At 40.0% G+C, this 288358-nt stretch overlaps 3 protein-coding genes, 1 non-coding gene and 1 pseudogene across 14 annotated transcripts; 3 read left to right on the plus strand and 2 right to left on the minus strand.

Moving 5' to 3' along the window:
• Positions 1-4626: 4626 nt before the first annotated feature.
• Positions 4627-200232, minus strand: RPS6KC1 (ribosomal protein S6 kinase C1). 4 transcript variants are annotated; one of them, XM_061160968.1, is made up of 15 exons: positions 200016-200232; positions 183049-183084; positions 177014-177134; positions 153030-153145; positions 141953-142046; positions 128989-129351; positions 92057-92172; positions 77762-77854; positions 52225-52272; positions 50880-51012; positions 37803-37826; positions 35885-35974; positions 18106-18188; positions 16945-17040; positions 4627-6646 (listed from the first exon to the last, which is right to left on the minus strand). In XM_061160968.1, the coding sequence occupies exons 1-15, from the start codon at positions 200118-200120 to the stop codon at positions 6536-6538; spliced, it is 1629 nt and encodes a 542-aa protein (XP_061016951.1). In that variant the 5' UTR covers positions 200121-200232; the 3' UTR covers positions 4627-6535. The 4 variants fall into 4 exon arrangements, with proteins under 4 accessions (XP_061016951.1, XP_061016947.1, XP_061016949.1 ...); XM_061160964.1 differs by having other exon boundaries at positions 36246-37826; XM_061160966.1 differs by lacking the exon at positions 153030-153145 and adding an exon at positions 181402-181517 and having other exon boundaries at positions 36246-37826; positions 200016-200110.
• TRNAG-CCC (transfer RNA glycine (anticodon CCC)) lies at positions 66845-66917 on the plus strand. The gene has a single exon. It is a non-coding gene; the product is annotated as a tRNA-Gly (tRNA).
• Positions 175722-177001, plus strand: LOC133069521 (NADH dehydrogenase [ubiquinone] flavoprotein 2, mitochondrial-like; annotated as a pseudogene).
• A 23855-nt stretch (positions 200233-224087) lies between the features above and the next one.
• ANGEL2 (angel homolog 2) lies at positions 224088-242328 on the plus strand. 7 transcript variants are annotated; one of them, XM_061160969.1, is made up of 9 exons: positions 224088-224292; positions 226499-226824; positions 231838-232094; positions 232891-232960; positions 234352-234773; positions 235644-235770; positions 236166-236223; positions 238155-238318; positions 239921-242328. In XM_061160969.1, the coding sequence occupies exons 1-9, from the start codon at positions 224105-224107 to the stop codon at positions 240070-240072; spliced, it is 1764 nt and encodes a 587-aa protein (XP_061016952.1). In that variant the 5' UTR covers positions 224088-224104; the 3' UTR covers positions 240073-242328. The 7 variants fall into 7 exon arrangements, with proteins under 7 accessions (XP_061016952.1, XP_061016953.1, XP_061016958.1 ...); XM_061160970.1 differs by having other exon boundaries at positions 224133-224333; XM_061160971.1 differs by lacking the exon at positions 224088-224292 and adding an exon at positions 224419-224505.
• A 257-nt stretch (positions 242329-242585) lies between these two features.
• Positions 242586-283204, minus strand: VASH2 (vasohibin 2). 2 transcript variants are annotated; one of them, XM_061160976.1, is made up of 9 exons: positions 283026-283204; positions 281957-282395; positions 273660-273748; positions 270349-270405; positions 269516-269590; positions 261766-262147; positions 258919-259034; positions 254297-254419; positions 242586-245628 (listed from the first exon to the last, which is right to left on the minus strand). In XM_061160976.1, exons 2-9 carry the CDS (start codon positions 282230-282232, stop codon positions 245559-245561), a joined length of 1188 nt encoding a protein of 395 aa, XP_061016959.1. In that variant the 5' UTR covers positions 282233-282395; positions 283026-283204; the 3' UTR covers positions 242586-245558. The 2 variants fall into 2 exon arrangements, with proteins under 2 accessions (XP_061016959.1, XP_061016961.1); XM_061160978.1 differs by lacking the exon at positions 254297-254419.
• Positions 283205-288358: the final 5154 nt, after the last annotated feature.

Raw genomic sequence — 288358 nt, forward strand, 5'->3', positions numbered from 1 at the left:
GGACCTCTTTTTTTTTTCATTTCCCTAAAACGCTCTTATTTGGGAGTAATTTCAAACTTAAACTCTCAAGAAGAGTAAAAATCCCTCTATTCCCTTGACTCAGATTGGGATCCCTTTTTTAGGACCACTAAGCTAAGCTATGTCTGAGGAGTGAACAATCCCCTGGTAGGACACACTGCTTTCTAAGAACAGGAGCAGAACCCTATCCACATAGAAAGCAAACCAATTGCTTAGAAGGTGGGACGAAGTGTCACAAAATGATGAGCGAAACCGAGAGGGGGCCCCGGGAGTTTTAAGCTCAGAACAGTAAACCGCATTGTCAACCAAGGGGCCCAAGTATAGAAATTCCTGGTCTGTTTCTCTGGGGAGTCCTTAGGGGTGATTTTACAAACTACAAATCGGTTATCTCCTAGGATAAACTGGCTTCGAGAAAAAAAAAAAAAAAGGAAAGCAATTATTTGATAGGGAAACTGCACCTGAGAGACAGGGACAAGCAGACAGTCACGTACCCCTCTTCTGTATTTTACTGCCTGAACTCAGGACTTTCTCTCTTGCTTGGAACTCTGCAGTTAACTCCTAACTGATCTCTTGACCTCTTATCACCCTCTCTCCAACTTATCCTCCATTCTAACCCTGAAGTTACCTTTTTAACAGCAGGCTGCAATAATGTCATCTCTCTGAAGCCCCCTACCACTTAGAGAAGGAAGTCCAAATGCTTCTAGGGGGCATTTAACCTGGCCCCAACCTACCTTTCAAAAGCTTATGTCTACACACCAGCCCAAATAGAATAGGCACAGTTTCCCCTTTTCCTGGCTCCAGGCCTTTGTACACAACTGTTTTTTGCTCCTCTGGAGATTTTCCTTCTTCCCAAACAAAATCTTGAAAAAAGAGAAGTCCTTATGTTTAAAAATACGATTCAAAGGTCAAGGTTCCATTCCAATATAGGCAGCCTTCCTGCAGTTGCTCTGATCTCCTTTGTAGGCTCACCATACTCTATTTGTACCTTCTAACACTAACACGTCCTGCCCTACTTATTATTTATGCTTTCCTCCCCCTGAGTTTTATAAGGTCCTTGAAGACAAGTACCATGTCTTTTGTTCAGTGACCAGAGAAGCTCACAGGAGGCATGGTGGGTAGATGAAGAAAAGATGAAGGGAGGAAGACGGAGAAGAATGAGAAAAGGAGAGCACAGGGAGGGGACGTGCTCAGCTTTAGTTTTCTTAGGCTTTTAGAATGTTTTGCTGAAGACAGAGCCGTCAAATATCTAATACATTTTCCTTCCAGAACAACCAAGACTATAAAGTTGTACGGATTTTTGTTTTGCCAACACTTCACATCTTTTTTTTAATTTTTCTTACTACCTATGTCACTATTGAGTCTGTCTATTCGATGTCACTATTTTATGTCTGTCTCCCATGGGATAAAGGCAACATCCCATTGCAGTTGTTATTTTGGTTCGAATAAAGAAACAGGTTCAAGTGTTTGTACATGTGTCAAATCCCCTTTGACATTTGCCTCTTTGGGTGGGGCTGGTCAAACTCCTACCTTGTGGTTTAGCTTTAGAAGGAATCTCATCAACATGCCCAGAAGAGTTACCTTTTTGATATGAACACTTTTTTGAGATTTACAAAAGCAGGATGCCAACATCTGTAAGTGTGACCAGAAGTTGGTTTGCTGGCCATTCTTTCTTACTCAGTGAGAGGTTTTCTTGCCCAAAGAAATCAAAGCAGCTCTTTGGAGACACTCCTGGCCTCTTCCTTTGCTGCAGACACACCAGCTGTCCTCTGCAGGAAAGCAGAGCTAGAACCAACTCTGGATAAGTGAGTCACTTAATTATTTCCAAAGGGTAGCTTAGCATCTCTTTTCCTGGAGGAAGAGGAATAGTTTCTGTTTCTGCCTAACTCTCGCTGGGGGAGGAACAAAGAATAGCACTTCAGCTCAAAAAAGCATACTCTATTGTTCCAGAAACCTGGGCCAACACACCTCACAAGCACCCTGCTTCACGCTCACAGAGTAACACACTCAGGTCACTTTCTCTCCTACACCTCCTCACATTTTCGGTCGCTGTTTCTCCCTGTGCCAGATCCCTGGATCGAGGGAAGAAGTCACGTTGCAGGGACAAAGGCAGGGCTCTGCCATCTGACTACACATCACCACTATTATAAATCTTCCTAAAAAAGGAAGCTTGTCCTCTGATTTCCTATTTACTGCTCTTTAGAGAGTAAGTGCTGCTGAATCATAAAAACCTGTAATACTTTGCTTCCCGTTTCCCTGCTATGTTTACAATCTTACTGAGAAATGACTGACTTCACAGCTTTTGCCATTTAGTAACCCTTAAACATGGACTTAATATGAAATCCTTAAAATGAGCTGAGTAGACAGCAAATACTCAAAAGTCCAAATTACCTAGACTGGTAGAGGTTAATGTTCTGCATTAAATAGGAACAGAAGGTATCAATTTTGTACTCTGATTGTGCCTACCCAAGAAGTGAGTCAAATAAGCATATGAAATATGATAAATGAGGGCAACAGGGGTAGGAAAAACACCAGAGCTGTGGAGAAAGGTCTAAGAAGTGAGCAAACGTAGGTGTGTCCTATTCCTTTCACCTCCTTGCACTTCTGTCTAGACCTTCAACTCTCCTTTTCCAGCGTAGAGCTGACAGAGAAACAGCCCTTTAATATTTCAATCTATTTTTAATTTTTATAGCCACATAACCACTAAGCACTGTGCTACTGAGCAAATACATGGCAGTAACCCAAGTATCTGGGATTACTAAAAAATAATTACAAGAAAACAGTTAAGTACCAGTTTAAGATTTTCATTAACTTTGTATTTTTACAATGTTGGTTTACTCTGAAAAAGTCCACCATATACTTGTGACACTTACACTCAACTACCTTTTCATTCTATAGGTAAGAGAACAGATCTAGAATATTGCTATTAAAGTTAAAAGAAAAGTCTACTTAGTCACAGAAATGGGACCAGATACCACCCTAAGACTTTCTATTTCACAACCCTCAGAGATAGAACTTGAAATACCAGGTTTCATTTACCCAGAGCATTTATATATACCAGAGGTTAAATCCACTACTCTAAGAAGAAAGATGATCCATCTTATGCCTTGGCCCTTGCTATGAAGTGATCCCTTTGTGTGCTAAGCTGCTTCAGTTGTGTCTGACTCTTTATGACCCCATGGACTGTAGCCCACCAAGTTCCTCTGTCTATAGGCTTCTCCAGGCAAGAATACTGGAGTGGGTTGCCATACCCTCCTTCAGGGGATCTTCCTGACCCAGGGATTGAACCCAAGTCTCTTACGTCTTCTGCTTTGGCAGGCGGGTTCTTTTCCACTAGCGCCACCTGGGAAGTAATCCCTAACTGAGTCCAATAAAGATGCTAGAAAAGGCTCCCTGTGAGGCAAAGAAATTTTCAGTGCTACAATCAGGTATTTTTCTATTTAGAGTCATAAATTATGGGCAAGTGGAATTCAACTAAGGCATACATTATGTGCAGGGTCCTAATATAGTGTTACTGCTCATAGCATGAATATTATTTATAGATTTTATCTTTTTCATTACACGCATTACACGAAAGTTAAACTCAATCTTGGTTCACAACGATTCTGAAATAAGACAGGGTAGGAAAAGCCTGAGGGTCAAAACACAAGAGGAATTATAGCTATTTAGAAAGGCTTAAAATACAGGTTTAAACACATTAACAAGAAGTCACTAATTACAACAAGTAAATTGAAGACATACATGTTTCCCAAAAGTCTTAACTCATACCATTGTTAAACTGTTAAAATCACAGCATTCTTTTTCACTCTTAGGGACCTTAACTTACCCCTTCTGTGAAACAGAAATGGTAGATTTTCATATCATGTTTGAAGATAGGTGGCATTATGCCAAATTATTGGCAACCTGCTGGAAAAGCTCTTTATAAAGAACGTAGTAAAGTAACAGTCAATGGCATCAGTAATTTCATACAAAAATATAAAATCAAATGAACATAAGGACTCAAACGGATGTCTGTACATCAATGTTCTTAAGGACACTGCTTACAACAGCCAGAAGGTAGAAATATCCAAATGTCCACTGACAAATGGATAACAAAATGTGATATATACATACAATGGAATATTATTCAGCCTTAAAAAGGAATGGAACTCTGATATATGATATAGCATGGATGAACCTTGAAAACACTATATCAAGCAAAATAAGTCAGACAAAAAAGAACAGATATTATATTATTCCACTTCTGTGAGAGACCTAGAAAATAAGATTCATACAGAAAGTAGAACAGTGGTTGCTAGAGGGTGGAGGGAGGAGGAATGGAAAGTTCTTGTTTAATGGGTAAAGAGTTTCAGTTTTAAAGATTTAAAAGTTCTGAAATATAGTGGTAATGGTTGGGAAAAGTGAATATACTTAATGGCACTGAATTGTATACTTAAAAGCAGTTAAAATGGTAAATTTTGTTATGTAAATTTTGATACAATAAAAAACTAATTGAGAAAAGATAAATTTTTTTAAAAATCAAATGAGAAATAGTAAGTGGTAAGTTCTTTGATTTTGATATTTCTAATACATGTCATCAAGTAAAAACAGACTTGGGTCCACCACCTCAAAGCCATTTACCCTGTGTGTTTATTACTCTATAATTCATGTCCACCATGATTATGAATGATGTATTTACATTAAGAACAAGTTCCAAACACAGAAATAGAGAAACTGAAGCAACGGATTTATGTCAACACAATTCCATCTGTTAACACTGTCCTTTGAACCCAGGGACGAAAGTCACACGGTAGGGCTGGGAGCTTCACCTTAGCTGTGAAGTCCTCTTTCATGCCATAGGGCACTTCTGGAAGGAAGCTCTGTAATGACCAACTCTAACTACTTGCAGATTTCCTACTAGTCCTACACAGGAAGTCATTCTTGTGTCTCACCTGCATGAGTTCCTGTTTTGAGGCCTGGGGGCTGGTGAGTTGAAATCCAGTTCCAGGGAGTGATGTCATCTCAACTGAGCTATGATCCTGGTGACCTGGTCCCCATCCTGGTGTTGTTGCAGCCCTTCAGCTGGGGTTCAGGTTATAAGGGGACCAAAAAGGAAAATGGGGGAGTAGGATAACAGAACAAGGAAAAATGCTTGCACATTTCCTTCGTTCCACTAAAGCATTTTCTGCCTCCATTTAATGTGATGGGCGGACCTGGCCAATGGCAGCTGGAAGCTGCACAGAGGCTCTTGGGGTGGGGATAGGCTCTGTCACAGATCTTGAAAATACAAAGAATTAAAACATACAGAAAACTTTCATTGTGTTTGTGGCACCATTTGGAAATGATGACTTATTCTTTCATCTTTGGATAAAGTTTAAAAAAAACAGGCATTAACTTAAAAAGTTTGTATTCTGTTGTAAACACAGTATGACTATAGGAGCTGTCTTAGCAACAGAAAGAAATAACAAACACAAACATATAAATACTCATGTTCTTTCAACACAATGTCAAGTAGAGGAGGAGGTCAAATCTAGAAATCCTGTCAATACGTAACAAAATAGGATTGCCATTCAATCCCACTGAGATGAGATCCTTTGGTTCTTAGGATACTCAGCCAAAGAACTAAAACGAAGTCAAACACAGTAAGAAGCAGAAATTGCTAACCTTTCAAAATGAAAGGAAGAGAGGTCTTTGAATAGAAAAAAAAATTGTAAGCAATTAAAAGAAAGAGAGACTTCAGTTTTTAGCACATTTATTTTACATCATGATTCTTTAGTTCTTATTAGGTTGATACAATTTGGGGAAATAAATACTCCCTTCCCTTTTTGGCTGCCTATGTATTAGTAGGGGTAGGAAGAACAGAATACGACAATAGGCAAAGGGTGTAGCAAGTGGAAAGATAGAGAGAGAGAGCTGAGAGCTCATAGGAACCCTACTGTTAGCAATACTAACCAAGAAAGTATAGCGTTGACAACAGGAAGTGTTTTTTCCTTATGTGGACTTCAGAAAGAATGAATATGGGACCACATTTGATATACATTAATTATATAGCATTGTGGTTGAGGTTTCCTATCAGACATGATGTGTATATTCTTTCTCATTTTTTAAGCTTCATAGATGCCATTACTTGTGAAGCACTTTTAGTATACATATCTTGGTTAGCGAAAAGCACAGTCAGCTGCCATGTAAAGGTCATCCTTTCAAGTTAACACTTCATTCTACACTTGGAGCTTCATCTCAGAGGAAGTTCTCAAAGGGCATTCCTCTTTTAGTTGGGTTTACAACTGACCTGCACCACTAAATGCAGATAAAATAAACATCACACCTTGGTTTATATATAACAGCTCCTTGCAAAGGCATCTTGTCCAGACAGTAACTGTAAAGGAGTTGTTCTCTCTCAGGCCTTTTCTCTCCATTTCCTCTAAAGCTCTTAATCCCAATGCTTGGTGTCCCGTAAGTGAGTGTGAGGCGAGCTGCCTCCGTGCTAGAGATGCTTGTCGCAGAGAAGGCCAGAATGTGTGCCGAGAACACTGCATTCTGTTCATCTCATCAGTTCTGCCCAATCCACAGGAGTAAAAAATGGATGAGATTTGATATCTTCAACACCAGCAACTCCAGCACCAAGCCGCTCCACAGGGTTGAACTGTAAGAGCTAAAAAGGAAGGATTTAAGTGAGTAGTGGGAATCCAACTAAAGAATCAAAGGAAAATAAAAACATAACGAAAGGAAGCTACTTCTAAATTCAACCTCAGTGACAAACGGACTTGATGACAGCCAACTGACTGTATTTCTTTGAAAAAAAAAAAAAAAAGAGGATTGTGTCTGTAACATCACTTGAGCTATGGGGTGCTGGGGAATATATCTGAGTTTATGGCTTTTCAAATGATATCACCTTGAGTAACTCACTTTGTTACTATATACTATATGTCTATAGTATATCTAGTATATCTACACAATCTCTCTCTCTCTCTCTCTCTCTCTCTATATATATATATATATATACTATATATCTATATACTATAGGATAGTTACACCTATCAATTTCCTACTCCAAAAGTATGATCATGACATTAATTACATATTGCACCAAATTCTGAGAGATCCAGCTACTCCTTTCATGATTAGAAAGTCTGAAAAGCACACTAGGTCTTTCAACCTCTAGTGAATTATATACGCCCTGGGACTAAACCTTACCTAAGGTCTGAATGTGTGTGTTAGTCACTCCAGTCATATCCAACTCTTTGTGACCCTATGGACTGGGGCCCATCAGGCTCCTCTGTCCATGGAATTTCCCAGGCAAGAATGCCCTCCTCCAGGGGATCTTCCCAACCCAGGGATCGAAACTGCGTCTGTTATTTCTCCTGCACTGGTAGGCGAGTTCTTTAGCACTAGTGCCACCCGGGAAGCCAAAGGTCTGAATAAGCAAATTCATATTCCAAAACTGCTTTCTTAGAAAGAGCTGACTCACATGGAACAACTTGATCCAATGAGTGAAATGTGCTTCAACTTCTTCACTAATAGGAATCAGGTCTAAAAGAAGTTAATGTTATTTGCAACAGGATTTGTTAAGAGTGGGAAAATAAAAGTAGTCATACACAATAACAGATGACACTGGTCATACTGCAAGAATGTGTTACTTAAGACATTCACGTATCCTCAAATTTTTGTTTTAACAACTTTACTAGAGATAATTTACATAGCACAAAAGTTATCTATTGCAAGCGTAAAACCTAATGATTCTTAGCAAATTCGAAGAGCTGTGCAACTATCACCCCAATCTAGTTTGAGATCACTTTGATCACCCTAAAAAATTTCTTCATGTTGTTTGCTGTCAATCTACATTTCCATCCCCACCCCCAGGCAACCACTGATTTGATTTTTCTCTCTATAAACTTGCCCCTTCTGGATATTTCATATAAATGAAATCATAAAACATGCTGTCTTTTGCAGCTGCCTTCTTTCACTAAGCATAATGTTTCTGAGGTCCATCCATGTTGCAGAAAGGTGTCAACAGTCTGTTCCTTTTGGTTTCTGAATAGCATTCCACTATTTGGATAGAACTACTTGGGCTTCCCTGTAACTCAGATGATAAAGAACCTGCCTGCAATGCAGGAGACCCAGGTTTGATCCCTGGGTCAGGAAGATCTCTTGGAGTAAAGGAGTGGCAACCCACTCCAGTCTTCTTGCCTGGAGAATCCCATGGACACAAAGGCCTGGTGGGCTACAGTCCACAGGGTTGCAAAGAGTTGGACACGACTGAGCGACTAACACTACTACTACTACTTGGAAATGCCATATTTTGTGAATCTGTTCACCAGTTAATGGACATACGGACTTCCCAGGTTGTGGCTGCAATTAACTGTATTGCTTTCAACATTTACATATATGACTTCCTGCAGACACGTATTTTCATTTCTTCTAAGGACTTTCCTATGAGTGGGAACAGTCAGTCGTGTGTTAAGTTTATGTTTAGCTTTCTAAGAAACTACCAAACCTTTCTAAAGTATCTGCACCATTTTGCATTCCTGTCAGCAATGTATGAGAGTTTCAGTTTGTCTATATCCTCATCAACACTTGATACTATCTTCTTTACTACAGTCCTTCTAGTGGGTATTAATGATATCTTACTTTGGTTTTAATTTATATTCCCTAATGACGATTAATGCTGAGCATCTTTTCATATCCTTATTAGCCATTTGTATAGCCTCCCTGTGAATCTTTGCCTGTTTTTACACTGAGCTGTCTGCTTACTCAGTCAAAGGGTTTCTTTATACATTCTGAAAACATACCAATTATTTGATGTGAATGTATTTTCTCCTGGTCTGTGGCCTGCCTTTTCAATTTTTTACTGGTATCTTTTGAAGTGTAAATGTTTTTAATTTTAATGAAGCCCACTTTATCTTTTTTTTTTCTTTTATGGATCATATTTTGGTGTCACATCTAATAATTCTTTTCTTAACCCAAGGTCATGAAGATTTTCTCCTATTTTTCCCTATGATTTTATAGTTTCAGCTCCACATATAGGTCTATGAGCTACTTTTAAGTTAATTTTGCATATGATATGAATTAAGAGTCTAAGTTCATTTTGGTTTTAGCATGTGAATATTTTATTTTCCCAACACCATTTGTTGAAAAGACTATTTTTCACCAAATTATCTTGGCATTTTTATTGAAAAATCATGGGATGCAAAGGGACAAGAGAGGATGTACACAGCCACGGTTGTACATGTGTTCCCATCCTGAACCCCCTCCCACCTCCCTCCCCATCCCACCCCTCAGGGTCATCCCAGTGCACCAGCCCTGAGCACCCTGTCTCATGCACGAACGTGGACTGGCGATCTATTTCACATATGGTAATATACATGTTTCAATGCTATTCTCTCAAATCATCCCACCCTCGCCTTCTCCCACAGAGTCCAAAAGTCTGTTCGTTATCTCTGTGTCTCTTTTGTTGTCTCGCATATAGGGTCATCATTACCATCTTTATAAATTCCATACATATGTGTTAATATACTGTATTGTTGTTTTTCTTTCTGACTTACTTCACTCTGTATAACAGGCTCCAGTTCATCCACCTCATTCGAACTGATTCAAATGCATTCTTTTTCATAGCTGAGTAATATACCATTGTGTATATGTACCACAACTTTCTTATCCATTTGTCTGCCAATGGACATCTAGGTTGCTTCCATGTCCTAGCTATTGTTAACAGTGCTGTGATGAACACTGGGGTACACATGTCTCTTTCAATTCTGCCTTCCTCGGTGTGTATGCCCAGCAGTGCGATTGCCGGGTCATATGGCAGCCCCTCCCTTGCCGTTTTAAAATACTCATTTCTGAAGTCAGCTAAACATTTCCCATTTTGCTAATCTTTTCAAAGAACCAACTTGAGATTTAATTTGTCTCTTATTTTTTTCTAGCCAATAAAGATTTTCTCTTCACTGATTTCTGCTTTCTTTCTTCTTCTTGTTTTGGATTTATTTTCTTTTTACAGTTTCTCTTTCTAGTTTCCTCAGTTACAAGGTGAGATTTTCATTTGAGACTATTCTTTTCCTATATAGATTTCTAAAGCCATACATGTTTCTCAAGAATTAATGTACCTGCATCCTGTAAATTTTGATATGTTGTGGGTTTGTTTTCACGCCATTAAAAACATTTCATGGCTTTTCTTGGATTCCTTCTTTGACTCTGGCTATTTAGAAGTGTGTTGTTTAATTTCCAAACATCTGTTATGGACTAACCAGATCTCTTTCTGCTGATGATTTCTAACAAAAAATTGTTACGGTCAGTGTATGCTATGTGATTTCAATCCTTTCAGATACTGTAATTTGTTTTATGGCATAGCAAATGATCTATCACGGAGAATATTCGTGTGCGTGTGATAAGAATGTATTCTACAATCATTGTTCTATACATGTCAGAGTTGTTTGATAGTGTTGTTCAAGTCATCTCCATATCCTTGCTGATTTTCTATCAATTATCATGAATAGGGTATCCATTTATTACTGGAATATCTATTTTTCCTTCACTTCAACTGGACTCTGCTTCATATGTTTTGAAGCTGTTACTAGAGCATATACATTTATAATTGTTATATCTTTGTATTGATCCTCTCATCATTATAAAACATCTTAGTCCCTGGTAAGTCTCATCTTCACATCTATTTAATCTGATATTTAACAAAACCACTTCATCTCTCTTGTGGTCACTGTTTGCATCGTTTATCTTTTCCCACCCTTTTTCTTTCAACCTATCTGTGTTTATTAACTTAAGTATGCCTCTCATACGCTGATACTTGGATCTTCTTTATCCAGTGAGCAATCTTTGTCTTTTGTTTCACATGCTTAGAGTCACACTGAATGCCATTACTAACACAGTAACTCACATTTGCCATTTTGCTATGCTTTCTACAGTTACTGCCTCTTTTATTCCTCTTTACCACCTTGTTTTGTGCCCAATACTTTTCACTGTACTGTTTCAGTTCCTCTATTAACTTACTATTTTTTGAGTGGTTCTATAAAGATTATAATGTGCTTCTTAATTTACCACAGTCTACTTCAGATTAATACTAACTTACTTCTTCCAGTGAAATGAAGAAATTTTGCTCTACTATGGTTCTATTCCTTCTGCCTTCCTTGGCCTTAAATATTGTACTGTGGTTGCTGTTTAGTTGCTAAGTTGTGTGTGACTCTTTGGTGACCCCGTGGAGTGCAGTACACCAGGCTCCCCTGTCCATGGGATTCTCCAGGCAAGAACACTGAAGTGGGTTGCCATTTCCTCCTCCAGGGGATCTTCCCAACCCCAGTACTGAATCCAAGTCTCCTGCATTGGTAGGCAGATTCTTCACCACTGAGCCACCAGAGAAGCCCTAAATACTGTATATTATATCTGTATGTCATTAAATACTACATCTATAGTCATTAAATACTATATATTACATATGTTATAAACCTACTAGCACAGTGTTATAAATATTGTTTTGTTCAACCCTATGTTTTTTAAAAGAAGCTGAGCAAAGAAATGAGAAAAAAAACATATTTAGTCTTCTCTATTAACTCATATTTATCTTTCTAACACTCTTCATTTCTATGAATTCACATAACTATATGATAACTTTCAGCCTAAGGACTTCCTGTATTATTCCTCATAAGACAAGTCTGCTAGGAATGAATGCTCTGTCTTTACTTGGAAATTTCTTTATTTCATTTTTATTTTTTGAAGGATAATTTTGCTGGATAAGGAATTCTTGGCTGACAGTTACTTCCTTTCAACACTTTAAATATGCCTTTCCACTAACTTGTCTTCTATTGTTTCTGATAAGAAGTCAGACATCAATGTTCCCTTGAATACGAGTTGTTCTGTGGCTGCTTTCAAAATTTTCATCTTTGTTTTTGTCTTTCAACAATTGAAAGATGAAATATCTCTATGTGGATCTCTCTGTATTTTCCAACTTAATGACCACTAAGCTTCTTGAATGCACTTCAATGTTCTTCATCAAATTTGTGATGCTTCTAGCTATTATGTCTTAAACATTTTTGCTGCCCTTTTCTCTATGTCCTCTCTTTCTGGAACTCCCATTATATGTATTTTGGTGTATTTAATATCATCTTACAGGTCTCCATATCCCTGTTCATTTTTCTTCAAACATTTTTAATCTGTTTTTCAGATTGGATAATTACTATCATCCTGGTCTTCAAGTTCTTTTACTTTTCCTTCATCTGTCTCAAATTTGCTATTGAGATGCTCCAGGGAATTTTTTTCACCTATTTAATTCTTCATTTCAGTTATTGTACTTTTCAACTTAAGAATTTCTATTTGGTTCCTTTTTTTTTTTTTTAATATATCTCTATCTCATTGAGAATCTTTATTTAGTGATTCATTATTGTCTTAATTTCCTTTGACTCTTGTTTAATTAATTAATTATTTTCATTTGTTCTGGGTCTTTGCTGCTGCATGCGGGCTGTCTCCAGCTACAGCGAGCAGGGGCTGCTCTCTTCGTCCTGGCACACAAGCTTCTCACTGTGGTGATGCCCGTGTTGTGAGGCACAGGGTCTGGCCGCAGGGGCTTCAGCGGCTGCAGCACACAGGCTCCAGACCGCAGGCTCGGTAGCTGTGTACACCAGCTGAGCTGCTCCAGGGCATGTGGAATCTTTCTGGACCAGGAATCGAACCTGCGTCCCCTGCATTGGTAGGCAGATTCCTACCCACTGTAACACCAGGGAAGTCCTCCTTTAAGTTATTTATGCACAGATTCCTTTAATTCTTTGAATATAACTATAATAACTGCTTTGAAGTCTTCATTATACCCAAAATCTGGGGACACCCAAGAGCAATTTCTATCAACCGCTTTTTTCTCTATTTTGTTTCTGTGAATATCTTACAATATTTTGCTGAAAATGAGACGTCTTAGACAATATATTTTAGTGACTCTAGAGTCTTATTTTTTCCATGAAGATGGTTATCATTGCTATTTGTTGGTTTATTCCTTGTTTGGTAACTTTTTTCAGCTAGATTTGTAAATCTGCTTTCCCCCCACCCCCACCCTCAACTATAATAAGCAGAGGCTGATAGCCCTGCTCATTTTTTTTCTTTCTTAAGAAAACAAGTTTTAAGTTTTCATTTTTAAGCTTGGTTTTCTAAGGGTCACCCCTGTGCCTGCATAGCTTAGGGGTCAACCAGTGACTGAAAAGGGCTGCCAAGTCTGTCCAACTTTATAAATTCCTTTTTTGAGAAGAGAACTTTCCAACCTTTTCATATATGGCTAGTCATTTGTATCTGAGAATATCCCAAAAGCATGTAATTTTTTTCTTCAGAATTTAGTCAACCGCAATAAAATATTTGGATGATTACATTAATGGTTCCACAACTGTAGGAAATCCCACTACTCAAATTAAACCTACACATTTGTTTCTTCTTTTTCCTTTATTTCTATTTTTTCTTTCATTCACTTATAATTAATTCAATTATTTATATAAAAATATCAGTTGATTTCCTATTGGGTGCCAATCCACTACTTTTCTAGACCTTTTCAACATATATCACCAGCAGCTGCCTCACTCTTACACTGGCAACCCTATACTATAATTCAACTATATGCTTCGTCAAATTATAAATCACTATGTCATGAGCTCTCAATGTTGTTCTATCAATAATAATAATACAAAATATTTATGTGACACTTGCTGTGTACTAGGCATTGTTCTAATTGTCTTGTATAAATTAGTTTATTGAACTCACAACAACTCTATGAATAGTTACTATAATTATCTCTGTTTTATAGATGAGAAGATAGAAACTTGTTTAAGGTCATATTGGGTAGTAGACAGCAAGGATACGATCTGAATTCAGGTACTAAGTCTCCAGAATCCATGCTGTTAACCACAACATTACACTGCCTTATGAGTGTGTGATCTGCAAATGCCAAGAATCTATTACTTCACTTTGATATTACCAAATCCACAAAGGCAGTGAAGTATATACTTCAAAAGACTGTACTCTCAGTCTTTTCACTTGAAATTATTGTATCCAGCATTCAAAATGACATTTTATTAGAGTGTATTGAGTACAAAGAATTTTTATATTAGAAGTTGTTAAAGTGTGTTAAGAGAAAAGCTGCTATTATAAAACAAACATCTAAGAATATTCTAACATAACAAATCCATTTTCAAAATCAGACAATTTATATCTACTGATTGAGATGTGGAAGGCATCAAACATTTGAATATAAAACTAAAATACCACACATTGGTAAGAATTAACTATAACTATAGCATGTCTTTTAACATTTCAGCAAATATGTAAACATGTAAGTTCTCTCTTTCTTGTTACAATTGGTTTTTCCACCCCCATTCTCTCCAAAACATGACCTCATTATGAAATTCCTCGTCTATAAACTTGTAACTATAGATCCATAGGCAAAAATATAACTGTTTTACCCACGATCATCTTGCTTATTCTGCCATTTAAAATATTAATACTATTCCAGATCTTCTGAGAGATTTCACAAAGATTTTTCTGCTAAGAGAATGTGTTGACCAGTGGCAAAACCAAGACAATCACTGCCAACTTCCTTCCTCTTAAAGAATAGACAACAAAGCTGAGCAATGGAAGCACAGAAATTTGTTTTGATGGTCTTTTTCTCATATAGTATCTTTCAACTGATAAAGCAATTGTGTCATAAAGAACTAAATGTACACTGTGAAATACAACATGCATGCTCCGAGGCTCTGTAAATTGTAAATATATATATTTTTTAATTGCATTCAAAATGTAACTGTGCTTACTTTAGCACCATTCACTTGGACTGAGATGACTAAACCATGGGTACAGGGAATTATGAACTCTAGGAAGAAAGCAAGCAGCTAAAAAGACCAAAGAGAGGAAAATCTCCTCAAAGCGGAATAATTCTTTCCATATAAATCATTTGATGATTTTTTAAAATAACCTCTATGAACTGTGAGGTAGTGGAAGAGGAAAGTCAAAATGACAGATTGCTAATCATGCCAAGAGACCTCTTTTCCCTTTCCTGATGATGTTTCCTTAACGTGAGTAGTAGTTTCCTTAGGCAGGCCAGGGACAGAATGCTGCTTCACTATATAAGTATACTTATATACTATATAAGTATACTATGTAAGATATATACACATCTGTATAGAGGAACTTAACATACCTTAAGCTCAGACTCCTTACAATATAAATTCTGATAGACAGGAGCAGCAGACTTTTATTAATTAATTCAGGGAATTCTATTCTCAATATTTGTCATGATGACTACATCTTTAAGAAAGAGAAACAAACAACAGCAGTTGCTAGCCTTCCTTAAATTAATAGACAAAAAAATACTTTGAATTTAGTTTGCTGTTCCACAACAAATAAGAGGAAAATAGAGGAGGAGCTGTCCTTTCTCTCCATTAGAATGAAATGTTTTATGAATCCTTACATTACCTCTTAATCCTTGTACAAAGTGTTCAGGGTACTCTCATCTCACTATTTTCAACCTAATTATGTTTCTTTTTATTTTACATACTCTGGACAAATGAATCTTCCTGAAGCACAACTCTGATCCTTTCACTCTTTGTGCACAAAAACTTCAAATCTCAACTTTTTTACTGAATTAAATACTATCATCCTCCCCTGGTATTCATGATAAGAGAATCCCAGCTTCTCTTTCCATACTCATTTACTACTATTACTCATCCCTATATTCACCCTGTACTCTAGGTAAACCAAACTTTTGATTTCCCAAATTGAGTCTTTCTGACTCAGTCCTTGCCTTCGTTCAGACTTTTCATTCCGCCCAGCTATTCCCCCACATCTAACCCTGCAATGCCAAAATTCTGGCTAAGGCTCCACAAAAATAACACTCACTACACAAAAACTTCCCTAACACCACCACTGCATCAGTTATAACACCTCTTTATCCTGACTTGCCAAAGTATTTTTTAAACCTCTCTGATAGCCTTTATCAAATCCATCTGTGATATAGCTATTTGTGAGTCTCAGGTTTGCAGCTTGTGATACCATGCCTTTATCTATATTTGCTGAATGGAACCAAAATCACTGCCCAAGAAAATACTAGGTAAATCTTTTCTTAATATATTATCCCCTCCTCTTTTTCCTCTTTTTTTTTTTTTAACAAATTTTGTTTTCCCTGATTTAAAAAATAATTTATCTTTCATTAAACAAAAACTTTGGTTCTTCATCTTTTTCAAATAAATTTTCCCTTGATATTTTCCCAAAAGCGTAAGGGATCGCAGTTCTGACAATTCTTGCTGATCTGTGGTGAGTCTGCCATAAAGCTAGACAAGCATTTTAAATGTAGGGAATCAATTTAAGGAGCTCACTAGAGTAAGCCTGCCTCTGGGATACCAAACTTTAATTATCAATAGTCTCTTTTTTCAAAGCCACCAGAAATACAGTAACTGACAGCAATATTCAAGTTCCATGAACAGATCTAAAGTAATTTAAATTGGCAAGATTTTCTACCACTTCTCTCCCAACCAGCCAGTTCCTAAGCTAATCAATATGAATTAAAGTTTTAAAATAGCCATTTATGAAATGTCGAGACTAGCTCTAAGGAATAAACGCTTCAATAACTTTTTAAAAAAAGGAAAAAAAAGAGCCATTCATACATGGTTACAAAATATAAAGCAGCTACAGACAGGCTTAAAAGCAATACTTAAACCTCACGCCTACACAGATATATGGAACTGACTAAACATTAGCCTGGATTTCAGAAATAAAAAAACGTAATACAACTTTGAACTGTTCTCTCTGACATCACCAATACTTAGATAATAACAGAAGCCTAAAGATACACAGTACTAGTTCTGAATGTGTAATTACTAATGGGTCCTTCTTGCCCAAAACAAATTTCTTTAAGGTTTTAGAGCTGTGGGCTCTGCCAATTTGCATGGTTGATATACTTGGCCAATAGGTCAATTAAATTACCTGTTGAATGAGTGAGCGAGCCTCTTCAGAGACACATTCTGGCATGTTCAAAGTGGTGTGAGTATTTATTCCTGCTGGATGGCATTCAACCAGAGTCTGAAACAATCAATCACATACACTTCTTATCCGAAATAACATCATATTGTTTCATCACAGGGTTTATAGACAGCAAAATACAGACAGTTCAACAACCACCTTTGCCGCAGTGCCCTCTAAGCAGTCTAGGACAAAGGCTATGAGCCTAAAGAACTTCTAACTGGAAAAAAGGCAGTCATCAAAATCACATCATAAGCTTATGCCACTTGCCCTTTTCCCTTAGATATAAAGAAAATGGCCCATAATAGAAAGATTCCATTACAGCCAAAACCTAAAACAGGATTCGGTATCTCGGAAATTTTTTAATGTTCTTAAAAATGTCCAAAGTCGAGAATTTGTTAATAATAATGCTTTATATATGTATAGCACCTTATGGCTCAAATGTATTAATATCTATAGGTGATTTGTATATTTCACAACAATGTTAGGAGCTCAGTATTAACTACATACTTAAGGTAGATGACAGCTTACAAAGGTATGATTGTTCATTTCCTCTATTTTAGTCCCAGGAGGCAATCTGCACAATACTCTATTAGAATCTATTAACTTCAGATATCTTACTTAAAAGATATTGATCAGAGAAAGTATGAATTCTGTACTTAAGCCAGAACAGAGAGGAAAAATTTACAGTATTGAGGAAAAAAATCATGCTACCTTTAATATCTACATTAATTTTCTAAAATGATAATTCCCGCCTGATTTCAGACAGGTGTTTAAAACAGAGAATTCTAACAAATCCTTACACAACCCTTACAGGTTTAACTCTGTTAAAACTGAATCACAGAGAAAGAAGAAAAAGAATGTCTAGTCTTATATCTTGCTATGTACTAACACTGTGACATAAGAGAATTTTACTATCAACTTATTCAATGTAATACAATTCTACTTTTTAAAAAATCTGGAATCTTGATAAATTTGCATTTTTCTGGTGTCCCATTCCTTTTGATATCAAGGTTTTCTTACTTAGTCCCCAACCTAGAAACTAAAGGCAAAGGCTAAATATTCTCAATTTGAAATCAAGGCAGCATCTGGATAAACTTATTAAACCTCCAGGTCACTGCTTACCTTGCCAGTGAGAAGTTCAAAGAGGACAGCACCCAAACTCCACCAATCACAGGCTGCAGTTTCTTCTGTGATCGCTCCAACCTCTGAACACACCAAAAAAGGTGGATATTAAAATTCTAAAGGTCAATTAAACTCTCAAAATTAACATGTATTAGCAAGGTGACCTTTTTAATGCTGAGAGAGCACATACTAAATACTACTGGGCTTTCAAAATTCCTGAAAGTTACTTATCCCTTTGGTCACCTACTGTGGTTGCATTTTTTTTTTTCTATGCAGTCATATATTGAACTGAGACATTTGTTCTTTAGCTGATAGAGGGACACCTTCAAGATGCTATACTTAAAAGTTACATGAATCTACTAGATCAGCATTTTGTTTAACTTTTCAAATTTGAGAATATACAGTCAACTCTATCTCAGAGGTCATTTTTTGTTTTCGAAATAAAGACTCTAGGTTTCAGAAGGAACTTGAAAAATTATCTAAACCAGTATTAATTATCCTTTGAGTTACAGACCAGAAACCAGAAAGGTGAAACGTCGTGTCCAATGTCATACAGAAAATCAGCAGCAGAACTAAGACCCAGTTTATAGCATCACCCCTCTTCTGTATAATCAATTGTTTTCAACTAAAGGAGGAGCATGTGAAATGCAAATTTACTCATTTTGTTATTCAGAAGTACAGACAGATATGGTATTTTAAGCCACAACTGAAACTACTGGCTGAGATAAGGGCTTTTAGAATATCTCCAAATTACAATTTTATCTGTGTTATCCCTATCTCTCACCAGCACAAGTTCCTGAAACGTAATATAGTTTTCAGGTGTCATCTTTCAGGTTTCTCCACAAATCAGCAATAACTCCTCATTTCACCATTTTTGAGGTTTTTAGCTAACTCATGTTTTGATGTCTTCTTGTCCTTTCCTAATAAGATCCAACTAGTCACCAAGCCTGAATATATCCGCCCTTTCATTTCCATTAGACTGACAAAACATGCTTGCTATTTGTCTGCAGGTAGCCCACAACTCACAATCACACTGAAAAGGCTCTGTAAGTAGTTAGGTTGGAACTTGGACAATAATCACATACGCAAGACGTGCTCAGGTGCCCAGTCTTTTAACGGATACTTAGCGAATCTACTATGTTGGAAATTCAAAAAGACTTGTAATACAGCTTGAGTTTTAAGTCTTAAAGTAAAGGTCACATGCATCAGAAAAAGAGTCATTTCTATGCAGAATGCTGAAATTACTCCACTGCAGCAACCTCCTTCCTTATCCCTACCCCATCCTGGGTTGCCAAAGGCCTCCGTTCAACGACACCCTCCACACTAGCTCCCACCCAGTCTTTCCTCCCCCGGTTTTGCTCTCCACCAAATGGCAACCTCTCTTCTCTCACGCAGCTGCTCTCAGCGAGGTGGTAAGAAGAAAACACAGATATTTCACTAACGCAAGTTATTGTGTGAATGACCAGAAGTCTCCTAATCCCCTGAGAGCCATCTGCAGTCATAAAATAGCCAATTTGTTTGAAAAACTGAGAACTACCTTACTATCTGACAACAGAGTTCAGTTAAACATATATTGGCACATCGATGAAATATTACTACATAAGCATTTTAAATGATGTATTCACACAAGGTTGAAGTATGTAAGTAAATGTCTGGATATAGCAAATTTTAAAAAACAAGCTATAAAACAATAGAATCTTAATTTTTAAAATGTGTATTTTTTCCTAAGAGACTGGTGAGAAAATACAACAAAATATTTTAGTTTTTGCCTCTGGGATGGTGAGATCTTTATTTTCATTCTATACTTACTAACCTACATGAATATCTAAGTGGTATAGTTTTAAACATATAGTGAAATGACATGAAAACTTCATTCAGGCTTGTTGGAGCAGGAAAGATGACACTACTACAGGTCAGTCCTCCCTAAGGATCTGTCTGCCTACAGTTTGCTCTACAACTTTACACTTGAACTTAGCCGAAAAGCTGAGGAGCGATCCTCTACTTTAACGTGTCATATCATATATGTGAGACAGTAGAGGACTACGAATCGAGAGTCCTGGCCTAAGAACCTTGAGGAATTCACTTGATCTCATCCTAACACAAGGATTAGATCTGAGGGCTTCTAGGTTAAATTTAGCTCTATAATCTACAATTCTGACACTTACGGATTTCCTAGAAGGAGATTTTCTTGAGGGACCATTGCTTGGGGGCTCTCATTCAAAGTACTTACACTACCCCTCCCAGATTCAAATACACTACCCCCACCCCCATTCCTGGCACCCACACAGAGAGACACCATCACCTTCAGAAGAGTGCTCTAGAAACTTTGGAAACATTTGGAAAGTAGAAGAAATTTACCACAGCCCTGTCATCATATATAACCTTTTGCACATTTCCCTCTAGCCTAAGGCAGGGAATGGATTATATCACTTACGTATTCAAAATTCTGAAATGGCTTCTCGCTAACCATTCAGTAACATTCAAATGTCTTGCTTAACCAGGCATGTATACATTCAGGTCTCCATAAGGAGGTCTCAACATATTTGATTCATTCAAACCAACACTATGAGCAGTACAAACCAGGTCCCTGCTAGGCACTATTGCTCTGCAGAACTCTATGACTTACTATGTTGCTGAAGAATGTGAAGTTAAAGTCAGTTTCCCCTCTAGCAGGGTTAATGGCTTTCTTTTTAAATATCTTGCTCAAGAATACGTTATGTCATCTTCTTTAATCATACAGCAAGTACTACATATTCCTTACTTTTACAAAGGTGTTATACGTTCACAACTCAGGATCCCAAATTAATGACCAGCCATCTGTTTTGAATGTGGCACCTCCAAGTCTAACTTTCTGTGTATGATTGTTGCTAGTAGGCATGTATTGCAATAATGATAGTTGCAACAATAAAACAGTAGCTAACATCTGCTGACTGCTTACTATATGTAAGGAACCGTGTTTAACATTTTACACGAATTATTTAAAATTTCCAAGCATCCTTATGGAGAACTTACTTGGTAGAATGACTTTGGAGAAGAAAGAATACTACGTTTATGTGTTCAAGGACAGGGGGAACACCTGACCCCGTCTGCTCAGATCAGGTTGTGAAAATCAGACACGTGTTGGAGGGTCTAACAACAGGCCCCGAGGAGCTCTACACCAGAATCACACCCCGAGCCTCTGCTCACAAAGGTTTCCTGTCACAGCTGAGCAAAGGGTCACTGGGGTCAGTCTTCGCAAGGTAACCAATGGCTAATACAATTTATAAAGGGACCTTTCAAATTCAGCTAAGGTCCGAAGTGCCATCACCAGTGCAGCCTAGACGACCAAACGCCATGTGTTCGCCTGCTCCCCAGATCACTGCCTGGAAGGCGACTGGGGGTGAAACGTGTTACCACGTGCGCGGTGGGGTGGGGGGTGGGGGTGCTCCAGATGCTGCCATAAGCACAGTGCATCTTCCTGAGCATCAAAGATTGTTACGTGTGGGAGGGGGCAGGATGTTGTTTTATTGTTAAAAGAAACACAGACCCATCATGGAACAGAATGTAAACCTTGCATGGATTTGCAAGATAAAAAGACTTCAAAGCAACGTCAGACTAGTCTCAGAGGTCCCCACTTCATATCACCTCTACAGTCAGAAATACTTGGACAGAAAAGTCTGAGAGGCACTTCAGGAGACAGGCAAGGTGTATGCCTCTATTGGTTCTCTGCAATCTCGCTCAACTACGGCGTCTAAGAACAAGGTTCATTGGTTTTTACGCTGCTTTGAAATCTCCCACAATTTTCTGCCCGAGTCCTTAACAGGTAGGTAACAAAGAACATACCGCTTCAAAACGAGCCTCAGTCTGAGTGTGAGACAGCACAGACAGTAGCAAGAGACCCAGATAGGCCCTAAAGCCAATTTACTTCCCATTTTCAATGGGCTCACTGTCCGGCCCAGGATGCGCTACACGGCACCTCATATGACCACTGGCGACACTCTAGCACCATCAACCTTAGTCTCCTTCATCTACTCCCCATTTCTTTTCCCATCTTTCCGTGATCTTCCCCTCTTCTTTCTTCCACAAACAGCCTGCTTCTTTTCCCCTCCTCTAATTCTCTCTTTCCTCCCCTCACCCCTTGGCCACCATTGGTTAAGCAGAATTTGTAAAGCACTTGAGCCTAAAGACACTACTGAAACCCCAATCTAAGAAAAATTGCACCTGAAAATCTGGAGGCAGCTAAGCTGAATATCATCTTTAATCTGACTGGACTAATAAATAAAGATAGCAACTTTGAACAGTTAATTTTTTTCTCATGGAAACATGGAAAAAGACACTAAACAATTTTAAATCCATCCCCTTAACAATGCAGCTTGAACCACTTCAAAATGAGTTTATATTAAGCAGGGCTTCATTAATGAATGTGAAATTGACATCATAACCAACTGTCCTTGATTTTAATAGATAACTCTGAACTACAACAAAGAGCTTTGTATTTAGAAAAGATACAAAGAACTTTCCAATGGCTAGAAAGTGAAAGTGAAAGTGAAGTCGCTCAGTCGTGTCTTACTCATAGCAACCCCATGGACTGCAGCCTACCAGGCTCCTCCGTCCATGGGATTCTCCAGGAAAGAATGCTGGAGTGGGTTGCCATTTCCTTCTCCAGGGGACTCTTCCCGACCCAGGGACTGAACCCAGCTCTCCCGCATTGTAGACAGACACTTTACCGTCTGAGCCACCAGAGGAGTCCAGTGGCTGAGAAAATGTAAATGTTAGAACAACTGGAAGCAGAGAATCATAAGGTTTCTCCTTTAGGGTTTTAAAATAGAATCTCACTTTCTTTTAATAAACAGAATAAAAGATTTTGGTTGTCTTTTTAACATTCCTTATAGATCAATAATTCTTAGATTAAAAATTTAATACACTCTGAAATCTCATTGCCAAAAAGAAGACTGAGGTTGTGCAACTGTCAAAACTAATACTCAAAGACTGCTTATTTCTAAAGTCTATACAAAATTTCAAGCATTAAACAAGAGTACCGATTCATATATAAAGCTACATGATAGCTACTACAAACAAAAGGTAAGTAGGTATGCATATCTAACGTCAAACACAGAGAATATAAAGAAATATCAAATAAATCTGTGAGGCTTCTATTAAAAGCTCTTCTATTCGTATATTCTTTTAAAGTATAACATAGTAAAGCTGAGAAATTCCTTTAAACTCCCACCTTGAATGTTTAAAATCTCGGGGGTGGGGGGGGGGAGCAGAAAAAAAAAATTTAAAGGATAAATTCTACCACTGCTTTGTCAATTTTCAAAATATCTTCCCTATAAAACCCAATGTGTTCAGTTTCCATGCGGACCCCTCCCCCGACACCACATCCTGTATTCGCAGATTCCAGGGTGGCTGAGCAGTCTCCCCAGTCTCCATGAGTATGGCAGGGCTACAGGCATTAAGCAAAGTGATGGGGGGGTGGGAGGGTGGAGGAAGTAAACTATTTCCTACAGAAAAAAACAAATCCTCAGGTTATTCCCACGAAAACTCAAAAAGAGATAGTGATATCAAAGGACGCTGGATTTTTGTCTTCCAGTCAAAGAAATGTACCGATGGGGTTCTAGTTCTGCTACTTTTTGAGCCTGGCTGGGTATTTCAGCTTCTCTGAAAATGATGACAGCCAGACTTCTAACATTCTTTCTACCTGTAATTTTATGATCCTGAAAGTGTTTTCAAAAGCACTCATGAGCTTTTCTCATAACTTCTCTCTCCATTAACCTAAGACGCCCAAAGAGCGGGATTCTGCTAAAACGAGCCAGTGTTCCGCAGTCTTTCTTCTCCTTTCTCTCCACAGTGACTCTTCCTTTCCCGAGACCTGATGGCGAGCGAAATGAATCAGTGTCACTAAATCTAACCGCCATCATCATTTAACGTAATGGAGACACAAGCTCAGCTCCAGATTAGATTTCAACTCATCCAAATTTTTTGGAGGACAGCAAATATCTAAGAACTCTTTAGTAAAATTCTAGAACTCCTATTTTAGCCCTATCAATCCTCATAGCCTAACAATATAAAATCTCACTGATTCACACTAATGTTTCAAACTACCAAAATTCACAGGTGAAATAACAAGTTTAAATAAAGCAATAAAGCTATCACAAGTAAAACAACAAATTTAAATAAAACAATAAAGATATCACAACATAAAAACGTGCCTTGTTTACCTCTGTTTCACTCATGTTTAACTCACAGAACACTTCAACAAGCTAGGATATTTTTCAGAAAAATAATGCTACTTGAGTAACCCATATTGTCAAAAGGCTTGCTAAAACATATACAGTAAGAGTTTTACAGTCCTTATGATAGTCAGAGTTTACTGTCTCCTTCTTACAATCAAAAATAATAATGTTAACCTGACCCCAAAACTGTGTTATAAGCAGCCTCACTCCAGAAAAGTGAAAAAGCAGAAACCCTGGACTCAGGAGACAAAAATAAAAATCTCCATGTGTATGAGAAGTGAAGGGAGAGACGCAAAGTATACGCTCTTAGACTACATGAAGTCTGAGACACTGGAGAGACCAGGTGATGCCAACATTACTGAAATCACAACATGTACTATCTACCGACCCAGGCCCTGCCTTTCAGGGCCACACAGTTGAAGCCACATGGACCTGTCAAAGACATGACTCAAAAAGAACTGTAGATAATGCTAAAACTAAGCGAGAAATTGTACAGAAAATTTTAAAAGCTAAAAAACGTGTCTCAAACCCAAGCTTTAAAAATGAACACCAACCTTCCTATAAAGGTTTATGATGAAGGAACTACCTTGCATTTAAAGTGTGAATCCCCAGATTTAGAATTTACTTTTCTTTAGGAGACATTACTGCTATGGTGCTTGATAAAGAAGGGAATCTGGTATTCCGCATTTAGGCTTTGATGAATTTGTTAAGGCACACTTTCAGACTGGTGACGTCACTTGATTCTGTTCCCTGGTTTTTCCACTAAGGGAGATCCACACATCATCGCATCCTTCTCCTTACCTCTACTGATAACAACAAATAGCTACTCACCCGCATTCCAAAAATACTAAGAGACAATTCCTTGACTTCCCTCTGGCAGTATATTGTTGCTGCTCTCTTCCATTCAGAATATGATAGGAAATACAGTAAGTTCACATATAAAGAAATTCTATTTAAATTTAGAGTATTTAAATATCTCTCCCAAACTCTTTCCCTTAACTACACTTCTTTTTAATAAATAGAATCTTAGACGCTTCATTTCTCTTCACTCTTGAAGTTACAGTAATTATGGAACTGTTATTAAGAGGTCATATAAAACTCAATGAAAAAGCAACTATTGTTGCAAATAAAGTATTTATATAATAGTAAAATTAAGCCAACATTTAGATTCTAAAAGAATTAGTTACATAAATGATGGAGCACTTGATCCAAATATCAAAATGATGGAACAATTTTAAAGGCATACATCTATAGAATATATTAAAATGATAATCAGTAGTAAGTATACTTTGAGGGGAGGTGGCGGGGGGCGGGGGGGGGGGTGTGTGTAAATGCAGTTCTCTAATGTCACAGGATTTTCTTCCCAAAACAATTCTTTAAATTTTGACACTAATTATGACTCAAGGATTCCAAGTCTCTCTTTTAGGGAAAAAAAGGTAAGAAAAATATAGAAGCTTTTAGAATAAAAGAGAGATCTTTGGTGAATAAGACAATATAAAAATTAAGCCACACAGGATATTCACATATAAGAATGAAATTGAAACTTGTACAAAATTCAAATAAAAATGAATCAAAAAAGAAAAAAAAAATTAAGCCACATTCTTACGAAACTTAAAATTAAGCACCACATACACTTTTACAGTATCAAAAAAAAAAAAAAAAAAAAAGCTGTGGTGTTTAGATTTTCCATAAATTCTGTAAGTGTTCAGTAAAATTTAAAAGAAATAGTTTGTTAACTTTCTTCCAAAGGAGTCAGACTTCCTTAATGGCCTTAGACAGCAATTTTTATTTTAATGTGATCTATCATCAGTGATATATGTGAATCAGGGAAAAGAATATCTTTCTTCTGCAATGAGCATTCCATGTCAGCTAGAGCATGGAAACATTAGTCCTGTGTTTCTACACAGACAGTCTTTCCCTGCAGCATCTGTTGCTAATTGAAAGGAACTAGAATTACAAAATTCTAGTCAATTTCTCTCACCAGCTCTTGCTGTGTATAAAGATTTTCTATGCAGGGGCTGAGCATTAGTCTTCCACTACAGATAATGACTATAGAGCTAAAAGAAACATGGAAGAAAACATTTCTTTTTTCTTTATATATCCAACAATACATGGAATTAAACTGTAAGAAGAGGGACAGCTAAGCATATCTTTTGTTAGCTTGGTAAATTACAATTCTGTAAACGTAACTATTCACCTATAAAGTCTATTAGCGTCCTAGTTAACTAACTGTGTGTGTCTACTGTTTGGGCTGTCTCTTCACACAAATCTTCAACAGTAACTGTCAATATCAAACCAAATATGTCTTATTTCTAGCTCCGAGGCATAGTACCTGGCACACAGCACATTAATAAATGTGTGTTGAACAACTATCTCCACCTTGTGTTTTGTAGCACGATGCATTCAAAACACCTGCAAAGAATGCATTGCATGCATTTTCTTTAAGTCTCATTGAGCACAGAGATCTACAGCAAGTCTTTCTGCATCTTTCATGTGGTAGGCCAGAAAGTTTTAAACATTATCTAAAGCATCACTCTGGCTGCTGGATGAAACCCAGATTAGAACAAGGCAGAAATGGAGGTCAGCGAGCTAAGGACTGCAATAGTCCCGGGAAGAGATGATGGTGGCTTAAAGAGGGGCGGTCAAGTGTACACCTTCCAGGGCTGCCCTCTGCAGAGTGTGGCTGCTACAGTCTGTCCTGGCATGGATGGCACGTGGTAAGGAAAAGGAACCGAAAGCCCTGGGAGTAGGAAGACAGAACTGGCAAGTACACTGAGCTTTCCTCTGCCCCCGTTCAATGGAAGGAATCTAGACACAATGACATGAAATGTGCTGCAAATGGGTGAGCTGGAGATAATCCCTAACGAGAGCCTGGAACCCCTAACTAGAAATCTGCATTTCCTAGCCCACCCTTTCAAATGGGCATCTTGCTCCTTTTTTATTTAATAAAGTTCTATCTGTATTTCAGAAAATGTAAGCTGCCCAGTTATCTGGCTCCATACTCCATAAGAGTCCTTCAACATTGTACTCAACTGATTATTCAAATACCTTCTTGTCAAGCAGAGTGTATGGACTGCTTAAAAGTGGCTGCTGTTGCATCACTCAGACTCGTTAGAATGTCACCAGAGAAGACCGATGCCAGCGGCTGGCACTTTCCGGAGGGGAGAGTTTGCAGCGGCCGAGCTCTGTGCCTCTCCTCATGCCTCTGGTGATGCGAGGAAGGCGGGGCTCCTGCCCTCTCTTGGCTCATCCCAGTCTCTAGCCTTGCCTCCTACCAGCACCAGACTAATTCGGGTGGTTTCCACGTAATCTAATGATATGAAACCCTGGGCCCTGAGTTGTACTGTGGAGACCTGCACATGAGTAACACACCACACTAAGACAATTCAGGTGAGGCTTGACAGAATTCTGTTTCTCTCACTACCCCCATTTTAATTCCTTGTTGTCGTGGTGACCTGGCAACCAAGGTCTGAGCTTTTACACAATTATCTGCACAACTTGGGTCAGGACTCCTTGATTTAACTAGATGCAGCATTCCAGAGCCAAAAATTACTTGTTCAAGGAAGTTTATAGGTACCGTTACTACATCGTTTTCTGTGAGATAAATTAAGAAACAGGTAACTACCAGATGACTTCTGGTTGACTGACTGATTCTAATTCTGAGCTTACTGAACTCTCACCCTGCATTTCTGGGAGGAAAAAAACCAACGCACGCTCCACTTTCCATTGATCATATCACAACAACTCCGTTCTGAAGAGCCATCAGGTGTCACCGTGTTACCCAACCAAAGCCATTACAGTTGATTGATGAGAAAAGGCTAACTGGAAACCGTGACTATGACAGGCACAGTCTTCCGTCTCCCTGCTGCTCCGCTGCGTTAGGCAGGCGGAGCTCACGCACTGCTATGGAGGGAGCCTCAGGAATTCTATTTGCTTTATCATCAATTTTTTAAAACCTTAGGATTTTTAAACATTTATTTGAAGGAAGTATTTATGAATAACTGTTTAGAAGGCATCAGACCTAGTTACTTCCTGGCGATTCAAACTGACAAGATTTTATCGTATAAAAATTGAGGATTTGGTCAAAGTAGCTTGCCAGGAGTTCTGGTATGTAATGTGGAACTCAGTTTTCATCTTTGTGTTAAATATCAGGAGTAAAAGATAGTTCCCCGTCTTCTTCAGAATAATGTGGTGGTAAGGCCAATTAACTGAACAATTGCCGAAAACACATTTGGTCTTAAAATTAAGAAGCATTACAACGCAGCTATTATTTAAAACCATTTAAGTATCTAATCTCATGTTCCTCTTCTAAAAAAGAAATTTGTCTAAGATCATAAAGAGAAAGATTAGGAGGAAATAAGAGATGAAAATTAACTTTCTTTTAATAATCTAAAGCTTGAAGTAAACCCCTTATTCCCCAATATCAGGAAGTACTAGGAAATGGACAGAGACATTGTTTTTACACAGAAGAGGTGAAATACAGTATCAATTCATTTACCCTTATCAATTCTCTAGTTCTAATAGCTAAAGAATTTCTTCTCTTGAGAGGGACTAATAAATTATTTACTCCAGTGCCAAATAACAAGGACTAAACACTCTATTACTCTGTCTCATTTTTACCACTAGATCCAAATCACATTCTGATCTGATGAGAAGTATGGTTTCAGAATGAGTCTATTGAGAGGTGAAAGTGACTGGCCCATTATTAAGGGATTCATGAGGGCTTCAGAATACACCCTGCCTAGGGATCGATCCCAAGGTTCCAGACCCTCAAACGTACAGAAGTGAAAGTGAAAGTCGCTCAGTCATTTCTGACTCTTTGTGACCCCCATGGACTATACAGTCCATGGAATTCTCTATGCCAGAATATTGGAGTGGGTAGCCATTCCTTTCTCCAAGGGATCTTCCCAATCCAGGGATCGAACCCAGTTCTCCTGCATTGCAGGTGGATTCTTTACCAGCAGAGCCACAAGGGAAGCCCAAGAATACTAGAGTGGGTAGCTTATCCCTTTTCCAGCAGATCTTCCCGAACCAGCAATCGTACCAAGGTCTCCTGCATTGCAGGCAGATTCTTTACCAATTCAGCTCTCTGGGAAGCCCAACATACATAAAGTAACCCTTTAATCTTCTTTCCATCAGAAAGCTCTCACCCTCCTGGACACGCTTAATTAAGACTTAGGCTGACTTGAACCTCTTTTTGCTTAACCTAATATACTCAGGGCACAAGCTTCATCAGTACACAGGGGCATTGACAGGGGTGGAATGCGCTGATGGAGAGAATTTTCCTCATGTAAAATATCCACTGTTCTATGGCAAACTTGAAAAGATACTGCTTCTCTCAAAGACAATATAGATTTAGTTTTATAACATTAGGAACTAAAGGCAAAAGATTAAAAGTACTTGCTAATCATTCGAGGAAAACATTAAAACATTTACTATGTACAAGAGAGCTACCGTTTAAGTTTTGCTTAAGGGTAAATCACACAAAAGAGCTTCTGTTTGAAACATGACGTTTAAATATTAACCACAGATATTTCACTCTTCTAAAATTACTTCTATAGCTCCCTCTTGCCTTTTTCTTCCTTTTCCTACGGGGTGGAAGACTACACCAGAAATACAGCCATACTTCCTGGTTATAACATTATTATTTCAAAATATACATCTATATTCATCTGCTTTCTCTATCAACTTCACAGGCTTAAAATTAGATTCCCCACTCATGGTGAAGTTACCTAGGACCCAGAAATTCTGAGATCTAAATGATTCTTCTTTTAGACAACTTTGTTAAAAATCTTGGCATTTATATTTCACACTACTCAAGAGCTGTCTTGGCTATTTTCCTCCAAATGAAAATATTTTCCATAAACTCCTCATTTCCATATTGCATATCATTTATGTACAAATGATATATGAGTAAAAACAGAATACTTAGAAAGTCCTCCAAGTGAAATAATTTTTTAACTTACTGATGTTAGATAAGAAATCAGTATTTATTCCTTAGCGGAAAAGTTCTTGCCTTAATAAGATGGACTCCAATTTTGACTAAATTTTGTATAAGAAGGCTATTAGATCATCTGACATCTGGCATCTTCTCAATATTCAATAAATCTACTTTGGGTAGATATATGATAAAGCAAATATTAATATTATAGGATATTAAATGCAGAATCTAGGTGACAGATAAATATGGATGTACAATTCTTCCAACTTTTCTGTATGCTTGAAATTTTTTCAAAATATAATGTTAAGAAAGAAGTTTTTAAAAATCTATTTCACTACTGATAAATTAAGGCCTACAAAGTCTTAAATACCTTGCCTATGGTCACACAATGAGTTAATGGCTGATTTCAGAATACTGAGTTTTGATAATTCTCAATTCCATTGTAATATTCTAAATCTTAAACCTATGATGCCCTCATGGTATTTTAAACCATCCATGGTCTGAGTCTTAGATCTGATTATCAAATACATAACTGTCACACAGAACACCATGCTTAAAAGGCAACTAATCGTGTGTAAAGCATGCTTATGGAGAAAGGCAGGAGAGACTATGCCCCCAAAATATATTCATGGATTATTTGACAATAATCAGGCAAGAGCAAAGAGAGGTAGTAAATAAATGTCATGCTCTAAAACTGAATTTTGCAGATAGTTTTCAGCATGGTTTTTCTATGTTTCACTTTTCACCATCAGCTGTGAGCTGTTTCCAAGTGTGAAATCGCCTAAGAGAGGAAGCAAAGCTGTCATTTGACATCTGGGAGCGTGGAGATTGGGCTGTGGTAAAAAGCACTTTGGACTTCTTCAATTTACACACACACTGACCTATAAATTCTCAAGTGTGAAAAGAATTCAATGAGAAATATCAATGTAAATCTCAAGCATTTATAAAGGCTCATAATAGGGTAGAAAATAAAGGTGAAGGACACGCTGATGGGAAACCATATCAACTTGTTAAGACCAGGACTAGAATGGGAAACTTAAGTGATTATGTTAGCATAAAAACTAACATATAAACAAATTTTACTCACTTGTCTTTATTAAACTAGATTAAACTTTCAAATCCAGTCTTTTGTGTTTTTATGTGCTTACTATTCTTAGGACTATTTTCTAGCTGCTTTTTTATGATGAAAGACGAGACCGCTAAGAAAAAAATACTGGTAAAAGAAAAAAAATACTTTTTTGACATTTTATTTTTCCTCTATATTTAAAATACTGTAACAAAAATTGTAGTCTCTATTATGATAAGCTAATAGCTCCAGTGATAAAGCACATAAAATCTTTTACATAGATCTGTGTTTGTAGGTATGTACATACAAACAGAAATAAAATCAGAGTAACTATAAGGAAGCCCTCTGGAGAAGAATAACCAATTAACTCCAGTTTTTCTATAATACTCCCGATTATCCTAAAATCTCTCGTAACAAAAAACAGGAGATTGATGTATGGCAGAAAGCAACACAATACTGTAAAGCAATCATCCTTCAATTAAAAATAAATAAGTTTTAAAAAAAATAGGAGAATCTGTCTAGACGTCTCTTAATAAATATCTGAAACTCTCCTCATATGTAAACTAGTTAGTGTTATATTTATATTGTCACGCTGTAAAATCTATCCCCACTTTGGGGACTATTTCTTCACTCTTTCTTTTCGTGAACTCTGCTCTGTGTTTCTACGGTATGAAAGGAACCCATTTGCCATGAATGATGTTTATTTAAAATAAAACCTTTCTAGAGAATCATCCTGGATAATCTAAGGATACAAAGTGAATATAAAAGGAATGGCTTCTACTCTGAAAACAGGGCTGGGTTTGATCAGTGAATTCGTATTCTCAAGACCCTCTTGATGGGCCTGCAGCTGCACCCATTTATTTGCTGGCTTTTTCACAGATGTAGACAGAGAAAGCGCCATGGTTTTTGTCTTTTTGTTGTTGGATTTATTTTCTTTAACATAAAAAAGTGACAACTTTTTTAAGTTCTTCGTTTCACTGTAGAAACTTGTGAACATCGGACATCCTTGGTGGTATATACATCATTGAAGTGTTAAACTATGACTTTTAAAAATCTTAGATCTCAAAGTTGGCAGAAACTATACTTAAATAACAGAAGGTGATCATTTGCATTTCAAAATTTATCTATCTTGCTTTTCCCCTCAATTAGACCAAAACATGTTGATTCACAGGTTTCTCTGTGTGTGTTTTCTTTTTTAAACTTATTTATAGAGCAGAATAATGGCCCCCCTGCTAGTTTGGCATTTGCTCAAGTTTCTGTCGAATCTGTTACTGGAAAATTTTCTCAAAATATAAAGGCACATCATCCGCAAGATAAAAAGATACACTGCTGATATTATAGAGTACAGGGCAGGTGGACAATGTTTTTAGGACAAATGTGTGATAAGGGTTCCCAGGAGGGAGGAGTGGTGAGGGAGAGGCTGTGTGCTGTTTAAACAGGAGTGAGTCGTTCTCATCACAATCTTCTGATCTCTTTACTTTCTAACCAAACGTCAGCAGCTTAACGTGCTTCAGGGTTACTCGGACAGTAATACTAAGGTCAGAGCTGGGAAACAGGAGGGAAAGGGGGACATGGGAGAAGTACTTCAACCCTTAGTACTACAAGGGGTAGATCAAAAGATAACTTAGTCCTCTATGTCCCCGTGTGTTCACTGATTCGTGACTTTAACCATTGAAACGTTAGCTTCTTATCACTGCTTTCACCCCTCTGAGAAGAGGAGCAAAGTCTACTTGTATTTTTATCAGCAGCACTGCTATTCAGTTTTGAAAGAAACGGTAAATCACAAATTTTTGCTCCTTATGAATGCAATTCCCCTTCATTACAAGCAATGGGCAGGAGTACACAAACTTAACTTTGAGTTCTGCAACTCTAGGTTTCAAATCATCTAAACTAGAACACCAGCGTTACTTTTCAATTAAGGCCATTACTGATCTGAGTTTTATCCTATTGGTAAAACAAATTAATAGGTCCAAGGAATGAAGAGACTCGTCACATTGTTCAATATATGCCACAATACTATAACATTTTGTAACTCAAAAAGCTTTAAAGTGCAATTCTTTTATGTAAATAATTAAAACAAAGCCCTTCTTCAGACGACAGCTTTTTTCAAATGTTAGTGAAGGACAACCTAGATGATGACAGCAAAAATCCATTAATGGTAGACTGCCACCTGCTGGTAAACTTTGGGAATTGTGATTTTTGGGAAAAGGCTTAAAAATTAGAACTTGGAAACTGATCTGTATTAAATTCAGTACACAAAACTGTATTCAGCCAAATACAGAGCCGAAAGTATGTACCTGCTGATGAACGTCATATGGTTTTGTTCCACATATATTAGAATTCTCAGGGGGTCAACATGCTATGGATGTTAAGCATGTCTGTGCTTTGAAGAAAAATAATCTGCTAGAAAGCCAAAGTACAACCCTACAGATAGTTTTCAACAAGAAAGTGAGAAGAAAAATAGGAAGAAAAGAGTCAGTTATAAACATTAAACTACTCCACAAACATCTGGTTTTGATGTGAGGTTTATACTACACTTAAGGATTTAACAGGTTTTACTGAAAAAAAAAAAAACACTCCCAGATTTAATGTTGACCCTAAATCCGTGAATCTGAGCAAACTCCAGGAGATAATGAAGGACAGAGAAGCCTGGCATGCTGCAGTCCATGGGGTCACAAACAGTCAGACACAACTTAGCTACTGAACAATAAAACCTTGAAATTCATTATATTAACATATATACTTATATACATTGGTACCTAAAATACTATTTAATATCAAATTAGAAAGGGGGAAAGTCTGTCAAAAATAAACCAGATAACCATAATAAAGTGATTTCTATGAAATTTTTTTTGTTATCCCATTAACTATATCATACTAATAAGATCAAAAGTCAGCATAATACTATCTATTTGTGAGAAACAAAAAAATGTAGGCATGCTCTATTGCCCTTAGGAAGAAACAAAATTAAACAATCCTAATTCGGGGGACGAAAGAGAAAAGAAAAGAGTCTAACAGTAAGAAGACAATCTAAATCATTGTTTTCAGGAAATAGTTTGAGGATATCTGCTTGGCATATTGAAACACTTTTCTATTTCCCAATAAAGAAATAATTCTTAGCAATGAAAATTATAACTAAAAACAATATAGCTCTTTCAATCCTAATTATAATCATTTCCCATTATGCAGGGAAACAATGTTAGCATCAACAAAACGCTGGTTTGCTAGTAAGCATTAAGTATCATATTAATCAACAACTAAGCAGATCATGTCAGTACAATCAGCTTGAACCTCCTTTGAAAGCCAGAGCAGTGATGAGTAAAGCAACTTAGGCCACTCAAAGGGGATGAAAGTGAAAGTGAAAGTCGTTCAGTTGTGTTCGACTCTTTGCATCCCCATGGACTACACAGTCCTTGGAATTCTCCAGGCCAGAATACTGGAGTGGGGAGCCTTTCCCTTCTCCAGAGGATCTTCATAATCCAGGAATCGAACCCAGGTCTCCCCCACTGCAGGCAGATTCTTTACCAGCTGAGCCACAAGAGAAGCCCAAAAATACTGGTGTGGGTAGCCTATCCCTTCCCCAGCAGATCTTCCCAACCCAGGAATGAAACTGGGGTCTCCTGCACTGCAGGCGGATTCTTTACCAACTGAGCTATGAGGGAAGCCCATACTAGGCAAAAGGTGAACAAACTTCAGATTCAAACACAGCCCCATCTGCACTGATGACAGAGAAAGAAGCTCAAACCCAATTCACATGCTTAAGAGACCTGTAATTATCAGCAAAGGACCTAAGACCCCCAGAAATAAGTTCTTAATTTTAGAAAACAAAGATAATACAGTAAGAGAAATCTGTTAGGTCAGATATTTGGCTATTTCAAAACAAGAAGAATATGCTTCCTAAAATGTCTCAAATATGGAAAGAATTCCTTAAAATCTGTTCTAAAATGTCAGGATGGCTCATCACTGAAGTCACAAGATTGTATTTTTTTTTTTTTAATTTCAAATTTTATCCATTTTTAGCCTTAGGGATTTTATTGTTTTAGTCATGTACTTCTCACATCATAACAATGATCCATTTGAAGAGGTTCAGGAGGACTTCCCTGGTGGTCCAGTGGTTAAGAATCTGCCTTGCAATGCAGGAGACAGAGGTTCAACCCCTGGTAGGGGAACTAAGATTCCATAGGCCATGGAAAAAGCTAAGCCTGCCTGCAACAACTAAGACCCAATACAGTCAAATAAATAATTTTCTTTTTAAAGAGATTCAGGATACGTAAAGGTCTTTTTAAACACTAAGAAGTTAAGACATTTCTACAAATTCATTGCCAGTTCTAAAAGAAGTATAAACCCATTTAAGAGCATACACTGACAAATATACATATACACATATGCTATGGACCATATAATGATTTTATCCCCCAAATAATCTTTTTTAAAGGGTTAAAGAGATAACCAGATCCAATATAGTGTCAATGGCTAGTGAAAATACAACTTTTTGATAAAGAAATGAGAGCTGCTGAACTACTTTTGCAAGTGAGACATTTAGGAGATGGCTCTAACCTGGGGCACAGTACATTCTCTCTATGGCATCGCTGTCACAGGAATCTTCAACCTCACTCCACCTGCTAAAATACGTTAGCTGAATGTGTCCTAAAAACAAAACGACAGGAGAAATCAAAACATTTTTCTCTTCCATTTTCTGCAGAAGTGAACTGTAATTACTCCTTTTGTAGCTAAAAACAGTATCATTAAGAATAATGGCATCATTAAGTACTAGAAGCTATTACTGGGGGTGAATTTGCTGCACTGATAATGAAGCTCTAGACAGGAAATGAAGATACTAATTACAAGATAAAACGCCTACTCAGTTAATTGGAAGCAACAGCGAATAAAAAGAAATGCATTTGCAAAAGTTCCTGACCTCTATCATTCAATAAGATGTTGTTTGGGTTCAAATCGCGGCACACAATCCCCTCTCTATGTAAAGCATCAAGGGCTACCACCATTTCAGCTGCCCATCTTTGAATGCAGCCCTCCGGGATGTAAAACCTGGAGTTGAGTGCTAATTTTTTATCAAGGTCCTCAAAAATCTGATGTATTTCCTTGTCTCCTTCTTGTGCTAGCCCACTCTCTCCCTTAGGCTCTGAGTCTCTCTGAAATATAGCGGGTTCCTCTTTAGCCAAATCATCGGTTTGATCTGTAAACAGCAAGACTTCTTCAGTTTTTAAAGTGTCTGTATTTGCATTATATTCATTAGCACCTGAGAGTGGGTCAGAAATGTGGAATAAGCTTTCTTCTGTGTTGTTTGCACTTCCTGGTGACTCAACCACGCTAAGTCCTTGGAACTTAGACTCTGAACTGTGTAACAAAGACATGTCTCCCATATCACTGTGATCAACAGCCGGTAAAAATAACATCCCAACATCCCCCTGTATGTAGTGTTTCTCTGTTATACCATGGGCTTTAGGCCCACAGGGATCACTCAGTTCCTCTGTGCCTTTCTCTTCATGTGCTTGGCACTGTTCAGTACTAAGCCTGAGGCATAAAACATCAGGGGTTTCCAACAGTTTACTTTCTATTATGCCTATATTAGTCTGTGTGAACTTAGTAGGTCCCATTGCCATGCCATCTTTCATTGGCTCCGGTTCACCAGGTAGATTTACAAGAAGATCAGGCCTTCCTTCATCAGTACCACTGACATCATCAAAAGCAGCATCTTTAAAAGAAATAACGGGGACTGAGTCATCTGAGCCCCTGCTAATAGTGTCCTGAGCTACACTTTCTACCTTGCTTTCACGAGTACTAACACTCCTGGGAGTGCTCTCTCCATCCGACAGAGTGAAGAACGGTTTCAAAGGTTCTGACTTTAGACTATACAATTTTTCTCCAAAATCAAGTCCTACGAGTTCACTAGTGCTGTCCTTACTATCTATCCTAAAGAATTCCATGGGGATGTTTTTAGATCTACTGAGGGAATCTGATGTTCTTGGAGAACTAGCTGCTTCAAGGCCATCATCTCCAGGGAAGAACTTCAGCTGTCTGCTGGGGCTGTCGCTGTCAGTAGCAAGCTGTCCTGGGAAGTTTTCTATAGCTTTGGTATCAACATCATTCCTTTCAGTCTTCATGAAAGGTTCCTCACTCAAAGACCCTGGATCAATCTTCTCTTGCCCGTACTCATTGCATAATGTTAAATAACTAGTAGTACATTCTTCTTCGGAACTTGAGCCAGAGTCTGGCCATTTGGGAGAGCTGTCTTGCCCACCGTCATCTTGGTTGCTATCATCTTGAGAGCTTGGAGTAAGACTAGTCTTCAAAGGCAGAACTTGGAGAGTGGCTCCACCATCACTTCCTCTGGATTCAAAGCTGGTGCTGTCCTGGGAACTACAAGTCGGCTGTTGCAGGTGAACTTTAGCAACTGAAGACTTTTTCATTTCTTCAATGTCAAAGCTTTCTTCAGGACTTCTGTTGAGAAACTTACTGATATATGACCAGAGTTTGCCACCTGTGAACAAGTACAACCAAAAAAAAAAAAAAATTTAAGAACCCCAAATTAATGATTATATATTGAAGCCACTAGAAAAACAAAAAAGTATTCTAATAATCAAAAACAAGTCAATGAAACCCATTACTGTCAAGTATGCTGTAAGAAGCATTTTAATAAAAATGCCTTCTTGAAGAACAGTCAAGCGTGGATTTGGGATTCATGACAACAAAGAGTTTAAACAGAATTTTTGCAATGAAAAAAGAAACTAAATAAAATAAAATATTTTATTACTGGTGAGTACAGTTTCAAGCATATCACCTAATATTAATTATTTTGAAAAATATCAACCGATTTCTTCCTTTGAAGAGCAACTGGTTATAGCAAACACTAATATGAAATTTCACAGCTAAAATTCTACTTAAAGTTAAATATAATTTACTCTAGAAATATCCATGTTCTGCTCTGTTAATAATTTTTTCAAGCATGGCCACCGAAGCTCTACTGACAAGAAAACAGCATTACAAAAAAGAAAGAATAGTTAAGTCTGATCCGTAAATCTTAAAAGCAGTAATTCTGGGAACATACTTTGTGAAGATAAAACTACTGCTTCCAAAAATAGGAAATAATGCACTAAAAATGAAACCCTATATACTAATAAGGTTAAGGCAGTTTTTTCAGCACATTTTTAAATGTCATTATTAAATATCATGTAACAACTAAATAATCATTGACAGTCAATTATATGTGTAAAAAGTCAACAGAAGCATCCAAAAACTCTTTCTCTCCTTGGCATTTCATTTCATTTAAAGGAACTCAGTAAATAACATAAATATCCAACATGGTGCCCAGCAGAGAGTAAATGCTATAAAGGGTAGTTGTCATAATATTAATCCTAGGATACTCAGACATCTTCTGCCAATAATCTAGTTTACAGTCTTGCCCCATTTTTATAATTCAGAACATCGTGGTTTTTAACTTTTTCCTGTGGCTTTTTCTTAGGTAACGTTCTGTCATCACTAGATTATACTCCAGAGTCTCATTTCCTCATATTCAAACTAGTTTAAGGATTCATATATGGCTTTGAAATTCACTCACTCACACACAAAATAAGCTATGCATCGACTCTATCTTTTTTGATTTCTTTGACAACAACGATGACATTCCTCTTATCACAAATACCTTCACTGGCACACTAGTAATAACACCTGCCGTGGCACTCTCCTCGTGGTCCAGTGGTTACGAGTCCACCTGCCAATGCAAGGGACGTGTCTTTGACTCCTGGTCTGGGGAGATCCCACATGGCACAGAGCAACTAAGCCCATGAGTCGCAACTACTGAGTCCCTGTGCTGCAACCACAGAAGCCTGAGGGCCCAGAGCCCGTGCTCCGCAACAAGAGAAGCCCCTGCAATGAGAAGGCTGCGCACCACAATGAATGAATGCGTGCACCCCTCATTCGCCAAAACTAGAGACAGCTCAGGGGCAGCAACGGAGACACAGTGCAACCAAATAAATAAACAAGCAATGCCTGCCCTGAAGCTGGGATTCTTGTGTGAAATCCAAAAATAATGTTGTACATTGTTTTCAGTGCTCTTAGATGATAACTACTCTAAGAACAGGACCAAGTCTCTTTAATCTTTATATATCTACTGCCTATACAGTGTGCAGGAAATGACAGGCATCACTCAATGCTTGTTAACTCAAATGGTTACTCATTCGTGATGGGATACGCCACCACAAAGTGGACACTATCTGTAGCTGTAACGTTCCAGTAATCAGCAAGGAACAGTACCTAATAAAGTTCTAAGAAAAGCTGCATTTCTTTTTAGGCTAATTGGGCTTCCCAAGTAGCTAGGCAGTGTTAAAAAAAAAAAAAAAAAGCCTCCACCTGCAATGCAGAAGACTCAGGTTTGATCCCTGGGTCAGGAAGATCTCCTGGAGAAGGAAATGGCAACCTACTCCAGTATTCTTGCCTGCAGAATCCCATGGACAGAGGAGCCTGGGGTCCCAGACAAAGTCCATGGCATCGCAAAGAGTCGGACACGACTGAACGACTCTCTCTCACACACACACACACACACACACACACACACACACACACACACACACACACACACACACAACTGGATGAGCTGCTCAAATGTAAAAGCGAATGTGCTTAACTTCTTTATTTTTGCTCCCCAGATCACTTCCTCTCTCTGACTTCAGAGCTACTGAGGCACAAAAGCTTTGGACCAAACTTGGACTATTTTCTCTCCCTTGTTCTTCCTACATCTGACAAGTTTCAAAGTCCTATAAGATCTACACATGCTTCCCACAGTCCTCCTCTTCTTTTAATTCCTCCGATCACTATGTGTTTCCTCGAATAATGTTACAGCTACAACTAGACCCCTACTGTCAGTCCTTCTTGAGGCTCCCTGCCATACTAATTGCTACCCAAGTAATCTTTTCACTTTAGCACAGATCTTATCATGTCATTTCTCCAAGAACCTAAATCCCCCTGCTGCCCACCTCCTGAATGATGTACATCCTCAGTCATTTCAGTTGCGTCTGACTTTTTGTGACCCCCCTGGACTGTAGCCCGCCAGGCTCCTCTGTCCTTGGTATTCTCCAGGCAAGAATACTGGAGTGGGTTGCCATTTCCTCCTCCAGGGGATCTTCCTGACCCAGGTGTCGAACCCTCATCTCCTGCAGTGGCAGGTGGATTCTTTACCACTGTGCCACCTGGGAAGCCCCACTGAATGATGTACCAACCCCATATGGGCATTTAAACTCCTACTAATGCAGTATCAATCCATGATTTGGTTCTCTCCCTCAAATCACTATGGCATTTTACCCAAACAGAATTTCTCCACATATAACCCATGCTGGGTTTTTGCTCAAATGAAAGCTGAGTGCCAAAGAATTGATGCTTTTGAACTGTGGTGTTGGAGAAGACTCTTGAGAGTCCCTTAGACTATAAGGAGATCCAACCAGTCCATCATCAAGGAAATCAGTCCCGAATATTCACTGGAAGGACTGATGCTAAAGCTGAAACTCCAATACTTTGGCCACCTGATGCGAAGTACTGATTCATTTGAAAAGACCCTGATGCTGGGAAAGATTGAAGGTGGGAGGAGAAGGGGACAACAGAGGATGAGATGGTTGGATGGCATCACTGACTCAATGGATATCAGTTTGAGTAAACTCCGGGAGTTGGTGATGGAGAGGGAGGACGGGTGTGCTGCAGTCCATGGGGTTGCAAAGAGTCAGACATGACTGAGCGACTGAACTGAACTGAACTGATACTTATACCACTTAGAATTTTCTTCCCAGTTAGTTTCCCCAATATCTACTTGTCAAAATCCTATCCATTCTTAAAGGTCTTTCAGAATTTGTTTTCTTTTATCAATTTTTTTATATGTCCTCACTGGATACAATTCCTAACTTCTCAGAATCCTCTGATCACTTCATCCCTCTTATTACATAAAGGTAATAACATCCTATTTCCTACTAATATTACTTTTATGCTTTCATCAGCTCCTTTACCAGACTGCAGGGCCTTCATAACTACAAAGAAAGGATTCTGTGTACTAATTAAAATAATAGGAATTAAAAATATTTACTAAATAGAGTTTTAAAACAATGATATTTTTACAAATTTTTGAAAATCTTTCAAGGAAAACATGCACACTAAAAATGTCATTTTTTTGGTCATGTTTTCTTCTTATTCTAAAACAGACACATATAATAGTTTTACTGAGAAAAAAAATTTAAATACAGAAAAGGACAAGGAGAACAGCAAAAAATTCAGAATACATAATTCACCTGCAAACATTTTTTTTCAGACTTTTCATAACTGACATCTTATCATAAACATTTTCTAATTTCATGAGAATACAAACTTGAATGGCTACAGAGCATATCCATGAGATAGACAGATAAGGTGTTTAAATGTTCCTCTACTGTTGAACATTTGCTTCCATTCTTTTACTATTAGAATTTAAATAATGTATATTCATAGTTTAACTTACAAATACTTAACACCTCTGACTATTTCATCAGGACAGAATACCAGAAATGAAAGTCGTAGGTCAGGAAGTAATAAATATATTTAATGTTCCTGATAAGCAGTCATTAAACTGCTTTACAGAAAGGCTATACCAGAATCCACTCCTATTGCAACATGTACCAGAGCCATCTTCATAGCATCTTACCTATATTGAACATTAGCAAGTTTACCAATTTGGTTAATCAACTATAGCATCTTATTTAATTTCCATTCTTTTCATTATTAGATAAAATTTTAATATAATTGTTGGCATTTTCTTTATGAAATTTGTTACTAACCTAAATGAGTACCCTAACACAAAATACAAAAACTGCATTTTCAAGAGAGAAAAAAACTGTTTCAGCTCATCTCCATTCTATTTGGGGGCCCCAGTTAGATTTAATGCTCAATATAGAGCTACAGAAACAAAAATTTGGTCCTATGACATACTTTTTTTCAATTACAAAATCATGAAAACTACATAACTTACAGAAAACATATTATTCCACGAAGTTCTTGTCCACAGAAGCTGAATGGGTTTTACTTTCTACAGGGTTAAGATCAGGCCTAATACACAAGCTTACACAAACATCAACATTATTATTGTAACACTAATGACATTAACCTAGAAAATTATATTACTACTAAATCGCAAATAAAAATAGAAAATATCTAAAATATTTATAATTTTTAATACCCTAAGAATATAAATGACACTTTTTTAAGCCCTGTTGAAGCATATAAAATTATAGATATTAGCTATATTAAGCTACAAAAATAGCAATCCATAAAGTTTAATAAAAATTTTCTCTCATTAAGATTTTCATCTATTGGTTTTCTACAAGATTGCAAAGAAAATCTGTTCAATTTACTTGATCAGAATAGAAATTGTTTTAATACATATGATAAAATATTTCTGAACAAATGATCAAAAATCTTTTGACCCAGCAATTCTACTTCACAAAATTTTTTCCATAAATAAACAATAATTTATTATTACTTAATTAATTCAATTTTAAATAAATATTTATATACATAGGTTATCTAATTCAACTCTAATAAATTATTGGTTATTTAAATAATTTATTCTAATCAATAATCAATCATTTATTAGAATAAACTATTATTTAAATAACTCTCAAAACAAAAATGTACAAAGATATATAGGGACAAGTACTGGAAACAATTTAAACAACAATTGACAGAGGACTACTTAAATCAATTATAGTAATTCAGCACAACCAAATAAATACCCTGTATCTATTCAAAAATAAATAAACAACAATACTGCAAACATGTACTAGGCACTATTTTAAGTATTTTACTTATTCTTAATCCTTACATCAACCCTATGTAATCATTACAGTTAATTACATAACTATTACATAATTCTTATTATCCCTATTTTACACATAAGGAAACAGAGGCATACAAAGGCTAAATAATTTGTGCAAAGATCACCACTAGTAAATTATGAGCCAACCTTCAAGCTAATGCAGTCTGCCTCTAAGATCCTTGCTTTCAATCACTATACTATACTGCCTCTCTGAATATAGACACCTATATGAGGCACTGACAAGGAAAGATGATCAAAGTACACCATTAGGATGGAAAAAGCAAGCTATAGAACAATATGTGAAATCCATTTGTTTTTAAAAATCAGAAAGATGAAGAGCGAGTTCAGTTCAGTTCAGTCATTTCCGACTCTTTTCGACCCTGTGGACTACAGCATGCCAGGCCTCCCTGTCCATCACCAACTCCCAGAGTTTACTCAAACTCATGTCCATTGAGTCGGTGATGCCATCCAACCATCTCATCCTCTGTCATCCCCTTCTCCTCCCGCCTTCAATCTTTCCCAGCATCAGGGTCTTTTCAAATGAGTCAGTTCTTCGCATCAGGTGGCTAAAGTACTAGAGTTTCAGCTTTAGCATCAGTTCTTCCAATGAATATTCAGGACTGATTTCCTTGACGATGGACTGGTTGGATCTCCTTGCAGTCCAAGGGACTCTCAAGAGTCTTCTCCAACACCACAGTTCAAAAGCATCAATTCTTTGGTGCTCAGCTTTCTTTATAGTCCAACTCTCACATCCATACATGACTACTGGAAAAACCATAGCCTTGACTAGATGGACCTTTGCTGGCAAAGTAATGTCTCTGCTTTTTAATATGCTATCTAGGTTGGTCATAACTTTCCTTCTAAGGAGTAAGCATCTTTTAATTTCATGGCTGCAGTCACCATCTGCAGTGATTTTTGGAGTCCCCCAAAAATAAAGTCTATTACTGTTTCCACTGTTTCCCCATCTATTTGCCATGAAGTGATGAGGCGGAATCCATGATCTTAGTTTCCGGAATGTTGAATTTTAAGCTAACTTTTTCACTCTCATCTTTTACTTTCATCAAGAGGCTCTTTAGTTCTTATTCACTTTCTGCCATAAGGGTGGTGTCATCTGCATATCTGAAGTTATTGATATTTCTCCTGGCTATCTTGATTCCAGCTTGTGCTCCACCAGCCCAGCATTTCTCATGATGCATATAAGTTAAATAAGCACAGTGACAATATACAGCCTTGCCATACTCCTTTCCCGATTTGGAACCACTCTGTTGTTCCATGTCCAGTTCTAACTGTCGCTTCCTGACCTGCATACAGATTTCTCAAGAGGCAGGTCAGGTGGTGTGGTATTCCCATCTCTTAAAGAATTTTCCAGTTTGCGGTGATCCACACAGTCAAAGGCTTTGACAGAGTCAATAAAGCAGAGATAGATGTTTTTCTGGAACTCTCTTGCTTTTTTGATGATCCAATGGATATTGGGAATTTGATCTCTGGTTCCTCTGCCTTTTCTAAAATCAGCTTGAACATCTGAAGAACTATGGACAGAGGTTTGTGACATTGTACAGGAGACAAGGATCAAGACCATCCCCATGGAAAAGAAATGCAAAAAAGCAAAATGGCTGTCTGAGGAGGCCTTACGAATAGCTGTGAAAAGAAGAGAAGTGAAAAGCAAGGGAGAAAATGCAAGATATACTCACTTGAATGCAGAGTTTCAAAGAACAGCAAGGAGAGATAAGAAAGCCTTCCTCAGTGATCAGTGCAAAGAAATACAGGAAAACAGTAGAATGGGCAAGACTAGAGATCTCTTCAAGAAAATTAGAGATACCAAGGGAATATTTCATGCAAAGACGGGCAAAATAAAGGACAGAAATGGCATGGACCTAACAGAAGCAGAAGATATTAAGAAGAGGTGGCAAGAATACACAGAAGAACTATACAAAAAAGATCTTCACAGCCCAGATAATCACGGTGGTGTGATCACCCACCTAGAGCCAGACATCCTGGAATATGAAGTCAAGTGGGCCTTAGGAAGCACCACTACGAACAAAGCTAGTGGAAGTGATGGAATTCCAGTTGCGCTATTTCAAATCCTAAAAGATGATGCTGTGAAAGGGCTGCACTCAATATGCCAGCAAATTTGGAAAACTTAGCAGTGGCCACAGGACTGGAAAAGGTCAGTTTTCATTCCAATCCCAAAGAAAGGGAATGCCAAAGAATGCTCAAACTATCGCAAAAAATTGCACTCATCTCACACGCTAGCAAAGTAATGCTCAGAATTCTCCAAGCCAGGCTTCAACAGTACATGAACCGTGAACTTCCAGATATTCAAGCTGGATTTAGAAAAGGCAAGAAGAGGGCGTAGTGTATGTTTATATACAAAGGAAGTTTCTGAAAATATTCCCCCTATTTCTTGGGCATCAAAGTGAATAAGGAATAATTTTCATTTCTATTTTATAGACTTCCATCTAGCGTGAATTTCTTTCAATATTCGTTTTATAATATTTTTTAGAAACTAGCTAGTAAGAATCATTTCATCCCTTGGGTCCTCAGGCATCTTTGAGGAGAAGCTCTTTCCTCTCCCCCACCTAATTGGTATGCTCATGCTCAGATGCTTTTCCAATCACTTTCTTGTAATCTAATCATTCATCTTTTCTTACTCAGTATTGAACAATTATACACTGAGCTCCTTCTGTGTACTAAGCATTCCTGTAAGTGCGGGTATCTGTATACACAATGAATCATAATCCCTAACCTTAGGAACCTGAAGTTTTTAACGATATGCATAGCCTTGACTGAATATATTTGTTTCTCCCACCTTTTCTTCTTCAAACAGAACTAAAATAAGAGATCCATTCATAGGAACAATACCTGTTTTAACCCTCTCTCCTAAAATCCTGTCTGCCATTTCCAACTGCCTACTCAACGCCACCTAGAAATTTAATTTAACAAGCAACTCAAACTCAAAAGGGGCTTCCCAGTTAGCTCCAATGGTAAAGGATCTGCCTTCAATGCAGGAGACCTGGGTTCAATCCCTGGGTTGGGAAGATCTCCTGGAGAAGGAAATGGCAACCCACTCCACTATCCTTGCCAGAGAATTCCATGGACAGAGGAGCCTGGTGGGCTACAGTCCAAGGGTTGCCAAGAGTCAGACAGACTGAGCGACTAACACGTTCACTTTCAAACTCTAATGTCCAACGCTGAATCTCCAGTTTTTCTCTCTAAATCGACTCTTCCCAGAGCTTTCTTCATCTTAGTAGATGGAAACTGTTCTTTCAGTTATTTGAGCCCCAAACCATGGAGTCATACAAGGCAGAACCCTTCCAGTTCTATCTTCAAAATGCAATCACAATCTAACAACCGTTTCTCACCACCTCCACCACTGTGTCCACGCCAGCGTCAACTTCTCCTGGATTACTTCAACAACCTCCAAAATGGTCTCCCTCCTAAATTCTATTTTCCCTCCTAGATTCTGTTTTTCACCAAGCAACCAGAGTGATCCCTACCTTGTCACTGCTCTGCTCACTATCCCCCAGTAACTTCCTATCCACTCAGAATAAAACTATGTTCTTAAAGCGTCTCAGGAGACCACACCAGACCTGCCCACGTGTGTCCCCACTCCCACGAGACCGCTTCCTATCACGCTCCCCTCCGCTCCAGCCACAGCGGACCTTGCTGCTTCCTGTAGAGCAGACGCACTCCTGCCTCCAGGCCTGTGCACTTGTTCTCTCTCGCCAAGATGCTCTTCCCGCCCACGTCCACATCTGCTCCCATCTCACTTCCCTCAGATTATTTGCCAATTGTCCCCTTCTTAATAAGATCGACCACTCTACGTAAAATAGAAACCCTCAACTCACCCTTCTGGCATTCCCTCATATATTCACTGATGTATTTGCTTACTGTCTGCTCTGCCTCTATACTGTTAACTCCATGAAGGCATATTCTTCGTTTTGCTCATTACCACGTTAGATCTGGGGCTTCTCTGGTGGCTCAGACGGTAAAGAATCTGCCTGCAATGCGGGAGACCTGGGTTCGATCCCTGGGTTGGGAAGATCCCCTGGAGGAGGGCATGCATGATAAGCCACTCCAGTATTCTTGCCTGGAGAATCCCATGGACAGAGGAGCCTGGTACCCTGCAGTCCATGAGGCTGCAAAGAGTCGGACACAACTGAGCGAGTGAGTACAGAACATGTTAGAACTAGGGCTTCCCAGGTGGTGCTAGTGGTAAAGGAACTGCCTGCCAATGCAGGAGACATAAGAGACGTGGGTTCAATCTCTGGGTTGGGAAGATCCCAGGGCATGACAACCCACCCCAGTGTCCTTGCCTGGAGAATCCCACGGACAGAAGAGCCTGGTGGGCTACAGTCCATAAGGTCACAAAAGAGTCAGACACAACTGAAGCGACTTAGCATGCACGGAAGCATGTTAAAACTAAGAGCCCAGAGAGTGCCCAAAATATTTCTAACTCAATGAATTAAAATGTTAAGAAAATTAGTCCAAGAGACTCATGTGAAAAATGAATAGTTCTATAAGCAAAGGGAAGTTAAAGCCTAAATCATAAATATTCAAGCATTCATATTATGGAGAAAACAGTTCTTCAATGTTTACTTTTTCAGTAATAGCTACTCACGCATAGGAAAGTGGTATTTTTATGATAAAAGCACAAACTCCTATTTCACAGAGGTGACAAAGTACCAGCGACACGTAAAAGATAACACACTGTCCGCCATCCAGTTCAGTTGACTGCTCATGCCAAATCCAGGAAATTATCCTAAAGTCTTCTCTCCCTAACCTTAAATCCATCATAGGTCCCACTGAAAGTGAAAAGTGAAAGTGAAAGTTGCTCAGTCGTGTACAACTCTTTGCGATCCCATGGACTATACACAGTCCATGGAATTCTCTAGGCCAGAATACTGGAGTGGATAGCCTTTCCCTTCTCCAGAGGATCTTCCCGACTGGGGAACTGAACCAGGGTCTTCTGCATTGCAGGTGGATTCTTTACCAACTGAGCTATCAGGGAAGCCCACATAGGTCCCATTGATTACCCCCAAAGCAACTCCACTAGAATCCCAGAAGACCATGCCACCATCATCTCTTGCCCAGGCTACTTTACTAGCCTACTCACTGGTCTCCTCTTGACTTTCTATAATCCATTTCACATACAACAGTCAGAGGGATTTTCTTGAATGTGAATCAGACCTTGTCACTGCTTAAAATGTCCAATCATTTCCCAATGCCCTTGAATGAAAGCCAAAGTCTCTACCTTGCTCCTGCCTACTTCTTCCGTAGCTTCATATACCACCAAAGCTGTCGATTGCTTGCTAGATCCAACCGAATGGTCTCCATCCTTGTTCATCAAACAAACCAAGTTTGCTTCTGCCTTCAATTTTTCACACTGATCCCTATACCTAGAACAGGCTTCCACCTTACATTCAAAGGGTTATTTCTTTTGTCATTCAGAACTCCTCTAAAACGTCACTTTTTTAGAGTAGGCTTCCTTGAATAACTAAAGTTGTCACCCAGTCACTCTCGATTAGATCCCTCTGTGTTAAAAATGAGCATGAGTGCGGGCTAAGTCGCTTCAGTTGTGTTCAATATTGTGTGACTCTATGGGCCATAGCCAGCCAGGCTACTCTGTCCATGGTATTCTCCAGGCAGGAATACTGGAGTGGGTTGCCATTCTGTCCTCCAAGGAATCTCCCTGATCCAGGGATTGAACCCTTGTCTCTGGCATCTCCAGCATTGGCAGGCCAGTTCTTTACCACTAGCACCACCTGGGAAGCCCCAGAAATGAGCACAGTCCCCATTATTAGCTGATAGTATCACTCTTGTTTTCTGTTTGACTCTCCACAAGAAGTAAGTTTATTTTCCTGTCTTGTTCATCAAAAAGAAAGCCTAATAGATAGCACATACTCAATAAATTTGCTGAATATTAAATGAATCGAGTCCCTATTTCTACTACTATTTGTATTATAAAATCTTTTTAAAATTAAACAATAAACACCCAAAATGAACTGTCAAAAGCAATTCCTCTCCTCTCCCCACCCACAGCCCCCCACATCCCCCCCAATTTAAATAATCCAGGACAAATTCCATGGCCATGTGATCACTCAAAGGCAGGCATGGTCAACAGCAAAGAAAAAGAAATTTGGTGAAGATAACAAACAGTTCTAAAACCGAAAAATTTGAAAGCCACATGTCTATGGCTTTAAAGCAGATTATAAACATCTTCTACAGTAATAAGGTAAAATCATTTGAAATATGAGCTTTAGGAAGTATAAGAAATGATAAGAAGATGGCATAAGAAGAAATATTTGGAGAAGGAAAAGGAAAAACAGGAAGAGGAAGCTTCAAATAGCAGAGGTAAACTAGGATTGAAAATTTACCAGATTATCTCCAACATGAATAATCCACACTGGGTAATAGAATATTGACTGTAATTACATTCATCCTACTGACCTTGTTCTAAATTATTATGGATTATTACTACGCAAGTTATTTTGTTCCACACCAGAGGTGGCTGTATTTTGCTATCAGATGACATGACCTCTAATTCAATAATGTCTGTAATGCACTGGTATCCTCAGATAAAAGCTGTCTATAATGTCTGAACAAAGGTGAATTAGTTATCCAATTCACACACGCAATTAACTCTCTTAATACCTGAGAGACCATGGAGCCCCTTCTGAATTTCCTATTAAATACTACATATGGAGGTCTTCCCTCCATCTGTAGTTATCTTGTGCTGTACTTCATAATAAACAATATTAATAGTTTATTGCCCCCGTCAAAAATCTTACATTAGTTATCATAAGAGACCTCATCCCACAAAGCAATGACTCATTTTCCTAGCAAAATGCATTCAATTCATGTGTTACGCCTATTACTAGAGCATAACAGTTCTTTACGCTCAGTGACGTAAAAATAATAACAAAACCTTCTTGAAATATGGAAAATAATTTAATTTTCTTTACTATTTTAAAAATATCTCTCAAAATCCAAAAGGCAATGTTTATCTTGGGCATTTATATTTATATGCTGTGTTCATTTTAATAAAAGACTAATTATTTAAATTCAGGTGTTAAAGGGCAAATACAAACCAAAATTTAGTATTTTTTTTTCTTGCCACCTGTTCCCTTTACTAAGAGCTGAAATCTCATAAAGAGTCTGAAGGCAGAGCACTGCGCCCCTGCTTTGTACCCATATGTGATGCCAATGGCTGTATTCATAAAAACCCAGATCAGAATAACTAGTTAATGTCAAACGTTAAGCAAATACCTATGCTTTCTAAAAAAGGAGGTAATTAATTAATTCTTCAGGGGATGCTTTTCATTCTTGTCATCTAACATTAATGTATCTTTTCAGCAGAGAACAAGAGAAATCCCTAAGATAAAACCTAGTTCTCTTAGCACACGGCCGCATTAAAGTTCTCATCATATTGAACCCATCCTCCGAGTAAGGAAGCAGCTAAGCGTATCTAAGAATGTTCCTACAGTTCAAATGAAATCTGCTGCTCGCCTGGGCTTTCATTGTCCCTCGCAACTCAAAGTGGGGGGGTCGGGGGCGCGAGCAGAAGCATAAGGAAACCGTTTCTTACATGTGTTTCATATGTTTTATCCACTCAAGTAATGACAGAAGGAAGAAGGGCATTATAGAAACTAAAAAGCTAAGGGTGCTTAGCTTTCGGTGCATACACAATCTAAGCCACAAACCAACCTTCCGCGTGCTGCAGCACAAGAAACACCGACTCCTCGGAAACGATGTACTTGTGCAGGCACACCATGTTGGGCACACAGCGGGGGACGATGGTCTTTCTGTTCCTGCTGCATTCGCTGCTTTTCCTTAGACCCTGACAGAGAACAAAAAGGTCAGTTGTACCCTCAGCTGCCTTTGGAGCCTGCTGCGCTCTGTGTTTATCAACCAAACTAATCTATCCGAGTTACTCTGGGCTTCAGAGAAACCACTCATCTGCTACTCTATGCCCCTCGGTCCCTGGAGGCTCTGCTGATGGCATCTGGCGTGAGTCCAGAGCACTGAAGATGCCACAAAGCTGCCATTAAAATCAATTACGTGGGTCAGTGTTTTTATTAGAGATGCTCTCAAACTAAGTCATCAGGATGACACACAGTTATTTCTCTATGACCTTTCCTTAAGTTTTATTTTACTTATGTGTATCTTCAAAGCAGTACACATCGTGAGATCAATTCAAATTCCTGAGACACAAAAGGTATTCCGAGATTAAACAGGCAGTTTTGAAATGCTATTCCAAAAAAATATGAAGATCATTTTAAGTTTTCTCCAAAGGAACAAGGTATGTGGAGTTTCTCATGTCATACCGTGGTTTAAAAACCTGAGGAAATATCAGCAATAAAGTATACTCAGAGAGAAAAATTTATTTCTGTGTATGTCAATGTGGCCTACTGCCATGCTGATAAGTAAAAGAAAAAATATCAGAAAAACATAACACTGATTTGAAATTCATTAATTCTGGATGCTGAGGAAATGCTTAAAATTAGGATACTTTTAGAATATTGCACTATGAAAATCCACTTCAAATACGATTTTGAAATTACAAAATTGAGGGGGATTTCTTCCCTTATTCACTTAATTACAAATTGAGTAATACAGAGAATCAAAATTGAATTTAGGTAAAAGACATGGCCAGGGATGTAGATAACACTTTTCCAAATACCTTTAACAAAGACTTTAAGGTAAAATTTCAGCTCTTAAGAACTGTAATCGTAATCAAAAGTATGATTGTATGTGGTCTTCATAAATTATGTAAAATATATTAGAGATGTATTTAAATTATACACTATACATTTAAACAGCATAAAATGAGTTTTCAACTTATTCAAATTATTTCCTCCACACTCTTTTTAAATGTATGCTACAGAGTATTTATCAACTGTGATGGAAGGACACAAACTAAAGTGAATCCAGATGACTGCAAACACAAAAAAAGCCATTCAAACACCCAGAAAAAAATTAAATACTTTCTTTCAGAAGCATAATTTGAAAATACATTTCTAAACTCATTAAACAGAAAAATTCTACTTACTTTTAAAATAAATGTCTGTTCTGTCCTTGTGTCCATTACAAGTAAAACCTACAAAAAAAGACATGAGTAATAAATTATTTACAATCAGTGAAATACGAACTCATAAACTTTTTGAAACCACACTAAAGGTTTGGGGGGAAAGTGCTGAAACTGACTCAGCCAAAACCATTAATTTCTGAATAGGCTTTTTTTTAAGTCACCAAATCACACTGTGAAAAATCCTATCCAAAGGGTATTTCCTTTCTAAAAATGCCATATTTTAGAAACACTACCATGTTTTCCTAGATTTATTTTAAAATATAATTCTTAAAAGGAAATATTACTTTAGAAAAAGAACTCTTCCTTATGAAACATTAAGTGGCTAAGTAAAAAAAAAAAAAAAATTGTTTTACAGAAATTGAAGTCTCAACTTTCTTCCCAAAACCTCAAACGTAGCCACTTGCTGCAATGTGATCTCAATAACTCTGGCCCCAACCCAGAATCTGAACTCACCTCACCCCTTCCACAGGTATTACCCTGAATGAAACAAAGATTTACCCAGATTATAACAATGGCCTCCCAACAGATTTCTCTGCTTCTATCTTTGCTGCCCTATGTTCTATTCTCAAAATAGTTAAGGCAGGTTTTCTTTTTAAAAAATTATGTTATATCATGTATCACTTTTCTTATTCAGAGAAAAAGCATACATCCAAAAAATGACCTCAAGACCCCTCATAATTTCACACATCACCCCCTCAAACCACCTACTCCCCCTACCCATCTTAATGAAAAGAAAGAGTGAATAGAGATAGGGAATCACCCTCCCATATTTATATTTATAGTTTATAAATATATTCCATATTTATATATTTTATATCATGTTGATCTTTTTAGAGACATTACAGCAGATGTTGGCAAACTATTCCTGGAGAGATACAGGCAGTAAATATCTTAGGCTTTGCAACCCATGTGGTCTCTGGTGTAGCTACTGAACTCCACTGCTATAGCACAAAAGCAGCACAGTCTGAAATGGGCTGTGGCAGGAGAACTTACACCTCAGAAATCTGTAAACACGCAGCAGTCTGTAAGCGTAAAGGTCTTTTTTCCTGCCCTCTTCAGTGAGTTGGGAGTCCAGGGTAAAAGAAGCTATCAAGCTTAGGAAAATAAAAGAATGCTGAGAAGAAACAGGCGAGTTAAAATGAGGAACCTGTTTAAGACCTGATGAATTTGAAGTCATAGTGACAACTTCATATTTGACCCCTCTTCTGGGTGCTTGATCTATCCTATTCTACTCTATCTAATTTCAAACGAATATTCCCACAGATACCTTCTCAAAGCCCTCTCCTCACTAAAAACAAAACCCAATTTTACCTCTTAACAGTATTAAATATTATTACCCATGAAACCCCCTAAATCAAAAAGTTCCCTAAGTCCTGTGAGTTCTCCCCTGTCCCCACCTTTGTGACCAGTGACCAAGTCTAGTCAATTCTACGCCCTAAGTATGTCTCCTCTCCACCCTCCACTCTCTTTGGCCTACCATGATTTCAGTGTTTACTATGTGCTACGCTTTAGTCATGTGTAATCACTGTTAATTCTTTCAATTACCCAATAAGATAATTTTACCATTCCTACTCCAAATGTGAAGATATTATAGCTTCATCTGTAGAAGATATAATGGTGAAGTGAAAGTCACTTAGCTGTGTCTGACTCTTTGCGACCCCACGGACTGTCCATGGAATTCTCCAGGCCAGAATACTGGAGTGGGGAGCCTTTCCCTTCTCTGGGGGGTCTTCCCAACCCAGGGATCGAACCCAGGCCTCCCGCATTGCAGGTGGATTCTTTACCAGCTGAGCCACCAGGGAAGCCCATAATGGGAGAAAATAATAGTACCTACCACTTGTGAGAATTTCAGTGAGATAATCTTTAAAAGTGCTTGGTACAGCCAATTGTTAGTATTACTGCTTTACTATAATAGCTTCTTCTCCCTGAAATGCTCACCCAGCCCCTTACCAAACAACCACTCATACTTCCATATTCAGCTCAAATGTCACTGATGCTCTTCCTATGTTTTCCTACTATATACGATACCAGCCTCTTCAATATGGTTTTATTTGGTCACTTTGGTCCATATCCCAACCAGATTTCAAGCTTTTCATCAGCATGTTGTAAGCAGAATAACAGTTGCCAATGTTGCTCATACCTTAATCTCCATAACTTGTGAATATGTTATGTTATTGGCCAAAAGGACTCTGCAGATGTAATTAGGATACAGACCTTACAACAGATTACCTTGGATTATCTGAGTGGGCTCAATCAAATCACATGAACCCTTAGAGAACTGTCTCAGTCCAGAACTGTAATGATGCACAAAACTGATATGGCAGAAGGGGAAATCAGAGGGATTCATAGTATGACAGAGATGTTGCTGCTGGCTCCAAGATACAGAGGTCCACATGTAAACACTGGACATAGACCTCCAGGAGCTCACAGTAAGCATGAGAAGGAACAGGCAGTTTTCAGGCACAAAGGCCAACCCTTGGCTGAGAGCTAGCAACCACAGTCCTACAACCCCAAAGAAAGGACTACAGCCAACAACCCAAGTGAGCTTGAAAGTGGATTTTCCCCCAGAGTCTCCAGGAAAGAAAGCAGCCCTGCCAGCACCTTGAATCCAGCCCAACACAACTCCTGTCAGACCACTGATCCAGAGAACTCTGACTACACAAAGTGAGTTGTTTTAAGCAGCTACGTTTGTGGTAATTTGTAATGCAGCGACAGAAAATTAATACAGGGCAGAAACTGTGTTTCCTGCAACACATAACCTATCCACCTCCCAAAGTAACTGTTCACTAAACATATGTGAATGAATTTAGGCATAAAAGTTTGGAAGGTAGATAGCAATATAGGAATGGAGTTTAGAAAATAAGTCAGGAGATGTATATAAATTGCTAAGAATTCTCCGTTAAAAACAATAGCTAAAGACAGGAGAAAGTATCCTACTAGAATGCTTACTTTCGAGCAGGCACTGTGATGGGGTTTAAAGAATCAAATCACATAATTCATTCAACAATCTAATAAGGTAGGTATACTATTTCTTTTTCTTTTTGACCACATCATGCAGCATGTGGGATCTTCGTTCCCCAACTGGGGACCAAACCCAGGCACCTTGAGTGAAGTGTGGAGTCTTAACCACTGGACTGCCAGAGAAATCCTGAGGTAAGTATACTTTAATTAATCACGTTTATAGACGAGAAGGCCTTTCCTGGTGGCTCAGGCAGTAAAGAATCCACCTGCAACGCAGGAGACCTGGGTTCAATCCCTGGGTTGGGAAGATCCTCTGGACAAGGGAACAGCTACCCACTCCAGTATCCTGGCCTGGAGAATTACATGGACAGAGGAGCCTGGCAGGTTACAGTCCATGGGGTCACAAAGAGTTGGACATGACTGAGTGACTCTCACTTTCATAGATGAGAAAACAAACATAAAATTGTTAATATGCTCAAGCTCACAAAAAGAAATAGAGGAAAACAGAATGGGAAAGACTAAAGATCTCTTCAAGAAAATTAGAGCTACCAAGGGAATATTTCATGCAAAGACGGGCAAAATAAAGGACAGAAATGGCATGGACCTAACAGAAGCAGAAGATATTAAGAAGAGGTGGCAAGAATACACAAAAGAACTATACAAAAAAGATCTTCACAACACAGATAATCAAGATGGTGTGATCACTCCCCTAGAGCCAGACATCCTGGAATGCGAAGTCAAGTGGGCCTAGGAAGCATCACTACGAACAAAGCTAGTGGAGGTGACGGAATTCCCGTTGAGCTATTTCAAATCCTAAAAGATGATGCTGTGAAAGGGCTGCACTCAATATGCCAGCAAATTTGGAAAACTCAGCAGTGGCCACAGGACTGGAAAAGGTCAGTTTTCATTCCAATCCCAAAGAAAGGCAATGCCAAAGAATGCTCAAACTACTGAACACTTGCACTCATTTCACATGCTAGCAAAGTAATGCTCAAAATTCTCCAAGCCAGGCTTCAATAGTACATGAACCATGAACTTTCAGATGTTTAAGTTGGATTTAGAAAAGGCAGAGGAACCAGAGATCAAATTCCCAACATCCGCTGGATCATCAAAAAAGCAAGAGTTTCAGAAAAACATCTATTTCTGCTGTATTGACTCTGCCAAAGTCTTTGACTGTGTGGTTCACAACAAACTGTGGAAAATTCTTAAAGAGACGGGAATGCCACACCACCTGACCTGCCTCTTGAGAAATCTGTATGCAGGTCAGGAAGCAACTGTTAGAACTGGACATGGAACAACAGACTGGTTCCAAATCCGGAAAGGAGTACATCAAGGCTGTATATTGTCACCCTGCTTATTTAACTTCTATGCAGAGTACATCACGAGAAACACTAGGCTGGATGAAACACAAGCTGGAATCAAGATTGCTAGGAGAAATATCAATAACCTCAGATAAGCAGATGACACCACCCTTATGACAGAAAGTGAAGAAGAATTAAAGAGTCTCAAGATTAAAGTGAAAGAGGAGAGTGAAAAAGTTGGCTTAAAGGTCAACATTCAGAAAACTAAGATCATGGCATCTGGTCCCAACACTTCATGACAAATAGATGGGGAAACAGTGGAAACAGTGACAGACTTTATTTGTGGGGACTCCAAAATCACTGCAGATGGTGATTGCAGCCATGAAATTAAGATGCTACTCCTTGGAAGAAAAGTTATGACCAACTTAGCATATGAAAAAGCAGAGACATTACTTTGCCAACAAAGGTCATCTAGTCAAGGCTATGGTTTTTCCAGTAGTCATGTATGGATGTGAGAGTTGGACTATAAAGAAAGCTGAGCGCCAAAGAATTGATGCTTTTGAACTCTGGTGTTGGAGAGAAGACTTTTGAGAGTCCCTTGGACTGCAAGGAGATCCAACCTGTCCATCCTAAAGGAAATCAGTCCTAAATATTCACTGGAAGGACTGATGTTGAAGCTGAAACTCCAATACTTTGGCCACCTGATGTGAAGAATTGACTCATTTGAAAAGACCCTGCTGGGAAAGATTGAAGGTGGGAGGAGAGGGGGACGACAGAGGATAACATAGTTGGATGGCATCACCAACTCAATGGACATGAGTTTGATTAAACTCCGGGAGTTGGTGATGGACAGGGAGGCCTGGTGTGCTGCAGTCCATGGGGTCCCAAAGAGTCAGAACTGAACTGAGAGGTGAGATTTAAACCCTAGCAATCTGACTCCAGGGTTCTTCCTCTTTAACTGCTAAACTAACATATCATGAGTGCAAAAGGCGGCACATCTCTGTAAAGGTGAGCTAAATAAACATCTACTGAGTCTGTAGAGACACTCTGCTGCTAAGTCACTTCAGACGTGTCCAACTCTGTGCAACCCCATCCCTGGGATTCTCCAGGCAAGAACACTGGAGTGGGTTGCCATTTCCTTCTCCAATGCATAAAAGTGAAAAGTGAAAGTGAAGTCGCTCAGTTGTGTCCAACTCTTCGCGACCCCATGGACTGCAGTCTACCAGGCTCCTCCGTCCATGGGATTCTCCAGGCAAGAGCACTGGAGTGGGGTGCCATTGCCTTCTCGGTTAGAGACACTCAGTGTTCCTTAAATCTCATTTGTTTTCACATCAGTTTGTAACTCCTTTTAAGTCATTCACCAGATTCCAATCCTATCTAAATAACATACATCGATATGATACAGAAAACGTTCCACCAGGTAAAAAGTATGGAAGCTGTACAAAGGAAAGAACTTTTTTCTATCAGAAGCGTCTTAATCGACTGGACAATATATTCCTGTGTAAATCAGCAGTGATATCTCTTTGCTGGTCTCACTTAGTCATGAAGTATGAAGTAGATCAGATAAAAAGGCCAAATTAAGATCGATAAATATGGCTGAGAAGGGCTACTTTGTTTACATTTACTTTCTTCTCCTACCAAGTTTGTTTGTGACTAGACAATGTTCACATTGAGGCAATAAACACAAGAACATATGTGATTTTTTTTAAATGTGCCCTTTGACTGTCAATTTCTCCCAAACAGGTGTTGGCTAAATGATTATAAATTGGCCTCTGGATACACCTCTTCAACTGAGCCATACAGGGCTGGTGATAATATAATTAGACCTAAAAACATCAGGCTGGTGAATGCTTTCCATCTGTTTGGCAATAATGTTTAGTTAACAATAGTCTTTAAAAGAAGCACCTTCAACTTCAGTTCTTAAAGTTATTTATAGAGCCATTCTTAACACACCAGCACTCCTGCTAACAAGAGCTTTAGCCACTTGGAAATTATTAGCCATACGGCTGTATACAAAGAGAAACGACTGCATTTAACATCTGTATCTTTCCAAACTTACACGCTTCAACCTCATTTAGAGTCATTTCTTAATGAACAGTGCTATGGCACTGCATTAATATTATAGTTGCATGCACAAAGATCATAAGGAGCCAAACATTTTTTTAATGCCAACAGTAGGCCAATCTGTAATGAAGCTGTCAGCATAAAGGACAAAATAATAGCTTCTTTAACCCTCAAACAGAATTTGTTCATTTGTGGACTAGAACACATCAATTTAAAAACTGCTCATGGGTTTGCTCACCTTTATAAAGACAAAAATCTAATCTAGTACTAATTTGATACAATTGTCTTTCCAATGAAAGGCTCCTAAAACCAGCTTTTATTTCATGATAAAACAAGTTCTATAACTCAAACTGTCATGAAATAATTATCTTGGATGGCATACCTTATTGAGAGAATACAATTAATGTATTTTTCCCTTTCATTTTTCACACTTCCTTATCAGCACTATATTAGCATATGGTCTAACAGGAGAGATTACTCCATCTTTGCCCATGATAATATATAGAATCACTGCTCCTAACTGGAAAAAAAAAAAAGAAAAAAGCAAGCAACTTATCCCTCCAGGATTAGCCTCATCTGTTCCTCAATTCCACCAGAACAATGAGACTTGCTTACTTTCCTTTCACAACAGTAGCAAGAAAAGCTCCAGCTGACTATCAGTAAATTTTGTTAACTAGAATGGGGAAGGCTTGTAGGCTTAAGTAGGTTTAACTAGGTACTACCTCTGGAAAGATAGGGGAGGTAGGACAGCATATCAAAAGTATCAAATGAAAATTATTTTTTAGGCACATGAAAAATAAATTTGGAGAAAAGAAAAGAGAAAAACAGCAATATAGACACGATGACTGTGGTGAGGAAGTACAGAAAGTCCCCTTCAGTGAAGATCATATGTCACCTATTTTTGAATTTTTTTAGATACTTAATTTAAATGTTGACATTCAAAGTCTGTAAGCCTCTAGAAGTAACTTCAGCTCCAATTCCTTTAAGAAGAAAGATTACCTGGGTAATCCAAGGGAACACCTCTCACTACTTTGGTGCCACTTATTTCAAAGGACTCCAAAACAATGAATAAAAGTTGGGTTTTTTTTTGTTTGTTTTTTTGTTTTTAATGTTTAAGAAAAGCCTACAGAGACAGCCATACTGGGACAAACAGCCTTCCCTTTAACGGCTGTCACAGTACCATTCCTGTTGACTGGACGTCATCTAAATGGACTTCAGTTGTGCAAGTTACACCACTTAGAACTCACACATCAACATACCAGAGAACCAGGGGCACGTAAGAAAGAGTCCAGAGAAAACAGAGAAGCCCAATCAGACAAGTTAGCTAGTTTTTCTCAATATAGTTCCAGATAAATAAGGTTATACTTACTATACTCTCTTGAACAGCCCACACTTGACCATTATTAGATTCACTAAACTCATCTTTGCAGTGTTATAGGTACTGGTAATGTTATTCTTCTGTAGAAACAGTCACAAACCTATAGCGCTAAACCGTTGCTTTCCCTGTCAACACCACATGGTGATAATTAAATGTTACTTACACTTATTGCAAAAATTCATCTCATTTCATAGGCTTAGAATACTCAAAATGTATTTTGACTGTTAAGTGTTAATTCCATACCTTATTCTCATGAGATATATCTTATAAAAATTCAACAGCAGAAAACAAAGAGTACTCGATGAACTTTAATACCAGCAATTCTTCCAGTTCTTCCCACTGGGGTCTAACTTTCTCTTTTTTGGACATCAGAAGCTAGCAGTGTTCCCTGTACTACTGCCCGTCAACTCCAAGAGTAGAGGATACTCAGCCTACCACTTCTGTCCGTGAGAAACGGCAGCGCCAGGAGCGTCAGCATGGACAGACAGTGGAGAGGCACTTCGCGCCCTCACGCCATGACACCAAACTGTTTTTGATGGTCCTGTGCTCACAAAAGTTGTTTCACTGATAAGAACTGAAGTATGAAGAGTAACATTTGACATGGATACTTGCAACTCTATCCTAAAGGATAGAGAGTTCAAGGGTCTGTTTTCAGTAAAGCATAAAAAGTACCCTTGTGACTAAAGGGGAACAGAAAAAAAATTCTTTGATGTCTTATCAGTGTTTTATTGGTGCTAGAATTTCCAACATAAGACAACATCATGAAGTAAGTGAACAAACAATCCAAAAGGATATTGCTTTATGGATTGACGGCAAAGCCAAAAACATCACCAACCAACTTACAGCAAGGTGAAATATCATTTTGAAGTGGGCTGAGTTCTCTAGGCGTCTATAACCTAGAAATACCTTCAAATGCAGGAAACAACAGAACTGATCTACTAGGATTGTATGGAAGTAGTATGCAAGATCCACATTGCTTTCCAGTTATTAAATTCCAAATTATCACAAATCAAAATATAGTTTAAATGTTTATCCCAATACATTTAATTCCCCAAAACATCCCATTTCAGTTTACCTAAATCTCTTATCTGCCTTTACTACAAACAATTGGGGCAGGAACAAGGAGGAAAGAATAAACTAAGCTGGTAAATAACTGATTTCTCTATAAGAAAACAACTGATCTTAGACTTCTTTAAATGCCCACACATTTGCAAAGGTTTGAGTATGCTAATTTTTTAATTAAAAGATATATCAGCAGTGAAAGCTCTTTCATATGCACTACTGATTCTGCATCAAACGTTAACTTTCCAACTTAACACCAGTATAGCCGGTGGCAGCCTGAAGGTTCACCATCTGCTGCTACCCAAAGTCACTGTGGCCACCTTCAGAACATATGCATCAAAGCCGGAGATAAGAGACTGAAGGAATACTGTCTAAGTCAGCATAAGGGCGATGACAAACCCAGAGGCAGGCAACAGGCAAACTACCAGAAAATTTAGAACACCACGAACCATCAGTCACCTCTTCGAATACGTACCCAAGGTCACAAGGGACTCTAGCGGCTGAACAAACAGCCAAGAGAAATACTACCACTAATACAATTTACTTAAGTAAATAAGGATGATGACTTTTTCCTTAAAGGAGAGGGACAGTTATTTTTTAAACCTCCTATAATTTTATTCAAAGCAAGCATATGATAAATAAAATGAAATATAAAATTGAAGTTATATTATCTATGAATAATAATAAAGGTATAAGTATATATTTTAGGCAGTCATAAAATAAGGTACTTTTCTTTGAAAGATTTATCTTCTGTGTACCATCATACCCACCATTCAAATATTACCAAAGTACCTTGAGATGAGATTTTATAAAATTCACAAAATAGCAATTAAAAACCCTGATTTCTGGCTACTGAAAAATGTCATTTATTTAAGGTAATGATCATATTCACCACAATACTGCATATAGAAACATAATGTTGTGGTGTCTTTTAAAACACTAATAAGAGAGAAACTCAAAAACCTAGCTATATTCAATTATAATACTGAATAATTGACATATTCACCTTAAAAGAAATTAACTAATATGAAATTTTCTTATATATCATCTTTGATTTCTAGGTTGGTTATTTTGGTTTCTTAAATGTAGTTAGAAAAAAAAGCAATATAGAAAATATCTTTTAGAGTACATAAAGCATCTTTCAGTTCTTAATTTGAAAATGGCAACAGATACATTTAGTTAGAATTCATTCTAATCTTAATCCAGATTTTTAAAAATTCTTCCAAACTTCCACAGCAAATTAGTTATAAATTAATTTAAAACTAGGGCATTATTAAGCATTCATATACCATAAGAACTGTCATAATGAAGCCCATTTGTCCTGCCCTCTATTTAAATTGAACACAACCTGTAGAGCAAACTATCTACAGTTTCTACAACCAGATACAAAAAGTGTAGTGTGTGTGTGCGTGTCCCAGGTGAATATAATTCATACCTCTGTATACTTAGTAATTTCAATAATGATCATGATGATTTCTTAAAGGGTCATAGTTTGTCACTTTGAGAGCTAAAAATAGAGTAAATATTATCAAAATAACTTTATCTTCCAAGAAATGTTATGAATATATTATGAATCATAATATTAAAAAAAAAAGCAAGCAAGCATATTTTGGTGGTGCTAAAAGAATATGCAAATACAAGTAATATACTCAAAATTCAAAAACCACTCATTCTCATACTATTTCATTGCTCCAAAGGGCTCTGAAATATGGCTGGCAAAGTTTGTTTTCTTTGACAGACTAATATCAGGATCAGAAAAGATAAAAAGGATTTTAAGGATGTTTCTCTACTTCCCTTCTATAAGTCGTTTGGCCAACACCTGGATTATTCATCCTTAGGCAAGTAGCTAAATCTAGTCCTGCCCTACAGCAATACAAAACACATGTGATTCTCTAGAAAATAACCCAGGGAGTAATTATTTCAACCACAAAAATGAATTTTAAATCTCTTATATTCCTATTAGTTGAATGTCAATGAATGTGAACCATTCCTCAGTCATATCTCATCTTAGGATGTGAAGTGAATGATTTAGTGAACAATAACCTATACAGAAAGGTCTTATATATTTACACACACACACACACATAAAAACATGAAAAAAGTTTTACTTTGTATAACTTTTAAAATCCTCGGCCTATATATCTATTACTTCATGAAACATGCTTCCAAAGGACATGGTGTGTCTTTGTTAGAAAACAGGTATAAATACAGCAGAAGGCAGAATATAAAAGACAGAGAAATCAGGTTTAAAACAGAAAGGCTGAAGAGCTAGGAAAAACATCCACTTAGGAAGCTCTTCTCAGATCCAAATGCTTTAAAAGCTAGATCTCTACATCTCTGTCATTCTCATTTTGATTGTCAGTTTTCTGTTTTTGCAAAGCAACTTGCCCAAGGCCACAAAGAGATTATGCTAAAGAGAGGTTAAAACTCTGAAGTTCTGGGTTTATAGGCCCAAGTTCAGCTTATGTCATTCAATTCCATAATGAAACCATTTATTTTATTTTTTTGGTTTGAATTCTGAAGTTCACTTGGGATAATGATTTGACACTGTTAACTTTAGATGAAAATTAACTCAAAAGTATGATCTGTTATACTTAGCTTTAAATACATTTTTTTTTTTTGCATTTGCCAGAAACACCTAATACTCTAGTGCTGATAAAAATATCCATGAAATTAAAAGACACTTACTCCTTGGAAGAAAAGTTATCACCAACCTAGATAGCATATTAAAAAGCAGAGACATTACTTTGCAACAAAGGTCCATCTAGTCCAAGCTATGGTTTTTCCGGTAGTCATGTATGGATATGAGAGTTGGACTATAAAGAAAGCTGAGCACCAAAGAATTGATGCTTTTGAACTGTGGTGTTGGAGAAGACTCTTGAGAGTCCCTTGGACTGCAAGGAGATCCAACCAGTCCATCGTCAAGGAAATCAGTCCTGAATATTCATTAGAAGAACTGATGCTAAAGCTGAAACTCCAGTACTTTAGCCACCTGATGCGAAGAACTGACTCATTTGAAAAGACCCTGATGCTGGGAAAGATTGAAGGTGGGAGAAGGGGACGACAGAGATGGTTGGATGGCATCACCGACTCAAAGGACACGAACTTAAGTAAACTCCAGGAGGTGGTGATGGAAAGGTAAGCCTGGCATGCTGCAGTCCATGGGGTTGCAAAGAGTCGGACACGACTGAGTGACTGAACTGAACTCAACTGAACTCCGTCTTCATCTGTCTGATTTTTAAAAACAAATGGATTTCACATATTGTTAGCTTGCTTTTCCCCCCGTCCTAATGGTGTACTTTCATCATCTTTCCTTATCAGTGCCTCATATAGGTATCTACATTCAGAGAGGCAGTATAGTATAGCAATTGAAAATAAGGAGCAAAGAGTCGGACACGACTGAGCGACCGAACTGAGGCTGAGACTGATTCATACTCTGACTTAATATTTTCATTTGGCTGCTAAATGTGCTGTCAACACACTCAAATTTATAGGCCCTGCAAACTGAAATAAGTTCCTAAAAAATAGCAAATATACGCACATAGTTTGTATATAGTGTTCAAATTAGAGTAGTGTGTACTCAGCAAATGCTATCTTACAAAGGTAACAGGTTGACACAGAGCCTACACCTTCAAGTCAATCATATGTATCCAACTAAGTTGCCAATGTCAGAGACAGGCTGATTCCAATGCAGAAGAACATGCTTCAAGGGCAAGAAAGCTTTAGATGCTATTATTTTTAAGTGTTTTAAATGAGTTTTGCGCTTTTGTAGCAGATGGAGTTGAAATGTTGGTACTGATTACAATTTAACAGTGCTTTAATATGACCTAGAACATTTATATAGTTTAAAAACCCAAGTGCTGATGTTCTTATAAACATTCCAAAATATTTCAAAGCACATATGAAACACAAAGAGACAACACTCATTCTCAAACTGACAATTTCCTTGACTGCAACAATTTCCCTGCCAACAATCTATGCATGTATTCCGTGAAAGATGGTGAAAAAGGGAGGAGGATGAATGCTTGGACAGTTTTCAAAACCACTCTCTTGCTCTGATCCCGAACATGTGGTATAGTTTGAGGTGCAGCCTCACAGAGTATGCGAAATCTTAAAATACATGCATTATTTCTTTTTGTCCCCTTTATAACTATTCAGCAAGCATTTGTTAAATCCTTACTGGATAGACAGCAATATATTTAGTTAGGCATTATCAAAGAAAGAAAGAGAGGTAAATAAGGTATACTTTCTGCCCTCTAGGACAGGTTAACAATATATTTTAGGCAACTAAAGTGAAAATAAGACACAATCGAATGCTAAGTTTAATTCAAAGAAAGGAAAGATGAGTATTACAGTTGAGGACATAAGCTTTCAACTAACATCGTGAAGACTGGACTATATATAGGTAGGCAGGAAGGAAAAGAAGAAAAAATTCACAGTTGAAGAAGCTAGAAAGAAAGCATGCCTTTCTTGCACGTCTCTGTATACTGGCATTCCTTTAGCCTTCTCTGAGTAACCCTACTCATTTCTCATGTCTTTGCTTTACTTTCTTTAAAAAGCCTCTGGAGAGCCCCAAGTTAGGCACACCTCTTACATGTTCTCATAATACTCTAGTGTACTTCCCTCACTGAAAACAGTTTCACATTGTATTGTAACTGCTATTTCCCACTAAATTATAAACTCTGAGAGGGTAGAGATGAGCTGTTTTATTCACCATTATATCTCCAGTGGCTATTATCACATTTGACATATAGCAGGAACTCAACAAAAATCAGTGCAGATGGTGACTGCAGCCATGAAATTAAAAGATGCTTACTCCTTGGAAGGAAGCCTATGAAAAAGCAGAGACATTACTTTGCCAACAAGGGTCCATCTAGTCAAGGCTATGGTTTTTCCAGTAGCTATGTATGGATGTGAGAGTTGGACTATAAAGAAAGCTGAGCACAGAAGAATTGATGCTTTTGAACTGGGTGTTGGAGAAGACTCTTGAGAGTCCCTTGGACTGCAAGGAGATCCAACCAGTCCATCCTAAAGGAAATCAGTCCTGGGTGTTCACTGGAAGGACTGATGCTGAAGCTGAAACTCCAATACTTTGGCCACCTCATGCAAAGAGTTGACTCATTTGAAAAGACCCTGATGCTGGGAGGGATTGGGGGCAGGAGGAGAAGGGGACGACAGAGGATGAGATGGTTGGATGGCATCACCGACTCAATGGACATGAGTTTGGGTAAATTCCGGGAGTCAGTGATGGAGAGGGAGGCCTGGTGTGCTGTGGTCCATAGGGTCACAAAGAGTTGGACGACTGAGCGACTGAACTGAACTGAACTGAGGAGCTCAACAAATATTTTCTGAATTAATGAATGAATGAAAAAATAGAAATAGAAAAGACCTGGAGAGAAATGGTGAGGAGCTAGGTCAATTAGAATAAATGGTCCCTACCTGTTTTTAAGATAATGTGAGTAGAGAGGTACCATTCATTCATTTATTCATTTTTTTCAACACATATTTATTGAGTATCTGCTGTTTCTAAAGTCACTATGCTAAATGTCAAAAACACAAAATTAAATAAGATATAGTCACCAAGCTGGTATTTGACATGTTATAGAGGCTTCCTCTTCAAAGACACATTATCTTCTGCCCAAGATTTAGACTATCTTTCCTGTCTAAAATTAAGAGATGTCTATGCTACTGTATCAAAATACACAAAAATGTTAATATTTAGGAAAAAAAGAAGAAAAATACTTGGTATTTGAGGCATGTGAAGGCTTGTTGGAGGAGGCATAGAAATAGTATCAAAAACTACCATACAGGGATTTCCCTGGTGGTTCAGTGGCTAAGACTCTGCACTCCCAATGCAGAGGGCCTGGGTTCAATCCCTGGTCAGGGAACTAGATACCACATGCCACAACTAAGAGTTCGCATGCACAGCTAAAGAGCCCACACACCAGAGCAAAGATCGAGGATCCTGCATGCTGCAGTTAAGATCCAGATCAGGCAAATAAATAAACATTAAAAAAAATAAACCTACCATATAATATGGATGAATGCTATGGCAGAAAGGTTCAAGGCATTAAAAAGACACAGCAAAAGATAGTTAAAAATATCACACAGTAGAGGTAAGCAAGGGAGCCTTCCAAGAGAAAATAATAATTCAGAATGAGATAAAATTAAGCGAGGAATGGAAAAAAAAAAGTCACTCCAGGTAGAGGGGTACATCCTGTGTAAAATACGACGCCTTGTGTATCTTACAAGTCCCACAGGGCTGTGCCCAAGGAAGCGTGCTGAGGTGGTCTGGGAATGGTCTTTGCAGGCTTAGATGAAAAGTGCAAACATTATCCTAAAAATCTATGGGATGGTATTAAAGACTTATAAGCAAGAGAGTTATTAGCTTTAGAAAAATCACTTCTCTAAAGCACCCATTTAATGAATTATTCTGACAGCAGTGTCAACAATGAACTGGAGGAAAATCAGATTAGAGGCAAGTATAATATGTATTAAAAGGGAAATAAAGAGAATAGTGTATGCCTTTAAACTTACAAGTAACTTGGGATGCCTAAGTTTTTATTTGAAACAGTTGAAGGTTAGTTGTAACTAGCAGTGCCCAGAAGGTACTGGGTCAACTTGAAATAATTATTCTAGCTATATGTCATCTACAGGATTCTTTGTCCTATTTTGGTGAAAAAAAAAAAAAAATTGTTACCTTGAAAAAGGTCAACAAAGACATGTTGATCAAAATCATGGACACCACAAAGCTGAGAGGTCCACACAATGTGTTAAATTTAACATTCTCTGAAATATAGATCACTATCCCCTATAGAAACTGGTGATGCACAGGGAAGCCTGGCGTGCTGCAGTCCATGGGGTCGCAAAGAGTCAGACATGACTGAGCGGCTGAACTGAACTGAAAGAAATTTTTAAAGCTATATAATAATGGCTACAAAGAAAACAAGAGAAGAGATGAGAAAAGATGGAAGACAGAAAACAGAATGAATCAGATACTACAGACAGCTAAAGCAGGGATTGAAGACTGGCACTGAAAACAGGGCTTTATGTGAAAACCTACATACCAAATTGATGAGGACAGTGGTCCTCCTTCAACTGCTAGGCTCCCAGAATCCTGGTTGGCCTAACACTATATCCCTCAGTAAGAGACTGTAAAGTTCTTTTCTAAGAAAACCAAGTAGCCTAAAAGATAAGGCAGACAGACAGTGACATTATTAGGTCTCCTAATAAAACATCTGTATCATTACCCAAATTGAAGGTCACCAAATGCCCAACTCAACAAATGAAAAATAAAATAAGATAAAATCCAACCAAAACAAATCACTGTGAAATTCTGGAACAGTCAGAGGGTCAGAGAAAAGAGCCTATAGGCCTCCAGCAAGCGGAAAGAAGGTGCGGGTGGGGGTGGGGGAAAGGTCAGGAACTGGAATTCAACATAGAAGACTGATGAAAGGAATTCCCAGGAAACAAGTGAAAAAGTGTGATGAGGGGAGCTATGCAGAAGACCAAGAGAACAAACCAATCCAGGCTTGAGAAGAGCAAAGAAGGAATCCAAGAGAGAAGACTTCGAGAAAACCACTGATCCAAAGTCCTGTCGGAGGCACCTGGCGGTACTGAGACGTTTTAAAGTTTTATCAAATGGTTTAGTAATAAATGTAAAAAATAAGAAGGACAGGGACATAGGAAAAAATAAGAGGAGGGTGATGGGGAGAGAAGGGGGCCACTGATTAACCCTAAGAAAAAAAAGCAAATGTATACAAGGAAAGTCTGAAGATATTTCAACAGATTGAAATTTTGGCCAAATTTAAGCAAAATAAAACTAGAAGAAACAAACAGAAAAACAACACCAACTGGAAAGACAACACACTGTCTTGAAATAACTAAAAATTGGTTATTGGAGAGGACAGTACTAAGGACTAAAGCAGAAGTACTTGGCTCAAGAGAAAAAAAAAAAAAAGACTTTCTAAAGAGTTCGATTGTGTAAAATGGAATGAGTGACTGAGACATTAAGTAGCTCAGTCTTTATTCACCCTTCTTTATAGTCCCTTCCATGTTATTTTAGAATTTACATACTGACCTACATCTCTCCTGCTAGACTAAAAAGAAGAAACAAGTCAATACAGCACCCAACACAGTGCCTGTCACATGGTGGCATTCAAAAGAAGTTTGTTAAGTTAACAAATAAAACATCCTAAACCGGAACAGCCATTCAGTGGGGCACTGGAGGTGGGCCACAAGATCTGTAATTCACTGGGTCAGATGACCTTAAAGTCCTTTCTAACCCTGAGCTTGTATATGCCAAGCCATTAGGAGGTAAAATGAAACTAGCTCCTTTATTCCAAAATTATTTAGGTTATCATATTATAAAACTGCCCCTACAAATCTATCCCTAAAAATATATTAGATAAGCATACTTTAAATATAAAAACAATGAGTTCTTTAGAACAAAAAAATACTCTATTAATCTAATATATTAACATTAATATCACAGATAAAGGGCTTTGCAAGTATAGAATTCATTTTTATATATTCAATTATAGTTAAACGTATATTCCCAGAGACAGAATAAGATATTAAAGTATTGAACATAATGAAACAACCAAAAGGCATGTGTGTGTGTGTTTATCAAACATGTGGCTGTCCCTTGTTTTAAAAAACAGGTATATTAGACGCCGTTCCTTAAAGATGATATTCCTAGTTATAATCAAAGTCTATTTTGATTTCATGTATAAAAACTGTGGCTAAACTACATGCCCTTCAACAATATGCATAAATTAGCTTGTACTTATTAATGTTATCAGCACAATCCAACTCTATTGTTAACTATTCCTTAGCTTCTTGAAGCAGTTTTAGGTTCACAAAATTGAACAGAAAGTACAAAGTTTCCATACATTCCTCCTGCCCCCAAACACCCTACAAGCTCCACCATCATGAACATCTTGCAGCAGAGTGGTACATTTGATGAAACTGATGAACCTACAGTGACACATTATTATCACCCAAAGATCACAATTTAAGAGTTCACTCTTGATATTTCAATGGTTTTTGACAAACGTGCAACATGGACCCACCATTATATCAAGCAGAAGAGTTTCACTGCCCCCCAAAATTCTGTCTCTACCTATTCATCCTTTCTTCCTCCTCCTAATCCCTTGTAATCACTAATCATTTTACTATCTCCCTGATTTTTTGCCTTTTCCAGAATGTCATATAGTTACAATTGTACAACATGTACTCTTTTCAGATTTGTATCTTTCACTTGCTTGGGCTTCCCAGGTGGCACTAGCGGTGAACAACCCACCTGCCAATGCAGGAGAAATAAGAGACGCAGGTTCAGTCCCTGGGTCAGGAAGATCCTCTGGAGGAGGAAATGGCAACCCACTCCAGTTATCTGTGCCTGGCGTCCCAAGGACAGAGAACCTAGAGGGCTACAGTCCACAGGGTTGCAAAGAGTCAGACACGACTGGAGCAACCTCGCACACACAGGCAGCACGCACAGCTTTCACTCAGAGATATGCATTTAAAGTTCCTCCATGTCTTCATGGTTTGATAGCTCATTTCTTTTAAGCACTGAATAATTTTCCATTGTCTAGATGTAGTGTACCACAGTTTATTCATCCCATGAAGGGCATCTGGTTGCTTCCAACTTTTGACAATTATAAATAAAGCTGTTATAAACATACACATAAACATGAATAAGCATACTCATGTAGACTTTTGTGTGGATATTAGGTTTTCAACTCATTTGAGTAAATAACTAATAAGCACAATTGCTGGATTATATAGTAAACGTATGTTTAGTTTGGTAAGAATCTATCAAATGTCTTCCAAAGTGGCTGCACCGTTTTGCACTCCCAGCCAGCTATGAATGAAAGTCCCTATTGTTTCACATCCTCGCCAGCATTTGGTGTTTCCGATTTTGGCCATTCCAATGGCTTCCCTGGTGGCTCAGCAGTAAAGAATCCGCCTGCAACTCAGGAGACACGGGTTCGGTCACTGGGTCGGGTCCGCAAGATCCCCTAGAGAAGAAAATGGCAGCCTACTCCAGTATTCTTGCCTTGGAAATCCCATGGACAGAGCAACCTGGCAGGCTACAGTTCACAGGGTCACCAAGAGTCCCACATGACTGGGCAACTAAACAAGAAGTATCTAGTGGCATTTCACTGCTGTTTTAGTTTACATTTCCCTGATGATGTATGCTGTGCAGTATCTTTTCATATACTTACTTGCCATATGTGTATTTCATTTAGTGAGGTTCCTATTAAGTCTTCAGCCAATTTTTTAATTGGGTTGTTCATTTTCTTATTGCTAGGTTTTAAGAGCGCTTTGTATATTCTGGATAACATTCCTCATATGTTTTTACAAATATTTTTTCCCAGTCTATAAACTGTCTTCATTATCTTGACAGTGTGTTTCACAGAGGAGAAGTTTTTAATTTTGATGATGTCCAGCTTATTGAATATTTTTTACATGGATCATATCTTTGGTGTTATATCTAAAAAGTCACTGCCATACCCAAGGTTGTTTACATTTTCTCCTATGCTATAAGATTTTTATACCTTTGTGTTTTTCTTTAGGTCTATGATCCACTTTGAGTTAATTTTTTTTCAATGATGTGTCTATGTCTAGGGCCCCTTTAAGGTCTGCATCTAGGGCCCCTTTCTTCATGTGAATGTCCACTGGATTTGGTATTTCAGTACCATCTGTTGATGCAACGATCTTTCCTCCATGGTACTGCCTTTGCTCCTTTATCAAAGACTACTAGACTATACTCATGTAGATCTATTTCTCAATTCCATTCTGTTCCATTTATCTGTCTATTCTTTCACCAGTCCCACACCACAGTCTTGATTTCTATAGCTTTACAGAAAGTCTTAAATTCAGGTACAATTACTTCTCTGAATTTGTTCTTTTCCTTCAATATTGTGTTAGATTTTCTGGAACTTCTGTTCCTCTATAAAAACTTTAGAATCATTTTCTCAATATCCACAAAATAACTTGCTGTGATTTTGACGGAGATTGTACTAAATGTATAAATCAAGCAGGGAAGAACTGACATCTTGACAATAACAAATCATCCTACATATGAACATGGAATATCTTGCCGTTTATTTAGCTCTTCTTTAATTTTTTTCATTAGAATTTTATAGTTTTCCTCATATAAGGTTGCATATATTCTGTTAGATTTATGTCTAAATATTTCATTTTTTTGGAAGTGCTGATATAAGTGATATTGAGTTTTTAAATTCCCCTTGTTCACTGCTGGTATTTAAGAAATGACTGACTTTTATACATTAACCATGTATCTTGCAGCTGTCCTATAATAGTTCAACAGTTTCAGGAGATTTGTTTGGTGCATTTTTCATACAGACAATCATGTCACCTTCAAAAGAAGTTTTCTTTCTTCATTTCCAATTTTCATATCTTTGTTTCCTTTCCTTACCTTACTGCAATCGTGAGAACTTTCAGTAGGATGCTGAAAAGGAGGGATGAGAGAGGACAACCTTGCCTTGATCATGATCCGAGAGGAAAACGTCAAGATTCTCAGCATTAAGGATGATGCAAACTATAGGAGTTCTGTAAAAGTTCTTTATCAAGCTGAGGTATTTTCCCTCAATTCCTAATTTGTCGAAAGTTTTTATCATAAATGGGTATTAGATGATGCCATATGCTTTTTCATAGTCAATTGAGAGGACGATGTGATTTTTCTTCTTTAGCCTCTAGATATGCTGGATAACATTAATTGACTTTGAACTGTCAAACCAGCCTTGCACACAATGGGATAAATACCACTTGGTCATAGTACATAGCTCTTTCTATACATTATTAGATTCAAATTCCTAATGTTTTTGTTAGGCTTTTTATATCTATGTTTATGAGAGATACTGGTCTATAGCTTTCATTTCTAGTAATATCTTTACTTCTGTTGTTAGGCTAACACTGGCCTCGGAGACTGAGTTAGAAAGTATTACCACTGATTCTATCTTCTGGAAGAAATTATAGAATTGGTTCAATCTCTTCCCTAAATGTTTGGTGGGATTCACCAGTGAATCCACCTAGGCCTGATGCTTTCTATTCTACAAGCTTATTAAATATTGGTTCACTTTTTAAATAGATATAGACCTACTCAGATTGAGTATTTCTTGTGTGAGTTTCAGCAGACTATGTCTTTCAAGGAATTGGTCCATTTCATCTAGATGTTCAGTTTTGTGTAGACAGCACTGTTCACTGTATTGCCTTTTACCCTTTTAAGGTTTATGCCTAAAGTCATGTTCTCTCTTACACCTCTGATCTTAGAAATGTGTCTTTTCTCTTTTTTTATTAGTTAACCTAGATAAAAGCTTACTAACATTTTAACAGAACCAGGTTTGGGTTTTGTTCATTTTCTTTTTTGATTTCCTGTTTTCAATTCTTATGATTTCTGCCTTAATTTTTATTATTTCTTTTCTTCTGCTTGTGCATACCCACTAAGTCACTTCAGTCACATCTGACTGCAACCCCACTGACTGTAGCTCGCCAGGCTCCTCTGCCCGTGGGATTCTCCAGGCAAGAATACTGGAGTGGGTTGCCATGCCCTCCTCCAGGGAATCTTCCTGACCTGGGGTTCGAACTCATGTCTCACACATCTCCTGCACTGGCAGGAGGGTTCTTTACCACTAGTGCCATCTGGGAAGAGCCAGTGTTAAGTCACTCGGTCGTGTCCAACTCTTTGCGACCCCATGGACTGTAACCCGCCAAGCTGCTCTGTCCACAGAATTCTCCAAGCAAGAATAATGGAGCAGGTAGCTATTCCCTGCTCCAGGGGATCTTCCCAACCCAAGGATCGAACCTGGGTCTCTTGCACTGCATGTGGATTCCTGAGTCCATGCCTGGTGGACTACAGTTCATGGGGTCGCAAAGAGTCGGACACGACTGGGCGACTCTGTATTTATTTTGCTCTTCTTTTTCTCATTTCCTAGGATGGAAACTTAGATAATTGATTTTAGATCTTTCTTCAATTTTAATATATGCATTCAATGCTGTCAATTTCCTTCTAAGCACCACTTTGACTAGATCTCACAAATGTAAAATTGTTTATTTCTCCTTTCAGTTTTGTCAGTTTTTTGTATGTGCGTATCAGTATACTACTAATAACATACCGAGCTTATGTTTGGTGAACGCATGTCTAGGACTGCTACATGTTCTGGATTCGCCCTTTCATCATTATATAATTTTTCTGTCTCTGGTTAATTTTCTTTGCTCTGAAGCCAATTTTTACATTTTCTGTTTGTTCTCTTTTTTGTTTCTGTTTTCTTTTTCCTGCCTTCCTGTGGGTTACTTGAATGCTTTTCAGAATTCCATTTGGTTTGTCTAGAGTGTTTTTTGGTGTATCTCTCTCTACATGTACCTTTTTTCCTGCTTGCTCTAGCCATCAGATACAAATAACATCACTGCCTACTGGTGTCATCATTTTACCATTTCAAACGAAGCGCAAAAACCTTACATTCCTTTACACTCCTTCATTTATAATTATTGTAAATATTTTCTCTTTACACTTAGAACTACATCAGACACGCATGAAGCAGGGCAGCCAGGGCTGGTGCTCTGTAACAACCTGAAGGGACGGGGCAGGGAGGAGTGGGAGGATGGGGGGACACATGTATACCTGTGGCCTATTCATGTTGATGTATAGCAAAAGCCATCACAATACTGTAAAGTAATTATCCTTCAATTAAAATAAATAAATCATTTTTTAAAAAAAAGAACTACATTAGACAGTATAGTTTTTGTTCAACCATAAAACAACTTAGAATACTCAAGGGAAAGGAAAACATCCACTCGTATTTCACTCTTTCGTTCTTTCTTCCTTCTTAATACTTTAGAATTCCTGCTTTTATTTCCTTTCTGCTTAGAGAACTTACTGAAGCTATTCTCTCACAGTAGGTTAGCAGGTGACAAATTCCCGTAGTGCTGCTTCACCCTTGTCTTCAGCCTTCCAAAGGGCCGATCCCCTTCACTCTTTAGCGGTGTTTTCACAGGACAGAGGTCAACAGTTCTGCTTCAGCACTCGTGTGGCCATGTCCCCACAGCCTCGACGACTTCTGCTCAGAAACCCACTGCCGTGTGAACTGCTTCTCCTCAACAAGTACAGTGCTGCTTTCCTTGCACCACTTTAAAATGAAAGATTTTCCAATCCCAATTAAAGAACAGAAAGTCACTTATTCCCTTTTGCCTTCTAGACCAAGACACAGCTATGTAATTACTGTCCCTCTGGGTAAGGAAGGACATCTGAGTGTCTTGAACCATGATACCAGATAGCAGTCTCACATTATACCAGTAGGTGTCACTCTATATATGATATATTAAAAGTCATTTAAGTCTCAATTTCATCCCTTCAACAAATATTGACTAAGTGTCCATTATGTGCCAGGCATGATTCTGGGTGCTGAGATTATAAGGGTGAACAAGAAAGACATGATCTTATTTTCATGAAGCTTACAGTCTAGATATTAATGAACAAATCTGCTTTACTTGTTTTCATTATAAAACTCTGTCAAATTCTATTTCAAAGGAAATTTTATTTTCCTAAGTTATTAGAGAATAACACTTAAAATAGCTCTTTCTGAACATATCATAATGAAACAGAATTAGAGAATCTGTGTTCAGTACAGGTGAGTGGCTCAGTGGTTAAGAAAAAAAAAAAAAAAATCCACCGTCCAATGCAGAAGACACGGGTTCGAGCCCAGGGTCAGGAAGATCCCTGGGAGGAGGAAATGGTAACCCACTCCAGTTATTCTTGCATGGGAAATCCCATGGACAGAGGGGCCTATGGGCTACAGTCCACGGGTCACAAAAGAGTTGGACACAACTTCGCAACTAAACAACAACAGGTGAGATGAATGTATCCAGTATATTTCCTAGAATTGACACAACACTTCTCTTCCAAACTTCTAAGTTTCTAAAACCCAAATTTTAGGTATCCTTCATTACAATGGAGAAGAATTAATCTTAAAAAAAATTCAAAGTTTAAAAAAATCTATCTATTCATGTTTTTACAATAGAGACTATTACAAATTTTTAAAGATTATTTGCAAAGTTTATTAATTCCAAAGTACAGATATCTTTATTTCTACTTTTAGAAAAGTTAAAACACCCCCTTCTAAATACCAACATACTCCCCCAGTTAACAGAACAAAGATAAAAGTGAATTATCATTCTCAGCCTAGACTTTAGGGATTCCTCCACTGCCAACATCCTTATTTGGATAAACATGTGAGACTCAGAGCTATTATCAGGACTTAAAGGTGACCCATGATTAGAGTCGAGCAATGAAAGGTCATATTTTGTCAAAATAAACAGATCTAAGAGAGGGAGCAGACCCGGTACCCCAAAAAAGTATATTTGCCTGCACAGAAACCCAAGAACTTTTAATTAATCCAAGAACTATTTAACTGTTATTTTACTTCTCTGAATTCTCAAACAGAATGTTCTTTAATCTGGGAAGGCTAGAAAAAATATGGTTAAGGAAATATTTCAGTATCAAAAGTTCTATTGCTTAGAATTCTTTAACTTCAAAATTCAGTCAAATAAATTTCTCTGAGACAAACTGATGCTGATAAGAATTTAAAAAGACCGCAACAGCTTCATGTAATATCTAACCTAATATTCCTTTTGAAATACCTCAAACTCTTAGTTACTATTCAAATTACTTGAAATATATTCCACATTGTTCAATTTTAGCTTAGAATCACACACATACTTTAGAACACAAGAAACAGTGAATGAATGTGAAGTTATAAACAAACACTAAGGGGCTTCATAAAGGATGACTGACGTTAAGATTAAATTAATTTATATCTAATATTAAGGCATTTTCTTTCACTTTGAAAGGTATTAAAATAGTGGTGGTTGACCAAAAATATTTAAAACTGGCTTACTGGGTATGATTTTTCAATCATATTTGTAAACTTTCTGACTCCCCAGTACTGTTGTTTGGCATATCTGAGATGTCACCAAATGTGGGGAAACTGGATGGCAGAGACATCTGCTATCGCAGTACTTGTATTTCAAATATAAAAATGTATGTGTGTAAAAGGGGATTTAGTGTACAGGAAAAAAATCACAGCTCTTGGTGCTACAATGATCCTGGTTTGAATTCCAGTACTACCTTAAATAGTTCTATGTGACTTCTGGGGCAAGTTAAACTGTTCTAAACATCACTTTTCCACCAAGATGCAAATAACAGGGTTGAAAAAGGATTACGTTGTTTATATTGTAAACATACATAAAACATTGTATTATGTTGTTTATGTTACATAAAATGCCTAATACATGGTCTGATACATAGTAGGTACTCAAGAAACAGTATTTATTAGGAGAGCACCCTTCTTTTTGACCACTAGACTGACTACACCAGTTAATGCTGAACAACTACCGACTCACTAGTTTTTGTAACTAACACACAGTGTATCTTCACCTGCTATAACAGGTTTATAAAATCAAACTCTTTACTAGACTGAATGCCAACAAATAAGCACCTTCTCCTTTAACATAACATATTTTGCATGACCTTACATGAATTGCTCAGATAAAAGCTTTTTCTTTTCTGCTTTTGTTATTTTAAAGTGCAGATGCATTTGAGTCATTTTCTCCTTTTGTTTCATATCCTTAAGATCCAAAGCTTCAAAGACATAATGTCAGCATGCAGTCGATTTATTACTGAACTCTTGAAGAGACACTAAAGAATTACCTTGTCAATCACCCCAAGGACTCTGAAGGCCTTCAGCTCCTCGGCAGGGCTCCTTAGGTTCCAAGGGGGCCTTGAACTTAGTGATCCTGGAGGCTAATGGAAGATATCAAAGATTACACATCAATCAGGGAGGTACTTGAAGGAAGACTGCCTGCTGAAGCAAATGCCAGGCCAAAGGAACTAAATTTATCATAAATCAGAGAATGGAAAGATGAAAGGAGGAAGTTTCTGTTTGTCTGTAATAGAAAGTAAAAAAAATAATAAAATCAAAAATGAAGGAAATCAAAAAGAAAAAGCAAGACAAAAGTTGCAAGTAAATAAATTATGATAACACTGGAAACAAGATTTTAAAAAGAAAAATTAATGAGCTGATACAGTTTCCAGAGCAACAATTCAATTCAGAACTGTACAGCTATAATGAAACTTTGTAACAAATGGGTAACTGAACCAACAATCAATCACAGCCTTATATTTACCCCAGAAGGCTCAAGAGTAATTTAGAAGAAAAAGACTAAAAAACAATAGATAAACTTGGGGAGAGAGGGAACATAAGTCATTTTCTCTCATCATAAAACTACAGTTCTTTAATGCTACCTTTTAAATATATACTATGTATGTTAAGGGGGATTGGCAAATTTAAGGTCAACCAGAATTGCTAATAATGGTGAAGAATTAAGAAATTCTATCCCATAACCAATAATTATTAGAACTGAGATTGGTTAAGCCTAGAAAAGAGATGATTTATAGAAGAAAATGTCTTTTATCTATCTGAACACCTGTGACATGGAAAACTTCATCTGTTCACCATAATAAAAAGTGCAAAAAAGATCAATGAATACAAAGGGATATTTCAGTACCACTTATAATAAAAGAATAATCCTAACTTCCCATCCATTGGTCTTAGTTTCTCATGTAAAACATTAGACTAGATAAATTCCAAAGACCTTTCCACTTGGCATTTACAATCAGAAAGCAATCCTTTATTAACCTTTATATTAAAATGGTGATGCAATGAGAGGACATACAAAGCCTTATTATGTCTTCAAAACAGACCTTTCCGTTGTCAACAACCTGTTAAAATATAGAGGAAACATTTATCACCCCACTGAGTAGCTACTGATAAATAACCTGGTTAACCAAATGTCATGACTACTGGAGCTACTGAGTTACCATTTTTGATACTTCAAGTCCTAGTGCAGCCCAACATCACTAGACAAGAAGCGCCTTGAGAACAGGAAGTATGCCTTATTCACCTGTATGTTCACAGGGCCTAGCATGCTGGTTGGAAGCAAAGAGGAAGAGCAGAAAAGAAAGAAAGGAGGAAGAGAGGAGAGTGACAAGTGAGGGAGGTCACACAGACAAATTAGGTGTCTTTAATGGCTAGGAAAACTATCACTTTGCGAAATTTTCTAAAAGCAGCAATTCTAATTGCTTTCAAATTTCTTTTTGTTTGTTCTTAGGTTTAGCAAGCAAATACTAACACGCCTAAAGAGGTGATATTTTTAAAAAGATAACTCTTTACTTTTTAAAGAAACTTGAGAATCTTGGTGATAATGGCAACTCAACAGGGTAATAACAATCTTTTTAAATCTATGTAATTTCTACTTCTAGAATATGTTTCAAAAAATTATATTTTTAATATCTCACTTATATTAAGTGCTGAGCTAGATGACATAAAACACAGATACATCTCTGTCTCTCTAAAGCTTAAAATCCAAGGGGAATTTTTAAGGATAGAAAAACACTTAGTAGGGCATTTTAACAGAAATAAAACAGAAATACAAACTCTTCTCTCTTAATCTATATTGTATTATTTCATCCTCATACCTCACCCTGGCCTGAGTGTAATACTTATAAGAAGTCATCATTATAATCCCACTTTACAGATAAATAAAAGGAAGTTCAGAATGGTTGGGAGTTTACAGTCAGAAAGAGCAGTGAAAGATCCCAGACTAGATCCCAACTCCTTACTTGATTGCTTGCAGTCCTTCTGCTACACAACACATTCTGATGATTAAAAATTCAGTTCTCCCTACTCTATTATCAAGGAAGAGTAAGAATTGCTTGTAATTTTTGTAAAAGGAATGGCTAGAAAACGTTATAAGAGGAAAAGGAATAATATGGCCAAACACGTCCAACATCCCTACCTCCTACTTATCCCTCTTATTCACTGATGTCATAGAATCTTTCAGTTTCCACGGAAAGTTATCAGTTCACTTTAGCAATCTCAATAACAAAGAGAGAAAACCACAAGCTCTTTTCAATAAATTACCATGCCCACTATGTGCACGACAATTTAAAGGGGTAAAAATTATCAAAAGACACAGTCTCTAGTTTCAAGACATTTACAATTTACTTGAAGAGATAAGCTAAACACAGGAAAAGTTAAATAACAGTAAAAAAATTTTTTTAAATATAAGACAATAGAGATAAATCATTAGTTCATGTACTGTGGTCTCAGAAAAAAGAGTAATCAAAGGGGATTTTAAATGTTATGTAGAAATTAGGAAAGGATATTATACATAGGATTGGGGGGAAAAACTGGCTTGGTAGGGGAAAAAAATGTTGAAATTGTAGAACAGAGGAAAATAAAATTACACATTTAAGGTTGGTTGGTTTTACCGCCTTTAACAGGCCTTGAATGCCAAGAAGAAAAGTCTGGACTATGTTCTCCAGAATCTAGAAAACAAGTTTTTGTATGAGAAACAACTCAATGAAACAGTATTTAGTAAGGTTACTTTTGCAAAGACGGGAATGGTGAAATTGTAACGGGGAAAGACCAAAGGCAAAGTGATCATTCAAGTTCTCTTTCTACTTTAACCATCTATAAAAGTCTAAGATCAGAGAAACGAACAAAGAAAGATCATGAAATAAAATCATCAATAAAAAATCCTGTATTTCTGATATGCAGTGTTTAAATTGGGTAGAATCCCTATAGATCTATTCCTTTTTTTAGATGGCAAAAGGAAACATAAATCCACAGAATTTTAAGAACAGAAGAGGCAGAGATCAAGTCCAACATTCTTTTTTTTTTTTTTCAGATGAGAAAACTGAAAAGCAGCAAGGTTTAGCAATCTGGCTAAGACGACAAAACTAAGTAATAGGTAAGACGGGATTAGATCTTATTTATATAATTACACAACACTGTTTAAAGAAACTGAGTAGATACTATTGGGGCAGGGTAAATGGAAATATTTCTAGGCAATATGGCTTATTTCCTTAAGGAAGAAAGTAAAAATTTTACTTCTTTGTATTGGCTACAATATCAGAAGATGCCTAGAGAAGCAAAAAGTTCAATGCTAAATACAGGAGGTTTGGAAGCGGGGGGGAAACACAAGAATATGTGATAATCCACCAACTTTCAGAAGCAAAGATGGCAAGTATGTACCACACTCAACTGCTCCAGCCTATGGCAGACTCTGTTAGTCCACCCTCTGTCTTGCAATACAAGGCTCTTGGCGGCCACCACCAGTGAACAGAGTTATCAGCACACTAGTGAGACCTGTTTACTATCACTGTTTGACACTGTTTACGTGGCTAAGTGAAGCTTGCCTTTTTTTTCATTTGGGTTCTTTTTTTTTTTTAAGTTGTTGCTCATCCAGCCCAGAGTCTTTTTTACTTGATATTATTCCCTTTTCTCAATGAGATCTATCTCAATTCTTAACAATCTGTTAGTGAGGTACTTTTCAAACTTTTAACGTGCATGCACATCACCCAAGGACATGGTGAAAATGGAGATTTGGACTCAGTCAGTCCGTGGTGGAGCCCACGAATCTGCATTTCCAAGAAGCTACCAGGTGATGCTGGGCTGCTGGTCCACCAACTGTATGTGGAATAAGGTTAGCTACTTGTCCTTAAATAACCTGAGAGTTAAGCCAGCATTATCTGGGTGGGAAAAGGCAGAAGGAAAGTTCTACCAAGAACATATCAAGAATCCACACTCTGAACCATGAGAGCTAACTGCACTAGTTTCTGAACTTGGCTTCATCTGTAGACTTTTGGCTTTGCCAAGACTTTCACTGGCAACCTGTTAACCCTCAATACTCAAACTCCTAAACAAGTCTCTCTTAGATCACATTTCAAGCATGACTCCTAACTGCAGTCCTATTACTGACCGGGAGTGCACCTGACTGCCATCTTTGCTTTGCCCATGGTCTCATTAAGGGTGACACGACATTCGTTCTAAAGTATTTGCTGAAGAAGAATTGAGACATACCAGTAATACTAGTAAACAAAATGCACAACGGTGAAATACTTTCAATATTATAGCAACTATACTCAGGATCTATGAAATACTCAGGAAATGCATACATTCTACACACAGTTGTCCCTGGAACCAATATGCAGGAGACTGATTCAAGGATCCCCATGAATACTAAAATGCACAGATGCTCAAGTCCCTTATATAAAATGGCGTATAACCTACGCATATCCACCCATATACTTTAAATCATCTCTAACTACTTATAACACCTAATCCAATTCAAATGTTATGTCAGTAGTTGCTGGTGCACAGCAAATTCAAGTTTTGTTTTTGAGAACTTTCTAGCATTTCTTCTCCCCAACTATCTTCAGTGTGCAGTTGGTTTACTCCACAAATGTGGAGCCCATGTGTTTCCATTCATACCTTATAACTGCAAGTAAAAGATGTATTCATACTTTAGAAACTACACAATCTTTTATGTCCTAAATTTAGACCATTTACTTTTTCTAAATTTCATTGATCTTGAGTTCTAAATTCCTAGAGCTAAAAATAGCAAATAAGCTATCCCATGTCTTTTACAGGGAAATCTCCTTTAAAACTACTAATTCTTAAATCATTCAAAGTCATCTAAAGTTCAAAAAAAGGAAAAAGAAATTCATCTCCTTTAGTTAAAACTGCAACTTTAAGTGAAAGTTGTAGTCATTCAGTTGTGTCCAACTCTTTGCAACTCCATGGACTGTAGCCCACCAGGTTCCTCAATCCATGGAATTCTCAGGACAAAAATACTAGAGTGGTTTGCCATTCCCTTCTCCAGGGGATCTTCCTGACCCAGGGATCGAACCCTGGTCTCCTGCACTGCAGGCGAATTCTTTATCATCTGAGCCAGGTATCTTTAGTTTACGCAAAGTTCACTTCTTTTTTTTCTTTTTTTTTTGAGATTTGGTCTTTAAATTTCCTCAGGGCTTTCCAGTAATGAAGAAAAGAAAGAGTAGGATAGTGCTTTTGCTCCTTTCTGTCCTTTTTTTTGATAAAGATATTATCAACAACAACTGGAAAAATTTGGAACTTTTTTATTTACCACATAAGAGTCTCAAGTAAATTCAAGAAAGCAAAAGTTTGAACTATCACAGAAAACTCAGGTAAAGTAAGTCATGACCTAGACTGCCCCAAAGGAAAAACAGTGATCAACAAAAACATTCAAAGCCGAAAAGGAAGATTCTTTTATTTTCTTAACAACCAGGCTAGAAACAAATGTTTGTTTGTGTGTTCAAGAAAGAAAAATATCTGCTCTGCAGAGAATTAAAGATTTGCCAAAAATGATTTATATCAATTCACTTGCTGTAGTGTTTGACACTATGGTCCAAATATGGTTAAAGAAGAGAAATAAATTCATCAAGCTAATCAACAACCTCCAAAAGACATTTCCATTAAATTTCAGGCAAAAAATAATCAAGCATGTCTCTAACCTAAATAAGGGCCAGGTTTAAAAGAGTAAGGGCTTCCCAGGTGGCACAATGATAGAACAATGTAGGAGAGGTGGGTTCAATCCCCGGGTTCTGAAGATTCCCCTGGGGGAGGAAACTGCAACCCGTTTCAGTATTGTTGCCTGGAAAATTCCACGAATGGAGGAACCTGAAGGTCCATGGGGTCACAAAGAGTTTCAGGCACAACTGAGCATACATGTGTGCACACGCACACGCACACGCACACACACATTAATATAGTAAAATACAAAAGTGAAAATAAAAAGTAAACGCTTACTCTAAAAGAAAAACACCTTGCTCTTAATTGCCCAAGAACTGGGGACAAAAATCCTAGCATATCAAATCTAATTCACTAGGTACCCCTTTTTAACCCCTGCCGATACAAGTTTTTATTATTCTATATGGCTCTTACAATTCTAACGTTTGTTACCTCAATTATGCACATATATTGGGTCCTCAATTACACTTTAGGGCAGTGGTCCCAAACCTTTCTGGCACTAGGGACTGGCTTCATGGAAGACAATTTTTCCATCGACCGGGGTGGAAGGGGGATGGTTTGGGGACGATTCAAGCACATTACATTTACTGTGCACTTTATTTCTATTATTATTACATCGGCTCCATCTCATATCACCATGCATTAAATCCTAGAGGTTGGAAATCCCTGCTTCAGGGTGTGCAAGAGCAGAGACTGTGTTGGTGTAACTCCAATGCATACCTAGTTTGATACTGTATACACACAGAGTCTTAGATGCTAATGAATTCATATAATCTAATACAATCAGCTTCCCTATACTAAATCTCTTTTGATTTATTTTCATTTAAAACTATGCCTGAAAGAAAATTCTGACTGATAAACATCATGGTTCCTTTCTCAAAGTCAAAAGTTACACAGCAGGCTTCATATATTTATTTGCTTAATAAGTTATTGCCTTATAGAAGTGATTATGGGGAACTGTAACAGAGAATGTATAAATAGGGAGTCTGAATGAGTAAGGATGAGTAGAAATGCCAGGCTGGATGATTCACAAGCTGGACTCAAGATTGCCGGGAGAAATACCAACAACCTCAGATATGCAGATGATACCACTCTAATGACAGAAAATGAAAAGGAATTAATGAGCCTCTTGATGAAGGTGAAAGAGGAGAGTGAAAGAGCTGGCTTGAAACTCAACATTAAAAAAACTAAGATCACAGCATCCAGCCCCATCACTTAATGGGAAATAGCTGAGGAATAAAATGGAAACAGTGAAAGACTTTATTTTCTTGGGCTCTAAAATCACTGTGGATGGTGACTGCAGCCACAAAATTAAGAGACACTTGCTCCTTGGAAGAAAAACTACGACCAATCTAGAGAGCATATTAAAAAGTAAAGACATCACTTTGCCAACAAAGGTCCATACAGTCAAAGGTATGTTTTTTTTCAGTAGTCATGTATGGCTGTGAGAACTGGACCATAAAGAAGGCTTAGCACCGGAGATTTAATGCTTTCAATAGTGGTGCTGGAGAAGACTCTTGAGAGACCCTTAGACTTTAGTCAATCCTAAAAGAAATCAACTCTGAATAGTCATTGGAAGAACTGATGCTGAAGCTCCAACACTTTGCTACCAGATGCAAGGTGATAGGCACTGGAAAAGATTCTGATGCTGGGAAAGATTGAAGAGGACAGCAGAGGATGAGATGGTTGGATAGCATCACCAATTCAATGGACATGAATTTGAGCAAACTCTAGGACACAGTGCAGGACAGAAGAGCCTGGTAAGCGATGGTCCATGGGGTCACAGAGTCAGACACAACTCAGCAACTGAACAACAGATCCTGCAGTACTACTGTTGAAAAAAATTCACATGTAAGTAGACCCACACTGTCCAAGCCCATGTTGTTCAAGATCAACTGTATTTATATACAAGATGGATTTAGTAAAAAAAAAAAAAAAAAAAAAATGAGTTCATAGAGGCCCATCCTATTTAATATGTTTATCAATGTCCCCCCAAAATAGATGGAGAATATACACACTGGTAGTTGCCAACTCCACAGAAAATAAGAACTGAACTCAAAGTAACCTTCAGAGAAATACTCCATTTAAAAATATTTAAATGCAATCCTGTCATTTGCAACAACATTCATGGACTTAGAGGATATTACGCTAAGTAAACTAAATCCGACAAGAAAGACAAATAGCATATGATTTCACTTATATATAGAATCTAAAAAACAAATGTATAAACATAACAAAACAGAAACAGACACAGAGATACAAACTGGTGGTTTCCAGAAGGGAGGTGGGGAGAGTTGAGTGAAATAGGTAAGGGAGATTACGAGCTAAAAACTTTCAGTTTAAAGTAAGTAAGTCAGAAGATGGCGGAGGAGTAGGACGGGGAGACCACTTTCTCTCCTACAAATTCATCAAAAGAATAACTGAACGCAGAGCAAACTTCGCAAAACAACTTCTGATTCTAAATGTAAGACCAGAAACTATAAAACTCCTAGAGGAGAACATAGGCAAAACACTCTCCGACATAAATCAAAGCAAGATCCTCTATGACCCACCTCCCAGAATATTGGAAATAAAAGCAAAACTAAACAAATGGGACCTAATGAAACTTAAAAGCTTTTGCACTACAAAGGAAACTATAAGTAAGGTGAAAAGACAGCCCTCAGATTGGGAGAAAATAATAGCAAATGAAGAAACAGACAAAGGATTAATCTCAAAAATATACAAGCAACTCCTGCAGCTCAATTCCAGAAAAATAAATGACCCAATCAAAAAATGGGCCAAAGAACTAAACAGACATTTCTCCAAAGAAGACATACAGATGGCTAACAAACACATGAAAAGATGCTCAACATCACTCATTATTAGAGAAATGCAAATCAAAACCACAATGAGGTACCATTACACGCCAGCCAGGATGGCTGCTATCCAAAAGTCTACAAGCAATAAATGCTGGAGAGGGTGTGGAGAAAAGGGAACCCTCTTACACTGTTGGTGGGAATGCAAACTAGTACAGCCGCTATGGAAAACAGTGTGGAGATTCCTTAAAAAACTGGACATAGAACTGCCATATGACCCAGCAATCCCACTTCTGGGCATACACACTGAGGAAACCAGATCTGAAAGAGACACGTGCACCCCAATGTTCATCGCAGCACTGTTTATAATAGCCAGGACATGGAAGCAACCTAGATGCCCATCAGCAGATGAATGGATAAGGAAGCTGTGGTACATATACACCATGGAATATTACTCAGCCATTAAAAAGAATTCATTTGAACTAGTCCTAATGAGATGGATGAAGCTGGAGCCCATTATACAGAGTGAAGTAAGCCAGAAAGATAAAGAACATTACAGCATACTGACACATGTATATGGAATTTAGAAAGGTGATAACGATAACCCTATATGCAGAACAGAAAAAGAGACACAGAAATACAGAACAGACTTTTGAACTTTGTGGGAGAATGTGAGGGTGGGATATTTCAAAAGAACAGCATGTATACTATCTATGGTGAAACAGATCACCAGCCCAGGAGGGATGCACGAGACAAGTGCTCCGGCCTGGTGCACTGGGAAGACCCGGAGGAATCGGGTGGAGAGGGAGGTGGGAGGGGGGATCGGGATTGCGAATACATGTAAATCCATGGCTGATTCATATCAATGTATAACAAAACCCACTGGAAAAAAATAATAATAATAAAAAAAAAAAAAAAACTAAAAAAAATAAAAAAAAAAAATAAAGTAAGTAAGTCAGCACAAGGAATACTAATAGTACTGTAATAACTTTATATGGTAATAGATGATAACTAGACTTACTGTGATGCATGTTTTGTAATATATAAATATACTGAATCACTATGCTGTACACCTAAAACAAATATAGTATCGTTAAGTCAATTACACCTCATTAAATAAAAATACTTTTTAATTTTAAAATTAGAAAGAATAATTCAACAGTAAAGAAATAATAATAGTAAAAGAAATAATATAACTGAAACAACAATGACAGAAAACAGAAAAAGACTAGCAAACAGAACGGTTATAACCATTAACAATCTGAAAATGATCCAGCAGGTAAATTATTTAAACACATTTATTATGTTAGAAGAAGTAACAAAAGTGTATTACTTCCAAACTGTAATACAATTTGTCCTAAAAAGAATGGTCAACTGCTTAACAACAGAAATTCTTACACTAAGAAGTATAGTTCTGATAACTGTACGTTTTAAAAGGTCACAAAGAAAATGAAAGGGACTCAGAAAAGCAGCGGAAAAATTTCTAGTGGTCTGATGAATCAAGATTACAGTCCGTTTCTAAACTAGAAATTTTAACCTTTTATAATTTTCAAAAAGTATAAAAAGCATTTATAAATGTGCAAAAAGGTATATAAAGCAAATATATGAGGGGAGATGAAAAACAGGTTAATGCTTATTAAGCTAGTCTTAAAAGCTTGGCCTATCAGCCAGTCTTTTTACAAGGTAGGCACTTGATTGTTTATATGTGAGTGTGTGTGTGCATGCATCCACATACATGCGTGATTTCTTTTTTAACCCATTTATTCCTAACAACCTAGCAGGGAATTACTATTAACCTCATTATTCACATGTAGAAACTGAAGCGAAGAGATGGAGTTAAGTATCTTGTCCAATGTTCCATGGCTTCAAGGGACAGATCTGAGACGCAGACAAGCCTGCCTTAGAAACATTAAGAAACACTTTTGCTCTAGAAGATGTAACTCTTAAATTGCATCATAAAAATAAAACCTTAGTTTAATTTAAAAAAAAATTCCTTCCAGAAATATGCCAAATCCAGATAGATGTAACATAAAAACAATAATGATAAACCACAATGCTTCTAACATTTTAAGCATTCACCTGCTTTCTTCATAAGACTAGGGGTAGCCCTAAATAACCCAAGTATCCCTGTTAGAATTATGCCTCTATAATTCCAGGTGATCTATAGCTGCCACTTGTAGGACTTATGCTTAAATTATTAGTTTTAGCATGAATCAATAAAACTATATGTGAATGCTATAAGAATCATAATTTAAAATTTCAAATAAAATATAAAGTGTAAATTACTGTCATTCTACACACAGAGATATTAGGGATGGAATTCCCACCAGGAGAATCCCCATAGACAGAGGAGCCTGGCGGGCTACAGCCCATGGGGTTTCAGAGAGTCAGACACGACTGAGCAACTAAGCAAAGCACAGAACAAAGAACAAAGGGCCAAGAAAAAGGAGAAGGTGAGTCTCATCTTATTTCACCTTTGATGGTTTGCTTTAATGCTTTTCTTCCCATCAATAACTTTTAAAAAAATCATTGATGGAAAAGGAAATGGCAACCCACTCCAGTATTCTTGTCGGGGAAATCCTATGGACTGAGGAGACTAGCAGGCTCCATGGAGTCACAAAATTCGGACACGACTTAGTGAGTAAACAAAAACAGCAAAACAAAACCATGAACAATCAAAATGACAAAATTGATAAAGAGGAATAGCTGCTATATATACCTTGTTTAGACTCATTTCCTTCTTTGTATCCCACTCCTATGCTTATCACCTTCTAACAATGTGCAGGCCAAAATGAACAATCAGAGCTCCTTTAAGCACTTTTAAGAACTTTTTGTTTAAAAAAAAAAAAGTAAAAAAGTTTTCCTGACACTCACAGAGTAAGCTGCTTTATAAAAGGGACTGACTCAACATTGTCAGTACCAGCGTGAGTGAAGAGAAACTGAACTCCTGGCCAAGAGATGTTAACTTAGATGGTAGGAAGTTGTCTTCTAAGAAGTAAAAATAATTTTGCACTGCATGAGAGAGAGATATGTGACTTGATTTACATTTTATAGATTGCCAGGAGAAAAATCAATAACCTCAGATATGCAGGTTATATCACCCTTATGGCAGAAAGTGAAGAAGAACTAAAGAGCCTCTTGATGCAAGTAAAAGAGAAGAGTGAAAAGACTGGCTTAAAGCTCAACATTCAGATCATGGCATCTGGTCCCATCACTTCATGGCAAATAGATGGGGAAACAGTGGAAACAGTGACAGACTTTATTTTGGGGGGCTCCAAAATCACTGCAGATGGTGACTGCAGCTATGAAATTAAAAGACGCTTACTCCTTGGAAGCAAAGTTATGACCAACCTAGAAAGTGAAGAAAGTGAAGTCGCTCAGTCGTGTCCAACTCTTTGTGACCCCGTGGACTATAGCCCACCAGACTCCTCCATCCATGGGATTCTTTAGGCAAGAATACTGGAGTGGGTTGCCATTTCCTCCTCCAGGGGATCTTCCTGACTCAGGGATCGAACCAAGGGCTCCCGCATTGCAGGTGGACGCTTTAACCTCTGAGCCACCAGGGAAGCCCCTAGACCAACCTAGACAGCATATTAAAAAGCAAAGACATTACTTTGCCAACAAAGGTCCATCTAGTCAAGGCTATGGTTTTTCCAGGAGTCATGTATGGATGTGAGAGTTGGACTATTAAAGAAAGCTGAGCACCAAAGAATGGATGCTTTTGAACTGTGGTTTGGAGAAGAGTCTTGAGAGTCCCTTGGACTGCAAGGAGATCCAACCAGACCATCCTAAAGGAAATCAGTCCTGAGTATCCATTGGAAGGACTGATGCTGAAGCTGAAACTGCAATACTTTGGCCACCTGATAGAAAGAACTGACTCACTGGAAAAGACCCTGATGCTGGGAAAGACTGAAGGCGGGAGAAGGGGACGACAGAGGATGAGATGGTTGGATGGCATCACGGACTGAATGGACCTGAGTTTGAGTAAACTCCGGGAATTGGTGATGGACAGGGAGGCCTGGTGTGCTGCAGTCCATGGGGTCGCAAAGAGTCATGCACGACTGAGCAACTGAACTGAACTGAACTGAACTGAACATTTTATAGACACCTCTTCAAAAGTAAGAAACAGATTTCCTAATTAGTATTAGTTTATGCTTAAACTTAACCCACTCCAGTGTTCTTGCCTGGAGAATCCCAGGGACGGGGGAGACTGATGGGCTGCTGTCTACGGGGTCGCACAGAGTCGGACATGACTGAAGTGACTTAGCAGCATGCTTAAACTTAATATCATACTTTGAACTCTTTTGAATTTTCCCATGGCTTTGAGAATTTAATATGTGTAATTTTGATCATGGTGGAAAAAAGAATGTCTCATGTATCCTACTGTCACTAAATTTAGCACAAATTTATACTTCTATGCTCAGTAAATGAACCAGTGAGTAAATGTTGCAGACAGCAGTGGATATACAGGTAAGGTAAAACCAGTAATTTACTGTTATTACAGAAGACATCTCAGCTTTTCTGTGGCATTTTTGCAGAAATAAGTGACTTTATATTCACTTTGGACTTTTTTCTCAAGTAACCTTGTAAGCTGCTCCTTCGTTTTAATATAGGAATAGTGGGAATACAGAGACGTTTTCCAGTTTGCATGCTGGGTTGGACAGGAACTTGGTAGAATTTGGACTGTGAAACGTGGGTCACTTGAATTTTTATATCTCGTATAGCCCAATTTTTAAATAGGAAATCACCATATTCCTATTATCCAGTACTTTAAGGGCTGGTGTATAACATTCTATTTCATTTATCCCAGGTATATTTTCATCCAAAACTCTTTCAAAGGTATATCTTGAAGGTGCTTCTATAAAAGCAACACTACATGTATTCATTAAGTGATTTAATATTCCTAAAATAGTTTTTATCTTCTCTTTTTCCCCTCTAAATACTAAATTTTCATAGAGCCTCTCTTTGTTTCTTTGGGTTTTACTTATTTTCCATCTCTTTTCATTGCTGCTGCCAATGTAAAACTTCTCTTTTGCTGGTGAGAAAAAAAAGCTTTATTTTGAATTTTAATATTTGATTTTATGTATCATGTATCACACATCAATTAGGCTCAATAAAGGTGTTTGGACTAGAGGTATCCTGTCAAGAGCTTGCCAAGTAGTCTCCTTTCTTCCTGTAAGAGCAGCGAATTCAGTGATATATTTGCCCAAGGGATATTTTGCCCCAACATGTGTGTGTCTCATCAATAAATAAAATGGGTCTTCTGTGTCAGAAATACTGTGAATGAAAAATTGTCAAATCCTTTCTTGTATATTTTAAACACCCCTACAACACTTTATCTCCCTGTCTTTAATGGTTTCTAAACAATGGCCAAGTTTGATCTGGGTTTGATTTCTTTGGTGAAGAGGATGCCATCAGAACTATTCTAAATAAACGTCTGAATACAAGGCTAGATTGAAATGTCAAAGACCATGTTGCAATTTGGTTTGAATGTACCAGAGTCAGCAATTATGATTTGCCTAAGAACAACACAACAAGCTCATAATGTATATTTTGCTTTTTTCTAACTGAAGACATTCACGTGTATATTTTAACCTCAGATGTATTTTTAAAAAATAATAAATGACTGTATCAAAATTCTTCCAATAAAATTTGTTAAAAAACAAAAAAAAGAAAGAAAATCATTGATGAAATTCCAAAGACCAAAATTCTCAAACATCCTAGTTAACTGAAAGAAAACCAAGAGGGGGGAAAAAAAAAAAAAAAACAGCAAAAACGGCTAAAAGGAAATGCAAAATGAAACATAAAACATACCTGAGACACATCATCAAGTTGAGGTTTCGCACAAAGGCTAGAGAGACTCTCTGCTCGCATGAGGTATTCTGCAGTTCTTCTCTTCACAGCTTCTCGCCGGGTGGGACTTGACTCTCCTAAAAGGAGAAAACAAAAGTCAGGACATGTGAAAAGCAAACTTTCTTTCACGCAAACTGAAGATTAACTTCCTTTTACCCAATTTAACACCTGTTCACATTTCTAATTGAAAAGACGAGAGAGATCAAAATTGGAACAGACATTAAAGTTACTAATATCAGCAAGGTCTAAATATTACCCAGATGAGTTGCATTTATCTACATTCTGAAAGTCCCATATTTAAATATACATAGAGAACTTGATGTATTGTGTAAGAGGAATCAATATATAAAGAATGTGATATAAAAAGCTCTGTGGACAAAAGATTAGGCTAGTCCAGACAGGATTCAGTTGTCCAACCCAATGGAAGAGATGTTTAGTAAGAGCTGTGGCATGGATGTGAGATGCTGTGAAAGTGCCACCAAACTGGAGAATAAAAGTATGCAGGGCAACTCTAATGTTTGCAAGTGTCATGGTTAATTCATTAATAACAAACTGTCACCCACCTTACACCTGAACACAAGAATGTAACTCCATTTCTTATAACATATAATTATCTGAAATTGAAATAGGGTCACTACCCTGTCTGGCTCTCAGTTTCCCTAAGGGAAGGGTATTCAAAGCGGCTTCTAATGAACTCAGGATCTCAAAGAGAAGGCGGTCCACTCCTGGATCTCTCCTCTCCAGAGCAGGATGATCTGACGCTTTTATCCATTTTATATACTCGACTATAACATTTCATCTGAAGAAAGGATTCTAGGGCTCAAAGTCAAAAAGTTTGACACCACTGTACTATACGATGTCTGAGGTTCCTTTCATAAACACTACTCAAAAAAAAAAAAAAAAAACACTACTCAATACTGTGCATGACATTTTTATCAAAGCACTTAATAATACACAGTAGTTTTTATAATTCACCTTATGCACCTTCTGAATGAAGCTGTTAACCAAAATGTAATATCACAGAGTGGAGAGTACTCCAGATTACATCCCAGAAACCCTGGTTATCTGAATTCTGGCCCTGCTTCTCATTAGTCATGTGTCCGATAAGTCATTTCAACTCTGAACCTCTTCCTCAGATTGATTCCAGGTTGTGTTCACCGACCCTTAACATGGTTTGAATGAGAGCTTCTACCTTATTTCAGATCTCAGCCCCTCCAATCACTACTTGTTAGCCAAGGGTGAGCCTCCCTGTTACAGCAGAGCCAATCAGAACCCCACCCTCCTGGCCACAGCCGGAGAAGGGAGAAGTTGACCCAACACAAACTGGGCCAGTCTTCCGTGTAACTGGTGCTGAAAAGAAGATGACTGGGACTGCCAACAGCCATAGTTTCTGTCAAAGGAAAAAAAAAAAACGACAAGAAGGAACTTGATAAACGTAAATATGAGAGACAAAAAGAGAAACTCTACTGTGACTGGGGCCTCTGATTTCAGCTGGACCTCCAATCCTAAGGTAGTGGATTGTATCACATGTAAACCAAAGAACCCTGAATGAACACAGACCTCAAAGAAAAACTCCAAGAAAGCTGGGATTGCAATTTTGCTTAAATATCTTTCCTTTCACAGCCTTTACCTTACAATTCCTCTTCTCTCCTTTATGGTTGTTCAGTCTCTCAATCATGTCCAACTCTTCGTGACCCCATGGACTTTGGCCCACCAGGCTCCTCTGTCCATGGGATTTCCCAGGCAAGAATACTGGAGTGGGTTGCCATTTCCTCCTCCAGGGGGATCTTCCCTACCCGGGGATTGAACCTCTTGTGTCTCCTGCCTTGGCAGGAGGATTCTTTACCACTGTGCCACCCGGGAAACCTTCAGTGTAATTAACCTCTAATAAAACTTCAAAATATTACTTTTTCAAAAGAAAAAAAAATTAATTTCTCACAAAGTAATTTGAAATTCAAAAATGTCAAGACTATAAAACACCTATTTAAAGCTAGAGGTAAAACCCTATTTTGTAATCAAATTGCTGCTTTTTAAACTTTTGGTATTTCTGTCACTTCCTAGGCAGTCACCATAGTAACAGAGAAAAAAGAACCGGAAACTAGCAGTTGAAATGGACTCCTGCTGCTGATAGTGGTTCCGCTTCCATGGAAACAACAATGAAGTGATGGAAATACTGGAAGGCTTTTTAAATGTAACTTTAAATATACATACTAGGACTCCTTCCTTATCAGCCCCTTAAAAGTAGGTCACAAGCACTGCTGATCAACAGCAGCAGCCAAGGATGAAAACCACCTCTTGCAGATTGCTGCTGCAGGATACTTGCTGAGGTTTGTGAGTCCCAGAGAGAAAAGATCAATCTATCGATTTCCAGAGTAAGTCCAACTAATCACATTATTTATAAATGTGACTTTAAACAGATTTTACTTAATCAAAACTTTTTACTTTTACCTTCTTAATTTCTTAATCTTCCTTTTAAGACACACACAAAACTTATGATTATTTTTCGGGGAGACCAGGCTACCTGGAATTTTACTACTAACCCCATACTAGGTCATGTGACTATTATTTCTTCAGTAATATATCTATAAATGCTTTAAAAAATGGATATATATTTAACATGCTACCTAGAAATAAACCAATACCTTCAGTAAGTTTTCTACATTTATTTCTGTTGATCATTCAGAACAAGAATTTCTACTGTGCTTTTCCAGTCAAAACAGAAAAGCTGCTTCCACTATTTCTTTAACAACCGTAGGTCAAAAAGTTCTGGCGTCCAATAAAAGATGTTTTGTATATATTGAGTCAACCCATATTTCTTTACCTCAAATCAAGAGAGAGAATAGAATCAGGGTGATTATAGAGCTTGTAAAAAAAGAGAGTGTAGCTGAATAGAAATGAGGAGAAATTTCAAAGTTGTTATTGAGGGACTTCCCTGGTGGTTCAGTGGATAAGACTCCAAGCTCCCATTACAGGGGGCCCAAGATCGATCCCTGGTTGGGGAACTAGATCCCAAACACCACAACAAATAATTTGCAGGCTGCAACGGAAAAGATCCCACATGCCACAGTGAATTCAGATCAAAGCCCCTGCGGGCTGCAACCAAGAACCTGTTCAGCCAAATAAGTATTTTTTTAAGTTGTCACTGACGATCTTAGAAGCACTGGCCTGCCTATCCTGCATTTCTCAGAGCACCAACTCTCACTCAGTTTCCTCAGAGAAGTTTTTCCAGAAGGCACCAACTACAGATAATAGAATTGTGAAATTCTTATTTACCCAAGAGGCCATCACCATCTGGCCACTCCTTCATCACAACAAATTCCTTCTGTATTACCTTCTTTTCATAACGAAGGAAATGGAGGCTTGGAGAAGTGAAATGCCTTTCTCGGTCACAAAGTTAACTTAACCTAAACCTAAACCAGGTCTTATGCCACCACACTTCACATAATTGAATGTGAATTAGATTATTCTACTATTACTGAGTAGAACAAGAAAAATACAGAGCCCAGGGCAAGTACAATTCAAGCGAGTATGGGAACAAAGATGAGGAGAAAATAAACCTAAGGAGTTGAGGTAGGAGCCTGAATCAGAGAGAAGGAAAGAGACTGAAGAAATCAGACAGCACACAGTGAAATCACAGCTATGAAGAGGTATCTATATTTCACACTATGTAAAAGAGAATGGGTCTCTAGGAGAAAAACTGGGCTGTCAAACATCCTTCTTACCCAAGGATTTCTTTGGAAAACAAAGGCCACTCATTTATCTGTTTGTTTTGTTTTTTTTTTAAAAGGGCATTTTTATTCACAGAAATAATGAAGATCAGTTTCAAGAACTAGAAAAGTTGATTCTTCCAGTTCTGTTATTCTATCTACCCTTGGACACTAAAAAAGAATATAGCTAATGCCTCATCAGTGATTCAACAAAAGAAAAGCAATGCTAAAGGAAGAACTGACCATGTTGAACTTTTTTTAAAAATAATTTTATGTGTTTATTGCTGGCTATGCTGGGTCCTCACTGCCGCAGGGGTGTTTCTCCAATTGCAGGGAGCAGGGGCCACCCTCCAGCTGTATTGCATGGGCTTCTCTCTGGGGTGGTTTCTCCCGTTGAGGAGCACAGGCTCTCGTGCACAGGCTCAGCAGATATGGCGACAGGCTTGGCAGCTCCGCCGCATGTGGGATCAAACATGTGTCTCCCGCACTGGCAGGCGGATTCCCCACCACTGAGCCACCCGGGAAGCCCCACGTTAGACTTCTGGAAAGTCAGTGTGTCTACATTTGTACTTTATGGGAAATTTTAGGGGATTCTCAAGAGCATTGTGATCATACTTGATCGTCTTCACATGCACAGAATTTAATTCCCATATAAGACTGTACCTAATCACATCTTATATTCTGATCTCTACTCCTCTACTCCACACTATCCAACAGGCTCTATGCCACATTACTCTTGGTTAAGGGTGCCTGGTTTTCATTCAAATTTATCAGATAAGAAAGAACATCCAAATCAACCTGGGTTTGCTGCAATAAGTTTTTGTTTGTTAGTGATTCTTTTTTTTAAAACAACTTCAGTCATGTAAAAGAAGACGCCTATTTGAGATGGCCTTGGTGGTGAGAGTTGTTTTTTAAGTGCTGATTTATTGTATTTAATGGGTTTTTTTTGTTCTTTTCAGGGAAAGCCTACCATTTTTGACTTATGCTTAAGTGTTCTGACAACAAAAGGCAACCTTGAGAAGAACTGTAATTTATGGTTCTACACACGATTCACAAATATGGAGCCATCAGCCTTTCCATGAATAACACAAACCTGGTTCAAGAAAGGAAATCTGCTTCCCATTTGCATTTAACCAACCTTCTATTAATGTTTTTTCTAAACTCAACGTTATGTGAACCCTAGAAGTTCAGAGTCACCAAAGAAGAGTAAAAGCAATAGTCACAGTAACATGCACGCCCAGGCACTGCCTCGATTATAATTGCTTTCAATGTTGTTTCGCAGTTTTTCTGTCCTCAAAAAAAAGAAACAAGCAGCCCAAAATGGAACCACCTGAGCTAAGCCCATGTCACCAAACCAAGACTTAATACCTAACCTAACTAGTTTCAAACTTCCCCAGGACTGGAATCTTAACCAGTCAGTCTGGAATTTCCTGGGCAGCACCAGGGGGTAACTGGCCAATAAATATTTTTGTCTCCCAAAGAAGGTGCCTTGCTCAAACAATTCTTTTCTGTTTATGACTTCCTTGTCCCATCCCCTCTCTGGCTTTAACAACCTTTCCCTTCCTGTTCCCTGGAGCTCCTTTCTGCTTGCTGGACGGGAGGCTGCCTGGTCCATGAATCAACTAATAACGCCAACTGGATCTTCAAACTTACTCAGCTGGATTCTCTTAATAGATAGGGAGTCAGTGTTGGGATCCAAAGTGAACAAACTTCTGATGGCATTCCAGGACAAGACAGACAGGTTTGGTACCTGTGGAGCGCTTTTTGCGGTTGCTGTCTTTCTTGCCCCTTTCTCTCTGCATCAAGCTCCACATCTGATTGGCTTTCCTTTACAGAGCAAGACAGCTTGAGCTGATGGACACTTTTGCCTGGAACTCAAATCCCTCACTTTATTATGGATTGTAATTTCCAGGTTTTTGAGCAGAACTCTCAACCCTTAACTCTGTCCCAAGATTCACTTAGGAACTGTTCATGGTAATGTACAGTTCCCTATTTATGTGGGACCCCAGTCCACCGCCCTCATTTATTGAGATCTGCTAGGTTAATCCTTTCCCCAGTCCAAGGTTCCACATTGGGGCATTGGTGTGGTACACACAGGACCTCTTCTTGGCTGGAACTTAATTACCTTAAGCTACATTTTTTTTTTTTTTTGGTCATATTTTATGTAGATAAAGGCTAAATGCTAGTAATATCCCAGAATTCAAAACAGCCTCAACATTGATGGTTAAGGATCAAGAATTTAAGATCTGTTAGAACACCTCTCCCGAATTAGGATAAGCTGGTCACAGAATGGGATACTGACACTCAGTCACCTGTTAACCTTAAGAAAATTTCCACACACAGAGGCAGACTGTAAAACACTACAAAATCTCCAATGCTATGACATACCCCCTTAGGTATCTGTTTGGCTCCAAGAGATCCAAAGGCTTAGCTAAAATAATAAAAATAATAACGGAATCTTTAAAATCCAGAGTTAAGCAAACCCTTCTGACATACCTGCTGATTTTATGTCTAACAACCATAATCCTGGAAATCTACAAAAGTGGCAAAAATCTTACTAAAAACCACCTAGAATTAAGATGGCCATTATGGGGAACTTTGCACTTAGACAAGATCATTCACTTGATATGCACACTTAAGAGCAACCCAATTAAATTACAAACAGAAGGAGATACATATTTTAATTGGTAGGCAGAAGCTTCCAAAGGCTTCAAAATGCCAAAAAGAACTTTAAAGTTTCATTACAAAAAACTAATAAAAAATTAAAAACACAAGGGTTACCTAAAACAAAGGATTATAAGACAGACACAACTCCTACTGCCCCTCTGTCTCCCTTTATCTAGTACTCATTCCAGCAGTCCTCCGTTTGAATTGTCTTTCTACTCTGAAGAGACTACAGCACCATAAACAACAGTCTATCAGGTTAATGGCCTTAAAGGTACCCCCATACAGCTCTGAACGAAGGACCCTGTAAAGGCCCCTGAGGATTTTCTGGTAAACTACTACATCATTCCCTTAAACAACCAAAGGGAAGCTAAAATCAAAAATTAATTTAAAAACCTTGACAAATTCTGGTAAACATCAGAGATACATTCTTTCCCCTTAAACCCCACTTAGAACCTGCAGACAGGATCTTGGAAAAAAACTGGCAGAAGTTAGCTAGGGTAAGAATTATTGTAATTCTCCTGGATCTCTGTCTGTAGTACCCAATAAAGAAAAAAATATGTTTTCACCCCATTAGGGGATGCCTCTTAAGTCCAAAGGGTTGTTCAATACTATCAGAAATATCTACTGTTTATTCAAGCTGAAAATTGGTAAGATTTTATTTAAAAAATTTTAAGCAATTCTGTGGTCAAAAGTTGGCCAAACTGGAAGCTGATATACAGAACCTGGTAAGAACTTTTAAAGGCCTTCACCCCTAAACTAAAATGATGTACCCAGCAGCAAAGAAAAACCTTCTAAAGCCCTTAAAAGGACTTATGGGTGGATCAACCAATGATGTCATTTAAGTAACCACCCAATTCCTTGAGTAATTGAGAGCTCAGATGGTTAAAGCATCTGCCTGCAATGTGGAAGACTCGGGTTCGATCCTTGGGTTGGGAAGATCCTCTGGAGAAGGAAATGGCAACCTACTTCAGTATTCTTGCCTGGAAAATCCCATGGACAGAGGAGCCTAGTGGGCTACAGTCCATGGGGTCACAAAGCGTCAGACACGACTGAGCCACTTCAATTCACTGTCCTTATCCTACAAATCTCTGCAAGACTAGACATGCAGCTCAAGGCAGTCCAAAATTCACCTATTCCTTTTTCCAGTCCCATAACCTCCCCTATTTACCTTAAAAGTCTTATAACTTGCATTTTTTTCTTATGCCTTTGGGATGTAAATATTAATGTACATCAGAGAGGTAATTCTTATCAGTAAAAAAAAAAACACAGGAGGGGGGACCTGGGGGTAGGTCATTTGGACCTTGAGCAATTGAGAAATCTTAAGTGTAGAGAAGCTATGCAGTCCCGCTCGCGCCTGTCTATACGTTCACATGTGCCTATACTTGTGTTATAGATATATTTTCTACTTCTGGATAGTACAGCCAAAATGAATTTATAGAAGAGCTCTATTTAATTGGCCTACAAAAAATTAAATACTTATATAAATCATGTATCCATAAAAATTCTTTAAAAAATAAGAAAAATCAACCACAATGCTTTTGAGATTCACATGATCTGAGATAACATTTAGTAAATAAGATTGTTCTAAGTTTGTTGATTTAATTAAAACAGACATGTCTTTAAAGTTATTGATATTAAAAATAATCAAAGTATACACCTTTCATTCAACCCAGGTTCACTAAAGATCAAATAAGTTCATGTTATCTAATACAAATTTTGTCAGCAAGAAAAATGGCTTAGAATGAACACTGACATTGTCTAATGTCTCATGAAGCTTTTGTGAGCAGTCTAAACATAATTGTTAAAAACAAGTAAATGAAATAGATGTAAGGAGGATAAAGTTTTTAGGTGAACTTTCTAATCGTGTCTCCAAATCTTTAAGGTAACCTGAAATTCCATTAAGTTAAATGATAGTCATTAAATATCTAGATCATTTCCAAACAAGGTAGAGCACCGAAATATTAATTACTGAACACAAGTTTATTTAACTTGGGGGTTTTCTTATAGAGAAATTAAAGGCATTTTGTCCTCTTAATAAGCATGTTTTTGTCACACTGAGAAACTATAAGAAAGCACATTTCGAAAATTTAAAAACTATTTATCTGCCAATCCACAGAATGCTAATGTGAAAGATAGTTCATAATTGCTTACTTCCCAGTTTTCACTAGAAACAAGTTTTCTAAACAAGTTTAAAAACAAGGTTTTTAAGGGTTAAAAATTCTAACATTGATAATTAAAACTACTAGAAATAATAAGGAAAAGGAATTGTATGTGTTATCAGGACTGGCTAAGATTGGAATGAGTATGATTAAGTTTTAATATCAAAAGTAAGCTGGTATAAAATTAGAATTTGACTTTCTCCCTGTTGAAAGGGACAAAGCTTTCTTGGACTATTGGTCTGCTTTTGACAATCAGAGATTATAAAAGGTTTTTCTTTACCTTTTCAACAATCTGCCAGGGAGGAGGTGGGGGACACAAAGATCTTACACTTTGTCAAAATAACCACCTATGTTCCTGTTGTCTATATCAGATTTTTGACTTCTTAAACCTAGTCCTCTCAATATTAAAAGAGCTAATTATCATTTAGAACTACGTAATCTATATTTGCCTATAAAGTCTTTGCCACTTTGGTTAAATATATAAGTATTGTTTCTCAGTGTCCTATGACCCTATGTGACCAAGTGTTTTTAAACCTTTTAATATTTTTGACAAACTTCCCAAAAATCAAATTCTAAAAGAAGTCTTTTTGACCTCAAACTAACTTTGAGATTTTTTTTTAGAGGGCCCCGAGCATACTGCAAAAGATTCGTTCTCTCTTATCATAAAAAGATAGATGTTAAACTAATAAAACTTATTTGATATGTTAAATTACATGTGAAGAAGCATTGAGAAATAAAAATACTAAACTTTCTTTATGTTGTATTTATATAGGTATATAGATGTTTTTAAAATTATATGAAGTTTCTAGAAATCTGATATATGTTACTATCTGGTAATGTTGTGAGAAAACATTATAATACACATAGTGATATTTTATTTATAATAGCAACAATAATAACTGATAATGTTATCAGTCATAATTCTAGTTATTGTCTTAGAGTGCTATGTATCATAGAAATAACCAAATTTCCCTGTCAACTACGCTGTAATGAATTCTAATCAGATCTTTAACCATGGCATTTTAAGTCTTTTGACATTTACAGACAGTTATTGCTTTACTCTGAGGTTTTTCCTAAAGCGTTCCTAAAAAGTGTTCTTTCATCAGAGAAATTTCTAAAAAGCACTGACAGATACTCTAGGATACAAGTTTATGGTAACTTTCAGATCATAATACCAACTGGGTAAGAATTTATAGAACTCTAAGGAAAAACTAGATTCATAAAACTGCTAACGAAAGATGAAGATCAAAAACTGCATAGGACTGAATGAACTGATACAGAAGAGTATAATTTTTTATGAGTTTTTTTGTTTAAAACATTGCTGATTCTTTTGTGTTTTGTCTTCCAGGTTTAAGGAAATTCTCTTTTCTCTTAAAAGCTTTCAGCAATTTGGTAATAAACATTTGTGAACTAAAGTGAAACATTTACTTTTTCTCCTTACTTGATCTCACCAAAATTCAGAAACTCTTGGTATTCTTTTCATTGTAATAAATTTCACTATTTGCATAAGTTCAATAAGAATCTGTTCTCATTATACCAGAACACAACTGGAAACACTGGCTATATCACAAAGGCTTTAAACAGAATGTCATATTTGAGAGAAATGTGTACAGACCCAGATATGACCAGACAGCTTGGAAAAATTGGCCTAGTGCCTTACTTTATACGTTTACCATCAGCCTTACCAGATGAGTATGGAACGTTACACTTCCTGGCAGGCCCTGCAACCTTGCAGAAAGGAGTTCACTCAGACGGTAGGTACTGCAAGGAGAATCTAGTGATGATTCTTAGATTGGCTTCCTAGTCTCAAAGGATTGTAGGAGTTCAATCTGAGATCCCTTATGAAAATTTCCACCAAAGCAGTCTTAAAAAGAACTTACACAATCATTATTCTTGCTGCATTTGTGTAAATAATCAGGCCAGTCTAATGCAAACTAATTAGTTTTACTGTAATTATCCTTAAAAAAGAGAAGTGGAGATAATTGTATGGAGAAAAATTATGCCTGAACTTTTGTCTGTTTTAGAGTTTAACCCTATCAACTGTTTTTGAGGTTTTGTGATACACCTAGGAACTGAACTAGATCCTAAATTCTTCTAGTTTCCTCAAATATCTGGCTACAACTCTCCAAATTAACATTTCTAATTTTCTCTGACCCTTCTAATTAAAAATTACCAAAAACAAAGACTGCCCTTGAATCTTCTTGGAAGGGACTATAATAACCAGGTCCTCTTCCCTGCCCAGACAGCAGTCAGACTTCAGGCACTTGAGCCATGGATATGTGTCTCACAGCTGAAGACAGCTCCCCCTGACATCTGGTCCTGGAGAGGCACGAAGGACCTCTGACTCAAACTGTCAAGGGAGAGCAGTAGCTGACATCAGGGTAGATTGCTTCTGCCCATGATGTCAGATCAAGACAAAACATGAAACCCTTTCTTCTTCTCTTTCTTTCCCTTACTCTGCAATTGGAAAGACATTTCCATATCTCTCAGTCCAGTCCTAAGTAGGGTGACACGTCAGCCTGCTGGGTTTGTCACTAAAGATTCTAATCTACCAACGCTAGAGGTCCCCTGGTCAGTCCTGTGACCAATTCCTCTTCCATTCCCGATGCCAATGGAAACTATGATCAGCACCACCCCCTCAACCTGGAGGGCTCTCACCAACTTCAACTCTTGTGGTCAGAACATCAAGTACTGTTTTTATCTTTTCTCCAATTACAATACTTACAAGCTAGACACAATCACCTGCATAATTTTAGATCACTTGCACCCCGACATTCCCATGATTATCTAGATGAATCTGCCCCCACTCACTAGGAGATCTCACCAGCAGCACCCATCTTTGTGAGGTGTGTGCATCTTTATTTCATATGAAAAGATTTTCTTTCTGTATGCACTAAAATCCTAGTTGACGCCTGGCCTGAACACTAAAAACAGCAATCCCTGTGAATGACCCGTTAGCAGCATCACTTTAACAGCAACGGTTTGTGCCCCGATAGGGTCTGTCTTTGTTTGTTTGGCTATAATTCTCCTTGGGCCCATGCATGCCTAGATGGCTGGCATACAACTATGTGATGCCTCTTCGGTTATCTAACAGCACCCCTAACTTTCCAAAATGAACTAGTCACCTCAATGGCTGACTCCCATGGATTTACATCAGAAAGTTAGAAAAGACCTACCAGGAGGTGTTCATGACTCAGAATTCACCTCCTTTGGCAACACCATGCCTCCCTAGTGAGGAGTAAATGTAAGTGAGAATGTGATTTTAAAATTCTCCTCAGTTCTTAAAAGATATTCAAGAATCTGCTACCAAAACAAAACAACAGCTGTCCCCCAAAAATCCTCAGACTCTTCAGCCAGAATTGTTCCTCAAAACAGAATAGCCCTTAATTATCTTTTAGCTGAGCAGGGAGGTGCTGTGGCCAACACAACCTGCTGTGCCTAGATTAACAGTTCAGTGGAAGCTGAAACAATTACATAAGATCACTGAGCAAGCCACCTGGTTAAAAAGGTGGCTCCTTCAGGAGGGTTGTTCTTTGATTTATTTGGTCTTGATTAATTTGGATCCTGGGGACCATGGCTCCAATAGTCACTCCAAATACTGGGAATTATCTTGCTTTTGATTATTATACTCATAATAATCTCCCTGGTACATTATATTGAACCTTAAACTTTGATCACATATCTCAGTTTAGCTAAGGGTTTGATCAAAAGGGAAGAATTGTTTAAAAAAAAAGAAAAAGAAACAACAGGTCCAGAATGGAGTCACTTGTGCTAAACGCATGTCACCAAACCAAGACTTAATACCAAATCCAACTGTAATTTCAACCTTTCCAAGGATTGGAATCTTAACCAATAGATGTGGAATTTCCCAGTTAGGACCAGTGAGATAACACGTATAATAAACCCTTTTGGGACTTCCCTAGTGGTCCAGTGGCTAGGAATCTGCCTTCCCATGCAGGGAACACAAGTTCAATCCCTGGTCAGGGAACTAAGATCCCCACATGCCATGGGGTAGCTAAGCCCATGCACCACAACAAAGAACTGGCAAAGCCAAAATATAAAAGGAAAAAAAAAAAAAAACAACTTTTGACCCCAAAGGAAAGAGACCTTGCTCAAAATAATCCTTATTTTTATTTTAAAGGTGAGAATCCAAAAGACCAATCATTCAATTCCTTCAAAAGAAAACTACCTGGACATTCTCTTTCTGACAATAAACTCTTCTAAGTAAGAAAATAAGTAAATAAACAACCCCCTAAATGTTCTGGATGATGATAATCCCCTAAGGATTATGTTCTAATTAAAAGACTTCTAAAAGGTTAAGATAAAAAGATTAAAAGAAGCTATAGATATATTGAAGGAAAAGGGAATAAAGAATTAAAACCAAGGAATTAAAACTTTCTCTTAAAAGATGGAATAAAAATAAGATAGGAAAAAATTTGGAAATCAAACTCCACATAAACTTAAAGAGTTTTTTTATCTGCCATACAGATATGGAAAGTCCCCCAAGCCATACAAAAGCTTTTATTCATTTTTTCACTGCCTACAGGAGACATCTTAAAAGAAGTAGCAAATCTATGGAAACTCAGCTCAACAACTGTTTTCTTGATGTCATGATATGGAATCACATTTTTTTCCTTAGATGATATAAAATGATAAGCAGAAATATTGACTATAATCTGTAAACTCTTCTCAATTCTAGAAGCTTCACAGACTCTTTTAATGCATCCCATTGGTGGCTCAGGCAGTAAAGAATCTGCATGCAATGCAGGAGACCCAGGTTCTATCCCTGAGTCAGGAAGATCCCCTGGAGAAAGGAAAGGCAACCCACTCCAGTATTCTTGCCTGGAGAATCCCATGGACAGAGGTACCTGGAGGGCTGCAGTCCTTGCTATCACAGAGTCGGACATGACACACTTTCACTTTCACCTTAAAAATTAAATTTACTTAGTGAATACTAGAATTAGAACAGACGCCATCCCATCTTTCTTCAGACTGATCTATGATAAGGATATACATATTGCCACATTTAAACAGTTCAAAGTATCTGTCAAGCAATACTCCCAGAATTTATCACATGTGAAGCCCATTTCAAGATAACAATGAAAATCCTCCTAGCAACTGGCTTTCTTTAAGTAAGCCATCAAAGTGAAAAAGTTCTCCATATACTTATTCCTGCCCCTCTTACCCCTCTCAGCAGGAAATATGTCTACCAGTTACTAACCATATACTACGTTCCAGAAAGTTACCTCAGTGTTTATAGTCATTTCAGTGTTATCACTGAACATTACATATAGAAGACTATCAACAAAATTTTGTTAAACAAATGAATGCAAAAGTAAGTGAATGAAAAAAAAAAATAGAAAAATAGGAAAAAAAAAATTAAATAAAAAAATAAATAAAGAAAAAAGAAAAAAAAAATAAATTAAAAAAAAAAAAAGTAAGTGAATGATTTTATACCAATAGTACACAGTCTGATAACAATACCTTCCCGCCTAGAGATGATCCAATTATAACTTACTGTCTTTCATCATCATCACATAAAATGCATTTCAGAAATGTGTATAATTATTGTCTTTATCATCTGTGTATATAAAAGGAATATAAAGGAATATAGTATAGAAGGGGTATGGCTGAACTACAGAGAGAATCTGTATTCAGTCTAATTTTACATTATAACTATCAGTGAGGAAAATACAACACAGATATTCTAAGTAATAATAAATCACTGTGAAGTCTATGAACTCTCTATAGTTTGACAATTTTGGAAAATGTATTTAACAGTTTATAAAAGTACGATATGTCTGCACAGTGATCTGGTTATTTTTCAAATAAACACACATTGAGACCACAAAGAGAAACACAGTATAATCTTCTGAGAAAAAGCAGAGTTACATTTTTAATACTCCCTAAAAGGGAATAAATAAGCTGAACTTCCATGAAATTTATTAACAGCTCAATGTTTAAGATACAGCTGAAGCTCTAAGTTATATAAAAGAATGTAATTCAAATAATAACAAAATGATAATTAACTCCTTTGCCCAAGTGCCTAACAACCTGCCAGAATTAAAATAGAAGTAGCAGTTTTTCACCCAGAGTATTTTAGTTTTGTTTGGTTTATTTTAAAATACTCATAGATATCTATAATTCTTTTGATCAGAATCAAGGTTTTTTCCTCTTTTTTCCCCCAATAATCGCAGGGATTAAACCAACCCTCTCATTTTAATGTTTTTAAACCCTATCATTTTAATGTTTTTAAATTGTGTTGCTAAAGATATAAAAATGTGGTGATACCGATGACAGAGACCATCTAGTAAAATAAAACACCCCTTCGAGAATCCTCATCTATCTCACTGCTTCTGCTGCAGAGCAGCTGTGCCTCACAGCTTCACATGAATGAAAATATTTAGATGAGAAACCACCCACTTAGTTTATTTTCCATGTGACTTTCCTGCAATTATTTTGTAAACTGTTCACACAACAATACATAAAAACATCTGCAAAAACAGGTAATTAATGTGTCAAGCCAAACTAATGCATTTTTTATGGTGTCCATGCTTCGTCAACTGTAATTATAACTCTTTTTTAAGCAAATGATGATGTGTTTGTTGCAATGTGCAAGTGGTTATTTTAGATGCTCTGTTTACTCTTCATACAATCTGAATATAAAACTCCTCAGCTACTTTACCCCACATCGATGCTTTACCTAGCTTTTTGCAGAAGCAGGAAAGTGGCTCTCTTTTCCAAGCTATAATTTCCAGTAAACATTTTTGTCATTAAGACATGAAATTCTAAACATGAAAGTCATTACCAAAACAGCCAACAATTCAAGAAATAATATGCCCACAGATGATTCAACAGGACTTTCTTCCTTCAGTTGTAACCACGGGAGAATGCAGCACTTTTTGCCAATCGACTACAGCATGCTAAGCCTTCTGAACATCAGAGATTTAGAAGGTGCATTGTTTTCTGAATGGATAATATTCATTCCATCTAGACCACCAAATACACATATCTTCGACATGAGACCAACAAATGAAGAATCAAATCCTGCCCAAAGTATGCTGCTTCAGAATCAATTTATCCTGCTTGAGTTCTAACTATGTGAAAGATCATCTTAATTATCATTACTATTATTATACATTAACAATATTGTTAACAATAATCCTTAAATGGACATTGTTCTAGGCCCAAGGTATGTGATCTGTGAAATTCTGTTTCCAGAGGAAACAAAATCTAAAATAAGGAAGAAGCACAACAATATAAGATTTTTCTGGGGTTCCTTCTCTTCTTAAAAAAGGTAGTTTTGGGGATTTCCCTGGTGATCCAGTGTCTTGGAATCCACTTGCCGATGCAGGGAACAGGGGTTCAATTCCTGGTCCGGGAAGATCCCACATGCCACAAAACAACTAAGCCCATACACCCTAACTACTGAACCTGCAACTCCTGAAGCCCACACCCTGCAACGAGAAGCCACCTCAATGAGGTGCGCTGCGACGAAAGAGCAGCTCCTGCTTGCCGCAACGAGAGAAAGCCAGCACACAGCGATCGAGACCCAGCACAGCCATAAATAAATACATAAACGCTTTCTTTTAAAATAAGAAAGGTAATATTTAAAACATCTATGATTAAAACCCACAGTATTAAAAAAAAAAAAAAAAAAAACTGTGTTATAAAGAACTCCTAGTACACAAGGTTTTTCTACTTATTTTCACCACCAAAATTTTGAGAGATAATGTAAGAATTAGCCCTTCTGGGTCCAAACTTACATAACTCTTAATTTTAATACAAATATATCTAAACAAGAGTTATTCCATTCTTCCCCTGACTATCAGCTACCGTGATATGCTATAGGTGTCTTCTGGAACACAGGAAAGGTGTTTGTCTACCCTTACCGTGTTCTCAAACAGAACATGAGGAAAATATTAGAGTAAATCAAATGACAGTTTGCCAGATGCCAAGCATGTATTTTAGGTCAAACACTAATTCTGGACAAATTAGTGAAAGTGAAAGTCACTCAGTCATGTCTAACTCTTTGTGATCCCCTGGATTGTAGTCCGTGAAATTCTCCAGGCCAGAATACTGGAGCGGGTAGTCTTTCCTTTCTCCAGGGGATCTCCCCAACCCAGGGATCGAACCCAGGTCTCCCACATTGCAAGTGGATTCTTTACCAGCTGAGCCACAAGGGAAGCCTAAGAATACTGGAGTGGGTAACCTGTCCCTTCTCCAGAGGATCTTTCCAGCCCAGGAATCGAACTGGGGTCTCCTGCATGGCAGGCAGATTCTTTACCAACAATTTAGGGTTGAGTCTAATCAAAACAGAACAGAGTCCTAGTTCAAGGATGCTGGGATAGGAAACATATGACCAAGACCTGGAAAGGTACCAAGACAGAAGCATATTTGTTGAAGCTAGAAATCAAACTTAGGGTCAGATTAGCAGAGATTCTCAATACTGAGTTCTATTTATGTAGCAACAAACATAAATGTAATAATGCATATAATTAATGTTATTTCAAATGGCTGAATTCCACACATTGTCAACCTTTCAGGAAATACACTGATGTCTGTGTGGAGTACTAATAGGACAGGCAGGGGTCATTTTAAACCTACCTGACATTTTCACAAGCTACCTTAATGCATACTGGCTATTTACTATACATACTTTAAGATTTCACTTAAGTATCACCTCTTCCAGAAGCCTTTCCTATAAGCCTTCTCCTTCCCCTTGGTCAAGTGCCCACTTATATGTATCTACAGAAGCACTCTCATTCAAAAATATTTATAGGGAATTTTCTATGGAAAAGCCACTATGCTACAAGATACAATAATGAATAAGAAAGTTCCTTGCATTCAAGGACACTTATAAGTAAACAAAGAGACATTAATTCAATAAATAATTAGATAAATAATTATTTCATTCTAAATATAAGCACTTGAAACAAAACAGTGTACAATGATCACAAGGTTCAAGGAATCTATTCTGGTCTAAAAAGAGGTAAGGAAAGGCTTCCTTGAAGAACTGTCATTGAAACAGACCTGATGAACAAGGAGGTATCGAATGAGGAAACACAGGAAGACACTCAAACACAGCACAGCTTACATGAAGGTATTAACACAGAAAAGACCTTGGTGCCTGCCAGGAGGTGACAGAAGGCCACTGTGGCTGAAGAAGAGGAAGTGAAGAGGAGTGGTTCAAGATGAGCCTGGAGAGGCAGGCAGAAGCCACATCATTCACAGCCTTGGAGGCCATGATATCTTTGGATTTTGTCCTCAAAGCAATGAGTTTCATGCAAGAAAGTGACATGCTTAGACTATTTTTAAAAGCTCACTCAGGCTACTGGTAGAGAAAGAATAAATTAGAGTCAAGCAAGAGCAGAGCAGGGGAAAAAAAATTACAACATTGTTAGAAAAGTAATAATGGAAAGTGGGACTTCCAGATTATGAGAGAGAGGAACTGGAGAAAACATCTTCCCAGACAAAACTGGTCAAAATTATCAAAAAAAAAATCACAACTCTGGAAACTGACTACAGACAAACAGAAAATTCAGAAATACGTACGCAAGAAAAAGTACTGAACTGCGACAGAGAAGCAAGGGTGTTTTAACACGCAGCCACTCCTACCCGTCCCTAACCAAATGTTGTTAAGGGATGTAGGGATCAACAGTCTTCCTGATGCTGGAGGGACTAGTCTGACATCCACTGGAGAAAGCTCCAGGCTATTAAAATCAACAGCAAACAGTAACAACAGGCAAGACAAAAATTTAACAGAGAAATCTGAGAAACTAGGTAAGTCATAGCGTGATTTGATAAGCTCCCACATAGTCATAGGGATCTTGAAAGTTATACACATGCACAGAAGAGGTCATAGAGGGTCACAACTACCCACTCACTCTTGGTGAACAGGAGACCCTGCAAAAACAGAAAGTAAAACCAGGGAAGACTTATAAACCACCTGAAATTTTAAAGCCCCAGCCCACACACAGTCTCAGCAAATGGCAGAAGCGGTTTAAGCATAATCTCTACATAATCACTGACTGACCACAAACAACAACAAACAACCCTAGGTAAATGGAAGGGAGGAGGTAGAATCTTAAGAGTTGCTCTGTTATCTAAAATGTCAACTTTTCAACAAAAAAATGACATGCAAAGAAACAAGAAAGGTATGGCCCATTATCAGAATAGAAAGCAGTCAGTAAAAACTCTCTCTGAAGGGCAAGCGTGCGTGCTAAATCACTTCAGTCGTGTCTGACTCCTTGTGACGCTATGGACTGCAGCCTACCAGGCTCCCCGGGTCATGCTATTCTCCAGGCAAGAATACCGGAGTGGGTTGCCATGCCCTTCTCCAGGGGATCTTCCTGACCCAGGGATCGAACTAACGTCTCTTATGTCTAACCTGCACTGGCAGGCGAATTCTTGACCACTAGCACCTCTTGGGAAGTCTCTGAAGGGACTCGTATCTAAGAAGACCAACAAATATCATGGATACAACAAACACCAACAAGGATAAACTTTAGAGTCTCACACCCAAATATATAACAGCCAAACTGTCAAAAGCCAAAACAGAAAATCTTAAAAGTAGCAAAAGATAAACATTACTTATCACATAGTAGGGGATCTCAACAAAATTTAAGTGACTTATTATCAGAAAAAGAAAAACCAAAAGGCAGTGATATAGCATATTCAACATGCTGAAAAAGGGAATAAAAGCCTGTCAAACAAGAATCCAATATCTAGGGGAACCATCTTTCAACAACAAAGAGAAAACAGAGACCTCCCTGGTGGTCCAGTGGCTGGGAGCCGACCTTCCAGGGTGGGACACGTGTGTTCAATGCCGGGGCAGGGAATCAGGATCCCACGTGCCATGGGGCAGCTGAGCCCACACACTGTGGCTAAAGAAGCCTGCACCCTGCAACTACTGAATCCAAGTGCTCTGGAGCCCTGCGCCCCAGCAGAGAGGTCCACATCCTACAGCTAGAAAATTCCCTGCGTGCCGCAACTGGACAAACTGTGTGTGCCATGACAACCCAGCGCAGCCAAAATTAAAAAACAAAAATAAAGACAAAATAAACATTCCAATATAAACATTGAGAGAACCTGTTGCTAATAGACTTGCCTTGGGAAAAATTTCAAAAAGATAGCATAAGTATATTCCTTCTCATTCCTTCTCCAAACTGGTTTCAAAGACAAGCAAATTTAATCAATAACTGTAAAACTGCATTGTAGGGTTTATATAAAGATAATACATATAACAATACCAGCAAAAGGAAGGGAAGGAAGCTATACTGAAGCAAACTTTCTCTATATCACTAGAATTAAGGCAGTTTTACTCTGAAGTAAAAATGTTTTAAGTTAAAAGGCTTTTACTTTAATCTTCAGAAAAACCATTATGGGGGGAGGAAGGAGAGGGTGGGATGTATGGAGAGAGTAACATGGAAACTAACATTACCATATGTAAAATAGATAGCCAATGGGAATCTGCTATATGACTCAGGGAAATCAAACAAGGGCTAGGCAACAACCTAGAGGGGTGGGATGGGGAGGGAGATGGGAGGGAGGTTCAAGAATGAGGAGACACATATGTATACCTATGACTGATTCATGCTGATGTTTGGCAGAAACCAACAAAATTCTGTAAAGCAATTATCCTTCAATTAAATAAATAATTTTAAAAACCATTATGGAAAATCAGTCAAATCAAAGTCAAAATGATATAGTCTAGGAGAAAAAAAAAGATAATAAAGATAGCCTACAAATATATCTACTTGCCACAGAGAAGAGTAAAAACAAAAAGAAATGAGACATATAGAAAACAAATAGTAAGATAGCAGACATAAATCCAATTATATTATTAAATACATTAAATGAATATGGATTAAACATGCCAATCAAAAAGTAGAGATTATAAGACCGATTTTTTTTTTTAAAAGATCTAACTACATCCTGTTTACAGGAGACACACTTTGATTCAGACAAATATAGGTCGAAAGAAAAAGAATGGAAAAATGTATCATACAAAAAGTAATCATAAGAGAGGTAGATAACTATACTAACATCTACTGAAATAGATTTCAAGAAAAAAAAATTTAGTAGAGACAAAAACAGAAAATGTTAAATTAATCTAGGTGTATTCATGATAACTATTTTATATCAAGATTTTACTTTATTTGTGAACTTTTCACCAACAGCCAATAAAGTAGGTATGCTTTCATTAATCAGAGAATAACTTAACAATACCTCATATAGTTCAAAAATCAATTATAAGTTCCTAAGACTAGTCCATAATGACTGATTATCAAAAATTACACAGAGACTACTAAAATGTGGAAAATGTCCCACAAACATAAATATAGCCATGTTAAAGCAAGTGTCATGAAACCTTCAAATAACCTAATGTATCAAGCATCCCCATGTCAAGTCCCTGTGTTAAAATGATTAAACAGGGTGACCTGGCCATAAAGAAAGTCTCAATAATTTTCAGAAAGTTAAAATCATTCAAAGTTCCCTGGCCCTGTGTTAAAATGATTAAACAGGGTGACCTGGCCATAAAGAAAGTCTCAATAATTTTCAGAAAGTTAAAATCATTCAAAGTTCCCTGGACACCATGGAATTAGGCGAGAAATCAGAAGCAAAAAGATAATCAGAAAAAAATCTCAATTGCTAGGATATTAAATAGTACACCTGATCTTCCCAACCGAGGGATTCAACCAGGTCTCCTGCATTGCAGGCAGATTCTTTACCATCTGAGCCACCAGGGAAGCCCTAGAAATAAATTACTTAGAAGTAATTCACAAGTGCAGCAGGTAGACTAATAGACCCCTAAGAAGTCTGCACCCATGCAATCCCTATCAAGCTACCAACGGTATTCTTCACAGAACTAGAACAAATAATTTCACAATTTGTATGGAAATACAAAAAACCTCGAATAGCCAAAGCAATCTTGAGAAAGAAGAATGGAACTGGAGGAATCAACCTGCCTGACTTCAGGCTCTACTACAAAGACACAGTCATCAAGACAGTATGGTATTGGCACAAAGACAGAAATACAGATCAATGGAACAAAATAGAAAGCCCAGAGATAAAGCACGTACCTACGGACACCTTATCTTTAACAAAGGAGGCAAGAATATACAATGGAAAAAAGACAACCTCTTTAACAAGTGGTACTGGGAAAACTGGTCAACCACTTGTAAAAGAATGAAACTAGAACACTTTCTAACACCATACACAAAAATAAACTCAAAATGGATTAAAGATCTAAACGTTAGACCAGACACTATAAAACTCCTAGAGGAGAACATAGGCAAAACACTCTCTGACATAAATCACAGCAGGATCCTCTATGACCCACCTCCCAGAATATTGGAAATAAAAGCAAAAATAAACAAATGGGACCTAATGAAACTTAAAAGCTATTGAACAACAAAGGAAACTATAAGCAAGGTGAAAAGACAGCCTTCAGGATGGGAGAAAATAATAGCAAATGAAGAAACAGACAAAGGATTAATCTCAAAAATATACAAGCAACTCCTGCAGCTCAATTCAAGAAAAATCAATGACCCAATCAAAAAATGGGCCAAAGATCTAAACAGACATTTCTCCAAAGAAGACATACAGATGGCTAACAAACACATGAAAAGATGCTCAACATCACTCATTATCAGAGAAATGCAAATCAAAACCTCAATGAGGTACCATTACACACCAGTCAGAATGGCTGCTATCCAAAAGTCTACAAGCAATAAATGCTGGAGAGGGTGTGGAGAAAAGGGAACCCTCTTACACTGTTGGTGGGAATGCAAACTAGTACAGCCACTATGGAGAACAGTGTGGAGATTCCTTAAAAAACTGGAAATAGAACTGCCATATGACCCAGCAATCCCACTCCTAGGCATACACACCAAGGAAACCAGATCTGAAAGAGACACGTGTACCCCAATGTTCATGACAGCACTGTTTATAATAGCCAGGACATGGAAGCAACCTAGATGCCCATCAGCAGACAAATGGATAAGAAAGCTGTGGTACATATACACAATGGAATATTACTCAGCCATTAAAAAGAATTCATTTGAATCAGTTCTAATGAGATGGATGAAACTGGAGCCCATCATACAGAGTGAAGTAAGCCAGAAAGATAAAGACCAATACAGTATACTAACGTATATATATGGAATTTAAAAAGATGGTAACGATAACCCTATATGCAAAACAAAAAAAGAGACACAGATGTACAGAACAGACTTTTAGACTCTGTGGGAGAAGGCGAGAGTGGGATGTTCAGAGAGAACAGGATTGAAACAAGTATACTATCAAGGGTGAAACAGATCACCAGCCCAGGTTGGAGGCATGAGATGGGTGCTCAGGGCTGGTGCACTGGGAAGACCCAGAGGGATGGGATGGAGAAGGAGGCGGGAGGGGGGATCAGGATGGGGAACACATGTAAATTCATGGCTGATTCATGTCAGTGTATGGCAAAAACCACTACAATACTGTAAAGTAATTAGCCTCCAACGAATAAAAATAAATGGAAAAAAAAGAAGTCTGCACCCTAACAAAGAAACCTGTGAATATATTACTTTACTTGACTAAACAACTTACAGATACAAAATTGCTGGCTTTTCAGGTAGAAGACATGCCGGTGGCCTCTAGAAGCTGGAAAAGGCAAGGAAACACTACAGTCTCTGGAAGGGAATACAGTCCTGCTCAAACGTTGATTTTAGCCAGTAAGATTCATGGCAGATTTCTAACCTACAGAACCATAAAAAAATAAATTTGTGTTGTAAATTTGCAGTAATTCAGCATAACAGAATCTAACTCTCTTTCTTGACAAAACCACCCAGAAAACTAGAAACAAATGGGAACTTCTTCAACATTATAAACGACACCTATGAAAAACCAATAACTAACATTATAGTCAACGGTAAATGACAAAGCTCTCCCCCTATGATCTCGAACAGGACAAGGATGCCTACTTTCCCAATGCTACTGAACCCTATACTGGAAGTTCCAGCCAGAGCATTAGATAAGAAATAAAAGGCAACCAAACTGCAAAAGAATACATTAAACTACATCTATTCACAGATAAAATAACCCTATATATAGAAATCCCAAGGAATCCACAAACATCTACCTAGAGCTAACAGATGAATTCGGCAAGTTGTCAGATACAAGATAAACACAGAAAAGTCAGTTGTGTTTTAATACACCAGAAATCAACAATCTGCCAAGAAAATTAATGAAACAATTCCATTTATGATAGCATTGAAAAGTATAAATATCTAGGAACCTATTTAACCAAGGAGGCAAAAGACTCATATGATGCAAATCACAAAATACTACTGAAAGAAAGAAGATCTAAATAAATAAGACATCTATGTTCACAGATTGAAAGACTTAATGTTGCTAAGATGGCAATATTGCCCAAATTTATTTAGATTTAATTCAATGCCTAGTAAAACTTCAATAGCTTTTTTTGTGTGTGGAAATAGAAAACATGATATCTAAAATAATAAAAATAAACTTTGAAAATAAAATATGTCAATTATACCTCAGTTTTTTAAGGTGATTTTCAAATTCATACAGTTATAAGGAGACCCCACAGTAGAAACAACACTGACAATGGACAAAATTCTCAAAGAAGATCATAAATCAAAAAAGCTAGGAGCCAATGTATTAGATAGCTAGACAATCACGCCACTATTACGTATAAAAATAAAAGTTTGGGGATTTCCTTGGTGGTCCAGTATCAAAGAATCCACCTTGCAATGCAGGGGACGCAGGTTCAATCCCTGGTCAAGGAACTAAAATTCCCACATGCTGCAGAGCAACTAAACCTGCCTGTCACAACTACTGAAGCCCCCACATTCTGGAGCCTGCGTGTTGCAACTAAAGAGGTTATGCACTGCAGGGAAAATTCCCGCATGCCTCAACTAAGACACTATGAGGCCAAATAAATAAATAAACATTTTTCTTAAAATACAGGTTTTTGTCTTGTTAGTCTTATAAATATGCTTTGTACTGAACTGGGCAATCCCTTAGAGAAAAAGTGGGCCAAATAATATTTTCGTAAGATCATCAGAGTTAACACCAAAAAGAGTCAAACAAAGTTTAAAGCTACATATTTACACTTCTGGAATTCAGCATAAGAAATCATGTGACTTGCTTCCCTTCATCAAACATAGACTTACTACTACCTTTCTCATATATTCATCCATTCTAAAGCAAACAGTTATCCTTTGAGCTTCCTCATATTTGAGTAACTCATTCAAAGGAATAAATCAATGGTCAAAACTGTTTGATAAAGCATGAGAATACAAATCATTATGACTGCACAGAGACTAGCCACATTCACAGAGCCTACACATGTTCTAGAACCGACCCTGTAATTCTGAGCTAGTCCAAGTGACTGAAAGGAAACCTAGACATATATGTAGATTTATGACTTCTCCAGAAGTTCTATTCCTCACTGTAGGAAGGGGAAGAAAAACAATCAAGACCCAGTAAGAGACCCAGAATGATGTAGCACCTCTACACTAGCTCGGCTTTTGAAATATGTCTGGACATCCCTGAGAGCCTAGCACACATAAACCCAGGGGACGGGTAAACCATGAAAAATGGTTTGGTACTGCTTACTATACCATTTATCAGGAGGAAAACTGCAGAAGACTGTTTGCATCTTTCAGCTGAGTAATAGCATCAGAAGTAGTCTCACAGGTCAAAAATATCAGTAAGTTTGACCAAAAAAAAAAAAAATCAAAAACACCAACAACATCAAGAAACTCTCTTCATCAGTTCATTCACTCAGTCATGTCCGACTCTTTGCCACCCCATGGACTACAGCACACCAGGCCTCCCTGACCATCACCAACTCCCAGAGTTTACTCAAACTCATGTCCATTGAGTCAGTGATGTCATCCAACCATCTCATCCTCTGTTGTCCCCTTCTCCTCCTGCCTTCAATCTTTCCCAACATCAGGGTCTTTTCAAATGAGTCAGTTCTTCGCATCAGTATTGGCCAAAGTATTGGGAGTTTCAGCTTCAGCATCAGTCCTTCCAATGAATATTCAGGACTGATCTCCTTTAGGATGGACTGGTTGGATCTCCTTGCAGTTCAAGGGACTCTCAAGAGTCTTCTCCAACACCACACTTCAAAAGCATCCATTCTTTGGTGCTCAGCTTTCTTTATAGTCCAACTCTCACATCCATACATGACTACTGGAAAAACCATAGCCTTGACTAGATGGACCTTTGTTGGCAAAGTAATGTCTCTGCTTTTTAATATGCTGTCTAGGTTGGTCATAACTTTTCTTCCAAGGACTCTTTTCATAGTGATATTCATAATGCATACAGGAGACTTAAAAAGAAATAGGAAAGAGAGGGGAGAGAAGAAGAGGGGAAGAGAAAGGAAAAAAAGGAATGGGGAGAAAGTAGAGAAGATATCATTTTGAAAGGCCATCATTCAATTTTATATTTTTATAAGAAACCATGATATAGTCACTATCACAATACCTGGTACATACAAGTAGTAAAAGCTTGTTGAACGGTCAACTGAATGAATAGATGGCTGAATGAGCAAAGAAATAAATGGGCAGAATGAAAAAGAAAAATTACTCAAAGTTTAAAAATATTTGATTGTGAAGAAGATATATGTCTCCATTTTAAAAAGTTAATCTATTAGGAGAGACATATGTGAGAAGTAGCATGGCAGAGTGGAAAACAAGGCAAGATTTGAACTCAAAAGGACCTAGATTTAAATCCTGGATGAAACTTTTACTGGTCTGTGCTGCTAATATTTTATATAAGCCTGGTTCAGGATTGAAAAATGAGTACAACAGGGCTGTATATTGTCACCCTGTTTATTTAACTTATACGCAGAGCATATCATGCGAAATGCTAGCTGGAATCAAGACTGCCAGGAGAAACATCAACAATCTCAGATATGCAGATGATACCATTCTAATGGCTGAAAGAGAAGAGGAACTAAAGAGACTCTTGATGAGGGTGAAGGAGGAGAGTGAAAAAGCTGACTTAAAACTCAATACTGAAAAAATTAATAAGATCATGGTACACATTTCCATCACTTCATGGCAAATAGAAGGGGAAAAGGTGGAAGCAGTAACAGAACTCCACTTGGTCTCTAAAATCAATGCAGGTGGTGACTGCAGCCATGAAGTTAGAAGACGACTGACTGCTTCTTGGCAAGAAAGCTATAACAAACCTAGACAGTGTGCTAAAAAGCAAAGACATCACTTTGCCGATAAAGGTCCATATAGTCAAAGCTATGGCTTTTCCAGTAGTCATGTATGGATGTGAGAGTTAGACAGTAAAGAAGGCAGAGTGCCAAACACTTGATGCTTTCAAACCGCGGTACTAGAGAAGACTCTTGAGAGTCCCTTGGAAAGCAGGGAGATCAAACTAGTCAATCTTGAAGGAAATCAACCCAGAATACTTTTCAGAAGGACTGATGCTGAAGCTGAAGCTCCAATTCTTTGGTCACCCAATGCAAAAAAGCTGACTCACTGAAAAAGACTCTGATGCTGGGAAAGATTGAAGGCAGAAGGAGAAGAGGACGACAGAGGATGAGATGGCTGGATGGTATCACTGATTCAATGGACATGAAATTGAATAAGCTCGGGGAGATGGTAAGGGACAGGGAAGCCTGGCGTGCTGCTGTCCATGGGGTCATGAAGAGTCGGACACGACTTGGCGACTGAACTAGTTTTCTCCATCTGTAAAATGGGGATTCCAGTAACCACCTTACAAACACAATAAACCAGCAATGTTGGCACCTAGAACAAACTGAACAAAACCAGCTCTCAAATCAATTCTGTAATTCATAATGTAGCCCACAGATGGGTGTTACTAACAATGCTCACCATCTGGTAGCTTCCTCTTTTAAATAATTATTCTTGCTAACTAGGTGCCAAGCTTTTAGAATCATTATATTGAATGTTTGCACCCTCTAAATTTTGGTGTCCTTAGAAAAAGCCCAGTATGACCAGCCATAGCTCAGTATATAGGTTTGCTCTGAGGATTAAAAATAACATTAAGAAAAACCCATTGTACAGTGATAGACATGTAATCAATAATAAATTATTGTTATTTAAATATTTCATGAATACCTTTATGTCATCCATTTGCCACTCCACATTATCACAATTATTCCAATAAACCCACACTTAGAATACAGATTAATCAAATCAGTCACTTGCAGAAAAAACATAAATAAGGCAGAAATGAAAGGTAATAGACAGAAATGAGAAACTCTGAAACATTCTCTTCAAAGAGTCGATTTGATTCCATCTTGACTTTTTGGATATAAGGCAGAAATGAAAGGTAATAGACAGAAATGAGAAACTCTGAAACATTCTCTTCAAAGAGTCGATTTGATTCCATCTTGACTTTTTGGAATTTCTCTCTTAAATCCAGAAAAACCTGAGGACTTAGAAGAGTAGAGGGACCCTAATTTCAAGAGCCATTTCCAGACTAAGGAAATAACTGTTGGATTCAAAAGGAGAGTTCAAAGTTACCACTCAGTGTATGCTTTTTCTCTGCTGGATGGGCAAAGAACTGCTGCTACTGTGTTTTGCATCTAGTCTCAGCTGTGCAAACACCAGTTAAGTAAGAAAAATATCAAGCCATCTTTATAACATCTACAAACAACCTAGACAAATTCCTTTAGAAAGCTTAGTTAGTTAAGCTGAATAGTTCGTATGCAAAATAACAAAATTTGTCAACTCATAACAACCCCTGTATAAAGCACTCTTATTTAGCTCTGAAAGATTATTTCTCTGGATTATCAGATATCCAGAAATAGTTATTTTATTTTAAAGCATGCCAATCCAATCCAAAGTCACAGGTAATAATTCCCAGAGCAGGAGTTAAACTAAAATGACTCATAGATATAATTAGTTATAATGATGTCTCAATAACAGTTTTTCTCCAAGAAAACATCTCTTCTTCTAAATGTTAAGTTAGTTCACAAGCTAGCACCCCTGGTTTCCCCACAAATAAAAGAACAAGTCTTTATACTCAACTTCAACCAACAGTAATAAGCTGAAAGCTTTTCCTCTAAGATCAGGAATAAAACAAGGATGCCCACTTTTGCCACTTTATTCAACACAGTCCTGGAAGTCCTAGCCAGAGTAATCAGGCAAGAGAAAAAGTGGGGGGGGAGCATCCAAATCAAAATGAAGACGTAAAACTGTCTCTTTTTACAGATGACATGATGCTAGATATAGAAAATCCTAGATTCCCCCCCCCCCAAAACTGTTAAACTAATAAACAAATTCAGTAAAAGTGCAAGATATAAAACCAATACACAAAAATCAGTGTGTTTCTACACACTAGCAACAAAGTACTAGAAAAAGAAATTAGGAGAGCAACCCCACTTAAAACTGCATTAAAAAATAAAATACCTAGGAATAAATTTAACTGTGGAGGTGAAACATAAGTATACTAAAACCGACAAATAACTGATGAAAGAAACTGCAGAGAATGACGAAAGATATTCCATGCTCATGAGCTGGGAGAATTAATATTGTTAAAATGTCCATACCCCTCAAAGCAATCCATGATTTAAAGCACTCTTTATTAAAATTTCAAAAAGCAGAAAAAACAATTCTAAAATTTATACAGAACCTCAGAAGACCAAATAGGCAAAGTAATCTTAAGAAAGAAGAAAAAAGCTGGAGGTCTCACATTTCTTAATTTCAAACTATATTATAAAGCTATATAGTAATCAAAATAGTACAGTATTTGCATTAAAAAGACACAAACATCAGTGGAACCAAACAGACCAGAAATAAAACCATGCATGCATGGTTAACTAATTTTCAACAAAGGTGCTAAAAATATTCAATAGGAAAAGAATATGCACAATAAATGGTGCTGGAAAAACTGGGCAGTCACTTGCAAAAGACTAAAACTGGACCCCTATCTTACACCATACACAAAAATCAACTCAAATGTATTACAAACTTGAATGTAAGACTTGAGACCGTGAAATTCCTAGAGGAAAACATAGAGGTTAAGTTCCACGTCATGAGTCTCGGTAATAAATTTTTGGACTTGAAACTGAAAGAAAAGGCAACAAAAGCAAAAATAAACACATGGGACTACCTCAAACTAAAAAGCTTCTTCTGCAGAGCAAAGGAAACCATCAACAAAATCAAAAGGGAAACCAAGGGGGGAAGGGACAGTTGGGTTTGGGATTGACATGTGTACACTGCTTTACTTAAAAGGGATAATTAACAAGGACCTACTGTGTAGCACATGGAACTCTGCTCAATGTTATTTATGTGGCAGCCTGAATGGGAGATGAGTTTGGGGGAGAAGGGCTACATAAATATGAAGGGCTGAGTCCTTTTGTTAATCACCCAAAACTATCGCAACATTGTTAATCAGCTATACCCAATACAAAATAAAAAGTTTTAAGAATTTTTTTAAAAAATCAAAAGGCAAGCCCAGGACCAGATGGCTTCACAGGAGAACTCTATCAAACATTTAGAGAAGAGCTAATGCCTATCCTTCTAAAACTCTTCCAAAAAACTGCACAGAAAAGAACACTTCCAAACTCATTCTACAAGGCTACCACCACCCTGATACCAAAACCAGACAAAGACAACACAAAAACCGAAAACTACAGGCCAATATCACTGATGAACATAGATGCAAAAAAAAAAAAATAGATGCAAAAATCTTCAACAAAATTTTAGCAAACAGCATTCAGCAACACATCAAAAGCTCATACACCATGACCAAGCTGCGTTTTTTCCAGGGATGCAAAGATTCTTCAATATATGCAAATCAATCAATATGATACACGATATCAACAAATTGAAAGATAAAAACCATATGATAATCTCAATATACGCAGAAAAAGCCTTTGACGAAGGACCCATATATTCAGGACCCATATATGATTAAAACTCTACAAAAAATGGTCATAGAGGGAAACTATCTCAACATGGTAAAGGCCATATATGATAAGCCTACAGCAAACATTATTCTCAATGGTGAAAAACTGAAAGCATTCCCCCTAAAATCAGGAACAACACAAGGGCCACCACTTTTACCACGATTATTCAACATAGTTTTGGCAGTCCTAGTTACAGCAATCAGAGAAGAAAAAGAAGTAAAGGGAATCCAGATAGGAAAAGAAGAAGTAAAGCTCTTACTGTTTGCAGATGACATGATCCTGTACCTAGAAAACCCTAAAGATACTAACAGAAAATTACTAGAGCTCATCAGTGAATATAGTAAAGTCACAGGATACAAAATCAATACACAGAAATCACTTGCATTTCTATATACTAACAGTGAAAAATCAGAAAGAGAAATTAAGGAATCAATCCCATTCACCGTTGCAACAAAAAGAATAAAATATCTAGGAATAAACTTACCTGAGGAGACAAAAGAACTGTACACAGAAAATTATAAGACACTGATGAAAGAAATCAAAGATGACATAAACAGATGGGGAGATATTCCATGTTCCTGGATAGGAAGAATCAATTTTGTGAAAATGACTATACTACCAAATGCAATCTACAGATTCAATGCAATCCCTATCAAATTACCAATGGCATTTTTCACAGAACTAGGACAAAAAACTTCACGAATCATATGGAAACACAGAAGACCCCAAATAGCCACAGCACTCTTGAAAAAGAAGAATGGAGCTGGAGGAATCAACCCTCCTGACTTCAGATTATACCACAAAGCTACAGTCATCAAGACAGTATGGTACCAGCACAAAAACAGAAATATAGACCAACGGAACAAGATAGAAAAGCCTAGAAATAAACCCATGCACCTATGGGTACCTTATTTTTGACAAAGGAGGCAAGAATATTCAATGGGGCAAAGACAGCCTTTTCAATACATGGTGCTGGGAAAACTGGACAGCTACATGCAAAAGAATGAAATTAGAACACTTCCTAACACCACACACAAAGATAAACTCAAAATGGATTAAAGACCTAAATGTAAGACCAGGAACTACAAAACTCTTAGAGGAAAACATAGGCAGAACACTCGATGACATAAATCAAAGCAAGATCTTCTATTATCCACCTCCTAGAGTAATGGAAATAAAAACAAAAGTAAACAAGTAGGACCTGATTAAACTTAAAAGCTTTTGCACAGCAAAGGAAACTATAAGCAAGGTGCAAAGACAACCCTCAGAATGGGAGAAAATAATAGCAAATGAAACAATGGACAAAGGATTAATTTCCAAAATATACAAGCAGCTCATATAACTCAATACCAGAAAAACAAACAACCCAATCCAAAAGTGGGGGAAAGACCTAAACAGACATTTATCCAAAGAAGACATACAGATGGCTAACAAACACATGAAAATATGCTCAACATCTCTCATTATTAGAGAAATGCAAGTCAAAAATACAATGAGATATCACCTCACACCGGTCAGAATGGCCATCATCAAAAAGTCTACAAACAATAAATGCTGGAGAGGGTGTGGAGAAAAGGGAACGCTCTTGCACTGTTGGTGGGAATGTAAATTTATACAGCCACTGTGGAAGACAGTATGGAGATTCCTTAAAAAACTAGGAATAAAACTACCATATGACCCAGCAATCCTACTCCTAGGCATCTACCCTGAGGAAACCAAAACTGAAAAAGACACATGTATCCCACTGTTCTTTGCAACACTACTTACAAGAGCTAGAACATGGAAGCAACCTAGATGTTCATCAACAGATGACTGGATAAAGAAGCTGTGGCACATATACACAATGGAATACTACTCAGCCATAAAAATCAATGCATTTGAGTCCGTCCTAATGAGGTGGATGAACCTAAAACCTGTTATATAGAGTGAAGTAAGTCAGAAAGATAAATAGCGTATACTAACGCATGTACACAGAACCTAGAAAAATGGTACTGAAGAATTTATTTGTAGGCAGCAATGGAGAAACAGACATAGAGAATAGACTTATGGACATGTGGAGAGGGGAAGAGAGGGTGAGATGTATCTTGAGAGTAACATGGAAACTTACATTACCGTATGTAAAACAGATAGCCAACAGGAATTTGCTGTATGTCTCAGGAAACTCAAACAGGGGCTCTGTATCAACCTAGAGAGGTGGGATGGGGAGGAAGATGGGAGGGATGCTCTATATGTACACCTGTGGCTGATTCGTGTTGAGGTTTGACAGAAAACAACAAAATTCTGTAAAGCAATTATCCTTCAATTAAAAAAATAAATTTAAAAAAATCAAAAGGCAATATACCAATGGGAGAAATATTTGCAAATTATATACCTGATAAGAAGATAATATCCAGGGGCTTCCCTGGTGGTCCAGTGATTAAGAATCTGCCTGACAATGCAGGGCACACAGGTTTGGACCCTGGTTAGAAAGATCCCACATGCCATAGGTCAACAAAGTCCATGAACCACAACTACTGAGCCCATGCTCTAGAGCCTGTAAGCGGCAACTACTGAAGCCCATGCTCTGCCACTAAAGAAGCCACTGCAATGAGAAGCTCATGCACCACAAGGAGAGAGTAGTCCCCACTCGCCCCAACCACAGAAAGCCCAGGCACAGCAATGAAGTTGCAGCGTGCAGTGTAGCTATACAATTTTTTAAAAGTTAATATCCAAAATACATACAGAATTGTCATAACTCAAAAGGAAAAAATCAACCAGATTAAAAAATGGGCAGAAGAAGTGAACAGACATTTTCCCAAACTGGACATATAAATGTTTAAAAGGTATATGAAAAGGTACTTAACATCACTCATCATAAGGGAAACCCAAATCAAAACCACAATAAGGTATCACCTCACAGCTGTCAGAATGGCTATCCTATCATCAGAAAGACAATAAACAACAAATGCTGACAGGCATGTGAAAAAAAGGGAACCCTCATACACTGTTGGTAGGAACGTAAATTGGTGCAGCCCCTACGGAAAGCGGTATGGAGGAAAAATTAAAAATAGAACTACCATATGATTGAGCAATTCCATTTTCAGGTATATATCCAAAGGAAACAAATCATTATCTCAAAGATATATTTACATGTCCGTGTTCACTGCAGAATTATTCACAACAGCAAAGATACAAATCAACCCAAGAGTCCATCAACAGATGAATTGATAAAGTGTGGTGGAATATTATACAACCATTAAAAAAATTTTATGATATATAGTGAATAAATGCAGCAGAATAATATACAGTGGAATATTATTCAACCATAAAAAATAAATTCTTCAGGGCACTATGCTAAGTGAAATTAAGTCAGAGAAAGACAAATACCATATGATCTCACTTGTATGTGGAATCTAAACGGAACTGAACTCAAAGAAACAGAGAACAGACTGGTGGTTGCCAGAGGCAAGGGGTGAAGGTGGTCAAAAAATACAAACTTTCATTTATAAGATTAATAAATTCAGGGGATGAAACATACAATATGGGCTTCCCAGGTGGGTCAGTGGTTAAAAAAAAAACCTGCCTGCCAATGTCAGAGACTCCGGTTCAATACCTGGGTGAAGAAGATCCCCTGAAGAAGGGAAGGGCAACTCACTCCAGTATTCTTGCCTGGGAAGTCCCATGGACAGAGGAGCCTGGAGGGCTACAGTCCATGGGATCACAAAAATTCAGACACGACTTAGCGACTGAACAGTAACAACATACAATATGGTGACTACAGTTAACAATACTATATTGTATATTTGAAAGCTGCTAAGAGAATAATCTTTAAAGTTTTTATTACCAGAAAAAAAAATTATAACTATGTGAAGTGATGTATGTTAACTAAACTTACTGCAGCAATCATTTCACAATATATACATATATCAAATCATTATGATGTCATATGTCGATTATACCTCAGTAAAACTGGGGAAAACATTTTTCAAAAATAATGTCCATGTGTGGTGACTGGTATATTTCTAAACAGAATCCACAGACTAGAAACACTGCCCTCACATTACATTTAAACATGGTTAAATGTATAACCATGTGCCTGAAACAGACATTATTATACATTTTGGTTAAAAGTTAGAATTGTGACTATAGTCACCATGGTTTGTATGAATAAAATTGATCACATTATGGATAAACAATAGAAGGCTAAAAGCAATTAGTTGATTATAACTTTTTAGACTTGATAGAATATTATCCTCAAAAACTAATCCAGAAGCAACCTAGATGCCCATCAGCAGATGAATGGATAAGGAAGCTGTGGTACATATACACCATGGAATATTACTCAGCCATTAAAAAGAATTCATTTGAACCAGTCCTAATGAGATGGATGAAGCTGGAGCCCCTTATATAGAGTGAAGTAAGCCAGAAAGATAAAGAACATTACAGCATACTAACACATATATATGGAATTTAGAAAGATGGTAACGATAACCCTATGTGCAAAACAGAAAAAGAGACACAGAAATATAGAACAGACTTTTGAACTCTGTGGGAGAAGGCGAGGGTGGGATGTTTCGAGAGGAATCGGGTGGAGAGGGAGGTGGGAGTGGGGATTGGGATGGGGAAGACGTGTAAATCCATGGCTGATTCATATCAATGTATGACAAAACCCACTGGAAAAAAAAAAAAAACTAATCCAGGCAGAAATAGAGATTACAATTTCAGAAATGTGTTAAGCTAAACAGGAAAAGTATGTTTAAACTGTAACATTCCTTAAGACAGAGGTCTCGTAGGTTTGGTATCAAGTTGCAGTGGAGAAATAACTTACCACCATAATCACAAATAACTAATGAAACAATATTATTTTTTGTTATTTGCTGATATGCATCCATAATTCTCATTTTGAAGAAAAGATTCTTATTTTTCTGGTGCCATCAAGTGGTAACATTATGAAGTGTTCTAAGGTTAAATACTAATAACTTTTAGACAGAGAAGTAACTCACTGATATGTTTTATATATGTCAATGTTGTGTTTTAGCACAAAATTACATAGAAAGAAAAGGGAGTAACATTAGATCTAATTGTTTGCAACTCATTCCCATTTTAAACTCCTAACACCAGATGAGAATTAAGACAAAGAAGAAAAATGAGTAAGTCATCAAGATTGGAATGTTCCACTAGCAGACAAAAAAACCCAAGACAATGAAACTACCTGAAAAGAAAAATTCATATCAAAATAATATATCAATCAAATCCTAAGAGATGTTCCCTCCTGAAGTTCTATTAATGTGGCAGTAAAAGAAATTATTTTTAAGGCAAAACCCTTCAAGAACAAAAAGAAAGAAAACAGCAGCAACAAAATTTTAGAAGCTAAAAACATAGATGAATGAATGGTTACTGTCTGGTCAACTCAAGGAAGCTGCCTTACTTACAGGCAATGTAAAACTCCCCAAAATTTCAGGGACTGGTTGTTTTAGATAGCTGTGGAAGTGAGCGTGAAAGCTAAAACCGGGAAAATTCACCAGAATCCTAGTTAAAAAGCTGTTAGGATGCCACTGCACACACTCCTCCTTCCACCCCTTATGGCCAAGTATCCCTTTTTACACCACTCATGCTGGAAGACGGAAAGTTTATACTCGAGGCTTCTGACTGCAGGACACCGAGCATAGTGAGGGTGGAAGTACTGCAGTTAAAAAAAAAGTGTTAGTAATCCAAAAGACTGTGATCACCTAAACAGTACTGACAAGTCGAAGACCACAGAACGACGACGACGATGATTTTCCTGAAAGAAAACCACTGGAAGAAGGTCCTATTAACCTTTGACTATTGTATCCAGGATGTCAGATTATGAATTGCAGTATGCTTCAATCTGCTTCCCTAAGGGAAAGGCAAGTGATGAAAAACTGATGCTTAAAAATAAATAGCAGGCTAAGTTCTACTTACAGACATTTAGCAGCATTCAGCTCTCCATATCCCGTATCACCCCCATTAATTGGCTGAGAATTTATCACAACTAACAAAAATAGAATAGTAAGCAAATCCAAGAACCCTTTACATTCTCAGTTTAAAAGCCCATTTCATCTTGCCTCTTCAGGCCATCAAGAGCAAATGTACTAAAGAATCTCTGGGAATACTCCTGACAGAATCAGGTGAACATGGCAGGAAAAAATATATATATTATTATTCAAACAAGGGACCTAGAAGCTTGATTTTTTAAAATTCTGTTTGTGTTGATTAATTGATCAAAGCAGAGACTTAAGTATATTGTCTTCCACCATGTAATTAAAAGTTAAATTACCATCTTTAGGTAATTTAACCTCCAGTAATTTCTTTTTTTCAGTCTTGTTTTTACACAGGATTATACATAAGAAATTGCAATATATGTATGTATGTATGTGTGTGTATTTTCTCCCAAATACCAACATAAGAACATGCCAAAATATAATAATACAGATAAAATTGTACCTTGAACACCTTCCAGGAGCAAATCAACTCCCTTCCTATAAAAATCAGAGGCAGCTTCATAGTCATCTTCTTCTTCCTTTTTTAAAGCCAGCTTTATTAATTCTCCTGCTTTCTCCAAATAATCTCTCTTGCCAAGCTTGGATTTTAAACTGCCAGGAAAAAGGCTACGACTTTCCCGTTCTTCTTCTGTTTTGTTCTGTTCACTGTCAGAAAAAACAGCTCCTAGTGCTGAAGAATCTGAAGAAAGATTGGGACCAAAAGTCCTGATGGGAGAATTTTGATTGGAAGCCATTCCATCATCCAACTCAGCAAGAGAATCCACATCAACAGTCAGAGATACCAGATCACTGTCACTGGAGAAACCTAGAAATATGATCACAATAGTGAACAGATATTAAATTGAGAATCAGCCAAAAGAATACAAATCATACTGACTAAACATTTTTTCATACTACCCATGTCAACCAGGAAGACTGTAATTTACTGATGGAAGTCAGTGTCTAGCAATTTGTTTCAGCTTAGTTCATTCATTTTTGCACTATCTCCCTACAGTTCTGGAAGACAATCTCCTTGCCTTAACCACCAAACTGAAACTGAAGACAAGTCTTTATTTAGCCCTGTTGTTACAAGGAGCCTTTACCACAGGATCTTGTATTTACAGAAAGTTGATGCTTATATACACAGCTTCTGTGAACAACAGAATTAGGATAAAAGCAAAAGAATAAGAGCTTTAGAATAGAAAAGAGAAATGCCTGAATCCCAGCTCTTAAAACTTACTGTGTGACCAACCACAAGTTACTTAATAATAAACTTATTATGTGGGGCTTTAAATGAGAAAAAGAGCTAACGCATATAACAGGCTAAGATTAAATTATAACTTTTATAGCAATTACATAATAATAATTTGACTACACATAATATAATGTATCCTCACAGATGTACTTTTAAGTAACCATCCATATCTGGAAAATGTATGTCATGGAGCTTTTTTTTTAAATATTGGTATTTTGAAATTTATGTTTCAGCCTCTTCCACAAACTTTTGGAGAAAGCTTTGGTCAGTATTTGCATCTTAGTTTTCTGACAGAAAATGAATAGTGGATGCTATTGAACATTTACTCAATGAAAATTACTTCTTCCATTTCATATAACTGACTTCATGATACATGAGCTTGAACTACAATAACAGTTACTAAACCTGCTCTACTTTTACATTCTTAAAAATGATTAAGGACCTCAAAGAGCTTTTGTTTATATGGATTACATCTGTAAATATTTACCGATCTTGGTATTTTAAAAATAGACTGAATTTTTAAACACTTAAAGCCCATTATATGTCAACATAATTTTTATAAAATAATTAAGAAGTACCATTGTTTTACATATTTGCAAATCTTGTTAACAGAAGATGGTCAGATTCTCATGTCTAATTCTGCACTCAATCTGTTAGATGTCATTCTGGTTAAAAGAGTTGAAGAAAATGTCACATTGGTAAGTAATTGAAAATGGGGTGAGTATTTTAACAGCCTTTTCAAATAACTATAGCTATTGTTTTTTTGATACTACAACAAAACTTAACAAGTAGTAGTTTCTTAAAGGTTAGTTTAATACTGAGTTTACAAACTCATACAGATCTTTTATCCTGTTTGAGTCTGTAACATCACACTCTGGTCATTTGAAAATGTTAGTTTCCTGAGTTATACAAAGCCTCCAAATGGTGATAAATTTCATCATTACAATATCTCCAAGAAAATCACATTTGCTATTTATCACCACTGACCTCATCAGAAAATTGTTTACATATTGTGAAACTGTTAGGATCAAAGTGGCTGAAACAGGTTCTCCAAAATTCTATTTTGGTGTTGAGAACTAGAATATCATCACTATTTGGCAACAAATACTGTTAACTGCTTTCCTTGAAGCGCAAGCTTCCTTTATTCATTAAAAAAAAAAAATTGTTAAATACTCAAGTCTGAACAATGAGTTGTCTGTCAGTCATTCTTTCAAGCAAAAACGGGGTCCCAGGAAAAAAGTAGTTAGTTTATGGTTCAAATAACTGCAAAGGCGCTTTCCGTCAGGACAACCAGGGCAGTTCAGTATGTAAAGTGTTTTTTCACTTTCATTTCATCACACATAATTAGCATATAAAAGACATATATCCATGGGTTGAGATTCAGTAAAATTAACAGTTTTTACAGCTTTATCAAGGACCTCCTAGGTGAAATAAGCATTGGTATTACTGCAAGTATGTGCAACAAATACTGTTACAGTCTCATATCACTGTCTTGATTCATGCTCAAGTAGAGCAGTTTTACCCACCACTGCTTTTGGATCATCAGTACAATTGTCAGCAGAGTGGAAACAGCAAATTACTTCCTAGATTATTAGAAAAAATAGTTTCTGCCTTGGAGAGCCCCTGAAAAGATCTTAGGAATGAACACCCAGAGATCTGAAAACTATACTTTAAAAGCCACTGACTTGTATCATTAAATAAGATTCACAACAGGGTTAGGCAAAACTTAGGTTTGGGAACAATTATGAGCTCTGCATATAGGTTTCCCTGGTGGCTCAGATGGTAAAGCGTCCGCCTGCAATATGGGAGACCTAGGTTTGATCCCTGGGTCGGTAAGATCCTCTGGAGAAGGAAATGGCAACTCACTCCAGTACTCTTGCCTGGAGAATCCCATGGACGGAGGAGCCTGGTGGGCTACAGTCCATGGGGTCGCACAGAGTCGGACATAACTGAGCGACTTCACTTTCCTTTCCTTTCCGTATGAGATCTGCATCTTCGCTGAATACATACTGACTGCCAGGTTTCTCAGGAAGGAAAATATCACGTTGACCAAAAAGTTCATCCCGGTTTTTCCATAACTCAAACAAACTTTTTGCCCAACGTAAAGAAGAAAATGATCGCCCCAGCATCATACACTAAGTCAAAATTAAAGGTGGATTTGAGTGTACAATTCCAGATCAGGGGTCAACCAACTTTTTTTCTGAGGGCCACAGGGTGAATATTTCAGGTTTTGTGGGCCATACAGTCTCAGGCACAACTGATCAACACCGCTGCTGCAGCACGAAAGCAACCACAGACAACGCCCACACGTGCAAGCCCGCCTGTGCTCCAGCGAAGCTTCTCACGTGGAGGAAGCAACCACAGACAACGCCCACACGTGCAAGCCCGCCTGTGCTCCAGCGAAGCCTCTCACGTGGAGGAAGCAACCACAGACAACGCCCACACGTGCAAGCCCGCCTGTGCTCCAGCGAAGCTTCTCACGTGGAGGCTGAACTCTGAACGCCGTACAGTGTTTAGTGTTAACAGGCCGCAAAATAATATACTTTGGAATTCTGTCAACCATTTAAAAATGCAAAGACTATTCTTAGCTTATAGGGCAGGTCATATAAAAACAGGTGGCAGGCCAGACTTGGCCCATGGGCCACAGTTTGTCAACCCCTATCACAGACTCAAATTGCTTCAGTTCAGTTCAGTCGCTGAGTCGTGTAAGACTCTTTGCGACCCCATGGCCTGCAGCACACCAGGCCTCCCTGTCCATCACCAACTCCCAGAGTTTACTCAGACTCATGTCCATTGAGTCGGTGATGCCATCCAACCATCTTATCAAATTGCTTACTTCATACCGAATAAAGTAAGTTGGGATAAAAACATTTACTGGCAGCTAAGCTCTAATTTCAAATCAACTTTAGACACTATTTTGGCACTCTGTCAATATATCCTGTTTTCAGGGTTTGGCTTTTTTTTTCCCCCACAAATCCTTGCAATGCCCATAAAATACTAATTTTGTTCCCTGAAAGCAAGAGACTTCATTAAAGCCACAATACCAGATGAAATTCATTGGACCTAGTGGAAATCTCTTTAATTTGCCACATTTCAACTGTATAGACAGCACTTAAAATCAAAATCTCTTTATAGCCATCTAGAAAATTGTTTACACATTGCTCTGAGAAATATATAAACTTTCCAAGATTTTTTAAAATAATTTTAAATATTTTCTATATTCAATACAAATTTACTTCCTTAAATGGTTATCATTGTATAACCTGGTCCTCCGAAATTAATAAACAAAGAAAAAAATGCTGTGGTTTATACAGCTAATCACAAACGAAAGGAAATGTTGTTACAGATCTTTTGTCTGCTCTCTGATGCCTTGTCACTATAACCTCTATATCATCTATCACATCATACTGTTTCATGCTTTGCTTGATTTTCCTTTCTAACAAGAACAATAATACCAAAGGGCAAGAGGGTAAAGTTATGTGTACTCAGTTTCTTGGCTTTTGACCATAAAAATCTAGTCACATAGTCATATTTCCTCTTACTCTTCCAACCTTATTAGCAAACAAATCATGATTACATGAAACTAGATCAGAAAAGTAACATCATAAAAACACCTAGGGAAAAGTCAGATAGTAAAATAAAGTAATAAATGAATGTTCTATACAAATTGTTCCCTTTTCAAATTCTACCTAATTCTAAATGAGAAATGTTTCAAAATAAGCAAACAAATAAGAACTAGCAGGTTAGGAAGAGAAAATTTTTTAGCCTAAGCAAGAGAAGCAAAAGGAAACAAAATTACTTCTTCTGGTTTATGGAGGACAATTTTAAAATATACGTCAGATGAAAAAATGCTTATATCTTTAGTCCAGAAATTTAGCAATATATACCAGAAACAATCAGAGATGTAGGAAATAAAAGACCTACACCTAAGAATATTCATCACAAAAACTAGTGCAATTGAAATAACAAATTACTAACAATAGGAGAATATGGTATATCCTATGATAAAACATTATGGAGTTATTAAAAACTTTTATCAGTTCAGTCCAGTCGCTCAGTCATGTCAGACTTTTTGCAACCCCAAGGACTACAGCACGCAGGCCTCCCTGTCCATCACCAACTCCCGGAGCTTGCTCAAACTCATGTCCATCGAGTCGGTGATGCCATCCAACCATCTCATCCTCTGTCATCCCCTTCTCCTCCCATCTTCGATCTTTCCCAGCATCAGAGTCTTTCTAAATGAGTCAGTTCTTTGCATCAGGTGGCCAAAGTATTGGAGTTTCAGCTTCAGCATCAGTCCTTCCAATGAATATTCAGGACTGATTTCCTTTGGGATGGACTGGTTGGATCTCCTTGCAGTCCAAGGGACTCTCAAGAGTCTTCTCCAACACCACAGTTCAAAAGCATCAATTCTTTGGCGCTCAGCTTTCTTTATAGTCCAACTCTCACATCCATACATGACTACTGGAAAAACCATAGCTTTGCCTAGATGGATCTTTGTTGGCAAAGTAATGTCTCTGCTTTTTAATATGCTGTCTAGGTTGGTCATAGCTTTTCTTCCAAGGAATAAAGTGTCTTTTAATTTCATGGCTGCAGTCACCATCTACAGTGATTCTGGAGCCCCCCAAAATAAAGTCTGTCACTGTTTCCATTGTTTCCCCATCTATTTGCCATGAAGTGATCGGACCGGATGCCATGATCTTAGTTTTCTGAATGCTGAGTTTTAAGCCAACTTTCTCACTCTCCCCTTTCACCTTCATCAAGAGGCTCTTTAGTTCTTCTACGCTTTCTGCCATTAGGCGGGTGTCATCTGCGTATCTGAGGTTATTGATATTTCTCCCAGCAATCTTGATTCCAGCTTGTGCTTCGTCCAGCCTGGCATTTTGCATGGACATTTCGCAGACTGATTCCAAACAGAGAAAGGAGTACATCAAGGTTGTATATTGTCACCCGGCTTATTTAACTTATATGCAGAGTATGTCATGCGAAATGCCAGGCTGGATGAAGCACAAAAATTGTTATAGGAGAATATTTAATGCTAAAGCATTCATGCTTTATTAATCAAAAACAACAACCTGCAAAGCAGTATATATACTATAATTCTAGTTTAAAAACACAAACACACACCAATGTTCACAGCAGCTCTATTTACAGTAGCTAGCACACGGAAGAAACCTAGCTGTTCACTGACAGATGAATGGATAAAGCAGCTGTGGCACATATATACAATGGAATATTAATCAGCCATAAAAAGGAACGAATTTGAGTCCGTTGCACTGAGGTGTATGAACCTAGAGCCTGTCGTACATTGTGAAGTTAAGTGAGAAGGAGAAAAACAAATATCATATATTAATGCGTACATATGGGATCTAGAAAAATAGTACTGATGACCCTATTTGCAGATGTACAGAACGGACTCGTAGACACAATGGGGTAAAGAGAAGAGGGGACAACCGGAGAGAATGGCGCTGACATACACACACACTGCGGTGTGTAAAGCAGACAGCCTGGTGGAAGCAGGTGTGTAGACAGGGCGCTCAGCTCGGCGCTCGGCGCTGACCCGGAGGGGTGGGAGGGAGGCTCGGGGGCGGGATATGCATACTTAGAGCTGATTCTCGCCACCCTACAGCAGAAACCAACACAACACTGTAAAGCAATTATCCTCCAATTAAAAATACATAAAACATAAAACTCAAAAACACAAACAGGAAAAAAGGTGAGAAAACTACACGAAATATTAACAGTGCTTTTCTCTGTATGCTGGAAGTACAGGTGACGCATCATGTTTGCTGTATGTGAATGACAAGTCCTTAAGGCTATGCATGTGAAGGATATCAAAGAAGATGCAGCAAGAGCTAAAACTGGGCATTTGTAAATCAAGATATGTTATAGACATGATTTATAAAACGTAGACCTATGTGAATCATCCAGCAGCCAGTGCCAAGAAATTTCTAACTTGAGAGAAGACAGAGATGACCATAAAAACAGATCTGTACAACTCAGACTAACCCCTGACACGTCTTCCTTACTGATTTTCTTCCTTTCATTCTCCTCTTAAGATGTACCCTAATATACCTGAAAAGCCTAGCACTATCATATTTCCTCAGCTATACACTGCAACTAACCTAGTATTATCTGATATGTTTCTCTTCCATACTGAAGCAATTGGTAACTCCCCTTCTTTTCATTGAAGAATTCCCCAACCAGCTCAAGAAGAACATTCCCCATCACTACCTCAACAACGGGTACAAAGATACAGAGAGGAAAATGCAAATACTCACTACCTATTTTATTCATTTTATATCTTTAACATATCTACTTAATACAGTGCTTGCTCAACTCCTTGAAACCACAGTCTTGTCATTCAGTCTGTTTTTTATAAAGCTACACATAATGGACACTAGCTCCCTGAAACCCAGAAAGTTAACAAGTAAGATAAAAAGAGCTGCAAGCAAGAAAGAGGTTCTCAGTTAAAGTGAGCAAGAAGAACATTGTGGATAATACAGGGCAACAGCTGACAATACAGAGGCTATTTGTCAAAAGTTAAACCAACCTGAAGTCAATCCATGTTTAAAGGGGCCCTCTGGGCCATCAGAGGAGTAAAAGGTGCATCCTTTACCAACACCATCAAGTCAAAAACCTAAGCCTTTTTTGGAAAGGATGGGGATGGGGGGGAGTCAAAGGTTCTATGAAAGTGTTCAGCCTCCAGGTTCATATCACAGAGATTCAAGTCTCAGGGCTATTAGAGGACCCCAGGTGACTGGTTAAAAGCAGCTACAGACATGAGGGGTTTGTGCAGCGTCCCAGTTCACCTACCTACCCTCACCTTCTGTGCTTTGAACTGCTCAGAGTAGGGCAGTATAGTGTAATCTGTCTAGGACACCATCTCTGAAAGACAGACACCAGGGGAAAAGGTTGAGTTGCCACAGAATAAATCTTTATACTATAAGCTATCAGAAATCTGTATTTGAAGACCTTCTGCAAAAAGAGATCAGTTTCCTTTAGAACAACAGGTGGTCTCTCATGGCTGACTATGCCTAAAATACATGGCCTCATTATTATTAGCTGATAGCTTTCACTGAGCCCTGAGGTTCAAATATTGCCATAGTCAATGAAAGGGAATTTCTACTTTTACTAGTAGCGATGACTCAAGCTTCACACACAAAGCAAGATATCTAGCTAGCAGAACAAAGGTCACCCTGAGGTAGAAGACATACGTATCAATCTCCATTAAGAAACAAGCCTTTATAAATATGATTTTAAGTGACTATCTAAACCCAAAAGTTGATGTTAGTTAAGATTCCTCTATTTGATTACCAACTCGTCACTCAATAATAGCTATTGTTACTATAAAGAGCCATTCCTCTGACATTTCACATTTTTATAATGTTCTTGATACATGTCTTGCTTCACCCTTGAAATTTTATAAAAAGAACATCAGAATATCTACTGCATATTTGGTTAAAAAAAAAAAAAGAATAAGCACAGGAAACAACACATCAATCACAATTACAACCCTAGTACTGTTACCTTATCATGAACAACAAAGATCTATGAGTTGGCTTCCATTTTTACTTAATGAACTTTTTATGCTGCTCCATAATCTACTCTGCAAATCAAATCTGTGACCAGGACACAAGCAGTTCATACTGAGCTTTCTATACCAAATTAAATCTCATTTCAGGATACAGGTCTGAGATTGCTGTTTAATATCTGGAGTGCTTTGACTGCCTTAGGCACCTGGCTTAACTTTTCTGAAATTCCAATTTTTAACTATAAAGTAAGGTATTTATCTATATCATTTCCAGTGTTCCTTCTACTCTAAAATCTATTCCCACAACATATCGTGAAATTTTTATTTGCCCCATCAGACTCCTAAACTCTTAATATACAATGTTATCCTCAATAGTCACAGAATTGTTAAGGGTCAATTTTTGTAATTTGTGTCAACTGTTTTATATGCACACAATGACACATTCTCATTTCTGCTTATCTTAATAATAACAACTTACTCTTTTTCTATTTATTTTAAACTTCCCCACAAAGAAAATTCAACTAATAAAGGACAGTGGATAAAAGTTAAGCAGATAAGCACTCAGGAGAAAAGGAACTTCAAACTGAATATGCACACTCGCAAGTGATACAGAAGCACCCAGAATCAGCCCAAGAGCCAGATTGAGCGTTCCTGTGGTGCCACCTGGTGGCCATTTGCTATAAAATCTACTTTAAATTTAAAATCTTTATTTTGTCATCTTTGTGCTTTTCTATATAATGAAAAGAATTATTACCCTGACACCAAATAAATACACAAATTTTGAACTGAATGTGATTTTGAAAAGGTCCCTTACATGGACCAGCAATAGATTCTATTCTCAAAATGTACATCTCATTTACTTTAAAATAGCTAATTCAAGACAGCTTACTCAATAGACCCTTTCGTGTGTCTACAATCGCTACAATAAGCACTTAAGAGAGCTCTCACTCCACAATTTACAGGCAAAAAGACAAAAAAAAAAAAAAGGTAAATTTGACTACTTTAGGAAACATTTAAGAATATTTACTCTCAAGATATGCTACATATTAAGAAGCTGATCTCTCAATTTGTATTTGTGGTTATGATCACCTAATTACTTTTTCTTACTTGCTGCATACACCTGGAATATGTCCCTCCCAAAACTGCAAAAGAAGTCAAGTAATGTACTGCGAAAAGGAAATGACACAGTTTACCAGATGAGCTTACACAAACATCAAAGGCTCCGATATCAAGACCAGCATGGCAGTAAAGCAACCTATATCCTTCCAAAAGGCCAGCAGATGAGAGAAACATGCCAAGAAGCCCAATTCCCATGCACCACTTTGACCAGGTCCCCTCAAACGTCACAGGAACTTTATGGCTAAGTTTAATTCAACAAAAAGATGGAATTTAAAAAAGGAAGTAAGACGGTAACAATCAATTAAATCTTCTTTCATCTTTGAGAAAATATATAGTTTAATTTCACTGAACAAAAGAGATAAAGAGCAAACCAGCACTTCATTTTAAAAATATAAAACAATGTGAACATTTCAGCTAAAAACCTACTGAAAAATTTTATAATTTTTAATTTCATATTAGATAAAAATATATTAAGCAGTTAATCACCAAATTGTTGGGTTTTCTAAAACCTTAATGGGGTTTCCTTTATCACACTATACTATATAAAATACTGAAAGTTTTAAAAAAATCCTCTAATCCAACTCCTTATGCTTCCTTAGAAAACTTTCTTTCAAGGTAAAGACTTCTTGATTGCATTTTGTGGTACTAATAAAAATAATGATCACTTAGCCTCTGCATCTGTTCTCTGACAGGTGATGTACTTGCCATGTGTCATTCTAACTCTAACTGAAGGGCCTTGGCACACCAGACTACTCATATTAAGATTCGCCCCGCTGGCTCATTCCACTGGCAAACTAAATGACAAGTATGAAAAATGAATCCACCTTCAAAACACCACTTAAAACACTCCACTCGGAGGAGCTGTTATGCAGTGTACCACCTCCTCACGTTCGGGCTCTAAGTCCGCCTCGCCAGCACGTGCCTCCAGTCCCTCGACAACCTCCTCTTGCCCGCAGACCTGCAGGGCTCAGCTGGCTGTGAGCTTTCCTGCCCCTTTCCTACGAAAGGCCCTCTCTCTTGGTTGTCTCTGGGACTGGCAGACCTTTTGGTGTGAAAGTAAATCTGGCGCTTGCCCAGGATGCCAGGCAATCTCATGATATCTAAAAGTCACTTTTCCTTCTCAAATACCAGCGAACTTGCAAGATGTCTGATACTCAAACTTGTATTTGTCAACAAGCTATCTTTGGGCAGGATCAATGAGCCAGGAATAGCGGTTTTTAAAGGGAGGGAGTGAAAAACATAAACATTAACAGCTTTCCCAATTCCCTGTTTTTCATTCTTCATGGATCCCAGGGTGTTTCAGAGGTCATAATGTAGTTAGAAAACTAAATTATGCACTGAAAGGATAAAATTTCAGTATTACTTTTAAGTATCATTAAGTCTTTTTCTATGTTTTTAACAGAAATGTTGCCCCCAGTTTCTCCCATAAAAGCAAATTCCTAAAATGATAATTGCTTCCAAGGAAAACTCATCATTTTGAAATGTTAAAAGATAAACTTTGAAACAAATACACCCTCCCTCTACTGTAGTAAGGGTAACCCATTCATCCAGAAAGCAGTCCTGGTCTTAGAGAACAATAAGTAAAACAGCGTCTTCTTTAATTCTCAGAAGTGTCTCAGTTGGGACAATAGATTACAAACTCACCCTATCCTATAAGTTTAAGGTTATAACCCACCTTAGGTTATACCTCCTTTAACATGAATACCTTTTTATTCTGAACAGTCGTCCACATTTTAGAACACCATCCCAAGAAAAGTCATCCTAATAGTAACTCTTCCCCTTCTCTCCTAAACTTAGGCAAACTCTGCACCACTCCTATTCTTGATTACCTTCTACTAAAATAGGCTCCTGAGACACCCTTCTCCCACCATGGCTGGACTGCTACCTAGGTAATAAAGACTCATGAAGGATATCAAAGAATAGAGTCATCCTCAAGTCACATACCCTTCAATTCCTGAATCAAAAATCAAAGAGAAAAAAAAGATTCCATAATTTTCAGGAACTGTACTCCTCACTGAATACTCTCCCACAAATCTTTCTAAGTCTCCTACTTGTCCTCTCTTGTACATCACCAAATCTGCAAATTTTACAAGTAGAAAATGTTTTCTCCCTCTTTCTCAAAAGAGGGAGGGTATCTCTGAGGCAACGGCCAGATCACGTTATCCCAGAAAAGTCATCCTCCAAGGGAACTTGTTCTAAAAATAGTCACCTTGGGATCCCAAGAAGTGGTTAGATTTTCCCAAAGTCTAGCAAGGATCTCAGATCAAAACAAGCCATGGAAAATAGATGTATTTTTCCCCCGAAACACCTGATGGACTGTAAAGTAAAATGACTATCAATATTGTTTTTCTATGATCTTAGCTGATTCAGGATGGTGTTGAAGATACTGAGGACCCAAAGGAGACCCCAGCCCAAGGTCGCCCATACATTATACAGAACATTGGATATAAGTTAATGGACTGTGCTTTTAAGTCAATGGGAGCTACCATGAAAAATAAGAAATTTTAATTACTTCTCAGTGTAGATTTTCTTCACCAAAACAAAAATAAATCTTAAGTGCGTCAACCCACAAAATCCCATTGATGCTCCTACCAAAACATGATGAGAATTTACTCCAACAGATCTATGTTAGCGTGTCAATGTATGACATCAGTACACATCCCAACAAAAACATCACTACAATGAGATCATGACCACCTCTCATGTCAATCATAAACCACCCTCCTCTACCATAAATTCTTACTCATGAAACAGATCAAGAAATATTCTCTAGTGTATGATTTTTCTTTAATATAAACCAAACCTAAGCAACTTCAAGCTAATCTAGTTTACCTATTTTTAAAGACTCTTCCCAGCCCTGTCCCCTCTCTTTTAACTCTAAAATATTTTCTGGAAGAAAAGTAGCTAAGGAAATTTTTTAAATCTTCATTAAAAATTGAAGAATGGCTTAATAGAGGAATAAAAGCAAGAGATTAAGCATTCTTGAATTAAAGTGATTAAAAGTACAAAAATTGCTTTGGTTTAGACTCATGTTATTATAAAGAATATCAAAAATACTAAAACTGACTTAGATTTATTCTTTCTGGTACATGACTAAATTTTTAAAGCCCTTTTTGAAATTAATTGTCTGAAAGTCAGATCCAGCTAAATAAATTTTAGAAAGGCATTCTTATACTAAACAATACAAATTCTGAACACTTACTATACCACATTTCAACAAATCTAAGAAGCCATTAATTGTAGGACAAATCATTATTTTATATATCACTAAGAAAGAAAAAAGCAAAACAAAAAACAAAAAAAAAAGGAAGAAAAAAGCTGTCAGTTAATATATCATCAACCCAATACCATGTACTCAATATCAATGATGTTAAGATGTGAAGAAAAAAGTACCTTAGAATTAGTACAATACTCTTAAACTCCTATATCCATCTGATTTGGGCTATGTAGATATGATTTACAGTCTGCAGCAACCAAAACCACTGAAATGAAAAAAAATTAAATATAAAAATCTCTTACCTTCTGTGCTGCACTCAGGAAAGCTATCAGTGAGGGAATCTGGATAAGCTTCAACAGGACCAATCAATTCAGAGCCATCATTGATTATCCCACCCTAAAAAGATCAGAGTAACTGTGTTTCATGGTCAATATGATTATTTTTAAAAAATCAGCAATGAATGAATGATAGTTACCGCAAGTATTTATAAGAATTACAAAAATGTTCATCTATTAAACTAGATTACAACTGCTTTTAAAAAATCAAAAGGAATAGCCATATTGGTTTATCAAATGTAACAAATGTACACACCAAGGCAAGATGCTAACAACAGGGAAACTGTGAGGGAGAAAGGTGAATATATGGGAAAACTCTATACTTTCTGCATAATTTTTCTGTAAACCTATGCTACTCTAAAACTTTTTTAATTCAAGAGGAATTTTATAATGTTTATAATAATGTGGACTTTTTACAAAAGCATGTTATCTGAAATCAATCAAAAGTGCTCATCTTTTTAAAATGCAGAAAAAGAAAAAGTCCACCAGCTAAAGTGGGGAACGTTATTCAGTATCTTTAGAGTCACTAGTCTTTCTTAGTGATAAATTATGGACTCCATTAGGAAGTCATTTAATTTTACCAAACTAAAAAATACAACATACCACACAGTACCTCAAATGATCCAAAAAGTATATTTGAGAATCATTTGAATACAATGCACAAAATGAAATAAATTTAAGATGCTTATTAAGGAAACATTTTCTTTTAATATTTATTCATTTATTTGGCTGCATCAGGTCTTAGATGTGACATGTGGGATCTAGTTCCCAACCAGGGATTAAACCCAGGCTCCCTGCATTAGGAGCTCAGAGTCTTAGCCACTGGACCATTGGGGAACTCCCTAAGGAAACATTTTTAATAAACATAAAACTGATTTATCCGTGTGACCATCATTTTAATTCTACATTTACGTTTCCAAATTCATGCCTAAAAAGATTATTTTCTCTTACTTTGTGTGCAACTAGAGACTGCTCTGTCAGGCAAGTGGTGTGGTGTGATTCTGTGCTGTGGCTTTATGGACTGAATACTCTAAAGGCTTATAACCCTTACAGAACTAAATTAATGGGCTTCCCTGGTGGCTCAGTGGTAAGAATCCACCCGCAATACAGGAGACCCGGGTTTGATCCCTGGATGGGGAGGATCCCCTGGAGAAGGAAATGGCAACCCTCTCCAGTATTCTTGCCTGGAAAACACCATGGACAGAAGAGCCTGGAGGACTACAGTCCATGGGGTCGCAAAAGAGTCAGTCGGACACAACTTAGCAACTAACCAACCAACAATTAAAATAACAACTCTTCTGCTCTTTAACATCTTTCCTTCTACCTTCCACCAACAGTTCTATACCCCCAAACACTACTACCAGGATAGCAAAGCCCAAGAGAAATACAAGCTCCCTGTTTCCTCTCTATGACGGCACAAGGATCCTTCCCTCCTACTCTCAACAACATCTTTACCTCATCAAGTCTCCCTGCCAGTTAAAGGAAGAGAAATGTGAAATGGTCCCTCCAAATTATCAAATTTTACTTCCTTGAGTTTTAAGTGAACTGAAACACTGAAAATGTTTGAATTTTTATCACTTTATTATATGTATTCAAATAACAGATTACAATTGACTTTTTCTCCAAAAAGTAGAGTATCTATTCTACACTAAGCCATCCTTTAAACAACATCCAAACCAAATCCTAAGGAAATCTAAAAGTATTTTTGAGCATTTTAATAGACAAAGTTAATTTTACCTACAATCTCACATAATAGAAAGTGCTTTTCAACTATTAACTACCTCTTCTACTACCAGGTATGTGACTTTAAGTTACCTACCTATAAAATGGAAATAAGGTGTATATAAATAACTCAAGGATTTCTCAGGACTAAAAGATTTCATGCATATAAAGGGTTTAAAACAATGTAAGTACTCAATAAATTATTATTTGTTAGTATTACTAGCTGATATAAAATCTTCTTATAAAAAAATACTAAAGAATACAAAAAATGTTTTAGCTCAAAATCCTAGGGAAATTTTACTTACTTAATTTAATAAACAATTTAATAAAAAAATAGATAATAAAGAATAAATCTTTAATGAAACAATAATAATAAAAACTGTTCTAGAGGAACTAAAGGAGTAGGAAAATATGCCACAATTCTATTTTAAATCTTCAGTTCAAAAATAATAACCTTTTAGTGTTTCTGAATATTCAATAAAAAGAAACTCTTATTATACAGTATCTCAAAGGTTTTGATTAATGAAGAGTCAATTTGGAGGCAGGCGGAGGGGAGTTCAGATGTGCTGGAATATCCAAATATGGTGGGAAGTTAGTAAATGCTCTCCCCCCAGAAGGCAATGACAAAACTAGAGAAAACGGTCAAAACAACCATTCCAGGGCTCTGGAAAGTGACAAAAAAACACAGAACAAATGAATAAGTGGCTACTCATGGAAAACTACAGAACCACAGGTAAGAACTGTGGGAATTTGGGGCATTCTTGCCTGGGGTTGTTTCCATCTTCCATCCCATCTGGGTTGCCACGATAATCATACAAGGGAAGACAAACTTTAAAAACTAGCAGATTCACTTGCAGAAGAGACGGGCATGATTCAGACTTAAGCAGAGAAAGAGGTCCACTCCAAACAGTGTGATCAGCAATAGCAGTAATCTCAGTGCCAAACATGGCAAGAACAGTGACTCAGTAGCAGCACAAAGTTGCAGTTAGCAAGAGACCAGCACACTGGCCAGACATTTAGCAGGAAGATCCAGAAAACGGCCGAGCTATAAGGGTTCTTAATAAGCTCTCCACCTAAACATGAAGGAAAAACCAGAGAGGGATCACGCTATCTGCAAATCCCTGGCAAACCATGAGAGGGTGCACATGCACAGAGGAAACGCAAGAGACCCCAGAGGAAATCAAAAGCCAGAGCAAACTTAAAACATGCCTGATCCTTTAAAACACACAAAGAATCATCACCATTAAGGGAGATATAGAATGAAACAAAGTGTACAAGCAAAGAACAACCACTGGCTGACCCAAGCTATGCTTACACAGGGCTAACCAATACCAAGCCAGGTACAAAAATACATAAAGACATTATGTTGAGCAGAAATATTAACAGTCACACACTGTACATCAAACAGACTCCACAGATTTACTACAGACATGTTACTAAACACACTGATAAACCTACAGCAAGAACCCTCAGGGGAAACAAATCAGAACACAGATTTGCTATATTATCCAAACTTTTCAGTTTTCAACAACAAAATTACAAGACATTCAATGAAACAGAAAAGTGTGATGAAGAGTGAATACACAAAATGTGATATATTTATATCCACTTAATAGAATATTATTCAACCATAAAATGGATTTAAGTACTGATACAAGCTACATACAATACAAATGAACCTTGAAAGCATTAAGCTATGTGAAACAAGTCAGATGCAAAAGACCATATATTGGATGATTCCATTCATGTCCAGAATAGGTAAATCCATCAAGACAGAAAGCAGATTAGTGTTTTCTACAGGTTGGGGCAAATGGTATAGGAAGGGTGAACGCTGATGGGTATAAAGTTTCTTTGTGTGTTCAGTCGCTCAGGCATGTCCGACTCTTTGCTTTCCCATGGGCTGTAGGCCACCAGGATCCTCTCTCTATCCATAGGATTTTCCAGGCAAGAATACAGGAGTGGGCTGCCAATTCCTCCTCCAGGGGATCTTCCTGACACAGGGATCGAACCTGCATTTCCTGCATCTCCTGCATAAGAAGGCAGGCTCTTTACCACTGAGTCCCCTGGGAAGCCTCTAAGGTTTCTTTATGGGGTGATAAAAATGTTCTGGAATTAGGTAGTAACAATGGTTGCCTAACCATGTGAATATACTAAAAAAAACACTGAACTGTATACCTTAAATGGTGAATTTTACATTATGTGACTTGATCTCAATTTTTTTTAAAAGTACCAGATGAAAATCCTGGAGTTGAAAAGTTTAATAACAAAATTTTAAATTTACTAGAGAAGTTCAACAATAGATCTGAGAAAGACAAATAATCAATGAGCTTGAAGATTAATATAAAGTATCGAATATGAAGATCATAGGGAAAAAATGAACATTATAATAAAGAGAATCAGGGAGAGCTGCAGGACAATATCAAACATACCAATTTATATATAATGGTAGTACCAGACAGGAGAGGGAAAAAAGGGCTAAAAAATATTTGAGAAGATGAGGGCAGAAAACTTTCCAAATTTGATTTTAAAAAATTAATCTACAAATATAAGAAGATAAACCCAAAATAAAATTAACAGAAAGAGATCAACACCTAGGCACACAATTGAAAGACAAAAGCTAAATTCTGAAAGACTAGAAAAAGACGTATACAGTGGAGCCATAGTATAATTAACAGCTGACTTCACATAAAAAAGCAATAAAGGACAAAAGGCAGAGGAATGAGAAGTTCAAAGTGCTAAAAGAAACACTGTGGGACTTCCCTGGTGGCACAGTAGATAAGAATCCACCTGCCGATGGTGAATTATACGTTATGTGACTTAAATCCCACATAAAAATCTCACAAAACCCGGCCACGTGGGTTCGAAGATTCCACACGCCGCGGAGCAACTACGCCTGTGCACCACAACACTCGAGCCCTCGAGCCGCAACCACTGAGCCCATGGACTGCAACTACTGAAGCCTGTGCACACCGAGGCCTGTGGCCCGCAACGAGAGAAGCCACCGCAGTGAGAAGCCCACACACCACAGGGAAGACAGGCCTCTGCTCACGGCAACCAGAGGAAGCCCGTGCAAAGCAGCGAGGACCCAGCATAGTCAAAAGTAAAATAAATGAATTTTTTAAAAAAGAAACATGTCAATTGATAATTCTCTATGTCCAACAAAAAAGAAAGAAAGATAGCATTACATCGTGTCCAGCTCTTGCGATCCCATGAACTGCAGCCTGCCAGACTGCTCTTTAAGAATGATGGGCAAAGGCACACCCTTGCAAGGGACGGTGCCAGGAGCACAACGTCCAGCATACAAGCCGAACGGGCTACAGCAGCACCACTGCTGCTGGGACGGCTGCACCTGTTACCCAGCTTGCAAAAGATTTTAAAGTCATCGCAACAAATCTAGGGCAAACCCTCTCATCCGGAAAGACAACCCCAAGGTAGTATATGCTTTTGACATGGAAGATTTGGCAGATAAAGCTGTGTACTGACGACACTGCTGAAGGTCCAAAATAGTTCCCATTCTGTGATGGATCTGACACAAAACACAATGAAGAAACTGGAGACAATATGGGGCCTCTGATCATTAAGAAAAAGACACTTATATGGATACTCTTGATGCTGTAGACCAACTTGTCCGGATGTTTCCTGGCTCTTTAACTAGAATGACTACCACTTCTGTCTAATTCAGCTCCTCTGAGTTCTAGATGTGGTATACTGCAAACTGCAGCTCTCATATTCACCACATCCGCCTTGTATGCTGAACCACTGTGGTGCACAATTGTTGAAACAAAAAAAAAAGGAAAAAGTAAAAACCAATCTCATGGCCTGGGGGTTATTTTGGTCCTGCAAGGATCCATTTCTTTACATTTAAAACTGACATTATTATATAGTTGTTTGTCAAAGCTAACATATTAAATTATTCTTAAAATTTAAAAAAAGATGGGTAAATAAAAACATTTCCAGATAAGGACCAGAGACTCTATTACTAGCAAATCTGCCTTACACACACAAAAGAAAACTACAGTCCTCCAAGCTGAAAGAAAAGAATAACATATGGCAATTCCAATTCACCTAAACAAATAAAGAACATCAAAAAAAAAAAGAGAGAGAGAAATAGGGCAGATAAAAAGACTACGTATATATGTGGTCTTATTTTTCCTCCCTTAACTTTTTAAAAAGACACTGCTAACACTGTACTGTTCTGTTTATATATGAGGTATCAGTTCAGTTCAGTCACTCAGTCCGACTCTTTGCCACCCCATGGGCTGCAGCACGCCAGGCTGCCCTGTCTGTCCATCACCACCTCCCAGAGCTTGCTCAAACTCATGTGCATTGAGTTGGTGATGCCATCCAACCGTCTCATCCACTGTCGTCCCCTTCTCCTCCCGCCTTCAGTCTTTCCCAGCATTGGAGTCTTTTCCAATGAGTCAGTTCTTTGCATCAGGTGGCCAAAATATTGGGAGTTTCAGCTTCAGCATCAGTCCTTCCAATGAATATTCAGGACTGATTTCCTTGAGGAAGGACTGGTTGGATCTCCCTGCAGTCCAAGGGACTCTCAAGAGTCTTCTCCAACACCACAGTTCAAAAGCATCAATTCTTCAGCGCTCAGCTTCCTTTATAGTCCAACTCTTACATACATATATGACTACTGGAAAAACCAGAGATTTGACTAGACAGACCTTTGTCAGCAAAGCAATGTCTCTGCTTTTTAATATGCTGTCTATGATGATAATAATAAAAAAGGAGTTGACAGACCAAGTTTGCACCATAAAGCTCTATTTTACTAGAATTTGGTATTCTTATCAAGTAAATTGTCATAAATTAAAATGCAAACAGTAAGAAATAACTTTTAAAAGCACATACATAAGGGACTTCACTGGAAACCAGTGGTTAAGAACCTGCTCTGCAATGCAGGGGACCTGGGTTCAAAACCTAGAGGGGGGACCTAAGATCCCACAGGTGGCAGAGCAACTAAGCCCATGCCTTGTAACTACTGAGCCTGTGTGCCACAACTAAGACTTGGTGCAACCAAATAAATAATTTTTTTTAATAAGAGCACATACATTAAAAAAAAAAAGAATTTAAGTGGCACAATAAACAGTACCCATCTAATACAAAAGGTGGCATAAAGTAGAAATGAAAAACCAAAAAATATGTATGACATATAAAAAATAGCAAATGACAGACAAAATATCAGTCTTCTCAATAACTGAATACAAAAAGACTAAATACCACACCAACAACAGCAGTTTTCAGACTAGATTAAAAAAATAGGATCAAACTATATACAGTGCATGTAAGAATACTCTTTAGATTCAATTATACAAACAGCTTGAAAGCAAAATTAAAAGAAAAGTACATGCAGATTGTAAGAAACCTAGACTGCCTATATTAAAATCACACAAAACAGACTTTAAGACAATAAACATTACTAGAAAGAGGGACATTTCATAAGATTAAGTAAATCATTTCATCAGGTAGATAGAACAATTCTAAACATACATGCACACGCCAAAAAAGGCCCAAAATGAAGTAAAAATCAACATAACTGAAAAGAAAAATAGAAAATTCAACAATAATAATTAGAGGCTTCAATACCTCAATCTCAATAATTGCTAGAACAACTAGACAGAAAATCAGCAAGGATAATGAAGACAATACTATCAACTAACTTGAATTAATATTTATTCCACCTGAATTAATAAATATAACTCCACCTGACAACAGAATATGTCAACATGTAACATTCTCCAGCGTAGAGCACAAGCTAGGAAATAAATCATGTCTCAATAAATTCAAAAGGACTGAAATCATACAATGCATATCTTCGGATCATAACCACAACAAAATTAGAAATCGGTAACAGATGAAACTTTAAGATATCCACAAATGTTTGGAAATTAAAGAACATTTCTCCAAATAACCAATGGGTCAACAGAAAAATCATAAAAGGAATCAGAAAATACTTCAAACTGAATAAAAGTGAAAATAAAACAAAAACTTATGGGATGAGGCTCAAACAGTGCTGAGGGAAATTTATAGCTGTAAATGCCTATGTTAGACAAGAAAAACCATCTCAAATCAATAACTAAAGCTTCCAATTTAAGGAATTAAGGAATCAGATAAAAAGCAAAGTAAATTCAAAGCATGCGAAAGGAAGTAAATATAGTTTAGAACAGAAATCAGTGTAATGAAATACAAAAATGCAGGGAAAAAAAAAAATCAATGAAACCAAGTCGATCTTTTGAAAAGATGAACAAAAATACCAAACTGTTAGCTAGATGGGTCAAGAGAAAACAGACACAAATTACCAAAATCATGGATGAAAGAGGGGATATCACTACCATTCCTATGGGAGTTAGAAACACTGTAAGTGAACAGTATGAACAAATTACAGAATTCAGATGAAAACTCCTAGTAAAACACGTGACCAAGATGTATCAAGTATCAAGTAAAAAGAGAAAATTAGAATAGACCTATACAAGAAAATAAACTGAATTAGAATTTAAAATCTTCCCACATCAATTCCACTCCTAAGTATATACCTAAGAGAAACAAAAAATGTCCACGCAAAAACTTATATGCCAATATTCATAACAGCATCATTCATAGTAGTCAAAGGAGACAACAACCCATATGTGCATCAACTTGATGAATAGATAAACAAAATGTGATATATCTATGGATCCACACAAAGGAAAATTATAATTAGTATTTAAAAATAAATTAAGGAATTAATGGATACCAGCTATAACATGGCTATATAAATATAAATATATATAACCTTTAAAGCACAATGCTAAATGAAAGAACAATTCCATTCATAATAGCATCAAAAGAACAAAATATTTTGTATTAAATTTGGCAAAAGAAGTACCTTATACAGGAAAATCACAAACAGTGCTGAGATAAAGAATACCTAAATAAATGGTGAGTTATTTCATGTTCACAGATTATAATAGTAAGATAACAATTCTCCCCACATTGAACTGTATACCTAATACAATTCCAATCAAAATTTCATCAGAATTCTGTGCTCACATGGACAAACTGATGTTAAAACATTTTATGAAAATTCAAAAGAATCAAAACTGCTGTAATAACTCAGAAAAAATACAAATATAATGGGATAACTTACACTTTCTCATTTCAGAACTTATTATAAAGCTACAGTAATCAAGATAGTATGGTATTAGTAAAAGAACAGGCACACAGATCAACAGAAGCTTATGTTTTTAAGAAACTGCCAAACTGTTTTCCAAAGTGATTTTTACCATTTTACATTCCCCAATAATGAAATTTTGCCATCTGCAACAACAATGCATGGACTCAGAGGGTGTCATGTTTAGTGAAAAAAGTCAGAGAAAGACAAATGCTATTTGATAACACTTGTATGTGGAATCTAAAAAACAAACTAACGAATAAAATAGAAAAAGGAAACAGACTCACAGAGAAATTAGTGGTTACATTTGGGAAGAGGGAAAAGGTGAAGAGCAAAATAGGAGTAGGGGTTAAGAGCTACCAGGATATACGGTACAGCGCAGGGAATACAGCCAATATTTTACAGGAACTATTAACAGGCACAACCTTTAAAACTGTGACTCACTATACTGTACACCTGAAACTTATATAATCCTGTAAATCAGCTATAATTTAAAAATATGTACATATATGAAAAAAAAACCTTGTGTGAGATAAACAAGATAACATAGTGAGTTTTGCTTTGTTGCTTACTTGGGAGTTAAATAACCTTCAAAGACCATATTTACTTATCTCTACATTAAGAAACTAAGCATCACTGCTATGATATTAAATCATATTAAATCATATTTAAATATATTTAAATCAATATAAATCATATTAAACCTCTCCCACCAAACACACTGCTTAGGATATTTCCAAGATATTTTCCAAGACTAGCTTGACTTTTCTTAAACTGCCCAATTTTTTCTTCCTCTTCTTTTGTTTCTTATTTCACATAAACCAAAAATAAGTATCTTTCAGCAACAGTTACAATGAGGAATTCCCAGATCCAAAAGAAACAGAATGAACAGCTTTTATTTAAGTTATTCAAAATCTACAATCTGATCTCTATATTCTTTTTTTAGCCCTTGGTATGTGTTAATTTGCAAGACTGACTTTCATAATTTCTATAAATTTCTATGAATTTCAAAATTTCATAAATTTCTAAAAAAAAAATATTCTTCTTGCTTAATAATGCTGTCTTTTTCTATAAGCATAGATTCCCTGCCATACAGAAATAGCTGTATTTAGCAAACAGCTAATACTGTATCAATTTGATTTGGTCTTTTATCCTAAACATCTGCATTAGGTCATAAGCAGAAGCCAATTCATCATCTCAGCCCAGTTTGCAGAGTAATGAAAAATAAAGCAACAAAGTCAATCAGGAAGAACCTTATTGCCACAAACTTTTCTACTATTATTTCTAAATCACAGGTTTGTAATGTCTTTCAAAAGATCAACTTCCTTCAGCAAACTAAAATAGGCCATAAAAAATAAATTCCTTTTGTAGATAATATTCTTTTGTAAGATCCTCATATACCTTGCTGGCTACATGTTCTAAGAAATTACATTTATACAATTGAGTAAATTTTTAGTTAAAGGAGGGAAAAAATAATTATGGCACAATCATCTAGCTTTAGTCTAGAAAGCTAAATATAATAGAAAAATTAAGACATTAATACTGAATAAAGACATTGATATTAACCAACAACTAGCACAAATTCAATACATAATAAACTAGAATATTATTAGTAAAAATGATAATGAACTCAGAATGAAGGCATCTCATGTCAAGAAACTCAAAACACTAATATCCAAAGATCTCTGGTAATACAGTTTGTACTAGACTACCTCTTTAAGTTGTACATGGACTATTTTTGTTCTATCTTTACACAAATTAGTCTAATTAAAACAAATTTAATATGGACTTACAGTGGTTTCTGTCCCCCAAAGAAGTCTATTACTGAAAGTCACCTCAAAAAGTGAAGATAACTATTGGAGCTTCATGATATTTAAATGTCTTAATGTATTTCAATTATGATGAATTAGATAATCTCTAAGACCTCTGCAACAATTTTCTTAAATCTGTGAATCACAAACTGTACACATCTCCACAAGAGAAACAGAAGACACGCCAGATGTGTTATTTACTATTAACTTCTAGTTATTTTACTGAATAATGAAATTCAAAAGTAAATGACATTTTGTTCAGGGAAGAAAAAAAAAACTTAAATCTTGCTTTACTACAAATCAGAAAATAAAGACATTTAATAAGATACAAAATATTCCAGAAAGAACACCAAACCTTGAAAAAATCTTCAAGCTGTTTACTGTTATAAAGAGCAGGAATGTTGGCAGAGAACTGCAGCAGATCTTCAGCACACTGTCTCCTCTCTTCTATAACAGTTTCATCAAATCGTCCTAGAATTAAATAAGAGTCAACACTGAAGGAAAGAAAGATCAAAGCTGGTTTATAACAGTTGAGGTTCACAATGAGAAAGCAGCAGCAGGCCCACACTGCCTATCTGCTGTGCTCATCATGCAGTCTTCTGAAGTCAAATCTAGTCTCCATAACTGCAATCACTCGTGCTCCCACCAGGGAAGAAAGTAACGTTTCTGATAAAACAGGAGGCCGAGGTGTCAACTAGTCAATAAATAGTGCTGTCATAATCTAAAGACTGTCAATACAAAAAACTTACCATTTAAGAAGCTGGCAATTTGAAACTAAAGTTGAAAAGAGAATTATAAAGAACTCAAATAGTTTTCTACAGTAATTTAATACTGCAATTACTCATATAATTTTCCCTTTCCCAGTCTTTTTTGATTTATAAAGGGAGTCGAAGAGAGGAAATTATAAGAACATCTGTATGGCAGTGGGGTCAAACACCTCAGCGTGAAGCAAAAAGCTTTCGAGCCAATTTCCACGTGCGATGCTGTCAGTGTACATAAAGCATGCTTGTGAGAAAATAGAGAACCCGCGCGGCGCAGTGAGCTCTGGTTTTCAAGGTGATCGAAAGGTGGTTTTCATAGAAATTGTTTTAATGATATATACAATTTGAATGCTGATAAGACATTTTCAAATATGAGCATTTTGTACTACTCTCAGATAAGATTACCGGTTGGCATTTGTCACACGCCATGTATCATACTGATTGCAGTTTAGATTTAAAAAACTACAAAATCAAAAGAGTAACACATCCCATACTTGAGTGGCTTTGCAAAATGTTAATGAAAACAGAGGCATAAAGAGATTCTTAGTTATAGGCACCACAACTTATTGGAAATAAATCAACTTCTTTGCAGTTATCACAAAGCCGCAAACGAACGAAAGGGAGGATTAAAACAGAGCCCACAGTTGCTTTAGTCAAAGCATTAAATACTGTACATCTGAGAGTACAGAGAGAAAAGAGGTCACTTTTACACTGCCACACTTCTTCCAGCAGCTTACTAAGCACTTAATATAACGATAAGGTAAGGAAATTTGTTTTTAGCAACTTTTTAAAATATCACATCTGTTTTCCACTCACTCAGAAACACAATTAATGATTAAGTTTTGGTATGCTAACTAAATTTGTGCCAAATCTCCACTCTCCCTTGTTTATAGGGAAATTTGTTTCAAAATGCTTAACTCTATTGTGAGAGCACAGAATTACAAAAAGAAAAAAAAGATGTTATAAGATAGGAAACATCACACACTTCTAATCCCACATACTTTAAAACCAGCACTTACATGTAGGATTACACTATAGCCCAGCTGACAAACTTAAGATAATAACTAGGCTTTGTGGAAAATAACTGAGGTTCAAGCTTGTTGATTTTAATCATGACATCACCTTAAAATGGTTAACAGAAAGTGAACAGGTTTTTAAACAGAAATAGAATAGAAATGTATATAACAACAGAAATGGGTGTATATATAACAATAGAAATAGTTACATAGAAAATGAACAGGTTTTTACAAATCTATGAAGTATAAGCAAGGTAGTATGATCACAAAAACGCTAGTCAACCTTAAAAAAAAGAGAAAGACTCCTAGTTATACTACCCAAGGCAAGAATTTGAAACTGAACAATTAAATGCCTCAGCTCAATGTGTCTCAAGTCTAATGAAAGGTCTACTTCATAACAACTGAAAGACATGGTTTGAGAGATAGACCTGGGTTCAAACTACTTGCGCTCTCATTTGGTAGTTATAAAATTTAGGCTGATGACGTCCTAATTTACAAAATGGAGAAAATGAACAATGTACTCAAAATGAATAGTTCCATACCAAGCACATGCATGCATGCGCAGTCACTTCAGTCGTGTCCAACTCTTTGTGACCCCATGGACTGTAGCCCACCAGGTTCCTCTGTCCATGGGTTTCTCTAGGCAAGAATACTGAAGTGGGTTTCCATGCCCTCCTCATCAAGCACATAGTAAGCTCTTAATAAACCAATTATGGTTTCCTTAAATCTTCAAGTAGTATCATAATGTCCAGTATATAGAACAGGCTAATATATTTTTGTTGACTGTATGAGTAAATAATAAAAACTTAGAAACTCTGTCCACGGAATTTTCCAGACAAAAATACTAAAGTGCGTTGCTATTTCCTTCTCCAGGGGATCCTCCCAACACAGGGATTAAACCCACATCTCCTATGTCTCCAGCACGGGTAGGCCCATTCTTGACCACTGAGCTATCTGAGAACCCCGGGGGCGGAAATAGACTATAATTTCCAGCTTGCCTTGAGGTTACATTTGGACTAAATTCTGGCCAATAATATATAAATGAAATTTCATTTTACAGCTTACCAGAAATCTCCTTAAGAAATAACTACTATACATCCTCCTTCTCCCCATTCTCCTCTTTCTTCTATCTCCTTTTCCTCTTCCAGGAAGGACCAGGATGTGGGAGGTTAAAAACAAGACAGAACAAGGCAGGAAGGAGCTTGGATTCCTGATCAGTCTGGAGCCACCTTGCCTGAGGCCCACCCAGAGTAGAGACCAAAACTAATATTATTCATTATGCTAAATCTACTAGTTTCCAGGTCACACTCAACAGCTACATTAAATTCTTCCAGTGACAAAAAGATGTCTAAAGTGACACTGCTACCTTACCTATCAATAATAGTATCTGGAAACAAACTTCTGAGAGCTATAACATGTAGCACAAATTCTCTGGCCTGAAAACAACCTAAGATATTCAATCGTGGGGGAAAAAAAACATTGGCCAAACAGGTTAAAATGACAGCTAAAAATGTCCATTATCCCTTCTCTTGCCTAAATAAGAATTTGAGTATTCATCGGTGCTTATGATTATTGTCCAGCATATTTATCCTTTAAACAAAAAAGCAAACTGTAGTACCTATAAATTTAGTAGTAGTAATTGTGTGAGCATCTGTAATCTTAGAACAGAAATACAGAAAATACACACATTATATTATGTTTCAACCTACAAGACCACCTGATATTATCTTTAAATGAACTAACAATTTGTTGAGAAATATAAATGAAAAACTTCCTCATATTTGATGACATCCTAAAAAACGCTAGTTTACTAGTTGAAACAAATACATAAAAATTTGGCAGCTTTAATCCTAGTGTGATCAATGACTCACCTCACCTCCCTATTAAACTAGATTTAAATGCTTAAGTTGTGAGTATATCAACTTCTAAGTAGAATAAACATGTCAAAGGTGTGTTTTTGTTCTATTTCTATTGATCTATGCATTCCTATTCCACTAAACTTGGACAAGCAGAGATGAATTAGAACATTTTTCACAGTACAACCAAAATTAAAGGCTAATGCATTAAAAGGTTCAATTACACTGAACCCTATCATCAGAACAAATGATGAAAGAACACGTTCACTTCTTTGTTCCTAAGATATTTCAGAAAAACAAAAATAAAAAACAGTATTGGTAGCAAAGACAAAGAAAAGCAGATAAATTTTAATGCATTGACTACTGGCTCTAATACATGTAACAAAGCCATCTAATTTGACAATTAAATTTAAAAGTAGCAAGATTCAACAGTAATTCTAATGGGAGACAACACCCTAGGGGCTACTCTCAAACTGTTAATCTTTTAATATCATCAAAACCTCCCTTGAAAGTCAACAACAATGAGAAATTATAAACAGGTGCTTCTCTTACAGCCTTTAAACTTCCATTTACAGGAGTGGAAATTTTATTTTCTTGTGGAAAGTAGAAAAATTATAGGTAATTTATGATAGAAAATATAAAACAAATTTTTCCTGAGGTTTATTATGCAGTATTACATATTATGTACTATATTATTTGTGTGTGAGTGTGTATATATTATCTTTAAGTCACTCTACCACCTCCAAATTACTCCACAATGGTTTGCTATTAAAAGTGGCAGAAGGAAAATTAAACCAAAACCTTCTCACAAAGCTGGTAAAGCACTGAAAATAGTCTCTCTCTTTGATTTCTAAGCTGTCTTTGAAATCTTCTCTATCTTTTTTTTAAATTATGAAGAACAACTCATGAAAGCAGTATTTACAGCTTTTTTAAAATGCAACTGTCAGTAACCAAAAACCAGTTAAACAAACCTAAAGGTTATCCTTGACCAGTAAGAAACTAGCCAGAGAATCTTGGTGCTAACTCCTAACTGTATTAAAAACTCATTCACCGGGCAAAAAAGAAGAGAGAGGCCAAGTTCTTAGGTGTGAATTCCCTCTAGTCAACAGCACCAAGAACATACCTCTAGTTAAAGAAGTTAGATTTAAGACTCCTTACAACTAACAAGAATGTATACTCTGGGGAACCCTGGGGCATTTCACTCAGAGGGTGTTAGAAAGGACTTACAGAATTAGAGTTTGTGTTGGGTGCTGGGGAAAGATTCAAAGAAGTGGGGCTTTGCCCCATCAGGAAGTGGGAGCAATTCTAAGAATCTGTTAATTCTATATACTTCTACGACTCTACGGTTTTAATAAATCTTATTATGAGGCAAGAAGAATGAAGAGAGGCTAAGGCTGTGATTTATAAAAAAAAAAATCTATAGTCATCATGGTAGCCAGAATGAAGTGAACCTTGATCATTTTTGTGACTTGACAATGTTCATGTTTTTGTCTGTGTTCAGACATGATTACAGAGTGGTCTTGTTTTAGTCTTGATCCAAAGACACAGAGTGCCCTTGTCTAATGTTCCTATTCTGTGAAACTGCTTATATTCAACAGGGGAACAACACAGCCTAGCTGTGAACGCCAGGCCAACTCTAATAAGAAACACCGAGGTCGAACAGATATGGAGTGTCGGCCGGTTTTTTCTTACATCTGTCAGGAGCTGCCTTTCCCATTCTCACAGGAAATCACAATGTGAGGAGAGATGTAACAAAACAAACAAAAAACAGCTTTGTATGATCTCTGTGACTGTTTTCTCAAGATCAAGATTGTGGAACCTACAAACTAATACTCTTTAAAAATGTCAGAACAAAGACCCAGCACAGCCAATAAATAAAGTTATTTTTTAAAACAAAAGCAAAATAATAATTTTTTTTAATGTCAAGTCATGAAAAGACCAAAAAATGCATAAGGAATAGTCTAAAGAGACGAACCTACAGACATGATCCTGGATGCAAAAAAAAAAAAAAATTTAAATAATTAGAGAAATCTGAATATTAACTTCAATATTTGACAATGGTATTATAACAGTGTTAAATTTCTTGAGTAATAGGGGAAATATGGAAGGAGGGATGAAATGTCACAAAATCTGCACTGTATTCTCAAGTGGTTCAGGAAAAAAATGATACACACAGACACAGGAAAATGTGGCAAAATGTTCATCAGTGAACTTGAGCCAAAGGTATATAACTGTTCACTATATTATCCTTTAGGCTTTTCTGTAAACTTTGCAAGTTAAAAAAATTGGAGAAAAATAAAATCAGTTAAGTGTCGGAGTGGTGAGATGTAGAGCCAGGAGGGGAAAACAATTATCCCCAAAGAAAACAGAGAACTTCCCAGAAGAAGAGACAACGAGAGCCCTGAAAGGCTAACCAGAAGCTTCTCGGTGGAGCCAGGCAACACTGACGAAGGCGACACGGAGAGTGAGGTGTGTTAGGGGAACGGCAGACCAGCGACAGATAAGAGCCAAGAGAGCTGACGTGCGTCAAGCACTGAGCTACTCAGACTACCGATATGATCCTCATATAATCCCTAACTCCTCAGTAACAGCACAGGCTCAGACGTTACTCTGTACAAGATCGCACCACTAGTAACCAACGGAGAGAAGATTTGGGCCTAAATCTGATTCCAAAAGGCATGTTCTTTTCACTGAAACACTCGAATAGTAACTACAGATCTGATGGTTCTGTAAATCACAAACAAGACTGTTTTGCAGCTGAGGCTCATGTACTAAAAATGTGAGAATAGCTAAAAAGATAGATGATTAACCAAAACTTCCCTCTACACAGCCACAGCTGCTGCCTGCAGGGTTCACTGCAACTATAAGTATTACAAATGGACTGCACCAGTTACTGAAAGATAAATTGCTTACTTACTAAAATTAATAAGAAACTTTCACTCTTTAATATATAAGGATGTGGAGAAAAGTTGAAAATAACCCACAAGCAACAGACAATAATAGCTAAGCATCTCAACCAATCCAGAAGCCATTCCCTTGTACCCAGTGACAAGCTTATCATTTAATTTGCACAAGATCACAAGCTTCTTGGGCGCAATTGATTCCACAGTCCAGAAGGTGTAAGATAGAAAGCAAAAATATCCCTCTACCCACAACACCATAGGTTGCACAGATTAGGTACATCTTCACACAATATGTATGTCTATTTAAATACAGATGGGATCTGACTAAACATACTGCTATGCAACATTTGTTTTTGGTATCTTAAAAATAAGTCTTGGACATCTTTTCATACCAGTGTATCACAAATAGCTGCAGAATCCTATAATTGGCTAAATTATGGCACAGCCATACAATCACATAGTGAGAACACTCAGTTTTCTTCTACTGAAGGACAGGGAGGGACGAACTGAGAATAGCACTGACACATACACTCAGCCATGGTAAACCAGAGAGCTAGTGGGAAGCTGATGTACAGTACAGGGGGGTCAGCTCAGCGCCCTGTGATGACAAGAGGCGGGGACTGGGGGTGGGGAGGAGGGAGACCAGGGAGGGGGAATATGTATACAAATGGCTGCCTCACATCGTTGCACAGCAGAAGCTAACTAAAGCAATCATACGCCAACAAACAAAGGGAAAAAAATGCTGCAAGGACACTCATCTGTATATAGATATATGTGTTCAGATATGTCTTAGGTGTTCCCAAAGTGTAGTCCACAGACTGCTGGGGGTCCCCCAAGGGCCTTCAAAGAATCAATAAGGTCAAAACCATTTTCACAATAAGACAGCAGCTGCATTTTTTACCACGTGGACATCTGCACTAATAATCTGAAAGCAATGGCAGTAAAACTGCTGACCTCTTGGCATGAACCAAGACAATGGTACCAAACTAGACTTATTAGTAATAATCATATTCCTTATACCACTCACATTAAATTTTTTAATGCCAGTTTTCCATAAGAATGTCCATGATGAAGCATAAAAATTAACTTTATTATGCTAATGAGTATGAAAGGGGAAATTAACAATAACACAATAATAGTGGGAGACTTTAACACCCCACTCACGCCTACAGATAGATCAACTAAACAGAAAAGTAACAAGGAAACACAAACTTTAAATGACACAGTGGACCAGCTAGACCTAATTGATATCTATAGGACATTTCACCCCAAAACAATCAATTTCACCTTTTTCTCAAGTGTGCACGGAACCTTCCCCAGAATAGATCACATCCTGGGCCATAAATCTAGCCTTAGTAAATTCAAAAAAATTGAAATAATTCCAGTCATTGGCACAAAGACAGAAATATAGATCAATGAACAAAATAGAAAGCCCAGAGATAAATCCACATACCTATGGACACCTTATCTTCGACAAAGGAGGCAAGAATATACAACGGAAAAAAGACAACCTCTTTAACAAGTGGTGCTGGGACAACTGGTCAACCACTTGTAAAAGAATGAAACTAGAACACTTTCTAACACCATACACAAAAATAAACTCAAAATGGATTAAAAATGTAAGACCAGAAACTATAAAACTCCTAGAGAAGAACATAGGCAAAACACTCTCCGACATAAATCACAGCAGGATCCTCTATGACCCACCTCCCAGAATACTGGAAATAAAAGCAAAAATAAACGAATGGGACCTAATGAAACTTAAAAGCTTTTGCACAACAAAGGAAACTATAAACAAGGTGAAAAGACAGCCCTCAGAATGGGAGAAAATAATAGCAAATGAAGAAACAGACAAAGGATTAATCTCAAAAATATACAAGCAACTCCTGCAGCTCAAATCCAGAAAAATCAATGACCCAATCAAAAAATGGGCCAAAGATCTACACAGACATTTCTCCAAAGAAGACAGATGGCTAACAAACACATGAAAAGATGCTCAACATCACTCATTATCAGAGAAATGCAAATCAAAACCTCAATGAGGTACCACTACACGCCAGTCAGAATGGCTGCTATCCAAAAGTCTACAAGCAATAAATGCTGGAGAGGGTGTGGAGAAAAGGAAACCCTCTTACACTGTTGGTGGGAACGCAAACTAGTACAGCCGCTATGGAGAACAGTGTGGAGATTCCTTTAAAAACTGGAAATAGAACTGCCATACGACCCAGCAATCACACTCCTGGGCATACACACCGAGGAAACCAGATCTGAAAGAGACACGTGTACCCCAACGTTCATTGCAGCACTGTCTATAATAGCCAGGACATGGAAGCAACCTAGATGCCCATCAGCAGACGAATGGATAAGGAAGCTGTGGTACATATACACCATGGAATATTGCTCAGCCATTAAAAAGAATACATTTGAATCAGTTCTAATAAGATGGATAAAACTGGAGCCCATTATACAGAGTGAAGTAAGCCAGAAAGATAAAGACCAATACAGTATACTACCTCATATATATGGAATTTACAAAGATGGTAACGATAACCCTATATGCAAGATAGAAAAAGAGACACAGATGTACAGAACAGACTTTTGGACTCTATGAGAGAAGGCGAGGGTGGGATGATATGAGAGAACAGCATCAAAACATGTGTATTATCTAGGGTGAAACAGATCACCAGCCCAGGCTGGATGCATGAGACAAGTGCTCGGGCCTGGTACACTGAGAAGATCCAGAGGAATCAGGTGGAGAGGGAGGTGGGAGGGGGGATCGGGATGGGGAATACTTGTAAATCCATGGTTGATTCATGTCAATGTATGACAAAAACCACTACAATATTGTAAAGTAATTAGCCTCCAACTAATAAAAATAAATGAAAAAAAATACAGCCAACATTTTATAATAACTTCAAATACAGTATAATCTATAAAAATATCAAATCACCATGTTGTACACCTAAACTAACATAATACTGTAAATCAGCTATACTTCAATAACAAAAAAGAAGGAATTTACCACTATCAAGCTTCGATCTATCAAAGAAGAGTATCTTCAACCATCTGAAAAGCTGTTAAAATACTCCTCCCTTTTTCAACATCATCTGTGTGACCCTAAATTTTCTTCCTATCAGTCAGTTCAGTTCAGTCGCTCAGTCGTGTCTGACTCTTTGCAACCCCATGAACCACAGCACACCAGGCCTCCCTGTCCATCACCAACTCCCGGAGTCCACCCAAACCCATGTCCATAGAGTCAGTGATGCCATCCAGCCATCTCATCCTGTTGTCCCCTTCTCCTCCTGCCCCCAATCCTTCCCAGCATTAGGGTCAACTCTTCGCATGAGGTAGCCTTGACTAGACGGACCTTTGTTGGCAAAGTAACGTCTCTGCTTTTTAATATGCTGTCTAGGTTGGTCATAACTTTCCTTCCAAGGAGTAAGTGTCTTAATTTCACTGCTGCAATCACCATCTGCAGTGATTTTGGAGCCCCAAAAAATAAAGTCAGCCACTCTTTCCACTGTTTCCCCATCTATCTGCCATGAAGTGATGGGACCAGATGACATGATCTGAGTTTTCTAAATGTTGAGCTTTAAGCCAACTTTTTCACTCTCCTCTTTCACTTTCATCAAGAGGCTCTTTAGTTCTTCTTCACTTTCTGCCATAACGGTGGTGTCATCTGCATATCTGAGGTTATTGATATTTCTCCCGGCAATCTTGATTCCAGCATATACTTCATCACATTTCACCACAGACTGGATCCAGAAGTAGATATGAGAATTAGGTATTTTTCTTTTAATCCAGGTATTGAAGATTCATATAAGCAAACTAATACTACTCTAATTTTTTTTGAAAAATCATTTTTCATAAAAATACTCACGTTACATTTTTATTTTTAACTAAGTACAAAAATATTTTTAAATTTCTAGTGTGATAAATATTAATAGCTACAACCACATAAACAATAGTTTTTCAAGCTTCAATAATTTTTAAGAGTGTAAAGGAGAATTCTGAAGCCAAAACATCTAATAATCAATAATTATCTCCCTGTAGACAAGAGAATAGATGTGTAGTAAAATTTACCAAAAAACAGGAAAAGGTATATTCCAAATTGTCCTCCCCAAACTATGCAAATTTCTACTCTTCCTGTATCTATTTCCCCATACTAGTTATAATCAAACTTTTAAATTTCTGCCATGAGACTGACTTTTAATGGTAACATTGTCTGTAACTAGTCCAGCTCTTAAACCTTAACTGATTAATTCTGTATTTTTCAAGTATATATATGGTTAGGCAAGGTGCTACGCTGAAGATACATCTGTAAATAAGAACAAAGCAGTCTCTAAATAACACAGCTCAGGAAAGGCGGAGGAAAAGACAGGTACAATACGAGAGAAGTTTCTTTTCTTTTAGAAATACAAAAACAAAAAATTGTTAGTGTGGCTTTAAAAGTGTGATTCTTAAAACTCCTCAGATTAGTCGATTTTTTACATTACTTGCACCTTCATAATAAACGTAGAGAATCACAAGACTTAAAAACTTGACCAGATGAAAGCCACATCCGAAAGCACTTCTGGATCAGGATGCTTGCTTCAACTCTGAGACTCTAAATTTCTGAGAAGGCAGAGGCTGAATCACTGTATACACAGTACCCATTTCTAAAATGTTTCTTGAATTAAATGTGCTCATAAAACCCCAGATAATTAAGGGTTAAGCTGAAATTAATCAGAGAAGACTCTAGTAATAGAGTCTTACATTCACCGCATGTAACCAGGTACAACTTGACAACCTTAAACAAGACAGGTGTCATGAAAAAAGGGAAGGAACCATAGAGTCTGGATAGTAACTATGAACAGAAAGCAAGAGAAATATGGAGAACCAACAGGAAGTATAGACTCAAAGACCAAAAGCAAGCACTCAGAGGTTAACAGCCTACAACAAGAGTTCGTGGATCCCCGAACGCTGAGTACAAGAACGTAATGAATAAATGGAACCATCAGAACTAATGGTTCTACGGCTAGTGACCGGTTGCCCACTTCCCTCAATTGTTTTTTTATCTTTCTAATTATGCATCCAAGATACTTCTTGCTATTACTTATATTTTGAAATGTCAGCATATATCATAAATTGTTAATATTTAGCATTTATTAAAATTAAAGAATTGTAGCAACAAGCTTTTAATGACCTCTTTATTCTGGCATGTCACTGATGCTGCTATACTATATAAGATTCTCTGCATCTTGTGCCCAAATCTCAAGGAGTTGTGAAAACCTGCTGAACATCCTGAGGAAGGAGGTGTCAAGCTCAGGAGTACCGTGATCCTGCAATCAAATCAGAATGAAGAAATCCCTATGCCACGAGAACTCTGAGCCCACGGAGACAGAATAACATCAGATTACTCAGAATTCTTCTAAAATCAAAGACAGACAGCAGGGTTCAGTCAACATATCAAAATCACAAAGTGACTGGAACAGGAAAAATTTAATATAAAGAATTATTAACCATGACAATGGAAAAATAGAAACTCTAAAGTGAAAAGAGAATCTTAACGAATACCCCAGGGTAACCAAGAAAGAAAAAACTCGGAAGTGGGAAGCACTCCCCACGGCTCGATCTCAGATCCTCTTGGAAAAGGTATGGTTACAGCCACTGGATTGGGAGACATTTGCTGGGCTCCCTGGACTGGTCCACAGTTGCCAGGAGAGACCCCCTCCAGACTTCAGAAGGGATAGGGCTGGCAGGTAGGCAACAAGAGTCACAGTGCTGGGAGCCCACGAATAAAGCAAGGTCATGCAAGGCCTGGGGAACACAGTGTCAGGGTCAGGAAGGCCACAGGAAATGACTTTCTGAGGTAAGAAAGGCAGGCCGTAGCTGTCAGACTGGCATGCAGAAGGGGGGAGCATCAAGAATCTGCTCACCTGAGGTCTAGCAGGCTGCAGCTGAGGGGCAGGCACACACAGTGAGACAGCGTGAAGCCCACTCTCCAACAGGCCTGAGGGACCATGGGTGCTTAGCTAGATGGCCATCGGCTAACTGCGGCTACAAGCTCATCAGGAGCCTGGGCTCCAGGTGTATGACTGAGGCAGATGCTTCTGGCAACAGCGCAGCAAACACAATCCACAGCAGACTGCAAAGAGGGAGAAAGGACCAGACCCTCCCAGAGCGCCCCTCCACTGTCCCCTACAGTTGAGCATGCAGTTAAGTGAGGCTTAACTGCAATACTCACTGTAAAGGGAAACTTTTAAGGAGTCCAGCCTATTAATGTGGAATGGGAAATGAAAGAAGGACCTGAAGGGAATTGCCTGGAGGTCCAGTGGAACTAAAATGGGGGAACTAAATCCCACAAGCCGCACAGTGAGGCCAATTAAAAAAAAAAAAAGAAATGGACCTGAAGCTAAGAGGCAATAAATGGATAATGGATAATTGGCATGGCTTCCTAGAACCAAGAAGAACCAATGTAAGAGCCCCAGGAATTCCAAGATGACCTTGCAAGGCAGCATCTCCCCAATGCTGATGAGAAATATAGCTAGCATCAGAACATACTCTATACAGCCATTATACAAAAACCAATATGGTATAGAAACAAGAATTAACGTAAGAATAGACAAATAAATGCCACAAAAGAAAAAACCCTTAATTAATGGAAATGCTTATAAAAAGTATAACAAAGATTTCATTAGGAAAAACACAAATTATTTAACAAGTGATCTGACAACAGATATCTAACCATCTGAAAGAAAGGTAAAATGGAGCATCATCTGACATCCATTCAAATGTAAATTCCACACCAATATTAAAAAGAATTTTTTAAGCTATAAAAATCATCTTACAAGCAAATGTAAGTATGGGACAACCTTTCTCATCAGGACCAAAACCATAAAATCTTGGCACGGAGGTTAGTGGAGGAGCATTCAGGAATAAAACTGAACATATAAAAATTTGTTTGGCAAAAGCTATCATAAACAACTCTGAAATAAGCATATGTAGGTGTGTATATATGTATATGTGCAGATTTGTATATGAATGGAAGTGTGTACAATGTATGCATTGTAATATGTATGTACATAAACGCACCGTTTCCCAACTACAGCAGCTGAAAGAGCCTTGAAACAGGCTGCAGTGAGCCTGTCTACCGCCCAGATAGTGAGCTTATCTACTGCCCAGATAGAGGATTCTGCGGCAGCCAGAGTCCAGCCAAAAAGCGGAATCCACAAAGCAGTTTGAAGAGGGAAAGTCTTATAAAGAATCATTAACTATTTACACAGGATTAACTACTAAGAAGAAATAAAAGAGAAAAGAGAAGTGTAAGGAATATCCTAGGATGGAAGGAAAGAACCGAAGGCAGTCCTAGTACGGGGGCCTGCTCCCCAAGGCTGGATTCGGGGCTCCTGGAGACAGTGTGGCCGCAGCAGACTGGGCGAGAGAGTAAGCTGGGCTGCCCCAGCCACTTGCTCCACATAGGAGGGCCAAAGGCACTGGGCAAGGAACTGCAGGCTGGGACTGCCAAACAGGAAACTGCTGTGGTGTCAGCAGGCCACAGGTGGAAGGAGGGGGCCCCGGACAGGAACTAGCAACAAAACCTGCTGGAGGATGAGGACCACTGGGAAGCCCACACACGTCCACGCCACTGGCAACACAGAACACGCAGGAACAGAAGGACATCTCCCACAGGGGCCCTCCAACACCTCCACGGACTAAGTTTATACATGCCAGTTGGAAAAGTAAGTCCAATAAGAGAAAAAAAAAAAAGGTGGATTTGGAGCTAATTTTATGCAAAAAATTGATAACTAACATAGTTTCTAAAAACATTCCCCCCAAAAAGCAACCAGGGCTCTATGAAGAGATGGCTGATTCCAAGGCTGCAGCATATAAACTCACAGATGAGCACTGAATGTCTTGCTATGCTTAAAAGTAATAAGTGCTTTAAAAAAACAACAACTAAAACATTTGATGGGGAAAAGTTTCAAGGACAGAGAAGCCAAAGTAAAAGGGGCCCTACCGGTCAAAGCTAGGACAATTTGGGCATTTAGCTCCCTGAAAGAAAGTGTGAAAGTAAAAGTCGCTCAGTTGTGTCCAACTCTCTGCGACCCCACGGACTGTAGCCTTCCAGATTCCTCTGTCCATGGGATTTTCCAGGCAAGAACACTGGAGCGTTCCCTTCTCCAGGGGATCTTCCTAACCCAGGGATAGAACCCAGATCTCCTGCATTGCAGACAGATTCTTTATCATCTGAGCTACCAGGGAGGCTTAATGAATTCTGAATTCTAAACTATTAGGGAGTAAAAATTAGGTATATGAGTCCAAATAAATAATGGATAGGTGGGTAAATACACAAATAGACACAATACACAAACATGCAGCTATACAGATAGAGAACGCAGATTCAGGTAAAAAGAACAGTTACAGAGACACACAAACAACGAGATAAGGGAGGATAATCACTAAGGTGGAAGCGGTGCTGGAACTGAAGAATCATTATTACGAAGCCATGATGTAAACACTGGTTTGTGCAAGAATCTATGGATGTTAAATCTAAGGGGCAATTTTGTAAAAGAGCAGAATATATTCACATCTTAAAAGTTTTGAAAGAAAGAAAGGAAGACAGGGATGGAGAGATAGAGGAAAGGAGGAACTCAAATATAAGTGATAGTCTCATAAATGGCCCCAAAGATACCAGGTCCTAATTCCTGGAACTTGTAAATGATACTTTCTTCAAATAGTGCGTGCAGATGTGATTAAGGACCTTGAGAGGCAGAGATTACCCTGGATTATCAGGATGGGCACTATCGCCATCACAGACGTCTTACAAGAGAGGGGCAGAGAGAGATTTCCCACAGAGAAGGCAGCAGGGTGTTGAAGTGGACAGAGGTTTGAAGATGAGGCCTTGCAGACTGAAGTGATGCTGGCACAAGTCAGGGAATACACCCAGTCACCAAAAACGGAGAGAGGCAAGGAATGCATTCTTCCCTAGAAGCTCTAGGCTCTGCTAACACCTTGCTTTCTGCCCAACGATATTTATTTCAGACTTCAGGCCTCCAAAACTATAAAAAAAAAAATAAAGCTCTATTGTTTTAAGCCGTCACAAAAACAATCCTTCCTCTAATTTCTCTCTCACGTTTTACTAAAAGAAGCAAGAAGAAACCACACCAAACTTATTAAACACTCCGGTTGGAAATCTCCCTAGCAGCACTACCCTCTTCCTTTGGTACCTTTCCTACTTTCCACACCACCGTACGCAACCAAGTTGCTAAACATTCTACAACTACGTAAGAAGGACCCACTCCCTTCCTCTAACTTCCAGTAACATTTACCTCATTTTCCTGCAAACCTTCACCTGCAGTCTTATCAAAGACCATGCGGCTTCTATACACAGCTTCCTCAAGACAGTGTAGGCCCTCACAGTCACCTCAAAGCCCAAGGTTCATTCCAAAGCCACTCTCTACATGTTTGGGTTTTGTCATAACAGCACTCCAACTTCCAGGTTAAAAAAACAACAAAAAAAAATTAAGTACTTATTGCGATGTAAAAAATTATCCCAAAACTTGGTAGCCTACAATAACAAACATTACTACCTCACACAGCCTCTGATGGTCAGGAATCCAAAGAGGCTAGGCAGGATGGCTCCAGCTCTGTGTCTCTCATGAGGCTGCAGTCAAGCTGTCAGCCAGCGCTGCAGTCATCTCAAAGGTCTACTGGGACCGGAGAAATCTGCACCTAAATGCATCCACATGATCGCACCAGGTTTCAGATGGCTGCTGGGTGTTGATCGTGGCCTCTGTTTCTTTCAGTGTGGGCCTCATCGTAGGCTGTGTGTGTCCTTACAGTATGAAAGCTGGTAATCTTCAGAGCAAGTAATGACAGAGAGAAGGAGAGAGAGAATACCCCCAAGAGAGAAGCCACAGCTTTTATAACCTAACCTCAGAAATGACACATTGCCACTTTTCTTTACACTGCTGCTCACACAGACCAATCCCTGGGAATAGAATACACAAATGTGTAACTAGCAGGAGAGAAGGATTACACATGGCCATCTTGGAGGTGGTCTATCACAAAAGGTATGGTCCAAATATTTAGCAAACTAGCACACAGCGTGAATTTGATTTACTGATGTAGTATAAGGAAAAAGGATTCCATTAAACTATACTATCATAACATGTATATGTACGGCTGAGCCCCACTGCTGTTTACCTGAAACTATCACAACGCTGTTAATCAATTAAACTGCAATACAAAATAAAAAGTTTTAAAAAACCCACATTGTCACAGTAGTCATCACAATTAAGCTTAACAAAATATAATTGTTACCTGTTTAATGAACAATATTTACAGTCATAATGATACTAACATTACAGATGAAGTTGATTAAAAATTTCAGATTTGAAAATCATTCTACAGATTAAGCATGGAATCTTAATTATGATTACTGAACAAAATGTAAATATTACCACCTTTGAGAAAGTTAAAATAAGCATAAAAGTTTCAAAAGCTAAGTGGTAAAAGGAGCTAATGAGGTAAGAGAGGACAAATACACTCTTAGATTCATCTTACAGAGACAAATGGTATTGTCCACAGTTATGGAACAAAGAAATAGAGAAGTGGTCAACAGAAGAACTAAAAATATTATGTAATAATACAGGGGAACGGGTAAGTCAAATTCTTACCTACCAGAGTAAAAAGTAAATAGACACATCATAAACTGTTATACCAAAGGAAAAAAACTGTATAAATGTACTATTATAGATACAGAATACACACTCAAGAAATGAAAAGTAAAAAAGATAAAAGCCAGTTTTCTCAGGAAGCAAAATTGGGAAGAAGATGCACAGAGCAGAAAATTACAGTGCTTTTTTTTTTTTTTTTGGAGGGATATAACCATTTGAACATTGGTTTATAACAAGTTTCTCATGTATAACATTATAATCCTATTTTTGCATACACCACAGCATGCTCACAATCAAAGTGTAGTTTCCATCCATCACCATGCATTTGACCCCCTTTAACCATTTTGCCCTATCCCCACTACTCTTCCCCCTGATAACTACCAATCTGTATCTACGTGTTTGCTTTTGTTCCGTTTCATTTCGTTTACATTTCACATGAGTGAAATCATACGGTATTTGTCTTTGTCCATTTGACTTATTTCACTTAACATAATACCCTCTAGGTCCATTCATGTTGTTGTAGATGGCAAGATTTCATTGTTTCTTATGACTGAGTAGTATTTCATTGCATATCTATATATATATACACACACACACATATATATAAACATCTTTATCCATCCATCAGTGGTATTTAGGCTGCTTCCTTAGGTTACATATTATAAATAATGTTGCAATAAACATAGATCTGCATCAGTCAGTCAGTCAGTTCAGTCACTCAGTTGTGTCTGACTCTTTGCGACCCCATGAATCGCAGCATGCCAGGCGTCCCTGTCCATCACCAACTCCCGGAGTTTACTGAAACTCACGTCCATTGGGTCAGTGATGCCATCCAGCCATCTCATCCTCTGTCGTTCCCTTCTCCTCCTGCCCCCAATCCCTCCCAGCATCAGGGTGTTTTCCAATGAGTCAACTCTTCCCATGAGGTGGCCAAAGTATTGGAGTTTCAGCTTCAGCAGCAGTCCTTCCAATGAACACCCAGGACTGATCTCCCCCAGGATGGACTGGTTGGATCTCCTTGCAGTCCAAGGGACTCTCAAGAGTCTTCTCCAACACCACAGTTCAAAAGCATGAGGGGATATCTAACTGTGACTCTGCTTTGCATTTCCCTAAGAGTGATGTTGAATATCTTTTATGTGCTTGTTGAACATCTGTATGTCCTCTTTGGGAAAAGATTTATTCAGATTCTCTGCCCATTTTTCAATCAGGCTGTTTGGGTTTTTGGTGTTGAATTACAGGAGTTCTTCATGTATTCCGAACATCAGCCCTTAACAGGTATAATTTGCAAGTACCCCTCCCACTCAGTAAGCCGTCTTCACTTTGTGAGTGGTTTCATTTGCTGTGCTGATGCGTTTAGTTTGATGTCATCCCACTTATCTCTGCTTTTATTTCCTTTGCCTGAGGAGACATACCCAAAAACGTTACTGCTAAGACTAATATCAAAGAGTGTACAGCCTGTTTTCTTCTAGGGACTTTAAGCTTTCAGATCTGATAGTCACATCTTTTATACATTTTGAGTTAATTTTTGTGTATGGCGTAAGACAGTGTTCCAGTTTATTCTTTTGCACACAGTTGTTCAGTTTTCCCAACACTAATGGAGAGACTTTCTTTCTCCATGGTATATTCTTAGTTATCCATATATATGTGTGGGTTTATTTCTGGGCTCTCAATTCTGTTCCATTGATCTGTGTGTCTGTTTTCTGCCAATAACATGCTATTTTGATGAGTACAGCTTTGTGCATGCATGCTAAGTCACTTCAGTTGTATCTGACTCTTTGTGACCCTATGGACTGTAGCCCACCAGGCTCCTCTGTCCATGGGATTCTCCAGGTAAGAATACTGCAGTGGGTTGCCATTTCCTCCTCCAGGGAGCTTTGCAGTGTAATTTGAAATTAGGGAGTGTGATACCCCCAGGTTTGTTCATTTTCCTCAGGATTACTTCAGCTATTCCGGATCTTTTGTGATTCCATACAAATTTTATGATTTTTGTTCAATTTCTACGAAATCTGTTGTTGGGATTTTGACAGCGATTGAATCTGTAGATAGCTTTAGGTAATATAGGTATTTAATCAATGTTAATTCTTCCAATCCATGAACATGGGATATTTTTCCATTTGTGTTTTTTTTTCAATTTCCTTCAACAATACTTTACAGTTTTCAGTGTACAAGTCTCCACCTCCATGGTTAAGTTTATTCCAGAGTACCTTATTTTTTTTGCTATGATTGTAAATGGGATTGTTTTAATTTCTCTTTCTGCTAGTTCTTATTAGGGTATAAAAATGCAACAGTTTTGTATTTTGATTTCATATCCTGCAACTTTACTATATTCATTTATTATTTCTAATAGATTTTTGGTGAAATGTCTATAGAGCTTTCTATATATAAAATCACATCATCTGCAAATAGTGACAGTTTTACTTCTTCCTCTCCAATTTAGACATCTTTTCTTTTTCTTGCCTAAAAGGTCTGGCTAGGACTTCCAATACTATGTTGAATAAGAGTGGGCATCCTGATCTCACTGATAAAAGCGCAGCTTTCAGTTTTTCACCGGTCAGTATGATATTAGCTATCGGTCTGTCATATATGGCCTTTATCATGTTTAGGTATGTTCCTTCTATAATAATTTTATTTTATTCAAAGTTTATCACAAATAGATGTTAAAATCAGTCAAATGCTTCTTCTGCATCTATTGAAATAATCATATGATTTTTATCTTTCATTTTATTAATGTGGTGTAGAACACTAATAGATTTGCAGATACTGAATCATCCTTGTATCCCTGGAATGAATGCCACTTCATCATTATGATCCTTTTAGTGTATTGTATTCAATTTGCTTAATATTTTGTTGAAGACTTTTGCATCTATGCTCATCAGAGATATTGGCCTGTAATTTTCTTTTCTGCATGTTATCTTCACCTGGTTTTCGTGTCAAGGTAATGATGGCCTTGTAAAACGTGTTAAGAAGCACTCCCATCTCAATTGTTTGGAAGGGCTTCAGAAGAACAGGTATTAAATCTTCTTTGAAAGTTTCACAGAATTCACTGCTGAAGTCATGTGGCCCTGGACTTATGTTTTGGGGAGGCTGCTTTTTTTTTATTAGTCTCAATCTCTTTCCCAGTGATCAATCTATTCAGATTTTATACTTCATGTTTCAGACTTGAAAGGTTGAATGATTCTTAGAATTTATCCAGTTCTTATAGACAGTCCAAATTGGTGGTATATTCATTCATAGTAGTCTCTTATAATCCTTTGTATTTCTGTAGTATTCATTGTAACTTCACCTCTTTCATTTCTGATTTTATTTGAGCCTTCTCTTTTTTCTTAGTGAGTCTAGTGTAAGGTTTGTCAATTTTGTTTACCTTTTCAAAGAACCAGCTCTTAGTTTCACTGATCTTCTCTACTGTCTTTTAAATCTTTATTTCATTCATTGATCTTTTCTACTGTCTTTTAAATCTTTATTTCATTTACTTCCACTCTGACTTTTATGCCCTTCCTTCAACTGACTATATACTTCATTTGTTCCTTTCTTCTGGTTCCTTTAGTTTAAGGTTAGATTACTAGAGATTTTCTAGTTACTTAAAGAAGGCCTGGGCGGTGGTAGCGGCAGCCCCAGTGGCTGCAGCGATTGCTGTCGCGGGCGCGGTAGCCGCTGCTGGTAGCCCGCAACCAGAGGCGGGGTGGGGGGCGGCCCGCCCGGGCAGGCAGACTGTAGGGCCGGAGTTCCCGCCCTCTTTGCGGGCCGAGCGGCCACTGCCTTCTCGGCTGCGAGGCAGCGCCCTTGGACTGGGCTCGCGCCTCAGCTGCCGCCAGCGACTGTGGCCGAGAGAAGTTGGGGTCATATTTTTAAAATAAATAAATAAAAATTAAAAAAAAAAAAAAAAAAGAAGGCCTATACTGCTATAAACTTCTGTCTTAGAATTGTGTTTTTGCTGCATCCCATAGATTTTGGTATGTCATATTTCCATTTTCATTTGTCTTCATCCATTTTTTCTCTTTTGATTTCTTCATTGACCAATAGTTGTTCAGTCTCCACATACTTATGATACTTTCCAGCTTTCTTCTTATAGTTTGATCTTTTAAAAAAAAATTACTTGCCTGTGTCGGGTCTTAGTTGCAGCCTGTGGGATCTTTTCACTGCAGTGCAGTAGTTGCAACATGCAGACTCTCTACTTGTGGTGCGGGGGTTAGTTGTCCCACGGCATGTGGGCTCTTAGTTCACCAACCAGAAACTGAACTCACATCCCCTGCATTAGAAGACGGATTCTTAACCACTAGACTACCAGGGAAGTCCCTGGCCAATTTTCTTAAAGAGATTTAACTTGGGTCCCAACATACAGTCTATCCTTGAAAACAATTCATGCACACTTGAGAAAAATGTGTATTCTGTTGCTTTTGAATAGAATATTCTGTATACATCTGTAAGAATGGTCTAATGTTTCATTTAAAGTCAATGTTTCCTTGTTGACTTTCTGTCTAGATCTATCCATTGACGTAAGTGGGATGTTCAAGTCCCCTATTATTATTGTGTTGCTGTCAGTCTCTCCCTTTAGGACTGTTAATAATTGTTTTATATATTTTGGTACTATGTCAGATGTATATATGTATATTAATGAGTCATGTCTTCTTAATGGACTGTCCCCTTTATCACTATATAACATCCATTTTTGTCTCCTGTAATGTTTTTGGCTTTAAGCCTATTTTTGTCTAATATGTATGACTACACATGCTTTCTTCTGGCTGACAATTGCTTGGAGTATCACCTTCCATCCCTTCACAATGAGCCTTTATTTGTCTTTAGAGTTTAGCTGAGTATCCTAGAGGCAACAAATAGTTTTTAATCCATCTGGTCACTCTGTTTCTTTTGAGTGAATTCAATCTATTTACATCTGGGGTGATTACTGACATTTGCAGACTTAGTATTGCCATTTGTTTATCATTTTCTGGTTGCTCCATATTTTTTTGTGTTTCTACCATTTTTTTTTTTTTTAAGCTGTTACAAGTAGAGCTGCTGTGTATAATTGTGTGATAGGTTTTGTCTGGACACTTTTTCAAAGCCGTTTTCTAAGTGCTAGGCGTGTAGTGTTCAGGTCACAGATGAGCCTTGTTTAGCTGTGGAAAGTCCAGCTAAGTTTCTCTGGCGTGCAGGATCTTCCTGGGAAAGGGATCGGACCTGAGTGTCCTGCACTGTCAGGAAGATTCTTTACCACTGAGCCACCAGAGAAGCCCCAGTTTGGTGGTTTTTGTGAGGTTTTTCTCAGTTTCCTCTTTATTATGTTTCATGTTTCTGTTCTAGATTTTACCATGCTGTTTTTGTTTTATGTTTTGGTCTTTTGGCTGCAAGGCATGTGGGATCTCAGCTCCCCGACCAGGGATCAAATCTGTAACCTGCACTGGAAGGCAGTCTTAAACCTGGGCCTCCAGTGAAGTCCAGTGCAGCAGCATTATTTTTAACAGCCAAAAGGTAAAAGCAATCCAAGTGTTCACTTCAGTTCAGTTCAGTCGCTCAGTCATGTCCGACTCTTTGCAACCCCATGAACCGCAGCACACCAGGCCTCCCTGTCCATCACCAAGTCCCGGAGTCCACCCAAACCCATGTCCACTGAGTTGGTGATGCCATCCAACCATCTCATCCTCTGTCGTCCCCTTCTAATGGATGAAAAAACAAACAAAATGGTGTACATACACCCGATGGACTATATTCAGACATAAGAAGGAAATTCTGATACATGTTACCACGTGGATAAATCTTGAGAAATGATGCTAAGTGAAATAAGCCAGCCATAAAAGGACAAATACTGTATGATTTTACCTATATGAGGTGCTGATCCACAGCTGGTTGAGTCCATAGATGAGGAACCCGCAGATACCGAAGGTCGACTGCACTACACCAGACAAGGGACTTGAGCATCCACAGACTCTGGTACCCACAGGGGGTACTGGAACTAGTCCCCCATAGACACTGAGGGACAGCTGTGCAGGAATAATTCAATGTCACCTTATGTTCCTACAGGGTTTTTCTATTTGTTTCACTGGTTAGAGTTTCAGCTTTGATCTGGTGCTGTTTTTTTCATGAAAGGGAAGAGCAAATGCACTCTGCGTTAACAAAACCACAGCAAGAACATGAAAAAACAAGTGACCCTAAAGGACTGAAGTCTGGCCTGCCGTGTTCTCTCTGTGGCATTTGAGCCCGCAAAGTGAGCCTCCCCACCCAGAGGGGAAGATGTAGAAGGAATCTGCATAAGATAACTGTGCAAAATGGAGCTGGGGGAGCCTTATTTGTGCACAGAGATACTCTTGAGAATAACCCAGATACTCCATTTGATTTCATACTGGAAAACTCTAGGAGGACAGAAGCAACTGCAAAAAAAAAAACTACCCAGCAGAGCTTAAGGCAGTAGCTGTGCTTCCTCCACTCCTTGATTTAGCCCAGACAGAATGGATGGCTGCCCATCTCTACAGGAAAAAAGTTACAGGAAGTTCTGCAATTATCTTCAATGAAAGCACATGAAGCCGCAACTTTTTATACAATGTACAGTACAAAACCAGTTAAGTATCATATTCAAGCCTGCACTACTATGCCTTGCATGCTTTGAAACTTGGACAGCACAATGGAAGCCATTCAGAAAAACACCTGGAATAAAGGTTGGGGAGGCTACACCTGAACAACTTTTTACTCTTAACAGAAGTGGAATGTTTAGAAGTGGAATGTGTAAATGCACCAATGGTTCAAATAAATGACAGCTACTACAAGAATCTGACAAGTAAGAATACTGAAGAAATTATTGAGGAACTCAATGCTGGCAAAATCCCAAAACCTGGGTCAAGGAGTGGATGCTTCTCCTGTGAGTCAGTCAGAGGTCTCACCTCTTTGACTGAACCACCTAAGACACTTGGTTTTGGTGTGCAAGCAGGCCTTTAATTTATGTTCAACTGTAAATATGTCACTGAAGAAATAAAATATGAATCTCCTAGCTTAAAAAAAAAAAACATGAGAAAACAACTTCAAGAGCTTGCAGCGTAATAGTAATTATCTTAATAAGTGGCTTCTGATTTCATGGTGCAGTGTTTTAGTGTTCAATGTATATACATAATTAGCTAGTCATCACTTTTCAAAATCACAATTTCAAAATAATCACTTACCAAACACTATTCCTTTAGCAAATGGAGGAAACAATTCTGAATGTCGAAATAAGTTTTTGTGAATTTGCCATAGTTCTTTGTGCAGTTTCTTAAAGTCACTATATCTCTTCCATACGATTATCTAGAGAGAAGAAAAGAGAGAAGAAAATTAAATGTGTATCTCATAGTCAAACCATTTAGGTTCATATATTGGAACAAGAAAAAAAATTTTCATTAAAGTGCTCAAAACTGTCATGCAAAGGCAAACAAAAATGTTCTAACCAATACAGTCCTGTCTGAAATCAACAATAATATTTGCTTTAAAAATATAAAGCAGCAATTCTCCCCCCAACTGTTTTGGTTTTTAAATTTCATTTTAAGAAAGCACTCTTTTCTTCATATTAGAAAAATAGTCAAACTAGTACAAAAAAGGTCTACACTACACAAAATGTCACTTAACCTCTTCAAACATTAGTTACAGTTGCCCTGGAAATGAGTTAGATGTCAAAATATATATTCATCTCAAAAACAGCATGTTTACAAACACAAAATAATTTAAACAAATTTAAACAAAAAACGTACTCAGCACTTGCTTTAAAGGATAAATAATCTGAAAAATACTAAAGAAGAAATAGCTTTGTAGCAAGTAATTAACCTAAACTTTTGCATTTCATAAAATCTCGGTTAAGACAGTAATAACATTTCTGGAGGCAAGGTAAATCCTGATCAGAATAACACTAAAATTAGGATATGTCAAAAAACAAGATAACAATCATTTAGATTATATAACACATAAAAGTAAGTTATCGTTTAAATTATTGTCTAAACTTATTTAAATTAAAAGAAAAAAAACACTTAATAAAGAAAAAGAATTTAACACACGGTCTTAACACTGATCCAGACCTCAGTCTCTATAGGGTAAAACTGAGTTTTAAATTCCATTACCTAGTATACTGGGGCCTTTACTTCTGAAAAATCTAATTGTCTAACTTCTAACAAACTCAATAGTGTAATACTAATAAGCAAACATTAGGCCAAACAGGTAACCAAGTGTGATTTAAGAGACCTGTCAAAAACTCCACTTACTGCATATAAGAAATTCTTTGCAAAATTCTGTCATGCTATGAAAAATTCCATTATGATTACTAAATGTCATATAAGAAATTGTTTACAAAATTGTCATGCTATCAAAAATTCTATTATGATCACTAAATGTGCTGCTTTTAAAATAAGAGACTTGCTTTTAACCCTAGGAGACTAGTCAGACAATATGAATTAATTTAAACAAACTGCTTGCTCCTGATCTTTCCTTTTATTCATTTGCACGTGTGTGTGCTCAGTCACTCAGTTGTGTCCAGCCCTTTGTGACCCCATGGACTATAGCCTGCCAGGCTCCTCAGCCCATGGAGTTTTTCAGGCAAGAATACTGGAGTGGGTTACCATTTCCTCCTCCAGGGGATCTTCCCAATCCAGGGATCAAACCCACATCTCCTCCGTCTCCTGCACTGGCAGGCAGATTCTTTACCACGGAGCCACCTGGGAAGCCCCTTTTATTCATTTACTCAACAACAAAAATAGTCAACAAAGCAAATATTTTCATGAGCATACTTTATGCTAGGCACTGTGTTGGCACAAAGGATGAAGAAATAAGAAACACAGTCCCTCCTTTAAAGAGTTCTCTGTCAAATTAAGAAGAATAAGCCAACACAGTAACTATATCACAAGATAGATATATTTATTATGTGTAATAAATGCTGAAAAGGGCAGCCCAAGGGTATTATGGAAGGAGCACCCACACAGTGTCGACTTAGGTGGGCACACTGAAGGGAAGTAATGGCCAGAAAAAAACAAAAAGAGAGGGAGAGAGAAATCATCAGGAATGAAGTATTTTAAAAGGAGAGTGAAAGGCCAAATATAATTACTGAAATTTTGGCTTTTACAACTGGATAAATGGTGGTGCCATATTCCCGAAGGTGAAGAGCCAAGGAGAAAAGGCTGTGATGAGATAAGAATGAAGCTCAATTTTAGATATATTTTATTTAGGTGCATGTGAGGCTAAGTCTAATTGAAGATATCCAATAGACAGGTCAGGAGTTCAAGAGCAAGAACTACTAAACAAGATGTAGTAGCTGGGGAGTCATCAGAAGAGATGCGGAAATAACTCAGAAAAGATTTCTCAGCATTTGCTACAAGATGAGAAGTCTAAACGGCTGAATGATGGGGGTCAGCCAAAAGTAAAGAGGGAACCAAGGACAAAGTATTGAAGGAGCTCAGCTGTGCCATGAGACAAGACATCTGGAAGAAGAGGTTTCATGTGAAATGGAAATGAACAAGACAAATGCAGAGAGCATCGACAGTTCCAGCAGAAGCCAGAGTGAGAGGAACTGAGAGTCAGACCAACACCTGAAAAGTAAAAGGCCTCAGGACACTGAGGTTACAAGTGATTTTTTAATTTTCATATTTTGCTTCCCTGCATTTTCTAATCTTGATGCATTAACATAATTCTGTTCATGGGAACATAATGCTATTTCATATTTTTTAAATACATCAAATTATGGTGGTACCACATCTGCCAAGGGCTTAAGGGCGAAACGGGTAGTGGGCTTCTGACAAAAATCTTACATAAGGGAAGCACAATCCTTAAAGCTATTATAAATTAGACATGAGAGCTATTCAAAAGACCACAGTTCATGGAAACAATTAAATCTGTATATAAAATTTGTATTGCAGTTAGGGTCATTGTCAAATAAAGTCAGGGTAACTTAAGGGGCAAAAGTTAATAATTTAATCACAATAATGATAATACCATGGCATAGAAACCAGCAGATAGTCTTTCAGAGCAAAAATTAGGAAATCTGTGTTTCTTCATTATGTCCTAATTTATTCATTCACATATTCACTCACATATTCTCAACTATAGAAGTGAAATACCCAAGAGCAAATAAAAACCCTCAAAAAATGCAGGAAACCAAAGCATCTCCAGAATGTCACAGGTCACTGCATCCTTTTCTTCTTACTCCTTTTAAGCTTGGACATTTCTAAAAATCTTCAAAGTGGAAAAGTGAACAAAAGCACACCTCCATTATATCAGCAAGTATCGATGTCTATAACTGGACTATACAAAGTGCCAAAAGATATATGCAAAAATAATATTTTCTCTAATAATCAATTCTTTACTATTAGGAAAAAAAAAAGTTATAATAACACTTATTACTCTATTGAATCTACTCTGTAGAAATATCCTATTCATTAAAGCTACCTCTCCATAAAATTTCTCAATTAAATACTCAATTAAAAATTCAGTGACAATCATAACAGACTACAAAGAAAAGCTTAATTTTCATTAAAAACATTTCCTTAGATATTTTTTACATAAAATGAATGCTTTCTATACAGATAATTTCTCTTAATACCAAAAAAACTTTAGGTCTTTTACAAAACCACTCAATTAACCTTTCCTTTTTACTCTCATAAAATATTTAAAACTTGCTGGACCAAATTTTCCTACAACGTCACCACCATACTATCTGCTTATGAATTTCTTTCCGTCCCTTTTGAAGAGACTTTTCTTTCCCTTGACACATTTCCGAATTTGTGCAAATAGTTTTCCTAAAACTGGGTTATTTATGAAATGACTTAATAGTGAGAGACTTCTGATAACGATACACAGAAAGTTCTATTTTGGTTCTCCTTTCCCAGATTTCCCCAGTGAAATATAGAGACACGGAGCTATAGGTTACTTCTTTTTTTAAAGGTGGGGAGGGGAGGGCACATCTCTATCTCATTCTTTACATTCTACAAGTGTGCATGCTCTAGAGAACCTACTGAACAAGAGGTCACATTAACTGTTGCTGTCCCCCCTTCAGAGTGACCCAGGCTGCTCTTCATAAATGAAAATTTAGAGGGAATTTTTAAAAGATAAAAAGAAAAACCATCCTGGATAATTTTAAATTATTTACTCTATGCAAGTATTTTGGCCTACTTAGGAAGAAAACATAACTATCTGGTAGCATGTGCCAAGGTGCCTGTGTATGAGTGAGAAAAAGAGCTAAATCTCCCCAATCTTCTAAGGATAGCATATTATTAGTCTTATATTTGATTAGATAAACAGTACATCTACTGATCTTCAATAGCCCTGGTGAAGCATAAGTAAATTCTAAGTGACTCAGTTAACAAAGAAAGAAAGTGAAAAGAAAGGAAATGGAAACAAATTCTATGTAGAAAATTCCTTTCCTAAGTAAGAATTTCAATGTTTAAATGAAACAATATATGGGAAGCTAAAAAATGTTGTTACAACTTCAAGGTTATTCTATCCTTCAAGAAGTCGGCTAGACAGAAGACATTCTTTTTAAGATTTTATACCATTTTTAACAAAGGACCATGCAATCATCTAACTAAAGCACACTTACAAGAGTTTCTGATGAATGGTTCACCAACAGTTGTTATTATAAAAGAGTTTTCCCCAAAAAAGGATTAAGGAAATGGCAGAGAGTATGTTCATGGATAGGTTGGCTCAGGATTCTCCCTGGAAAAGGGGAACATCAAGCTACAAACTACAGCACAGAAATCAGACAATGTATTCAAAGGAAACAACCCATTTTCAATTCTAACAGAGATTTAAGTTTTCAGAAGCAGAATAGCCTGGTATAGACTACTTTTTTTTTTTGGTATTGACTATTAATTTAACAGAATTAACAGAATTCTAAGGAATAGTTCATACTAATGAACTGACACTTAAATAGAGTACTTTCTTAATCAAAGGTACAAGTTATTTTCAATGCCATTTTGGAAAGATATAGATATATAAAAATATAGACTTAGCCTTTTCTTCCAAAATAACAATATTTTCTTCCTGGCTATCAGAGGGGCAGGGAGTGAGGTATCTTAAAACCTCTAAGGAAAACAGTATGGAATCTTTTTAAAATGTGTCTTTTATCAAAAAAATTTTTTAACTCTTTTTAACAACAGGACAAAAACAAGTATCAGATTAAATATAGCAAGAAACAGTGATACATAAAAGTTAAAATATCAAAACATGTTCAAACCAACCAGAACCAATCAATTTAAATTTATGAATCAAGCCAGGTATGTTTAGTAAGAAGGAAGAGGGGCTTGTGGTTAAATAGATACATAGCCCACCTGAAGACATTAAAATGCAATTAGAAAAAAAAAACTTGCAGAATAAAGACTTAACAAATTACAACATCTGTTTTAAACACTTTAGTAGAAAGAAAAAATATATATATATAGACTATATATATCCTTCTAGTCCTACTGTAAATAAGCAAGGACCAAAATGAAAGTAAACTTTAAAATGTTAAAACAAGTAAACTCCTCAGTTAGGATTCCTAAAGGTATACAACAAGGACAAAGTAATTACAAACAGAGACTTCTACAGTTCTAAGCAAAACTATAACAAGCTGGTGTCACTTTAAAAAGAGGGAATTAGTCTGCAAAAGAACTAACTACAAAATTCTAAAAAGAAGCAATTTCCCAAGATGTCAACATGCCAACTCAATATAAAAATGGAAGTAGAGAAGGAGGTTCAAGAGGGAAGGGATATATGCATATGCATGGCTGATTCATGTTGTACAGCAGAGAATAACACAACACTAAAACAACTATATGCTGATTAAAAAATGGGGAAGTACAGAGAAACCCATAATTTATTATGCTCTTTAAAATTAATACAAGTTACCAAATACTCTCTTTTTTTATTTTTTTTCTTTACCATACAGGCATCATAATTTTCAAATCAATAGGGGCCCTTAACTAGTACTGAAATCTTATGAGTGGCAATTATCAGAAAAGTTATCATGTTATTAAATGGAACTATAATTCCTGAAATTTTTATTTATATAACTTAACACCTACTGAAACTTAACATGTACTCAATAGGCCTGAAATAAGATATTTCAGTTACTGTTCAGTGAACTGAAGACAATTTCCAAACATACAATGACTGACATACAAATAACTGCTTCCTCAATGAAGCATTTAATTAAATTTTTGTCAAAATGCATAAAATAAAATTTTCATATGGATAAACATGTTACCTCCTGGACATCCTCTGGATTTCTTCGTGAAACAACCTAAAACAAAGAAAACACAGAAACATCTAATTATTATCAAAACTATTTTACACTTGCATGATTACTTTCAACAGCATTTGTATGAAAAATTCAATTTGCTTAAAGAAATAGCATATCATTTTCACAGAACTCAGTTAAATAACTTCATTATTTGAAACACATACTAAAAAACTGAAACAAAAAGGCAACTAAAATAAAGTCCACATGCTAATATTCATGTACTATTACATTCACAAGAGGATGCTTCATCCTTTTACTCTTACTCGACATAATTCTAACAGCTTATCTATCTCCCTTTCCTGTCTACATACAACTCGGAAGCATAAATAGGCAGCTGCACCTCAGCAAAGTATACAAAGGGATAGTTCTGTATTATTTCTTCTTTTTTATTTTTCATTTTTTCTGTATAATTTCTTACACCCATATATAAATCTGCAATTAGCTCAATAAAGATTCCACATTAAAAAACACACAAACAAACAAACAGCCACAATGCTCAGATACACCAATATCTGTTGGAAGTAATCACTGGCCTCCTAATGGTGAAACAAAAGTAACCAAAAAAAAAAAAGTATACACATCCCTCACTGACAAATAATCCTATCATTATTGCCTGAGCAGGGAGGGTGGGGGTTGGATTCTTTCAGACTTCTCTAATGACAAAAGCCAAAAAGTCTAACACCATTTACAAAGAATTCCTCACAAAGTGTACAAAAAGCAGGCTGGGTGCTCAAATCATCAAATGCATTGCAGAGTGGGGAAAATCTCATATTAGATACATAATACCCTCTATGCAAATATAAAAGTCATAAACCTGATGCTACAATATGGATTCTGCAGAAACAAACAAAAAAATACATCAAACATATTAGAATGGTGCCTGCGGATGAGAGGAAGAAAAGTCTTTGATGACAGGTAACAACACTATAACTGGAGATTATGATCAACTCAACACTACTCCCAAGGTCCAAAGCAAAAACAAACGCATACTGCAGTCACGCAAACTTGGGTTCAAACCACAGTCCTTCCCTCACAGGCGTGATGGCCTCGCCTCACGAGGATAATACTCCCTGTCTGGCCTGGCTGTAGCAGACAGCGAATATGGAGACACCAGAACTCCATGATTTAAGTTATCTTTCTCTTACTAGAGAATTTAAGTACCTTGAAAGATCCCACACAACAACTCCAAAAGAAAATTCGGTTTCCAATTTCTTGCCACTCTACTCTCCAACTTTCAGTATATAAAATTTGCTGAAATCTCTTAGCCATTTTCACTGAGAACAATGCTGTCCAACAGTACTTCCTCTGATGATGGAAGGAAATATCCCCTATTGCCACTGTTTAACACAGTAGCCCCTGGCCACATGCACACGTGGCTCCTGAGTGCTGGAAATATGGCTACGGCAACTGAAGAACTAAATTTTTAATTTTATTTCATTTCAGTTCAGCTCAGTTCAGTTCAGTTGCTCGGCCATGTTCGACTCTTTGCAATCCCATGAACCACAGCACGCCAACAAGTAGCCACATATGGTTAATGGCTACCATATTAAACAACAGAGATTTACAGTAAGGTTAGAACAGGTATCTAACAACAATGTATTACTCAAAAACTGGATTTTAACTATTACTTTCAAACTCCACCCCCTAAAAAACATCCACCTTTCCAAAAGCATGATGTTTCACATAATTAAATGATTTAATTTTGCCTCCTATAAATATAAATTTGCCTCCTAAAAATATAAGAACATATTTTTATAAAATGTGCAGAAGAGAAGTTAGATAATCAATCCATTAATATCCACCCACCAAAAATAAATCAACATATGATCACTGGCAATAAGATTTATGTACCTTACTATTTTAAATAACACTTTAACACAAGCAGATGATCTTTTTGGGATAAAAGAAATTATTTTCCTACTTGGTATATGTAGTAGAAGTATCACATTTTAGATTTTCCTCAGGTAAGCTGTTCCTGGAAACCAAATATATGTGTACTGCATCATCAAAAATATATTAGCCATTCCCTAACAACAACCACAATTTAAAAACAATTTCATCAGAAATAGCCAATCTGGGGCTTCCCTGGTGGCTCCTGCAAATGCAGGAGACACGGGTTCAGTCGCTGATCTGAGAAGGTCCACATGCCACAGAGCAAATAAGCGCAAAAAAGCCCACGCGCCACAATCACGGAGCCCACACTCTGGACCCCATGCTCCACAACAGAAGCCGCCGCAACGAGAAGCCTGTGCACCGCAACTAGAGAGCAGACCCTGCTCTCTACAACTAGAGAAAAGCCCACGCAGCAGCGTAGACCCAGCACAGCCGAAAAGGAAAGAAATGACCAATCCGGGACTTCCCTTGTGGCCCAGTGGCTAAGACACCTCACACCCAATGCAAGGGGCCCAAGTCTGACCCCTGGTCAAGGGAACTAGATCCCACATGCCGCAACTAAAAGACCCACATGTCTCAACTAAGACCTCGGGCAGCCAAATAAATAAATAAAAATTTTAAAAAAAGAAAGAACCAATCTGATTATGACTCCTCATCCACACTCTTCGTTGGCTCACAGATTTCTGCTATGTGGCTATGATGGCAAGCAAAAGAAAGTCCCTGCCTTCACACCTCCCAGAGCTTACAGTCTGGGGGCAGACTGGAGTTGCTAGGCAACAGGTTAAGAATGGCTTCACCTTCAATGTTTTCATGGTAAGTCACTCATAGTTATTATAGAAAAGCAAAACAAGTACTCAAACTACCTAACTGCAGATCTTTAATTTCAAGCTCTCAAAAAGAACTTCTCCTCATCCCCACATACTTCCCATATGAAGGGGGTAAGTCTACTCAGGCAGAGTTGAGAAAATCAGGTCAAAAGTTACTTCCTGAGCATTAACCATCCTTTTCCCAAACAGCATAAAAAAAGCTTAGTGAACAGCATGTCCAGTAAGTAGAGAGCTATAGTTGCTTGATTCTTTTTCCTCGTTGCTTCTTTTGCTTCTCTTTCGTAGGTTTTTCTTCCTCCTTCTACCCTCAACACTCTGTAAGCACTCCAAGAATCAATCCTAACTCTGCTTCTCAGCCTACTTTTTAGTATTAAGAAAGTCTATATCTGTGTTAATATTGTTCAAGGCACTGTACTAGGCAAGTGGGAGGGGAAAACAACCTTGACTTCGTATATTTACATTTGCACAGCACTTTATATCAATCTTTCATTTTATTCCCTCAACAACCTATGAATTATGAGGAAGTGGTTATTATGAGTTCCCCCTTTTATCCCACAAGGAAACAAGGTCCAGAAACTTGTATAATGTCACATGGCTATTTACCTTCAGATTTGGAATTAGAACTCGGATTTTCTGATTCTTGATTCAGTTGTCTTTCCACTGTAGTCTACTGCAAAGGTCCCCAACCTTTTTGGCACCAAGGACCGGTTTTGTCAAAGACACTTTTTCTACAGACGGGGGTGGGATCTGGGGATGACTTAAAAGCATTACACTTACTGTGCACTTTATTTCTATTATTATTACATCAGCTCCACCCTTCGATCATCAGGCATTAGATCCTGCTCTACTGCATCCCTCAATTTACCTGTAGTATTTTCAGGAATAACTTTACTTAACTCCACAACACCCTTCACCATTAGGTTTTATTTACTCTTACTCATTCAACAAATATCAGTGCCTACTCTGTTGATAAGCAGAGTAGCATAGCAGTGAATACACTGGGTCTGATTCCTACATAACATTATAAAAATATAATCACTTGCTTAAATACATTACCGAGTTCAACCACTTGGTACCCCACTATAAGGATTCAGTATTCCCATGTGTGCAAACTCACTTAAATGAGTTAATAACATGTCTTCTGAAATGAAAACCAAACAACACAATGAGTTGGAATAACATATGGTGATCGTTTAGTTGCTAAATCGTGTCCAACCCTTGAGATCCCATGTACTATATAGTCTGCCAGGCTCCTCTGTCCATGGGATTCTCCAGGCGAGAATACTGGAGTGGGTTGCCATTCCCTTCTCCAGAGAATCTTCCTGACCCAGAAATCGAACCCAGGTCTCCTGCATCGCAGGCAGATTCTTTACTGACTAAGCTATGATGGAAGCCCCCTTATAGAATAACATGAGTTGAGCCCACACGTCCTTTAATAGTAACTCTTTCTAACTATGTAATTCTCTTCAGCAGGACTACAAAACTGACCCAAAAAATAAATAAAAATATCAGAAATCTGAGTGAAAAAAATATGATCATACTGAAAATGAACAAAATTGAAACCTCAGATCCAGACTTCTATAACTTTTAACCTTATGTAAGCAATTATCTTAATAAGTAGTCAATTCCAAAACAAAAGTACTATAAATTCAGGGACTTGCCTGGTGGTACAGTGATAAGAATCTGCCTGTCAATGGCAGGAACATGGGTTCGATCCCTGGTCCCAGAAGATTCCACGTATGTGGAATGGAGCAACTAAGCCCATGCACCACAGTACTGAGCCGAGTGCTCTAGAGCCCAACAGCCTCAACTGCTGAGTGGGCATGCTGCAGCTACTAAAGCCCACACGCCTAGAGCTTGTGCTCCAACAAAAGAGAAGCCATTGCAACGAGAAACCTGTGCACTGCAACAGAGGAGGCCCCGCTCACCACAGCTGGAGAAAGCCCGCTCACAACAACAAAGACCCAGTGCGGCAAAAAATAAGCAACTAAATAATATTTTTAAAAATACTGTAAATTTACCCTGATGTAGATTGCTAGCATTCAAGTAATTTTTTTTCTGGGTGAATTTCAATATTTTGTTATAAAATTCCACAAAAGTTGGAATTCAAAGCAGTGATTCTTTTCATTTAAAGTTCATAAATTTCCATGGCAAGCATAGACTATCGCCGGCTCAGTAAGTACTATACATATCATGAAGAGCCTTTTGCTATAGGGAATTCTATCACCAAGTCATCTTGAAAATTATTATCTAAAGCAGTGCTTGATAAACTGCGCTGCATGGAACACAGATATTCTTTAAAATCACCAATTTTAAAGGGTTTAATGATCAATTCAGTTTAGTTTAAAAAAAATTCTTTTTTTCTTACAGCAGAATTTCTCAAGGCCTCAAGGCCTCTCAAGGCTTCTCAACATTATTATAGCCTAGTAAATTTCTGAAAGGAAAACAAATAGTATTTCCCAAGGTCATTTATCCACCCAACTATTTATGCAACATCTATTACTGATAAAATTTGGAACACAACTGGGAAATGCTACTGCAACATTTGTAGTCCATTTGCCTCAGTTAATGCCAACAGCAAGTTCTGAATTTAGGGAAACAAGGGTTCACAGTAAAGGTTAACTATCTCTTACTATGCTAAGAAATTAAACATTTTATTACATTCAATCAACACAACATTCTTGCCTGGTAAGATGAGATAACCAAGGCCCAGGGGAACATATTAGCGTTTAGTATTAATCGTATTCATCAGTAACGCACAGGACCAGGTCTCACAACTCTCTGGTTCTAAACAAAGTGCTCTTGCCAGCACATAACTAAATTGACCCTCCTAGAGATTGAAATTCCAAGTAACAGCCCTAATGCCAGTTTAGTTCAGTCGTTCAGTCGTGTCTGACTCTTTGCAACCCCATGGACTGCAACACGCCAGGCTTCCCTGTCCATCACCAACTCCCAGAGCTTACTCAAACTCATGTCCATCGAAGCCATGATGCCATCCAACCACCTCATCCTCTGTCGTCCCCTTCTCCTCCCGCCTTCAATCTTTCCCAGCATCAGGGTCTTTTCCAATGTATCCAAGTAACAGTTCTAATACCAGTTAGGCAAACCAATTTTGTCCTTTACAAAGAAACACGATTAAACCAAAAAACAGAAGCACTTTAGCAGATCAGAAGGAACGAAGAAGAGAGTTTGAATACTGGCTCTATCAGCAGCTGTAAACAGCTTTCTTGCTAGTTCTATGATAAACCTAAGAAAAGCAAACTTAAAATGAGCTCTCTTTCCTATCTTTAAAAAAAAAAAAAAGAAGGAATCCTGCCACTTGGCTTAGATAAGGCCTAGAATAAACAACAAATCATACTGTCCTTAGGTCCTCTAAATTCTTCCCAGTGATAACTTCTCTTATCTACTTCTTACCAAGTTATTACCTAGTTTCCTTAGGGAGCTTTCCTCGTAGCTCAGCTGGTAAAGAATCTGACTGAATATCTGAGTCTTAAGCACTCTTCTAAATAAGAATGAATAAAATATGAAAAGAAAAAAAAAGAAAAAGAATCTGCCTGAAGTGAAGAAGACTCCGGTTCAATCCCTGGATTGGGAAGATATCCCCAGAGAAGGAAATGGCAACCCACTCCAGTATTCTTGCCTGGAAACTCCTAGGGGCAGAGGAGCCTTTTGGGCTACAGTCCATGGGTCACAAGAGTCGGACATGACTTAGTGAATAGTTTCCTTAATAGTCAAAGTCAAAAGCACTCTTATCAAATTATCATAATAATGATTTGAAATCAATCCCTTAACTCGAATACACAAAAGAATTGTCTTCTTCATAAGATTAAGAGATAGCTACTGGGCAGATGGTGACTGCAGCCATGAAATTAAAAGACGCTTACTCCTTGGAAGGAAAGTTACAACCAACCTAGATAGCATATTAAAAAGCAGAGACATTACTTTGCCAACAAAGGTCCGTCTGGTCAAGGCTATGGTTTTTCCAGTGGTCATGTATGGATGTGAGAGTTGGACGGTGAAGAAAGCTGAGGGCCAAAAAATTGATGCTTTTGAACTGTGGTGTTGGAGAAGACTCTTGAGAGTCCCTTGGACTGCAAGGAGATCCAACCAGTCCATCCTGAAGGAGATCAGTCCTGGGTGTTCATTGGAAGGACTGCTGCTGAAGCTGAAACTTCAATACTTTGGCCACCTCATGCGAAGAGTTGACTCATTGGAAAACACCCTGAAGCTGGGAGGGATTGGGGGCAGGAGGAGAAGGGGACGACAGAGGATGAGATGGCTGGATGGCATCACCGACTCGATGGGCATGAGTTTGAGTAAACTCCAGGAGTTGGTGATGGACAGGGAGGCCTGGCGTGCTGCGATTCATGGGGTCGCAAAGAGTCGGACATGACTGAGCAACTGAACTGAACTGGAAAACAAAACTACAAAATTTATTCAATCTAACCATTATAGCTCCTACCAAAAATGATCAAAAAGTAAGTCCCTTTGGAAACAAACAGAAATCATAATATGATTTATAATCATATAATCATGATTTATATCACAAATTTAAACATAAATTTTAAAAAGCTACTTTTATGAGCAGTTTATAATAATCAGGCCTTCTCATGGCCACTTCACTATCAGTATTCAGCTGCTAGTTCAGGGCAGAAGCAGAGGTAAGAGGATAAAATATTAACAAAAGTAACATTTTTTTAAAAACCGTCACGACACAAATAATCAAACTCAATGACAAACAGAGACATGCCCCACGCATTTTATTTCTCAAAGATACGACTTTCCAAATATAGAAGAGAGAAAAAAATAAGGTATATAAAAATGTAAGGCTACACTATTCTGAACATTTCCCATTGTGGTGATTAGGCAAACCAAATGGAACATCCATCAGTGTAATGCATGCAATCCTGACTTTCAGACATTTGACTTTCATAAAATCCACATTTATACAAACATACTGACATCTTTAAATTGCATTTCATGCACCACACACACACACACACACACACACACACACACACCCTCTGGCAAGAAGAACAGCGACCTCAAAGCGCGCAGCTCACACAGACAAGCATCCCCTTACCGATCTCAAGCCCCCTCCCCCTCCATCACCTGCATCTCAGCTCCTCTCCCTCTTTTCCCTGCAGAGCTGCAGGTGCCACTGGTTGGCAAGGATACCTGGGTTGGTTAATCACTTGCCAGCCAGGTAGTCAGGACCCAAGAGACAGCACCTGCACAAACTATAATTGGATATTTTACAATATTTTTTTTAGTACTCTGAAAAGACAGAACTCCCATTAAGATATATAAGTCAGTGGGGAAAATTTTAGACATGCAACTTTCTAGTAATTGCTTATGACAGTAATATGTTGAAAGTAAGAAATATTTTCTACATTATTAAAATCCCAAAATCTATAGGAGAATAAAGAAACTAACAGCAAGTTACTTTTGTATACTCAATAAATGCTTGCTAAAGTTACTTTTCTCACTTCAAATTCTTCCAGTTATTATAGCACTACTCTAAGGTGAACTATTTTCCAATCAAAGTTCAAGGAAAATAAAAATCCGTAACCTTAGTTAACATAGGGACTTCCTAGGCAGTCTAGTGATTAAAACTTCGCCTTCCAACACAGGGGATGCAAGTGTGATCCCTGGGCCCAGGAGCTAAGACACCACATGCTTCACAGACAAAAGACCAAAACATAAAACAGAAGCAAAAATATAACAAACTCAATAAAGACTAAAAACTGGTCCACATCCAAAAAAAAAAATCTTAAAAAAAAATTATAGCAGCAAGTTACCTTGGTATACTCAATAAATGTTTTGCTAAAGTTGCCTTTCTCACTTCAAATTCTACCAATTATTATATAATAATACTATTGCTGTTTTTTAGTTGTGAAGTTGTATCCAACTCTTTTCCTCCCCCATGGACTGTAGTCCGCCAGGCTCCTCTGTCCGTGGGATTTCCCAGACAAGAATACTGGAGTGAGTTGCCATTATCTTCTACAGGGGATCTTCCCAATCCAGGGATAGAACCTGGGCTCGATCTCCTGCATTGGCAGGTGGATTTTTTACCACTGAGACACCAGGGAAACAACTATTTTCCAATCAAAATTCAAAGAAAGTAAAAATTCTTAATGTTAAAGTTAATGTACTGATTTCCTGGAGGTCTAGTGGCTAGGTCTCCACATTTTGAATGCAGGGGGGCGCAGGTTCAATCCCTGGTCAGGAAACGGATATCTGCAAACCCTGAGGTGAAACCCAAAAAAAAGTTAATGTAAAAATCTTTAATATTAAAATGTTAATATCTGAGCATATAAGTTGTCAATAAACAAGATGAAAACAGGAATGGTTTACATTTTTTAAAACCTGGTGTCAACAGAGAGATTTTATTAGATACAGCACTAAAAGCCCATTTTTCCTCCATAAAAGAAAAACATGATAACCTAGACTTCACCAGAATTAAAATTTTTTACTTTGTGAAAGACACTGTTAAGAGAATGAAAAGATATGCTACATACTGGGAGGAAACACGTGCAAACTACATATCTGACAAAAAACTTACATTCAAAAAGAACTATCAAAACTCAACAGTGAGAAAGCAAATCCACTGAAAAAGCTGGGCAACAGATGATCTCAACAGGTTAAATACTCTATGATTCTCTTCATAAAAGGCCCTCAAAAGGACAGAAGCAGAGAGGCAGAGAACGGAACAGCAGCTGCCAGGGACTAAGAGGTGGGAGAAGAGTGTAAAACAGCCAAAGCAGAGGGAGTTTTTGAGGCTGATGGGAACTGTTCTGCTTCCTGACTATGACAGAGGATATGTGAATCCATTCATGTTGTAAAGATTCATAAAATCACACAACAAAATATCAATTATACTGTATGCTAATTTAAAAGATAACAGAGAGGAAAACGCTGCCTCTTTCCAGCCTTCTCTCAAGTCCCTACTATATCCAGGCTCTGTGTTAGGCACCAAAAATACGTTAAAAAGACAGTTTGCCCTCAGAAGAAGCAAACAAGTACAATAAGGTAAAGGCTTTAATGGAGGGATATATTAGATTGGTGAAAAAGTAATTGTGGTTTCTGACAGTGAATCTTAAATCATTATAACTAGGCTCAAACACATCTTTGTTAATCAAAATAGGAACCATTATAATCAACACATTTCTGCCAGTGAGAAATAAGTTTATTCCCTTAGCATAAAAATCTGTGCTTCGAGATTCTATGAACTCTTGGAAAGCATTTTCTGCCTCCTGCTGGTTGCAAAAGCATTTTCCCTGTGAAAAGTTGTCAAGACGAATGGATAAGGAAGCTATGGTACATATACACAATGGAATATTACTCAGCCTTTAAAAAGAATTCATTTGAATCAGTTCTAATGAGATGGATGAAACTGGAGCCCATTATACAGAGTGAAGTAAGCCAGAAAGATAAAGACCAATACAGTATACTAACGCATGTATATGGAATTTAAAAAGATGGTAACGATAACCCTATATGCAAGATAGAAAAAGAGACACAGATGTACAGAACAGACTCTGGGACTCTGTGGGAGAAGGCAAGGGTGGGATGATCTGAGAGAATAGCATTGAAACAAGTAAACTATCAAGGGTGAAACAGACCACCAGCCCAGGTTGGATGCATGAGACAAGTGCTCAGGGTTGGTGCACTGGGATGACCCAGAGGGATGGGGTGGGGGTTCAGGATGGGGAACACATGTAAATCCATGGCTGATTCATGTCAATGTATGGCAAAAACCACTACAATATTGTAAAGTAATTAGCCTCCAACTAATAAAAATAAATGGAAAAAAAAAAAGCTGTCAGATGTTTGAAGAAGTCATAGTCATGTGGCGAGCAGTCAGGTGAATATGGAGGATGAGGCAAACCTTTGTAGCCCAAATCATTCAACTTTTGAAATGCTGGTGTGCAACATGCAGTTGGTCATCGAACTGGGCCCATCCTGTTGACTAATGCCGGTAGCAGGCACTGCAGTTTTTGGTACATCTCATCGATTTGCTGAGCATACTTCTCAGATATAATGGTTTGGCCAGGATTCAGAAAGCTGTAGTGGATCAGAATGGCAGCAGACCACCAATCAATGACCATGACCCTTTTTCTGGTGCAAGTTTGGCTTTGGGAAGTGCTTTGGAGCTTCTCCTCGGTCCAACCACTGAGCTGGTCATCGCCAGCTGTCGTATAAAATCCACTTTTCATTGCATGTCACAATCCGATTGAGAAATCGTTAATTGTTATTTCATAGAATAAGCAAAGACAACACTTCAAAATGACTATATTTTTAAATTTTTGGTCAGCTCACAAGGCACCCACTTATTGAGTTTTTCACCTTTGCAATTTGCTTAAAATGCCAAACCACCACAGAATGGTCAACGCTGAGTTGTTCAGCAACTTCTCGTGTAGTCGTAAGAGGATCAGCTTCGAGAATTGCTCTCAATTGGTCATTGTCAACTTCCGATGGCCAGGCACTATGCTCCTTGTCTTCAAAGCTCTCATCTCCTTTGCAAAATTTCTTGAACCACCACTGCACTGTATGTTCATTAGCAATTCCTGGGCCAAATGCGTTGTTGATCTTCTGAGTTGTCTCTGCTGCTTTACAACCCATTTTGAACTCAAATGAGAAAATCATTAGAATGTGCTTTTTGTCTAACATCATTTCCCTAGTCTAAAATCAATATAAAATAAACAGAAAGCTCAGACAGTAAAGAATCTGCCTGCAATGCAGAAGACCCGGGTTCGATCCCTGGGTCAGAAAGATCCCCTGGAGAAAGGAATGGCAATCCACTCCAGTAATCTTGCCTGGAAAATCTCATGGACAGAGGAGCCTGGTGGTCTGTTCACAAAGAGCTGAACACGACTGAGCGACTAACTTCATTTTCACTAAGTCATTAACAAGAAAGCATAAAGCAAGAAAAGGGCATTAAAATGATGTATCACATAACCACATTTATTTAAGAATGTATTCCAATATCAAACAGCAAAGTTCAACAATGCAAACCATAATTACTTTTGCACCAACCTAATACAATACAGAGTTCTCCATTTAAGAAAGGCTTCCTGTAGACACAGGGCAGGAGAGGTCACTTGAGACAGCAGCAATTGCCAAGACAAAATGGAAGCACATTCCAGACCGAGAAAACCACATCTAACAGAGAGGCAAGGAAACATGCTTCCCAGTGATAAAGAATTTGCCTGCCAATGCAGGAGAGGCAGGAGACGCAGATGCGTGTTCGATCTCTGGGTTGGGAAGATCTGGAGGAGGAAATGGCAACCCACTCCAATATTCTTGCCTGGCAAATCCCATGGACAGAGGAGCCTGGTTGGCTACAGCCCACAGGATCGCAAAGAGTCAGATACGGCAGAGCGCACACACATGCCCGTGGCGCACACACACACACACGAAAAACTCAGTGTACCAGCATACTTAGGAAACTACAGGTGATTATCTTTCCAAGCACAAGCATCCCATACAACAATGTGGTCAGGAATTGAGAGCAGGTTCCCTCCAAGCAATACAAATAGTGCTTGAATTTGAAGCTTTGGAAGAGGCAATTTTCAGATTCAAGTCGAGTACTTCTATTCATTTTCTGTTTCCCTTTGTTCACAACATCCTCATCACTGTAGTATATTTGCATCTATCACTTTTGTAAACTACAGTATACCCACAGCCTCTAATAAAGTGTGTTTAGGAACTCAGCACAGCGCTGGGATTAAAAAGCACTCTGGCTGGTAGACTACCAGGGTTCAAATCTAAACTCTACCATTTGTTGTGTGACCCCAGGCAAGTTATTTACCATGGCGGTGCTTCAATTTCCTCACGTGAGAATAGCTGCACCTACTCATTGCACTGCCATGAAAAATGTGCTAATTTATATAACATGCTTAGAATAGCGCTTGACTTACTCTAAGCACCACAGAAATGTGCGCTATTAATACTCAGCAAATGCTAGCTATGTAAAATACTTACGTGTTCTGATAGTTTGAAAACAAACCCAAATTATGTGCAAGACCTGCACACCAAAAACTGGAAAATATCGCTCAAATTAAAGAGCTAAATAAATGAAAGATTTGTGTTCATGGATTAGAAGATTTAATATTATTTAAACTGATCTACATTCTCAACGTGCATGCATGCGTGCTCAGTCGCTTCAGTTATGTCCAACTCTTTGGAACCTCATGGACTGTAGCCCTCCAGGCTCCTCTGTCCATGGGATTCTCCAGGCAAGAATACTGGAGTGGGTTGCTAAGCCCTCCTCCAGGGGATCTTCCTGACCCAGGGATCAAACCTGCACATCCTTTGGCTCTTGCATTGCAAATGAATTCTTTACAACTGAGCCACCAGCCACCAGGAAAGCCTCATATTTTCCATGTAATTCCAATCAAAATCTGAGTAGGCATGTTTACAGTTTAACATGCTGATTCCAAAGTTTTTCTAAAAATGCAAACAATCTAGAATAACCAACATAATTTTGAGAAAGAAAGAGGACTAAGACTATCAGATGTCATCTTAGTATAAAGGTATAAAAAAGGCTGTGTGCTATCAAGAGAAATAAAAGCCCACATTCATTGACACTTGTATATAAATTTTCATAGTAGCTGTACTAATAATAGCCAAAAACTGGAAACAACTGAAATATCCATCAAGCCAAATGTGGATGGATTAACCTAGTATAACCATACACGGGAATGTGCGTGCGTGCTCACTCACTTCAGTCATGTCCGACTCTTTTCGACCCTAAGGACTATAGCCTGTCCGGCTCCTCTGCCCATGGGATTCTCCAGGCAAGAATACTGGAGTAGGTTGTCATGCCCTCCTCTAAAGGATCTTCCCGACCCAGGGATCAAATCCACGCCTCCTGCTCTCCTGCACTGCAGGTGGATTCTTCGCCGCTGAGCAACCAGGGAAGCCCACGAGGGGATACTGGTCAGCAACAAAGGAGAATAAAAATGCACAGTCAAGATGAATCTAAAATAACCATGCTGAGTTAAAGGAGTCAGATCCCTCCTCCACACAAAAGCGCAGGACAACAACAGAAAGCTGGGCGGCTGCCGAGGGACAGGGGTGGGGAGAGGGGGCTGACTGCAAAGGAGCATGAGGGAACTCCTGCAGTGACGGCTGTGGTGGTGGTCACACAATACAGACGCGTGTCAAAACCCGTCCAACTGCACACTTAAAATCGGTGAATCTGACTGCATATGAACCATGCCTCAATAGAAACAAAGTCATAAGGCAGCACTGTCTTTCAAAAATAGAAACGTAAGATTTTCTTTGCATATTCATGAAAGAATACAGGCAAGAATTACTATTTACTTAATACAGTTAAGAAATCTATATTACCTTATCCAAATTTTGTAAACTTAGCATGATGAAACAACCAAAAACACTATGTGAATGGTTCTTTTACATCTGCATCTCCTTTAACTAAACAATCAACGGAAATCTACAAAAGAACTTTCTAATGCTGAACAGAAGTACTTATTCAAGATGAAAATTAATAAGCAACACAGGATTTAACTAGGAAATCCATTAGCAAGCTTGTAACTGGCCATAAGGTTATCTAAGCCTGCCAGCTTCCAGAGAACTGGGGGGGAAAAAAAAAGTATAAAGGAGATTTAAGAACATGAAACAGCTCTTATGCTACCCGAAACTTAGCAACGGTAATTCCCATGATTCTAATTCTATTCTTAAATAAAGAACCTTGCAAGAATCAAGAATATAGAGATTGTTCCTTAATGATATCAGTCAGTCAGTAATAGGGAACATAAACAGGACACTTATATCTCACAAAGTTCTCTCAGGGGAGCACTACTTACCTGATAAATTCTCCTGAGGTAAGATGTTTTTCTCTTTAACTCTCAAAAAATAACAAATATTTTACTTATATTTTATACTATTAAGCAGTTATTTTTTAGGTATATCTCTTTATTAATCCTCAATCTTTAAAATCAGAAAATAAAATCTGTACCATAAGCAATAAATGAGGACATAAATATTTACAAGGAGAAAAAAAAAGACAGTAGTAAGCAATTTCTAGTTAAATAACCACAGAGATAACTAATATGCATATTACACGGATCTGGTTAGAACAGGCAATGCGCTACTTTATCTTCTAATTGATGTTGTCATATGTTAGTTTACAGCTTTAAAAAAGATATTTAAGATCTCAATTAGATTAACCATTCCTTTTGTAAAGTAAGACTACAAGTAATAATCACATTCAGTTTCTTTCAAGTTCTACACACATTCACACATTCCTTCTACCTGCAATGCCCTTTCCACTTATCCCACCCATTTAGATTCTTCCCATCTCTCACCACCTATCTTAATTGGTACATGTTCCCTGATCCCTTGAGCTAGAAACTCTGTATTCTGAAACCCCACAGCTCTTTTCTGTAGTCTTTTATGGCATTTAACACCTTCTACCTTGCACTCTACTTCAAGTACAGTAAACTATAAGTATCCTTGAAAAGAAGGTCCACACTTTATTCTGCCTTGTAACCCTCAGAGATCATTGTTCCTGAAACTAAATAAACATTTAGTAAATGTGCTACCTAAAACACAGAGGAAAACAATAATTTTTAGGCACTCTGTGCCCCACAATGCCTTGGGAGATACAAAAGGAAAAAAATGCCAATGATAGTGACCTGCTCTAAATCTGAGAGACACAGACAAGCAAACAGATTAATACAATATAACTGTGATAAGTGTTATAATAGGAGAGGAACAGGGTACTCTGAGGAGGAACATTAGAGTTAGGACATTAAGTATGTTGAAAATTGTTCTAATTTCACAAACTATGTCAGGAAACCAAGTCTAGGTTTCTGAAGGGCCAAAAGAAGCTTTCAAGGGGGCTAGAGTAAGAGCACCCTTAATCTTGAAATTTTTTCTTAAGCTGAAACTAACATTCCACCTATATAACAACTTTACTTGCAAACAGAGAGTAACAATTTTCTCTGTATTCTTGGTACAACCCTCTGCAATAACCAGGCCTGGTCTTACTACATTTACACAAATTTGCCCATCCTATCCTTTTACACTTGTCTGAATTGTGCACCAATTCCAAAAAGCACATGCCATTCCCACGCCCCAGACTCTGCAGATCTAAATCTATTTAACCTTTAAGGTTCTTTTCAAGGCCCACTTCCTGATGAATCACCCAAGAGTACTACATCCCCCAAACGTATACTGTAATATTACTACTCTCTGTACCTCTCTTTTTTAACAATTAATGATGAAGTTAATTCTTAAACATTTTTTTTTTACAACTTGGAGTTAAACAGAATTGACCTCATACCCCAGATGTGCTATTTCCTTGCAATGTGAAGTTGGGCCAGCTACAACATTCTTTAACCATAGTTTCCTCTTCATTAAAATTGGGATTTAACTGGGTGATGTGTACATATGCCTAATACACACATACATTCATACTACATATAATACATTACATACATATATGTAATTTTAATACTAATTTGTATTTAATATTCATATTTAATTTTATTACTCTTATTTCAAGGAGGAAGATGCAAACTCTAAAACTCAACGAAAGAGCAATGAAACATGAACAAAGTGGGTACTAAAAACTGTATCAATCAGTCGATGTAAAGGAGCCTCACAACTTTCAAATGTGCTCTCAAGACAACTCACGCAAGACACCCTTAGCAGAATTTCTCATGTCTCCTACGGAAAACCACGAAAAATTCAGAGGCGAAAAGACACAAGCAGTTACAGAGGTCCTAGGATGGTGGCCCTACCACTGACATACTTCCCAAGGGTTTATCTGCCTCTGTGCAACCCAGAAGGAAGGGAAGAAATACCCTCTATTACGTAAGTCAAATAGTACATCAATTTAACACTTTTTTTTTAAACCTGCATTATCCCTAGGAGACAAGCAAAACAGCTTCTGCATTTCAGCCTCGGAAGAGAAAGTCCAAGTGGGATGGGGCTGAGTCATCTATTAAAAATCATCAACGTCTGCCCCACCCTGGAATGGGGACACCATTAAGACCATTTCCTGCGCGGTCCGGGACTCCCCACGCTCTGCCCCTACCGCATCCTTTTTCAAGTCCCCACCTCGGGCGCCTGTCCCGGCACTAGGCGCAACCTGGCATCCGGCATCCCCACACCAGGGTCCACGCCTGTCTCTCGTCCCTGATCAGACTCCGACCCCCGCCCGGCAACTGCACTCACCCGGGCGGTGACCTTATACACCGTGTAGCCCCTCGGGTGTCGCTGGGGCTCCGTGACAGTGTAGAATCGGGCCAGATCGGCACCCCGCTCGCGGGGAGAGGTCATCCTCCCGCCGCCTCTGTCGCCGCCGCCTGCCGGGGATCATCAGTGCAACCCGGCGCCGCCGCGGTTCTCTGAAGCAGCGGCCAGGCGGCGAGGGGGCGGTGGCTCCTCGGCGGCGCCTCCGCCCCTGGGCTCTGCTTCCGGGGTCGCGGAAAAGCTTCCGGGTCAGACCCGGGCTCCAATCCTTAGAGGGAGGCTCCACATAAGCCCCGGACCCCCATCCCGGCCTGAGCCTGGCAAGTGAGCGAGGATCAGGCAATGGCATCGCCAGCGACGAGATGGAGGGATACCCCAGCCTAGTATCTTCTTTCCTTTCTTATTGGCGGCCCATTGGTTTAAATACCCACAACCCCTGAACTCTTCTTTCAAGACAAACTCGGTCCATCTGTGCACCCGTGTTTATACCATCACAAAGCGAAAGTGAAGTCGCTCATTCGTGTCCGACTCTTCGCGACCCCATGGACTGTAACCTACCAGGTTCCTCTGTCCATGGGATTTTCCAGGCAAGAGCACTGGAGTGGGTAGCCATTTCCTTCTCCAGGTGATCATCCCAACCCAGGGATTGAACCCAGCTCTCCCGCATTGCAGGAAGACGCTTTACCATCTGAATCACCAGGGGAGCCACAAAGTGAAAGTCGCTCAGTATCCTGATTCTGCGACCCCAAGGACTATACAGTCCATGGAATTCTCCAGGCCAGAATACTGGAGTGGGTAGGCTTTCCCTTCTCCAGGGGATCTTCCCAACCCAGGCATCTAACCCAGGTCTCCTACTTTGCAGGCAGATTCTTCACCAGCTGAGCCACAGCAAGCCCCCCAAATTAAAAAAAAAAAAATAGTTTTTGTCTTAAGAGTTTTATAAGGATTAAGCTTCAACCCACTGCAGTGCGCTCACTGACAGTACACCCTGAGGGGAATTCAAACTAGGGGAAATTAATACGCATTCCCTGCTTTGAGTATACTAACCCTTAGGTAGTTAAGTTGCATATCTAAGGGAAAATTTCATAGATGTCGTGGTCTGGGCATGGGTTGGAAAGGAGTTTCCAGGCATGAGACAGAGTGAGAGGGAAAGTAAAGTTTATTAGAGTGGGAGATGCTGTTAGAATAGCGGGCTTGCTCAAGGGAAAACCGAGGTTGAATGGGGGTCCTTAGTCCACTTTTATACCCAGGGTACAAGCAGTGGGATGGGGGTCTTGCGGTCATTTGCTGATTGGATGAGGCATGTATACTGGGTGGGGAAAGAGTAGGGCAAATACCTTCTCTCTATGGGATAGGAGGGGAGATAGGTTATACTGTTCCATTAATAAATAGTATATATATAATGTACACAGTATATAGTATATAATATATACTGTTCCATGCGGGAGGGAAGGATGATAAGGGTCTGGTTTTTCTGTTCCTGCATTCCAAGACCCTCCTTGGTTTTATCTGCTCTTTCATCCTTGGGTCACCACAGTCCTCCCTCTATTTTTAGGGCCGATTTTTTGGCCTCTTTTGATACCCTGCTCATGTCTAACTACCTACCTATTTCACTTCTCAGGCACTTGGGAACCCAGTCTCAAAGGAAAACGGGTGATGATCGCTCTGGCTTCTTCAGGCTGTACAGAGGTGTAGTGGGGCTCTGGGTTCCCTTCGCCTGCTCTCTGTCAGGGTGCATTTACGGAGGGAGATGAAAGTCCATGAAGTGATAAGGCAGCTTGTTTCAGCACTGTCTGGGTGTTGGCCAGGGAACATTCTTGTCATACTACCACTTGGAGATTTGTTGTATTCTAGAAGAAACAAACTTAATGAGAAAGTTAAAGGTACGTGACCCAGAGAGTGACAGAAGTAGAAAAGCTGCTGAGGAGCTAGCCAGGAGAATCAGGACTAGACACTGGTTCGTGACATTAGTGCTTCTCTAGATATGAGAAGATGCAAGAATTTGGGCTCATAAAATCTTCACCTGAAAACATCTGACCATCTGAAGGCCAGTTCTTCTGGGTTTTTCCCAAGCACAGAGTGCCTTATTTCTGATCTCCACCCTGAACTCCTTTCAGGGGATGTTGAAGGTCAGCAGCTTGCAGTGGTCACAATGTAATCCTTGTAGAGGCAGCTGGCAAGTGCCAACTTCCAGTCAGCAGGGTCCCTTCATAGCCACATATTTGACCACGCTTTGGGGGCATTTCATGGCCATTGTGTCCCGTGGTGCTGGGAAGGCTCATTCCCAGGTCTAATGAAGATTCCATTGACAGGCCCCTCAGTGTACTGTTACTGGACCAGGCCTTGTGAGTAGCAAAAGTCTCTGGACCATGCCTGTCTTACTAGCCTCTTGGTCCAGGAAAATATTCCCTCTTGTTGCTTCTTCCCATATCTAGAGTTACATTATTACAATCATTGATCTAATATGGAACTGCATATCAGCATTTTATCACAGGCTCAGTCCCACATTTGGTAACATAGGAAACAATCTTCTGAAACAAGTGACATAGAAAATAATATACCTATAGCTAGCAGTTATTAATAAGGGCATATGTCAGTCAGATAGGATCATATAAGTCACTGTGAAATAATATATTCACTTAGCCAAAGTAACAAAGAAGATTTCAAAGGTAAACATAGATCACTTCAGAGGTAAAGAAACTTAAAATCCGTTATCAAAGGCAATTCAACATCTCAAGAAAACTTGTATTTATGCACAAAACTCTTCCCTTGGAGTGCACTTTCCATCAAAACTTCTTAACACTTTCTTTACCCATTACTTTGTTCTCCCATCCTGAAACAGCCACCTGTAAGTCAGACTTACTTCCTTTTCCCTTCATAAAATGTAATTTCATTCCTCATACCTTCTTTACTGAAAACACACATCGTACTTTGCTTAAGCAACCAAGAACTGACCTTTATATTAGCATTCTACAGATTGGTGAACGTAAATACCAGTGACAATTTCTAAAAAAATTCTAGAGACCATCTCAGGATGGCATCAAACATTATTCATTAATAGTCCAAAATCTCTAGTTTCTCTGTAAGAGGAAATTAGTGTTCAGTAATGAATGTTTCAGAATCTTATTTTATTTAGAAATCATCTAGCTATTCAATAAATCAGTCACTTAATTTAGCACAGCCCTAGAAATTCAGGTTACAAAAATCAAGAGGGACTGTTTTAGAGAGACATTTCTAAAGTATAATGATTCTTAATAGTTTATCTAAAAGCTCCTATCTCATTACATTTTTTTGAAGTTTCTTCACTTGAGGTACTTTCCTTGCTGACAAACTTGTAACAGATATAACAATATATATATATATATAACAATATTTAACTTACAATAAACCTAGGCACAGTGAAAATATGCTTAATGTTAATGACTCTTAGACATGTCTGTATTAGATTAGCAAACATTAATATTAGATTTTTAATATTGATTATTTCCCAGTTCCCGTGAATCTGAAATTCATTTAGGTTAATTTCTCTTGTATTTAGAAATTGTCTGATTTGTAGGCACTTACTTTTCTTTAGGCCAATTAAGTTAGAACTCATTTACAGCTTCAGCAATATTAAAAAAAAAAAAAAAAGACACACACTGAGACATACATAAATCCAGACAGACAGACACACAGAGATTTCATAGTTTGCTTCTTGAGATTTAAAATGTCTCTTTGACCGTTCCCCATTTTTTTCTTTGCTTGAAGTTCCAATTTGCCCAAGGCTGAGGTCTCAGGCAAATGGGCTGTGTATTTCAAGGACATGAAAGGATTAACCTCAAGCTTTTCCCTAGGCAGGCCTTTTCACAAGCTAGTTGTTTTTAACTGCATATGCAAAAAGAACTGGTTTTGCAGTTTCCAAGAAAAAAAAAATTCATTTTAACCAGTTTTCTCCAGAGTCTAAAGAAAATCATGGCCATCCTGTGTCAAAAAGTCATCTTTCCTTTCTGTGGTCATAGTTTTATAGCTAAAATATAGACCAACTAGTGCTCAAATTGACTCTGATATCAGGGGCAGATCAGCTGATGAAAATCTTGGATTGTCCCTTCGGTGAGAAGTGAGGTCTTTGTCCCATCAGAAGAATCTGAAGAGCTAAGGGAATTTGCAGGAGTGGGGAAGCGTGGTCCTTCCCCACCCTGAGAAACAGGAGTAGTTAGAAGGGAATTCTTTAGGATGTTCTGGAGTGGGGGAAAGAGAAGAAGGCAATGGCAACCCACTCCAGTGTTCTTGCCTGGAGAATCCCAGGGACGGGGGAGCCTGGTGGGCTGCCATCTATGGGGTCGCACAGAGTCAAACACAACTGAAGCGACTTAGCAGCAGCCACCTGAGAGATAAGCGTAGTTAGAAGGGAATTCTTTAGAATGTTAGGAGAGTTTTTGATTCTTCAGGCTTTTGAATATAGGAGAAAGACCTGGACAAAAGGGACCCTCAGAATCCTTTCCTAGAGGTCATGTCGATATGAAAGGTCGAGTAGGGGTTGTCTAGGAAATCTGATGGAGAGAGACAGAGGGGGCAGGAGATAGGGAGGCAACAGAAAGACACATGCAGCCTGAGCCCCTCAAGTCTGGATTCTGACTGAGGGCCATGAAAGCAACATCTACTGCTGCTACTGCTAAGTCACTTCAGTCGTGTCTGACTCTGTGCGACCCCATCCCTGGGATTCTCCAGGCAATAACACTGGAGTGGGTTGCCATTTCCTTCTCCAATGCATAAAAGTGAAAGTGAAGTCGCTCAGTCATGTCTGACTCTTCGCGACCCCATGGACTGCAGCCTACCAGGCTTCCTCCGTCCATGGAATTTTCCAGGCAAGAGTACTGGAGTGGGGTGCCATTGCCTTCAAGCAACATCTAGGCTCCTGTAAATCAATCCGGACCAAAAGGGAAAGAAGTGAAAGTGACAGGGAAGAAGGCTGAGGAATCCGCCTTACAATCCTATCAGGGAGGCGGTGGCGAGGGGACAATGGTCTCTGTTTTGCTTCAACCACGATGTGCCTGACTCGGTGCATGGAAGTTGTCTTGCTGGGGGCGGATGCCCTTGTGGCCTGATCTGTTCTGTGTCCCCCTTATCAATGTGGCAGGCACCCTAATGGTTTTTATGTGCCTGACCCATGCCCACACAATATCGCGTTGGCCTAGTCCTCAGTTGGAAAGAAGACAAAGGAGAAACTCTCACCCATTTGGGCAGCAGCTACTGGGGCGCAGTGAGCAGTGGGGCCTTTGGAACACACCAGAGGATAACCCTGGCCAGAGTTCCTCAGTTGCTTCCACAGCACTTGTCTGTTCGCAGAGGGTCCCTATGAAAAAGGAGAGGCGAGGAGGTGGGGAAGAGACCCCAAGGTCCACGTATGGGTCACCAATAATGTCGTGGTCCGGGAGTGTGTTGGAAAAGAATTTCCAGACATGGGGCCGAATGAGAGGGAAAGTAAAGTTTATTAGAGTGGGAGATGCTGTTAGAATAGCAAGCCAGCTCAAGGAAGAACCGACATTGAATGGGGGTCCTTAGTCCACTTTTATACCCAGGGTACAAGCAGTGGGATGGGGGTCTTGCGGTCATTTGCTGATTGGATGAGGCATGTATACTGGGTGGGGAAAGAGTAGGGCAAATACCTTCTCCCTATGGGATAGGAGGGGAGACAGTTTATATTGTTCCATTAATAGTTACAGCATGGGGGATGGAAGGACAATAAAGGTCTGGTTTTTCTGTTCCTGCAATTCCAAGACCCTCCTTGGTTTTATCTGCTCTTTCACCCTTGGATCACCACAATAGATTCTTATATCTTCCATAAATGGAAAAGCATTAAAATCATTAACTGTGATGGCTTTTCTGTGACTAGCAGTAATGTTTCACTACTTCATGTTTTTCCCAGCAAAAAAAAAAAAAAAAAATCATATAAAACCTGTCTCCTGCCTTTCCTCTTTGGAGCAGTTTCTCAGCTATCTGAGAGCCTATCTCTTGGGCGGTTGTTCTCAAAGCAGCCCCTGAATAAAACTGAAACTCATTGTTCTCACACTGTGCATGTGTTTTATTTGACACAACCTATTTCAATTTTAAAATTCATCCATTCATACTCTATAGCTGGAACCTGTGTCTACTACGAAAATAGAGTTCCTATTTAAATTCGTCACTATCCATAGCTTGATAATTCCTCTACCTTCCTTTATCAAGATTTTCTCATTCCCCACAACATTCATACCAAATGGCTGCAGTTCTCCTCAACACTCTATTCCTCTTCACCTTGCCTTTTTATCTGTTGGCCCCTCCTTCTTTACAGAGGGGGTAAAAGTACTTAGTACCAATCCCTTCATCTTCACACATTTCTGTTTCAATCTGAGACCTAGACATATCCCTCCCTCATTTTCCAGGACGAATCACTCTTCCTGTGCACTGATATCCATCCTCATTGGCAGACCTAAAGATTTTGTTCCAGCAGTGACATCCCAACTCTACTTTCTGTACCTTTAATCTCTTCCTTGTCACTAGCTCCTTCATCTCAGTCTATGTATGCAAGGTCTTCCCTGTAGCTAAAACGGTAAAGAATCTACCTGCAACACAGGAGACCCGGGTTCGATCCCTGGGTCAGGAAGATCCTCTGGAGAAGGGAATGGCAGTCCACTTCAGTATTCTTGCCTGGAGAATCCCATGGACAGAGGAGCCTGGCAGGATACGGTCCATGGGATCACAAAGAGTCAGACATGACTGAGCAACTAACACTATGCATACCTAAATCTATCATTTGTTTATTCAACTTGAACTCACCACCTATTATATGCCAGTCATCATGCTAACTAGGCACTGGAGTTACAAAGTCCCTGATCTCAAGAACCATCTAGGAAGAAAAAGCAAAGAACATTTAAAGTATATTGTTATTAAAATAAATACTATCACAGGTGCATATATGGAGTGCTACAGAGCACAACTAATTCTGTTTGGAAGATTAGCTAAGGTTTTCTGATACTGGGGAAACTGTGGTGAATTTTGAAAGAGAGATAGAAAATAGCCAGGAAGAGAAGAGAGTAAAGGAAATCATTCATGTTCTCGTCTTTCCTGATTTTTTCTCCTGATATTGAGCAGTATCAAGAGAGGGTAGTGGAAAGGGCATGAAAACCAAGGGCAATGAAAACCAAGTTCATGAGGAAGCTATGTTCAAAGAGCTAAGAAAAAAACACACAACAAGCAAAAAATGTCCAAACTGCTTAACCAAAACTGGTTCAAGAAGAAAGAGGAAATCTTAATAGACCCATAATGAGTAAAAAAACTGAATCAGTAATTTTAAAACTTGAACAAATAAAAAATCTGGGATCAGATGCCTTCACTGGTGAATTCTACCAAACATTTAAAGAAAAATTAACATGAATCTTTTCCAAACGCTTCCCAAAAAATAGTAAATGAGAAAACAGTAACTCATTTTATGAAGCCAGTATTACCTGGATACTAAAGGCAGATGGAGCCATCCCCAAAGAAGAAAATTGCAAATATCCCTTATGAATATATGTAAACATATTCAACTGGGGGTCCAGCAGTTAAGAATCTACCTGCCAATGCAGGGGAAATGGGTTCAATTCCTGGTCTGGGAAGATCCCACATGCCATGGAGCAACTAAGCCCAAGCGCCACAACTACTGAGCCCTGAGTGCCTAGAGCCCATGCTCTGCAACAAGAGAAGCCACTGAAATCAGACACACTCACATTGCAATGAAGAGTAGCCCTGGATTGCTGCAACCAGGGAAAGACTACTCATAGCAGCAAAGACCCATTGCAGCCAAAAATAAAAACAAACAACAACAACAACAAATCCTCAACTAAATATTAGCAAATAGAATCCCAGAGTATATTTAAAAAGTTAAATAACATGACCATATAGGTTTTATCGCAAAAATACAAGGTTGGTTCAACATATGAAAATAAATCAGTGTAATATACCATATTAATGAAATAAAGGGGGAAAACACTGGATAGTATCACTAAACACCAAAAAAAAAAAAAGTATTTGACAATATTGAACACCCTTTCATGCTAAACACAAAGCAAAGAAAGAATAAAAGGGAATTTCCTCAACCTGATAAAGGGCACTGAGGAAAAACTCACAATTAACATCATACTCATGGTGAAAGATTAAAAGTTTTTTCCCTAAGATTAGCAACAAGACAAAAATGTACACTCTTTCCACATCTATTCAGCATTGTACAGAAGTTCTAGCCAAGGCAACGAGACAAGAAAAAGAAATAAAAAGCACAGGCAGGAATAAAACTCTTCATTTGCAGGTGACATGATCTCACATATAAAAAATTCTAAACACACATACCTGCAATAAAACTATTAGAACTAATAAACAATTTCCATTAAATGGTAGGAAATAAGATCAGGACACAAAAATCAATTTTATTTCTATACATTAGCAATGAACAGTCTGAAATTAAAATTAAGAAAATAATTCCATTTACAATACCATCAAAAATAATAAAATATTTGGGAATAAATTTATAAAAGAAATATGACTTGTACACTGAAAACTCTAAAAACATTGTTGAGAGAAATTAAAGTATACGTTAATAAATAGAAAGTCATCACCATTCATGGCTTCAAATATGGTTAAGATGGCAATACTCCCCAAATTTATCTACTGATCCAATGAATCCCTATTAAAATTCCAACTTTTTTTTTTTTTTCCTTTTTCAGAAATGGTCAAGCTGATCCTAAAATTCATTTGGAAATGCGAGGGACTCTGAATGGCCAAAATAATCTTGAAAAAAGAAAAGATTCACTTCCTGATTTCAAATTTTACCACAAAGCTACAGTAATCAAGGCAGTGTGGTGGTGGTATAAGGATAAAATATAAATAAATGGCATGGATCGAGAATTCAGAAATAAATCGATATTTATAGTCAAGTGATTTTCAACAAGGATCTTAAGATCATTCAATGGCTGAGGAGGGTGGAAGAGGGTGGGGAGAGGTAGCAGACAGTCTTTTCAACAAGAGGTGCTGGAAAAACTAGATATCCACATGCAAGAGAATGAATTTGTATCCCTACCTAACACCATATACTAAATTTTTTTTTTTTAATTAACTCCTGCTCATGGGTCAAAAGAAGTGAATCTGATGTTAATGCACATAATGTTCAGCCTAGTTGCCAGAAATGAGTAAATACTCTATGATTCCATTTATATAAAGTTCAAAAACAATTACAGCCAATCTGTAGTGATAGAAGTCAAATGGTGGCTCTCCATGGAGGATGGGGATGGCGGGCACATGAGAAGAACACTAGAAACTCCTCTGGGATGCTGGGAAGGGCCATGATCTTGTTAGTAGTTACAGAAGGGCTCCCCAGGTGGTCCAGTGGTAAAGAATCCACCTGCCAATGCAGGAGATGCAGGAGACGGAAGTTCAACCTGCAAGTTCAATCCCTGGGTCAGGAAGATCCCCTGGAGGAATACTCTAGTATTCTTGCCAGGAAAATCCCATGGACAGAGGAGCCTGGCGGGCTACAGTCCATTTGGGTCACAAGGAGTTGGATGCAACTGAGCATGCATACGCAAGTATATATATGAAAACATTTATCAAACTAAACATTTATGATTTATTTACTTTACTGTGTATACTTTATACCCCAGTCAATACGCTTATTTCTTTTTGGCTATGCTCGGCAGCATGTGGGATCTTAGTTCCCTCAGGGACTGAACCTGCGTCTCCTGCAGTGGAAGGCGAAGTCTTAACCAATGGACCTCCAGGGAACTCCCCCAATCAGTAAGCTTTTTAAATTTTTAAGAAAATAAAAGTCCCCTGGTCTCTGTAGACACTTCCAATCCACCTTTCATATTCCCATTAAAATCATCCATTTTAAAAGCTATGGCATTTTGTCACTCTTCTGTAAATTCTTCAGTGGGTCTTATTGTCATGACTTCTCTGTCAGAGATTTTTAGGCTCCATTACATCTGGTCCTTGCTCATCTCATTTCATTTCTCTGGGTTTCAATCAAATCGTTTGCAATATCACACCTCCAGATCTTCAGACCATCTGTTTCTTTAGAAATTCCCACCACCTCCAACCAGCCTTCAGAAATCAGCTCACTCAAGGACTAATGTCTCTCTGAAGTCGTCTTTCACAGCCCAACCTTCTCTTTCAAGGAATAGTAGGTATTTCTTCTTCTTTGCTATCACCTCTCTATTCTTCATCTGTGCTATGCTCCTGTCACAGGGCAGTGATATATTGTGTGGGCTAATTTAGGGCTGAGATGTTTTCATCCCATTATGCTGTGATCACCTTAAAGGCAGGGGCTGTTCTTGCTTTGTATTCGTACCCCAGGTAACTATTGCAGTGGCTAGAGGGGAAGAGTTATTTGCTAACTACATTAACTCCAAGGTTCTAAAGACTTTTTTCCTGCCAATCCAATTAAATATATTGTTATAACTATTTATCTTTTTGCCCAAAATAACTGACTGTTCTGAGCTTCTGACCAGAATGAAATAAAAAATATATATACTCAAATTAAGCTCATATAGTACCAGTCAAAAGCAAGAAACTGGTTTTGGCAAAGCTTTGCTACTTTGTTACAGACTTTACTTCAATTTCTATTCAATATTTTATTTTTTTTCAATATTTTAAAATATTGTAATAATCCAAAGATTCCCTTAAAATTTTTTGACCTCCAGGATCCTAAACTTCCCAGGTTTAGATAACTATTTATGAACTAAAGATTAATTAAAGAGAATAAAGTGATATATTACCTTACACCTTGATGTTAGCCTTCATAAAAGACACATACAGCTTTCAACTAAATGTTTAGTTTTGGCATGACAAAGTCAAAATACTTGGTAAAATACTGTAAAATATCACATTATTTAGACAAACAAAAGACACAGTTTCTGTCCTTGAATGGGAATTAGACAACCATGAAGAGCATTTCTGCTCTTTCTTACAGTCAGCTTCCTCATGCTCTCCTCTGCTGTTCCATCATTCCCCTCTGTATCTAAAGAACCTCTGCTGAGATCCGCCCTTACTCTTTCCTAGCTCCCCAGAAAGATAACCACAGGAGCCTGAAGATAGACCAACCCAGGCAGCAAAACCACTTGTCACAGTTGAGCTCTATTCTGTGACATCCACAAGTGTCTACACGGTTGAGACCCACAAATCTGCAAAGTCCCCATCCTAGGACTGAGAGATGGGAATAAGAAAGACTTTGGGGGTAGAGAGCAGAGAAGAGCTAATCTAAATTTTATATCCTGACTGCCAAATCTCTATTGTTGTACCTCTGCTTTAAAAGCCTGAACATTAAGATGTTCCCAGTGAATTAAGGTTCTTGCTTCATGGCAAAAGAATTTAGGGACAAAGTGATAGGAAAAAGTGGTTTTATTTAGAGAGAAACATACTCCACACACAGAGTGTGGGCCATCTCAGAAGGTGAGAGGCCCCAAAATCTGGCAGGGTTAGTTTTTATGGGCTGGGTAGTTTCATAGGCTAATGAATAGGAGGATTATTCCAATTATTTTGGGGAAAGGACCAAGATTTCCAGGAATTTGGCCACTGTTCACTTTATGACCTTTTATGGTTGGCCTCAGAACTGTCCTGGAGCTCATGGGCGTGTCACTTAACATGCTAATGTAGTACAGCTAATGAGGCTCAAGGTCTACTGGAAGTCAAATCTCTCGCCATTTTGGACCTAGTGTTTCTAATCAGTTTCTGTCATGTCCTATGACCGTGTCATTCTTTTAAAAGTTGTGGCCCTGCTCCCTTCCCTCCTGTTTCATTCCCCCCTCAGAGATTTTACTCCCATAGTCTTATGGGAAACAGAGGGGTAATCATCTGTCTTCTGTAACTGCTTTGTTTCAGAGAGTTCTTAATTTAATCAGTCCATTTACAGGTTAGGAAAGAAGTGAGAGATTCTAGCAAGGGTTGAATGCTATAAAGTGTTCATCAAGGAACACTGCAGAACATATACTCATGAAGACTTCCATCAGCTTTCCAGACCAATTTACTGACTATTGGCTATTGTGAGTGAAGTGCAATGAAGTGAAGTGAAAGTCACTCAGTTGTGTCCGACTCTTTGTGACCCCAGGGACATGGAATTCTCTAGGCCAGAATACTGGAGTGGGTAGCCTTTCCCTTCTTCGGGGGATCTTCCCAACTCAGGGATCAAACCCAGATCTCCTGCATTGCAGGCGGATTCTTTACCAGCTGAAACACAAGGGAAGCCCAAGAATACTGGAATGGGTAGCCTATCTCTGCTCCAGCGGATCTTCCTGACCAAGGAATCAAACCGGGGTCTCCTGCATTGCAGGCAGATTCTTTACCAGCTGAGCTACCAAGGAAGCCCCACTATTGTGAGACCATTCATCAAATCTGTCCTGCTCCAAATCAAACCTTTAATTTGCCACCACTCTAGCAGGCTCAGATGCAATTTATGCTGAAAAAATAAGAAAGAGCATTAAAAAAGTAAAGGTAAGATTTCATGACCATAAAGAGTTAGGAAACCACTGCACCAGACAATAAAATTCTGCAGGGGAGAGAATTATGTCACCATGACAACCTGAGATATTTTTATTGGGAGAGTTGTTAGGCTATTCAGAAACATTTCCCAAAAATTGGAGTTGAGAGTGAAGTATAAGTACATGTGTGGGAGTCGAGAGACACTTCAAATTTGAATTTTCATCTTTATTTTTTTAGCTTTTTCTTGCAATCTACATATTGCCAAATCCTGCTTTATAAGTGCAAAAGGGCAAAGATAATTTTTATACCCCATGCTACTGCTGCTGCTAAGTCGCTTCAGTCGTGTCCGACTCCATGCGACCCCATAGACGACAGCCCACCTGGCTCCCCCGTCCCTGGGATTCTCCAGGTAAGAACACTGGAGTGGGTTGCCATTTCCTTCTCCAATGCATGAAAGTGAAAAGTGAAAGTGAAGCCACTCAGTTGTGTCTGTCTCTTAGCGACCTGGACTGCAGCCCACCAGGCTCCTCTGTCCTACTCCGTCCATGGGACTTTCCAGGCAAGAGTACTGGAGTCGGGTGCCATTGCCTTCTCCGTTTATACCCCATACTCATATACAAATGTTTTGTACATATGTATATGACCATGCAACTTCAGGAATTGGAGGGTTTTGTTAACAAAAGATACAAAGTTTCTTGAAGAATAGACATTTATATCAATCAACAGTTCAAATAGGTTATTACATATATTAGCATATCTATCCTTGGCTAAGAAACCTGAGATTATTAGGTGGATACCTCATGTATTGAATCTATACTATATTACTTGATATTTGATTTTATAACATTTTAATTTTCTGTGTTTAATTATTTTGTACTGTTTCCCAAAATGTCTGCATAAAGCTCTGTTATATGTGTATTATCTACTTAGTGTATGTAGTTTATTTAATCAAGTTTATGTTCAAGTTTGTTTTGCACACAAAGTTGATGCAAAATCAACATTTCTGCCTATGTCTCATAACAGATACTTCACAGCTATCACTTTATTTAATCATCACAATATTTCATAAGTATCTTTATTGCCTTTTAGAGATGAGCTAACTATAACCAAAGAGGTGATACATTTGCCACATACCATATCTGGAAGTGTCATGTCTGTTAAATTGCAGGTCTATTTGATGCTCACAAGTCTTCCCATTTCCTGTCTACACTGAATCTCAATGTCCTCATGATTCTTGAGGCATATACTTTGAACTTAAAAAGAAATTGCTTCTGGATATTACATAGTACAACATATTTGGACTTCCAGCTAAGACACCTTGTAAGTTCTTACATTGAAATATTCTCTGCTCCAATACATAGCAATGAGAGATAAAATATAAAAAGAGAAATTAACACACAAAACAAAATCAAAAAACAAACAAATAAACTACCATGCTCGGAACCAATTTAAACCTCTCTGAGGCTCAAAAACACCAAAGCTGAGGCCTGCTGGATCCTCCATCTAAGAATTTTGCTCCTGCTCATTAACATGGACCTAAAGTCCTCCCATGAAAGGAAAGAGATGAATTCAGTCTCACTGCAGAAACTGCGGGCTTCTTCACCTATGAAAAAAAAGGTTGAAAAGTACAGCAACAACTGCTTCCGGAGCCATGACCCAAGTGGAGAAAGGTGACAGTTTCATACTCAGGACCTAGTCCACTAGCTCACAGGCTGGACCTGCAGAGTTTCTTTCTTTTTGTTTTTAATTAATTTATTTATTTTAATTGGAAGCTAATTACTTTACAACATTGTAGTGGTTTTTGCCATACATTGACATGAATCAGCCATGGGTGTGCAGTGTTTCTTAACAGCATAACTAGATAAGCCTAAAGCCAGCAATACAAGATCTAATTATGGTCTGGGATTCCTTGGAGGGAAATAGAGGCAAATAAGACACATCTTAGTATTGATAACTATACCAAACCATAAAGTATCACTCACAGAGGAACCAGAATGAAGGTATTATCAGTGACACTAAAAAGAAAAGATTGTATCACCTACAGACATTTGCAAAAAGGAGAAACAATGTTTTAAAAAAGAAACAACAAACCCCAGATGGACTCACTTTGCTAAGCCCTGTATCACCAAATCAAGACTTAATTCCTAACTTAATTGCAGTTTCAGCCTCTTCCAGGAGTGCAATTTTAAACCAGTCAACCTGAAATTACCTGGTCAGCACTGGCAAGGTAGTCTACTCAATAGGATGCTTTTGTCCAGCAAAGGAAGGTGACCTTCACTGAAACAACCCATTATTTTCTAGAAACTTTATCTCACCCCTTTCTGCCTCAAAAGCCTTCGATTTTGTACAGTTCTTTGGGGCTTCTCTTTGTTTGATAGGGTGCTGCCTGATTCATGACATTGAACAAAGCCAATCATATCTTCAGATTTCCTCAGGTGAGTTTTGTTTTCAACAACAACAAAGAGCAAAGAGGCTGTTATCAATATGTTAGTGAATGTACTATTAAAAAGCTAACGTTAAGGGCACAAAAATTCAAGAAGTATGAAGTGAAGTGAAGTCACTCAGTCATGTCCGACTCTTTGCAAGCCCATGGTATGTAGCCTGTCAGGCTCTTCCATCCATGGGATTTTTCAGGCAAGAATACTGGAGTGGCTTGTCATTTCCTTCTTCAAGAAATATGGGCAGCAATGTTTAATGAAAAATTAAAGTCTGCTAAAGTTCTTGTCTTAATCATGAAAATGATAGAGTTAACAAAGTTCTTATTAGAAATTTTGTGAGGAATTCAAGTGAAATTAGTGTTTGGAGCAATGAAATTTTTACACATCCCAAAGGAAAGTTCAACCACTCTGGAGAGCAATTTGGCAATATGTAGTAAAGATGGAACAATTTTATGTTTCCTATCATTGGAACAATTCTACCCCAGGAACACATAAAGAAACATCATAGATGCGAACAGGGAGACATACAAGAACATTTATTAGTAATTGTAGTATTAGTCATGATAGCAAAAATGGTAAACAACATAAATGTGTACCAGTAGAATAAAAGAATAATAAACTGACTTGTATTTGGAATACTGTACAGTATTGAAAAATAAATGAATCAGAAATAGAGGTATAATTATGGGTAAATCTTAAAATATTATGTTGAGATTAAAAAGCAAGTTGCATAATGATACAGAGTATGCCATTTATATATAGTTTTAATATGTTTTATAAAACATTATATAATGTTTGGAATACTTACATATATAGAAAACTATAACAGCATATATGGGAATGAAAAGCATGAAAATCAGGACAGGAGTTACATCTGGGGAGATGAAGGAGTTGTGGGTGAAGTGCCAAGAGGTTTCAACTACATTTTTAATACATTATTTCTTAAGCTGGGTATTGAGATAAATGAATAAATGAAAGAGTGAATGAATCTTAACTGCAAATGTCACTGGAGTCCAACTGGTGTAGAGATATAACAATAATAATATCTGGAAAAATTATTTAAATTGGAACTTAACAAATACTCTGCTCTTGTTATGTCATTAACTTCTTCCTTGACACCACCTATTACTGAGGTATAATTGACAAATAAAAACTGTATATATTTGTTAGTCCTTGAATGAACTGGAACCTGGTGGTCCAGAGTCAACGATGAGAAAGTGAAAGAAGGAAAGAGGCTAATATTCCTTGGGTTATGCAGCCAGCTTTCACGTTCCAGGGAATCAGCCAGAAATAGAGATAGAAAGAGAGAGAGAGAGAGAAATAGAGAAAGAAAGAAAGACAGACACGGGGACCCAAGCTCTGATGGAGCAAAGGTGTTTTAATCAACATGGTGTGGGCATATATACTGTCTTACAAGGTAGTTATTTTCAGCAAAGATAAAGATTAAAATTCCAGACTTATAAAAGACAAGTCAATCCATATTAAAGAGAGAGAGTTGTAAACAATCACTTTTACCGTATTGTTCATAAGAAGGAAGAGGGTGCTTATCACCATATTGAAAAACTAAGGAAGGAAATGCCTGGATTCCTCAGCCCCAGGAGAGGCTTGCCTCTCCTCTTAATTCCCAAATATTCAGGAATTAATAAGGAACAGAGGATTCATGACAGATCCAAAACAGCACACAGGAAGCCTCCTGTTAAATGCTTCCTGACATATATTAACGTATAAAACATGTTTTGATGTATATAAACATTTTGAAATGACTATCGCTAGGTAATTAACATATCCTATCCATCTCTTCACTTAATTACCATTTTGTGTGCATATGGTGAGAATACTTATCTACTTAGCAAATTTCAGGTACTCATTTTCATTAACTATAGTCACTATGCTGTGTACTTTAGGTCTCAGAACTTTTTCATTTTATAATTGAAAGTTTGCACCCCTTGACCAATATGGTATTAATTTCAGATTCCTCCTGTCCTCTGGAAATTCGTGAAGACCTTCTCCAGACATGTAATGTTTCTCTCCCAGTCTATTCTAGATTTTTCTTCTATCATAATCCTAGCCCTACTTGTATGCTAATCCAGTCTGGACATTTCAGACTAGACAGCCGAAATGGTCGAGCCTCTGTTCAGGTATTGGAAAACAATTTTCAGACTATTCTAAGTCTTTTGCTATTGTTCAAAACAAATATTTTTTTAAAAATTTTCATTGGAGTATAGTTGATTTACAACGTGTTAGTTTCTGCTACATACAAAGCGAATCAGTTATACATATATATATGTCAACTCTTTTTCACATTCTTTTCCCATACAGGTCATTACGGAGTACTGAGTGGAGTTTCCTATGCTATAGAGTAGGTCCTTTTTAGTTGTCTATTTTATATATAGAAATGTGCATATATCAATCCCAATCTTCCAATTTATCCCTCTTCCCTCTTCCCCCTGGTAACTATAAACTTGCTTTACATCTGTGACTCTATTTCTGTTTTGTAAACAAGTTCATTTGTACCGGTTTTTAAGATTTCACATATAAGCAATATCACATGGTATTTCTTCCTCCGTCTGACCTACTTCACTGAGTATGACAGTCTCTAGTTTGATTCATGTTGCTGCAAATAGCATTACAAAATTCATACTTTTGAGTGTTATTTTATCTCTGACCACATTTCCACAGCTCTAGTCATCTCTATTTCTAGCTGGAGAACCCTTAATTCCCCAGTGAATTTCTCTGTACCTGTGTCACACAGCTAAGTACCTCCACTAGTGACTTTTTCAGGAGGAGAGTCAGTCTCTGCCTTCATGCCACTGTACCTCTCCACCCTCCTTCCTGCTCCATAATCAGCCCTGGCAGTTCCGTGGAAGAGAGAGGCAGTCTTACCTCCTTTAGTCTTTGGCAGCAGGAACAATTTCCATGGATCAAGAGCAAACACAGAAACTCAAAAACTCACCCATCCAGGGAATTCCCTGGCCAATTCCCTGGCCAAATGGATTCTGTGCTTTTACTGTGGAGGGATGCAGGTTCAATCCTTGGTCAGGGAACTAAGATTCCCACAAGAGTGGGACAAAAATAAATCGTAAATAAACTCCATGCAGAAAAACAAATAAACAAACAAGCAAAACCTCACCCACCTGTCTTTAAAGAATTGTTCTTTCCAGTGGGCACAGAATATTTGAGAGCCCTCATATTGTAGAAATGTGGGCTTGGAAGCACTTTTCTTTCAAATATCAGAGCCTCTGGGAGACGTTTAACACATTTATTGCCATATTATCTCCTCACACCTCTGCCCAGTTGATTTAAGTTCCTGATCTTTTAAGCAGTCCCCTTAGTAGCAGATGAATCTCCATATGCTTGTCTGAAATATTTGGTTTCCCTTTAGTGTCATGGGCCACGTGCTAAGTCGCTTCAGTCCTGTCTGACTCTTTTCGACCCTGTGGACTGTAGCCTGCCAGGCTCCTCTGTCCATGGGATTCTCCAGATAAGAATACTGAGTGGGTTGCCCTCTTTTAGGGGATCTCCCCAGCTCAGGGATTGAACCTGTGTCACTTATGTCTCCTTCATTGGCAGTCGGGTTCTTAACTTGAATGTTGAGGTATCCCTGACCATTCTTCACTGCCTCAGCCCCTGGCTGTCTATATAATTATGATGAGATGGCATTTTGAGATATCAATCAGTGTCTCACCCCACCCATTTCTTATTACCACTAAACTACTTCAAAAATGCAATGACTTCTTCACTTAGAGACTGATCTTAATTATTTGAACTTGGATTCTGAAAACATTTCTGAGTTAGTTTTTGCAAGAAAAATATATATTTAAGTATATCACATTTAAACTATGTTGGGAAGTTCCTAGCAGTCTGGTGGTTAGGACTTCAAGCTTCCACTGCAGGAGCCAAGGGTTGGATCACTGGTCAGGTCTCAGCTAATGATCTTGGCCTTCCCCAGACAATAGAAATTGCCTAGAGGCCAGGCAAAGCTTTACTGGGGCTGCAGGAGGGAGGGAAAATAAGTTACAGGTTTCTTTGCTTGCTCCCCAGGGAGGGAGGCCTGGGGTGTGTGTGTCCAGGGGTTGGACTGAAGGGTGGCTCAGGTAGTTTGCCCATCCCTTTGTGGTGTTTGTGTAGGGGGCATGCACAGGACCCTGCTTTTTTTCCTAACATCCGGTTTTTTGCTCTTGGCTCTTCAAAAATGGCAGTTGGGAAAAAAAAAAAAAATGGCAGTTGGGTTTTTTCGTTTGTTTGTTTTTGTATCTTTTGGTCCAGAATTGCCCCAACTAGGCATGCACACAGTTTTTTGTAGTCCCACATAGTTTGTATTTTGTTACTCTAGGAGGCATGTGTCCAAGTGCAAGTTTTACAGCATTGCAGCAAAGGGTCCCAGGTCCCAGTTGGGGGAACTAAGATCCTGCAAGCCTCTCAATGCAGTGGAAAAAAACAAAACAAAACCCACATATGTCTATTTCTTTGTTTTCAGATAATTTGGGGAAGTGAAAATTTATGTACCTCTTTATCTTTATAAACAATTCAGAACAGAGTTCCTTTAATAAACTTTATAATTTAATTTATTAGTCCTATCCAGATGCAAAACATCTCACACTCACATAATACGAGATAAAGGTCTTTAGGAATAACAGACACATAGACATATAGGCATATGGAGAGTTTATGGCTTAAATTCTACAGTTTCAGCCACGGGTGAAGAGTAAACACAGAAGTGTGAAATGTAAAACCTCACTAAGTTTAGATATCAAAGAGCTATTCTACCCAGTAGAGAGAGAATTTTTTTTTAAAGACATATTTATTTACTTTTGGGTGTGCTGGGTCTTCTTTGCTGCACTTGGCCTTTCTCCAGTTGCAGAGAATGGGGGCTACGCCGTAGCTGTGATGCACTAGCTTCTCATTGCAATGGCTTCTCTTGTTCGGGAGCGCAGGCCCTAGGCACTCGGGCTCCGGCAGCCGTGGCTCACAGGCTTTAGAGCATGGGCCCAGTAGTTGTGGTGCACGGATTTAGTTGCCCCTTAGCATGTGAGAACTTTCTAGATCAGGGATCGAATCTTTGTCCTGTGTCCCTGCATTGGCAGGTGGATTCTCAACCACTGGACCACCAAGGAAGCCCAGAAGCAGAATTCTTGAGCTCAAAATAGACAAAAAGAAAAACAAAACTAAGAAACCACATTTTCTGTCTGTCACTCAACAGATAATGCTGCTGCTGCTGCTAAGTCGCTTCAGTCGTGTCCGACTCTGTGTGACCCCATAGACGGCGGCCCACCAGGTCCCCCGTCCCTGGGATTCTCCAGGCAAGAACACTGGAGTGGGTTGCCACTTCCTTCTCCAATGCATGAAAGTGAAAAGTGAAAGTGAAGTCACTCAGTCGTGTCGGACTCTTTTCGACCCCATGGACTGCAGCCTACCAGGCTCCTCCATCCATGGGATTTTCCAGGCAAGAGTACTGGAGTGGGTTGCCATTGCCTTCTGCACAACAGATAATAGATCTCTATAAATCATTAATCTTTTTACAGAGCCCACCATACACCAAATTCTTGATCCTTGCTGCCACAAGAGGGGAATAATTTACTGATCACATAAAAACTCTAAAAAACTGATGGAGAATATTTCTGTGAGGAAAACAGAGGACCTGAAGGATTCTATTGTGCTTCAGATTCACCTCAGGGACAAGAAAAGAAATACCTGGATTTAGCTATCCATGAGGTGTACTTCTCTGATGGTGAAGTCCATCTGCTCATCAGATGAATTCATTGGGCATCTCAGTGGGAACAGCAGACTCTTGAAAGGATAATTCACACACATTCACACAAAATATAAGATCATATTGTTACCTGCCAGGGTTCTTGGCCTCCCTAATCAACAGAAATTGATAAAAAGTCACACAAGAAATTTAAGCAAGGGTTTACTGGGAATCTTGCTGCAGCAGGAGGGAGCAAGAACAAGCAACAGTTTCCCTTCCTCACTCCTTGAGGAGGGGTTAGTTGGTTCCTTATATGGGGTAAGAGTAGGGATGGGCTTCCCCGGTGGCTCAAATGGTAAAGAATTTGCCTCCAGTGCGGGAGACCTGGGTTCGATCCCTGGATTGGGAAGATACCCTGGAGGAGGGCATGGCAACCCACTCCAGTATTCCTGCTTGGAGAATCTCCAAGGACAGAGGAGCCTGCTGGGCTGCAGTCCACGGGGTTGCAAAGAGTTGGACAGGACTGGGCAACTAAGCACAGAACAGGGATGAGTCCAGGGGTTGGGCCAGGGGAGTGGCTTAGCTGGTCTGTCCACCCCCTTGGTAGTGCTCTATGCAGAGTGTATGCACAGTACCCTGCTTTTGCTCCCAGCACCCTTATTTTGCTGGGGGTTTTGGTCTTTTTGTGTCTTTTGTTCATAATTTGTCCCAAGTAGCCATGCACGCAGTTATTTTTAGTCCCTTAGAGTTTCTTTGTATTTTGTTTGCCCACATACAAGCACTGCAGCAAAAGGTCCCAGCTAGTCTCAATATAAAATGATTTTATTTAACTTATTAATAAGGGAACCAAAGATATGTTACAATTTGTTCAAGAAGAATCCAAAAAGTAAACATTTTACAGAACAGGAATATTGAATTTACAAATTGATGCAAAACTGGTTTATCTACAGAGGAGTGTTTTCCCTCCATTGGATAGAATTTGTTCACATCTTCACAGGCAACAATTATTTGCATTACCATCAGTTCTTTACAAGTTAATATCTACAAAATAGTTTAATCCAAGGTAAACATGACTATCTTTTAGGATCAGATAATCCTCCAAATTCCAGCTCCATTGAAAGGATATTCATTAATCTCTGTTGCTTCTTTTCTTTTCTTGTGAGACCTACTGGGTCACTTGTCAATGCAGGAGACTGGGGTTTGATCCCTGAATTGGAAGGATCCCCTGGAGAAGGAAATGGCAACCTACTCCTATAGTCTTGCCTGGGAAATCCCATGGACTGAGGAACTTGGTGGGCTACGGTCCATGGGGTCCCGAAGAGTAGGATGTGATTGTGAGACTAAACAACACTGGCTGATTTATTTTCCTGTGGAAGAATATCTCCAGAGGAGTCCCCGGGGATGTTGCTTATTTTAAAGTGCTACATTCCTCCTTACAAATCACAAACCAGAGGTTATAGAGTATATTCGAGAGAAAAGGTTCTGTTAATTTGTAAGCCTTTATTTATGGTCCACTATTAACCATTCATTCAAAAAAATTCTATCCACAATCTATTGTGTAATTATCATAGCACCAGGTAGGGTATATTTTGAAAATAATGAGTCATGGTCCTTGCTCACAAGGTACTTACAACCTCATTATGGAGATAACACATACAAGAAACTATCAGTCAATAAATTTAATAAACTGCCAAAATTGAGACTACAGTTAGAAGTAGAACAGTATAAAATGGAAATGTATTTGATCATCTTTATTCATGGATTATGTATTTGTGAATTTTCCTACTGGCTAAAATAGATCTGTACCTCCAAAATCAATATATGCAGTGCTTTTGTCCTCATTCATGGACATGTACGGAGGGGTGAAAAATCTGGTTTCCCACCATGAATGTTCCCAGGTGAGGTCTAAGAAGGCAAAGTGCTGCCTTCTTTTTCAGCTCTCACACCATAAAGAAGTGTCCTCTTCACAGCCTATTTAGTGCCAAGTTCCAAAAATAACTCTTGTGCTTTTTTTTTATTTTGCTGTTTAAAATGGCCTCCAAAGGTAGTGCTGAAACGCTGTTGTTCCTAGAGTCTGTAATGTGCCTTATGGAGAAAACATGTGTGTTTTTATGCTTCACTTTGGTATGAATTACAGTGTATTGGTCATGAATTCAATGTTACTGAATAAAAAATATATACTAAATAAAGTGTCTTTAAACAAATATAAATCAATATATAAAACAAGGTTATATATTGCTTTAGTGACTAACATGTTGTGATCAGTGGTTCCGGGGAATCTAACTCTGTATTTCCCTTAGGAACAAGGGTTCAGTAAGTAGTCCTTAATTCAGTGTTGGCAATAACTTTGAGACAGTCTGGAACCTGAGACCTGAGACCCTTGGCTGCAATGCATCTCCTTGAACAACAAAATACAAAGAAACTATAAAGGACTAAAAACAATTGTGTGCATGCAAAGTTGGGGAAAGGGCGTCCCTAATAGCTCAGCTGATAAAGAATCCGCCTGCAATGCAGGAGACCCCGGTTCCATTCCTGGGTTAGAAAGATCCCCTGGAGAAGGGATAGGCTACCCACTCCAGTATTCATGGGCTTCCCTGGTGGCTCAGCTGGTAAAGAATCCGCCCGTAATGCGGGAGACCTGGGTTCAATCCCTGGGTGGGGAAGATTCCCTTGCGGAGGGCACAGCAACCCACTCCAGAATTCTTGCCTGGAGAATCCCATTGACGGAGGAACCTGGCGGGCTACAGGCCATGGGGTCGCAGAGTCCCACACCACTAAGCGACTAAGCACAGCACAGTTGGGGCTAATTATCAAAAACAAAAAAGAGACCACAAAAAACCCAACTGCCACTCCTGAAGAGCCAGGAGCAAAAGCAGGGCACTGCACTTGCAATCTGCACTGAACAGAGGTGGGCATTTAAAAGTGAGCTCTGCAGACGTGGTCCCTAAAAATTAACTGAAAAAGTCTGTGGTACCACAATTCTGTGGGAACCCAGATTAGTTTTTCCCTACCTTGAGCGGATACAAATACACTTTTTTTTTTCTTCCCTCTTTAACAGTAACTGCAGTGCTTGCTTGCTAAGTCTCTTCAGTCGTGTCCGACTCTGTGAGACCCTATTGACTGCAGCCCGCCAGGCTCCTCTGTCCCTGGGATTCTCCAGGCAAGAATACTGGAGTGGGTTGCCATGTCCTCCTCCAGGGGATCCTCCCCACCCAGGGATCTAACCGACGTCTCTTCAGTCTCCGGCCTTGGCAGGGGTGGGCTGTTTCTTTACCATTAGCGCCACCTGGGAAACCCAACTGCAGTGAACCCTCCCATGATCTTTAATCAAGCTGTTCAGCTCTTAGTTAATTTCCTGTCTCTTTAAGACCCAAGTCGGCTGTTTCGCCCCACTCAGAAATGGCTGCGCCGGCTTCACGCGCTCTGCGCATGCTTCTTGAACACAATTTGGCGCCGAGACAATTCAGTGACTTTTGCAGCGCAAGATGGGGACTTGGCGGCGGGCAAGATCGAACTTCCCGGCATGCTTTGCAGTCGGGCCGCGAGGCCCCGCGTCTAGTGATGGGGATCCCCTGGTGCTTGACGCCGCCAAATCGGCCGTAGAGGTGGACGTTGTGACCGGGAGCCGGGAACTGGAAGGCCGCGGAGTGGAAAGATGGAAGCGTGGCGCTGTGTGAGGAGGGGCTACGGCCGCTGTGTGGTGGGGAGAGGCCGGTCAGTAGGGCTGGGTGGCGGGAGGGAAGAGGGAGGGGCGGGCGGCCCGGGGGCGGGAGCGGGCGACCCGGGGGAGCCGGGGCGGGGCGGGCTGGGGTGTCGGGGTTGGAAGAGGAAGAGGGTCCGGGCCGCGGTGCCGCCGGGACAGACCTCTGGAGACCCTGAGGGATAGGTAATCCCGGCGCGCGGCCCGCGCAGAGCGGGCCCGAGGCGCCGAACGCGTCGGCCGAGGGCCGGGCTCGTGCTTCCCCGGGCCGGGCTGGCCTCGGAGCCCCGGCCCACTTCCCGTAACCCAGCCCGAGCCTCCGGGTCCCCGGCCTCCTCCCCCAGCCCCGCAGAGCCCCGGGCGGGGAGCTGCGGGTCAGTTAGCGAGGCCACCGTCCGCCGTGGGTCCGGGGCGGCCTGACCCCGAGGGAGGCGCGCGCCTTGTGCACACGCCCAGGGGATGCTCTCTTGGTGTGTGGATGCCCGGCAAACTTTTCCCCTCCCCGACCCTGGGATCCCAACCCTTTACGGTGATTACCAAATTCTGGTTCCACATCGATATTACCGGATAATTTACTTGTGAAATTGACTTATCTTTGAATAAAAAGCACTTCAAGAGGTGCTGCCCACATTAGCACCTTTCTAAGTAGTATCCACGAATTGCTGGCTTTGATATACTAATTTTTTTTCTAATACACTTTAAAATAAATGCTTAGATATTATTTAATTGTGTACCATATGAAACTGACTGGTGTGTTATCACACGTGGGAAACACTGCACCCTCTTAGTTTATACGTAAGTTACGGGGGATCAGGTTTTGACTCCTGGAGTTTGGGGACTTTACTGTTCCGTAGGCAGCGTTTCCTGAGTACCAGCTGTGTGCCACGCACTGTCCTAGGCACTTGGGAAGAGACCCAGATTAAAACGAATTAGGGTGCTCTGGCCCCACAGGCGCCCATCAACTTAAGAGAAAATAAGTCTGCATAAGTAACTACAAATACAGTGAATAAGTTTTGTAGTGCAAGTATTATGTTAGAATACGGTAGCTTATTGGGATAGAGGGTGTATGGCTTTTCTCCAAATCTCTATGGCTTTCAGACTTGTCACAAAACAGGATAGACTTACCCATGTCATGCCTTTAAAAGTTTACAATTATGTTGACTTTAGAGAGCAGTTTGAGAAAGGGTAAACTGCTCAATAAATTTATATAATAATAAAAATGTAAATGCTGTTGAAACAAATCTGACATATAAAAGTCAAATAACAGTATATACAATTTAAACAAAATTCCTTTGGTGATGAAAGTGGAGATTATTGACATTGACTTGGAAATATAGCTTTAATGAATTCTGGAGGACAGGAGGCATCTTTCTCAGGGTTGTAGCTATTTGCCAGATAGTGTTTTAGTGCTTAAGTTGCATTGTTTCATAAGAGAGCCTGAGAGCAATATATCTATTCAAAATAATGATAACACTATTTTGGAGACATTTTTCACTAGAGAGCCTATCATATAATTGGTATCAGATAATTGGTGCTGTAGGGTTTGGAGTGTTGGTGAATTTCTAGTAAGTAATTCTTTTTCATTTCCCTCAAGGAGGAGCAAGCTTTAAAGAGAAAAAAGTAGCATGGAAAAATAAATTATGTACTGATTAGCAGGAGAGGTAGGTAGTTTCGTGAAGTAGTGATAGGCTTCTGTTTTCTTAGCTATAAAGATGTTTGGAAAATAAAACCTTGGTATAAAAAAGTTGTTCAGAAACATATTTTTACTCCAAACTCAGGTTAGAGAGATTCACTTTTATTATAGTCAGCTTATGTGTTCTATATTTAAGTATTATGTATGCTGTGGGTTTTATTTGTCCATTAGGTTTCATTAGATGCTAGAAAGCTACTCAATACGGTTTGGTGATTGGTTTATCTCTCAGTTGAATTGTGTGGACTTTTGGAAGTTTATCTGGTACTTGGGGAGGCTGGTGGATTCTCTGTTAAGTATTTAGAATACCATTCATAGTTGTTTAGGGAGCGTTTTGAGGTATTGCCACTAGCAGTGAAATCTTTCAGATTGGGAAGTCAGATTTTAAATATTAGACATTACCTTCCCTTGAGGAAACAGATTTAGATTCTGTGTAGTATACAGCTGAACAAAAAGTGGTACCTCAAGGAGTGTATTTATTTCTTTTAGATACCCCATGTTACCCCACCACCAGAAGAGTCTGGGCAGAGACTGGACTACACCGTGGGAGAATCTGCAAAAGTGTTGCTGGAACAGACATATTTCTAGTTGTATGAGGTGGCCTGGACATTATTCTCGTGCTCCTTACCCATACTTCAGTAGTAGGCATTTCTCACTAAATTGGCGACCACCTTGTTTGTTTGAGTCTAGAGCTCCGTTTCAGTACTGGAACTGGAGACCTGACAGCCTGAGCCAGACTTCTTTGATTCATCTCTCTAGTTACATCATGAACTCTGAGGGAGATGAGCCTTCATCAAAACGAAGAAAACACCAAGGTAAAGGTGACATTTATCTTGGTGCAGAAATAGACATAAGCCATAGAGTAATTGAAACTTTTCATATTTAATTCTTAAGAAAACCTCCTGCAGGTTTTAGAAGTGTTTGATGTTTATTTTTAACCAGTACTTTTCTGTTAGGGAAACAGAAATTATTTTTTTAAATTAAGTCTTTAAAAAAAAAATCTTCAATTAATTGTGTATTTCTGGCAGTAAAAATAAAAGTCACTCTTCATATAAAGTTGGAAAACAATGGAGAACCAGATGGAAACATTAAGAATAATTTTAAAATTCACTGAAACAAAGGTTCTTAGATTTCTTAGAAATTGATACATGTATTCTTGGGATTCCACAGATCTATTAAAAAACATCATGTTTTCATTTTTAATGTTAGCGTTATAAGACAAAAGAATTTCCTTAAATAGAAACAATCATAAGTGAAAAATATTTTCTTACAGAATCACATTTTAGCTTATTAAATTTATATTTCTCATGATGGATCTTTAGACATAATCAAGAGTCTTTGGGAAGTTTATCTTTTAAGCACATCTTATTCAACTTTGAGACAGTTTTTTCTAGCTATCTTGGTTATTTCTATTTTTCTCCTGTTCTTTTTACTCTCAACAATTCACCAGACTCTCTGAGCTGCCAGCCCTGCCCCCCTCCAAAGTATACACGAGTAGTCTAAGTATTGGAATTGTCATTCTTATTGAGCTACAGTTGTCAATGAAGAGCATTCCTCTGAAGATACTTGGAAATAGGCTGTGTGGGTGTTAATTTGCAGGGAGCAGACATAAGTTTGTCAAAGGAAGGCGTTGAGAGCTAGTCTTACCTGGGAGTCAGATCTAGATTAGTTAGAGCTCTTCTAAGTAAACTTCTACACATTTAAGTAGAAATTCTAATTACTCAGAAGAAGTGGAAATCTATTTGTATAGCGCTTAACCACCAATGTATTTGCAAACAGGTATTTGTTTGAATGATTAAAAGGTATATTTGAATCATTAAAATTAGGTTCCTAAGAACAACCCATCATCTAAGGCTGTATGAGGACATGAGATGGCTGCTCGTTCACGTAGTCATTGTTCATCAGGTTGACACGCTTATCTTCTGTTTAGCCTTTTGTAAATCTGGTGGGCTCTCAGGTGGAGAGGTGGCGTAGTGACCCCAGGCATGGGCTTAGGAAGCGCTCCCCCTCTCACTCTGCTCCACCACTAACTGTGTGAGTTTGGACAGGTTACTGAACCTCCCTTCTCCTTGGTTTCCTAGTGTAAAATAATACCTGCTTTGAAAGCCTGTGGAGGATGAAGTGAGACATATTCAAAGTGCCTAACACATTGTTGGCTTCATAGTAGGTACTCAGAAAATCCTGGTGGTGTTGTTTTCCCTTTAATGGATGGGGAATTACATTTACAGACCGATAAACTTTGATTGCAACCTGACTCTCTATATGTCCGTTCTTCCTAGGTTTTGTGAATAAGGAAAATGCTCTTCGTTAAGCCATATTTGTGACTTCTGATATTTCACTAATACTACTTTTCAATCAAGAGAACAGCATTGCTAACTTGCCTGTCACTTTAAAGTGGTATTTGAAGGATTTGTGTGACCCAATTATGACCTTTTAATTAGGCACCCTAGAAACCCAATCAGGCCTAATTGCTTGCTTTTTTTGACTCATCTGTCTTCTCTGCTGTGACCACCTTGTTCCTCCTGACATGGAAGGTATATAAACTTTTGTAGTGTGAATTTATGTTGTGAAGTCTGTGAAAGCCAAAGACTGTTCACTCTCTCAGTAGTTTTCAAATCGTCTTCCATGGAACCCTAGCATTCAAACAAATTTCTGTATGTTTATTCAAAGCAAATGTGGTCAGAATAAAATGTGTTTACCCCATCATCCCAGCCCCAGTCCCAGCCTACCAGGGGTTGATGGTCAGGACATGAAAAATAATGTCAAAGGGTTATACAGACTGTAGAAGTCTGAAAGCTACTGTATTGATTTGATCGTCTTGTGATCTTGGTTATTTAAAAAAATGGAATTGCCAAAAAAGTTGGTTTAAACTCTTAATTGCCAGGACTATACAAATCTTATGCTTTTATATGCCTTTACATGTACATATTTTATGAGAAAGCATGAATGAATTTAATGCAGCACTGCCCCCAGGGTAGTGCTGTAAGTTTGCAATGATAGCTAACATTTTGTTGTATGACTAGAACCCTCTCCATCTCCTGTACATAAGATTTAATGATTTGTGGCTAAAACCGTAGACAGTCCCCAATTTATGAGGGAATTGTGTTCTCAATAATCAGTTCTTAAGAATCAGTTCTGTTTTCCTCATAGAAACTATGTTACAAATCTCAGAGTAGCTGTGCAGAGTCAATATAAGTAGCTTTAGTTCTGGCCTTTAGGGGTTCGGTTCACTTCATTTCAGCCACTCAGTCGTGTCCGACTCTTTGAGACCCCATGAACTGCAGCACACTAGGCTTCCCTGTCCATCACCAACTCCCAGAGTTCACCCAAACTCATGTGCATTGAATTGGTGATGCCATCCAACCATCTCATCCTCTGTCATCCCCTTCTCCTGCCCTCAATCTTTTCCAGCATCAGGGTCTTTTCAAATGAGTCAGCTCTTTGCATCAGGAGGCCAAAGTATTAAGAGTTTAGCTTCAACATAAGTCCTTCCAATGAACACCCAGGACTGATCTCCTTTAGGATGGACTGGTTGGATCTCCTTGCAGTCCAAGGGACTCTCCAAGAGTCTTCTCCAACACCATAGTTCAAAAGCATCAATTCTTCTGTGCTCAGCTTTCTTTATAGTCCAACTCTCACATCCATACATGACTACTGGAAAAACCGTAGCTTTGACTAGATAAACCTTTGTTGACACAGTAATGTCTCTGCTTTATAATATGCTGTCTAGGTTGGTCATAACTTTCTTTCCAAGGAGTAAGCGTCTTTTAATTTCATGGTTGCAATCACCGTCTGCAGTGATTTTGGAGCCCAAAAAAAGAAAGGCCTTTAGGAGTAGGATTCTCCATATTCAGTGAAGGATAAGGGATAGTTTCCTTCTCTTTCCTGGGCATAATACAAGCACTGGGCTAAATTATGTGATAGTTGAATGCTTTTATTAATTTGGTTTTCTTTCCTTCATCATTTTTTACCTTTCTCCTCAGGCTTTTAGTACCTTTATGGTATCATAATTCCAACTCCCCTGTTCCACTCAGACCTTGATATTCATAAAAACTACCTTACTCTTCTGTCCTCTGATCAGAATTCTATTCCTTCAGTGCAGCAGATAGCAGCTTTTAGATTTTGAGCGAAGAAATCTGATTAAAGTCACTTAAAATTTTTACTTCATTGACATTTCTAGAGTGTACTGATACTTTTTTTCCTTTCACCTTTTTTGAGATATAACTGACATTACTAGCATGGTCTAAGTTTAAGGTGAACAGCATAATGATTTACCTTTACATACATCATGGAAGGATTACCACAATAAGTTTTGTGAACCTCCATCATCCCAAAGAGATACAACAGAAAAGGGAAAGAAATATTTTGTATGTAATGTGAGCTTTTAGAATTTACTCTAACAACCATCATATAGAACATACTACAGTGTTAATTAAATTTACCATCTTGTACATCACATCCCTAGTACTTATTTATCTTATAACTGAAAGTTTGTACCTTTTGACTGCCTGCAGCTAGTTCCCCCACCCCACTAGAGTATGTTGATATTCTCTAAATATATCATAATTGCAGAAGATTTGGAAAAATCTTTCACAGTCCTTCCTATCAGAGATAATTACTCTTAAAAATAGTGGTATATTTCCTTGTAGTCTTTTCCTCCCATGTTTAGAATACTCTTCCTCAATTTATTTTTTATTTAATTTTTAATTGGAGAAACTTAGGAATTCTAAATCAGTGAAATGAAAGCCTTGCAGGAAAAGGGAGATATACTAGGGCTGAGATTTTCTCATATCATCTAATTGTGCTTGAAAGTCCATCTTCAAATATTTTTGTTTCCCGAGTTCATCCCGTTTCTTGTTTTTCCCTTCTGAGCTTATAGATTCTCTAAGAAGTTCCACATTTGTCTTCATAGCTTTCATGACAGTAAGAGTATCCTCCTTGTTGGTGGGGAGAGGAAGATCGAAGGAGTATGTGTGTTGTGTATGAGTATTTATATATGTGGTACTGTGTTTATATATCTATAGATACACATATATGTGTGTATATGTATTTTTTTTAAGTAGTCTTGTCTAAATCAGACTGCTTATAGTTTCAGAATCTCTTGCTATTTCATCTTGTTCTCAATACTTTTTCAGTGTACATGGTGTCTTTGCGGAATATAAACTGTCACACATTCCTGATTGTTGCATGCTAGGTTTGTCAATCAGGAGTTATCATTTACTAGCATTGTATAGCTATGTTACATTTAACTTTTGCTTTGGCGTGCATTAAAAATATTTCTTTTGTTTATTTCGTTAGCATTCTTCCAGTAAATACTGCTTCCATTTACTGTCATTATATACCCTTCATTCACGTCTAAACCAGATTTCTCAGATGAACTGTCTCAGGAACATGGTTAAGCATTTGATGATCCCTTCATACTAGTAGGTGATAGAATACAATATGAAATTATCTTGTTGAAAGACCAGCTGTACCATACATATTGTCCTGGCTCTGAAGTTGCCGAGCATGTCTGTGGCAAATCCATGTCATGACCATGGGAAGGTGAGAAATCATGACCCCTGTATAGTCTTAGCTTTGTTAACCCACACTCAGAGCCCTCTTAAACATGCTTTGTGCCTCTCGGGTCAGGCAGTGTGTCATTTTATGGTCTTCATAAACAATTTGACGACCTTTTCTAGTCATGAGGTGCTACAATACCATTTCCTAGGGGAAAACATTCTGTTCATTGCCTGTAAGAGTTTTTAAAAGGCAAAAAATACTTATGTGCAGGAAAATATATGATCTTTTTTTTTATTCTTTGTCTTTTGTCTAATATATTTTAACAGGCACAATACAGCGGCATTGGGAATATATATGTAACCATAATAAAGAAAACACGAAGATCCTAGGAGACGAAAATGTTGACCCCATATGTGAAGACAGTGAGAGCAAGTTTGACTTTTCAGTGATGTCTTATAATATACTGTCACAAGATTTACTGGAAGACAATTCACACCTTTATAAACACTGCCGGCGGCCAGTATTACACTGGAGTTTTAGGTTTCCCAATATTCTGAAAGAAATTAAACACTTTGATGCAGATGTAAGTGTAAAATATCAGAATTCTTCACCTAAGGAAAAGTTGGATTCATTTCTGAACTAAATGGTTTTTTACCCCTTTTGTTTCTGAAGTCAGAAGGGAAGGCCTGTATAGTTATAGGTGAATTCCCTAGCAGTCCAGTGGTTAGGACTCTGTGCTTAACACTGCCCGAGGCTCCAGTTTCGTTCCCAGTCGGGGAACTACGATCCCACAAGCCACAGTATGGCCAAAAAAAATTTTTTTTAATAGATAAGATGATGGAACAGCTTTGAGTAGGGTATTATAATTTTGGAGGAATAACTTGCTAATGGTTGTTGATATAAGTGATTATATAACTTTTCAGAAAAGATCCAAAAATTTTTTTAAGTATCAGTTTTGAGACGGGCTGGTACAATATTAAGTGTTCAGTAAATACTTCCTTTGATTGAAAATTTTAATAATTCATGCAAAAATTAATTTAGATGATGGCATTCAAAAAATTACCTCTTAAGAAACGACTAGAAGGATTTAGTATGAATGAACTTGTAAATTCAGGAAAAATATTCCAGCATATAAATTATAAATATTTCCTTTGGGAAATACCAGTTTTGGATAATAAGAGGGATTCATGTGAGTAAAGGTCATGGTTTTGGGGACTGGTCAAATTTGGAGACATTAATTTGATAGATTTATACAAGAAAAAATTATTTCAGCTTTCATCAGGTTTTTAGAATTTTAGAAACCTATTTTTAAAACAAAAGCACCAAAAAGTTCATATTTGTATTTTTTTGTTTTAATTCAAGCCATTTTTTCTTCCAAGGTACTTTGTTTGCAAGAAGTTCAAGAAGATCATTATGGAACCGAGATCAGGCCAAGTTTGGAATCACTGGGTACAAATGTAACTTTTATTTTAGCCAGATTTACTTAATGGGTTGTTAAAGCATAGCTTGATAACAAAGGTGTGTGGTATATTTGGACTAAAAATTTTAATTTTGAAAAACCGCTTAATACCCATTTCAAGAGGTCAAGAAAAGATTGAAGTATTTCAAATGGGAACTTTTGTGTTGATACGTATTTTAGTTCAAATGGAAGGATGTGCAAGAATCTCTTCATAGCTGCCTTTCCAGGGGTCTCTTTGCCTTCTACCAGACTCCTAAGATTCTGAGTTCCATGAGATCAGGGAGCACTGTATCTAGTTCATCATTTTATGACACCCGTGTCCACAGTGCCTAATTGAATGAGTACCTTTAGAAACAGGTCATCTCTTTGAGAAATGCTGCCTACGTTGCGTTCATTCATCCAGCATGTATTTTTTTGAGTGTCTACTGTACACCATGCACTGTTGAAGGCAGTGGGGATAGAGCAGTGAGCAAAACAGGTAACAGGTCTCCATCCTTGCGGAGCATACGTCCTAGTGGAGAAAGGCCAAGAGTAAACTGGACAGACAAGTAAACAGTACCTCAGGTAATGAGAGTTTTCTGGAGAAAAGCACAGGAAAGCGGAAATGGGTCAGCTTTCAGTTTTACAAAATGATCCGAGAAAGCAACTTTTGGGTAAAGACTTAAAGGAGGTGAAGGAACAAGTGGTGACTGGAGTACTCCAGGTAGTGGAGATGGCTACGAGAAGGTTGGAGTGCCTTGAGGCAAGAGAAGCTGCTGTGTGTGGAGTGGAAAAAGCAGGGAAGAGTTAGAGGCAAATAGGTGAGTGATCTGGGGTCGGGGGAGAGGGCAACGATGACTATAAGGTCACTGTCTTTGCCTTGACTCTGATTTCTGTCAGGATGGAAATGGGAGTGTGATAACATACACGCATGTAACACTGCAGTCTGCCGGTGAAAAAAATCTGTTTGACCCAATCATAGACTTTTTTTATTCCAACACTTTTTAACATCCTACATTACTAATATTTTTAAAAACACACTTCCGTAAACATTGTCCCGGCTTCCCGGCTGCTCAGAGGGTAAAGCGTCTGCCTGCCGTGTGGCATACCCAGATTTGATCCCTGAGTCGGGAAGATCTCCTGGAGACGGAAATGGCAACCCACTCCGGTATTCTTGCCTGGAAAATCCCATGGACAGAGGATCCTGGCAGGCTACAGTCCATGGGGTTGCAAAGAGTCAGACACGGCTGAGTGACTTCACTCACAAACATTGTCCAAAAATTAGAATTTCGTTTTACCATATATATTATTTTTTGCAAGTGTGGCAAAACACAGTACTATTACTTTCATATATATGTGAAAAAACAGTCATCTTTGTTAAAAATGTTTTTCTTTCTTACAGGTTATCACTGTGAATACAAGATGCGGACAGGAAGGAAGCCTGACGGCTGTGCCATTTGCTTCAAACATTCCAAGTTCTCACTCTTGTCAGTGAACCCCGTGGAATTCTACCGTCGCGATGTTCCTCTACTGGACAGAGACAACGTTGGATTAGTGTTGCTCTTGCAGCCCAAGATTCCAAGCGCCGCCTCCCCTGCCATCTGTGTAGCTAACACACATCTGTTGTATAACCCGAGGCGAGGTGACATTAAGCTGACCCAATTGGCAATGCTTCTGGCAGAGATTTCCAGTGTTGCCCATCAGAAAGATGGCAGCCTCTGCCCCATTGTTATGTGTGGGGACTTCAATTCTGTTCCTGGTTCTCCACTCTATAGTTTTATTAAGGAAGGAAAATTGAATTATGAAGGACTTGCCATAGGAAAGGTGAGTGCACTCCTCTTTATTAGGAGGTGGGTGTAAGTCTCTTCATTGTAAAGTGAGGACAGAGCTTTACCTTGTAAAGTAATCCCAGAGCTGTTTGGAAACCTCAGATGAGTCAGTTTACCAAGCTGCAGTGATGATCCATAGCTACTCATAAGTAATTAAATTCACTGGATTGAATTCACTTTTCCATCTATTTGCGACAACATTCTGCTTGGAGGAAGTAGGAGCCAACAACAAATTCAGAATGGGGGTGAAGAAGGGAAATAAAAGGATGGACAGCATGAGTCCTTCATAAATAGGGAACTACTCACAGGTGCAGAAGAGCGTTCTGAATGCCAGATGTGGGCAAAAGAGTTAGAAAAAGAGTAATTTAATATTTGCTTATTATATAAATTTTCCTTTACATAAGGATAAATATTTCAGTTTAGCTGAGTATAATTTATCCCATGTTTTTATTTTTATTGTTCTTCTGCTTAGTTCAGATCCTTTCCTCTTCAGTACATTTAACCAGAGTAAGCCCTTACCACCGAGTTTTGGATGACAGTTTAAAATTTTATGAGTTGATCTTTCTTAGTGTTTTATATAACAGGAACTATAATGCAGGTAGTAAAAAAAAGAAGTATTAGTCCAAAGCTATAGATGATTTAGATTTCCAAATTTAAGAAAAACATGCATAGGAAAAATTACCATTTTTATGTAAGTAATAATGTTTTCTGAACTGTATTTGAGCAAAGTTTTACAAGCACAAATGATATAATGAATAAAGGATAATATTTACCATTCTTGGATTTCCTTTCATTTAAGAAATAAACTTTTCAGTACATAATTTAAAATCTATCCACCTAAGATACCTGTTGAAATTTTGTTTAGGTATCTGGCCAGGAACAGTCTTCACGGGGACAAAGAATTTTATCTATTCCAATTTGGCCCCCAAACCTAGGTATCTCACAGAACTGTGTGTATGAGGTACAGCAGTTACCAAAAGTAGAAAAGCCAGGTAAGTGTTTGCAATCCATTTCGGCAGTCTTCTTGATAATAGTGTTCCCTTTGAAGGCATGCAACTAAAATTTTAAAGAGAGAACATCTCAGAGATGAATATTCATATATAAAAGCATAGAGTTGTTCCTTTTTTTTTTTTTTTAAGAACTCTGATTACCTTTTGAAAATCAACTTCCAAAATTACTTTTGCATGTTGCTTTGGACATGTTTGTGTTTTATTTTTGCTAATTCTGGAGAACGTCATAATACAGATTCTGGGATGAACCATTTAACTAGGCATCTATCTAAACAAGATATGCCTTAACTATTGTTCCTAGAGTAAAAGTACTCTAAGGCAAAGTAGAACAAAACAATGCACTGATAGTATTACTAAGCTTCTCTTTGTTCTTCCAGACGGTGATCTGACACAGACAGAGCCGGACAAGACAGAGGTCCTGGTAACAGCGGAAAAGTGAGTTCTGGAAAGCAGCAGTAGACATGTGCTGACTCTAGTTGAGTAAAGAAATCATTTCCCAAAAATCACTTGGTTAAAAAATAAAGCTGATGATACTTTGTGCTGGTGAAGAACGCTGGCTCTTAGTCAAAGAGACCTGAGTTCTAACCCTGACTTTGCTGCTCTTTAGCTGTGTGATTTTAAGCAAGAAATTGAACATTTTTAAAAGATTGTTTCTTTATAAATTGGTTTGTTATGGGAACTAGATGAGACAAAGCATGTAAAACTCAGTGTTTAACATACAGTAAGCACTTAAGCATTGTTGTTTATAGAAACAATTTGTCCGTGGACCTGAACCCACTGACACTGCTATTATTTAAAACAAAGGTGAAGAACACAGAAAAATATCTCTGAGATTTCAAGAGGATCCTTAGCCTCCTTTAACTGCTTACTGGATCTCAAAAATAAATCTGTAGGAGAATTGATCCAAAAAAAGAATATGGCTGTAGAAAGATAATTACCTAAACTTATCTCTTAAACTACAGGGAAAGGTCATCATAGGTAGCCAGGTAAAGATGCCTGGGTTTGTTTTTATTAAAGAATCATGGATGCTTAGGGCTGTGGTTGAAAAACATATATATTTAATACAACAGGATGGAAACTTTGATTTGTGTCTTAGGAGATTCTCAAAATGTCTTGTTTATTTCATAGTATGATTCTTCTATAGCTTTGACTTTTGTTTTAACACTTAAATTTCAGAATCACCTCTCATTCTTTTTATCTGCCTTCTTAGTCTTATTATATTTTGTATATCTCGTTTGGGGAAAATATCTCTTATATAAGAACTAGTAAGAAGCAATTTTTTTTAATTAAAAAAAACTATTTAAAAATTTTAAACCTTTCACAGTAGAAACTTCCGAGTGAGATCATGAAAAAGGCTACTCTTGCTAGCAGATACTTAGTTTTGAGTAATTCTGAAATCTTTTTATAACACAATAGAGTATAAGAAAAAGTACTTATATCTTTAAAATACAGTGAGTGTCTTTATATGCATACTTGTATCTGTAAACTAAAATGTTAGTAGTAAGAACAGTTTGCAGTAGACCTAATTTACATTTAGTAATATTGTAACTATAAGTCCTTAGATATAAAAAGTTTCTAAAACTTGGCAGTAGAATGATTTGAAGCAATTACCTGTGCTTATTGACCTATGAGCTCTTTAAACGCAGGGCAACACCTTTATCTGTGTATCCTTAGCACTTGAGAGTGCTTACACTTACAAGATGTAAGTGTACTTACAAGATGTTTGATAAATGTGTGTTGGATGAACAAAATAATGTCTTTTAAATTTTGTTTTGTTTCATGAAATAAAATATCCTTAAAATTCGTGATGTATTAATGGGAGATGATTTTTAAACCTTTTGCCTGTAATGTCATGTGTATTTAAAAAATGGGGTAATTGTAAGCCATTATATAGAAGCTGTTTTAAAATGCAGTACAAAATTATCTCACATACCATAGCAAGGATAACCATGGAGAAATATGGCCTCTCTGACATCAAAAGTCTGTCAGTTCTAAATAATATTCCTAAAGGCCACTTTAATTTTCTATTTTAGAAGCAGCAAACTTACAAATTATTTTGGAATATGTGTTCATTAGTAAGTGGAGGCTCTCAAATGTGTTATAATTAATTTTAATAATCACATTGGTATGTTAATTATTGAGCTCCTCCACCCCACCCCACTTAGTATAGCCCTATTAATGGATTTTGGATATCACTGCATGAATAAAGAAATGTGAAATTGTGCTATGGTTTGTTTAAATAAATATTGTCCTAATGTCTGGTTTTGTCTGGAAATTTAAGTGAAAAAGTGCTTTAAGTAGGAGGAATTATAAAAATCATGAAAAACTTGATGGATGCTAAATACTTTTTTTTTCCTTCAATTTAGGTTATCTTCAAATTTACAGCACCATTTCAGCTTGTCATCTGTTTATTCACATTATTTTCCTGACACTGGAATCCCAGAAGTGACCACCTGTCATTCCCGAAGTGCCATAACTGTGGATTATATTTTCTATTCTGCTGAAAAGGAAGGTGTTGCAGAGCAGCCAGGTAAAGAATGCTTGTAATCTTAAATTCTGCTTGAGAACACAGTAACTAAAAACTTCAGGGCTGAAGCTGAGAAAGCCAAACATCTGGATAAAGTTCTCGATTTAGAAATTAAAAATATTTTAAAATTGGTAATGTATTTGACAGATTGGTAATGTATCTGAGTAAATCAGTTTATCACCTGCAAAAGATGGAGGCAGTGAAATACCTCAAAGCAAATTATTCCTCGTGAATTACATCCTCAGCTCTAGCCTCCAATCCCAGTCACCTTCTGAGTTGCTTTTTAGATCTTTTATATTGCCTTTTTGTTTTTACTCACCACAAGTTTATTGTTTTTCTTGCGACAGCAGTATCATACAGTTTTGTACTTAAATTTTACTAAGGTATGCTGCCTTCATTGTAGGGCCTTGCTTGTACTACCAAAGCTGACAGTTTTGTCATGTTGACCCTGGAATATTGGTTCTTTCTGGAAAGAGAAGTCTGAAAAGTGTGTTTTCAAAAAGCAGAGGTGATAAAACACTTTTCCTTGTATGATTCATTGAAAACAAGGTATTAATATTGGTCAAAGGATTTAACGTGGAGAAGAAAGTGAGGTTTAAAGTAGTGAAAGTGATGAGTTGCTTAGTTGTGTCTGACTTTTTAACAACCCCATGGACTAGTCCATCAGGCTCTTCTGTCCATGGGATTCTCCAGGCAAGAATACTAGAGTGGGTTGTTGTTCCCTTTTCCAGGGGATCTTCCTAACCCAGGGATTGAACCTGGGTCTCCTTCATTGCAGGCAAATTCTTTACAGATTCTTTACACCAGGGAACTGGGAGTCAGAAAAGTATTCAGAAAACTGAAAATCCTAAATGTGGGCAGCTATTTTGTCTTTTCTGATTTTCCTCTTTTTTCTCTTCCTTTTCCTTTTTTTCAGTGCTACTTTTCTTTCCCAATTTTCCCTTCTGCTTTTTTCTTTCTCTCCAAAAGTTACCTTACTAGTAACACTCAGGAGATGGCCAACTCCTCTCCCCTAGATCAACTCTACAAAATAACCTTGCTGCTTTGAATTTGTATGTTAGTTCTGGTAGTTGTCATACTATATATATCCACTAGATGGCGGGAGTGTGCCATGGACCAGCATCTCCAATGTTAACATTAAGAGCCTGTCTTCTTTTATTCCACTTCTGTGGGTACTGACTCTCTGGGACCAAATTATACTAATTTATTCTGCAGTCACTTAATAAATGTTCGACTTAGATGTGGCTTAGTCTTTCAGTTTTATACAATTACAGAAAAGTTGATGGGTGAATTTCTTAGGTAGTTGTCAATCTCAAATTACTCTTAACATTCTTACGTGTTACATTGATATTTTCTTCTAAAGATGATTTGTAGAATTTGAAATTGAAAAAAAAAATCTGAAATAGGAAAACAAACATCTGAGACTGCTGTTTGTTTGAGAGTTATAATTAGGTTATAACAATAAAAAACTAACCATATTTTAAACTTTCATATTAGACTTCCATGGCAGTGTCAAGTTACATATCATTTTTTTCTTTTAAAGACTTCTGTGGTCAACTTACAACCTGTTGTTTCACTAAATGTGTATGTGCTTTTTTAATGTAGGAGCTGAAGTTACTTTGGTTGGTGGCTTGAAACTTCTAGCCAGACTGTCACTTCTTACAGAAGAAGACTTATGGACTGTTAATGGACTTCCAAATGAAAATAACTCTTCGGATCATCTGCCTTTATTGGCTAAATTCAGACTTGAGCTCTGACTTTTGATTACATATATACTTTGCGTTCCCATTTGGTTTTTTTTTCCCCCAAAGAGTTCTTAAGAGTTTGCATGTTTATTTATTTTTACGCTATGAAATTTCTGAAGAGGTTTATGTTAAATGTTTGAAACAGGTAACAGAAGAAACAAGTTTACACTTTTTTTTTTTAATAATGAAAAAATATTTTCCTGACAAGTGAGATCTAAATGCTGTTGATTGCAAAAAAAAAAGTTGTAAATATTTATTCTAAATCCCAGTAAAATTGACAGTGATTTTTAAATACGGCTCAACTTCTTTAGTCTTTTAGGAAAGAATTTCGTGTTTTTAGCAAGCTTTAAGGTGGATCCAAAATATCTTTTGAGTTCTTGCAAACCACAACTCATTCCCTTGCAGAAGGCCTGATTTCATCAATAGGATCATGTCTGTTGAGTCCTAACTCATTCATCTCAGAAATTATTGGGTTGTTCACAAGTATCTAACCATTTTAGTTTGTCTTTGATGGGGCTTGATAGTACTTTTTAGAACTGTACAAATTGCTTAATCCATTTTATTACCATCCTGAGCCATGTAATGTGCCTACATTTTATTGGGAAAATGTAGGTCACCGTAACTAGTGGGATGAGGTGTTTTGGACAAGCCCACCCTCCATCCTATAGTGGACTGTATAGGATGCCTAAGAGAGTCATTCTGGGGTCATGCCTTGGGTTTCCCTAGTAATTTTTTTTTTTTTAATTTAGTTTCAAGAAAAGATTCTGGATTGAAGGAAAGATTTTACTTTACCGAACCAATCCTGTAGAAATTTATTAGGAAACTTGTATTTGGAACAAAGTGGCAGCTATAAGATTCTTTTTATTTGCCTCAGAAATAAGAGCAAGCCAGCAGAACTCTAGAGGGGAGATATTAACTTGGAGACCTAAGACTCTTTAATAGTTGATATTAACTGTTTTGTTGTGGTTCAACTGTTGTCGTTTCTATAATGTTTTGGGTTTCTGTCTTTTTTTATCATGATTCAGCAGTGTGAGATGGTGCTGGTCTTTTTTATAAAGTTGGTTAAGAGTGGGTCTGAAAAATCCTGCAGTTGGCTCTTAATGAGTGTTTGAATCATTTTAAAACCTAAGTGAAAATTTACTCTTTTCTAGAATTGGGATCAAAGAACTATGTACATTTTTACTAAGTAATTTTATATTGAATTATTCTGAATTATAAAAGTTTTTTACAGTGGGTTTTCTGAATAGAATGCTTCATTTTAAATTAGCAGCAGTAGTTACTTTATAGGCTCGGACTTTTTCTACTGAAGTATTTACAACAATTATTAAAAAATAAATAAACCAGATAAATACCCCCCAAAAGTATGTGGGTTGTAAGGATTTGCCTAGTAAAAGTTAGTGTTATAGAAATACTTCTGTTTATTGTGTCACTTTTTTTTTTAACTTAACAGTATTAACCGTATAGTTCTAGGATTTTCCACATTTTGTAGTAACAGTTTTCAAAGTATTACACGTTCTGATTAGCAGATATTGTCATCAGCAAATGGTAACAGCAGATAGTATTTTTATCCCTTTTAGTATTAGGGAAAGAAAAATGAAGATTCATGGATAAGTATGTTGTGTTGTATGAATTTGTTAACAACTAACTTTATATATAGGTATTCTTGATAAACGAACATCCCTGAAAACCTCTGAAAACTTATTTTTTTGTATCCTGATTAATATATTGTGATTTTAGGCCCTTTTCACGTACTTCACTTTGAGTTAATCCCATAAAATTGCTTTCAACTTTAGCTTATAGAATGAAGTAGTAGTATGTGTACTGTAGGCCAAGGAATCCTTTGTAACTTTCTCACAGGCTTTTAAAGCTCCACTAAAATTAACTGTCCATGTGTCTTTACTTTGTTTGATCAGAAGAGTTAATAACTGTTGGAGCCTTGTATTTACCTGCCATAAGCAATTAAATTTGGTTAATTGCTGAAACCAAATCTCCCCATCTCACCTGCTGTGCTATCCAGGTTTTAAATGGAAAGGGATATATTGCAGAATTGCAGTAATGAAATTTTGGTTTTACTATAGCTTTTGATATCAGTAGGTGTGTTTGAAATTGTCTTTTCTGGAATTTAGCAACTTGTCTGCTCTTAACCCTTTGCTTTCCTAAAAACACTAAGTTAGAGATCCAGAGTTCAAAGGGTTGGAAAAACATTCACTTTGTCAAGTCATTTGCACTTTGTCCATGTAAGTTACCTAATAAATTATTGTACTAGTACATTTGTGCCTGAAGGTTTTGTGGTAGATGAAATAAGCTGTGTAATTCACTTGTTGCCTTGGGTGATGCCAAAATATAAGGAAGCCAATAAGTGAATTAAGATACACCAAAATAGAGTGATAAATTTAATACAGAATCTGAAAATTGTGGAAGAAGACAAGGGTGAGAGTGATAAATTAATTTACTAGAACAAGTATGTAATAAGAGGAATAAAAAAAAAAATCACACCATTTATATTTTTAGAAGGAAAACAATCCTTGAGTTTCCAGGATGATTTTATTGAAAGTCCCATGCTGTGTATAAACATACAAGTGATGAGAAAAACATTAAATTGAAACATGCACTTATCTGGCATTCTCTAAAATACCATTATACAAGTTTTCATTTACTTAGAAAAATACCCACTAAAACAATCACAGTTTTTCTTAAGAGATCTAAAAAAAATGTATTGGCCAGAACAAAGTCCAAGAGAATAAACAAGATTCTGAATTGTATGTCAAAAAAACTGTACAAGGTTGTACATAAAACTAGAGCTTACAAAAGCCTCGGGTATAGTAAGAATACGTAATTAAGATCTCCAAAGTTCTATTTACCAATATCTATTAATAAAATCCTTATGAAATAATTGACTTAGAAAAAGTGAAATGCTCATGATTTCAGAGTGTATAGAAAATACTAAATATCACTTTCTGAAATAAAAGTACTCAAAACAGCACAACATGTAGTCTAGAATCAAGAGTCCTGTCATTCATTTAAACTTTGCAAGTATTATCAAAATGGCTTAAGCATAAAATTTCTCTTGCATTAACTTTTTTTAAAAACTAGATTTCAAATCATTTCATGGATTTTATCTTTTGAATTATAACCAGATTTAAAATCAATTCTGTGGGGTAACAGATAAATCATGTCATTTTTTTTCCCTTACCGCATTATCAATTCACTAGAATGTAAGTTTGGTACTTTTCTTGTGTCCTTTAGAAATTAACGTATTCCATAAGCAATAAAAATAGAGTAACAACTAAGAACATTTTAACTTATTTTCATGTTTCTGTGACTAACTCTTGCTTTGGGGAAATAAGTCTTAAAATCAAGAAGTGGGTGTGGAAGAAATCAGGTTACTGATTGTATCTTGAAGCCAGTTGGCAGTTTTAAGGCTTAGATATCAGCATATTAGAAACAGGTTGTATTCCTAATTCCTTCCCCCTTCTGTGGGGGACAAGGATATGCAAATGTTGACATTCCATATTTTAGACTGGACTGTACTTAATACTTGGGAAATCCTATTCCAAGCCCTTAGTATGGCTGCAGTATTATATGTAGTCTATTTATTGGATATAATAAACTTTCAGATTGGTAAACATGATTATAGTTCATCCAGAGAGAGCCAAGTCCGTATTTCAGAATGAATGAAATGATTCACGGACTACTCCAAACATCTAAATACATGTGGCCAGGAGGCTGCAAATGGGTTTGTCTTGAGAAGATTAAAATAACTCATTTTCAATTCTACTGATAGTACTATCCTTAAAAGTGCTTAAGTCCTGAATGTGTTTAACTGGTTTAATCTAACTGAGATGTAGATTGGATTTACTTGGCCCTTTTTCATGTAAAGGACATTTGACTTCTTTTTTCAGGGAAAGTACTTTCCATTAATAACACTGATTCTTAGGATATAGTGAGCTCAGTTGCACATGGCTAAAGGATAGAGTCTTTTTCCTTCCCGTATTGCCCTCAGGGGTAAAGAATCTGAATGAGCAGATTTTTTTACTCCCCTCCCAAAATCAGGTAAAGAAAGCCAGAGGGGGAGGCCCCAAACTGAAATAACATTTTTGTTGACTAGCAGACTTCACTTAAATATGCTTTTTGGTGTCCTGAGTTGGCATGGTTGCTAAGATCAAACAAGTGAAGTAGAAGCTGTACTCTTGATAATACACAGACTTGGTGTGTGAGTTACTCTGTGATCTGCAGCAGAAGTTACACTGTAACTGCCATATGCAGGCCAGATACTCATACCATGCTCCTTGGAGAACATCAGGAGAACATCAGGCTATAAGGTGTAACACTGTACCCGAAGTCTTTTCCATTTGAAAAACAAAGATTCTGCTTCTCCAATTCACTGCATTTTCCAATACCAGTTCCTAAATATCATGAAGTGGTACCTAAAAATGGTACTGGGAAATAATCACATCATGCCATATTTGGTCTTAATATAAGACGTCAGAACACATACCCAACAACAGTGAGTCCTGCAGAACCAACGCCTGACTCAGAGCTTAAAACTCAGGTGAAATGTGAACAGAAAGGTTACCTAGTTCTCAAGACCTACTGATTCTCTCTCGGTCTCTGTCTGAGTGTGGTATTGTCAGAGGTAATCGCAATACTGCTAAATGTGTGTAACAGTACATGACCTCGTGTGCTTTTCACTGGAGTCTGCAAAGTTTAAATGTTAGTGACAGAACACAGACTAGCTTCTGAACTTGCTTTTCTGTTTTGTTTTGAAAGAACGAAAGCTGCTGTCAGTGAATGCTGTAAGAAAGATTAAGAAAGTAGTAACTCCAAGATCCCGAAAATGATCTCCCGTATTGCCAGAAGAATTTCAGTGCTCTTTAAGGAAACACTTGCATATAATACCTAAAATCTCATTACGTGTGCACCAGGAAAAAAATTCCAAACCTCGTGGAGATCCCCATGGGAAATACTGGGGAAACAATACAAATAGAATTAAAAAAAAAACAACAACCTACCATTATGTTTGCATATCTGATGTCAAGATGCTGAGGTAATATTGACTGCTTAAAAAAAAACCCACCAATCTTTGCCTCTGTTATTGCTGAAAAAGACATCAATACTGATTGAGTTACCTTACTGTATCAAAAGTGGGAGGGGGGAGGGCTTCATGAACATTGACTACTAGTGAGGCATAATGTTCAAAGCAAGTAAAAGAAAGTAGGTAAATGGGAAAATATAAAAAACTACAGTTATGGTCTTACCCTTTCTATCTGGAGTGAGGGGGACAGTCCAACCCCAGTGGGGTCTACCACAGCCTTTTCTTGGTTGTCCCTTCATGAATTTTTTTGTTGTTGTTACCAGCCACTCAGAGTCTACTTCCAAGTGAATCCGTAAGAATAAAATTCACCAGTTCTCAATAAATAGCTGCAGTTCCTCCTGAAGATGCTGGGTAAAGGCAGAGAAAAGCACCATAGAAGCCCTGCTGCTGCAGTAGGGCCGGCCTAAATCCGGATCTGATAGCCCACTTCGTTCAGAGTGCTGACGTCAGCCACCTTTTCAGGCAGTGCAGGCCTGCGGGGGAGAGAAAGATGGTGGGGGGAGAGGGGAGGGGATACAGAAAGATCATTTAGCGTTGTTGTCAGGGCCCTCGACCCTTTGGGTATTTCCACAGCACACCCCACCTCGCCCCCGCCCCCACCCCCGCCACCAGCCTTGGCTCCCAACTCTACTACTTGTTCTGAAGTCCGCCTTTATAGGCTTTAAGGAGCCTTTTAACAGGTTTTCAATGTAGAGTTCAAAACGAAAGGTACAGGTTGCTGAATGAGTTTGTTTAACTTCAAGCCTGAATTTGGTCACACTGTAAACTCTGACACGTATCTGTAACCCTTGCAAGGGTCTAAAGTTCGACTACAACAGAACTAAGCACCTGAACCAAATGCTCCTAGAAACCTTGGCGTCCTCAGTGCCCTGGGGAAGCCCAGCGCCTCCCAGATGTCTGGGGTGACTCAGGTTCTCCTAGACATTGTCCGTCTCTATTTCAGGCTTGAAGGTATAAACTTAGGATGAATCTTTCAGAATTCATCTGAAAAAGCATGTCCATGTGGAAAATCATTCTAAGGCAAATCGCCTCTCTTCCCCAAATGTAATACATTTTCTCATGTACTTTGCAATATGACACTACACTCAAGCATTCACGGGAGTCATACAAGAAAGTACTTCAAGCTGGGGAAAGAAGTCCTTCAGCAGCTCATCATCTGTTGTCAGGGAATGTTTGATGGGAGGATTCCTACGTGCTGTCTCTCATGAGTCCTTTGTCCCTCTTCAAGCGGAACAGCACGCTGCTCCCAGGGACTGAGGTCATTGTGTGAGGCAAGCATGAGTCTCCTTTAGTAAACATTCTCCTTAGGACAAAACAGCTTAATCTCCTTCCCCTTACTTGAGATATACATTGTCTCCTGACCTTGTGACTAACGTTACCCCTTGTTCCCTTGGTAACGGTTGCTGTACATTTGGTTTTCTGATCTCTATCATTCCCGAAAGAAGTTTCTTGTACTGCAGCCTATATATACTCATAGAAAAATCATTAAAGCACCTTTGCTCCACCAGAGCTTAGGTCCCCGGGTCTTTTTTGTCTCTCTCTCTCTCTCTTTCTCTCTCTTTCTTTCTTTCTTTCACTTTCTTATCGTCGACTCCGTACCACAAGGTTCCGGTCCATTAAAGGACCCCAACAATCTGTCTTTTAAAACTACTTCCTAGGAGACTTCCCGACATAAGATCATGCCTAAGCATTCTCAGGATTTATCTCACAGTTTTTTTTTTCCCATTTTTAAAATGAGTTTGGGTAGCCATTCCCTGCTCCAGGGGATCTTCTCAACTCAGGGATAGAACCTGGGTCTCCTGCATTGCAGGCAGATTCTTTACCATCTGAGTCATCAGGGAAGCCATTAACTCACTAGTTAGCAGCTAATTCAGACATGATACTAGTAACGGTGTTGAGTTATTAGTATGCGGAATAAGAACAAGTTCGAGCAAGTGCTCCAGAATCCTTTCAGAGAAGCAGCCACATCTAAAATGAAGTCCAGAAAACCATCTCTAAGAGTCTGTCTTCTCCTCTGGGATCTCGCACACTACGTGGGCCCTGAGCCATGGCAGCTCTGAGATCTCCCACTGCCTCCAAAGGTTAAGCAGTTCCTCATGCTTTAACAAGAGAACCCCTTGCTCCGCGGTCCTCGCAGCATTTATCAATCAGCTCGCCTCACTTTTCCGAGCCTTTCTTACACAAGCTTTCTTCCTGTCCTGGCATTTTCCTCAATACCAAGTCACACCTCTCCTCCTCCTGAAACTCTAAAGGTGCCGCCCTTCATATGTGAGACGAAAGCTAGGAAGACCCTAGCTTCCTAATGTTTCTCAGGGGCTGGGATAAACCCACACTCGCCTATTTTCTCTCCCTCGTTTCTGCGACCAACGGCACCTGCTGGAAAGTCCGAGGCAGGACAGGCGAAAGGGAAGTCAAGGAATGAACAAACCCCTCCCGCTGAGCCCGTAACAAGGGCTTCCCTGGGGTCCCTGCAGCGACGGGCCACAAGCACGAGCCACTCAGACGCCACCTGCTCTGAAGCCACTTCTTGGCCACTCTCCTGGCTTCCTCTTGAAGCCTCTCAGCCGCAAGGAAAAGCATTTTCACCTTTTATTCAAGTTTCTATGTTCCTGAAACTTCTCCCTTTATCTTTACCATGTTCTGCTCTCAGCATCCTTAAAAACAGATGCACTTTGCCTTGGGGCCCTTTGGCCTTCTTTTTCTAAACCTTTCCTTAGCACTTCCACCAGTTCCGCAAGTCCCCAGTTGCTGAGAAACCACCACTATAAATAGCTTTTATTTATTAGGCACTTACTCTGTACCAAGCATTGTTCTAAGGGGCTTACACGGGTCAATTCATTCCCACCACTCCCACCACAGCCTTCCAGCGCTGATACTGTTACCATCCATTTGACAGAGGAAGAAAGAGAGGCCCTGAAAGTTTGGAAACGTGCTCAAAGTCACGTGGTTAGCAAGAGGTAGAAACCAGAATTTTCCAACAGAATCAAAAGTGGATGACCTTGATCAAGATGCAATGACACTGACCCTCGGTCTCCTGCTCCCCACACAGAGCATCCTCCCAAGCATCTGAGGAAGACGTCAGGCCACTCCTGTCTCTGCATCTTGGCTTCTGGATTGCCTCCCGCATGTCTCTTCTCATCTCTTCAAGGACCAACCCCGATGCCACTTCCCCGTGAAGGATTTTCTGATGAAATCTCCCCGCAATGCACCGCTCCTTGCTCCACATGCTCTGCCATCTCCTTCTGTACATCGTTGGAGCAGGTCCCCAACTCCTGTTAGGCACCAGGCCACACAGCAGGGAGCCAGCGGCTGCTCCCCGCCACGAGCATTATTGCCTGAACCATCCCTACCTCACGCTGGTCCACGGAAAAACTGTCTTCCATGAAAATTCCCTGGTGCCAAAAAGGTTGGGGTCCACTAGGTTAAAGAATCCCAAAGGTTCATAATTCTTGAGTCTGCCTCAGAGTCTGCAAACAACTTTGGAGCACCGATCAAGTAAATTCATCTGCAAATCCCCACTGTTGAATATTCTGTACCTCTCAATAAACTCTGGTCTAGTTCCTTTGCTGTTTTTAATCGCTAAGTCATGGCCTACTCTTTACGACCCCATGGACTGTAGTCTGCCGGGCTCCTCTGTCCCAGGGATTTCGAAGGCAAGAACACTGGAGTGGGCTGCCATTTCCTTCTCCAGGGGATCTTCCTGACCCAGGGATCGAACTCTCATCTCCTACATTGCAGGAAGATTTTTCAGTGCTGAGCCACCAGGGAAGCCGGTCTAGTTCCTACTAAACGGCTGATAGGATTTCATTATGATAGGTTTGTGATGGGATATTTTTATTTTAACAAAGTCCTAAGCCAGAATTCAAGCCATCATGAACAAACATTCTAAGAATTAACTGGAAGATTTTTTTTTTCCTGTATATAGGAGAGGCTTTACCTTATCTTTGAAGGTCACCTGGGGAACCTGCCTACTTGTACAGCTGAATTTGGTTCTGCGACAACAGACAGCGTGGGGCCTTCCAACAGAAAGGGACTAAGTTGTCTCCTTCCTCTGTATCCCCACCCTCCTGCCTCCCACAACGGCCCTGAACACAGGGGAGGAGGAAAAAAGGCTAACACTGGCAGAACTATGGTGCTGGAGAAGACTCTTGAGAGTCCGTTGGATTCCAAGGAGATCAAACCCATCCATCCTAAAGGAAATCAACCCTAAATATTCATTGGAAGGACTGATGCTGAAGCTGAAGCTCCAATACTTGGGCCACCTGATGTGAAGAACTGACTCATTGGAAAAGACCCTGATGCTAGGAAAGACTGAAGGCAGGAGAAGAAGGGGACGACAGAGGATGAGATGGATGGATGGCATCACCCGCTCAATGGACATGAGTTTGAGCAAGCTCTGGGAAACAGTGAAGGACAGGGAAGCCTGGTGTGCTGCAGTCCATGGGGTCCCAAAGAGTCGGACACGATTGACTGACAACATTAGCAGAAAATGAGTTAACCTGAGATTCCTGGCGAACTGTCTGCAAGGTGAAACCCTTCTCTCTCATGGCAACACTGGCTGGATTTCCTGGCCTGGTGAAGGGCAGAAGTGGGTTATTGCAGCATGCCACCCGCCTGGGAGCCCAGCCAGAAACAACGGCTCAGTCCTTGCCAGCTCGTCTCAGGGCCAGGGCTGGGGGAGCTATTGTGGCGAGGCCCTTCCGAGTGCTCCCCCGGCTATAATTAGAATATTGCAAGGGGGGTTATTTTTAAGAAACACAAGCCCCAGGATGATGATTCAGCTGGGTCTGCACTTGCCCAGAACCTTGCACATCAGATCCAGGGTTATTATTTTAGAACAATGTATTTCTCCAAATCCTTCCCTAGTCCAAACAAGGAGGCCTTTCCCTCTGAAAGGCTCTCGGGTGCCTTCTATTTTAGGGGACACGGGGTAGGGGCTTCAGGTTTCCTTGGGTGCACTTTTGTGGAAGGAAGGAGGGGGCACTTCTCTCTGCACAGAAATGGACTGTCCCAGCCTCATGTCAATGTCAATGTATCTAAGCGTGAACCAGGCTGACTGCCTGATGGCCTGGTCCCGGATCCACCCTCAGGCCTGCATCCCAGGAGCCAGCGCAACGGACCTCTGCAGAGCGGGAGGGGGTCGGGAGAGGGCCTCCTCTCTATGGTTCCATAGAGAAAGCATTTTGTGGGACGTGCCACTGGTATTCACCACATACTCTAGTATGGGCTAACTGCATCTAGACGGTTCGGGGACAGTGAACCATCTCCTACGTGCCCCACCTGGGGCAGCCTCAGGGCCAAAAAGAGCTTGGCTAGACTGGACGGCAGCATCAGGGAAGCCACAAGCAGCCTGGGAATCACAAAGTGATGGAGCGTGTTGGGGACGTGAGTGGGGCGACAGCCCAACCTGGGGCTGAACGAGCTGGTGTGTCTGTGTGAGACCGGGCTTCAGGAGAGAGGCCATAAGTGGAGGAAAAGCCTAGAGGGTCCCGCCTAAACCACCCAGGTCCCTCCCTCTCCCCGGGACAAGGGCTGTGTCTGGGGCGTCTCCTCTCCTCACACCCCTAGCCCCCAAGCCGTCACTGGGCAGGATGGGTCAGAGGGCCTGAAGGGCAGTCGGCCAGCAGGGCTCCTGGAACTTGGGTACCACTTCTTCACTCACGAGAATTTACTAAGCCACCCCTGGGCTTCCCTGGTGGCTCAGACGGTAAAGAATCTGCCTGCAATGCAGGAGACCCAGGTTCGATCCCTGGGTCAGGAAGATCCCTGGGGCAGGGAATGGCAACCCATCCCGCTCCGTATTCTTGCCTGGAGAATCCCACGGACAGAGGAGCCTGGCAGGCTACAGTCCATGGGATGGCAGAGCCGGACACTGAGAAATCAACACACTTAGACTTTGTGCCAAGCACCTTGCAGATCGTGGGGTCACCAAGACAAACGGCCGGTCAGTGAAGCAAAAAGCCATTCCCCTTCTTCTAATGGAAATGTACCCCTTCCTTCTCCCGGGCGAGTGTGAGATACTTCAGGGACGCGGCCCAGCTAAGCCCAGTTCAGGGCTGGCTGCCTGACGGGGACGCACAGGCCACCAGGCAGGCTGCTCAGGCTTTTTGCTCCTGCCTCCCTTGAGGTCACAACCCCTCATACACGCGCACATGCCCGTGTTCACAGGTGACACCCTCACACACTGCACACTCACAAGGACCAGTTTAGCTGGACTCTCCGTGGTCTCTGGATTCTAGAAAACGATGTATCGCAACAGTGCAACATTACACTTTTCAGTCCTCGGTGTTAAGGGTGCGTACGTGAGTGTGTGTGCTCAGTCGTGTCCAGCTCTTTTGTGACCCCGTGGACTACAGCTGGCCAGCTTTCTCTGTCCACGTGATTTTCCAGGCAAGAGGACTGGAGTGGGCTGCCATTTTCTCCTCCACGTTAAGAGGGTGGAAGAGATTAAATCAGGGGTGGCATCAGCCCAGCATTCACAAGTTCAGGGAGACCCAAGGCCCTCCTCTCTTGTCTAGTTAGGCAGGAGTCAGGCCAGGCCAGACACGATACGCCTCGGGGAGGAACACTGAGGGGGGCTCCCTCCCACCTGCCACCCTCATTCAAAGCCCCCCCCCACCCCTCTGACATTCCTCCCTTCCCAGGACCACAGGCAGCACTGCCGGCAGCTGAGCGGGCAGACAGCTGAGGCTGCTTGTGACCAGACAGACCCGAGCCACGAGGGATACAGCTCTGGAGAGAGCTCCAGCCCCCTGGCCTTTCTTTCAAGCCCTCCCCAGGCAGGAGGCTCTGGCCAGAGACCAGAAGCCAAGGCCACTGAGATTCCCAGGCGTGGCTTCCGGCTCTGACCTCACCTCTCCTTTCTGGGGCAGAGAGCCCCTGAGGAACCCCAGCCCTGCGCGACTATCTTCAATCGTCAGCCCTGGAGGCTCCTGGCTCACTCTGCCAGAGGCAGTCTTTCTCAATAAGGCCCATCACTTCATCTTGGTTTCTTCAAGCATCTCCGGGCACCTTGGATCACATGAAATCCCCCAGGGGATGAAGCAGGGAGGGCCTCTGAGTTGGAAACTGCCTTCTCTGGGTGCCTGAGTTGATGAAACCCCACTTCGTCCGGGAGGTTTGACTTCTCCCTCCACAACCTTCCTAGGTCTCGCTCCCTGTGTCTCCTCTACGTTCCATGTGAAGGGAATTTTCCCCTTTCCAACCACCCCCCACCACCCACCCCTGCCGGGGGAGATTTCCTCACTTGGAATCTAAAGAGAATGACTTCTTGGGGCCCATTCAAAATAGCTTCAATGTGATCAGACCAAGGACCCGAACCGCTTCTGACTTCATTATGACTTCACTTAGAAATGACTTAGGGCCTCGCTCAGCCCCGTTGCCTGGAGGCACCTTCATGAGCCTGGTGACAGAACGAGGCAGGAATTCCTTCATCCGGCTGTGGCCCAGCAGTGAAAGGAGGGCTCTCACTGGGCTGAGTAACCTCTGTGACCCTGAGGGTCTCCACGGGGCAAGCAGAGCCCAGCAGAGCCACGGACCACCCTCGAGATGGATGAAAAAGAAGGGAAATCAAAGAGGATGACGAAGGGAAGAAAAAGGCATGAGCAGCAAAGAAGAGAGGGCACCAGACGGAGGGAGGAAAGAAGCCTGATGGGCAGAGAAGATAAAGATGTTCCCATGGGCCCTGAGGGGCTCTTGCCCCAGTTCAGAAGAATGTTCTCGGGGTCACTTGGATTGGCAGGAGCTGCCTTCATGGGAACACAGGCAGCCCAGCCAGAAAACCACTGTCCACTCACCACCACTCTCTCGGGTTCAGCCTATGGATCAGGAAGCCGAGACCTGGGGACTGTAAGAGATGGAAAGGACTCCAGGGAGCATTCAGGGTTCTCAGTGGGGGCATTTTAGGTGGATTGGTTCTTTACTGGGGGGCGGGAATGGTCCTGAGCTTGGCACGACATTCACCCTCCGGGCCCCCAGGAACTCATGGGCAGCATCATTATAAAACTCTCCCTTTCTGCTGCACTTCTAACCTTTCTCCCCCAGGGGGCGCCCGGGCCCCTGTTGAGAATCTCAGCGAGACTGAGGCCCACTGTCCTCAAGGAGCTGGTTTAAGTTCACCGAAGGTCTTTTCCACCTGCATAGCAAGCTCACTCTCTCTGTTTAAGAACCACAGGAAACAACCTGACTGTTCTGTGTGGAAGGTTCTTTCAGTTCAGTTCAGTTCAGTTCAGTTCAGTCGCTCAGTCGTGTCCGACTCTTTGCGACCCCATGAATCGCAGCACGCCAGGCTTCCCTGTCCATCACAAACTCCTGGAGTTTACTCAAACTCATGCCCATCGAGTCGGTGATGCCATCGAGCCATCTCATCCTCTGTCTCCCCCTTCTCCTCCTGCCCCCAATCCCTCCCAGCATCAGGGTCTTTTCCAATGAGTCAACTCTTCGCATGAGGTGGCCAAAGTACTGGAGTTTCAGCTTCAGCATCAGTCCTTCCAATGAACACCCAGGACTGATCTCCTTTAGGATGGACTGGTTGGATCTCCTTGCAGTCCAAGGGACTCTCAACAGTCTTCTCCAAAGGTTCTTTAGACACTCCCAGAGGAGCAGAGAGGAGGCGGAAGGACTGGGGGGCGGAGGGGTGGGGGTGGGAGTCCCTGTTTCTCTCGGAAGGAACGCTGTCTCAGCTGACACTAACAGAGTCATTTGCCCTCCCTTTCAGCTGACTGTCCTGTCAACCCAGTGACACTGATGCTCCTTTCGAGAAGGATTATTCAGACAAGTGCAAAAATGGCGAGGAATGCAGGGCTGGAAGGAGCCCCAGCTGCAAGGAGGTGGGGGCGGGGGACGCAAAACCACTAAAATTATCCACACGCACAGACAGGGCTGGGACCCCACAGCTGAAGGCCTCTTGCCTGTTATGGTAACTCTCCCCTCTTGGGGCCACTCCCCAGCTTCACGGCAGCACCCGCCACATTTAGAAATGACTTGGCATTAAGTGGTGCTGAAATAACAACTCAGTAACAGTCACCAAACCCCTCCTGGTCCTGATCATGCTACACACGAAGAGGCCCAGAGTTTGATCGAGTTACTGGATCATAACCACATTTGTTACTTTCTCGTTTCCTCACCCAAAAGCCAGATTACCTGGAGAAAAGCCTGCTTGGGGAAGGCCATGGGTAGAGGCTGGGAAGCTGCTTTTCTCCAGACACACCTCTAGGAACCAGGCCGTCCTGGGTCCCAGTCTGTTGCAGTGGTGGAAGCTGGGATCTGGAGAGGGAGGGAGGAGCTTGGTGCCTGGCGCGTCTCATGGTCCCCACCTCCCACAGCCTGCATGTTGCTCTCGTCTCCTGCATCCCTCCTTCCCTCTCTTCTTGCATGGGGGCCCCTGTCATCCCTTATCCTGCTCTGCAATCCGGAAGTCAGGGTTAAGGAGGAACCGTGGAAGAGACGCTGCCATCCTTGTAACATCTCCGTGCGTGCGTGCTAAGTCGCTTCAGTTGTGTCTGACTCTTTGAGACTCCATGGATGGTAGCCCGCCAGGTTCCTCTGTCCACAGGATTCTCCTGGCAAGAATACTGGAGAGGGTTGCCATGCTCTCCTCCAGGAGATCTTCCTGACCTAAGGATCGAACCTGCGTCTCTCTCTTAAGTCTCCTGCATTGGCAAGCAGGCTCTTTACCACTAGTGCTACCTGGGAAGCCCTTGTAATGCCTCCATCCACTGTGAAACTCTAGCCAAGATACTTGCCCCCCAGATTCCTCTCCTGGCCTCCAATTGCTGCGAGCAAAGAAAAGCAGCAGCAGGAGCTTCCACCAAGAATAACCATGATCTTACTGGACTTGCTCACATCAGAGTGTCCACAGGAACCCACAAGCCACCTGGGCTCCCTGGCTGGTCAAGCAGCCAAGGCCACCTGGTCCTAGTTGTGGGCCGGAAACCCCTCTCCCCGAATTCTGACCCTTGGGAGGAGTTTATGAAGACCCCTGGGAGTCAGGACTCAGCCCAGGAGAAGGGGCTACCAGCAGGGGTCATGCGTCTCATGGGATTCGGGGGCTTGTTGCAGCCCCTCTTCATCATTTTGGAAAAGTCTACATTTCCACTGAACCAAGAGCCGTCACCCTCTGTGGTCCTGGGACCTGCCCGGCTGGAGCCAGGACCAGTTCAGGGAATGAAGAGGGGTGATGGACTTGAACTGCACCTCCCCAAAGGTCTTCCTTCCTGACCTCTCGGTGACTACTGCCCTCTCCGCAGTCTTCCTCCCCGTCCCCAGGCCCACTCCCACACCTCGGGAGGGCAGGGGGCCCTGACGCTGGAGGGTGGCTGTGCGCTCGCATCCGTGGCAATCTAACAGCTGTCCGCTTCAGGCGCCAGCGTGCTCGCTTGCTTTGGCTGCGTGACAAAGTAGCCAGAGATTAGGGCAGGGGCATGGCCTGGGTGATGACTGAGGTCAGGACTTCTCTATCTGGCCCCCGGGGGAAGGACCCATTGGGTTCCTCCCAGGGTGACTTCAGTGGGGCCCAATCACAGGCCCACGCCAGGGCCACACCCTCTGATTTCACAACAGCAACCTCAACTAGGCAGGGCTGAGCCCCTGATCTATGCTCGATGGCCTCATCTGCCCCTCTCAGCAGACTTGACGTTGTTATTTTTTGAAGGTCAAGCCCCAACTTGGTTCTCCCACAATGCCTGACCAGACGCTGGCTCTCCAGGTGGCATCCCTAGACCAGCAGCACCAGCATCACCCCGGACTTGTTAGAAGGGCACCTTCTCAGGCCCCCGCCCAGATCTGCTGCATCAGAACCACTGGGTGAGGGGCCCGGCAATCTGTGTTAACAAGCCCGCCTCCTAGTGCTCAAGCGTTAAAGCGAAAACCGCTCACTCCTGTCCAAGTCTTTGCGATCCCATGGACAGAGGAGCCTGTCCATGGAATTCTCCAGGCAAGGATACTGGGAGTGCGGTAGTCATTCCCTTCTCCAGGGGATCTTCCCGACCCAAGGATAGAACCCGGCTCTCTTGCATTGCAAGCAGATTCTTTACCATCTGAGCCACCAGGGAAGCCCTTGCGAACAGGGTTATACCATCCTTCCATCTCTCCTCAGCTGGGCCCCGTGTGCCCATTTTTCACCCTGTACTGATAAGCCGCTTCCCCACTCCCACCAGATGACTCGGCCTCCCTCCCAGCAGCATCAGAGCCACGTGATATACAGTGTCAACTTTTACCCCCTCATCGCCCCTAAGTCCTTCTGCGCTGTCCTCCGTGCGCACAGGTGGATGCCTTCACGCTGACCCTTTCTCCCACTCTCTATTTCTTCCCCATCTCCTATGCTGGGTCTTCTGCTCACACACTCAGGACTCTGACATCACTTCTTTTCCTCTTTCTCCTTTCTTTCCTGGCAAACTGATCCAGCTGTTGTTTCAACTGTCCCTTCCAAGTAGATGGCTCTAGAGGCAGGATCTCTATTCCCCAACATCCTTGAACTCCACATCTGCAATTTCAGCAACTTCTATGACATTCCCCCCACTCCCCTCCTCCATGCCTAAGAAGCATCTCAAAGCCCACGGTCCAAATTCAAATTCCCTTCTTCCTCCACTCAAACCAGCACCAACACCACGACCATCACCAGCCGCTTGTCATCTGAATTTTGTCTCTACAACCAGCTTCTAAGATCGTATGGGCTTTACCATCCCTGGGCAATCACGGTAACTCTTTGCAGTTAAAAACATAATCTGCCTTGGACTGCAAAGCTCCCGTGGATCCAAGTAAAACGACCCTAACAGGAATTGCCTTAAAAACCAACGACTGCCATCCTGTGCACAAATCCAATCAGATAGAATGCCTAGGCTTTCCTGGGCCCTGGATGTCAGAGTCTTGAGGGGAGAGCAAGACTTTATGCTGAAGAGTTGAGAGCTCCTCAGGAGAGGACTCAGGCCTCCACGGGCAGTCAGGATAACCACGCAGATTAAAGGCTACCCTTCCCCCACTCCAGGGACCACCAGATAAGATTCCCATTTTGGGCAGGGCCCCTTACACTCTGCCCCATGACCCTCTGGGAAGGGCTTCCAGGTCCACAGTCCTCTGAGACAACGGCTGCTTTGTTCAATGACAGTAATGAATGGATGCTTGAATCAGAGAGGACAGACAGGGTGAGGGTCAGGATCAAGGGTGCTGCCCAGCATCAGGGGCAGGAATAGGGTCAGAGGCTGTGTATGACAGGTCTAAAGCCATCCTGCTCTCTAAAAGGACAAACCTATGTTGAAACCACCGGAGTTACTGTAAAATACAGGGACTTCAACATGTCCTACTCTGTGACGACCCAGAGGGGTGGGATGGGGTGGGAGAGGGGAAGGCGCAAGAAGGGGACATACATACTTATGGCTGATTCACCTTGTTGTATGGCAGTAGCCAACACGATACTGTAAAGCAATTATCCTCCAATTAAAATTAAAAAAAAAAAAGAAACCACTCTGACCTTCAGTTATAGGAGCACTCAACCCTCCCCTTTCAAATCCTGGGCTCCAGTCCCAAGACCTTCCTGGCTGTTGGTGCAGAAGCCTGGGACTGGCAGTGGGAGGCGGCACAGAGATGAACAGGAAAATTTCCCTGGAAATGACAATACTCCATCCTGTCCTGGTCTTCCCCAGACCGAAGCAACGCTCTCCTCCCCCACCCCCTTCCCGGGGTGAAGAGACCTGGGTTCCAGCCCCAGTTCTGTCACTGGCCAACTGCACGACACAGCACAAGATCTTTCGGGCCCTGGTTCCTTCCTCTGAAAAGGAAAACTAAAACTCTCTCCTCCCGCTACAGGAATGCCGTGACAGTAACAACATGCGGTGTAACGCAGTTCACCATCCACAAATCGCTCTTATCACACCTTCCAGCCTAAGCTTACAGCACCCTGTGAGATGGGCAGGAAAAGCATTCTGATCCCCTTTGGCGCAAAAGGAAACTAAGACGCCCCCAAGCATTTGCCCGGGCTGCAAGGCGAACTGGCAGACGCTCCGGGGCCCCTCTGTGCCCTGCACCCCTGGGTCCCCCCCCACGGTGAGAACCCGTGTGACAGACACAGCAGGCTGCTGGTATTCATCAAGGCAGTATTTTTGCCCCAGCGTACTTACGGCCCACGTATTTGCCGGGGGATTATCACTGGCTACTTTGGGCAGCCTCAGCACCTCCAATCTATCATTTCTTAAGTGGATCACTTTGATCTAATAAGGAGGAGAGGAGTCACCAGCTTCGAGGCTATAACAGAGGAGGGTACAGCCAGCCAAGGAAAGAGGGCAGGCCGAGTGCTGTTTCTAATGCCACCATCCATGGAGGGCGATCGCACTTTCTACTGGGCACAGAGGGCTAAGGTTCTATTAACAGGCAAGTTCACCTCTTCTAACGGTCTCATTTTTGGGGTGAGAGAATGTGAGCCCAGAAAGGCTGCATGACATGTCTAAGGCCCCACAGCTCCGTAAGCAGCCGAGCTGGCTCCAGACCCCGGCTTCCTAACTAAGGCCAGGGCTCCTTCCAGGCTCTTCTCCATCTCGCGGCGTCTGGGGCTTATCCCTCCAGCCGTGTCTCCATCTGACCGTCAGGAGGGTGAGAGCACTGGGGGTGACATGCATGGAGGACCCTTTTCCATCAGAGATGTCCCCCGTGCAAGAGGCCCATCTCTTGGAGATCACCGTTTGGTTCGAATGCCAAGCCCAGGACAACCCCAAGAGTGTAAGCGCTGGGCCTTGAGTTGGGGCATGGCGGGGGGAGGGGAGGATACTACTCACGACTTGTCTCGCCTGCCGAGCCGTCGCGGGGGGCTTGCCTGCCTCCTGCGGGGTGACAGGGATTTCCCCCGGCTTCTCACTTGGGTTGGAGAGTGGGCACTTGCAGGTTTCAGGATCTGGAGGAGATAGGAGGAGTCACCACGCTGGCTCCCCAGGGACCCTCTGTGCCTTCCTAAAGCCCAGCATCCCAGCCCCGCCCACTCGTCATCCCAGCTGCCCAAGGCCCTGGGCTGGAAGACTTCTGGGAGGACGTCTGCGCCACCCAGGGGCCTCTCTCATGAGGCACCTTGCTGCAACTAGAGAAAGCTGGAGGGCAGCAACAAAGACCCAGCATGACCAAAAATAAAGAAATAAATAATGAAATTATTAAAAAGTTAATAAAAAGAAAAGCCAAGAAAGTCTCAGGCAAACCAGGATGAGTGGGTCACCCTGCTGTACAATTTATCGGATTATACAGAGTCACGTTTTATCTCTGGTTGGCTTTGTGAGTTGCAAAGCCCTTGGGCATAAAATTCTGACCTGGTTTCAGAAGGTCACCACAAGAAGCAGAGGGGCCACTGCCCAGAGGATGACAGGATGATCCTGTGCCCCTTCCCCCATCACAGACAGCCCAATGCCTCAGCCTCCTGGGGCTGTTTGGTTGCTCAGTAAATTCCCCTCTTGTGACGACAAAGTCCCATCCACATTACCCCAGAAGCCAGTTTGTTCTTCCTTGGATCCTTCCACCCCACATACATGCACATGCGCATGCGTGCTAAGTCGCTTCAGTTGTGTCCAACTCTTTGTGACTCTATGGACTGTAGCCCACCAGGCTCCTCTGTCCATGGGATTTTCCAGGCAAGAACACTGGAGTGGGTTGCCATGCCCTGCTCCAGGGATGGAACCCTCTTCTCTGCATCTCTGACATCTCCTGCATTGGCAGGCAGGTTCTTAGTCGCTAGTACCACCCGGGAAGCCCACACACATGCACACAGTGGGTTCAAAGGATCAGGAATCTCCATTCCAGGGAATTCCCGGGCGGTCCAGTGGTTAGGACCCCACACTTCCACTGCAGGGGGCCCAGGTTCGATCCCTGGTCAGGGAACTAAGATCCCACATGCTCATGGTGCGGCTAGAAAAAAAAAATCTCCATTCCAAGTGCTACCAAATGAAGATGACGAGTTCCCAGGTGCTAAACACAACCAAGCAGGAATTCGGCATAATCCCTTTCTCCCGTGGGCCTCGGTGTAGACACAGCCCTCAGTGACTCCACGAGCCCCGGAGGCGCAAGGACAAGCAGGCGTCCTGTCCCCTCGCCAGTGACGCGGTGGATGGATAAAGAGCTGATGAGCGTCATTTATAAAAACTACAGCAGGACGTGTGCTCCTTTGTTTGCTACTGGGACACCAGGTCAGAATTTTATGCCCAAGGGCTTTGCAACTCACAAAGCCAACCAGAGATAAAACGTGACTCAGTATAATCTGATAAATTGTACAGCAGGGTGACCCACTCATCCTGGTTTGCCTGAGACTTTCTTGGCTTTTCTTTTTTTAAAATATAATTTCATTATTTATTTATTTTTGCTGCGTTCCAGCTTTCTCGAGTTGCAGCAAGCAGGGAAGCTGCTACCCTCTAGCTGCAGTGCGGGCTTCCCTGGTGGCTCAGAGGTTAAAGCGTCTGGCTCCAACGTGGGAGACCCGGGTTCGATCCCTGAGCTGCAGTGCACGGCCTACTCCGTGCGGTGGCCTCTCTTGTTGCAGAGCGCCGGCTCTAGGGCGCCCAGGTTTCAGCAGTGGTGGCTCTCGGGCTCTAGAGCTCAGGCTCAGTAGCTGTGGGGCACAGACTTAGTTGCCCCGTGGCATGTGGAATCTTCCCAGACCTGGGATCGAACCCATGTCTCTTGCACTGGCAGGCAGATTCTTAGCCACTGGACCACTAGGGAAGTCCCTGTCTTGGTTTTAAATGCTGAAAGTTTTATGTCTTTGGAAAGCCCTAGGTCTCAAGGAAACTGAGATGATTGCCCACTCTTATTACTAGGACAAAACAGAACAAAACTGGAGCCTTCGTATACAGTGATTAACAGTTTAGATTAACTCACAGAACTCAAGGAACTACAGGCCAAGACTTTGATTCAGCTACAAAACCCACATGGACTTAAGCTCTGGTTTTTAAAGTAGTAAATGCAAAGAAACTTAAATTGTCCATGTCAAAAATCAAATCTGATAGGGTCCACACGGGGTCTCATTGATAAGATGGCTCTTTATGTTGACCTCGCAAACAAAGGATAAATCACAGCGATCTGTGAGACTGACCAAATTGCCCAAATGGCATCCTGTTATCTCACAGGTGCCTATCTTCTCAAAGCTGCAAGACCACCAGATTCCAGACCTCTGGCTATGTGACCATCCCTTCAGAGAATTTTTCATTGGTGGGGTATAAGAAGGGCTCCATCAGAAAGGGAGAATGCTGGTTCTCCTTAAGAGCCAGTCACCCTCTCTTTTCCCTCTAATAAATTTCCTTTTCTTGCCTGACTGCTGGGCTCACTTTTTCTCTGCACTCGCCTTACAAAATCCTTTATGAATTTTTTATTATTATTCTATTTTGGCCACACCACGTGGCATGTGGAATTTTAGTTCCCTGACCAGGAATTGAACTCGTGCTCTCTGCAGTGGAAGCTTGGAGTCTTAACCACTGGATTGTCATGGAAGTCCCCAAAATTATTTAAAAGGGTGGCTACTAAGCAAGATAACCTTGAGAAACTTTTGACCATCTCAGAAACACGGGGCACGTGTCTAGAAAGAGAGAGAGAGAGAGAGGGAAAATGAAAAGAACGGTCTTGCACCCCGTATCTGCCTCCCTTGCACCTACCTTCATTCTCATGTCCCTGGCATATTTCTCCAGCTCCTTCCTTATGTCAGCCCTCAACATTTTTGAGACATTGAGGACCAGCTGCTTCCACTCGATGGGCTGGAAGCTATGAGGCTCGTGGGGGACATAGAGTCCAATCTTGACCTTCTTGACTGTGTGAAGATACTTCTTGTAGGAGTCTTCAAAGTCAAAGATGAGGTCACTCAGAGTCCGAAAGGTCAATGGCTTGTCCATCAGCTCAGCCCTTCGGCTCATGCCCAGCGAGCCATAGTGGCCGTTGCAGTAAATCCCCAGCACGACATGGTGAAAGTAGTTTCCTGAGAAGTAGGTTTTAAAGCTGATGGGGAATCGCTCGATGGAAGGCTGTCCATTCGTTAAGTATCTTAAGACAATCTGAGTCAAGGAAGAGAAAGGAAGCCTTGAAGATACCAGAACTTGGACTCCCAGGAAGGGGACGTGGATCACACGGTCAGGGGATCCACTCCTCTGCCTCTGAGCAGACCCAGACCTCATCCTTCCAGATCAATCCTCTTATAGGAATTCACTCGCTATCTTTGAGATACCTGCATCTGGTGCACACCAAACCAAACTTACATGGGACAAAGAGCGGAGATTTCCTTTCTTCTTTAGTAATTAAATAAATACAAACACAACAATCACAAGGTACTCTTTCTTTACCTGGTGCTCTACAGGGGATGACGAGCTATTAAAAGTTGGTTTGTGTCACTGGAATGATGTTCTCAGTCATTAATTCTGACTCAGGTATGTGGAGCAGACCAGAAACTGAAAGCCTCTGCAACGGTGCGGGGAGAACTGATGACCAGAGTCAAAGCAAGGCAGTGGCGATGGAGAAGACACAGACCAACCGATGGAAAAGGAAGCGCCGGGATGGTGTCAGGATGCGTCACACCTGGACCTTGTCTGCTCCTCTCACTGGCCCTGGCACACCCACGCCAGCAGCCTTGGGTACTGGCTGAAGTACCCAGTGCCAAGAGAGCTGCCTGCAGCATCCGAACCCCGGGCCCCCTCAGTCCCCAGATCACCTGGTGACACAGCTCAGCTCTCTCCACGGACTGGCTCATTGGGATCGAGCCATCCAATCTCTATTAACTCAGTTTGGGCTCAGCAACTCCACAGCCTACAGCTTCAGGTAACTGCCCCACAGACTCCAAACGCTGCAACGATGGACAAGAGGCACCACACCCTCAAGTCTATCTCCAAGTCTCTAGACCGTCCTGGTGTGGCTACGGTGACTCACCGATCCAGCCCTTCTGAAGAGAGACACTAGAAATTCAGATACACTCTGTTGAAAACTGCTGGTGTCACCAGGCTTTTGCTAAAATAAGTAACAAGCCAGGCTCTTAACATGGTGGCTTGGCGTATGACTGAACGCTAAGTCACTTCAATCGTGTCTGATCTTTGCCACCCCATGGACCGTAGCCTGCCTGGCTCCCCTGTCCATGGGATTCTCCAGGCAAGAAAACTGGAGTAGGTTGCCGTGCCCTCCTCCAGGGTGTCTTCCCAACCCAGGGATCAAACCCGTGTCTGTTACATCTACCTGCATTGGCAGGCAGGTTCTTTACCGCTGGTGCCACCTAGGAAGCTGGCGTGTGCATGGTAAGTAGTAATACTTGGTAAGGGGGTACAGTTCTCTACTCTCTGGGAACTTGTCTTCACCATTTCTTATCTCTGCTCCAATTCACTTTCTACACGGTGGCCAGAAAGATCTATTGAAGCCAAAGTGAAATCATATATCATTCTTCTGCTGAAGTTTTCAGTGTCTCTCACCTCCTCCAGGACTTAGTCCAAATCCCTCCGCAAAGTCTGCCATGATTCAGCCCCTGCTCGCCATCCTCTGTGCTGTCTCATCTCCCCCACACACTGACCTACAGCTGATCCGCGATGATTTATTTTTGTGGCTGCACAGCTTGCAGGATCTTAGTTCCCCAACCAGGAACTGAACCTGCACGCTTGGCAGCAAAAGCACAGAGTCCTAACCCCTGGACTGCCAGGGAATTCTCAACCTATGACATTTTTGCAGGATACACCCTGAGACCATAAAGAAGCCACAGGTCTATGCCCACTGCCCTCAGCACATGTATTCCCCCAGAATATGAAGTCAAATATAACTGAAAAATTTAAATGACCTTTAGATTACATCTGACTCATTGGAAAAGACTCTGATGCTGGGAAAGATTAAAGGCAAAAGGAGAAGGCGGGAGCAGAGGATGAGATGATTACAGTAGCACCGACTCAACGGACATGAATTTGAGCAAACTCTGGGAGACAGTGGAGGACAGAAGAGCCATGGCTACAGTCCATGGAGTCAAAGAGTCAGACACGACTTAGTGACTGAACAACAACAAACATGTTACAAAGCTATGAGACCAAAGTGACCTACAAAACTTTCAAAAATAAACTACTAAACTCACTGTATAAGACCTCATGTCCCTATTTTAATATAACTTCTTTTTTGGCTTCTTGCAGGTCAGCCTTGTAGCATAAGGGATTTTAAACCTGGCAGAGATCTTTGGGGTCTCCTAAGAAACATGAGTGGTAAGGATGCTATGGACTTTCTCATTTTTACACAGGCCACACCCTGACTGGAAGAGCCTCACTTCCCGGCTGACACCTTCCCTGACCTTCCTCAGGGTGGGTGAAGTCTCCGCATCCCCTCCAAGAACTCCCCGAGCGCTCGATGTTTATTCGCCCAGCACTGTGTGGATGTGTTTGTATCTTACAAGGGCAGGAGTTGCACGCTGCATCCCGGGCATCCCACAGGCCTAGCACACAGAAGTGTCTGGTTAATGCTTGCTGAGAGGATGAACCTTACCTTGTGAGGATACATCTCCTTATGCTTAAAAGGACTGCACTCGACAGAGAAAGACAAACATTGGATATCACTTACATGTGGAATCCAGAAACCACAAAATACTAGTAAACATAACAAAAAAGAAACAAGACTCACGATACAGAGAAGAAACTAGTAGGTACCAGTAGGGGGAAGGGGCAACATAGGGATGGGAAGCGGGGAGGAACAAACTGTTGGGTGTAAGACCGGCTCAAGAATGTATTGTACAACACCGGGAATGGAGCCAGTATTTTGTAATAACTGTAGATGGAAAGTAACCTTTAAAATTATATTAAAATTTTTCAAATAAAAATAATTTTTTTTAAAAAAGGACTGCACAGGGTATAGGGCTAATCCAGGTACCCTTAAAAGGAAGAAGTCTTGTCGTCTGACCTCAATTTAATCACAGATGGCTCCTCTCTATAAAAATGGTTACCTGCTTTCTCTTCACTTTATCATGTGAGGTTAGCTGGCAGTAAGGGAGTGAAATCACATCCTTCTGGGTCCTCTTACATAAATTCTTCCCTGCTTTCTGGGGCGAGTTCTCTGGGGCTGGAACAAGGGCACTCCTCAGTTAAGTCAGCGTAACAAACACTACTTCCTACGCCAGACAGACTGCTAGGTAGGGCTGTGGAGTCAAAGATGAAGTACACAGCTCTTCCCTGAAAGTGTGATAGAGAGACGGACTCAACATGGACACAACACTGGGGCTTCCCTGGTGGTGAAGTGGCTAAGACTCCATGCTTCTCCTTCCAGGGGCAAGGGTTTGATCCCCGGCTGGGGAAGATCCCCATGCTACAGGGTGTGGGGTGGGGAGCGGGGAGGGAAGGACACAATCCCATCAGCATGGCAGCTCCTCAAGCAAATTAAACACAGAATTACCATATGACCCCGCAACCATACTTTGGGCACACACCCAAGAGAACCAAAAGCGAGGACTCCAACAGATACGTGCACACCAATGTCATAGCAGCATTCTTCACGAGAGGTGGAAGAAACCAAAGGGTCTATTCAAGCAATGAATGGATAAACAATGTGCGGTATATACATACAATGGAATAGTTCAGCCTTAAAAAGGAAGGAAATTCTAGCATATATATGCTACAACAGGAAAGAAACTTGAGGAAATTAATGTATGTGAAATAAGCCAGTCAGAAAAGGACAAACACTGTATGATTCAACTTCATGAGGTATCTGGAGGAGTTGAACTCGTAACAGAGACATAAAGTAGGATGGTGGTTGTCTGGGGCTGGGGACCCTGTTTAATGAGCTTAGCATTTCAGTTGGGAAGAGGAGGCATTGGAGACAGACAGTGGTGATGGCCGTGCAACAGCGTGAATGTCCTCCATGCTACTGAATTGTATAGTTAAAAATGGTAAATCTAAGCCAGTCCATCCTAAAGGAAATCAGTCCTGAATATTCATTGAAAGAGCTGATGCTGAAGCTGAAGCTCCAATACTGTGGCCACCTGATGAGAAGTGCTGACACATTAGAAAAGACCCTGATGCTGGGGAAGACTGAGGGCAGGAGGAGAAGAGGATAACATGGTTGAGAGGATGAGATGGTTGGATGGCATCATCGACTCAATTAACATGAGCTTGAGCAAGCTCCGGGTGTTGGTGATGGACAGGGAAGCTTGGCCTGCTGCAGTCCACGAGGTTGCAGAGTCGGACATGACTGAGTGACTGAACTGAACAAGTTATGAATACATCACCACAATTCTTAGAAACCCTGCATTTGCAATATATATGTCAAGTCATTACAGTGTACATCTTAAACTTACACAGTGCTGTAAGTCAATTTTATCTCAGTAAAACTGAAAAAACCCACCCCAATGCGATCCGCACTGAGAGAGAGGAATCCCAGCAACCTCAGGGGGAGCAGAGAAGGGGCCTCGGTGTGACCACACCAGGATTCCTACAGGACAGGAAGAGTCAGTCAAGGGGAGAAGAGAGGGTGGGGAGTGACCGGAGGGACCACTAGCCCATCCTGTGACGAGTCATCAATCACTCAGATTGGCTCCATCATGCCGGCAATCAGTGGGACCTGGATTCTCTGTGAACCGAGAGGGAGGGGGCTAGGAAGTGTGGATGAGGACCCGGAAGTAGCCGGAGCTTTTCTTGGGAAAAGAAAGCAGCAGTGCCCCCATCCCAGGGAGGTTCGGCCCAGCACCCAGCCTGCTGGGGCGATGCTTACCCTGCCTCTGATAATACAGCTGTTACTGGAGAAATCCTAGCACTTGAGCTCCAGGATTAAACCCTAGTAGGGCCAATGGGGCCCCCACAAAGAAGTGCCATGACCCCCAAGTCTCTCTCTCTCCAGCACGATCACAAAAACCAAGATCAGAAGAAGTGGCCCTTCACGAATGAATCCTGAACTCCGCGCTCACGTCAAACACAAGAAACAAGGACAAGCTGATGGACACAGGGCTGCAAGAAGCAGCTGAGTCAACCTGTTTGAGAGTCACCAGCGTACCCCTCGTCCCCCAGGACCTGCGGAAGGACTCATGGGAGGCAGACGGATGATCTGAGTTAGCCCTTGGCTGTGCCCTGAGGAAAGCAGGTCACAGGGATGCTGACAGAGCAAAGACAAAGAGGCCGTCACTTTTAGAATCCAGCTCTGTGTCTTGTCTACGCAGGAGTCAAATTTCCCCGAGTTCGGCAGTATTTCTCCACCCTCCCTCCACTTCCCTGAAATGACACACTGGTAAGAACAAAAGAGAGCCAGAGCAAGCTGGCCTCCGAACTGGTCCAGCCCCCCAACCCCAAGGGTTTTAAGCAACTCCAGGAACCTAAGCTAATTTCCACTTGGACTGATGCAATTGCGTGGCAACAAGACTACTGCGTACAGGACTGCCGTGTGACGCCAGACGACCTCCGTCCAGGGGCCCCGCGACCCCCACCAGCACAGGGTCTGGAGGCAGCTGGTGCCCACGGCGAGGGGCTCCTTCACCCACCGCCAGCAAATCCCTGACAACTGTTCGCCCATTAACCTTACAGGAGGCTCTGCCCAACAGCTGTGTGGACTCCTGCCTCCAAAGGGTGGGGCCTGGAGCCATCTGCTGGCCCCCACCCCTACCCCTGCCTTCCTGCTGGGCTCCCAGACGTGTCCATCTCCCAGGTGGGGAGCAGCGGGGAGGTATGCCTTAGAAGGGTGGGCAAGGGCCTCCACGAGGCTCAAGTTCCCATTCTTCAGGCACGAGCCTGGGCACCTGTGGACAATCGTGTTTCGGATCCGGCCAGACAGCGGTCAGCAGACGAGAGGAGCAAAGTTCCCTTCCCCGTGAAGATGTCCAGAGGGCCAGGAAAACAGCCCAGACCCAGCCTACCGTCCCCAGTCTGAAGCCTCCTGCTGACGTCTGTGTCTCCTCTCTCTCCTGGTTTTCCTTCCACTTCTCTTAACTGCCCTCCTCAGTCTCTGTCACAGGCTCCTTGTGTCCAACTAGAGCAGAAAACCCTGGATGTCATCCCTGAAACCACAACCACCCCTAAAACGCCCACCGCCTGCAAGTTTCTATTTCCAGCGAGGACCCTCCTCCTGAGCTCCACGGTCTAATACATGACTCGACACCCCACAGGCACCTCAAATTCAACATGTCCAAATCTGAACTCTCCTCCCTGTAACTCTGACCTTCCCCGTAAGTCCTCCCCGTGGAGAGTGGCATTACTACCCAATCACTCAATTTGCCACACCATAAATCCAGAGGCATGGCCTCTCTCCTCCAGCTCCACACATATGAGTCCCCGCGTGGGGCTGAAGACATGTCCAACTCCCCTCCTCGACCTTCATGGCTACTGTCTTGAGTTCAGGTCTGCACCTGAGTCTCTCGCCTTCCTTCAGCCCATCTTCCACAGATGGTTGACTGATCCAGAAACCTGTAGTACTCATGGACTTCCTTCTGCATCAGTGCCGGCTAATTCCTAGTCCCTGAAATCTTCTGAAACTGTCCCCTCAAACCCATCCCGATGGCCAAGACCATGGTTCAAGCACCGCCATCCCCCTCAGGGAATGGCTCCTCACTGGCTTCAAAGATGCAGTCTCACCGTCCCCGGCTGCCCTTCTGTCCGCCCAAGAACTGTCTCTCTGGAGTGCACGCTCATCATGTCCCGTCTCTGCTCCAGAGGTTTCGGCAAGGCTGCTTGCTGTCTTTGGAAAAAGTCACCCTTCTCAGCACGGCACTCAAGGACCTACCTGTCCTAACCTGGGACCACCTCTCGAGCTCATGTCTGGCTGCGTTCCCTTGGCCGGTTCACTCAAGCCGTCCGTCTCAGGACGGGGAGCTTCTCTGCTTTTCTACCAGATCACATTCTACTGCCGCCACCACTAAGAAGTCAAGGGTCATCACGGTTATTCTGGACCGTATTTCCCCTCAGGCTGAGGATCCAGGCGCCTAGTGGAAAATGGAATGCAAAGTGTGAAGAGTACAGACTCTGCTTTCAGCCTTACATACTGTAGGGCCCAGACATTACACCACACGGTGGACTGCCTCTCCACAGTCCACTTTGAGAATTCTTCCTGCAGATGGGTTTGAATAATCCCATGGGAGTGTCCTTACTGTTGCAATGCCAGGTTAATGCAAAAAATAATGACACACATGCTCTCGCTAGTCCCCCCGAAGCTAGACTTCTCCTCGCGACTAATGCGTCTGGCCTGGGAGCTGGCCTCGAAGCAGGCTTCAGCTCATAGGTTACACTGAGGATGGCCGAGCAGCCGAGCTCTGATTTGGTTCAAGTCCAGATGGTGAAAGTTCAAGAGAAGCACCAGGGGAGCTTGACAATTTCCTCCATGCAGATGACGAGCGTCATCTCTGAGGACCTAGGATACGAAAGGCACAACCAGCTCCAGAGTGATGCTACCATCTACAGAGCACATTTAAACTCACATCCCTTAAAAGGATACATGCCCAGGATGACAGCTTCAAGGCATTTGATAGGCAGGGACTCCCGAGTCATTTCTTTCGCTGTTTCCATTAACCTGTAGGGTAGAGCACAAGGAAGGATCTCAGGCTCCTTTAATTATGCAGTCGGTCTGTGTGTCAACCCACAAGTCTCCACGCTAGGCCCAGCATGCAGGAATACAGAGGAAAAGGGGAGAACTGGCCTCGCAGGAGGCTGGCAAAGCACTTGGCAGAACTAAAATTCCTAAATTCTCCACTCCTCTCTCCAAGAGGTAGTTCTGGGAGGTTGCATGCATGTACGCTATGTCGTTTCAGTCATGTCCGACTCTTTGCGATGCCATGGACTGTAACCCACCAGATTCCTCTCTGTCCATGGAGATTCTCCAGGCGAGAATACTAGAGTGGGTTGCCATGCCCTCTTTCAGGGGATCTTCCCAAACCAAGGATCGAACCTGGGTCTCTTGCATTGGTAGGCGGGTTCTTTACCACCAGCGCCACCTGGGAAAACCTTTGTGAGGTTAGTGTCCCTAATCCACAGTACCCTCCCACTAACCCAGGTCAAGGGATGTTACAAGGGAGCAAGTAAAAAAGGCCACATAAAACAAATTTCATACGCCTCCCCCATCCCTGAGTTAGTCTCCACCACTGAGCTTGGCTGACCAGAGTGGCCCAGACCTCAGTCTCACCGCCACCCTGGTCCTGGGGCATCCCCACCCTCACCCCTTACGGACCCGAATGTTTGAGCACTGGGATAAAGGACCAAGAGTGGGAGAGAAAGATGACAGCTCTTAGACAGAAGCACAGTCTCCTGGTCCATAGACCATGCACCACTTACCCACTCAGCGGTCTCATCTTCCTAATTTCAAAGAACTGGGTCCCTGTATGATTGTATCTGTGTGAAGTATGTAAAGAGAAAGTGACAGAAAACTCCAAAGGCCCCAGTAATCCAGCAGAGGAAGCTATATTTCATTTCTTGAAGGAATGAGGGAGTTGGGGCTGTCGGGGCTGTCCAGGTGTCCGGTAGCCGGAATATCACCAACAGCGCTTCCTCCTCACTGACCTGCCCTGGAAATCTTTTAACTTAGGCCCCAAAGCACCCCAGACCTTCAGAATAGCTCTTTTCAATATGCTCTGTATTTTGTTTTGTTGACTACATGTCTTAATTCACTTACTAAACTATAATTTTTTGAGAGCTGGGACTGTTTATCATCTTTGTATCACCCCAAAGCTTGGCACAAGTCCAACATATTCCAGTTAGCAAATATTATTAAATATGAGGGATAAGTGAATGGCTGGGTGGACGGATGGATGGATAAGAGGGTGGATGCAAGGAAGGAAGGGAGAATGGGGTTGACAGAAGAGTGGTTATATGGGACTTCCCTGGCGATTCAGTGGCTCAGACTCTGTGCTCCCAATTCAGGGAGCCTGGATTCTATCCCTCGTCAGGGAACTAGATCCCACATGCCACAACTAAAGATCCCGTATGCCAAAACTAAGACCAGGTATGGCCAAATAAATCATAAAATAAACATTAAAAAATAGAAGAGAAGATAGGTGGATGGATGAATGAAAGGTTGGCTGGCTGGCTGCAGACAGAAGGGTAGGTTGATGGACAGAGGGATGGAGGGATGGAGGGCAGACAGACGGCAGCAGTTTCTCGAGAGCACACAGACTGCAACAAAGTTTACTGGGGAGACATCCCTTCCATGTCATGTCTGACTGACACTTGACATTGATTATTAAATCTGAGGAGACTGACCCCATTACCCACAAACTGGGGTTGAGCTGGTGGCCCACAAGGTCTCAGAGACCTGCAAGCCTACATCAGCTCATTCTGAAGGGGACCGGAGATTCTCTGATAGCAGGCTCTCTTGACACTGGATCTTGATTTTTTCTGAACCTAAAGAAAAGTTGCTTTCTGTTTCTCTTTTCTGCCTCAAACAAAATCCTACAGAAAAAGTGTGTATTGGGAAGGTGCTAATGAAGCCTGAACCTGTAGCCCAGGAGAGGAGTATGAGGTTAGATGCGTGCCCCTACAATGGTACAGGCAGCTGCAGAGGGAAGCAATGATCACCTCAAGGCATTGCACACCCTCCCAAGAAGAGCTGGGATTCCTGTCTTGGCAAAGACGCGCTTGGCCCCTAGGACTTGAGCATGTTTAACAACCACCTGGGAAGTCTGTGATAAGCAGATTCTGGGCTCCACCCTGGTGATTCTGATTTCAGGCCAGGTCTTGACCCCAGATGTTATTCAGAGTCACCCCATCTGGGACTGATGGCTTGGAGGTTCTTGGGGGGTGGCCAGGGGATGATTTTAAGAGGCTCAACCGTTGGGAAATTACCAGCATGAGCTATAAGAATAACCCATAAAAATACAGGCCCACTCAGCTTTTAAAAATACAATGTACAAAAAAAAAAAAAAAATACAATGTACAAAACCCTGGAGGTAAGAGCAAAATAAAGGACTCCACAGTCTCACTGTGAAGTGGTTTTTCACTTTACCAAAGATTTCATTCAAGCAGTGAGATTCCTGGTATATTTAGTATTAGTCGCTCAGTCATGTCCGACTCTTTGTGACCCCATGGACTGTAGCCTGCCAGACTCCTCTGTCCATGGGATTTCCCAGGCAAGAATACTGGAGTGGGTTGCCATTTCCTCCTCCGAGGGACCTTCCCGACTCAGGGATAAAATCCATGTGTCCTGTGTCTCCTGCATTGCAGGCAGATTCTTTACCTGTCAGGGAAGTCCCAAGTAGAAGTGGGGTGGGCAATTCTAAGTTCTAATTTCCATCACCTTCTGGAATGTTCTGTGAGGAGTCAGTCACATCCAGAAAGGCTCAGCTCTTGGGGGTCCAGGTTGACTCTGGCAAGAGTTTATGTTTCTGGGCCACAGGGAGCTCCACACGCTAGTTCCCACTTCGGCGATCAGCACCGAATCAGACGGCCTTCCCTAGGCTAGGGCTGTCAGCCTGACCCTTGGAGGCTGGTGCTACCTTCTAACTCTAATATTACTTTACGATTCTACTGGGAAAAAGCCACGCAGGGAGTTCATAGTCTTGAAGAAACTGAGAGAGATCACCCAGACAAGAGGCAGTTCTCATCTGCCAGCACCCTTCCCTTCAGGGAAAACACACAAGTCCACAGGGAACCTTCTTGCCCGTAGCAGAGAGGGGAGGCCTCTTCCGGGGCAGATGGGACACGTGTGCAGTGCCCCGTGAAATCCTCTCTGCTAAGCTCTCTGTCTTTAGGGAGGAAGGACAGAGGTCAGCAGAGGCCTGACCTCATGGACCACGTGCTGGGGGCCAGGATGGCGGCAGGGAGCCAGACGCTGGCTGAGCCAAGATGCTCCCTGACTCACTCGGGCAGACAGCCCCTCCTGCTCACTTACATCGCTCACAGCCCGGCTCCCGCCTGACCCCTATCCCGGATAAAGCACCAGCTGTGGCGGGGGGGGGGGGGGGGGGGGACCATCTGACCCTGCCCTCTGGGTTCTTACAACGTAGCTCACGCGGGTGCTCAGAACTGATCTAATCCCGACTGCAGACAACTCCTTAGATCAGAGGAGAAAAGAGAGCCAGGTCCGCACCCAGCCGGGAACCACAAGGTTCCTTGGCTCTTCTTCAAACTCACGCAAAGTGGAGAGGGCCCCCAGCCAGAGCCACACTCATTCATGCAAAGTGGACCAAGAGCACCAGGTGTGAAAGGAGGCACTGGACGGGCTTCTGGTAGGTGAGGCGTGGTCAGGATCAGGCCAAAAAGTGAGAGCCAGGACAAGGAGACAGAAGACTAGAAGGGAAGAGAGAAGAGGAAGCTGGCAGAAGAAGAGAGCTGGAAGGAGCCAAGGATGACTGAGAGGGAGGAGGGAGAGAGAGAGAGAGGAAGAGACAGGAGGAGCAGGGGCGTGCCCTGCCCACCACTGCCTGGCCGCCCCTTACCGGCTGCTTAAAGGGAGAGGGTCTGATCATTGCAACGATGGCCCCCCAGGGTCACTCCGAGACTCTCACATCACGGCATTCCTCCGTCCCCGGCCTCATCGACCTCACCCCGCATTTGCTGACCATCTGCGAACACACAGGCCATCAGACTTGTGATCACCATGCCCATCCCCTTGGCTGGGTCTCCTCCTCTGACCCCGGTTGGAAGGATACTGTAGTGTCTTCATGTAGTTCTGGATCGCCTGGAGCCAGTCCGGGATCGTCATCGACAGCCTGTAGTTTGGAACCTGGGGTATCGAAGGCTGCAGAGAAGTAGAGAGAGATGGTCGTATCAAGGAGATGCTGTGGGGCCCAGTGCCTCGGGGTGGACCAAGGGTCAGGACCACCACAGAGCTGCTCCCAAGCACAGCTGGCCACCCCGCCCTGGGCACCCATTCAACTGGTGCCTCCAGGATAGGGTCTCCCCAGACCAGTCAGCCCCCTGCCGACATCCTGTGTTCCCTTGGCACACACCCCGCCCTGGGTCGCAGTGACTCCCTACGACTCTCTTTGTGTTACGGCCTTCCTCCCCACGGGAGCCTCCCCGCTTCTTGAGGCCAAGGACCACATCCTGCAGTGTCCCACCCTCCCCTCCCAGGCCGGGACGTTCCAAGCTGCTCCATTAATCCTCACACTTTTACTGCATGATTACACTTTGGCTGCATGGCTGGGGTAACCTGTGTTCTTCTCCAGGGCACCTCTGAATACAAGATGAACGGTGCCCCGAAGGACGGCAACACACAGCTATACCTAGCATTTCTCCTCGACACCAGCCCCTGCAATGCCCGTGGCACCCCTTCCCTGAGTCCAGCCCCGAGCGGATTCGTAAAGACTCCCCTCTTGTCTCCACTCTTCCCAGGGAAGGGCACCTCTTCCAACTCAGGAGCCGTCTTACCTTTTGACCTCTCCTGGCGGCCAGTCTCCCCCGCACTTCCCAATCTGCCTCTAGGTCAACACTAGCTCCCAGGACGGGGAAGGGGGAGCTAAGTGCCTCTTACGAATTTAGAGCCCCGACGGCACTCAGCTCTGAGCCACCCCTGACCAGGCCAAGAGCGAAAATGAGCAAGTGCTTCTAATCCAGTCACTCCTGGGAAGAAAGGGGGCGGTTTCTGCTTTACTTCCCTTCTAACCTCGGCCTCTCTGGTGGGGAGACGCTGGGACAGGGCCCCTCAGCCCATGTGGGCTGGTGGCTCCGGCAGGAGGGAGAGGAGGCCCGCGTCACTTAGGGAGGAGCAGAAGGGGCCGCAGGTCAGGTTAGTCCCATTCTCGAAGAGAAGAGGGAAAGGGAGACCCTGGGGACGGAGCGCTTAGCTGCTAGAAGGGGAAGCCACTGGTGAAGAGACTTGGGGGCCGAGCTGGACAGCCTGTGGGCACCGGAGCCAGACTCGGTCCATGAAGGTCCCCGGTTCTGCCCCCAGCTCTGCAGGCTCAGGCTCTGCAGCCAAGCTGGAGGGCGCAGGGCCTCCGGGCCTGAAGCAGGAGGTTCTTCAAACTTCTGCACCTTCTGCTGCTTTTATTTAAGAAGGAACTAGCCACACATCCTATCTCACAGCCAAGGTGCAATGTGTGTGTGTGTGTGTGTGTGTGTGTGTGTGTGTGTTTGAGAGAAAAAGAAAATGTGAGACTGGAGTGCACACATTCACACAGCTGTCCTGCAAACATTTGCTTACGACACATCAACTCAAATCACATTCCTGTCACGGAGAGTCATTTTTGGGAGCAAAATGTTCCCATCTGAACATTTGTTTACATGGCCCTCCCCACAAGCCCCGGGGGGTCAAAATACGGAGCGTGTCCTTGTGTTTCTGCCCTAGCAAACACGGGGAAGCTTGTCCCTGTTTTTCTTTTGCACTAACATCCACGGATCTACCCACACCCAGAATTCTGTGTAAGAAAGTGCCAGAGCTTTCACACAGAAGTGAGGAAGCAGCGGACAGCCATTTCTTTTGCGCCTCCCGTGTTCCAAGCTCTGGGCCGGGTACAGCGCGGGAGGTGGGACAGGCACCAGAAAGGGCAATGGCACCGCTCACGAAGCCACGGGCACCCATCGACACGGAAGAGCGGGGCTGGTACCTAGTTAGCCGGCCACCTGAGGGATCCCCAGAGGGACATCCCTTGGCCAAAGCCCTGAGGAAGCCAGAGCCACTTGGTTCTGACTCAGCTTTCAGGGCCGACCACCAAGTGATTTCAACTCCCCCAAGCCCGAAGGAGCCCGCAAGAGCCGGATGCCGGGGGTGGGAGTCAGGGGGGCAGCTGGTCCTCAGAATAGCAAGCCCAGTGGCGCCCAAGGGCTTTTCAAAACAGCTGCCCGCTTACCTCAGCCCCGGCTGAGAGCGAGTGCAGGAGCCGCGGCCACATTCCCCAAACCCCAGCTGGGGACCGCCGAGGGGATGAGGTCATCTGGCTCCAGCCCACCCTGCCGTCTGGGACAGCTGGCGGGGGGCTCAGGCTGGGTCAGCCTCCGGCTGCCCACGCCCCCACAGGCCGACGACTGCAACCAGGCAGGCTCCATGCGGGCTAATTACGAGTCCCTGCTTTCTCACCTAAGTGCCGTGGACCCTGGGCAAGCTGCCCCACCTCTCTAAGCCTCCAGGTCCTTCTTGATAAAATAAGAAAGAATACCACCTACTTCAGACCTTCCAGTCTGGCGGTGAGGATTATATGACCTAATGTATAAAGCAGGCAACTTGGGGCTCGGCGCGCGGGGCTCTTTAAGTGTTAGCTGTGCTATCATTATTCATCAACGGTGTGTTTTCAGGGGTCTAGACGGGGTCAGTGGGGGCGGGGGGTGAGGAGTCTGAATGGTGTCCACTTTTCAGGAACTGGAAAACAGAATCAGCAGAGTTTGAGCCCCTGGAGGCTCAACTCAGGAGCATCACAGAGATGCCTTCTCAGCCTGAAGGAAAAGAATGAAAACATCCACATCCCCCTGTGGATATGTGGTGGCCATGCGTTAATGTCCTTAATTCATGAAGAGTTCACACGAAGAGGTTAAGAAAACTCTCTAGGCTTTCATAAAAAGAAAATGGCCCCAGGGACTTCCCTGGGGGTCCAGTGGCTAAGAGTCTGTGCTCCCAAGGCAGGGGGCCCAGGTTCCATCCCTGGTCAGGGAACTAGATATCACATGCCATAGCTAGAGCCAGCATGCCCCAACAGAAGACTGAAGATCCCACATGCCAGAGTTAACGCCTGGCACAGCCTAAATAAATGAATATTTTTAAAAAGAAAGAGATTCTGTAAACAATTACCCTTCAATAAAAAAAAAATAAAATAAATAGTCTCTCTAAAGGATACAGTCATGAAGGTAATATAGGTAAGCTTACAATAAAAACTGGCACATTTGTATTTTCAAAAAAAGAAAATGGCTCAGATGGACACCCAAGTGTCCATCAAACAGATAACGGATGAACACAATGTAGTACACTGGTCATGCATTACTATCCAGCCTTAAAAAGAAGGGACATTCTGACACTTGCTATATAAGCCAGAACTTTAAAGACATGATGCTAAGTGAAATAATCCAGTCACAAAAGGACAAATACTGGATGATCTCTCTTATGTGAGGTTCCTATAGCTGTCGAATTCATAGAGACAAGTAGTAATAGAAGCGTGGTTGCCAGGGGCTGAGGGAGGGAAAAAGGAGAACTCAGTGTTTAATGGGTACAAAGTTTTAGTCGAGGAAGAAGAAAAACTTCTGTAGATGGAAGGTGGTAATGGTTGTACAACAGTGTGAACCTACTTACAATGTGAATTACATGAGTAATTCATTAACTTCATTCATGAAGTTAATTGTAAGTACATGTGAACTTACATGTAAGTACATGTAATTCATGTACTTAATTATAAGTACAACATGAATTATACATTTAAAATGGTAAATTATATGTTTTCCCACAATTTTTAAAATGACCATGAAAAGACAGTTCACAAAAGAAGGAATGCAAAGAGTGAATAAATATTTTTTTAAATGTTCCAGTGTACAACTTAAGAACTGCAAATTAAAGCCACTGCAGAGTATCATTTTTTGCCTCTCCAATAGAGATATCCCGAAGTGTGGATACCCAGTCCTGGTAAGATGCTCTCCTATGGCATGATGGGAAAATTAACTGGTACAGCCTTTTCATGGAAAGCCCAGGGAACACTCCTTTTTCTCCTCCTCCCTGACTGGGGTCCTGAGAGTCTCGCCTGTCGTTTTCCTGCCCCAATTCACCCAAGACTTCAACCTAGATTTCTCCTGTCCCTATCAAGTCCCTCCTGCCAACTGCATCCAACTTTCTCAAGCCACATCCCAGCTGAAGAAGGCTGAATCTAGAGGGCACAAATCTAAACTACCCCTTCCACGAGCTACAAACCACCACAGGCACTGTGCCTGCCTATGGTCAGGGGGTGGGGGAAGGGGAGTGGACAGGAAGACCGTTGTTCAAGAAGAAAAGGGGAACAGACCACAGGCCAGCTTTGGCGGATAGGCTCTCTCTCACTCCATCCTTGCCAAACCTGATGACCATCAGAAGCATGCAAGGAGCAAGGATGTGGACAGACACCACTGTGCGTGTCATCCCCATACATCACCACGTGGAGAGAAGGGGCAGCCAGGAAAGGGGCCAGGGAGGCAGCGAGAGCCCCGGGCACCAGGAGTCTTTGACAAGAAAGCACAGCCTTTTGCCATCCTGCCCTGGAAATGTGCCACACACTGTGCAGGTTCCAGGCAGAAGAATCTTCTCTGGCAAGCTGGAGGGGAGCACGGAACTTCACTCCTGAGCCCAGGCTGGGCCCCAGAAATCTGCTGATGGTACCCTGGTACGAAGGTCAGGGGTCACATCCTCAGGCTGAGCAGGAAGCGGGGACTGATGGTTTGGAACGGACAGGGGATAAAGTGAACTGCCCGTGTGTGCCAGCAGGCAGCAAGAGTGGAGCCCTGACTGCAGTAAAGCCTGGCTCCACAGCCCTCACACTTCTTCACTCAGGCCAAGTGGAGTCCACTAAATGTGAATTATGTCCCAATTTGGGATCAATGTGAGGATGAGTTACAAAAACGTGGGGTCTGCAAGAAACGGCTTGATGCTTCCCGCTGAATCCATCTGTTTGTCTGCCCCAGGAAAGTCGAGCTCCAGGCAGTCAAGAAGCAGGAGGCGCTGTCTCCTAGTTGGCTCAGCTGTTTTTTTCTGAGCCAGCCATCTTCTCTGCCTCTCCTTCCCAACCTTGATTATCGGCCAACTAACTTGCGCTGCTTTCTTGCACTATCCCTAAAAAACCCTGGCTTTCACCTAGTCAGTGGGAACTTCAGACCCGGTAACCAGTAGGGTAGAGGCCTGAGGTCACACATTTAGAAGGAGGATCGCAGAGCAGGTGACACCTGTCCCCCCTTCCCCAGTGGGGGCACCTGGATCTCCGGACAGAACTTACTAACAGAATGCCTGTGTCAAAGGAAGTGTCATTCAGTCCTTTTAGGTCTTTGATACTTTACCCTGGTCACTTCTTTTGTTTCTTAATCCATATTCAATTGTCAAAAAAAGGGTTTGTTGTTGTTTAGTCACTAAGTCGTGTCTGACTCTTTTGCAACCCCGTGGACTGTATCCTGCCAGGCTCCTCTGTCATGGGATTTCCCAGGCAAGAATACTGGAGTAAGTTGCCATTTCCTTCCCCAGGGGATCTTCCCAACTCAGGGATGGAACCCACATCTCCTGCATTGGCAGGCAGGTTATTTACTGCTGAGCCAACTGGGAAGCCCACCAAAAGGTTAATCTCTCTGAAACTCTCCAACTTTTCTACCACCACTCCCCCTACCTCCTGCTTCTGTAAAAATTCCTCAGCAAGACATTGATTTGATTAAAAGAGAAAAGGACTTGGCCCCAGAGGACAAACTCTGCTGAGCTGAGAGCAGGTCTAGTCTTCGAATCAGAGGTTCCTGGAAGCGGGAGTTTTCGAAGCTCTTCCCTCTGCTCAATGCTCTGTGGTGACCTAAATTGGAAGGAAAGCTGAAAAGGGGATATATGTATACATGTAGCTGATTTACAACACAACACTGTCAAGCAACTATATGCCAATATAAATTTTTTAAAAAGAAAAGAGCTGTTCCCATCCCAGGGCCCGTGCAGGGTCAGAGTTTGGGGGATGTCAGAACCAGGAGAGAAGGGATGCTGCAGTGGGGCTGAGGAGAAGCAAGCATCATGGTACAACATAGGAGAGAAAAGTGAAGTTTTTTATTTAGGCTCAAAAAGCCGACACCCACGTTCAGGCTAGGGTTGTCCTGGCTTGGCAGAAGCTCTCATGTGACCTTAGCGTTACTGTGAAAGTACAATACGATATGGCCACTATGTTAAAAAAAAAGAAAAGAAAGAACACTCTTTTTTAAGAACCCAGAATTCAGCCACAATAATGGAAGTATCAAAGTACAGGTCTCCGGAAGTAGTGGTGTATGTTCTAAGCTGCTCAGACAACATTCGGAATATTGTGTTTCATATTGTGCTTGCTTTCCGGGACGGACTGATGACAAAGTAGCAGCTGTCCTAGAAAGAGGACAAGCAGAGTGAGTTGATCTGGTAACTATGATACATTAAAAAAAAAGGTGAAGAAGGACCTGTGGACAAAGACGATTAAAGGAAGATGCAGAATAGTCCAGTGCCGCTCTGGTGTCGCACAGATCACCGGAAACCTGAAAACTAACGGGTCATAACCCCACAGGATTTGAGAGTTGGAAAGAACTTTACATCCTACCTGATCTACTCCCATTTTACAGATGAGAAAATGAAGGCGGGAGATTTTTAAATGAGTGATCTAGGTCACGAAGCTAGAGGGAGCACAACCAGGACTAGGATTCAGTAGCTTGATTTTTTACGCCAAGTCCTTCCCTCACACCAAGAGAACCATCTCACAACGCTCGAGGGAGCTGTGAGCAGCACAGAAGTCCGTGTGTGCTGCCCTTGGCTTCTTGAGCAGAAGAACTGTTGATGACACAGACCCGGGGGTGGAGGCGGGGCTGGGGACGGACTTCTGCTCAATTTAAGAAGAGCTCCTCAGTAAGCAAAACCTGGCCAGGCCTGGAAGCTGCCCTGTGGGGTAGCGAGCCCTCCATTCCCAGGAGGCCTTCAGAAAAAGGGAGGGTTTTTGCTGAGAGGCAGGGATGAATCTCTACCAAGGCTGACATTCTCTGATTCCTAGAGAGAAAGGGGGTCCCCATCCACAATGTTGGGAGAAGGATGAAGTCACAGTTAAAAGCAGGGTGGGTGCTGAGGGTGCTAAATGAGAAAGCCTCACTTAAGTAAGGACCAACTCGGAAGTCAGAACTGTACATTGGTACCAGAGTTGTTTTCAGGCTCAGAGTCCTCCAGAAGGACTCAGCAAGGGTAATTACAGCTGACACGAAAGCAGGCAAGATTCTCTTTGGGCAAAATGAAAGATCTCCTTGACCAGCAGGATAATAAAACACTGTAACCAACTGCCACAGGAAGCTTACAGGCTCTGCCACGTTCCCCAAGGGCACATACAGCTTTCTGGCCTGCAGGCTCAGAGGCTCAGGTCACCAGATGCTCCGGGTTGGGGACTTGAACAGATGGCTTTCCAGGTCTCGGGTCTGGCATTCCTAGACCTGCCCAGGAATCTTCTCAGCCATACCAGAGTCCCCAGGGTGCACAGGAAACCATCTGCCATGCTACAGCCCCCAGGCTCTGGAGCAGTCCTCCTCCAGTTTGCATTCTGATGTTTCACACAGAGACCCCTGCACATGTCCCTCCATTTTAACAACATTATCCTTGGCCACCAAACTCAGCTGGTTCACTGGCTTCTCTCCAAGGTAGAAAGAGTTTCATTCCTGAGTCTCTTTCTCTATCCTGTGAGATTCATTCAGCATGTGTACTGGAAAGTCCCTTTTAAGTCATGGTTAAAACTCTTTTTTCTCTTTTCTCAGAGCCCAGATAAGCTGGGAAAAGAGAGGGTTGACCCTTTTGCGAGTTTCAGAGGTAAAAGTCATTGTCATTTAAAAAAAAATTTGGCAAAAAGTCTAGGAATGATTCACGATGAGAAGTCTGACTGGTTGGTTATAAATTCATTCACAGTCTAATAAATCATTTTCGAGGGGACCACAGAGGAGGACCAAGAGACTCCAAAGAGGGTGAAGAGGGAGTCTATGCATTCTTGGCATCACTGGTGCTAAGTGGGGGCTTCAGTTTTCGCTGAAGGAGGATGTACACAGGGTAAATAAATAACAGAATTTGGCTCCAGATTCAAAGAAACCTTGGCACAAGTCGACCACACAGTCCCAGGACAGTAAGCCCTCTTCCTTTCTCTCTCCCATTGCTAAAACATCCAAGACAAACATCTCCATTAAGCAAAGGGGGTGGGAGCTGGCGGGAAGAACTAGGCGGGGAAGGGAGTTTGCAGCAGGACCAGGAAAATGGAAATTGCCTCTGTTCGCTACGTGCAGGTAAAATGGTCCCATCCCTGCCCAGCCCACGCCCTCCTTCGGATCTACTAACCTTTGCCAGGAAGGTGGCGTTCCTGATGGCGCCCACCATCTCTCCCCCCTTGGGGTGCACTTTGGCCACGTGCAGCCACATGCGCTCCCAGGTGTGGCTGTCAATGGGGAAGCCGCTCTTGTTAACGTGAAACAGCACCCCGCCGTCTTTGTCCTCCTCCTCCGAGCCCCCGCTGGTAGCGAGGCTCACGGGCCGCGCGTGGCTGCTCCGGGACCGGGTGCCTTTGGCGCCTTTGGGATGGGGGCGGCGGTGAGTATCGGCCGCGGAGCCGGTCATGGTGGGGCCGGGGCAAGGGACGCGGAGGGCTGCGCAGGGGGCGTGTGCTCGCGGGCGCAGCGCGGGGATCAGCGTCCGGCGGGGGCGGCCTTCTCCATGCCTCTCGCTGCGGCAGGACGCACCAAGGGGGAGCGGCGGCCGGAGCTCTGCTTACGGGCAGTGCCTGAAATCAGTGAGACAGCACACACCACGGGTAAGTGGATATCCAGAGGGGCCGTGGCCAAGGCAGTGGGGCTTTGCTGGGTCCCCACTTCACTGTCCGCTCCGCACTGCGCGCGGACAGAGCCCACCCCCAACCAGGGAATTGCACACCAGCTTCCAGCCCTGCAATTACCTAGCAAGGCGACTTGGATATTGCCACAAAGCTTCACACCCACCTAAACCACGGGAGGGAAATACAAGGAGCGTGGAGGCTGAGGAGTGGACGGGCAAGGGAGAAGAATAAAGACACGCCGCGGAAAGGAACCGGGGGTCCCCGCAAGGCTCCGCACATTCCTGGGTCGCCAGATGTGGCCGAGAGCCGAGCCAGAACGTGCAGGCACGTGAGCGCCCGGGGCTGCCGCGAGGGCGCAAGCGGTAGCCTCAGCTTGCAAAGACCGCCGCGTTTCCTTCCAGGAAGCCTCCCGAAGCCGGGCGCGCGAGGGGCGGCCCCCGGCCCCCGGCTCCAGGGGCAGTGGCTCCACCCGCCTCCTTCCCCGAGTTCCAGCGCCGGGCACCCCGGGCGGGGGGCCGGGGTGTGGACTGGCTGCAGGCGGGGCGCGGGAAAGGGCGCCCCGCAGCTCCGGAACCTTACCTCCGGACTATCGGCCTCATGGCTGCGGAGCCTCTCCGGGCGGCGGGGAAGGTGGGGGCTGCTTCTGGGCCTGGGCTTGGGGGTGCTGCGGCCGTCGTCTCATTCCATGTCCCATTCTCGAATGTTATTCTGTGACAGATAACCGAGTCACCCGGACAGCCGCCGATGTTCTGACAGCGTCCATTGGCCGCCGCAACAAAGAGGGGCGGGGCCCGAGCGCGGGACTCTCACAACCCGGGGCTCCGGCGCGCTCTGATTGGCTCCCCAGGTTCCTGGGCGGGAGCGAAGGGGAGGAGGGGGCCCCGGCGGCCGCGCGAAATGCGATCGCGGTCGTGTCCTGGGACCCCCGCGGGGGCGGAAGCGTAAGTCCCTGGGACTTAGGATCCGAGTTCCCCCAAGGGTAGTGGTACTGCGGGGCTTGCCACTGTGGGAAGCAGAGGAGAAGTAAAGTCACCCAAGGAGTGACCCTGAGAGTAAAGCCACCCAAGAAGTGACCCCAAGGTAGACGAGGGCTTGTGGTAAGACATTCCCTGAGGAACACCGGACACGCTCACCTGCCGCTACCAGGCAGTGATGGGTGGTTCAGGCAGGGTTGTTCACATGATGGAACAATGCTTATATATGTATGTTACAAGTTCCCCAAAACTCACTAGGTGACACAGCCATAGACCCTCTGACATTATTGTTGTTCAATTGCTCAGTCGTGTCCGACTCTCTGTGACCCCATGGACTGCAGCACGCCAGGCCTCCCTGTCCATCACCAACTCGAGGAGTCTACTCAAACTCCATGTCCATTGAGGTGGTGATGCCATCCAGCCATCTCATCCTCTGGCGTCCCCTTCTCCTCCTGCCTTCAATCTTTCCCAGCATCAGGGCCTTTTCCAATGAGTCAGCTCTTCACATCAGGTGGCCAAAGTATTGGGGTTTCAGCTTCAGCATCAGTCCTTGTGAGACATGAGTCCAATGAGACTAATAAAGTCCTTTTACACCCAAGTTGATGTGCAACAGAGAGGTCATCAAGGTCCACACTCTTGTCACAGCTACTGAGTTAGGAGAGGAGGGAGAGATGCTTCAGAGCCAGGGTGAAGTGGAGGCCCTCCCACACTCTCCAGGGAAAGACCTTTGTCTTAAAGACATCTTCTTTTTCAAGAGAAGAGCAAGGTGAGAGGGGAAGAGCACCAGAGTCCTGACCTGAGGGCTAGCCCTAAGGCCCTAAGGCCAGGTTTATCACTTGGCTGAGCTGTGTGACCCAGGACAAGCCATTCGCCTGTTCTGCGCCTTGGCCACTTTCTGGAAAGAGAAGAGCAGATTGCTCACTCTCCAAGGTCTGTTCTGGCTCTGAGATTCTGTGATCCTCTGATTTCTCTCTTATGGAGACTTAGGAGCCTGGCTGTAATAGCCTTTCTCTTTAAACTCCAGGCCAGCCTGCCAGCTTTGAGAGGTTAAAGCAGCTGTGACAGCAATGCTAGGTTAAAGTGAGTGAAGTCGCTCAGCTCTATGGACTGCAGCACACCAGGCTCCCGTGTCCATGGGATTCTCCAGGCAAGAGTACTGGAGTGGGGTGCCATTTCCTTCTCCAGAGGATGTTCCCAACCCAGGGATTGAACCCAGGTCTCCCACATTGCAAGCAGATGCTTTACCGTCTGCTAGGTTAACCTTGAATTAAAAATGTAGTCATCCGGAGGCATAGAGAATAGACTTATGGGAGGGGGCGGGGAATGGAGAGAGTAGCATGGAGACATATACACTACCTTATGTAAAATAGACAGGCAGTATGAAGTTACTCTATGTCTCGGGGAACTCAAACTGGGTCTCTGTGACAACCTAGAGGAGTGGGATGGGGTGGGAGGTGGAAAGGAGTTTAGAGGAAGGCGACATGTATACTTATGGCTGATTCATGTTGACGTAAGGCAGAATCCAACACAACACTGTAAAGCAATTATCCTTCAATTAAAATAGATAATTTTTTTTTTGTAATGAAGAGGAAAAAAATGCAATCATCAAAGACCACTGATGACTGATCTGTTTCTGGATGCTATGGGTTAGTTGCTCATGTAGAACTGGAACTTCCCTTTCAGAGGAGGGTATGGTGAGGGGTGGGTGCTGGAATGTAGCTCCTGGCTCAGAAGAAAGCTGAGGTAGAGACCTGGATTCCTGACCAGTCCTGCAGCATCACCGACAGAGCCCAGGCCCAGAACTTCATAGATTCCACAGTGAGACTAACTTAGGTCCGGATAGACAGAGGAAATGGACCTAATAATAACATTCAGGAAATTATCTGAGTAATTCAAGTACAAGCACACCTGGAAAAAATAGGGAATGGAAAGAGTGTTATCCTCTCAATACATAATTGCCTCGGTTTTCATTTCCTGATTAGGAGAAAACATGCCTCAGAGGAATGAGCTGTATTCTCACCTCAAACAGCCTTCCTCCCTTTTCTCACTTGTGTCTCCGTCTCTTTCTCTTCACTTCCCCCGGGGTTTCAAGTCCAGGAGACTAGGGTTTCAGGATGTAGATCTGTATGTAGAGCAGAGAATGTGGCCTCACAAGCCCTCAGGAGAAAAGGGAGCTCCCTAAGCTCAAGTGATCAGACCTATTAGTGAACATCACAGAGTGTCTGGCAAGTGTTAGCGTCCTTGGCATCAATTTCCAGTGTCCCCACTCAGGCCAAACGCAAACAACGACAAGGTCTCTGCCAACCCAGGGCCTGGATCCTGCTTCACCCGGATCAAGATACTAGGGACCAGAGAAGGGTCACCGATCATCTTCCTGGCCTAGGCACCTCAGGACTCCCTCACAGGTGAAGGAAACGCTTTTGTTTTTCATCTCCAGTATTCCAACTATCCATCCTCCATCCCAGGGGATGGGGTGCAGTGGGGAGTCAAGTGAAATGATCTAAGAAGACAGCTATGAGATTTGGTTAATTTTCCAAAGAGGTGGTAAGACAGCTTCTGATGTGAGCTGCGCTGTCCCACTGAAAGGACTGGAAGTCAGAAGGGCCCTTTTGTTCAGAATCCTTTTGTGTCTAAGAATTGTACTCATTGTGTGGACCAGCCAACTCTGTTCTCCATTTCTTTGTGTATTTTGTGTTATATAACTCTCAAGTGAACCCAGGCCAGACAGATTATGGGTTTTAGGGGGTTTTTTTGTTTGTTTTTAATTTTTTAATTGAAGTATAGTTGATTTACAATATTGTGTTAGTTCCAGGTGCACATAAAAGTGATTCAGCTATATATATATATATATATATATATATTCTTTTATATGTAATATATATTCTTGTATTTATAATATATGTATTCTTTCTCAGATTCTTTTGCTTTTTAGATTGTTACAAAATATTGAGTATAGTTCCTTATGCTATACAGTAGGTCCTTGTTGGTTATCTTTTTTATATATAGTACTGTGCTATGTTTAGTCACTCAGTCGTGTCTGACTCTTTGCAACCCTGTGGACTGTAGCCCACCAACCTCCTCTGTCCATGGAATTTTACAGGTAAGAATATTGGAGTAGGTTGCCATGCCCTCCTCCAGGGGATCTTCCCAACCTCGGGATCGATTGCAGGAGGATTCTTTACTGTCTGAGCCAACAAGGAAACCTAAGAATACTGGAGTGGGTAGCTTATCCCTGCTCCAGGGGATCTTTCTGACCCAGGAATCAAACCAGGGTCTCCTGCATTGCAGGCGGATTCTTTACTAGCTGAGCTACCAGGGAAGCCCTTATATAGTACTATATATATGTTAATCCCAAATGCCTAATTTATCGCCTCCTTTTCCCCTTTGGCAGCCAGGGCTCAGGTGGTTAGCAAGAGTGACATAGCCACATATGCACACAGTGAGGCAAGGCCAACTTGCAACTTGAACAGGGACACCTGATGACCAGCTGCTCAACCTCTGAGAGCATGGTCATATTTGTTCACCAGCATAACAACGGGCATAGCAGAGGCGTGTAGTAGGAAGGTTTGGAGCCATACAAACTGAGTTCAAATGGTATCATCTTATTCAAGTGCCAGTTGCTAGGGTCTCAAAGATAAATAAGACAAAATCCTAACTTGAGGATGATACGTCTAGCTCCACCATCTGTTGATATTAGTAGCCTCTTGATGGATGTTTGAGATGCATCTTATGAGCCTAATCACACTGCTAGATGTTGCCTTTTTCCTGCCTCCACACCTCCCTTCACAGCCAGCCGAATCTGTGCAGTTCAGCCATCTGGAACCGACAGTCGCTTGCCCAGTCAGGTCCTTCTTGGCTGCTGCCGTACAGCCAGGCTGGCTGACCGCGTGTCTGGCGTCTCTGACCCTTCTACTACTTCTGCATCAGATGAAATGTCACACTGCAGGATGTGGCTTTTAAACAGCCCTCAATGGGGAATCTAAGGGAATTAATTCCCTCTAGGGAACATTTTGGGGCTTCCCAGATGGCGCTAGTGGTAAAGAACCTGCCTGCCAATGCAGGAGACAGAAGAGACACAGTTCGATCCCTTGGTTGGGAAGATTCCCCTGGAGGAGGAAATTGCAACCCACTCCAGTGTTCTTACCTGGAGGATCCCCATGGACAGAGTAGCCTGGGGCTATAGTCCATGGAGTCGCAAAGAGTCAGAAAGAACTGAAGCGACAGAGGGACATTAGACCAATAGAAAGAGGAGATGAGAGGGAGCTGGGCAAATAAATTATCTTTCCTTCCTGCCTCCTATGGACTGTTCTGAGTCATGATTTTCTAACACAGTCTGTCTGGAGACATCCCGCATGGCTGAGCAGACATACTTCCTGAAGCACCTGCCAGGCCTCTGCAAAGGGTGGTGAAGCAGTTACCTGCAAGATAACATACCATCTTGCACTGCTTCTCTTCCTAGCCCTCTTCATTTCCCTTTTCACTCACTCTTGCTGCCTTCTCAATCAGATTTCATCTCTGCCTTCAGATCCTGTTTTCTAGAGAAACAGAGCTAACACAACTGGTTTTACAAGTGGTTCTAGAAAGCAAGTCCTCAGGGTGGATTTTGGGGTTGTGTTTCCTAGCTCTGTGAAATCAGTAGAGTCCTTTGCTGGTGACAAGAGAGATGGCAGTAGCTTCGATATGCAATAGCATCACAGCTTTCACTTATTTAATTGAGGTGAATTGATGGAGAGGGAAACATTGGGAGTGCAAGTAGCTGTGGCTGTTTAGTCACTGAGTTATGTCCAACTCTTTGCAGCTTCATGGACTGCAACACACCAGGCCCCTCTGTCCTTCACTATCTCCCAGAGATTGCTCAAACGCATGTCTATTGAGTAGGTGATGCTCTCTAACCATCTCATCCTCTGTCACCCTCTTCTCCTATTGCCTTCAATCTTT

This window comes from Dama dama, chromosome 14 (genome assembly GCF_033118175.1).
Source record: "Dama dama isolate Ldn47 chromosome 14, ASM3311817v1, whole genome shotgun sequence".
Lineage (NCBI taxonomy): Eukaryota > Metazoa > Chordata > Mammalia > Artiodactyla > Cervidae > Dama > Dama dama.

What these genes read in the sequence shown, in the direction of transcription:
- RPS6KC1 (XM_061160964.1), bottom strand. Translation starts at nt 200,120, where the DNA reads ATGACCTCTCCCCGCGAGCGGGGTGCCGATCTGGCCCGATTCTACACT. An exon ending in TGCTAAAGGAATAGTGTTTG is followed by an intron (nt 153,146 to 177,013) that starts GTAAGTGATTAT and finishes ATTTAATTCTAG; the next exon opens with GACGATTTGATGAAACTGTT. An exon ending in CTCGCTCACTCATTCAACAG is followed by an intron (nt 6,647 to 16,944) that starts GTAATTTAATTG and finishes CTTCCTTTTTAG; the next exon opens with CTCTTACAGTTCAACCCTGT.
- ANGEL2 (XM_061160969.1), top strand. Translation starts at nt 224,105, where the DNA reads ATGGGGACTTGGCGGCGGGCAAGATCGAACTTCCCGGCATGCTTTGCA. An exon ending in AAAACGAAGAAAACACCAAG is followed by an intron (nt 226,825 to 231,837) that starts GTAAAGGTGACA and finishes ATATTTTAACAG; the next exon opens with GCACAATACAGCGGCATTGG. An exon ending in AAGGACTTGCCATAGGAAAG is followed by an intron (nt 234,774 to 235,643) that starts GTGAGTGCACTC and finishes AATTTTGTTTAG; the next exon opens with GTATCTGGCCAGGAACAGTC.
- VASH2 (XM_061160976.1), bottom strand. Translation starts at nt 282,232, where the DNA reads ATGACCGGCTCCGCGGCCGATACTCACCGCCGCCCCCATCCCAAAGGC. An exon ending in AAGATGAGACCGCTGAGTGG is followed by an intron (nt 269,591 to 270,348) that starts GTAAGTGGTGCA and finishes TCTACCCTACAG; the next exon opens with GTTAATGGAAACAGCGAAAG. An exon ending in CTCGGCAGGCGAGACAAGTC is followed by an intron (nt 254,420 to 258,918) that starts GTGAGTAGTATC and finishes CTCCCTCTCCAG; the next exon opens with ATCCCAGCTTCCACCACTGC.